This window comes from Peromyscus eremicus, chromosome 19 (genome assembly GCF_949786415.1).
Source record: "Peromyscus eremicus chromosome 19, PerEre_H2_v1, whole genome shotgun sequence".
Lineage (NCBI taxonomy): Eukaryota > Metazoa > Chordata > Mammalia > Rodentia > Cricetidae > Peromyscus > Peromyscus eremicus.
The window spans coordinates 23,405,403-23,608,970 of record NC_081435.1 but is presented as its reverse complement, the minus strand read 5'-3'; the positions used below and the strand labels follow the sequence as shown (position 1 = coordinate 23,608,970).

At 45.5% G+C, this 203,568-nt stretch overlaps 4 protein-coding genes across 13 annotated transcripts; 2 read left to right on the top strand and 2 right to left on the bottom strand.

The window, feature by feature from the left end:
- Positions 1 to 10,957: 10,957 nt before the first annotated feature.
- Wnt8a (Wnt family member 8A) lies at positions 10,958 to 16,322 on the bottom strand. Its single transcript, XM_059246628.1, has 6 exons — positions 16,240 to 16,322; positions 16,125 to 16,158; positions 15,646 to 15,784; positions 13,565 to 13,690; positions 12,764 to 12,906; positions 10,958 to 11,524 (listed from the first exon to the last, which is right to left on the bottom strand). Exons 1-6 carry the CDS (start codon positions 16,320 to 16,322, stop codon positions 10,958 to 10,960), a joined length of 1,092 nt encoding a protein of 363 aa, XP_059102611.1.
- A 24,539-nt stretch (positions 16,323 to 40,861) lies between these two features.
- Fam13b (family with sequence similarity 13 member B) lies at positions 40,862 to 106,286 on the top strand. 8 transcript variants are annotated; one of them, XM_059245879.1, is made up of 22 exons: positions 40,862 to 40,969; positions 62,676 to 62,842; positions 64,377 to 64,568; positions 64,981 to 65,193; positions 66,910 to 67,087; positions 67,386 to 67,527; positions 73,495 to 73,655; positions 76,108 to 76,234; positions 79,218 to 79,282; positions 81,472 to 81,520; positions 82,265 to 82,412; positions 85,089 to 85,154; positions 86,548 to 86,758; positions 90,350 to 90,479; positions 91,044 to 91,125; positions 93,634 to 93,863; positions 96,918 to 97,001; positions 97,240 to 97,335; positions 99,842 to 99,925; positions 100,018 to 100,181; positions 101,867 to 101,968; positions 104,004 to 106,286. In XM_059245879.1, the coding sequence occupies exons 3-22, from the start codon at positions 64,412 to 64,414 to the stop codon at positions 104,125 to 104,127; spliced, it is 2,613 nt and encodes an 870-aa protein (XP_059101862.1). In that variant the 5' UTR covers positions 40,862 to 40,969; positions 62,676 to 62,842; positions 64,377 to 64,411; the 3' UTR covers positions 104,128 to 106,286. The 8 variants fall into 8 exon arrangements, with proteins under 8 accessions (XP_059101862.1, XP_059101859.1, XP_059101864.1 ...); XM_059245876.1 differs by lacking the exon at positions 40,862 to 40,969 and adding an exon at positions 55,963 to 56,085; XM_059245880.1 differs by lacking the exon at positions 40,862 to 40,969 and adding an exon at positions 56,305 to 56,348.
- On the bottom strand, positions 104,353 to 133,193 carry Pkd2l2 (polycystin 2 like 2, transient receptor potential cation channel). Of its 3 annotated transcripts, none has more exons than XM_059245884.1 (15): positions 133,079 to 133,193; positions 132,484 to 132,585; positions 129,395 to 129,528; positions 127,604 to 127,860; positions 124,985 to 125,206; positions 123,116 to 123,344; positions 120,311 to 120,481; positions 119,533 to 119,714; positions 116,727 to 116,847; positions 116,304 to 116,405; positions 112,559 to 112,623; positions 111,120 to 111,177; positions 108,522 to 108,634; positions 107,872 to 107,967; positions 104,353 to 104,512 (listed from the first exon to the last, which is right to left on the bottom strand). In XM_059245884.1, the coding sequence occupies exons 1-14, from the start codon at positions 133,107 to 133,109 to the stop codon at positions 107,880 to 107,882; spliced, it is 1,875 nt and encodes a 624-aa protein (XP_059101867.1). In that variant the 5' UTR covers positions 133,110 to 133,193; the 3' UTR covers positions 104,353 to 104,512; positions 107,872 to 107,879. The 3 variants fall into 3 exon arrangements, with proteins under 3 accessions (XP_059101867.1, XP_059101869.1, XP_059101868.1); XM_059245886.1 differs by having other exon boundaries at positions 119,635 to 119,714; XM_059245885.1 differs by lacking the exon at positions 132,484 to 132,585 and having other exon boundaries at positions 133,079 to 133,192.
- A 34,354-nt stretch (positions 133,194 to 167,547) lies between these two features.
- Reep5 (receptor accessory protein 5) lies at positions 167,548 to 201,919 on the top strand. Its single transcript, XM_059246186.1, has 5 exons — positions 167,548 to 167,735; positions 168,520 to 168,613; positions 189,279 to 189,417; positions 197,230 to 197,398; positions 200,331 to 201,919. Exons 1-5 carry the CDS (start codon positions 167,618 to 167,620, stop codon positions 200,378 to 200,380), a joined length of 570 nt encoding a protein of 189 aa, XP_059102169.1. The 5' UTR covers positions 167,548 to 167,617; the 3' UTR covers positions 200,381 to 201,919.
- Positions 201,920 to 203,568: the final 1,649 nt, after the last annotated feature.

Genomic DNA, 203,568 nt, shown 5'->3' with positions numbered 1-203,568 from the left:
TTTATAGACAGGGTCTCAGTGAACTGTCCAGACCAGCCTTGAACTAATCCTACTACCACAGCCCAGCTCATACCATAGATCTGCTTGAATCGAGATTGTCAAATACATTTTAAGAAGTGTGTACCCAGAAAGACCCGCTCTTCTGCAATCAGCTCCTTGTCAGAAGTATTTAGATTGAACGTTGACTTGGACACGACCCAAGTCTCTGCTCCATTTCTGTGACCTCCTGCTTTCCTTGGGCCTTCCTTCTGCCCGTTCCGTTAGGAACATCTGCTGGCCTTACTTCGTGCCTTTGAATTAGACTCTCTACTGCCTTTGAAAAATCAGCGCGATCAGGGCCTTGCAGGCCTACAGAAAAGCTGGCATCTAACGTGGAGTCCAGTGGTTTCTGGCAGTTTCAGATACGGACGTGCGTGGCTTCATCCAAGCCAGGCCTGAGGAAGACCTCTGGGCAGGCGGGCTCCTTTCCTGTTGACTGGCCCGTTAATCCGCTTGAAAAGGGAGATGGCCAGAGGAAGCTGGGTTCTGCCTCCCCCACTCCCATCCAAATCAAAGGCTGAAGACGCTGCCTTGATTGATGCCTATTGTTCCCAGACAAAACTGTTTTTTATAGCCCACCCCCTGCCACTGCCATCCGCTCCAGGGGAGTCGGGTCCCCAGGCTTCCCGGGCAGCAGCCGCTGTGTGGTGGAGAACACTGAGGAGGAGAGAGCGGCCTGCAGACAAACGGGCAGCTAATCCCACCAACAGCCCCAGCACCGGAATCATACAAAACGCCGCCGTGTGCCCTCACTGGCCTCGTCAGCATTTCAGGGCTGAGGTGGGGCAATGCTCTTCACCGGCGGGGCTTTCTTAAGGCTCCAAGAACCCACCCCCTGTTTGCTATCTCAGACCAACTGTGCTCCGTCGGCCTAAGCGTGGTCAACTCACTGTGGACCCCACAGGTGTGAGAAGGACGCTTTGGGGGATTAGGGACCGCTTCATGACGGCAAACTGGGAAGATGATGCGAACAGAGGGAACTGAAACACAGAAACGATCGATCGATGATGAGTTTTCTTCTGATCGCTGTCAGGCCTCGCTGCATTTTCCGTCTTGAGGCAGCTTCCCTTAGATTACTTAGTGATCGCCTAGCTTTGCTCAGAACCGATTACTTTTCAGCAGAATCGTGGAATGCAGAGGGCCAAGTTGTTTTCTATGAATAAGCACCTCGGGGCTGACAAGATGGCTCAGGGGATAAAGGCGCTTGCAGCCAAACCCGATGACCTGAGTTCTGTTCTTGGGACCCACAAGGTAGAAAGAGAACCAACTCTCTCAAGCTGTCCTCTGACCTACACACACACACACACACACAACCACACTTAAAAGAAAAAGCGTAAACATCTTTGTGGTGGGGAGGGGCACTTAATAAATCTTGTCTTCATAAAGACCATAAAATCCTGATCCTTCCAAGTGGCCTTTATGATGGGACTGGAATGGCAGCCTCTTTGGACTTTAGTGTTTCTGGCCTTTGCCAGTATAATACCATTTCAAGGGGTCTTTAACATATCTATGTGGTTAGTGGCTCCTGGTGCCATAAAATGGTTAGACCCGGATCAGCCTACACCAGTGTATACGGAGGTGGAAGCTCCAGAAACAAGCGCTCTCTTCCTTGGTGGAGCTGACCTTTGTAAGGCGACAGTCACACCCCCTCCCCCACCCAAAGGCTGGAAGCACACTAAGCCAGCTGCAAACCTGTAGATCTGTGAAACTTGACAGCATATATAAATACACACACACACACACACACACACACACATATATAATATCAATCATTCTATCATTCATTCTGTCAGTTGTGTTCCGCTAGAGAACCCTGACAATACACCTCTCAATGTGTGTTCTTAGGGATTCTGGATTCGGGTCAGGTTTCCCCTTACCATACCGCTCTCCCCAGCCTTGGTGGAAGAAGAATTGTATACACGATGGGGAAACACACTCTTCGACTCCACCCAGCCCTGCCCTTCACACTCTGGAGAGTATAGAGTCAAGCTGAGGCCACAGGTGAGAGAGAGAAGCTCTGGGAGACATGGGGACATGGAGGGTGCCAGGGACTAAAAGACCTCATGAAGCTCCCTGCCATGCTGGCCCGGATTAACCCATCATTTCCCAGGAAGAGCCTTCCCACCTGTCCGATTTTCCAGGAGCATCTTGTGTTAATCGATGCAATTGACCGGCTAAGTTCTAACATGATTGGCTTTGTTTTGCAAAACAAAATTAGTACAGCAGGCCCAGTGCTAATTGACTGAGTGTTGTCATCAATCCACTTCAAGGGTGCCTCCAAAGGAAGGAAATAAAACTCCAGTTTCCTCCTCTGCTAAATGATAGCTTCTCTACTGATTAAGACCCTTATGCCCGCCGGGAAGTGGTGGCACACGCTGCCATTTTTTTGTTTGTTTGTTTGTTTGTTTGCTTTTCGAGACAGGGTTTCTCTGTGCAGCTTTGCGCCTTTCCTGGAACTCACTCGGTAGCCCAGGCTGGCCTCGAACTCACACGCCTTTAATCCCAGCACTTGGAAGGCAGGGGCTGGTAGATCTCTGTGAGTTCGAGGCCAGCCTGGGCTACCGAGTGAGTTCCAGGACAGCCTCCAAAAGCTACAGAGAAACTCTGTCTCGAAAAACAAAAAAGGATTTTATTGCTCTGCGTGTGTGTGTGTGTGTGTGTGTGTGTGTGTGTGTGTCTGTGTGTGTCTGTGTGTGTGTGTGAAGAGAAAGAGCAGTAATAAACTACTCTCTTCTTCATTTCCCTCTAATGCCCACCCCAGCCCCACACCTGGTTGACCAAGGCTCATTGGGGAAGGCTGTTCTTTATTGTCAACAGAGAAACAAGAACCTTCTTTCCGCCCCCACAAACCTATCATGATTTTACCTTTTCACTAAGAAGCGTGGCTTTGTTTAGAAATGAAAGACCACAGGTAAACAGAAGGAAGGAGTGCCTTTTTGTTCTTCGAGTGGGCTTGCAGTGAGCTGCGCCTCTCACTGCTTGGCTGGGCACCGCTTTCCCCAGGCAGACAGATGTTTGCTGCATGTGCGCCCACCCCAGGGTCCCTGCCCTGTACACTCCTCCACTAGAAGGCTCATCCCGTGGCATGGCTGTGGCTGTATCTGTGCTTGCTTTTAAGCATTTGTTGAGAGTGTATAAATAATAGCTACATATATTTATTGTTACTATTATTATTATTTTGTGTGTGTGCATGATTAAGAATGGGAGCAGCCGGGCGGTGGTGGTGCACGCCTTTAATCCCAGCACTCGGGAGGCAGAGCCAGGTGGATCTCTGTGAGTTCGAGGCCAGCCTGGGCTACCAAGTGAGTCCCAGGAAAGGCGCAAAGCTACACAGAGAAACCCTGTCTCGAAAAAAAAAAAAAAAAAAAAAGAATGGGAGCATGTCACAGCTTGTGAAGAGGTCAAAGGGCAACATGGAGTGGGTCTCTTTCCACCTTTAACTGACTTTCAGGGGCCTATCTTAAGATCATCAGGCTTGAGTGACAAGTGCCTTACCTGCTGAACCATCTTGCTTGTGTGTGTGTGTGTGTGTGTGTGTGTGTGTGTGTGTGTGTGTAATGTGCATATGTGTTTGTAAGTGTTCACATGAATTAGCATCTGCCTCCCAAGTGCTGGGATTAAATGCATGTGCTGCCACTGCCCGACTCATCACCCTATTTTTTGTTTGTTTGTTTGTTTGTTTGTTTTTGAAACGGGATCTCTCACTGAACCTGGAGCTTACCGGTTGGGCTAGACTGGTCAGAAGCTCTGGGGATCTGCCTGGTTTCGCCTCCCTAGGGCTGGGATTACAGATGTGTGCCACCCTGCTCAAGGCTGGGATTACAGATGTGTGCCACCATCCCCAGGGCTGGGATTACAGATATGTGCCACCCTGCTCAGGGCTGGGATTACAGATGTGTGCCACCTTGCTCAAGGCTGGGATTACAGATGTGTGCCACCCTGCTCAAGGCTGGGATTACAGATGTGTGCCACCCTGCTCAGGGCTGGGATTACAGATGTGTGCTACCTTGCTCAGGACTGGGATTACAGATGTGTGCCATCCTGCTCAAGGCTGAGATTACAGATGTGTGTCACCATCCCCAGGGCTGGGATTACACATGTGTGTCACCATCCCCAGGGCTGGGATTACAGATGTGTGCCACCATCCCCAGGGCTGGGATTACAGATGTGTGCCACCCTGCTCAGGGCTGGGATTACAGATGTGTGCCACCCTGCTCAAGGCTGGGATTACAGATGTGTGCCACCCTGCTCAGGGCTGGGATTACACATGTGTGCCACCATCCCCAGGGCTGGGATTACACATGTGTGCCACCCTGCTCAGGGCTGGGATTACAGATGTGTGCCACCCTGCTCAGGGCTGGGATTACAGATGTGTGCCACCATCCCCAGGGCTGGGATTACAGATGTGTGCCACCTTGCCCAGGGATCTGAGCTCAGATTCTTTGCCATGGAGTCATCAATGCAAGTTTGAGGCTAGTTCTAACCGACATGGCCAGTTTCAGGCCAGCATAACTACAAGGCAAGACTTTGTTTAAAAAAAACAAACAGATGAGCTAGGGATGTAGCTTGGTGGTAGAGCTCCAGCCTTACATGCACAAGGTCCTGAGTCGGATCCCCCAAACTACAAAATAAAGCAAACAAAAATCCAGGACACTTTTCAGAGTGACGGGAAGAGTCATGGTAATTGCACTTTCAACAAAAGCCCTGAACCAAGATGTAGTAGAAAGAGTACTCACTGTGTTTCCAGAGGCCACTGAAGTCCAGTAAGATTTTTTTTTTTAAAGATCTATTTATTTTTTATGTACACAGTGTTTTGCATGCATGTTTGGTGAATGCCAGAAGAGGGCGCCAGATCTCATTACAGATGGTTGTGAGCCACCATGTGGTTGCTGAGAGTTGAACTCAGGACCTCTGGAAGAGCAGCCAGTGCTCTTAACCTCTGAGCCATCTCTCTAGCCCCCCAGTAGGATTTGACTACAGCATTGTGGTCTTACCTAAAAGAGAGGCATGTCAGCTCTGTTGCGGGTTTTTGTTTGTTTGTTTGTTTGTTTGTGTTTTTAAGACAGGGTCTTTTGTGGCCTGTGCTGACCTAGAGCTTGCTCTGTAGCTGAGGGTAATCTTGAACTCTGGATCCTCCTGCCTCTGCCTGGGATCACAGTCAAGTACCACCATGTCTGGATCAACCTGTTGTAGAGACACAAACACATTGCATAGGCAATGGTGTGTAGTTCTCTCTGACTAACGGAGCAGAAGGCCAAGGTGCAGATAGCCCTTCAAGGAGCCTTTGGAGTTGGACAAAGGAGCTTTAGGAAGGGGAATGGTCTCAGCTGGGCTACAGAAGTAACACAGACAGTATCTGTGCAAGGAACTATCATAACCTGGCCTGGCTGGAGCTGCCGGAGCAAGCAATAAAACAGAAGTAAGTTAGCCGGGTGGTGGTGGCGCACGCCTTTAATCCCAGCACTCGGGAGGCAGAGGCAGGCGGATCTCTGTGAGTTCGAGGCCATCCTGGTCTACAGAGCAAGATTCAGGACAGGCACCAAAACTACACAGAGAAACCCTGTCTGGAAAAAACAAAACAGGGGTTGGGGATTTAGCTCAGTGGTAGAGCGTTTGCCTAGCAAGCACAAGGCCCTGGGTTCAGTCCTCAGCTCAAAACAAACAAACAAAATGTAAACCACCATGCCTGGCTTCTTTCTTCCCTCCCTCCCTTCTTTGTTTCTTTGTTTCTTTTTTTCTATAGAGTCTAATGTAGCTGAGATTACAGGTATGTGACACCAGACCCAGCTGGGAATGGGTCTTCTGGTGTCATTATTTACTGAGTGTTTTAACATCAGAATCAGATAACTATGTTTTGTTTTGTTTTGTTTTGTTTTTTTTTAATTTCTCTGAGCCCTAGGGAAATAATCTTTTCCTTTGGCTGTCTGTTTTATAATTCTGCCCTTGGGTACTTCTTATCCACCTGGGGCACCAACCACAAGGCCTTTCTGCACCCCACCTCCACACCCCCAGGTCCCCTACCTGTCCGAGCCCTCGTTGACCCATGGCCTAACTCTCTCTCTGCTTCCCTTGGGATATTACACATTCCTCTTCTGTTGCCTCATCCTGGTTTGGATGACCAGAGCACCAGACGTGGAGATTGCTCAGGGGCGGAGTCTACCTTTCTCTCCTCTGCTATACAGGATTCTTTCTTCCTGTGGTAGGGAGGGAAGTGGGACAAGGGCCTTAGAGATACATTTCGACCCTTTGAGGTGGCCCTCGCTTTCACTCCGTTTTTTCTCAGCCCTGGGTCTCCTGGCACCAAAGAGAATTACAGGCAGTTTGTGATGTGCCGCAAGGGTTTCCCTGTTTTCCCTGGGAGCTTGTTTTTCCCTTCCTGTGTCTTCTGAAATAAACACCCTCCCTGACATCCTCTCTGGAAACTTGGACCTCTAATGAAGTCCACAGTGATCAGTGTTTCTTTTTCCCCCCTTTGAGTGCCCCTCGGAGAACTAGAATTCTGCCCTCCCAAGTCAGCAGGTGCCAGGCCGACTGCTTTCTCATTCTAAGGAAGGCGTTTGCAAATCAAGAGTTAAGGCTCTCATTCAGGAGAAAGGCTGAGAAATATAGCGCTCTCACTGGTGGAAGAGGGAGAGAAGGCCCCTCGCACTGCATATGAATGATCCTCACTCCACAGAACTGTCTCGGTGCTTACAGTGTTGCTAGAGACTTGGGGCTCCCCACAGGGGAGGTGGCTGTAAAGGGAAGCATTTGAATTTATGAGGTGACAGGTTTGAATTCAAATCCACCTCCTGTTGTTATCTTAGGCTGAGCTGCTCGCCCTCTCGGATTCACTGTAAGAGGGAAATGATTGGGACTCTTAAATTTTCGGGTGTTTTTGAGGGGATTGTGGGGATTGAACTCAGGGCCTCGAGCATGCCAAACATGTACTCTACCCTTGAGCTCTACCCCGAGTCCCCAGTGATTTTAACTCTTTGATTAGACGTTCTGAAGACAAGTTAAGCACTTGTCTCTTGGTAGACGCTAATATCACCTTCCCACTGTGGATCCCGAACCCTGAACCATCACCAAACTGCTAGCTGAGGCTATGTCCGTGGCAAACCACGGCAGGTTCTGGGAAACGGCTTCAGGGTCTTCTTTGGGAATCCCTAAAGCAACCCACATCAGAGTTCAGATGGGAAGGAGGCGGAGGAGGAGAAGGTAACGGGAGAAGGAGCCTTATGGGGATCTGTAGCTAGCGTTAAGTGTGTTTTCTAGTCCGGACAGAAGACACAGGTGCCTCTTTTCCAGGTAAAGCGAAGCAGTGCCCGGACTTTGTGAAATATGGGCTCAGGGGCAAGTTTCCCTCATCCCGTTCATCCCCTTTGCAGCGGGTTCTCGAGATCCACCGAGCTGTGAGTCTCGACCCTGAACCTATTGAACATGTGAGTTTTATATTCTGTGACCTTCAGGATAGCCAGCCTGTCAAGGATGAACCTCAAGGAAGGGGTGTAGGGTTGTAACTGATGAATTTGAATGAGGCTGGAATAGGTCACTGACAGGAAGGTGATGGATGTGGAGAAATCTAAATTCCTTCAGTTCCTGGCTGAGGGTCCCTGGGAGAAGGTTGGTTGGTGTGATGATTGATGACTTGGGAGGCAAGATGGATGGGGGTGGGAGGTGCGCAGAAGAAGATACCAGCGGGCTATGAACTTTGGGGGTGGGTGCTCAGCAAACCCGCCACAGAATTCTTCTTTCTTTGTTTTCTTAATGAAAACTCCTTTATAACCCCACAGGGACCACAGGGCATGTTCTCCTGGGGGTAGTCATTAAACAAAGCAGCAGGGATAGTTTTGTTTCAGAACCGTACCCCCCCCCCCGCCCCGCCCAAGATTATTTGGGTATATCAATACAGCGTGAGGATCAGGAGGTGGGGTGGGATGTCAAGGCATCAGGTGCCTTGGGTCCTTTGGATGGAAATTCTGTAGGGATGCAGGGAGAAAAGTCGAGTTTATTCACTTCCCTAACAGTATCACAATTCAAATTAGGTATCAGGCTGGGGACTTTGAGATCCACGTTTTATTGCGGACTGACACTCAGGACCATGTAATTTTGTACTTAGCGTTTACTTCCTAGGAAAATAATCTCACCTTTGGCTGCCTACTCAAGGCCTTTGCCCTCTAGGTAGGTTCTCCTGTTTCACTATGACCACAACCCAGAGTCGCCCACACTGCCGTTCTGTCCTTACCAGCACATCTTTTTAACCTCTTGCTTTGAAGCAGGACGTGGAGAAAAGCATCTCTATGGGTTTCCCGTCGTGTTTTGCCTCGGCCACATATGGGGGTTTCAAACTAGAAGTGATGGAGGTCAGGCTGGACCAGACTTGTAAGGAACCTGCTTGTGACTTCTCTTGTGATGCCGACTTCCTTAGTGAACATCTCCCTTTCATCACTACAACCTGAGACGGAAGACCGTTTTAAAATGAACTGATTATTGGAGCCAGAGAGAGTGCTCAGCAGTTAAGAATCTGCACTCTTCTTGCAGAGGACCTGAGTTCAATTCCCAGCACCCACAGCAGGTGCCTTACAACCGCCTTTATTAACTCCACTTTCAAAGGAATCGGAAGTCTCCTGGCTTCTACCCCCACACCCTGCATGTGCATAAGGCAAAATATTTATTGTAGGCAAGTAAGAAAGAAACAAAGTAGCCTGTTCTTAACAAAAGCCTGGGAATGCTGTCTGTTCTTGGTGATCACTTCACTTGTTAAACCTCCCTGCAGGGATCTGGCCAGTGTCTCTGCGGTGTTTCCCAAGGCTGTGAAATTCAGTTAGGAACCCAGTGGCCTGGGGAAGAGGCAGCTGCTCTTTATGGGATGCTACCCCTCCTCCAGAGGCGACCTTCTTAAGAGGGGAAAGTGTAAAGGAGGGAAGTAGAATCCACAGCTTTCCTAGACTACTGCCCTGGAGCCCAGATCTTGGTGTACACACTAGGCAGTCTAAATCCAGAGAGTAAACACACTTTGAATATGGTCCAAGTTCAGAGGGCTTCCTCACTTCCTAAAGTTGCCTGAGTCATACTTGAATAACACCAAAATCTATGTGCATTGTTTTCCTGTTACTTCATTTTCATTTTTTTGTTTGTATTTGTAATAATTTTTTTTGGTTTTGAGACAGCCTGGCCCCATACTCCCTTTATAGCTGAACTCCTGGCTCTCTGCCTCCCGAGTGCTGTGATTACAGGCATGCACTGCCACACCCAGCTTTGACTTTACTTCCTCAAATCAATTGAGTGTTTAGTTTTCTCCATAGCCTGGTGATCCTCAGCTTTCCACAGAGAGTAAGGAAAGGTCCCAGTTGAGGATTGAGGATGGGACTCAACAGGCAGAGAGCTTGCCTACCAATGTCTGAAGCCCTAAATTTGGTCCCAACACCACATAAATCAGGTATGGTGATGATAATTCCAGCACTCAGACAGTGGAGGTTGGAGGTCAAGAGTTCAAGGTCATTCTTGACTACATAGCGAGTTTGAGGTGAGGACAGTCTGGATTAGAGAGACCCTGTCCAAAGAAGAAAAAAAGAGAAGTTCTGGGGTTGGGGAGATGGCTCAGTGGTCCAGAGCACCAACTGCCCCAGGTGATGGTGGCGCACACCTTCAATCCCAGCACTCCGGAGGCAAAGGCAGGTGGATCTCTGTGAGTTCGAGGTCAGCCTGGTCTACAGCATGAGTTCCAGGACAGGTTCCAAAACTACACAGAGAAATCCTGTCTCAAAAAACAAACGAACAAAACAGAGCACTGATACTCTCTTGCAGGGGACCTGAGTTCACTTCCCAGCACCCGCATGGTGGCTCACAACCACCTGCCATTCCAGTTCTGAATTCCACAGGCACCCGGCACACAGATGTACGTGCAGGTAAAATAGCTATACACATAAAAGAAAATAAATCTTAAAAAGAAAAGAAAGTCCTATCTAGATATATCCTAGAAGCATTTATTCAAATGAAATTGAGTTTCTAATTTTGGAAAATAACAAAGTCGAGATGTTCTATAGCTCTCCGGGGAAATAATCTTTTTCGAAGATGTTGTCTGATAACTCCTGGTCACCTGTCCACTGATTGTCATTTTGGCTCCGAAGATGGTTCCTTGGTCATGCTGGGTCCTGGTTTCCCTAAGGCTTAGCTGGGGGAACTGTTTCAAAGTGCATTAGCAGATGAAGACCCCAGAACACTAACAAGCTCACAGTCGGAGAATCTGGTCCCGGTCTCACGCTCCCTCTGCAAGTGTTTTCAGACGGTCAGAAGTGAGGAAGGACGCTCCTTCACAGGTTCGAACAGGACTCTGATCTTTTTAAATTTAATTTTTACTTTATTACTTTATATGCATAGGTATTTTGCCTGCATGTATGTCTGTGCGCATTTGTGCCTGGTGGCCAAGGAGACCAGAAGAGGACACTGGATCCCTTGGAACTGGAAGTACAGATGGCTCGCAGCCACCATGTGGGTGCCTGGAAGTGAACCGGGTCCTCTGGAAGGCCAGTCAATGAGCGCTCCTAACCACTGAGCCATCTCTCCAGCCCTGGGACTGTTTTCCTTTACTTCTCTTCGCTCTAACTCCCAGCAGCACAGCTGGACAGGACAGGGTCTGAAACTTAACGGAACAAATTCTTTGAGGGTCCTTTGGATGTGCACCCTAAATCAAACTCCTCCTTTAAGAAGCTGCGTAAGTCCAAGAGTGACTGCGCAGGAAACGCTGGGTCCAGGAGAACCAGGTTCAGATTTCAGCTCTGCGAAGACGCTGTATGATCTATGACAGCTATTATAAGGTCTACAGGCCAACCCTGCGATGTCCCAATTGTTTTCCAGTCTGTGTCCTCTAGGCCAGAAGCTGTGTCCCCCACCTCCACTGTCCCGCAACTAAGCAGCAAGTGAGTCTGTGGTGGTGTTACCAAGCACTGCCCTTGCCCTTGCCCCTGCCCCGGGGCTGGGACCGGACACTACCCGAGGGGCGTGTGCAGTAGTATCTGTTCACGGTGAGCCTGCACTGGCTGCACTTGACGGTGCAGCACCACTTAAAGCTGCAGTCACAGCTGCTCATGGCCTCTGTTCTCCTCTCTTCCACCTGCAGCCCACACTCGGTGCACAAGCGCGCACAGCTGCGCTGCTCCCGCCTGGACGCACTGCGGGCGTCCTGCAGGCACTCGCGGCCCTCGGTGCCATAAATGCCCAGGCTGGCATTGCGGGTGCAGTAGTCAGGAGAGTCCTCTAAGAAGACCAGCTCCGCCTCTGCGCTGGGAAGGAAGGTCTCTGTGGGAGCCCAGCGGCCCTCGGCTCGGTTGCCTGCCCTTAGTCGGCGCTTATCCAGCTCGATTTTCAGCGCGCGGTCGTACTTGGCCTTTAGGTAGTCCCCCATCTCCCGGAAGTCAGCCAGCTGCAGCCAGCACGTCTGGATGCTACAGCTTCCTGAGATGCCGTGACATTTGCAGGTCCTTTTCATGGAGGCCCTCACTGCCTTCAGAGAGAGAGAGGGAGGGAGGGAGGGACGGGGCGCAGGGTGAGGCGGGAGAACACAAAGAATAACTCTTGATGGAGAAGTCCAATGGTTAGCAATATTCTCGAGCTGTGCTTTCTAGCTTTGGAGACCTGTGGGGGCTATTGGGGAGGCTCCTAAGCCTTTGCTCAGATCTAGTCAAGGAGAACATTCAGAGGTTCAGGACCTGGATGCCTCTGATGAAGAGCTGGCCAAATGCTGAGAAGACTGCTGCGGCCGGGAACCTAGGCTGCTCCTGGCCCAATCCCAGTGTGTTTCTCGGCCACTTTCTTATCCAAATGTAGGCTAAGACAGGGACTGGTGATATAGTTCAAGGGTAGAGGACTTGCCTAGCATGTATGAGGCCCAGAGTTTAGTCCCCAGCACCTCAAAAAATAAAAAAAAATAAAAAAAATAATCAAGGAAACACTTCGTAAGTTATGAAGAAATCACACCCACAGACAGTGTCTGTTGTGAAGCCTGGAGCTAGATTATTTGTGGTGGCTTTGTCTGTGCCCTGTCGCCCTCCCTCTGGTCTCCCAAACACCCTCTTAGAGAGAAGGGATCTGAACCCATTACCCTCAAGGCAGTGGTTATAATTGCCTCGAAAGTGCCTCCCTCTGTCCTGGGTGACCAGGATATCCAGGTGGAAGCTCACAGGAAATTTTCAATGATTTTTGTCTCAAGTCCAGTTTGCTTCCAGATTTGAGCTCACAATATTGCTCCACCAGAGAAACATTGTTGAAAACAGACTCTACAGTACCAACCTCTCAAATCCAGGAAGACTATAGGATGATAACAGGCCTCTGTCAATGTCTTAGCATGTAGTTAAAGTGGTTAGTATGTTTTGCAGCCTGGTGGCTCATGCCTGTAATCCTAGCACTTGGGAGGCTGAGACAGGAGGATTGCCATGAGTTCAAGGACTACACAGTGAAGTACCAGGCAAACCAGGGTTACCTGAAAAGACTCCATTTTGGAGAACACTCATACAGGAGCATACCAAAAAAAAGGTATTTAACGCACGGACTTCAGATCTGGGGCTTATCAACTGTATTGTCTTAGACAAGCCACTTGTCTGGGACTGAACTGGCCTTTCATCCAGAAAACAGAGACAACTGCCTAAGTTCTTCCTGAATGGCTTTGGGGATGAAACAGGTATGAGCAGCAGCTCTTGGTGAGTGTGAGGGGCTGCAGTCCAAACTGGATGACTCCTGTACCCACCAGCCTGCCGGTCCTGCTGTTGTGTAGATTCATCAGGGCTCTGGCATCCTTCCCTTTCTCCAGGCTGTCCACGAAGAGTCTGGAGATCTTTTCCCCAAATTCCACATTGTCGCTGCAGCCTCCCCAGACCCAGCCATGGCCACCTACACACAGGAAAGAACGAGATCCGCATACAACGCTCAGCTAGATCCCAGGGAAAGAGACACGTTCTGTTTAGTCAACAGCTAAACCATCCCCAAGAGCCCTCAGAGGATGTCTGAAGGTGAGACAGGGAAATATAGATATTTGGGGAGGATGGCTGGGTTCCCATTCCCAAAGCCCACTCTGGGTGTTTCTCAGCTTCAAGAGGTAAGTCCTATGTGCCCACAGGAAAAACATGGGTGCACAGGGTGAGCTGGATGGCCTCGGAGGTTCTTTGTAGCTCAAATATTCCAGATCTCTACATCTTCACAACAGTGTCAGAGCCCCCTCTGCGCTCATTAGTGATAGGTCTAAGTCTTGTAGGGTCTGTAAATAGTCGGGGAGCTTTGAGGACAAGCTGTTCCGATACCAGGGCTGGTCTCTGACTCTCCCAGCCTTCTCACTCCCGATCTCCTTGTTAGCTTTAGAGAAACTTTCTAATTCCTGGTCTCAGGGATGCAAATTCAGCTCTTGGCAGTCCGCGCCACCACTGGGTGAAGGGACAGTTAGAGTCTAGGGATTCAAGAGAGCCGAGTCCCCTAGACTCCTCTTAGAAAACCCCATCAGCACTCAGTTCTGCAGCTCCCCGCCTCTTCCCACTTCCATGGAAGCCCAAGTTACCTGTTTTTCCATTTTTTGACCCATCACAACCGCAGTTTTCAAAGTCACCCATGCTACAGTTCTTGGTGATGGTGTACATGACTCCAGCAGAGCGGATAGCGTGAATGAAGGATGATTCCCTAGTAGCTTTGGAGAGAAAGAGGGGGCTGACTAGAAACATGGATCCTGGTGGCCCAAAGCAGCCTTGTTCTTGCCCCGCCTCCTTAGGACTTAGGGTACGCCTTTCCCTCACTCTGCCTTTCCCCCCTCCTCACTTTATCCAGGCAGGAATGGACATCCCGCGCTGCGGATGGGGAAATCGGAACTCAGGGAACCCTGAAGCTAAGGCCAGTGCTGATTTTCGGATTAGGACTCCACTCTCCTGAAATCTAACCTAGACCTCTGTCCACTAGTATAGAGGCAGTGAGACCCAGCCACAAGGCTGGTGTAGGCAATTGAGAAAGACCTTTTATTTCTGAACACAGAGTAGGGAGGCAGTGTGTGTGTGTGTGTGTGTGTATGTGTGTGAGTGCACACATGTACATATGGACACACGTGCCTATGTGTGTGGCGAGGCCCAAGGTGAACATCAAGCATCTTTCTCTATTGAACTGTCTTACTCTCCCAGGGTCTGTCACTGAATCTGGAGCTCACTGGCGGGTTAGTAAGGCCTCGCATCCTCCTGCCTCAGTTTCTGAGAGACGACAGGTGTGTGCCATGACACCCAGGTCCACACCAGGGCCTCATGCTTGCACAACAAGGGCTTCACCCACTGAGCATCCCCCTAGACCCCGGAGGTCTTACAAACACTGCCTAGTCTACCTGCGTGTTCCATGGAGAGGAAGCTCTTCCTGCCCTTTACTCTCCCCCAACTCTTCTCAGCAACTCTGTTGTTTCTACAAAAAGGTTTCCCATGCAAACTCCTGCACCTAACTGAAAGCATGCACGTGTGTGCACACACATACATATACATACACACCCGTATACACACATGCACACATACATACACATACACACCCATATGCACACATGCACATATACATACACACCCATATGCACACATGCACACACATGCATATATACCACACAAACCACACACACCACACACACAGACACATGCACATACATACACATACATCACACACTTAAATACACATATACTATATCACACACCTACATATACATCACACATACATGCACGCACACCACACAACATACATATATACACATCACACACATATAGACACAAACACACACACATCTCTCTCACACACACACCACCTAACATACATATACACATATCGCACACACATACATACAAACACACACACATCACATCCACACATGCACACATACCACACACATATATACACACATACACATATCACACACACAAACATATACATAATACACATGCATTCATATCATACACACATACAAACATCCATACATCCACACACCACACAGCCACCTGAGGCAAAGTCATTCTGATCTCACAGCTTCATTGTCACTGGGATTTTATGATAAGGGGGCAAATGTAACTCCTTCAAGGACCCCCTGGATGCCTTTCCCCATTTTTACTTCATTTCATGCAACTCAGAGCAAGGTGAGTGTGAACGAGCACACAGGCAGACATGCATTGAAGCCTACAATAACATTTGTGGTAAGAGCCTCCTTCAGCCCTTAGAACACTCCCAGGGCCCCGAGGCGGCTCAGCAGGGCAGGGCGCTAGCATCCAAGCCTGATGACTAACCCCAAAACTCATGGTGGAAGTAGAGAACACACTCCCCCAAGTGACACACACACACACACACACACACACACACACGCACACACACACACACATGCACACACGCACATACACATGCACACACGCACGCACTGCGGCATGCCCCTCTGTAAATAAAGAAATGGTACAAAACTCCTTCCCAGCAGGTCTGAAGCACACACACTGCCCCCTTGTGACCCTCACTCGGGGTAGCACAGCTAGGATGTGTCAGGAGCTCGCTAGTCCCTTTCACATCTCACCATGCACACATGTTTCATATACCCATGTATGTACTACAAGCCCACCTTGCAGGCGTGGTCCCATGACAACTTACCACCTCTCAGCCTGCTGTGGGTGGAGAACTGGAAAGCATGCTCAGGGCAGTTCCATCGCTCCCAAGCAAACTGGAACTTACACTCTTCGACGCCAGTCTGAGCGCCCAAGGCCACACTGGTGGCGTAGGTCAGATAGGCCTGTGCCAGGGGAAAGGGCTGTGAGCTTCCCCGGGACATGGAGGGTCGGGGAGAAGACAGATTCAAACACAATCATTCCCCAGAAAGAAACCATACTGGGGCCTGGGGACATGGCTCAGCAACAGAGCAGTTACCTGGCATCCACAAGGCCTTAGGTTCAATCCTGGACACCGCAAAACACCACCACAAAACAACACAAAAACGAAACAGCTCTGGATCTCCCAGGCAGAGGGTCTGAAACCGTCCTTCCCACCACCACCCGCCCCTTTCGCTTTCCCCAAAAGAGTCATCAGGGACCCCAGAGGGTAAAAACAGGAGGGACCGAAAGGCATCATCCTACCTTGGGACCTGTTACCAGGAAATTGCTCACTGACCTACCAAACAAGAAAAACTGAGGTGAACGGGGATGGCATGCTGGGCTTCCTTGGGGACTGAGGGCTGGGGGCAGGACTCACCAGGCAGAGGCACTGAGGGTGGTATAGCACATGCCCGCAGCAGCCACCCACAGCATAAACATGTTTCCCATGGCCCTGCCCATCCCAGGGGACCCAGCTCAGGGCCAAGTGCAGAGAAGTGAGCAGAAGGCAGAGCTTTTCCTAGTATATTTATGTGGGCAAATTCTCAATGGCCCAGAGGGAAAAATCAACAGCCCATCTCATTTGCCCCTCATTGGCAGAGCCGTTGGAGCCACTGACCAATGGGGAATCAGAGAGGAGGGTCTCAGCCCAAAGCCTTCAAGGAGGCCACGCCCTCTTCTCCCAGACTGAGAGGGGCTGACGCAGGTCTCCCAACCTTAGGGTCATTGATCTCATAGTCAGTTTATCTCCTCCTGCTTGAGAGGGTCCATTGCTTAGAATCATGTAGCCTGGAGCGGTGGAGGTCCCTCCCCTGACCTCAAGTCCCCCCTCCCTTGGAGATGCAGGTCTCCAAGTGTTAATGAGACTTCACCCTTCACCCTGATTTCTTCCACATGTTGTTAATAATCATAGAAGAACTTTTTGGGGACCCTCCTCCTAAATGAGTGAACACACTATCTCTACCTCTTCCTTTGGTGACTGCAAGGTGACGCGTCTGTGGGGCTGTGGAAGAGAAGCAGCAGACACCATATTTACAATAATTTCCTCTGTTTTCATCAAAGTAAGTTCTGGTATAGTTCCTTCATTTCCATACGTCTTCCCTTCTGTGACTGAGGGCCAGCTCTCCAGTTCATTATCGCTTACATATTTCATCAATCTTTGTGCCACCCAGGGCTATATTTGAAAAGACCACTACCTTTATTTCTGTTACCAATACCAAGGGGTGCTGGGTATCAAACTTAGGGCCTCTTGTGTGCTTAGCACACTCTACTGCTGAGTGACACCCTCAGCCTCCTCTCAATGAGACATTGTCACTGGGGTTCCAGCTACTTAGGCAGAAACCTGTCTTTTGGATTCACCGTGAGCTTTAGTACTTGAGAAAGGAGCTGGATGAGCAGAGGAAGGCTGGAGCTTGTGGGGCTCCCGTGGGACTCAGGGCGCTGTTAGGCAGGGGTGGGGATGGCATCAGGGGGATTGAGCTGCTCCCTCGGGCTGGGGACGTAACCGAAGTTCAGAGGAAAGCAGGGATTGGAAGGGAGTCTCAGCCATCGCTCTGCGACCCTCACAGAAATGACACCTGCCACACACACCAAAGAGTTCCAGAGTTTAGGAGTCCCCAGGACTCTCTATGTTCTCAAAGTACAACTCAGCCATGGTGTCAGTTTGCAAAGTGATTGTCGTCCTTCAGTGACAAGATAATTATAAAAATAGTGTTTGGAGACATGGAGCACCCTCAAGCAATGATTTGTAATATGTTAGATCTTTTTTTTTTTTTTTTTTTTTTTTTTCCGAGACAGGGTTTCTCTGTGTAGCTTTGCGCCTTTCCTGGAACTCACTTGGTAGCCCAGGCTGGCCTCGAACTCACAGAGATCCGCCTGGCTCTGCCTCCCGAGTGCGTAGATCTTTTTTTTAAATGGACTTCTCTTGGGTATGCTTTTTGTCCTGTCTCATTTTGGGGAGAGTCCTCACTGGATAAAAGGCCTGTCTTTTGGGCAGAGCTTGCTTGTTGGGCTTCATAGCTGGGGGAAGAGATGTCCTGGCACTTGGGCACTTGGGAAAAGGTTACAGAGTTTGCCTCAGTAGTCTTTTCTCCATCCCTAATTTTCTTAATCTAAAAAAAAAAAAAAAAATGTTCTTGAACCTGCACTTCTTGGGAGAACAGGCTTGATTTTGGAGCGACTTCCCTGAGTTCAGGAGGGGATGGTTAATGACATCTCAGTGTTGGTCCCTGTCTTGCTTGGGGTTGCTGTTGCTGTGAAGAGTCACCATGACCACAGCAACTTTATAAAGGAAAACATTTCATCGTGGTGGCTTGTGTACAGCTCAGAAGTTCCGACCGTTATCATCACGGTGGGACATGGCGGTGTGCAGGCAGACACGGTGCCGTCAACACGACAGTCCTACATCCTGCAGCCAACAGAACGTGGTCTGAGTGTCACACCGAGGGAAGCTTGAGCAAAAGAGACCTCAAAGGCTGCTCCCGCAGAGACACGCATCCTCCAATAAGGCCACGCCTACTTCAACAAGGCCACACCTCTTAATAGTGCCACTCCCTTTGGGGACTATTTTCTTTCAAAACACCATATTCCCGAAGCACCTTGAGAGACTGACTTTGAGGCTTGATTCCAAATTAACCTACTGTGGATGAGGGGTTGGGTCTTAGTCTTTTTGCTGGTGTTTTGTTTTATACAGAAGGATCTTACTCTATTGCTCAGGCTGGCTTGGAACACATTAGGCACAGTCCAAGCCTGTCTCAAACTTGTGATCCTCCTGCCTCAGCCACTAGAATGTTGTGACTGTAGGCATGTGTCCACAGGTCTGGCTGGCCAGGTCTTATTTTTCTGTGTGCCCCCTGGATATGGCATTTAGTAGGTACCTTAGAAAAATATTCTTCCATCTTCTAGAAAACAGAAAAGGAAATAAGGACTTTTTGGCCTGTGTGTTTGAGTGTGTGTGTGTGTGTATACTTTGTGCTTGCTTTTGCTCAGGTTTTTATATCATTTAAAAGGGTTGTTCAATTATTTTATGTGTATGCATGTTTTGCCTGCATGGATGTGTGTGCATCATGTGTGTGTCTGGTGCTCTTAGAGGTCAGAAGAGGGCATTGGATTCTCTTTCACAGACAGGTGTTAACTGCCATGTGGGTGCTGGGAATCAAACCCAGGTCATCTGCAAGAGCAGCCAGTGCTCTTAACCACTGAGGCATCTCTCCAACTCTAAGATCTTATGGTTTCTTTTTGAGACAGGGTTTCTCTGTGTAGCCCTGGCTGTGCTGGAACTCACTCTGTAGACCAGGCTGGCCTCACACTCAGAGACCTGCCTGCCTCTGCCTCCTGAGTGCTGGGATTAAATGTGTGCACCACCACTACCTGGCAGATTTTATGGTTTCTTAAATGGACCTATGTGAACTCAGTCTCCTCATCACTAACATGAGGATGTGGGGAACAAGACCATTTCACAGATCTCTTACACACTGCACTCTCATGTTAGAGGTACAGAACTTGGGCTGGAGACTTGGCTCAGTGGTTAAGAGAATTTGTTCCTTTTGCAGAGGACCCTGGTTCAATTCTCAATGCACACATGGTGGTTCACAACTATCCCTAACCCTAATTCCAGAGGTTTCCATGCCCTCTTCTGGCCTCCAAGGAAACCAAGCATGCATGTGGTACACATACACACATGCAGGCAAGCACATATAAAATAAAATAAATAAATCTAATTTAAAAAATATTTATAGAATTTGTTAATCCCAGAGTGACTGTAGGCTGTGAGCATAAATCATCTTACTCATATGTTAATCCTGCAGAGGGAAATGAATGGATCTTTAAGGGGCACCTGGAGGTCAACCAATGGCTTCTTTCATTTGTTTTTCAAGACAGGGTTTCTCTGTAGCCCTGACCATCCTGGAACTTGTTTTGTAGACCAAGCTGTCCTGGAACTCAGAGATCCACCTGCCTTTGCTTCTCAAGTGCTGAGATTAAAGGTGTGCACCACTACCACCTGGCCAATTAATGGCTTCTTTAAAGTCTCGTGGGTCTGTCTACATAAGGCCCATGTGCCATACTGACCAAGGTTTTTCATCCTTAGAAAGAGGGTACAACCAGATACAAACTGATTCTAGCCATCCTGTACATTAATTTTCAGGATCCCAGCTCTATTATGGCATCAGCGTGTTTTGTTCTGGCTGTTCTGGAACTTGATTTTTAGACCAGCTGGCCTCGAACTCATAGAGATCTGCCTACCTCTGCCTCCTGAGCGCTGGCATTAAAGATGTGCGCCATCGCTGCCTGGCTTGTTTTGGTGTTTTTATATTTATTTACTTCTTGAGACGGGGGTAGGGTGGGGGGGGTGTCTCACTATGTAGACCAGGCTGGCTTCAAACTCATAGAAATCTACCTACCTCTGCCTACAGTGTGCTGGGATTAAAATCACGAGCCATTATACCTGCCCAACTTCCTGCTGAAGTTACCATCAAATAATTGCTTGTTTTGGGCTGGCTAGGTGGGTCAGTTGGTAAAGGTGCTTATTACCAAGCTTGATAACCTGAGTTCAGTCCTCAGGACCCACACGGTCGAAAGAGAGAACAAGCTGTCTTCCGAACCCCACCTGTGCGCTGCTGCAGACGCACACATGCGAGATAAATCAGCAGATATAATGCAAACCAATGCCTTGTTCCGGGTACGCCCGAGACTTTAACCCTCGCTGAGCTGCAGGTCTTGCTATCCGCTTCAAGTGGCTCGGTGTCCAGTAAAACAAGGACTAAGGTATGTGACTACCTATAATTCAACCTAGAACAGGAAGTGTGCGTGCAACACAACGACTAGGTGCAAATGCCTCTGAAAGGCATTCGGAGCTTAAAAATTAGTGTGGCCAGAAAAATCCCAGAGGCCTCTTCTACTTCCTGTGTTAGAGGATGATGGGATTTCGGGTGTCCTCACTGGCGCTGCCATCAATGAGGGCTGGGTCAGAGGCCTGACGCTTGATGCCCGGGGCTATTTGTGCTGAGTTCCGTTTTACCGGGTGCAGCTGAGATCCAGCAAAAGGAGCCGTATCCAGGGTCACACAGGGCTCAGACAGCCCAGATCCGACCATCCTGCTTCTCCAGAGACTGGAGGTCCAAACCTTCAGTCCTGCAAAGATGGTCATGCGTGAACCAGCCACAAACCGTGCTGCTTCTAAGTGTGCCATCACCAGCCCTCCCAAGTGGCGGCTTAGCCTGTGGAGCAAGAGAAGGAAGAGTTAGTCCAGTATGGGAGGCGGGGTCACGAAGGTGAGGGAGAAATCCCGAGGAGAGATGAGCATCTCTGCTCGTTAGATGAGGAGGCGGGAAGTGGGGACAGTGAGCCCCCCCTCCCCCGCATAGTCTTCAGAGGTGACATGGAGCAGAGCTCTGGGGCTCTGGTCTCCCTTCCTCCCTGGAGGCCTGGCACCCCTTCCTGGGGACCCTGGACTCCTAGTCAAACACCGCAGCCGCACGAGCTCGTGGTCCCCACCTTGGCCTCCTCAATGGAGCTTCAGGGCCTCTCAGCAGAATCTACAGGGAAGAAAGCAGATTAGCTCAATTTTTTCCTTCAGCCCAGGGTTCCAGTGGAGGGAGGGAAGAGGGGAGGCCTTCATGTATGGAAAAGAGTCAGTGGTCTGTTGAACACACAGGCCTGGGTGGGTTGGGTACACGGGGCGCGTGGATGCAATTCACGACTCTCCCGGCTGGAAGCTGTGTTCACTTTACTAACATGGAATCTTGTCTTGTCAGTTCCAGCCACACGGGGATCTTCCCAAATACAGACACGTTTCTTCCAGCTCATTGAGGTGCCCGGGTGGCAGAGGCTAACACCTTCACGCTTAGCCTAGGAAGGGTGGGAGTTGTCTGGGCCAGGTCGGGGAGGGGCTTCTTTTCTGGTTCCACAGTTCTAGCTGTGGATACTGGGTAAGAGGCGGAAATTCTCAGTTGTTCCTTTATTTTCTTTTCTTTTCCGGTTTGTTTGTTTGTTTTTAGAGAGATGGCTTCTAGTCCAAGCTGGCTCAAAATCAACTACGTAGCTGATGATGAGCTTTTTTGATCCACCTGCCTACACCTCCCAAGCGCTAGGATTTTAGGCCCGTGGGGCATGTGAGGTACAGGGTTCCCTGCAGGCCAGGCAAGTACCCCACAGACTCAGTTACATCTCCAGCCCTCTCAAGTGCTTCTTTATTTCCACTTTGTCCAGTTATTTCTTGGTTAACCGTGCTTTTATTGTTGTTGTTGTTTGAAACAGAGCCTCACTATGTACCCCTGGCTGGTCTGTAACTCGCTATGTAGACCAGTCTGTCCGTGAACTCACAGAGCTTTGCCTGCCTCTGTTTCTGGGGTGCTGGATTAAAGGCGTGCACCACCATACCTGACTTTTTTTTTTCTACACTTATTCATTAACTTTTTATTTGTGTGTGAAGATTTGACACCAAGTGCCTGCGGAGGTCAGAGGACAACTTATGGGAGTCACCTTCTACCACGTGGGTTCTGGGGTGAGAACTCAGGTGACAGGCTGGCAGTAAGACCTTCCCCCAGCTCCCCTCTCCTGCTTTTCAAGGAGGACACTATGAAGCTGCTTGTGGGATTTTAGTAGTTTGTAGAGAAGTATGCATAAATGCATCCACCTATCTGTTCCAAAAATATTGCCCTATGGGTTCCAGCCGGTACTCAACACGTATGGATCCAAGATGAACCAGGAGATAATTCTATGCAGGATGAACTCTTGCTTTGCTCAGAGAGAAGTTCACACAACTCACTGTGACACATGCTCTCCAGCCAGCTGAAGAACCGCTGTAGAAGAGGACTTCTGGGTGAGGCCTACCATCTAGCTGCAGTTTGTGGTATTACAGGCTCTTGTTGACTGGCCAAGGGATTTTTGCCTTTATTGAGTCTGAGGCAGGAGCAGAGTCAAGATTTCAGAATGTCCCTAAAAAGCTTGTAATGTACTTGTATATTGTAGAATATTATTTTAAGGTGTGTTACTTTTGTTTATATTATATTTACTTAACTCTGTGAAGTTGTGTTAATGTGCCTGTCTAAAACACTGATGGTCTAATAAAGAACTGAATGATCAAGGAGAGGCAGGGGAGAGAAATAGGTGGGGCTGGCAGGCAGAGAGGATATATAGAAGGAGAAATCTGGAAGGAGAGGAGAAAAGATCAAGGAGCTAGAGAAGGAGGAGAACTCCAGGGGTCAGCCACCCAGCTACACAGCAAGCCACGGAGTAAGAGTAAGATTTACAGAAGTAAGAGAACAGGTAAATCTCAGAGGCCAAAGATAGATGGGATAATTTGAAGTTAAGAAAAGCTGGCTAAAACTGGGCAGTGGTGACACATGCCTTTAGTCCCAGCACTTGGGAGACAGAGGCAGGTGGATCTCTGTGAGTTCAAGGCCAGCCTGGTCTATAGAGCGAGATCCAGGACAGGCTCCAAAGCTGCATGGAGAAACCTTGTCTCAAAAAAAAAAAAAAGCTGGCTAGTAGCAAGCCAAGCTAAGGCCAAGCATTTATAATTTAGAACAAGCCTCCATGTGTGATTTATTTGGGAGCTGGGTGGCAGGCCCCTGCAAAGAGTAAAAGAGCAGAAACAAAAAACAACACTTGTATATACAGACCATAATTTTAATATTATCTGTCAAGCAGGTAATGAGAGTACACACAAAAATGTGTTTTTATAAAAGTGATTTTTGCTTTGTTAACCAAAAAAATGAGCTGAAGTTGAAGTATATAATATAGTAAACATGTAACTCTACCCCACTCCCTGTAAGTAACCCTTTTGAACAGTTTAGTGCAGATTATTTTCTCTGCACATATTCATATACATGCAATATATATAATTGTTTTGTGTGTGTGCACGTTCACATGTATGTGGGCAGGTATACATGCATGTATGTTCATGTGTAACACGGGGCGTTTTCCTCAGTAGCTCTCCACCTTATAAACTGAGCAGGGTCTCTCCCCGGAACCCGGAGCTTGCTTTACCCACTGAGCCATCTCTCCAACAACCCCTTGCTGTTGTCTTTTGAAATAGGGTCTCAGTGTGTAGCCCAGGATGCCCTCAGATTTGTAATCCTTCAGCCTCCAGAGTGGTGTGATTATGTGTGTGCCACCATATTTAGTTTATATATACATATGTATATATTAGTTTATATATACATATATATGTATAAAACTTAAAACATGGAATTGTGTTATTATTCCTTGATTATGTTTTGTCTTATTTTTGTTTATTTGTTTGTTTGAGTAAGGGTGTCTCATGTAGCCCAGGCTAGCCTGGCACTTGCTATGTAACTGAAGATGACCTTGAATTCCTGACTGTCATGTCTTATCTCCCAGGTGCTGGAGTAACATCTAGCTTGCTTCTGAACTCTTACATATGAACCTATCTTTTGTGACACTGTATGTCAGTCTTCCTGGTTCATTCCCTTTCTTTTTAGACAGGGTCACAAGTAGCACAGGCTGCTGCTCACTATGTAGCTGTCCTTGAACTCACAGCAACGCTCCTTTGTCTGGGATTACAGGCATGAGTCACCATGCCCACAGCCAACTCTCTCTCTCTCTCTCTCTCTCTCTCTCTCTCTCTCTCTCTCTCTCTCCTCTCTTTGAGTCAGTGATTTGTATCCTAAGTGTTCCTTGAATTAGCAGTTCCTGCCACAGCCTTTGGAGTATCGCGTATAAGGATTACAGGCATGAACCCCTGACTGTGGTTCACTATCTAATTCCTGTTAGCAGAATTTCAAAGGTCCACAGTCCCTTCCAAGTTGGCACCATTTCTACAGATAGAATTCCCTGGAAAACCAGTGTGCTTCCCGTGACTCTCGCGTTCATTTTCCTAGACAGAAGTGAATCGCCACGCCTCTTGGAGATAACCCTTCTCCACCTCTGAGGTCCTAGAGATCCTGTTGTTTAATGGAAAGGCTCCATACAATACACCTTTAATCTCATGAACGCTCCTTTGTGTGGCTTTCTAGTATTGTGAGGAGTCTCCTTTGACATTTCTGAGGTTTTATTTATTTGTTAAGACATTTTAACAAATGTTAACATTTTGTTTTGTTTTTTATTTGTTTTTATTTACATGTGTAAGTGTGTGTACATGTGAGTAGATGCTGTGTGTGCAGGTGCCCCTGAAGGCCAAAAGAGGACATCAGATCCTTAGGAACTAGAGTGACAGGTGGTTGGGAGTCACATGATGTGTGATGGGAACCGCACTATGGTCTTCTGCAAGATGCTCTCAATTGCTGAACCATCTCTCCAGCCCCTGAGATTTTACATTGACTTTTAATTGTATTTATTTAGCTCTGCTGATCTAGAATGAGCTAGGTAGGCCAGGCTGCTTAGTTTTTTTAAAATTTAATTAGTTTTGTTTATGATTTGTGTGTGTGTGTGTGTGTGAGTGTGTGCGCGTGCTTATCTGAGCATAAATGTGGATGTACATGTGTCCGAGTGCGCACATGGAGGTCAGAGGACAACTTTCAGGAGTCTGCTCTCTCTTACCATGAGGTCTGGGGATCAAGCCCAGACCATCAGGCATGAGCAGCGAGCACCTTACCTGCTGAGCTGAGCTATCTGTCTTCTTTCCTGTCTTAAAATTCATCTTTAAGCCATATATATATATATATATGGATTTTCACCTACATGTGTGTCTGTGCATCATGTTTGTTTGTGCCTGGTACCCTTGGAGACCAGAAGAGGGCACCAGGTCTCCTGAAATTAGCATTACAGATAGTCGTGAGCCACCATGTGGGTGCTGGGAGTGGAACCCAGGTCCAGGCCTTCTGGAAGAGCAGCCCATGCTTTTACAATTTAACCACTGAGCTGGCTCCAGATTCATTCATTTATTTGTTTGTTTGTTTGTTTATAAGTTTTGAGGATCAAACCCAAGGTTTCCTGCAAACTAATCACGTACACTACTTTTTAACAGCATCACCAGCCCTTAGAAGCCAGGTGTCACTCACCTTCCCCCGCCCCCCCCCCCTCTCCTGTTTTTGTTTGTTTGTTTTGTTGTTGTTGTTTTGGAGACAGTGTCTCACTATGTCGTTCTGGCTGGGACCAGGCTGGCTTCAAACTCACAGAGATCCACCTGCCTCAGCCTCTCACGTACTGGGATTAAAGTCGTGCACCACCATGCCCGGCTCACCTTTCTCTTTTGAGACCTGGGATCATATAATTTAGGCTGTCCCGGAACTCATAGCTTAGAAGATGACCTCAAACTTGTCTCAGCTTCCCAAGTGTTGGGATTATAGACATGTGCCACACCTGTCTGCAGTCTCTATTATCTATTGTGACTCTGCACATGGCTCCCTTTGTCACCCTGCTATGAATCTGGAGTCCAGATGGCTTCAGTGGGTGCTTCCGGCTTGGGATCTTAAGAGGTTGCAGGCTGTGGTGGGTGCTAAGTTCTCAGCTGTGGATCCAGCAAGGGTGAGGAGGGAGACTGCTCATGAAATTCACTGACAGGATGGTTGGCAGGTTGGTTCTCACCCAGTGGACTCTCCGTGGGGTTGTCTCATTACGTAGCTGGCGGCTTTCCCAGGGGTAAATGATCCAAGAGGAAGAGAGAAAACACCCAAGAAGCTGTAGACTTATTATAACTACATCCGAAAATGATGTCATATGACATTTGTATTTTATTTGTTACAAATGCATCAGTTTGTCCAGCCAGCTTACACTAAAGGGGAGGGGACTACACAAAACACTGAGAGACGGGCCTGGAGGGATGCCTCAGCAGTTAGTAGCACATACTACCCTTCCAGAGGACCCGGGTTCAATTCCCAGACCCATGTGGCAGTTAACAACTGTCTGTAACTCCAGTTCCAGGAGGGCCAACACGCTCACACAGATCTACATGCAGGCAAAACACCAATGCACATGAAATAAAAATAAATTAAGGCCGGGCGGTGGTGGCGCAAGCCTTTAATCCCAGCACTCGGGAGGCAGAGGCAGGCGGATCTCTGTGAGTTTGAGGCCAGCCTGGTCTACAAAGTGAGTTCCAGGAAAGGCGCAAAACTACAGAGAAACGCTGTCTCGAAAAACCAAAAAAAAAATAAATAAAAAATAAAAAAATTAAAAAAACACAACAAGAGAATGCTGTAATCGTCTTAGAAATGGCCAGCAACACACCCATTTCTTTCTTTCTTTCTTTCTTTCTTTCTTTCTTTCTTTCTTTCTTTTTTTTTTTTTGGAGCTGAGGACCGAACCCAGGGCCTTGTGCTTGCTAGGCAAGCTCTCTACCACTGAGCTAAATCCCCAACACCTTTTTTTTTTTTTTTTTTGGTTTTTCGAGACAGGGTTTCTCTGTGTAGCTTTGCGCCTTTCCTGGAACTCACTTGGTAGTCCAGGCTGGCCTCGAACTCACAGAGATCCGCCTGGCTCTGCCTCCCGAGTGCTGGGATTAAAGGCGTGCGCCACCACCGCCCCGCAACCCCTTCTTTCTTTATTTTATTTTATTTATTTATTTTTTTCAAGACAGAGTTTCCCTGTATAACAGCCCTGACTGTCCTGGAACTCATTTTGTAGACCAGACTGGCCTTGGACTCACAGAGATCCTCCTGCTTCTGCCTCCCAAGTGTATGCCACCACACCTGGCTTCATTTTCTTTTTTAAGATTAAAAAAAAAAACAACAACTACGTTTATTTATTTATGGAGGGTGGGGGTGAGTGCGTGGAGGTCAGAGGAAACTTGTGAACTCAGGTCTCTTCTCCCACCATGTGAATTCCAGATCACCAGCCTTAGCAGACAACACCTGCTCAGCCTTCTCATCACCTCGATTTTAAAGTGTTTTTATTATTATTGTGTGGGCGTGACACATGTGCATGTGAGTGCCACTGTGCACATGTGACTGTCTGAGGACAACTGTTGGAGTTGATGCTCTCATTCTTCCTTCACGTGGGTCGTGGGGTGGAACTCTGGCTGCTGCCACACCTGCCAGGTAAATGCTTTACTCCCCGAGCAGTCTTGTTGGTTTTTATTTCACTGTTGACGTTCACACGGATTCTTTCATTCTTAAAGTTTGTTCTTTCAAACTAGTGTAATGGTATTGTTTTCCTGATTCATTTCTCAGCATGGAAAGAAAATCAGTGTATAGAAAATATACGGCTAGAAGCTCAGCTTTGTGACATATGCCTGTAATCCTTGTACTTGGGAGACAGAGACAGGAGGTCAGAAGTTCAAGATTATCCTCAGCTACTTTGTGAGTTCCGAGCCAATTTTGAGAGTCTGTCTCATCCCAAGAAGAAGAAGAGAAAGGAAGAGAAGGAGGGGGAGGCAGGGGAGAGAGCGAGCTACTGCTTTTGTTGATTTTCTACCCTGGCTCAATGTTTATCAGCTCTAAGAGTTTCTTAGGGGAAGCTTTAGGATCTTTTAAGTGTAGAAAATTGTATTTTCTGCTAACCGGAGTTACAGACAGTTGTGAGTCGCCATGTGTGTTATTTATTAAGCGGCACTGTTTACCATGTGAGAAAAGCCACGGGTACAACAAACCCTCTATAAGAGTTTATTAAGGGGGGAAGGAGAAGGGGGTGCTGAGACCTATGGAAAGATCGTGCAGGAAGAGAGGGATATGTGGAACCTGCTTTTATAGAGTCCCCCCCACACACGCATATGGGCTTACGTAGCTACGTCTCGCATGCACATAGATTACGTGATCACGCAGCACACAGATTGTGCAGGACAGGAGGCCCTGGATGACTAAGCATCTTGCCAGCCCATGCACAGTCATGTATCTGGGGGAGTGGCTAGGAATTCTAATGTTCTAGACTCTTTGTTTTTTATAAAGATGGGTGAACGGGATGGGGGCACCGTGTCTCCCACAACTGCTTCTGGCTGACCCCGTGCTTGTTGGTTAACTTTTAGGGGTAGGAAAGGGGGCTTTTGGAATAGCTGGACGTCCTGAGGTAGTGGATTGTTCTTCGCTGCTTTGGGAATTGTCCATCACCTTCTGCTGCTTCGCGCTCTGTGACTGCGTCTAACAAGGAGCTAGCGAGGCAAAAGAGAAAGTTTAGAAAAGATTTTACCTTGTGGGGGTTCCCGAGGGGTTCCAGGGTGAGGGAGGGGGGTCCTGGGACCAGGAAAGTTTGAATTATACTTATCTGAAGTGCATCTGACCTGTCCAGGTGGATTCAGGCTGGCTCTAGAGCTTGGAAGAATTTTTAAACATATTAAGAAGCAGCCACTGGGAATTTAAAATCTTGAGCTGGTAGCCATGATATTATGTTTAGTACTCTGCTATCAGAATTTTATTGGTTAGTGTTAGCAAGGGGGGGGGGGAGAGAGAGAGAGAGAGAGAGAGAGAGAGAGAGAGAGAGAGAGAGAGAGAGAGAGAGAGAGAGAGAGAGAGAGAGAGAGAGAGAGAGAGAAACCAGGAACATGCCTTTCATTTTCACCTGAGAGGCTGTCAAGGGAAATGAAATGTTAGAGCTAATAGGCTGGGTGGCTAGGAGGAGGAGGAGGAGGAGGAGGAGGAGGAGGAGGAGGAGGAGAGGAGCTGCTGATGAGTCTGGAGTGAGGCAAATGTGGGGAGCAGACAAAATAAAAGTTCCTACCTTAGCTAGAAAATCTCTTCCCATTAGGGGCACAGGGCAGGTTGGCACAACTAAAAATGTGTGGGCGAGAGGGATTTCCCTGAAAATACAATTAAGTGGTGGGGTCTGATGAGGTGGGTAAGGCTGTCCCCCTACCCCGACAATAGGGAAACGAGGAGAGGTAGGACCCCAAAACTCCCTCAGGACTGAGTAAGTGGCTCCAGTGTCCAAAAGGAAGGAAATGGATCACCCCGATACTGTAATGGCTACCCTAGGCTCCCCGTGAGAGATGGCACCTTCAATTGTCAATCGCCAAGCCTAGGAGATTGGCTGGAGGGTGATCTTCGTTTGATGTCCCTATACCATGAGATGCACAGGGGCAGTCAGCTGACCAGTGTCCCTCTTGATGGCACTATGGACAAGGCCCAGATGGTGGCCCACATGGGGCAGGGCAGGCACAGGCCCAGTGGCCTTCTCTGCCACATTTAAAAACAGGGACCTGGAGGCCTTCGGGCAGCCGGTCAGATAGCGTGTGCCAGCGTTTAGCAGTTCTATTTATGGGCTTTCTCATCTCTCCCATGGCACACTTTAAATGCCACAGCTAAGACTTCTGCCTGTGGGGTCAGAGACCCTCTCTCCAGAGGCTTAAGTTTAGCTCTGATGTCAGGGAAGCTCTGTGAGACAGAGTAGGTCATAAGGAGCTGTCTGTCCTCTGGGCTCTCAGGATCTAGGCTAGTATATTGTAAGAGAGCCTTTGTAAGCCGTTCTAAGTAATGAGATGGATTTTCTTCCTTATCTTGAATTATCGGGAACCGCCTCAGTCCCAGGTGGATGGGCAGCACTGGTTTGATGAACCTCATGTGCATGTATCCTAGCCTGATCCCAAACTTGTCTGCGCCTCTCAGGGCAGCTCGAGAACGAGTGACAGGAGGAGAGACGGTGGGAGCCACAGTCGGGCAGTTGGAGCAGCCTGATACCGGAGAGGAGGAGGGGCTAGAGGAGGAGCTGAAGGGGCAGACGCCCAGGAGTGGGAGCGGGAGGTCGGACAGGCGGAGGGTCATTGGCAGGGTCCGGAGCAGTGGTCAGAGATTCCTCAGGTTCAGGTTGCACAGCTAGGGGCACGTGGGCAGGAGAGAGGAATCAGGAAGGCAGGGTTTGGAGCTGAGGTCAAAAAGGCTTGCATATAAGGTAACTCTTTCCATTTGCCCATTCGCTGGCAGAAGTTAGGTAATTCCCGTAAAATATTGGGGTCCATGGAGCCATTAAGTGGCCATTTTTTATTGTTATCTAAGGGATATTTGGGCCATTTCTCAGAGGAGGAGTGAGACGAATAGGAGGAAGCCTTATTTCCCATGACCGCAGCAGAGAGAAAAAATAAAAACAACAACAACATGTGATCCAAGACTACAATCTCAGGCATCCCCAAGATCAAGTAAGGATTGATGACTGGCACAAGTCATTCAGTGCTTTGTCAGGCCAGAGTGTACATAGCAAGGACCCCCTGGGGGTCTGATAGCAGCAGGTACAAGTCATTCAATGCTTCCTCAAACGAGAGAATGAGGGTGGGGTTTAGGCAGCCCAAAGTGGAGTGTGTGTGTGTGTGTGTGGGGGGGTGTCTGATAGCAAGAACGACATCTCAGACTGCAGTCGTGGGAAATGTCTAGAGATTAAAGCCTGTGATGGGGGCTGACCATAGCTGATGAAGGCCGGGACAGGGGTTTCCCCGACCCCAGGGACACCAGAGGGATGCAGGACAATCTATGGTTGTTCCCACGGGTCCAGGGGACTGTTTAACGCTGGCTGGAAAGGGAAAACTCACAGCCGGTGTTGTGCAAAGTGGTCCGGCAGACGGGCAAATGGAAAAGTGGGCAGTGGTAGATAGAGTAAACCTCGGTACAGGGTCCAGGGTGCAGAGCGCCAGGAGGGCCTGCTTCGTCTCAGCACCAATGTTATTCATTAAGTGGTGCTGTTTACCATGCTAGAAAAGCCACGAGGTACAAAAAAGCCCGCTATAAGAGTTTACTAAGCGGGGAAAGAGAAGGGGGTGCTGAGACCTATGGAAAAATCGTGCAGGAAGAGAAGAGGGATATGTGGAACCCGCTTTTATAGATTTCTCCCACACATGCGCATATAGGCTGGCATAGCCACATCACACATGCGCATAGATTACATGATCGCGCAGCACACAGATTGCGTAGGATGTAAGGCCCCGGGGTTACTAAACATCTTGCCAGTGCACGCACGCTGTCATGTAGCTGTGGGAGTGGCTAGGAATTCTAACAATGTGGGTGCTGGGAATTGAACCCAGGTCCTCTGGAAGAGCAGTCAGTGCTCTTAACCACGGAGCCATCTCTCCAGTCCAATGTTTTTCTTTTCAAATTTATATCCTTTTTATTTCTTCCTATTGTCTATTGCTCTGGCTGAGAACTCAAACACTATACAGAGTAAAAATGGAGAGAACAGAAGAAATACTTGTAGTGTGTCCCCATTTGGTATAATGCTGAGTGGGTTTGCTGTGATGGACAGAAGGCCATCACACTCAAGCGTTAACAAGAACACAGGCTGGACTGGTTGTGATGAGTAGAACATCATCAGAGAAACAAGACTGAGCAGAGAAGTTGGGCTGTGATGGAGGACCCGTGAAGACCTCAAGCCACCATACCACAGTCATACTAGGGCTGGCGGGACCCTGCAGAGTTGATACCAGCTGAGGTGAGGGAGCTGGGCCTTCACCTCCCAGACTGTCAGTCACTGGCTGCTGGCTGGTTCTGGAATGCCTTCAGTCAAGTGTTCTCTAAGTAGGGTTGCCCATGAATGCTCATGGCAACACTCTCAGGAGCTTAGGGGTAAGATCTGCTTTTCCGAGGAGTGAGCTTAATGGCCATGACTTCCATGTTCCAGGACCAGGTGGGAAGAACAGACCCTGAAGCTTCCAATGATGAAACATGCAGCTTGCCCAGAGGGACAGAAGATAACCTCAGAATGCTCAAAGAACATTAGATGCTCAAATGCAGCCAGGTGTAGTGTACTTGATGGGAACCCCAGTACTGAGGTTAGCTGAGGCTGGAAGATTCTTGAATTCAGGGCCAGCGTGGGCAACATGGTGAGACCCTGTCTTAAAACAAAAACAAAAACAAAACCCAAACAACAAAAAATAACTGCAATTAGGGGCTGGAGAGATGGCTCAGCGGTTAAGAGCACTGACTGCTCTTCCAGAGGTCCTGAGTTCAATTCCCAGCACCCACATGGTGGCTCACAACCACCTGTAATGAGATCTGGTGCCCTCTTCTGGCCTGCAGGGACACATGCAGGCAGAATACTGTATACATAATAAATAAATAAATCTTTAAAAAAAAACCTGCAAATAAAACAACAAGTCATACAAAACACTGAAGGTCTTTCAAAGTCCCGAGAGGCTGGAGAAAGGGCTCCATGGTTAAGAGCATTTACTTGGAGAACATGAGGACCAGAGTTCATATCCTAGCACCTGTACACCAAGCTAGGTGTCCCATAAATGCCTGCAACTCCAGGTCTGAGGGATGGGTATATACAGGCACACCCAGCCATGACCACTCACACAAACAAACTTTTTTTTTGTTTGTTTTTTTGAGACAGGGTTTTTCTGTGTAGTTTTGGTGCCTGTATCCTGGATCTTGCTCTGTAGACCAGGCTGGCCTCAAACTCACAGAGATCTGCCTGGCTCTGCCTCCCGAGTGCTGGGATTAAAGGCGTGCGCCACCACCGCCTGGTGAAAAGTGACTCTTAACCTAGAATTCTATCCTGCCAGATTATGAATCATATGTATGGGTATAATAGAGACATTTTAGATACAGAGTTTTTATTCTCTCTCTCACTCTGAGAAAGGATCTCATATAGTCTAGGTTAATCTCCAACTCACTACACACCTGAGGCTATGTAGACTAGGCTGGTCTGGAACTCACTTTGTAGATCAGGCTGGCCTGGAACTTAGAGATCCACCTGCCTCTGCCTCCTGAATCCTGGGATTAAAGGCGTGGGTCACTCCACCAGGCCTGGCTTGGAAGTCTTGAGAATCATGCCTTCACCTTGCTTCTGATACCTGGGAATTTGGGGGTGCTCCACCATGTCTCCTGCCTTTGTGCAGTTTCTCAAGAAGCAGTTTAGCCAGGGGTCTGGTGTGACTGCAGGTGTGTCCGAGGGAAGCCGGCCCAGCTGGAATGACAGGCTGAAGGCAAGGCCTGGAGGGAAGTGTTTCTTGAACCATATAGTATTTGTGCACGTGTGAATAGTCTGTAAAGTTACAAAGAAAAATGAAGAATGATTGTAAAAGTCAAGACTACTGGGTCTCTGGTAGGAGGTAGGAGGGCAGGAGAGATGACTCAATGGTTAAGAACATGGACTGCTCTCCCAGAGGACTTAAGTGTGGGTCCCAGCACCCACACTGAGCCGTTCACAACTTCCTGTAATTCCAGCTCCCCAAGATCTGGCCCCTTAAGGCTCCCTTTAGCCTCAACTTGCACCTACATTCAAGTGCACACACCTACACATATCTCCATCTTAAAAATAAAATTAAAAAGAGGTAGGGACTGTGTCCAAAGGAGGACCTTTAGAGGTGCTGGCTTTTATTTTGTGATCTGGTTGTGTTCTAAAATGTAGACATTGGCTTTATAGTTCCACGTAACTCCTCCTCTGCCCCTCCCTTACCTTTCCTCCCTCTAGACACACACACTCATCTGCCATTTTCTGTGTCTGTTTTGTTTTAGTTTTCTGTGTGTATGTGTCTGTGTGTGTGTGTGTGTGTGTGTGTGTGTGTGTGTGCGCGCGCACACGCGCGTGCGCTCACATGTGCATTCACGAGTTTGCACACATCACATGTGCAAAGTGCCCATGGAATCCAGACGAGCACTGGCTTCCCAGGAGCTGGAGTTACAGGTGGTTGTGAGCTGGTCTCAGAGCCTGGCTTGGGTCCTCTGGAAGAGCAGCACATGCTCTAAACCATGAGCCATCTCTGCAGCCCCTCTGTTATATTTTAAAATAAATCATTTAAAGACAGTGAGGTTGTCTCCAGCTACACCACCCTAAAGGCTCCTGTCTTGACTGAAACCAGCCAGGTGTGGTGGTATACACTTGCAATTCCCAAACTCGGCAGAGCAAAGCGGGACTGCCAGGAGGTGGAGGCCAGTGTGGGCCGCATAGTGAGACCCTCCCTATCTCTAAAGCGAGCACTAGAGCAGGGCATGGTGGCATATATCTAGAACTCGGGGGACAGAGGCAGGAGAATCACTTCAGGAGGCCCTGAAGCAGGAGGCCAGCTAGGGCTATACAGTGTGACCCTGTAACAAAACAACAAAACAAAACCAAAATCGAAACAACCCCAAATCACGGGGCTGGAAAGATGGCTTGGAGGTTGAGAGGAATGAGTTTGCTTCGCAGAACCCATATGCGGCCTCACGACTGCCTGCAATTCCAGTTCCAGAGGAACCTAATGCTGCTTTCCTGCCTCCTCAGGCACCGGGCATGCAGTGCACAGACAGAGGTAAACACCCATATACATAAAAAATAAAATAAAAACCCCAAACTAAACCCAAATTAGCAAACAAACAATAAAAGCCAACCAAAAAGCGCTTCTACCCTCCCAGTCCTATGAAGGTATTTCTTTTGGCCTGAGAACACGGTGGAAAATTCCCGAGACACTATGAGTTCTTTGAATAGAGAAAGTTTGGGAACTTCCAGTATATGAAAAGTCCCTGGCATATCCCAGGTGCTCAACAAACGCTAAAAACTACGCAGGAGCTTTGTACAAGGGAGCACGTGTCTCCCAATTGTGTTTGTGGCTGTAGTGGAGACAAAGTCAGAATGAACAGCAGTTTGACAGCAGCAGACAATGCCTGGAGAATGTCAGCTGACTGAGCAAAGGTGGCTAAGAACAGAGGGTCTTCAAGACACCAGAGCAAGACCACCGAAGTGAGTAACCCTTGTCTCATTCCCACAGCCTCTACTTGGCACAGTTCATCAAACCAGAATTTGTTCTCTCCAGAGGATTTTAGTGTTTGGTTCTATTTTATATCATTATATCATTCTGTTGTGGAAATTGCTGCTTAAAAAATGTTCCATAGATGATGGGTGGTGGTGGCGGTGGCGGTGGCGGTGGCGGTGGCGGTGGCGGTGGCGGCGCACGCCTTTAATCCCAGCACTTGGGGGCAGAGGTAGGTGGATCTCGCTGAGTTTGAGTCTAGACTGGTCTACAAAGCAAGTTTCAGGACAGCCAGGACTGTTACACAGAGAAACCCTGTCTCAAAAAACAAAAAAAAAAAAAAAAAAAGAAAAAAGGAAAAAGAAAAAAAAAAGTTCCATAGACCCCCAACAGGTCAGGAAACTGTTGGCAGCAGTCTGGACTGAGTTAAAAACAGGCTTGGCTACATTATGGAAGGTGTCTCAAGTGTGAGCTGCATTATAGAAAAAGCAAATCAGCCATTGTTTTAAGCTAGTTCACTGAGCACTGCTGCTTTTGAACCATTACAGACCCAACAACAAATGATAATCTCCCGACAGTTTGGAATTTAGAAATTACACAAGAGCCGGGATGTGGCTCAGTGCGCAGAAGGCAGGCTGAGCCGGTCTGACCCCAGCCCTTCTTAAACAAGGCATGGTGGCACATGCCTGTAACCCCAGCATCGGGCAAGTAGAGGAAGGAGATCAGAAGTTCATTCTTGGCCACGCGATGAGCTTGAGATCAGCCTGGGATACAATAAATAAATTCATAATAATTTAGAAGAAAAGATACAATTACCTTCCCTATGGTCTGGAGCTAGACCACCCTCCTCAGTCAGCTCAGTATTTTCAACAAGCATGGCTTTTGTTTCTTGTTTGTAAACTAGCTCTTAGGTAAGAGCTAATAGCTTTTAAAAAAGTATTGCATTTTATTTATTCGTGTATGTGTATAAATGTGTGCATGGACATGTCAGTGTGCACATGTAGAGGTCAAGAGGACAACCTGTGGAGTGGATTCTCTTCTGCCATGCAGGTCTTGGGGATCAGGCTTAGGTCTGTCAGGCTTGGTGGCAAGTGCCTTTACCAGCTGAGCCGTCTTGCCAGTCCCAGGGTTTACAGCTTTTACCTGGTGGGAAAACGTCGGTCTCCCAAACTGTGTCTCCCTCCCTTCCTGTGGCTTTAATCACTAAGCAAAGCTTTTGGAGCATACAATCCTTTGTTCTCCGTCCTGTGGAGTACGAGTTTTCGTAACAGGAAGACAGGTTTATTGAGTACTTTATTCACCCCCGAGTGCAAGCCATAAACTTGGACTTCCGTTTGATCATGTTTACTTGCTTTTGTACAGATTAGGATGTCTTTTGGCAGTGTTTGTGAAAAAAAATGGAGGGTGCCGTTTATGAGGATAATTTTTAGAAAATTAGTTGTTAAAACGACAACCAAAAAACAGAGGCTAGCTGGTGGTGGTGGTGGTGGTGGTGGTGGGGAGGCAGAGGCAGGAGGATCTCTGTGAGTTCGAGGCCAGCGTGGTCTACAGAGAGAGAGTTCCAGGACAGTCAGGGCTACACAGAGAAACCCTCTCAAAAACCAAAACCAAACCAAAAACTAAAACCAAAACCAAAAACCATACACACACAAAACAAAACCCAAAAAAAACCAGAGGCTGTTTCTTCTCAATATTTCTCAGATTTTAAAAATTTAGACAGGATCTCAAAGGGCTGAGTGGTGCACATCTTTAATCCCAACACCCAGGAGGCAGAGGTAGGTGCATCTCTGTGAGCTCCAGGCCAGCTGGTCTCCAGAGTGCTGAGGACCCTGCCTCAAAGAAATGAAAAATTGGGCTGGATGTGTCGGCCTCGCAGAAGTAGGAGGACTTGTGAGTTGGAGGCCAGCCTGGTCTACACAGCGAGCCCCAGGATAAGCAGAGCTATATAGAGAGACCCCGCCTCAAAAACAAAGAAACAAACAAACTCAAAACAAACAACAACAACAACAACAACAAAAATGGGACTGGAGAGATGGCTCAGCAGTTGAGAGCACTTTTTGCTCTTGCAGAGGACCCAGGTTCTAATCCCAGGACCCACACGGTGACTCACAACCGTGAAACTCCAGTCCCAGAGGGTCCCACACCCTCTCTAGCCTCTGCAGACACTGCTCTTGGTGCAGATATTCATGCAAGTCAAACAGTCATACACATACAAATAAAATAATAAGAACAATAAACAATAGACAATAGATCTGCCTGCCTCTGCCTCACAAGTATTGGAACAAAGGTGTGGCCACTATACTCTGAATTCATTCTCAGAACTTTTTTTTTGTTAATTATTTTTTGTCTTGTTCCCTCTGGCAATTCCACTGCAAGTTTAGAAAAAGATTAAGAATTCACTTGCATCATCCCTTCCTATCTACCCCCCATGTAACAACCTGTTGCAGATGGTTCCTAAATAATTGGGGGGGGGGGTATGTCGACCTCACAAGGACCTTTTAGTATAAATAGGTACGCTTATTGAAAAGTGTGAGAGAAAGATCTGTTGTTGCCATAGCTACCCATATTCCTTATATGAAAACCAGAGGCAGTGAGGGAAAGTGGGGTCACATACACGTACTGTTTGTTCCTGCAGAGGGTTAAAGGCAAGCTTTGCCCGGGAGTAGTCAGCCAATGGGGGCTTATCCTGATGAGGTAATGCTTTCAGCCTTGGCAGTCCTTCTCACTGCCTGGTTTTCTATGGGAGGCTGGGAAGGGATGTGTTTTCTGGAGCTTGCAAGTTCTGCAACTTCCCGCCAGCTCCCTGGTAGAGCCGGTGTGCCGGAAGCAGGAGACCTCTCAGAAGTGGCCTCGCATCCCTTCAAGGACTGGAGTTCTTCTCAGCAGTGACAACAGGGTTGCCAGGACAGGGTAGCCTTCTCCGGGCTGAGTCAGTCGCCTCCAAAGTCACCCCACCCCACCCCCAGCCCCGACCCCGAGGGGCTTTTCTCCAGCCGTCTTTTCTCTGTGGGTTTCACTTTGCCCACCTCCCTCCCCTGAAACTGTGGTGTCCTAGATGCAAGAATAGGCGTTCTGGTGGTTGTTTTCTGTTGCTGTTGTCTCGTGCTGGGGCCTGAACCTTCATGCCTATCACTAGGTGCTCGACCTGAGCTAATTTTTGTCAGTAAAACTTCGGCCACTTTCCTTACACTTAGACAAAGGAGCGAGTGGGCATATTCAGGATGGGTGAGCTGTTGGGAGTTTTTGGGGGAGAGCGGAGTGCTAACTTTGGTTAAGATCCCCCTTTCCTATCTGAAACCTGTAATGTTATGTTTTTCTTTTCTTTTCTTTTCTTTTCTTTTCTTTTCTTTTCTTTTCTTTTCTTTCTTTCTTTCTTTCTTTCTTTCTTTCTTTCTTTCTTTCTTTCTTTCTTTCTTTCTTTCTTTTGTTTTGTTTTTCGAGACAGGGTTTCTCCGTGTAGCTTTGCGCCTTTCCTGGAACTCACTTGGTAGCCCAGGCTGGTCTCGAACTCACAGAGATCCGCCTGGCTCTGCCTCCCGAGTGCTGGGATTAAAGGCGAGCTTCACCACCGCCCGGCTGACGTTTTTCTTATTTCCCTCACCAGCACTGCTGGCAGTTTACATGTTTTCATTATTATTGTGTGTGTGTCTATGTGGGCTTGTGTGCACATGAATGGAAGTGGCTGCTTCCTGAAGCAGGTGATAGAACGATTTGAAACAAGGTTGCTGTAAACATCTGTCTGCCTTTCACAAAAGGAGATTCTGGGAGCTGAAGGGAATGAAAGTCTACTCCTGGGAAATGGGTTCTTTTTTTTTTGTGACTTGGTTTGACTGCTTTGAGGTAGGAGAATCACCACATTCTCACACATCCATCCATCCATCCATCCATCCATCCATCCATCCATCCATCCATGCATACATACATACACTATAGCACACATGCATCACATACAAATATACATACACCACAGACCCACACCACACCACACACACACACACACACACACACACACACACACACACACGGCCTCTTTGCCATCCTGGTTTCTTTCCAACTCACCCCACCCACCAACTGGCAGACATCTCGCTCCTCCTAGATTAGATTATCGCAGGAAAACAAAAGACCAGGAAGAAAGGAATGATAAAACTCATGAATGCTGCTGGAGTTTTCCCAGGGCTCCGGGCTGGACACACAGTCCTACCACCCTTGACTGGATGAGCTGGATAGCACGCTTGGGAACAGGAACGTACTTTGGAAGCTGGAGTATGGTAAATGGTGGTTGTGAGATACCTGAATCTCCAGAGCCTAGCCCAGGGCCTAACACTCTTTTATTTTATAATTATTGGAAAGTTTTAATTAGATAGAGGTGGAAAGCATAGTTTAGTGTGCTTTCATGTATCCATCAATCAGTTTCAAACAATTTTCAAATTTCTCACACGGCTATCTCTCTAATGTTCCTGGAGGGAGAGAATTCAGCAGTTTCCCAGATGTGATTCATATGAGCCTTCTCTGTGAAAGACAATGATTAATATGGCAGGTTTTTTGTATTTTATAGATTACTACGATTTCAAGAAACCACAGCAAAGAAACAAAAACAAAACCAAACCCATGTGCTTTTCTTTTCTTTTCTTTTCTTTTCTTTTCTTTTCTTTTTTCTTTTAGAGGCAGTTTTGCTATGCTCACTGGCTAGTCTGGCCCAGGGTGACCTTGAACTCACAGCAATTCTTCTGCCTCAGCATCCTGATTGTTGGGATTACAGGTGTGAACCACACACTCAGAGGAGATAAGAACAGTCCTTTCATCCTGAGCTATTTAACGAGAGGATTGTACAATAATTACTCTGATTGCCTAAGAAAGAAGAGGCGGAGACTGTGTATTTGTTCTTTACACCTGTGACTGAAAGTTCACCAAGGGGCCGGAGAGGTTGACCTCCATGGTTAAGAACACATACTGCTCTTGCAGAGGACCCTAGTTCAGTTCCCAGAACGCACAGCAGGCAGCTCACAGCCACTGGAACTCCAGCTCCAAGGGGGCTCCAGCACACCCCACTACCACATACACATAATTTAAGATCAAGTAAATCCTAAAAACATGTCTCCAAAGACCATAATTCCAGCTACTTGAGAGGTTAAAGTAGGAGGATTGAAAGTTCAAGGCCAGCTTAGGCAAACAGTAAGATCCTGTCTCAAAAATAAAAAATAAAGCATGTAGGGCGGGGTGGGGGTGGGGGCGGCGCTGGATGAAACTCAGTGAACAGTAGTTGCCTAGCATTTGAAAAAAAAAAATCAAAATAGCCCAGGATTCCGTCTGTCCCTCCGTCCGTCCTGGGGGAGGAGGTTAGACATCTGAAGGTTATTTGTCAGGCTCTGGGTCCCCTGCTCTGACTCTGATGCTGACTGAATGGAGCCAAGGTCTCTGTTTCTCGGTGTTCCCATTTTATTTATCTTTGACCCTTGTCCTGTGGGCTGGTTCTTTATCTTCTGAGGACAGAGATAAAATAGCCAGCTAAGGCTAAGTCTGCCTGAACAGCCTTTTGGGCCGCGTTCAGCTTTGTTCCGGAAAGAGGACCGGATGATGGAAAGTCTTCCATTGATATGGAGTGAAATGCCAGGCTGCTGGGCTGAGCTGGGTGAGTGCCTTCCCTCTGAGGTCTCCCTATGAGTAAAAGGAAATTTTGGGAAATGGCAGAGAAAGTGGAACTTTTAGAGTAAAATGACTAGGGTTTAATTAGGCTAGAGGTGGCAGTGCATGTCCATGCTCTTAGCACTTGGGAGGCTGAGGCAGGAGGATTGCCGAGTTCCAGTGCAGCCTGTGCTACATTGCAAGACCCTGTTTTAAAACAGAAAACCCCATCTAAGGTGGTGGCTGGCTCACTGCCAAGTGCTCTGTGTTCATGAGCAAAATGAGGAAAACTGAAAGCAGAAAAACAGGCGGCAAGGACGGACGGACGGACGGACGGATGGACGGACGGAGAATTCACTGGGCCACACTGCTGACCCGGGAGCAGATCTGCCCTCACGACAGAAACTCAGTACAATGCACGAAGAAGCTGTTGCTTCTGCTCCTCAGCCTAACTAGACGACTGGATGCCAGGTGTGGTGGCTGGGAGACTAACGCAGGAGAGTCACCGTCAGTTTGATGCCCGCCTGGGCCACATAGTAAGTTCCAGGCCAACCTGACAGGGTGAGATCCTGTCTCAAAAGAAAACAAAGAAAGAAACCCTATACAGTATCCGCGGTTGGTCAAAGTTCAAGCAAATTTTAAGTGTTCATTTGTTATTGTCTTGATTTCCTTTTCTTTTTAAGATGTATTTTATTTTGAGACAAAGTCTCCTATAGCTCAAGCTGGCCTTAAACTTGCTATATAGCCTAGGATGACCTTGAATTCCTGATCCTCCTGCCTCCTCCTGAGTGTTGGAATTACAGGTGTGTGCTGCCACACCCAGGCTAAGTGTCTGACTTTTCTTCCTTGTTTTACTTGGTTGTTAGGGATTTGCTCTATGTATATCTTGTATATGCATGAATATACAAGCACATCACAGCACTTTCTTCATGGAAAAAACCTGAAGCAACTGTAATAGTTGGACACATATCTGTGGAATATGTGTAAGAAGTAGATGAAAGCCCTGGAGGCAAGCACCTTTAATCCCAGCACTTCAGAGGCAGAGGCCGGCAGATCTCCGAGGATTTGAGCCCAGTCTGGTTCCAGATTAGCCAGGGCTATGTACGTGCATACATACATTGTACGATCTCACAGAACAAAACAACCCACCCCCCAAGAGTAGATGGGATATTAGGGGATACTTTTATTTATTTTTTAAAAATTGTGTGTATTTTTAGGCATGATATAGGCATCTAAAAGGATAACCTTCACAAGGGTTACTTTTGTAGGAAAGGGAATAAACTTGCTTTGGAGACCAGGCTGGCCTTGAACTCACGGAGATCTGACTGGCTCTGCCTCCCAGTGCTGGGATTAAAGGCGTGCGCCACCACCGCCCGGCATAAAAACTTCTTAGTTTTGTATATATGCCTAAGTGTATATATGTACATCACATGTGTACAGGAGCCTGTGGAAGTCAGATGAGGCATCAGATCTCCTGAAAGTGGAGTTATGGATGGCTGTGAGCTGCCTTGTGGATGCTGGGAACTGAACTTGGGTTCTCTGTAAGGGCAGTGAGTACACACTCTTAACCACTGAGCCATCTGGTCAGCTGTCTTCCTTTGGCTTTTTCAGACAGGGTCTTATTCTGTAACTCAGGCTGACCTCAAACTCATGGCAATTCTCCTGCCTCAGCCTTCCAAATGCTGGTATTCCAGACATGAACTGTAATACAGGGCATCCTTACATAGCCCAGGCTAGTCTGGAACTTACTATGTAGACCAGGCAGTCCTCAGATTTGCAGTGACCCTCCCACTTCTACCTGAGCGTTGAGAGTACGTGTGTGTGCTAATATTCTTGAGTAATGAGAATTTTGTTTTTTGTATGTTGTTAGTGTGTGTGTGTGTGCGCGTGTGCGTGCGCCCCCTCGGGCAAGCTATGTACCGTGAACCTAGGGCCTTGCATATACTAAGCAAGTACTTTATATCACTGAGCTACACTCCCACCTCTCATCGCCCATTTTTAATTGTTCTGAATTCCCAATTACTATAACATGGTCATTGTTTTGTACCTAAACCCAGGAATATGTATTACTTAAAACTTCACTCCATTTATTTATTTATTTAGTGTGTGTATAGGAACATTTGTGCCACTGTGTTTGTATAGAGAACAGAGAACCACTTTTCTCCTGCCATGTGGGTACTGGGATGGGCAAGGTGTCAGCCTTGATGGGCAGGCACCTTTACCTGCTGGGCCATCTTTCGGGGCCCGTACATTATTTTTGTATTTGAAAAATAATGATGAAGATGGGTCTGGAGGTACACACCTTTAATCCCAGCACTTGGGAGGCAGAGGCAGGCAGATCTCTGAGTTTGAGGTCAGCCTGGTTTACAAAGTGAGTTCCAGGAAAGCCAGGGCTACACAGAGAAACTCTGTCTTGAAAAGAAGAAAAGGGGCTGGAGAGATGGCTCAGAGGTTAAGAGCACTGGCTGCTCTTCCAGAGGTCCTGAGTTCAATTCCCAGCAACCACATGGTGCCTCACAACCATCAGTAATGAAATCTGGTGCCCTCTTCTGGCAGGCAGGGACACATGCAGGCAGAACACTGTATACATAATAAATCTAAAAAAGAAAAGGAGGAGGAGAAAAACAGTGATGGTGTGAACTGGACTGTCTCTCTAAGACCCTCTTTAAGTTCTTGCTTAGATCTAGCTTTACAGTTGGGTAAAGCTTGGTGTTTCTTCATCCCAGACGCATGAGAAGAACTCAGATTTAAGAAGGAAAACTTAAACCACAAAGAACCAGATAACTAGAAGAAGAAAGAAAGAGCAGGGGGAAGCAGGGCACAGTGGTACAGTTCTTATGGCTCTTGGAAGGCAGAGACAGAAGGGTCAGAGTCCACGTTGCTCAAGGCCCGCTTGGGCTAAATGAAAACCTGCCAATAAAAAGTAAAGGAAAATGTTCTTCTTATGGTTGTTGGGGCTTGCCTTATAGGGCCACAACATTCAGGTGAGGTGTGCTAAAGATGACAGATTTGCCCCCCACCTTTAATGTTACCCCAGGCTCCTGAGGACTCGGAGGAATGGAGCTCTGGCCCTGTCAGTTCTGGCCTCTTCCAATTTGGGCATTCATTTTCCTGGTGTTCCTTTTGCACACAATAAGCACATTGGTCCTTCTTTAGCCTCTTCTTTTGGAGGAGATTCTGGCTTCCGCCTCTGGGGTCTCTCTTAGCCGTCTCCCTGAGAGCTGCCACTGATTCTCAGGTCTATCTTTTATTCTGCTTTTCTTCTAGCGTCAAGGTTATCATGAAGCTTCTGAACACGCTCCAATAGCTGGGACCTATTTATACCCTCAAACCCTTCTAACCTCTGAAGTTTCTTCCTACTATCTTGGGAGACTACGTAACAAAAGCAATATTTGGTTGCTCACTGGTTTTTTTTTTTTTTGGCACATCTGGGTCTACAGGCATGAACACCCGGGAAGCCTCAAAGAGGCTCTCAGGAACCACAGACGATTCCTGGGGCTCTTGTATTACCTCACTCACCTAAGACAGATCAGTAGCTTTTCTAGCAGCTGCCTTCATTCATCCTAAAAGGTCCTGGCAAAAACTGCCCAGAGCATCCTTAATGGGTCAGTGTGGGGTCCTAGTCAGGCTGGGCAGAAGTTCCCCTCTGTAGGCAGACTTTTTTGTACCATCAGCTAGCTTCTAAATAACCACACAGAGACTTATTAATTATAAATGCTCAGCCAATAGCTTAGGCTTGTTTCTAACTAGCTCTTATAACTTAAATTAACCCCTCTTTTTTTTTTTTTGTCTATGTACTACTATGTGGCTTGGTACCTTTTATCAGCACAGCAAATTCATCTTGCTTCTCTCCACATCTCCTCTCACCAAGCCCCTCTCCATCCAAGAGAGCTCTCTCCCTACCCACAAGTCCTGCCTAACCTCTTCTTGCCTAGCTATTGGCCATTTAGCTATTTATTAAACCAATGAGAGCAACACATCTTCACAGTGTACAAAAAGATTGTTCTACAACACCCCTCTATCTGGCAGTGATTCCAAATGGCCTGACCAGACTCTCTAGCCAGATTCTGTCTGCTCCTCAGCTATGAAGAGGATGGTCAGGAGCTGTTGGCAATCATCCTAGGTTGGCTGGTGGGTGTAAAAGTGTGTCTTGAGGAGGCTAATGAGAGCCTGAGGTATTTTTTTAGAGAATGGTGGGTTCTGAGTTTTCCAATTATACAGATCATTGATTGAAAAGGAGATATAAACTATCAAAGAAGGTACAAATTATGAAAGGAAAAGAATGAGAACTACAGGGCTTGGATCCACAGGTGTGTGTGTGTGTGTGTGTGTGTGTGTGTGTGTGTGTGTGTGTGTGTTTTCCCCTAGAGGCAGAATGGGGGAACTAACCCTGTCCCTTAGGGTGGAGGCTCGGGAGCTCAGGAGTAGAGGTGGGAGAAATTCCTGGGGCCCTGGAATGTCTCAGGGTGCACACTCCTAGGAACTGTCCCTTCTCCATGCTGTTGGCCCAGAGGTGGTCTGAGACCCCACAGTGTCTCAGTGTCTTAGTCTCTGGGGATCTTGCTGGCACCTCCAGAATATTGCGAGGTCATCCCAACTGGAGAACACACACTTTTTTTTTTTTTTTTTGACATGGTTTTTCTGTGTAGCTTTGGATCCTGTCCTGGATCTCGCTCTGTAGAGGCCTCGAACTCACAGAGATCTACATGCTTCTGCCTCCTGAGTGCTGGGATTAAAGTCATGCACCACCACCACTTCGGGCCAGAACACACTCTTAAAGCCAAATAAAAAGTCTTTATCGCTGGCTAGCAGCTGCATGAAAATCTTGCCCAAATCATAAAGCGCTAGTCCTTACAAAGGTCTTTTATGCACAAAACTCACATCCTGGTTGACACACTTCAGTAAGCAAGAACAATTAGCAAGAAACAGAACTACAGAAACCAAAAAGCAAGGTTAGTACATTAAGGGGCTTTCCTGGATCCTGGAACTATGGACGGGGCCTTTAATTGATTAGGTCTTTGTTCCATTTTGGCAGGTGTTGGCATTCCTGATGTGCTGGGTTTTAAGGTCAGAATGGTGCCTCTAACATGATGTCAGTTGTGCTAAGGTCTGAGGACAAATCCACAGAACTGTAAGATACCAGGACATTCTGCCACTTGGTGAGGTCACCTCTTCCTGTAGGTTGTACTTCAGCATCACAGCACCCATCTAGCAAACAGGGATGCTGGGCAAAGCGAATGGGAATGAGGCTTTATTTTCTTGTTTGTGAGCAGCAGCTCTGTGAATTAAATGGAGTTGGATTTCGGGTGAAGCAACTCCTAGGTGTGGACAAAGGACTTTCCCCATCCCCTTGATTCTCTTGGCAGCTTCTGGGAACGTGGCTAACAATTAGAGGTACATAATTCTGATCTCCAGTACAGGTGAGCAAAGTCAGGTTAGAGAGGGGGCTGTGTAGGGACACAAAGCCAGCTCCGTGAATGTAGGTTACTCAAGAGGAAGTCAAAGTCTTAGACATAGTCACAATGCATTCACAACAGGCAAGAACCATGTCCTGAAGGCTAGAGTTCAAATGCAGAGTTTACCGCTGTTCCCAGCACTTAGCAGCAGGCCTGGCATATTGTAAGTGCTCAGTAAATATTGTTTACTGCATGGATACTCCAGGAGAAAGAAACAATAAAGAAAACAAAAAACAAAGAGCAAAACCTTCCCATAAAGGCCAAGCTGGTAGCAAACCCCTTTAATCCCAGAACTCTGGCAGTAGGGGCAGGTGGTTCTCTGTGAGTTCTGGGCCAGCCAGGGCTACACACTGAGACCCTGTCTGAAAACACACACACACACACACACACACACACACACACACACACACACACACACACACACATATTAAAACAAAATAAATATAAAAATACAGCTGGGCAGTGGTGGCGCACGCCTTTAATCCCAGCACTCAGGAGGTAGAGGCAGGTAGATCTCTGTGAGTTTGGGGCCAGGCTGGGCTACAGAGCGAGATCCAGGACAGGCACCAAAGTTACACAGAGAAACCCTGTCTCGAAAAACCAAAAAGAAAAAAAAAAGAAAAAAACCAAAAAACCCAAAACCAAAACCCCCTTACTATAAAGCAACACTATATATGGCTGCACTCTCTTCCTTTTAGTTTTTTCTTTTCTTTTGGCTTGAAGCAGGGTCTCATGTAGCCCAGGTTGGCTCTGAACTTGCTGTGTATCAAAGGCTGTCCTTGAACTCCTGATCCTCCTTGCTCTATTCTCAAATGCCTGTATTACAGGCCTGGGCTCCCACACTAGACTCTTTCTTTCTCTGAGACAGGGCCTCACCATGTAGACTTGATGGCCTAGAACTCACTGTGTAGATCAGTTGGCCTTGAACTCAGAGTTCCACCCGCCTCTGTCTCCTGAGTACTGAGATCAAAACCATGTGCCGCCACACCTGGCTAACACTCTTAGGAGTTGGATGAGTGTTTCCACAGTAGTTGTCTTCATTCTTCCCTTGCAGTAGGACTGTAGTAAGCACTTGGCTATCAGTTTGCTACAGGCAGGGCTCCGATGAGAAATGGATGAAAAGGAGTCCAGATGGTCAGAGTCCAGACCTCAGGGCCTCCGAGGAAGAGATGGGCTCTGCAGAACGGTAAGACCATTTCAGGCGAAGAAGGCAGACAAAGTTTTATTGTTTTGTGAAGGTCACAATCTGAGCCTCTATAAACTTTGTTTCCCCTCCATGGATACAAGGAGAGGGAGAAAAAGAAAGGAACATCTATTCACTGGTATTCATTTAACTTATTTATTTCTAACAATGTTGTTAGATTGTAGAAAATAGATGATCATAGGCATTTCATCAAGAAGCCAAAGCAAATTTGTCTACAGCAAATGCTCACATTATTGTCATACAAAGAATTCCAAATTATTAGGCCACAACTGTGGACTTGGCAAAGATGAGCATTACTGTTGATTGTTCCAGCTCCTCCAACTTGATGTGGCTGGCACCAGGGGCTCTAGGAGTGAATATAGCAGCCAGAATCCACATTGTGTTGGCTTTGGTCCTATTCCAAAGCCTTTCTATTTCAGAGAGATGTATGATGAAGCCTTTTCAGGGCAGAGATCACTAATACTACTCCCCAGCACTTCATAATTAGTTGCTCAGGAAATATGTATTAGGACACAAGTGACACACAGGTCACCTTGGGTTGCTAAGAGCCAAACAGTGTCTGCCTTTATTTTGGGTGCTGGCGTGGGATTTGTACACTCTGGAACAGTCCCTTCTCTTTGCAGCTAGTAACGTTGTTCTGTGTTTATGAAGAACACACATTCTTGCACTGGTACAATGGTCCTGGGCAAAGTGGCACAGACAGACTTCTTGTGCATCCCTCAGAAGAGGCAGCAATGTTACTCTCTAATGGTGAGTGCTTCTCCTTTATTGGAAGACTAGTTTTGATGGGTTCTTAGTCTTGCGAGCTAAGTTTGATGGACTGGGATAGCATTCCACTGCTCTTGGAGAATCAGAGCTGACAATCTCCTTCCCCATTTGGTAACGCCTCCATCCTTTCCCCAGACTGCTTGTTTTCACATCCGAATCTAGAGCCTTGCCTTGTTCTACAAGCAGGCAGTGTAACCAGTATTCTAATTAGGGAAGATCTTTTTTTTTTTTTTTTCCCTTTTTCCCTTCTCCTTTCTTTTCCTCCCTTTCCTTCTCTTTCCTCCTCCTCCTCCCCGCATCCCCAGACAGGGTCTTTCTAGGTAGGAAGGCTAGGTTTGAACTCACTTTGGATCCCAGGCTTGCAGTGATTCTCCTTTCTCAGGCTCCTGAGCACTGGGATCAAAAGTGTCTATCACCATGTCTAGCAAGAAGAAATGCCTTTGAGGTTCAGTAGATTTTAAAAATAGTACCAAGAATCCAGGTGTGGTCCAAGAGTTTGGGGGTTCTTGGTTTTTCATTTGAAAGCAAATTGACTAGGGATAGGGTATACAGGATACAGTTCTGGGTTGATCCCCAGAATAAAATAGGGCCAGGTATGGTGGTGAACACCTTTAACACCCCAGCACGGCAGAGAGAGAGAGAGAGAGAGAGAGAGAGAGAGAGAGAGAGAGAGAGAGACAAAGACAGAGACAGAGACAGAGAGACAGAGAGACAAAAGGATCTCTGTGAGTTCAAGGCCAATCTGGTCTACATAGCGAGCTCCAGGACAGCCATGACTACATAGAGAAACACTGCCACAAAAAGTAAAGCAAAAACAAACCAAAAAGCCCATAGCCAGACAGATGGACACACATTTGGTGACTTCTGGGAAGAGTTTTCACACAGGGACCCATCCCTAGCAATAAAGATCTACAGAAGCAAAGTGCTTCCAGAAATGTTTTCTGGCCCCAGAGCAGGAGAGGAGTGGAAAAATACTACAGCATACTGTTCATTGAACACCATGTGATATACCAATTCACATTAGCTTTCCTATTTTGCCAAGAGAGACCCTCAGGACTTGACCAGAGCCATAAGGCTACTAACAGGGTCTAGAACTCAAATGCAAGTTTTCTTATGCTAAGTTCAGTGTGTCTATGTACTAAATGGTTGTGTGTTTACCTTTTAAGTTATAGAATTGGGGATAGAAATGTCTTTTTGTGTTTGATAACTCCTGTGGCTCATTTCTTATTAACATGGCTCTGATGATATCAATGGCAATCTTGACTGAGCAAAACTGAACCCACTCGAGCACTCAAACAGCTTTGGGGCTGGATGAGATCAGTAGGGACCAGGGGGACAATCAGTTCTGAGTTTCCTCTTAGCAGGCACAAGCCTGTTCCATCGTGAAGGACTCAATTCTACCAAATGAGTGGAAGGAGTCAAGAGGTCTATTTTCTTTCTTTTTTTTTTTTTTTAAGATTTATTTATTATGTATACAGTGTTCTGTCTGTATACACCTGCAGGCCAGAAGAGGGCACCAGATTTCATTACGGATGGTAGTGAGCCACCATGTGGTTGCTGGGAATTGAACTCAGGACCTCTGGAAGAACAGGCAGTGCTCTTAACCGCTGAGCCATCTCTCCAGCCCGAGGTCTATTTTCATTCTCTGCATGGGTTGTAGGTGACAGGAGACACTGAAGTCCTGGGCATACATATGACCCTAGGAGGCAGATGCCTGGCATCCAGGACATGCTCTCAGCTGCAGCAATTATTCATCCCCCTCCAATGAAATGATGCCCAGCCTTACCTCTGAGATACATATTACCCAAGTTCAGAGAAGTTGGACGGAATACTTGTTTTACTGTGTGAAAAGTAATCTCAAAAAGAAAAGGTGAAAGATAGTCCCTTTCTAAGAATAACTTTCCTCCTCTGGATTTACTTGAGGGCTCCTTAGAAACACACAGGTTGCACACTTCTCATCCTGACTAAATAGTTATAGTTTCGACACTAGAAATGTATCAAAATATGAGTTCTAGCCCAGCATGACAGCACACACTTGTAACCCCAACACTCAGGAGGTGGTGAAGGCAGGAAGATCAGGAGTTCAGGGCTAGCCTGGTCTACAAGAGACTGTCTCAAAAACAAAAGACAAAAAACAAAAACAAAAACCAAAAAACCCCAAAACGAGCCATGACTTCTACACCTATATATAGGTTAAGCATTCGTAAGAAAAAAAGAAAAATCTATGTAATTTTGGGACATGACTGTCAAGCTTATAGAAATGTATTACATCAGAAGCTATAATCTCAGCCAAGGGAGGTGGCTTACCTGGCAAAACTACTTGGGGCCAAGTGTGTGAACCCCAGGACCCATAGTTTAGAAGAACTGACTCCCGCAAGTTGTCTCTGACCTCCACACAGGTGTGTGCCTCCACGCCCAAGTAAATCAGTGTAAAAGAAGTTACGGTCTCCACTGTGGAGCAGCCTGTGCTGTGTACGAGATTCAGCAGCATCCTTGGTAGTTACTACTGGGTCTGCTCCATGTTTATCTCCCAACTACATGTCTATACACTGCCTCCAAATGTCCTGGTTGAGAACTGTTGTTTAATTAAAGCATTTATGTATTATGCATGTGCTTGGGAAGGGGGTCAGTGTGCTGTGGCGTGAGCATGGAGGTCAGAGGACAACCTCGTAAGGTCAGTTCTCTCCTTCCACCTTTACGTGGGTTCTGGGGATTGAACTCGGGTCACAAGGCTTGTATGGAAGCATCCTGACAGCTGGTGAACTACTGTTTTAAAGGAAGTACCAAGACATTACAACTCTCCCAGATTACCTGCCTCCCCATCACCTCATTAAAGTGAGTTTTGAGGGGCATCCTTTTTAGAAAGTCTAGACAATGGCAGGACTACGACACTAACTACAGTTTAGTTAAAAGGTTAAGTAAGAACTACTGAGGATTTCTTTGGGGACTGCGGCTGTATGCTGCCATCTTATCAGAGGCAAGCATCTATCTGCCTCTCACCTCCAGAAGGTGACAGGGGCCCTCAGGGGACCACTCAGTACTTGCCATGTTTTTCTTGAAGTTAGAGGGCATAGTGGGCTTGTGACTGACTCCCAGGGCTGACAGCTATTTTGCCAGCAGAGCAGAGGAATGCTGAGTCCCAGCTAAGGTGGGACTGCCCTCCCACCTTTGGGTAAGTTCATGTGAGCTTCCTGTGGTCTCAGTGAAGGCTGTACAGAGATACCGCGGTCCAACACATTTGCAACAATAGCAAGTTCTTCAAGACACTGCACAGCTGTCATACTAATGTCAGTCAGTCACATTAACTCGTACACTTTACTGCCACCTGCAGGAAAACCAAAGTCACACACACACACACACACACACACACACACACACACACACACACACACTCGGAGGACTGATTTTGTACAATGCTAAGGGTTGGTCCAGGACCTTACATCTTATCCGACAGGGCAGTCCCCCACAAAGATGAACAGTCTTCAACAAGTGGCTGAATGAGAAAGTAAAACTTTTGCGAATACAGTGATTCTGCTCAGATCAAGGGAATTGGGGGTGAGAAACGATGGGAAGGACAGGTGGTGCTGGCCTCTGAAGTTATAAAAATGTCCATCAGGAAAATTCAGCTTTAAAGGTCTAAGCCCAGGGAGTATTAACTGATCACATGAAGAAAGACCTTTTCTGCTCCTTTCTTCCTTCTCTCCCCTCCCTGTGGCTCTTGCTAGTGAGGTGCAGGAGGAGGAGGACTCAAAGGCTTAGAGGCTGTGTTGTTGGGAATCAGCAAGCCTGCTGTCCCCAGCGGGAGACGTGGGAAAAGCTTCACCTTTCGTGATTCAGCCATCACAGGACCTTCTATTCGTAAGGGAATCACAAAGCTCATGGATCTTCGTTGGGTTTTCAATTAGGTGGGTGATCTAATGCCACTGTACAAATTCAAAGGGATGGCAAAAGGAAGTTTTTTTAAATGAAAGAAAAATGTCATTGTGTGTGCATGTGATGTGTGTGTACAGGTCAGAGGACAACTTTGGGGAGTCAGTTCTTTCTTGTCCCTTCCACTTTGTTGAGTCAGGGCCTCTTGCTTCTGCTGCTCTGCCACACCAGGCTAGCTGGCCCCTGAGCTTCTAGGCAATTCTCTGTCTCCATCTCTCATCTTGATATAGCAGTGTTGGGATTACAGATGTACCCAGCTGTCTGTGGGTTCTGGGGACTGACCCAGGGTCTCAGGCTTATGCAGCACATGCTTTTACCTGCAGAGGCGTCTCCATGGCTAGTCTGTTTGCTTGTTTGTTTGGTTTAGTTTTGTGAGACAAGGTGCCTTAAGTAGTTCCAGGTTGTCTGTGAACTCACAGTGGTCCTCAGGTCTCTGCCTCCCATTGAGATTATAGGCCTGTGCTACTACTTCTGATCAAATTTTTAGTTTAAAAATTATAACCCACAAGCTCTGCATACTGAACACTCTATATTATTAAGATCCAGAATTCAGCTGGGCAGTGGTGGCACACCCTTTAATCCCAGCACTCAGGAGGCAGAGGCAGGTGGACCTCTGTGAGTTCAAGGCCAGCCTGGTCTACAGAGCAAGTTCCAGGACAGCTAGGGCTGTTACACAGAGAAACCCTGTCTTGAAAAAACCAAAACCAAACCAAACCAAACCAAACCAAAACCAAGATCCAGGATTTGTTTTCTTAGGCAGGTTCTTGAATATCCCGAGGGAAGATGTTCAGTGAATCAAGTCATAGTTGTTTGAAAACCTGTACTTTAATACTAGGATACCTAGAGGTAAGAGGGGGGCTCCCATCTTGGGCTTCACACAAAGCACCTACTATAGCCAATTATGCCAAGAAGGGCCTGTGTGCCAAGAAGGGCCTGTGGAAGTGGGGGCAGGAGGACCTTTTGCTCTTAGGTGTTACTCATGACTTTTGCTTGCTTATGATTAAGCGTTTGAAGCAGTCGTACTGCCCCTATTTTCCAACCAGGGACTCACAAAAAAAGTAAATAAGGTAGAGGCTTTATTTAGAATGTTTAAGCTGGTGGAATTCTTTTCTTAAACACACCTTTACATTTATTTATTTATCTACTTCATGTGTGGGTCTGTACCACAGTGTAGACAGAGGTCAAAGGACAGGCTGGGGAGCTTTCTCTCTACTGTGTGGGCCTTGGGTATCAGACTTAGGCCTGGAAGCAAGAGCCTTTACCTGCTGGGCCATCTCACTAGCCTGCTGGGATCTTCAATTTTAACAGTTTCATAGGCTTGTGAAATTTTCCAGTGTTTTCAAATTCTCTAACTCTAAGAATTAGGAAATGTCTCACAGAAATTAACATGGGTATATTCCCGGAAACCATTATTTGAAGAAAATGTTGTAAAAGCTGAAAATGTTGCCTTTATCAATAGCTCCTTTAAACAATTATTAGTTCCCTTAAGAATTTCATGCCGGGCGGTGGTGGCGCACGCCTTTAATCCCAGCACTCGGGAGGCAGAGCCAGGTGGATCTCTGTGAGTTCGAGGCCAGCCTGGACTACCAAGTGAGTTCCAGGAAAGGCACCAAAAGCTACACAGAGAAACCCTGTCTCGAAAAACCAAAAAAAAAAAAAAAAAAAAAAGAATTTCATACGCTGTATTTTGATCTTCTTTACCCTTGCCTCCATTCCATCCAGATCCCAACTCCTTCCCTACCCACCTAACCTTGTGTCCTCTTGTTTTCTCCACCTTTTTTTTTTTTTTGGTTTTTCAAGACAGGGTTTCTCTATGTAGCCCTGGCTGTCCAGAACTCACTCTGTAGACCAGGCTGGCCTTGAACTCACAGATCCACCTGCCTCTGCCTCTCCAGTGCAGGCATAAAAGGTGTGCGCCAACACCACCCAGTGTGTCCTCTTTCTAAAAATTTAATATATATAACATATTTAACTTAAAATGTAAAAGTTTTATATATATATAAAATATACATAATTTTTTTCATATATATATATATTTTTTTTTTTTTGAGATGGGGTTTCTCTATATACCCCTAGCTGCCTTGGAACTCACTATGCAGACAGACCAGGCTGTCCTAGAATTCAAGAGATTGCCTGCCTCTGCCCCTAGCAAAGCCTAAAGTACCCTGTATTCTAAAGCAGTCTCTCATTCAAGACCAGGCCTGCCCCTGCTTCTGAGATGGGATGAGATCTGTCAAGTTCAGGGTGGTATGGTCACAGACTTGCTGGTCTCTTTTGACTCTGGCTCTCATGTTGTCCAGGCTAGCCTCAAAATCACAGTACAGCTGAGGATGATCTTGAACTTCTGATCCCCCAGCCTCCACCTAACAAGTGAATCATCATGCATGGGCTCTCTTAAGTCAGTTAGTAAAACTTCTCATTTCCAAAATGAGACAAACCACATTTAAAGAAAGATACAAGGTTAAATGTAAACTTCATCTTGATTGAGCTACTATGAAAAAGGCTTTAGTCACCAGTTTGGCAGAATCATTTTTTACATTTGTGTGTGTGTGTGTGTGTGTGTGTACAGAAGCACACGCGTGGAAGTCAGAGAACAGTTTGTACGAGTCAGTTCTCTCCTTCCTCGGCAGCGGCACCTCGCCTGCTGCGCCCGCCATCTTTGCTGGCCTAGTTTGGCAGATTTGGAAACTAAAATTTCACTGGCTCAGGTTTAATTAGGCTCTGAGGAACTAAAGTGGATAGAACAACTTCAGAATTCAATGGAACCTAATTTATTTATAAATCACACGGAGAATGGACTGAGACCACACAGCTAGCTGACCAGTCTTCACGCTGTACCCTGGACAATCCCATTTCACTGGGGATGCTGAGACAGGCAGACCCCCAAGAGTTCCAGGTCAGCCTGGGCTACAGTGTGGACACTGCCTCACAGACAAAATAAAACCATTTTGGTTTTTATTTTTTGGCGATGGAGGTGGGGGTGATGGCGGGGGTACTGAGTATTAAGCTGCTAAAGTGCTTGTCCACTGACCTATACCGCAAAGCTTTGAATCAGGGTTTGGGCCCTGATATTGGGTATATGATCCTGGTCATCAGAACCAGTTAACCCTTTTCTGGACAGAGTGGGAGTCCCACTGCATATATGTACATTCGTGTGCATGCATACACTCACACAAATACTTTAAAGACTTTGTTTTTAATTATATGTGTTTCTGTGTTTGGTTATGTACCTGTGAGTGTAGGTGCCTAAGAAGAGGGGGCCAGATCCCTTGGAGCTGGAGTTACAGGCAGTTGGGAGCTCCCTAACATGGGTGCTGTGAACCAAGCTCAGTTCTTCTAGAAGAGCAGAAAAAACTTTAGAGCAGTGGTTCCCAACATGTGGGTTGTGACCCCTTTGGGGTTGAATGACCCTTTCACAGGGGTTGCATGTCAGATATTTACATTATGATTCATAACAGTAGCAAAATTACAGCTATGAAGTAGCAACAAAGATAATTTTATGGTTGGGAATCACCACACAAGGAACTGTATTAAGGGGTCACACATTAGGAGGGTTGAGAACCACTGCTCTAGGGCTCTCTCTTCAGCTCCCACGGTATATTCTTACTCAGATTCTGTGGTTCTAGACTTCTTGTGGACCCCGCCCTTCAGTTATGACAGCATCACCTGGCATGAGACCTTTAGGTCTCAGGTGATTTCAGTCTCTCTGATGAAGTTTGGGAACCACTTTGGTCTGTAACATTTACAGAGAGATCGTTGCATAGGGTGACTTTTTATTTTTATCTTTGTGGGTTTTTGAGACAAGGTAGTCCAGGTTACCTTAAACTCATTAAGTAGCCTAGGTTGGCCTTGAACTCCCAATCCTCCAGCCTTTACCCCGAAAATGCTGGGATCGCAGGCCGGGGGTACCACATCTGGCTGATTACTTTTCATAAATCTTGTGCCAAGGTCTGTGAATTTTTTTTTTTTTTTTTTTTTTTTTTTTTTTTTTTTACGTTTTCCAGGTTACTGACTTCTGACAAAGGCAGGTAGGTAGGGGATTGCGGTGGTTTGTTTTTTATTATTTTTGCTGTCTTTTGAGGTAGCTCAGGGTGGTTTTGCTCTTGTTATATAGTCCAGGCTGGCCTCCAACTCCAACCCTCCGGCCTCAGCTTCCAGAGTGCTGAGATTAGAGAGGGATGCCACCACACCCGTGCAGTGTGGTTTATATTTTATAGAAACGACTATAGTTCACCTTGCCAAACAGTACGTTTTTCTCAATGTAAGTCGTCAAAGCCCTTAACTGAGATGACCTAGTCACATTATTAAGGGTGTGAGGGAGCGGCAAGGCTGGTCTACGTGGGCACATAAGCAAGGTGCCGAGAGCAAGGTCATAATGCTTGGCTCGTGTAACTCCTGTCTTCCTGCCCTGTAGCTCTGGTACTAGTACCACAAGTCCTCTGCGAAGCAAGTGGCCTATTGACTTCCATATCCCGAGCCCTCCCGGCACCAGGCTCGGTTTTCTCTCCGGAGTCTAGGTCAGGCACTTCGGTAGAGCGGGGTAGGGGTGGGATGGGGAGGAAGGGGCGAGGCCGAGCCCCAGGAACCCCTCCTCTGGCCCAGATCGCAGGCACTAAGTGCTCACACTTGATGGGCAGCTTCCCGGGGAGGTTTTGGAAATGCTCACCGTCGGGGCTTCCCGAACCTTCCGCGGGGCTTGCTTGGGACACAGCCCCGCAGAGACCGGGCGCCCTTCAGTTTCCCCTCCGTGCCTCCGATGTCCTCCGGGTCGAGGACAAACCCCCGCGACACACGCCACCGGGCCCCCTCCCTGCGGCTCGCGCCTGGCCGCCGACCAAGGCTCCCACCGGTGGGCGGGCCAGCGGCGCCGCAGCCCGGCGCCGAATCCGGGTTGACCGGGGCGCCGCCAGCTCGCCCCGCCTCCCCGCGTCACTTCCGGCCCGGCCGCTCGCCCTCCACCCTGCTCCCCTCCCGCTCGCCGTTAGGGAGGCTCTGCGCCTCAGCCGCCGCCGCCGCCGCCACCGCCGCCTCCGCCGCTCCCGCCCCTCTGTGTGTGTCTCTCTCTCTCTCTCTCCGCGTCCGCCGCCGCCGCCGCCGCCCGGGGTCTCCGGGGGTCGCTACCGGGCTGGCCCCGCGCCACAGCCGTCGCTTCAGCCTCGCGCTCCAGGCCGCCTCCGGAGGAGACCCGCCGGCCGCCGTGCCACTTCGGGCCTCCGTCCTCGCCTTGTCGACGTCGCCAAGGGTTCTGGAGAAGCGGCCAAGGCCGGGGAACGGGGCTTCGCGGTTCCAACGGTGGGTAAACGGGCGGGTGCCCGGCCGTGCGCATGCGCGGCGGGCTGCCGCGGCGGCCCTCCCCCTCCCCCTCCCCCTCCCCTCCTCCTCCCTCCGCGGCCGCCCGGCCACCCCGGGTCCCACCCGGCGCTGGCCGCTGGGCGCTGCGCTCCGGGGTCGGGGAGATGGAGGCCCCGGCCCCGGTGGACGTTCAGTCGAGGCGGGGGGTCTCCTTGTCTGCTGGGAAGAGGAGGAGGAGGAGGAGGAGGAGGAAGAGGCGGTGGCCCCGGCCGTCGGGGGGTGTGGCAGCCTTGGGGTGCCAGCCGCTGCAGTGCGCGCAAGTCGGGGTGCGCCTCGCCGCGGAGCCTCGCCTGCCCACCGTTCTGCACCACCTCTGTCTGCACCCGCTTCCTTCGAGCTGGGCAGAGGAGGGGGTGCGGGGGGGTGGTGGGGTGCGGAAAGTGGTTTATTCCGGGCTCCACTGCGCCCTTTTTTTTTAAGGTCGTCACGTGAGATGAGTGGTTGCTGACTTCCTTAAGTCGCTCCGAGAATATAGCCAAAATTGGGCTGTTGGTGCACTGGGGACCTCATCGAGAACGCCCTCGAGCCAGAGCCGGGCCCGAGGGGTCCCTGTGTAGGGCGTCGAGTTTCAGATGGGGCGCCTGGCTAGACAAGAAGTGGAACCACTTGGCACACTCGCCCAGTGGGAATGGTTAAACTCTTTGTTGGTAATCAATTAAACCCAAACTGACTTCGAAAAAGTGTTGCATAATTTCATCCGGTTTCCTATTCGGCCTTCTAGTCAGCTTGGGGGAAGGCGGGCGGAAAATGGCAGCCACAGCTGCAGTGTATTTGGCTGCTTAACGTTGGCTGTGGCGTGCGAGTCTGCAGGAGATAGTAAAGGATAGTTTTGAATATTAACTCTCTGTGCTTGGGTTAGTGTGAAGTTGTGCCTTCAATCCCCCCTCCCCCCTTTTGTAACCCCGAAGTACATCTTTGGCCTGGGCTTTCGCAAGTACTGTGCACTTAGTAAATACTTGTTTGAGTCATTATTTGCCTTTTAGGTTCCTTCCCTTTATCTTTTTAAATTCGGGTATTTTCTCCCGTATCTGTAACACTGCTGAAGTTCCTGCCAAATGGAGAAGGGCCTATCTTAGTGGCGTTGTTTTTCGTTGGATAAAGTAACTTCCATTTTTTTTTTTTTTAAATTAAGATGTTTTAGGATAGGAAGTGGCTGAATTAGTGATTTACCAGTATTTCCCCACCAATAAAACTGCAGTTCTCTTTTAAGACAGGGTCTCAGGTAACCCTGATTGGCCTCCACCTCCTTGTCTAGCTGAGGAATAATGACCTCCAGCTCCTGCCCCCGCCCCTTCCCAGGTGTTGGGATCAAAGGCACACACCATACTAGGCTTCAAATGCTTAAACAAACTGTCGTGCGTGTGTTCTTGTATCGTGGCACACATTGCAGGGCGGGACAACTTTCGGTTCTCTCTCTACCGTGGGGGGGGGTTCTGGGGTGAAACTCAGGTCATCAGGCTTGATGGCAAGTGCCTTTACCCCTTAAGTCTCCTCTCCAGTCGTCAAATTATTTTTCAAAGCATCATAGTAAATATATACCTAAAATTGATCATTTCACAGTTGACATACAATTTTGTTTTTTTGAGATGGTCTGTATGTATCCCTGGCTGGCCTCACTCAAAAAACCTTACTGAAGCCTCCCAAGTGTTGGGATTACATTACAGGTGGGCACCACTATATCCAACTGTAACAAGTAGTTTTTTCTTCATAGAACCACCAGGTTTTACCCAGAGCATGTGTACAATCCCCTCCCCCACCTTCAAAAAAATAATTTGTGCGTGTGCACTTTTTACAGGGCTACTGACAATTGACCTAGGGGTTCTCCCTGGCCTTGAACTTGTGATCCTCTTCCCTTCACCTCAGTGTTGAGATTACCACCCCCAGTGTATGTGGTGCTGGGGACTGAGGAGGGCTTTGGGCATGTGAGGTGAGCACTCTTGTCTACCGAGTCACATCTTTAGCCTCTCCGGTGCTTTTGATTTGCATTTCCCTAAAGACTGGTAGTAGGCAACCTAAAAAGTTTTACTTTTGTGTAAGTGAGGTTTACATGCCATGGTGTGTGTGCGGGAGGCTAGATCCCCTGGAACTGGAGTTACACAGGATTGTAAACAGCTTGTGGGGTGCTACGAATCGACCCAGAGTCTCCTGGAAGAGCAGCCGGTGCTCTTAACCAGGAGCTCTCAAGCCCCATTCCATCTCTGTGTAGGTTCTCGGGGTGGGACTCAGGTTGCGAGGCTTGGGGGGCAGCAAGTACCTTTACTTGCTGAGCCATCCTGTTGGCCCAAGAGCAGCTTTTCTATGCTTAGTGTCCTAGTTAGGGTTGTCTTGCTAGGAGGAAACACCGGCACTAACAGCTTAGGAAAGGGTTTGTTCACCTTACTGGTCACAATCTTCCATTGAGAGAAGCCAGGGCAGGATCTTGAGGCAGAACTGAAGCAGAGGCCATGGGGATGCCGCTTAACTGGCTTGCTCCTCATGGCTTGCTCAGCCTGCTTTCTTGTACAACCCAGGAGCACCTGTTGGGATGGCACTTCCCATAGTGGGCTGCATTCTCCCACATCAATCGTTGTGAAGAAAATGCTCCCCAGACTTCCTAGGCCAGTCTGGTGGAGACGTTTCCTCAGTTGAAGTGTTATCTCTCATATCTCAGATGACCCTACCTTGTGTCAAGTTGACAAAGCCGACAACTAGCACACTTACCAGTTGCACATTTTTGGGGAAGTATTTATCTCAGATCCATACCTATTTTTGTCTTGTTTTGGTTGGTTGGTTTTTTGAGATAGAATTTCTCTTTAGCTTTGGACCCTGTCCTGGAATCCATACCTATTTTTTAACTGAGTTGTTTCCTTGTTATTGAGTTGTAGGTGTGATTTTTTTAAAAAAATTTTCTACATGGGTTAAATCTTTTTATTTGAAAAGCTGACATTTCTTAACATGAATGAATTACTGCAAATTAACTTAATATAATATCCTGTGTTACAGATAAACAGCAAAGAAGCTGATTTTATATTGGAACAAGGTTCTCAGCCTAAATTTAGTTCTCAACTAGATACCTCAATACCAAGATTCTGATTCTGTCATAGCAGTACTAAAAAGGCATACCTGGTTACACACCTTTAATGCTGGTGCCTTGGAGACAGGCAGGCATATCTGGGAGTTGCAGGCCATCCAGAGCTCCATAGTGACACACTGTCTCAAAAACAAAACAATAAATAGATCTCCCCATTAAATGAAGACCCCATTTTAATCAATGAATAAATACTTTTCAGAGAATATTTCTGTGTTAATAAAGTATTTTTGTAGCATGCCAAGAATATGGGAGGAGTTACTGTTGTAAAAAAGGGAGTATGGAATGTATAGATGAACTTGTCTACAATTGGTGTTAACACAGACGAGTGAATTGGGACTTCTCCAAGAGAGAACAATAGGTTAATTTGTGAGTAGCTGATTTTAACTAGAAATAGGAACAGTGAAGGATTTGGAATAGAGTGTAACATGCCACTTCAATGCAGCAATCACCCTGTGGCTTCATACCTTTTGAGGGAACTCGAAGCTGCAGTTTCACTGAGATCTGTATTTGTTAGCTAGAAAGGACATCCACTTAAAAGCCAGTTGCAGCTTGTAGTCACAAGCTCTGGAACTTGACCAGGTTTTCAGCTCTCAGCGGCGTCCCTGCCCCCTTATCTCACAGGATGGTTGGAGGATTCCGATGGGTAGTGAAGTGGGAAGTGCTCGAAATGATAGCATCGGTTCACATAGTTGGGTTCTAGTTGGGGAGTTCAGAAGTGGGGAAACAGAAATGAAGTAGTCTTGGGGGTGGAGATTTGCTCAGAGCTCACAAAACAAACAAGGATAGTCCCGACCTTTCTTCATTTGTGGAGTTTAGGATTGAACCCGTGGCCTTACGGGTTAGATCAGTGCTGCTTTTGTGTGTGTACATCGGTACACACTTCTGTGCACACGTGGATGTGGATGCGAGTGTACCTGTGCGAGTTTGCATTTGAGGCCAGAGACAGCTTGCAGTGTTGTTCTTCAGGAGCCATCCGCTTTGTTTTCCGGGCTAGTCTCTCACCAGGAGCTGGGGTTGCAGATTATCCTAGACCAGCTGGTCTACCTTTGCGCCCCAGGGACCTGCAGTCTCCGCCTCCCCAGCACTGATGACATGGGCATGCCACCAGGCCTGGCTTTTTATATAGGTGCCAGGGATGAAACTGAGTCTTTATTCTTGTGGTGAGAGCACTTAACTCTCTTCATCCCCAAATTCTGCCCCCCCCCCTTTTTTTCTCAAAGGAACTTCTTGCCAACTCTAAAATGAAATGAGAAAAGTTTCCATCTCTGGGAACCTATTTGTCTAGAGTAAGTTAGAGAATTCCTCTAATACCCTTTTCTGATTAGAAACAAGTACATTGTAGTTTTATATTAAAAAACAATAAGCTATCCAGGCATGGTTTCACATGCCTGTAATCCCAGCACTTGGTTCCAACCAATTAGGAAGATTGAGAACCATTGTTCTAGTTCCTTAATGTGTTACATCTACGTATGTTATATTTTAGTGTATTGTTTACTACTCTGCTTTGGAAATGCAAGATGACATGTGCTCATGATTGCCCCCCTGGACTAACAGCTGTGGGCAATGGAAAACAATTGAGAAATTTTGTGTATTTGAATGATTAGATTTGGTTGGGAGGCAGAGGCGGAATGATCTCTGTAAGCTTGAGGCTAGCCAGCTCTATATAGTGAGACCCTCGAGGGGTTTTGTTTTTTAAAGGTTTTGTTCAGTACTTACCTAGGAATAGTTGCTAGATCCTGTAACCCCGGCATTCTGTGGTGGAGACAGGTGGATCCTGGGAGCTCATTGACTGGTCACTGTTCCTGAACTGGTAAGCTTCAGATTCAGTGAGAGATTCGATCAAAGAATGAGAGGGAGAGCACTAGAGTACCGCACACACAAGCACACATAAAGACAGGAGAGTTGAAACAGTCGTTGTCTTTTTGTCTTGTAGATTAACTGCTGAAGTACTGATCGAGTTCTGCGTTTCTTCAATGAGGAACTACAGGCTGATCTTCTGCCATAATCTCAAACAACCGTAAATGACAGAAGGATGCTTGCTCAGTGAGGGTAGCTGGTGCAGAAGCCGTTTTTTAACCTTAGGTGTTTAAGTACTCAAAGGTAAGCTTGCTTCGTGGTAATGCTCCGTAAATCTGCGAAGAGTTTCGGAGTTTGCAGTTTATAGCTGCTGTTTAATTCTTTGCTATCAGTGATTCATGTTGTTAGCTGCTATTTGATTAACTTTGAGATTTTGTATTAATTAGCCGGCACCAAGTACATCAAAGAATAGATGTTGCTTGTCTAAGACTATGTAAATTTATGGTTATTTTCTTATTGGTAAGTTCATTTCTACCATTCCTGAAAATTGGTTGGATTGTTTTCTAGTCTTGCTATGGAGTCCTTGATAGCTAATACAGCTGATTCAGTCTTACTTTTTCAAACTTTAGAATCTTGGGATTCACCTTTTTTTTTAATTCATTCAATAATTATTTATGATATTAATTACGTTAATTATATTGTTTTATTACATTCATGATATTATGTCCTGATACTACTGGGATTCACCTTTTATCTGGTGTATCAGTACTTGAAAAAGGTTTTCCTTCTTTTAAAGATAATCTTTTTTCCTTTTGTTTAGCAATTAATTATTTGGACTGCTTGTTATCTAATGCTTCAGATACTGGAGACTCACTTTCTGAGGCATTCTCTCTTTTCCTCTTTACTAGTCTCCATTCTACAAAATGAAGACAGCTATTTCTTCTGAACTAGCTTGGAGGTCTGGGATTTTTTTTTCCTCACTGAAAGTTTAAGCTTAGAGCAGGGCGGTGGTGGCACATACCTTTAATCTTAGCACTCGGGAGGCAGAGGCAGGTGGATCTCTGTGAGTTTGAGGCTAGCCTGGTCTACAGAGCTAGTTCCAGGACAGGCTCTAAAGCTACACAGAGAAATCCTGTCTTGAAAAACCAAAAAAACAAAAAAACAAAAAAAAAAAAGTTTAAGCTTAGAACTAAACATTTTTCCTTTCTGGAAAAAAAAAAAAACATTACAGCTGCTCATATAGTAATAAATGATTATTCTTGTTCTTATCAGGCCTTAGTTTATAGAGTGATTGATAGCTAGGCATGCTATATATGGTTGTATCCTAGCAGTTAGGAAGCTGAGGCAGAAGGATTTTGAGTTTAAGGCCAACCTGAGCTTATACTGAGACCATGTCTTAAAAAGGTCCATCAGTTTATAAAGTGGTTCTTTTCCTGATTACCTGTTTGTGAATTGAGGGTTCATATTGCAGGTTCGGAGATGGATCAGGCTTGGCTTCTACCTAAAACTGCATTACCACTACACTTTCAGAGTGGAAGTCTTCTTGGGATATTAATGTCACTTTCCAAAAAGTTTTGGATGACCTTTTGACACTGTTAAGTGTTCAGTCAGATATTACAGACCAGGTTCTGTAGTAGAGAAAACCTATCTAATTACTCTGAGATTTATTTGTAGACTGTATCACGGGCCTGATAACTGGAACATATTTTAATAGATAGTGCACATTCAGGTGTAAAAGCATTTTTTCTTTAATGTATTTACTCATATTGCCACCTGTTAATCATTATAGTCTTTTTTTTTTCTTTTTCTATTTTCATTTTTGTCTTTCATTTGGCAGAAAAGACAGCTTTGATTTCTGGCTGCAAAAAAGATATGAGGAAGAGCTCCTCCCCTTCCTTGAGTAACTGCAACTCCGATCTTGCTAACAAAATCTTTGGGATTCCACTTGATGAGCTGCAGCAGGGAGGCCATCCAGACAATGCGGTTCCGTTCATAGTCCGCCACGTTGTGGACTATATTGAGGAACATGGTATACATTTCCTTCCTTTGAGGGCTAGCTTTTGTCGTGAGGAACCAACTACCCCTTTTTGATTTTGGATTTAATTTTTTCTTAGTATGGATAGTGCGAAGCAGGAAGAACAATATAAACTCTAAGGCTTTAGTATATATATTTTTAAATTGATTTATCTAGAAATGGCAGTCGCCCAGCTGAGAGCATTCTTCGCGGGGGTACTAGGAACTCTTTCAAGGCTATAAGGGTGGGGTGAAGTAGACTGTCCCTCAGAGAGAGTGTGCTGCTAGAGGACCAGTTTGCTTTTTAGCCAAATCTGGGGAGCCAGGAAAGCCTTTCCAAAAGTAGGAGAATTTTTAGTTGAGAATGAGTATATGTGGGCAGGCAGTTGAAGGTGTAGCTCAATTCTTACTTTAACTAACTAACCTAGGAGGTCTGGAGCAACAAGGGCTGTTTCAAGTCAATGGGAACGCTGAGACAGTGGAGTGGCTTCGACAGAGATACGACAGTGGAGAAGAGGTGGATCTGGTTAAGGAAGCGGACGTCCCCTCAGCCATTAGCCTCCTTAGGTTTTTCCTGCAGGAGCTCCCCGAGCCCGTCATACCCGGCAGCTTGCACACTCACTTGATGCAGCTTTCTCAAGGTAACAGTTGGATTTTTATCAGTCATTTATTGTTAGTGTTGGAGTCCCTGCCTTTTAGAAATTTGATATGTGGTCAGTTTAGTATAGAGTTTTAGAGATTAATTTTTTTATTTTCTCCATTGCTCTTTGGTTCTATGTGATACAGTTAAGGGAATGACAACTTCTTGGACCTTTGTAGTAGTTTAAAATTTTTGAATCTGGGGGGCTGGAGAGATGGCTCAGGGGTTAAGAGCACTGACTGCTCTTCCAGAGGTCCCAAGTTCAATTCCCAGCAACCACATGGTGGCTCACAACCATCTGTAATGAGATCTGGCACCCTCTTCTGGCCTGCAGGGATACATGCAGGCAGAACACTGTATATGTAATAAATAAATCTTTAAAAAAAAAAAAATTTCGAATCTGTATTTTTGTGTATGTGATGTGTCTATTTGTGTATGAGAGTGTATGTATAACACTGTGTGTGTGTGTATGTATGTATGTGGGAGGACAGCTTTGAGTTGTTCCTCAACTTCCCACTTTTACATGGGTTCTGGAGATCCAAATACTCAAGGCATCAGGCTTGTGTGGCAAGTGTTGTATCCACTGAACCATCTCTTTAAAAAACTATCATTTATTTGGTGGTGTGGATGGGTGTGCACACTACAGTACGCCTGTGTAGGTCAAAGACAGCTTGCCGGACTTGGTTCTCTACCATGTACGTTCTGGGTCTTAAGAAGTTAAGGGGGTGCTGGGGATCTGAACTCAGGTACTTAATGCTTGTGCAGTAAGAGTCCTTCTGACTCGGTCCCCCAGACCCTGAAAACATTTTACACCGCTGTTATCTTACAGAAATGGCCAATATTATCATTACCATAAGTCACCTTTTAACATTTTTTTTCTGAGTTAATTTTAAGAACCTGCAGAAAAATTAAAAAAAAGAAAGTAATAAATTACTTCATTTTGAAGTACTTCTGAGAAATTCTCCAAAATCAGACCATCATCCATTAATGGGGTTTCTAAAGGCCCAGTTTCTGTTATAAAAACGCGTTGATAGAACAGACACAAGGCCTGCCTTGTGTGCTCACATTCACTTGGGAAGGAAGCCAGAGCCAGTGTGGTGGTTCATGCCCATAATCCTATGAGTTTGAGGCCAGTCTGGGCCAATCGTCCAAAAACAAAACCAGAAAATTTAGAGGAGAAACCCACGTGAGAAACAGAAAGTTGGGTCATATTGCCATTAATGATTATTTTCTGAACACCAAGAGAGAAAAAAATTGTCTGTCACCCCGTTCATTTCTTATTTTCTCAGTTGTCCGTGTAGGAACTTGTCACTGATACTTGCCTGTTGATGGCTCCCTGGTAGTTTTGTTGACTGGCAGGTCAGTGTATTTTGACCTCTCAGCGTTGGCATTAATTTGGAAACACAAGTGTAGTCATGCCAGAGACAATATGATGAGAAAAGTTAGAGAATTGAGGCGCATGAGTAATAGGTGAGGAAAACATCCTACAGTAATTGAGAGGCTGAGTCCTTTTTCTTCTCCACCTCCCCTTTTCAAACTTTTCTTTCACTTAAGTGAACTGCAAAGTCCTAAGGCATTGGCCTCTCCAGAGGAAGTGAAGAGGTTTTGAATTATAGTAAAATAATAATAATAATGTGGGTGGAGTAATGTGAACTTGGCAAACTATCTGAGCTTTACTTTTTACTTCATTAAGAAAACCTGTCATTATGTTTTATAGATTATAATAATGAAGATGAATTTGGAAGAAAGTTGAGGTTCCTCTTGCAGCAGCTTCCACCTGTTAATTACAGTTTGTTGAAGTTTCTGTGTAGGTTTTTAGCCAATGTAGCATCCCATCATGAAGAAATTTGGTCTGCAAATTCTTTGGCTGCTGTTTTTGGTCCAGATGTCTTCCAGTAAGTTATTTCACAACTTTGTTTAATTTAGAAAAATTGGATTTGTGAAATGGAATCATTATATTGTCTCCCAAGAATCGTAGGATGCTTGATGAACCATGACTTTTTTTATAGTCTATCTGATTAATTCTCACAGCATTGCTGTGTTCAGGGTACAAATTAGGTAGGTTTTACAGATAGGGAAACTGAGGTACAGAATGATGACATAAATTGCTCAGTTTCATAAAGTGACTCACTGGTTCTTGTCTCATTTTACCTGTAATTAAGAACTCAGCTCAATTTAAGCTTTTATTCTTAGCATTTATACGGATATGGAAGATATGAAAGAGCAAGAAATTGTGAGCAGGATAATGGCGGGACTTCTGGAAAATTACTATGAGTTTTTTGAAAATGAAGAAGAAGATTTTTCATCAAATGATCTGAGTTCAATTACTGAGCAGGTGAGCATCCTTAACATTCTATTTCTTAGAAAATGGGAAGAGTCCTCTCTTAGTGGTTGACACGAACAAAGAATTGACTTACTAACCTAGAGGTGCTTCTTCTGAGTGTCCTTTGTAATTAATGGGTTATACATCCATGCAGCATATGATTGGGTCTATACCCTTATCCCCACTTCTTGATCTCAGTTTAGGTTCTAAGCAAAAGGCATTTATTATTTATTAATGTGTAGTGCTGGGCATTGGACCTCAGTCTTTGGACATGCTAGATAAACATTCTATCACTGAGATAAATGTTCAACTAGGAAAAAGTCAGAGTGCATGGTAGAAATTCTTTTGTACTTTATTCCCCAGCCCCATTATTCACTTAGAAATTGTTTATTTTGTGCAGCCCAGGTTGCCCATGACTCCAGCTAACTCCTTTGTCTTGAGTGTTAGGATCCCTGATATGCCCCACACCTGGGTAGTAGATAATTGTAAATCCTCTGACTATAATAAGTTATTCAAACCCATTATTTATATATTGAATTTTGGATCTTTTTTTTTTTTTTTTTTTTTTTTTTTTTGGTTTTATTGTTTGTGTGAAGATAATGGTATTAATTTAGCCCAGATTGGCCTGGAACTGAGTAGGTAGCCTAAGCTCGTCTTAAATTAGTCCTCTTGCATTGGCTTCCCAGTGCTGGGATTACAGGTGTGGGCTACCATGCCTGGCTTTTAAAATCTGGTGTTATTGTTACGATTTTTATTCATTCATTCATTTATTTTGAGGGATGATCTCGTGTGGCTCAGGCTTGCCTCAAACTTGTATGTAGGCGAGAATGACCTTGAACTTCTGATCCTCCTGCCTCTGCCTTCCAAGTGTTGGTGGGATAATAGGCGTTCACTACCACACTTGGTTTTATGAAGTACTGTGCACACTCTTCCAACTGACTTAGTGCTTGCATTATACTTGATTTCTTTTTCCTTTATGAAATAAGAATATTGGAACTGAATAATTATAATTTTTTTAAAGCATTATTTAGGCTCCTCATGTTTAGAATTTGTGAGTTAGATATCTGTTTGAAAGTTTTTCTTCTACAATTCAAGTATTTTGTCACCACTTTATTTATTTATTTATTTATTTATTTACTTATTTATTTATTTTGAGATAGGGTCTTACTGTATATCTCTGGCTGCCCTGGAACTAACTATGCAGACCACAGACTGGCCTCTAACACACAGATCTGTGTGCCTCTGCAGCTTGGGTGCTGGGATTAAAGGCTTGTTCCCTCATACCTGGCTAGTTTATTGAGGTAGGATCTCATGTAACACACAGTTGACCTTGCTTTGTAGCATAGATTGGCTTTGAATTACTGATACCCTACTTCAATCTTGTGAGCACTGGGATTACACTTAGCTCCAGATGAGTATTGCTTGAGAATAAACATCAAGAGGACAGGTCGATGGCTATGTCATAAAGTTTTTTGTTTTTGTTTGAGACAGGGTCTTATGCAACCCAAGCTGACCTGAAACTCCTTATAGCGCCAAGGCTTGCCTTGAGTTTCTGATTCTATGTCTTCCCTTTCCGATGTTGAGATTATAGGTGAGATTATAGGCATGTACCACTCACTACGCTTGGTTGACACTTAAACTTTAATGCCTTGATGGTTATAAACCCATCTATTAAGGAATTCTCTATGTCATCCTTCTTTAAATTTTAATCCAGTAGCTTTTTTCGATTCAAAATTAATGGCTGTCCAAAATGTAATAGCAGTCTGTGTGTGTGTATGTGTCATTTTCTATGTTTCTAAGATGTTTGACTTGTTAGAAATTGATGACAGCTTGACCTACTGTTCATAGACTCCTGAAATTTGCAGTGCATGCCTTGGTTATGCTTTATATTGTTATATAATCTTGTGGTCTTCTGTCTTATAATTTCCTTACGTGTGCTGAACTTTCTGTCTATATGTCAGTATTTTTATATTTTTTTAAACATTAGAAAAATTGGCTTTAAACTATATTGTGGTTTACATTACATAGGATGATGCTTAAATTGAGTAGGACTGAAGAGGTATGTTGAGTTCTGTCGGGTTTGCCCATAGAAAAGATATCAGTCTATTGAGCAAAATAGTGCCAAGAAGTAGGGTAGTGAGGTGTTTTTCAAGTTGTGCGTGCTTGGTGACTTCAGAGGCCAGAAGAGGGTGTTAGATCTCCTGAACTGGAGTTACATGTGATTGTCAGCCACCATATGGGTGCTGGGTCCTGGAGGAGCAGCCAGTAAGTACTCTGAACCGCTGAGCCTTCTTTCTAGCCCCTGGGGTCTATTTTCTTACCCATTTAAATAAATAAACTTCTTGATTAAAGTGGTTACAAGTAACAGAAGTACAGATTTGTGAAGCTTGTTTCTCCTAAGCAGTTTTGATAAACCTCAGTTAGATTTGGATTGATGAGGTATTTGAGGTGCGGGTAGCATAGTCTCCAACTCAGCCTAGTTGTGTTGAGGTTGCTTTAACCTAACTACTTCTTAAGTCTCATTTATATATTTAGGGATAGCGGCAAGCATGGCTGTCTGGCAGTGCTTTGCTTTTTATTTTATTTAATCGTGGTAATTGAAGGAAGCCAAGTTTATTCAGCACTGTTTTGGAGTTTCATCCCATTAACTCAAGTATTTAGTTGTTAAACTCTTGTGAAGGTAGTAGGCAGTCTTACGCAGCATGTGTGTTGAAATAATGAATAGGGAATGCTTGAGAAATGACTTGACAGAAGTCAGGTGGACTTTGATTGGGCTGTTCAAATGAATGATTTTCCAGGAGGGGGTTTGAAGTGATAATTACGTTCCTTTATACGTTTGAGAAGGCAGGTAGCAGCATTCTCCACAGTCTGGAGTCTGGAGAGCAGGCATTTCATGAGGCCATAGTGAAGGGAGTTACAGCAGTCAGAGAGAAGAGATATAAGTAGGGTGAAGGTTTCCGCTCGGGAAGTTGAGGCAGCTACATAGTTGAAAGTGAATTATGAATAAACAGAAATTGTTGAGCAGACGATCAGGTGGACAGAGGAAAGATGAAGAACTTGTGAAGATTAGTATGGAGTGAGAGGACATTTGATTCTGTCCTTTATGACCTCTCTTGATCTAAGTAATTGAGTTAGTTATTACTGGAGATGTCCCATTGATTGTGCTAGGAATTGTAATTGAGAAGAAGAAAATCCTACAGGTTATATTTTTAGTTGTGATTATAATAGTGTTTTTAAAAATATTGGAGATTGCTGGTTATGTAAGATTTATTGACTTGAATATGATACATTCAGTATGAAGTAGTATAAGGCTTTCCTAGTTCCCAAGAGCTATTGTGTATAGAAATGATTTTTTAAAAATAATTATGAATTGTTTTTTAAATTTTGTGAGTATGTGTGATGTCTGTGTGTGTGTAGTCTAGAGGACAGCATTGGGCTTCTTGCGCTGTTGCTCCTCACCTTACCCTAGGAGGCAGGGCCTCTCACTGAAGTGGGTGCTCAGGGACTGCTTAGATTAGCTGGTCAGTGTGTGCTGGGGATCTCCTGACTCCCTATCCTCAGTGCTAGAGTCACAGATGTACGTGACCATGTCTGACTTTTATGGGCTCTGTGGATCCAGGTTGAGGTCCCAATGCTTATGTAACCTGTCATTTGAGCCAGCTGAGGCATCCAAATGAGCCATCTCCCCAGCTCCTAATGACTTCATTTTAGCATGTATGTTTGGTGCATATGTGTTTGTATGTATGTGCGTACGCTTGTGCAGGGGGGCATGCACATGCGTATGTCTGTGTGTGTGGAGGCTAGAGGTTAGCATTAGTGTCTTCTTTGAATAGTAGGATCTCACTTATTCCCAGAACTCACTGACTTGGGCTAGTCTAGCCAGCTGCTTGCTTTGGGATCCTGTCTCTGCTTCTTGAGTGCTGGGGTTACAGGCAGACTGCCACTCTTATCTGGCTTTGCACTGGACTCTGGGAATCTGAACTCTGTCCTCATACTTGTGTGGTAAGCACTTTACCCTCTGAGCCATCTCCTTAGTCTCCAGAATGATTTATGAAAGTGATACATGTTAAAATAGTACCTTTTAACCAAAAGATAGGTAGACCGGATAAGTATTTATTCTGTTTAAATAAAATGATTTTAAGTTTATTTATTGTGTATGTCATGGTACCTGTGGAGGTCAGAGGACAATCTGGAGAAGTTTTTTCCCCTCAGCTGTGTGGGTTCTGGGGAACAAACTTAAGGACATGGACTCAGGCTTGATGGCAGTGCTTTTACCTGCCGAGCTGTCTGCCCGGCTCACTGCCCCCTCTGAAGTTGTTCTCATCACAGTTTTATTGGTAGATGAGGCATTGCATTTATAAGCACAACAGATTGAATGGAGTCTCTCAGATTTGCAAACTGAAGCCATGGACTTTTTACAACTGTTTTTTGAGATACCATATGTTGAACCCGTGTCCCTGAGCAGTGTCCAGCCGTTGACTGTGGTTAGTGTTTTCATCGGACACATGGCAGCAGTTACTGTTGAGGAGCTCCCCCTTGGGTTTGTGTAGTCTAGTTTAGGCAGCCAGCCATCTTGGCAAGACTTGCTGGGTGCAGTCTAACATTTCTAGGAGACACAGTCTCATAGCAAACTTTCTGTCCCTCTGGCTTCCACAGTCTCCGTGCCCTCTTCCTCAGTGGTCTCTGAGCTTTAGGTGCAGGAGTGGTGGTGTAGGTGATCGGTTGGAGCTTCTTCCACACAGCCACTTGTTCTCTGCAGTTTGATCAGCTGTGGTTTTCTGGAATGGTCTCTGTCTGGCTAGTTTGAGTAGTCTCTGGCACAGGATGTGCTGCTCAGTATTTTAATGACTAATAACTAATATTAACTTATAAAAGCTATTAGGTTACTTATAATTTCTTCTTTGGTATAATTTATTTTTGAGACAGGGTCTTGCTGCGTAGCTCAGGTTGGCCTGGTAGTCACTCTGGAGCCCAGACAGGCTTGAACTCTTAGAGGTATGCCACCACATCTAACTGCTGCTTTTGGACAACTTTAAAATATGTTTCACTTAAAAATCTTTTATTGGCCGTGCAGTGGTGGCGCACGCCTTTAGTCCTAGCACTCTAGTCCTAGCACTTGGGAGGCAGAGGCAGGTGGATCTCTCCGAGTTTGAGGCCAGACTGTTTTATAGTTCCAGGACAGCCAAGGCTACATAAAATAACCCTGTCTTGAAAAACAAAAAATGTTTTATTGACTTTCCTTTTGTATCTTAGTTATTTGTTTTTGTTAGTGATTAGTTAGTATAGTTGGTTTGATGATGGAGACTTTTGAATAAATCCTACTAGAAAAATATAATTACAACTTTGTGCTTATTAGTTAAAATGTAAGTTCTTTGTAAGATTAGTTAGAAAATTATTAGATTATAAAAGTGGTTAGAAAATGAAGCTTTAAAATTTTTTGTGACAAGTCTTACTGTGCAGTCCTGGCCAGCTGGAACCTCCAGTGTTCCTCCTGTGCTGGAATTGTAGACGTGTACTACCAGACCCAACAAAAGGGAAACAGTCTTACTATTCAGTGCAAGCTTTTTCCTAGTTAAAGCATTATTCTTTTTTGTCATGCATCAAAATGCTGTTTGACATAAGCAAAATGAAAATTAAAAAGTTGCATTTGTCTTGTTTATACACTTGGTTTTTATTTAGTTTTATAGTGCTGGGGATTAAAACTGGGGCCTTGTGCATGTTAGGTAAATGTTTCCCCTGTTCTATAATTTTATTTTGATATAAAAATGTTGACACTTTATAGGAGAGATTGGTATTAGGAAATGAATTTTTGTTTTGTTTTGTTTTTCGAGACAGGGTTTCTCTGTAACAGCTCTGGCTATCCTGAGGAAATGAAATCTTAAAACAAATGACTTGATTTACAGTATTTTTAGAGTAGTGTATCTTAGATAAGTCTTAAAAGCTTTATTAAATTTAATCCTGAAATTCCTTTTTATGTAGGTTAATGAACTTTCTGAGGAAGAAGAGGAAGATGAAAAGCTGGAGCATATAGAAGAACTTCCAGAAGAAGGTGTAGAAAAGTCAGATGGCATGCCAGAGGGGTTGCAGTTAAGGATGACTGAAAACATCCTGGAACCAGACAGTGTTACAGCATCAGCCAGGTAAAGGCTTGAGTTGAGCCGGCTTTAGCTTCTGAGGGTTCCAGTCTCACTGTAGACTCGAGCACTAAACACCAAGAGAACTGCCTGGGAGGCTGAGCCGGGCATAGCCGGGCATAGCCGGGAGGGACACAGCTAGTGTTGGAGAGTCACCTGGCGTGTGCATGTTCCTGTAATCGCAGTGTTTGGAAGGCAGAGGCAGGAGAATCTCTTCCAGCAGACCAGGCCATGCAGGCTGTATATGTAAGACCCTTTTCTCGGTGGGGGCGGGGGCGGGGGCGGGGGCGGGGGAGACATTTGAGTATCAAAGAGCAAGAAAGCTAAAAGCTGTTAGGAGTTTTCATTTCCCAGTGTCACACTTTTCGTCAGAAATAAAGCCTTGTGTGTATAATTCTTACAATTTGTTTTTATATTAGCTAATTAGTTGGGTTTGGTTAAAGTTTTAGCACCCTTGATTTCTAGAGATGGTAGTATTGTGATTGAATTGACTGTGTTAGTTACTTACCTGCTTGCTGCTGTGACGAAACACCATGGTCAGGCAACTTTTAAAGAAACAGTTTAATTGGGCTTATGGCTCGAGAGGATTAGAGTCCATGATGGTGGAGCAAAGGCATGGTGACAGGACCGCTAAGAGCTTACATCTTGATCCCTAAGCAGGGGGCAGAGTGGGGGGGAGACAGGGAGGAGAGAGAGAGAGGGGAAGAGGAGAGAGAGAGAGAGAGAGAGAGACAGACAGACAGAGAGCGCACCCTCGTGGACAACTGAGCATGTACACACAGGGAATGGCACTGGCCTTTTGAAACTTGAAGCCTGTCTGCAGTGACACAGCTCCCAAGAGGGAACACTTCCCAGGTCTTCTCAAGCAGTTTCACTGGTGGGGGCTTACTGCGGTGGCTGTTCTCATCTAAATTACCACATTGATGTCTAAAAATAGGTTGTTTTTAAATTGTGTGTGTGTGGGTGGGGGGGTATGTATGTGTGAATGCAGTGCCTGTGGAGGACAAGAGAGATGGGCTTTCCTTGAGCTGGAGTTCTGAGGCTTTTGTAAACTGCCTGGCCTGGGTGCTGGAAAGTCCGAAGAAGGCATTGGATTCCCTGGGATTGGAGTTACAGTTGGTTGTGAGCTATCATGTCAGTGCTGGGAATGAACCAAGGTCCTCTAGAAGAGTGACCAGTGCTTTTAGCTACTGAGGCAATTCTTCAGCTCTAAAGATAAATCTTAGCGACAAAATCCCCAGATCATTTCATTCCTTTAACTCTCTAGTATCATCCCGTTTTATTTATAATAAACAGAATTCTCAAATGGACGATAGAGTCTATATAACTAATCTGCCCCACCTTACCGGCAACTGCCCCACCTGACTTTGTCTCTTGGGTAATATTCCTTTGGTCATTCTCTTCTGGCTATAGCAGAATTCCTCAAATGTGCTGTCATGTTCTCCCCTTGAGCCTTGGCTGTAGAGCAATGCCCATAGGCAGGGTGTGGGCCAGGTAGGAAGAGAGCACATGGTATCGGAGGAGGAAAGTGGGAGAAAGATGACACAGAACTAGACAAAGGAATTCTGTAGCATTTGATCCTGAAACCTTGTGTCCCTAGTTCAGGCATTGCTCTCATTTTCACCACTGGAGAGGACTCTGTTCCATCACTGGTAGTGTTATCTAATCAAAAGTCCATGTGTTTAGAACTATGTAACTTGGAAATTTTACCATAGAAAGCTACTGCTGTTGTATCTGATAAGGTATTTGTGATGGTGTCCAGTACTAAGCTTGTATTTAACTAGGACAAGCAGTATTATATGTAGGAGTGTGTATTTATAAAGGAAATTGAGCATAGTATTTTTGCTTATGAGAATTCTTACAAGGTCTGTTAATAACATTCAAAGAAGAATAAAAACACATAGCAGATTTAATGTAACTCAGCAAGGGAAAATATATATGTATTTATGAAGATGTGTTTTCTTTAATAAGTAAACATTCTGTTAACCAGCTTGATAGTATACAGAAAGCTGAGCTGAAAGTATTTGTAGATACTCCAGACAGAGCCTGGATGTAGCAGGTGCAGGCTCCTCATACAGAGCCAGCTTCTCTACCAGCTTCTGTCAGGCAGAGCTCAGGATGATGTCCAGTGGGCCTGACAGCGAAGAGGAGCTGCCTCTATCTCAGCTTCCAGGAAGTTGAGGCAAGAAGATTGCCAGTTTGAGGTCAGCTGGACTACATGGTAGGACCCGCCTATAAGTGAAGATTTATGAATTATTTATTTGCTTTGAAATGCATGTAGTCCAGGCTGGCCCCACACTCTTTTGTGTAGCCTAGGGTTACCTTGAACTCTTGAACTTCCTGCCTTCATCTCCCACATGCCAGGATTACAGACTTGGCCACCACACCCAACACAGGTCATGATTGTTACTCAATTGTTTCAAAGGCCTGATCTGATTTTTTTTTAAAAACTTACTAGGGTTGATGCTGCTGCTGCTACTGCCAGTGATGGTAACGTAAAGTGTTCAAACCCTGTGGCTGGGACGACTGCAGATAATGAAGTCATGCAGCAAGATCTTATATTTGAGGGTCAGAAAAATAATCAGGTAAGAAATGCTAGAAGCATCGTTCTAATTGTCCCATGTGTTCCTTTGACAGCAGAAGTTATAGTTGAGCAATTTTGCTAACATACTTGTCTCTCTTGTATACATTCTCTGTAGAATTTAGGAATCATGTTAGGTAGAGAGGAAGCATAAAGCACCTTATTTTTATTATTTTTAATCTTTTGTGTATGTTTGTTTGTGAGTGCAAGCTTATGCATGCCATGGTACCTGTGTGGAGGTCAGAAGGCAACCCTTGGTGCTAATCTTGGCATTCAGTCTTGTTTGAGACGGTGTGTTGTTTTGTTCCTGTATACACCAGGCTGTTTGGCCCAGGAGCTTCGGAGGATCAACTTGTCCTCTAGCCGGTTTTGCTGTAGGCACTGGGATGGCAGATTTGTACTGCTGCGCTTTACATGGGTTTGGGATTTAAACTCAACTCCTCGAGTTTATGTGGCAAGCACTTGTACCCAATTAGCCATCCCCCATGCCAAGGGCCTTTTTGTTTTAGACAGGGTCTTACTGTATAGCCCTGGCTGGCATGGAACTCTACATAGACCAGGCTGCTCCCCCCCCCCCCCCTCGTACGGGGATTAAAGGTGTGTGCCTTCATGTCCAGCATCAAACACATTTTAAAAGTATTTCTGGGAAGGAAGTTTTATGACTCCAGCTGAGGTAGCTAGTGGTATTGTGGTTGAGCTTTATTAGTTTCAAAGCTTTCTGTATTTCTTAGTACTTTTGAAGAACATAATATAGTAAAATTTTTTTTTACCTCTTTTCCCTTTGCAGTTCTTAGTTGAAAATAGACTCCTGTAACAAAAGACAGATTTAAATGAAAACTTTTTTTTATTGTAAACTTCTTAGGGGTATCGGTGTTTTGCATGTACCACATGGTGTGCTTAGTAGAGGCCCAGAGGCCAAAAGAGGAGGCATTGGAACTCCTGGGAAGGGAGTAAAAATTGTGAGCTGCCATGTGGGGTCTGGGGATTGTCCCCAGACCCTCCTGAGAGAGCAGCAGTGCTCTTAACTGCTGACTGTCTCTCTAGCCTCTCAATATATACCCTGGCTGGCCTGGAACTTGCTATGTAGACCAGGCTGGCCTTGAACTCACAGAGATCAGTTTACTTTTCTTTCCTTCCTGAATTGCTGGGATTAAAGGAATGGGCCACCATGCCTGGCAACAAGACACAAAAGATGAAATAAACAAGCTTAATGAATTATACCTCAAGTACAGGTGGGAATTGGAGGAAACAGTGAATCTCTAAAGATGGTTTATCTAGCACTGGTGTCGAGAATCGAGGATAGGTGTGTAGGAGATGACCAGGAAGAGGCATTTGAGCCATCCAAAGGATTTAGTTCCATTAGGGCAGAGTCATAGAAACACCGTTCTCTGCCTGGCGGAGGAGATGGGGTACAAATGAAGATGCCTCATGTGCGAGATGTTCTGATACAAAGGGTGGTGCTTGTTTCCTCGTTTGTCACTGTCTAAAACAATCAGCTCAGTAACGTCTGAGAGGCCTGTGCTGTACGGCACGTTCAGAACGCTCTGGTCAAGATCTGCAACTATAGGAAACCCGGGAACACTTTTGAGAATGGCTGAACTGTTGGTTGTGCTGCATAAGCCACTGGCATAGTTGTTTTAAAGAAATACTTCGAAGTACAAACCTAGAAGCTGGGTCTGTATGTCAGCGGTCCAGGACATACCTGGATTTGAACCTAGGTCTAAAAGAAAAACAAAGTATAAAAGCAGCACCTGAGCCATGTTTGTTGGTTTATTGTTTGTTTTTCCAGACAGGGTTTCTCTGTGTAGTTTTGGAGCCTGTCCTGGATCTCGCTCTGTAGACCAGGCTGGCCTCGAACTCACAGAGATCCTCCTGCCTCTGCCTCCCGAGTGTTGGGATTAAAGGCATGTGCCACCACCGCCCGGCCACTTTTTATTTTTAAATAAACAGTTGTTCTCATTAAGTGTGTTAATTTGGGAGGTTGCATTGTTTTGTGTTTATATTATTAATGCCTGCCTAGAGGATAGTTGGATTCTCATACTTGCTTTTGTATTCAATATGCTGCTGAAGATTGAATTGGAGAGTAGGAAACAGTTCAGCCTCATGGAGATTCAGTTTTTTCAGATAGACAGACACTTTTCATACCAAACAAAACTGGACACATGCATGGTAGCTTCTAAAGAGTTGGCAGGATGGTCAGTGGATAAAAGTGCTTGCCACACAAGCCTGTTCAGTTGAGTTCAGTCCACAGAACCCACACTGGAAGGAGAGAGCCAGTTCCTGAAAGTTGTCCTCTGATCTTTACACGTGTGCTGTGGCATGTGTGCACACGCAAACGCATCCTAATAGGAGTAGAACAATTTAAGAAGAGTCTAGGAATTGAAGTGTTTGTTGGTGTTAAAGATGATCAAGAGCACGAAAATGTGTATACACATTGTAGTAATATTGAAGAGGATTAGATTGTACTTCCAAGACTTGTTCCTTCACGTAGCTTAGGCTGGTCTGTAGCCCGGGAGCAGCTCAGAGCTTGAGTCTTACCACCTCTGCTCTTGAGTGTTGGGATTATAGGCTTGTGCCAACACACCTGGTTCTCTTGGATCATTTTTTATTTGTAAACTCATTGAAAAGTAGGTGGTTCTGTGCTTCTGAGACTCAAGTGGCCCCTGTATAGAAAGAAGTTATTTCAAATGTACCCAAGCCAGAGCCCTTCCTCTGCTAGACAATGCTCTACTCCAGAACCAGCACCATAATTTTTGAAGGAGAGAATTCTAAGGAAAGAAGATACTAGTGATTATTGCTTACAAGGAGACAGAAAAACAAGGGCCTTGTAAGTATATATCAACTTTGTGTACAGAAACTGCCAGTTCCTACAGACTGTTGGAGTAGTGGAGGAGGAGTGTTTGCTGATTTGTAATCTATTGTCTTGATTGCAGCTGTCTGTACTGTGAGTGTTGGGACTGGTAAACAGTGGTGGTGTTCTTTGTCAGTCTGTAGGTATACTGTTAGAGCCTTGTAGTGACCACGGTGACAGTGAGGACGGCTGTCCTGAGAGGTAAGCCCTTTCTATTGTTGCTGATAAGTCAGTCATTTGGAGAATTGGAACCTTTTCACAGAATTTTGGTTGAAAACTTTGGGTGAATGTCCATTAGAGCCCACAGTTAATCTTAAGAAAACCAGGCTTCTTATTTTAATGGTAGGTTAGAGTATATTAATAGCGACCAGTATTTAGCTTCCCAGCTGCAGACGAACATTAGTTATGAATATATATTCAGAGAGAACACAGCCTTCTTAGAGATGACAAAAACTTGATTTATAGAACAATTAGAATTTATCAGTACTGTCAATAGACCTGTCAGTGAGCTGATAGTTTGGGAACTGTGGCAGCCAACCAAAAGTTGATGAAATACTAAAATGGATGAGTATGGGATATTTTTCGTTCCTGCTGCTCATCCTTACTGTGTCCAAGGATAATCTTGCCCATGTGGTGCTTGTTCACCCCATCCCTGCAAGATGTCTGAGATAGTGAGATCCACCAAATGTAGTCTCCACAGATACAGTCCCTTTGAGGAAAAGCTTTGGCGGAGTGTTTTAATCAGCCATAGGAGGCTTTTCCAGTCACTCAGGTCTTGCTGCCCTTTACACCAGTCTTTCAGAGGCTGCCAAGAAGTGTATCCTAACATTCTTAGCAAAGGTGACTTGATCTCTGAAAACGACCAATAATGCGGGCTCTGATAGAGCGATACTGATTTGCTGATAGCCTGTTGGTCAGGTAAAGTTTTGTTAATGCTGTTGTATCTTAGTTGTGAGCAGGAACCTGTTGTTGGAGGGTAAGTAAATTCTTTGGAGCCGTGTCTCTGGAGTGTCCTCATACTCTGAAGGTCCACAGATTTCCTGCTTAGGGAGCTCCTTGTGCTTCCTTTCAGGAGGCAGGACTGATCTTCTTCCAGCCCAGGGAGTTTTGGAGCTATGGGCTGAAGATATAAGATTAACAGGCATCCCCAGAATGATGACATCGGGATATGGTAGAACAATAAGTATCCATTTAGTGAGGACCCAGTCTTTTTGGAAAGCTCTTTACTGTTCAACTCATGTCTAGGTTAGCAAACTTGTTGTAGATCCAGAGTACTTTGGTTAGGTGGATTGCATTTTGCATGGTTAATACTTATGTTTTTCAGATTTAGATAATTAGGTCTTTGAGAGTGAGTGTAACTTATCCTACCATTTACTCTGACCCTAAATAAAAGAAAGCCTTGAAGCAGTGATGGTGCACACCTTTAATCCCAGCACTCAGGAGGCAGAGGCAGGCAGATCTCTTGAGTTTGAGGCCAGCCTGGTCTACAGAGAGAGTTACATGACAACCAGGTCTACACAGAGAAACTGTCTTGGCTCCTCCCCTTCCCCCAAAAAAAGCTTGTCAGAGAATTCAGTTTCTCAGGCCACCAAAGATAAGATACTTACAAGGAGATAGCTTCTTTAAGTCAAGGCTTGTCTTCCAAGTGTTCATCACTATTATGACCACTTAAAAGTAGCACTTAAGTCTATGTATTATAAATTGACATAGATCTCTTTGAGGAGCATTTCCACTGTGGGCATATTGATAGCTTACCCTATTAATAACAAATGCTTTGTTGACTGGCCAAAGAGGTAGAGGTCATTTGTGACAACTTAGAATATTGTTCTTACATAGGGGTTCATTTTCTGGGGAACTCAAAGGTGTATGAAGTTGTGTTTGTTTTTTTTTTAATGTTGTATGTTAGGTTTTGTGGTGAGGGTCTAAGAAGCAGTAAACTTGTTGAGTTACAGTAACCTCCTGTGATAGTGCACAGCCTTAAGGGACAGAGCCAAACCTTTGTAAGTCTTTGCATGGAGAGAAGAGTGGGTTAAAACTAGTCCTTACTTTATGGATTCCTTTTCTAATATGCATCAGTTCTTACTGGCTTCTATATTGCGGTTTTTAATTTTCCTTTCATAAAGATTTTTCTTTTGGGGGTGTTTTTATGTGGGGAGCGAGTGGTAGAGAGTATTATTTAATTTTTCTAAACCTGAAGTGAGTCTGTGGATCTTTTCAGTATTGTGTGATTTTCAGATATAGGGCTCCAAAGAATGGGCATATGCCCTGAGGTCACTTTCCTCTCCCATTTTAAATGCTAACTGTATTGGGGAGGAGAAGAATCTAGGTAAGAAGTAATAAAAGTAACCTTTTTAGTTTTCATATGCTAATAACTCTACTTGTGTTTTTAGGAAGGAGTATTTGTTATGTGACAGTGATAAATTGCCGCACTTGATTCTGGTAAGAACTATCTTTATGTTATAGTTCTGTTGCTTAGATTAATGTATCAGTTATTATATCTGGCCTCTAACTCTTGCATTGGATAAGCTGAAAGGAGTCATGTATGTTATAGTTAAGTATCAGTTAATGTGGTTACAAGATTGTGGGTTATGAAAGTACTTTCCTAAATTTGAGATCCAAATTTGGTTTCCTAGTAAGACATTATAAAATGCAAATTTGCATTTGAATAGTTTGCTTGGAGCTGAAGAGATGGGCTGCTCTGGCTGCTCTTCCAGAGGTCCTGAATTCAATTCCCAGCAATCACATGGTGGCTCACAACCATCTGTAGTGGGATCTGATGCTGTCTTCTGGTGTGTAGACATACAAGCCAACAAAGCACTCATATATATAAAATACATAAACTAACAAACCTAAAACAACAACAGCAGCAACACTGACTCCTCTTCCAGCACCCACACGGCAGTTCAAACCCTCTGTACCTCCAGTCTCAGGGGATCTGATGCCATCTTCTGGCCTCCTTGGGCACAAGGCACACATGTGGTGCACATACATAGCATAGGTGCACGCGAAACATTCACACACACACACACACACACACACACCCACACACACACAGAGAAATGGGACAGTTGGCTTTGTTGGCACAATAAGGTAATGAAAAATACATATTGTGTGCTGATTGTCTCTGAGCCAGTTGTGAAAAGTGTCATGGTTATGAAATGCATTCTTTATTTTAAAATGCAGGATTCCAGTAGCAAGATACATGATTTGAATGCCAACACTGAATCAGAAGTAACCGACAGTCAGAGTGTTGGTGTTCAAGGAGAAGCAGCATGTATACAGATTGCACATTTAGATCTGAAGAATGTTTCTGATGGTGATAAATGGGAAGGTAATTTTACTCACCATGACAATTTCCCAACCCCTTTATTTGTAACTGAAGTAACCCAGAGCAGTGACAAGACTCCTGCCTCTTCTGGACAATGCTTGTCATCCTGCTCTGTTCTCTCTTGAAAACAAATGAAGCTTGTTGTTTTTGTCTTTGGATTTTGTTTTGTTTTCTCAAGTATAATAGTAGAGCAGCTCTTTCATGAGTAGAATATAACTATATGATTAGCTCTGAGAAAGCATGCTGCTGCTGGGCATGATGGTACATGCCTATAATCCAGCATCTGGGAGAGAAGGAGGATTGTGAGTTTTAAGACCAGCCTGAGCTATATCCTGAGACCATCTCAGCGCCCCTCCCCAAGGCACTTCTCTCAAAGAAAAATCAAAATTGGTTAAAAATAAAAATCACCCTAGAATGGACTTGGTTAATTATTAAATCAGATACCATCATTTGTTCTTTGAAAGTTCAGTGTATTAGAGTTTTGGTGCTTTTACCAGTTTAAATAGGATGTTTAGCTACTTTTTCTTACAATCATCAGTAATAGCTTTTTATTTTTTAATTCTTTAAGGGTACTTCTAAGCAAAGATTGTACTGTAGATTACAAAAGTATTTGGGGGGAGACCCTAACATTTGTACAAAGGAATGAAGTTTAAATTTAACAAGCAATATGGGCATAATTATTTTTTAAATTTAGCAAATGTACACTGAATTTTTGCTAAAGGTTTTACATTAAGAAAAACCATAAATTGTAAACAAATATTGGACTTAGTGAATTATTTATACATTAAAGTTTTTTCTTGGAAAAATACTAGAATCTACAGTTTACTTTGGAGTCCGTAAAAAGAAGACGGCTAGTGAAATGGATGAATAACAGAAAGCAGGTGCAGTGAGTGTTAATGGTGGACTCTGTCAGTGGTCTGCAGATACTCATTTACCTCTGCTGTATTTATCAACTCTCAATGTTGGCCAAGGGGGAAGGACAAGCAACCAGTTCGGATCCAGGAATCTGAGTCATGAACCATCCTTATAAAGAGAAAGTGAGACAACTCAGGACTTTGAGCCCAGTTTCTGTTGATGTGCCTAGGGACCTGGGATTGTCTCTTGACAGGTTATTTGGTGACGTACAGTGGTGGTACCCGAAGGGACAGTGCCAGTGCCCGAGTTCCTTCTGCCAACTGACCACAGTTTCAGTGTAGATTTCGTTGTTCTTAGTCTTCAGTCTCAAGTCTGGGCATTTTAAAACGTCCTACCAAATCCTTGTCTGAGCCAATTTTAGTGTGATCCTCCCCACCCGAGTTCTAGATCTCTGATTGTGAGCCCTAACTTAAACTAAATCAGGAGGTTGGTGTCTGCTTGACTTATTCAGAACTTCTAGAATTAATAAAGAAGCTCCCTTGAGTTAGGAGATGTTAGCCTACTGGTGGCGGTGAAGAGCACGTCTGTTACTGGAAAGGAACAGTGGCTAAAAGAGCACCCTTGGGAACTTTGGTAGGAAAGGAGTCCCTGAACAAGAGGGTAGGATACGATGAAGCACTTTTGTCTCTTCTGGTAGGAGATGCAAATAAATAACCACTTAGGATCTCCGACTGGAGGCTCTGACCCTGAGTTAAACCTGCGAGAGTGAGCGGTTTCCATTGTTGGAGAGACGGGTGTCTCTAGCTCCAGCTTTCTGGAGGTTCTCAAAGAAAGCCCAGTGCTGGTTTCCCTCTGTCGGAATCCACCTGGAGCTTGTGAAAGGAGGAGGAGCAGGTCTGCTTTCCAATGCCAGGGCTGCCTCGTTACCCTCCTGCTCACAGTCGGGATAAATCCATGTAGGTCTCTTCCAGAAGGGGATCGGAGACCTTCAGAAACTCAATGCTAGTGGGTAGGTGAGTGAACTGCCTAACATTAGTCATGTTGGTCTAACTTTGCCACAACTGTGAATATTGATTTTCTGCAATTAGGTGTTGGAATATTAAAAACAACAACAAAAACTTAAGATACTAAATTTCTTTAGACCTTGTATACTTTGAAATCTATAGACATATTTTGTTTGTTTGATGTGACTGTAGTAGAGGAATGGGGATGACTCCACAAATTGGGGCCCAGCTCAAAGGGTAGTTGGCAGAAGACAGTCAGCAAGCAGGTTGCATTTGTCTGCCACAACCAATATGAATTGGTGGCAGCCGTTCAAAGTCTTAATGGCGGTGGCCATCATCTTTCCCTCCGTCTTTCTGCTGCTGTCTCTGGGATGAAATATAGTAGTAGTCTTTTAGGAAGTATAAAGCCTGAACAAAGGGAGAGTTTTGTTTGTTTCTTTTCTCTTGTTGGTCCTGGGGATTGAACCTAGAGCCTTGAAGATGCCAAGAAGCACTCCATCACATAATGATACCCTCAGCCTTTTAAGGGAGTTGTTTCTTTCTGTCAGTCTTCAAAGTGTACTTGGCTAAGATGGTTCGGTTCTTCATCCTGTGTCTGAGATTAACAGTCACTTTTGGGTTTGCCTTGCTGAAATAGAAATGTATGTCTGCTACAGTGTGGTCAGTAGTCATTTCTTTGAACAATGTTTTTGAGCAGAATGCCTAACTGGTCTTAGGGAAATGGTTTTGGTATCCTTGGCTTTGTGTTATGTGTATGGTTTGTTCTGCCTGTGCTGTGTGTTCACTTTAGTATTTTTTGCCATTTTTTCCATTTTATTAGCGTCATGCCTTATCACTTTCCCCCTCATTGATTTCAAAACAATGCATCTGCAGAGAGATGGGGAGGGTAAGTATGGCTCACCATAGTTAGTCTTTCCTTTGTGTGGTTCACTTGCTTTGTCTTGTCGTTAGCCCTTCTCCTGCTGTCCCCAAATTTTAGGAAAACTTTTGTGTTTAAAAACTAAGAAAAAAATGTTTTTGTCAATATTTTTCTCTTAAAACATGGCAATTTCTCATAAATTGTTCATTATTAGTGTATTTGCTGGGACACAGGTACAAGGGTTGCTCTGAAATCACTGTATTGCTGAGTTTATTGTGGGATTACATACTTGTTACCCAACTTTTAGTCACCAAATTGATCTAGACGTCAAAAGCAAGCTAAATTATTTTCTAAAAAACTGTTAAAAAATAATGCTTTAAGTGGCTAATACATAACATTAAACTAAATTACTGAAGTGGTTGTCTTGATTATTGTCTAAAGAAAATGACAACTTTTTAAATTTTGATATTGTTAATCCATTATTGCATTAGTTTTTGCTTTTACAATAGCTATATCATCAAGATTCAAAATTTTAGTTTTAAAGTCTAATGTATATCAAGATTCAAAATTTTAGTTTTAAAGTCTAATTTATAGCTAGGAAGCCTCTCCTTTCCCGTAATCCAGTGATGCTTAAAGTTCATGCTATATTTGGCTTAGATTTGTAGATGGTGTGTATGAGAAGATACATAAGTTATATTAACATGGCTTCAGTGGAAAGATACAGGATCACTGTAGTCAGAAAAATGTGCTTAAGGAGAACCAGCACTGTTTTGTTCTCACTGAAGTACGGTTGTGGGAATTTAAGTAAGTGTGTGTGTGTGTGTGTGTGTGTGTGTGTGTGTGTGTGTGTGTATATCTTAGAAACCCCATAACAGAAAAGTAACTACCACTATTTTATTGTCAACAGTTTATGTTTATTTCATGTTATTTAACATATTGTGAACAGGATAAGTTGACTCCTCACTCTAAATATTAGAATTCTTAGAGTGTTCATTCTGTTTCTTAGTTCTGTGTAGTGTGGGGAAAACTTTCATATTTTAACATACCAGCCACTATCTGATAGAGAGTTCATATGCCTAGTGAGTGAGTGTTCACTGTTTCTAAGTAAAGACTTGTATTTGAAAAAATGTTTTTCTGTGTAATGTCTTTAGAATATTGAGTTAGGATTATGTTAAATAACATCTTTAGAATTAAATTTAAGAAACTTAATAGTGTTCTTGCTTTGTTACTGGGTTCAGGCATTTAAGGTGAATCTCTTAATGAGAGGATATGACGAATGAAGCTTGGATAATTTTAAACCCCAGCAGGCATTATGAATATGCTAGTATCTCTTGCTTTGATGTTTTCATATATAATGAACCCACTATACAATGTTGTAGACTCAAGACTCCCATATCTCGCCCTTGTGTTTGTTTCACAGAGCCGTTTCCTGCATTTAAGTCTTGGCAGGAGGACTCGGAGTCTGGAGAAGCTCAGCTGTCCCCACAGGCTGCAAGGATGACTCACCATCCCCTGGGAGAGGACTGCCCTCCAGTATTATCACATCGTAGTTTAGACTTTGGACAAAGCCAGCGTTTCCTACATGATCCAGAAGCGTTGGACTTTTCATCTAAGGCGCTTTCCTTCACTAGGTGTGTGATAGCACGTATTTGAGAGGCAGTTCTCATTCTGTACACAGATGCTTCCAGGCCTATTGTTTAAAGCCGCTGCCCCTATTCCTAAAGCATGTTCTGTAATTCTCTTGCTGTTGCATTTTGAGTTTATTGAGGTTTATGTAGTACTCGGGTGATCTGTTAAGACTGTGGGCATTTCTTCATGGTTTAGTCCTCATTCATCTATTCATTTGTAATTGGAATGTAGAACTCTGAAAGGAAAGAAGCTGACTAGTTCCCAGTGTTCTAATTGAAACTTCATTTTTATTGGGTTCCTCAGCTGTCAAGGAAGCAGGAGGGGGACTGTGGTCTTGGCATCCTCTTCAGCATCATAGACTGCACCTTCTTCCCAGAAGGAGCTGACATACACTGAGTGACCAGGGTGCCTGCTGCCAAGTCAACTCTGACCTCCATACTCTCTTTCTGTGTGCGTGAGAGAGAGAGGCAGGGGCAGAGAAAAGATTACAAAAGGAAAACAACAGCAAAATCTCAGAAATGTCTAAGCTGACAGAGGCTGCATAGGGAAAACTCGTGAAAAAGGGGACATTGTCTCTGCTGTAGTCTGATGCCTTCATTCATTTGGTTCAGCAGTGTCTGCCTTCCAGATTGAAGCTGTAATGCTTTTTCAGCTCATGAAGTCGTAGAGGAAAGAGCAGCAGGTGGTCTTCTGTGCCTTACTAGCAGGTGTCCTTGATATTGCAGCTTGTCCTTCATGATTGACAGGTTAACTCTGCTGTTGAAAATGAAGGCTCCAGTTACTGTTGTTCAGATGAGTTTAGAATGTATTATATCATGTGTATGATGTGTTGGGGAGGGGGATTCTTTGTGTGAAAGTGAGAACAACTTTGTAGTCAGTTTTTATGGTGTTGAGGATCAAACACAAGGCTCCCTAGATATGCTTACTATACTGACTGAGCTACATCCTAAGGCCTAAGATTCTGATTTACATGTATTTTGTTATTAGAAAATTTCTTTTGTTTAATAACATTGAAAAGAGTTTCATCATTTTAAAAGCCAACATTGAGGTGGGGGGTGACAAGAGAGATGGATTGGGGTTAAGAGCACTTACAGCACCCATATTGTGTAACTCCAGCTTCAGGGGACCCTGTGCCTCTTGTGGCCTCCATAGGCACCTGCACTCACATGTACACATTGGGCTGCAAAGATGGCTTGGTGACTTACAAGCATACCATCATGATCAATCCACATGAGTCTATTAAATGGGTAACAGGATTTATTAAGATATAAATGGAGGAAATACACTCAAGTAGACAGAATGGCATAGACAGCTGAAATAGTCCTCTGATCTGACCGGGAGCAAATCCAGGCAGGAGCAGGGAGAAGGGGCATGGGACCCTCCTTTGGGCTGTATAGCCCAAGGTCATGGACGGAGCAAATGCCACTCCAGCATACTGCTCTTGCAGAGGACCCAAGTTCCATCTTCAGCACTCACATCAGGTGGCTCACAACCACTTGGAACTCCATCTCCAGGAGGATCTGGTCCCTCTGGCCTCTGAAGGCACCCGAACTCTTGTGCATACCCCCTAACCCCCATACACAAAACTTAAAAAAGCAAACAGCTAACATAGACTTTGTATACTTCCAAATGCTCTAATATTAGGAAACAGTTTTGGATATTTTTTTGTAGGAAAAATGCAGCAAGCAAACATCATTGTAAGTGATACTAAATAGGAAATGATTCAACAGTACCATTTTTTTGTTTGCTTTTTGTAGGGCTGGAGCACATGTACTGCTCTGCAAAGGACCAAAGGCCAGTTTCAGCACCCATGTCAGGCAGCTTACAACTACCTGTCTCAGGCTTCAGGAGGGTCTGCTGCCTCTACCTGTCATGGGCACTGGTGCACTCCCATACAGACAGACACACACATATAATTAAAAATAATTTAAATTTTAAAAAATTTCATTTATTCATTTGAGACAGGGTCTCTCTATGTAGTTCTGGCTGTCCTGGAACTCACTTTGTAGACCAGGCTGCCCTTGAACTTACAGAGATTCCCTTGAAGACTCTATGATATTTTTAAAAATTTATTACCGCACCAGGTGGTGATGGTGCACGTGTTTAATCCCAGCACTTGGGAGGCAGAGGCTGGTGGATCTCTGAGTTCGAGGCCTAGTCTACAGAGCAAGTTCCAGGACAGCCAGGGCTGTTATATAGAGAAACCTTATCACAGAAACACCCCCCCCAAGTTATTATTTCATGCATGTGTGCATGTATGCGTGAGAGACACAGAGAGAGAGAGAGAGGAGAGAGGAGAGGAGAGGAGAGGAGAGAGAAACAGAGAGAGAGGAGAGGAGAGAGAAACAGAGAAGAGAGAGAGAATGCCTCCAGCTCTTGTGGGTTACGGATATCAAACTCAAATCATTAGGTTTGAGCAGCAAGTGCTGTACCTGCTAAGCCATCTTGCTAGCCCCTGTGTAGTAGTTTTAGAAGTTACTCACCGCTTTACTGTGGAGACAGTATTTGGAATTCAAGATAGTGAACTGTGTTAGCATTGGTGAAGTTCAGAAGTGCAAGATAGGATTTGAAGGCTTTCCTGGGAGCTACATGGTTTGCGTGGCTTCCTATCCCTGTGGTGTCCCTCTTTTGGAAGGTTTTTATTCTCAGCACTGAATGTAAACACAGGTTTTTAATCTCTGGGAGAGTGTGTGTGCAACACCCCTTCCCTCCTTCCAACTAGTATTCTCAACTATAATTCTCTGGGGTTGGGACTTGGCTCAGTGGTTAAGAGTACTGGCTGCTCTTGCAGAGGACCCAGGCTCAGTTCCCAACACCCACATGGTGGCTCACAACCATCTGTAACTCCAGTTCCTGGGGATCTGATGCTCTCTTCTGGTTTCCAAGGACACTAGGCACACAGTGATGTATGGGTATAACAAAACACAGGCAAAACACCCATACATACAACATCAACAATAATAGTAAACAATACAAACCTTTTCACAGGGTTCCCAGTAACATACTACACTGACATCTGGCAGGCTGGATTAAGTTGCCTACACTGACATTCAGAGAGTCAATAAGAAATCTTGATCATTTAAATACATTTTGTATTGCCCGCCCTAATTTTAATTATGTGTATATGTGTTTTTCTGTGTGTGGGTTTGTGCATGTGAGTACAGTGCTTGCAGAGACCAGAGGGGTCAGATCCCCTGAGATTGGAATTACAGATAGTTGTAAGCTACCACGTGGGTGCTAGGAACTGAACCTGGGACCTCTTAGAAGAGTAGCCAGTGCTCTTAACTGCTGATTCATCTCTCCAGCCTAAGACTCTTTTTGTTACCACATGTGATAGCTAATTTATTTATTGGCTGTTCTTTAGTATTAGGGATTTAATTTCACTTAAAATTATTATTATCATTATTATTGTATTCCATGCTCATGCCACAGTGCTTATATGGAGATCAGAGGGGAAACTGCTGAGCCTTGGCGCTGGCCCTCCCTTCACTTTTAAGATACCCTCACTAATAGTAACACATCAGGACAATAAGTAATGCCACGTTGACACTTGAAAATTTAACACACCGTGTTGGCCTGTTGTTTTAATTCAGAATTCGAAGGTCATCCTTTAGTTCAAAAGATGAGAAAAGAGAAGACAGAACACCTTATCAGTTGGTCAAGAAACTTCAGAAAAAAATCAGACAATTTGAGGAGCAATTTGAAAGGGAAAGAAATAGCAAGGTAAGTTTGTAGCACTGCCTAGAACAAGCTCAAGTTCTTATTAGAGCCGAGAGAGGAGGGTCTTAGAACAGGTGCTCCAGCGCTTTCCTCAGAACACACCTGAGATGCTAGGGAAAGGAGTAATTGTGGACACCTGAGAGCCAGCGGGTCCTTAGTCCGTCTTGATTTCTGTGACAGCGTTCTTAACGTTGTACCAGCGTGTTTTTATGTTCTCATGTGCAAACAGTTCTTAGAATTCTTAAACTAAATTTACATGAACAGATCAGAGTTCTGCTCTGACATAAACCACAAGTAACAAAGGGGAGGGAGGAAATGAAGAAAGCACGTGTTTTTAATAATTAGATAATAGTTAGAACCTGTATGTAAAGAGTCGAATGCCTAGGGATGAAACACCTACCTTCAAACCTGGCTCCTTCTAGTTGTCTGACCGTGAGAAGCTTGATATCAAATTAAAGTGAGAATTGAATGAAATTTATGTTCTGGGAACTGTAAAATGCTATGGGGAATGAATTAACGTAACTATTGTATATTACAAACGTCAGTGATCTTTCTCCATAACTGTAGCCCTCCTACAGTGACATTGCAGCCAATCCGAAGGTATTAAAATGGATGACAGAGCTTACAAAGTTGCGGAAGCAGATTAAAGGTATGAATCTACATTTTGTGGAAAATTTACGTCTTTAAAACATAAATCTATAAAAAATGTAGTTATAAATTTGATCATTTTAAATCTTGGAACTGGTGCATGCCCTTAATCCCAACTCCTCCGAGTTCGAGGCCAGCCTAGTCTTACAGAGCAAGTTCTAGGACAGCTTGGGCTATACAGAGAAACCCTGTCTTGAATAATAATAATAATAAAATCTATTTTGGCTATTTTGGAACTTTTTCTGGAAAAAAATAGATTTCCTTTTATTGTTAAGGCCAGTAATGCGTATTAAGAAATGGGAATCTTAATGCGGGTGGTTGTGGCACATGCCTTTAATCCCAGCACTCTAGAGGCAGAGGCAGGCGGATCTCTGTGAGTTCGAGGCCAGCCAGGTCTACAAAGTGAGTTCCAGGATAGACTCCAAAGCTACACAGAGAAACCCTGTCTCGAAAAACCAAAAAATAAAAATAAAATAAATGGGAATCTTTGTGCTATGTTCTTTTCAATGTCTTTTCTTTGTTTGTATGAGTATTACTCTTTTGAAAGATACCCTAGATTATATTCATAGGTGCACTGATCCTATACAGTTTATCTGAAATATATTCTAAATATTGAACTGCTTTGGGTTTTGGTAGGTATTTCATTAAGATCTTTGTGCATGGGTAGGGGTAAAATTTTATCTAAGACAATATAATTAGGAGCTGGGAATAAATATTACTCAGTGGTAGAGTACTTGCCTACCATCTGTGAGGCCCTGTGTTCCATCTCTAGTCCCTAGGCTTATTGAATTTTTGAAACTATAAAAATTAACTGGTAAGTTGTAAATTTTTCCTAAGCCATAAATTATGCCAGGTTTTTTAGATGTTAGTATAGTGTTAATATAGTTAAGTTCTATTTATTCTGTGTTAACTGAGCATGCTTTAATAATTACCACTCCTTTAAAAGTTACCTGTGTGAGAAAAAGATTGACAGTTTGGACCATTGCTTTGCTTTATTCATTTGAACTTGGTGGAAATTTTCATAACTCTTAAGATTTGAGACACTGTTCCTGCTGTTGTAGGCTTCAGTTTTGTGGTTAAGGTCATTTCTGTGAGGCTCTTTTTTAAAGGACTATTTCCTTTTCTAGTTCTGAAAGCGTTTCCTTATTTGAACCACTTTCCAGCCGTTGATTGTTCCCATTCAATTGATTAAATACCCTCATATTCCAGTTTTCTCCCCCTTCTGCTGTCATCCTCTGCACAGACCAGAATTGTCTTTTAAGAGTATTGTTACTCTTTTATTGTATTCTTCCATTGGGTTTCCCTTTCTACTTAGATTTACTCTAAGTCTAAACTCTATACCATGCCTCTTAGGAGCCTGTACACACTGCTCTTTGTAGATTTTTATCATGTTAATGTCTCATTTTTCCGTTCACAAACTTGGAAAAATTTAGGGCTTTTGATCAGGCTATTGCCTCTATTGGACACAAATGCTTTTCCCCCCTTAGTCTTCCTGCTTGGTCTAGTTAAATGTGGAATGCCCTATTCATTCCATATTCAGCTAGAATGACACCAGTCAGAGAGGCTTTCTTTGATATTGTGGGTTTTGTTTTTATTTCCCCCAGACACGGTTTCTCTGTGGAACCTTGGCTATCCCAGAACTCTAGATCAGGCTGGCCTCCCAAGTGCTGGGATTAAAGGCATGTGCCACCACAGCCCAGTGACAGAGGCCTTCTTTGTTGATCCCATCCAGTATTCTTCCTCCACAAAGCACACTCTTTAGCACTGGGACTCCCACCACTTTTATCCCTTAGTTGTGTGCAGGCTAGAGTTCAGTGTCAAATACCTTCCTCAATAGTAAAAAGTCAGTTTTGTTTGTTTGAGACAAGGTATCTCTATGGAGTCCTGGCTGTCCTGGAACTCCCCATGTAGAACAGGCTGGCCTTGAACTCACAGAGATTCACCTGCCTTTGCTTCCCTAGTGCTGAGATTAAAGGTGTGTTGCCACCACGCCCAGCTCATGCTCAGATTTTTAAGACAGGGTCTCTAATTGAACCTGGAGTTCACTGAATGCTGGGCAGCAAGCCTCAGAGTTCCTCCCATTTCTACTTTCCCTGGGCTGGGCTTATGGGTTTGCATCCCGTCTCTGCCCTGGTTTTTACCGTGAGTGCTGGAGATCTGAACTCAAGTCCTTGGACATGCACAGCAAACACTTTTCCAACTGAACCATTTCCCCAGTCTCTTCTTTTTATCTTCTTCATAACACTTAGCATTTTTGAAATAACTGAAACTATTAGTAAAATGGTTTTCCCCTCCTTGAAAAGCAGTATGTACTCCATGAAAGCATCTGTTTGTTTACTTCTCTTTGGTGCTTATCAAAGTATCGTGCTTTGCGGTGGGCTGCTTGTGAATATTGTTTAAAGGACAAGTAGAATAGTTCTCTTGCTGTGTGCATACTGTATGGTAAATGTGGGGCTTTGAAATATGTGAGCCTGTATGTTTTAATTCTTAATCCTCTTCTGGAATTCAGATGCAAAACACAGAAACTCTGATGGAGAATTTGTACCTCAGACACGCCCTCGGAGTAACACTCTTCCAAAAAGTTTTGGCTCTTCTCTGGACCATGAAGATGACGAGAGTGAAGGGGAGCCCAGAGGCATTCAGAAGGAGAGGAAGCCATCTAAGGAAGCTACTCTGGAACTTATTACAAAACGATTAAAGGAAAACCGTGCTGAGCGTCACCTTCCCGAGGATATCAAGGTAGTGCTGAGCTGTGGTCTGCCTGGGGTACCTTTAGAACGCTTGAAACAAAGTAACTAGCACAGCAGGGGGGAGAACTGGGTAGCCTGACTTCTCTACCTTCAGATTTGCCATTTCAAACTATGCTTTTAAATCCTAGCATGCTGTGTATTAATGCATGTTGCAGATTGTTGGCAAGATGAATGTGTAGAGTATAAAATGGCTGAGTAGAGTATAAAATGGTTTGAATGGTAGCTGTGTGTACTGAGTTCTTGGTATTAGCCTGTGGGTATCTGGCATAAGCTAGGTGGGTTCTACCACTTGGTTTTTTTCAACAATCCTATAAGAAATATAGTTGTGATATTAGCCATTAAAAAAATATTATCTTGCCAGGCGGTTGTGGAACATGCCTTTAATCCCAGCACTTGAGAGGCAGAGGCAGATGGATGTCTAAATTCAAGACCAGCCTGGTCTACAGAGTTCTAGGATAGCCAGGGCTACACAGAGAAACCCTGTCTTGAAAAAACAAAAACAAAAAAGAAAAAATATCACTGAAAAGCCTGGCATGGTGGCACATATCTGTAATCCAAGTACTAGAGAATTGAAGGCAGGGGGTTTGGGAGTTCAGCTATATAGTGAGTTTGAGCCCAGCCTGGGCCACATGACACTCTGTTTAAAAAAATAAAATAACAACTAACAACAAAAACACAAGTGATCTAACTGTTAGCAGGATTTCATGAATTGCATTTTTTTAGGACCCATTACTCTTATGGATAGTATAGGTACATGTGGATTCACATGCACATGGAGGCCAAAGTCTAGTTTCCTTCCCTGTGTCTGCCTTACTTGCTCAAGACAAGAGCTCACTGCACCTGCACGTAGGCCCAGCACTCCATATTGCCTTCTGTGAGGCAGTCAGGCAGAGTGCTTGGTAACCAAGTCATATGTGAGGTGAGATTACTGGGGAGATCGTCTCAGGTGACGTTTTGTCCATGTCGCGGTGAACCCAGACACACTGGCAACAGAGTACACCTCCCTCATGATATAAGTATTTGAGTCTATTTCCCTTGAACGGGCTGACTTAGTCAGTCTATCCCTCCTTCAGCTTTGTCTGGTTCTTACAAGTCTCCTCCTGCTGCAAGTGATTTGGTTGCATTAGCTTGATTCAAATTTACAATCCTAGATTTAAGGTTCAAACTTGGAAGTCAAAGGATAGTATTTTATAGAGTATGCACTCCGTTAGTGCCTACTGCATGAATATAATCTGAAGTGGTATTTGTTATAGGGGCGACTGTCCAGTCAGTTGTTTGTAATCTCTCAGTTCCTCTGGTAAGAGACTAAGAACTGTTAGCCATTCCTGGAAATAGGTAGAATTTATTTGGTCTAGTTGAAGGGTATCTTGTGGAACATTGGTTCATTGAGATAATGGATGAGTCTGTGGGACAAAAGGAAAGGTCTGGAATTTAGATGCAAAACACAGAAACTCTGATGGAGAATTTGTACCTCAGACACGCCCTCGGAGTAACACTCTTCCAAAAAGTAACACTCTTCCAAAACACATGTAGGGAGTTCTGCCTGCTCTGCCATTCAGAATAGTAAAAGATAAGATGGATGTATTGCCGGCGGTGGTGGCGCATGCCTTTAATCGGGAGGCAGAGGCAGGCGGATCTCTGTGAGTTCGAGGCCAGCCTGGGCTACCAAGTGAGTCCCAGGAAAAGGCGCAAAGCTACACAGAGAAACCCTGTCTCGGAAAACAAACAAACAAACAAACAAACAAAAAAAAGATGGATGTATTACACTGTAAAGAACATGTCTACCCATACAGAGGGAAACATGGATCATAGAATAGAGGTTGGAAATTGACATTTTTTAACGTTCTCTAGGATCTTTACATTGTTAAGGGGTTTCCTTAGAGTAGAGATACTGGGTCATAAAATCTGTGTATGTGTTGAAATGTGTGTCTGTCTCCACTAGTCTTTTTCTTTGGTGCCTCATTTGTCTGTATGTCTGTCTACTATTTATCATCCATCCGTCCACCCACCCATCCATCCATCCACCCATCCATCCATCCATCTACTTTTGGTGCCAGTTGAATCCAGGGGCCCTTGCACAGGCTGGGCTCATGTGCCACTGAATACCATCAGCAGTCGTTGGTGTCTGAGAAAGACTGTCATCTTGCGGGCCACATTGAACCTGACTTCCTGCTGTTGCCTCTCAAATGCCGGGATTATAGGCCTCTGACCACAATGCCTTGCCTGTGTACACTAGTCTTTTCTTTCTTTCTTTGTGTGTGTGTGCAGGTGCATGTGCAGGTGTGCGTGTGCAGGTGTGCGTGTGCAGGTGTGCATGCCACAGCGTACACAGGGAAGCCTGAGAACAACTTTCAGGAGTCCTCTCCTGCCATGTGCTCTGCAGATTGATTTGGATTAAACTGAGGCCCTCAGGCTTCTGGGCAAGTCTTTTAGACAGGCTGAGCCAGCTTTCTGCCCATAGTTACGATTGGAAGACTTTGTAACATTATAAAATATCAAGCAGTTAGGAAAGTTTCCTGTGTGCCAGCTAGACACTGTTATAAGTGCTTTTACATGGATGAATTTACTCCTTTGAGGAAGAATGGAGTATTACTGATTTCTATATTGGGATATTGAACACGAGGTGGCTAAGGTACCCAAACCAGCATTCATAACTTATACAAAATATAAAATTAAGCCTTAAAAAAAGGTATTCGCCGGGCAGTGGTGGCGCATGCCTTTAATCCCGGCACTCGGGAGGCAGAGCCAGGCGGATCTCTGTGAGTTCGAGGCCAGCCTGGGCTACAGAGTGAGTCCCAGGAAAGGCGCAAAGCTACACAGAGAAACCCTGTCTCGAAAAAAACAAAACAAAACAAAAAAAAGACATTCATTGACATACTAGGGAGGTTTGAATTGTATAAGAGTCTGAAAAATTTTGCTGCAAGTCTATCATCAAAGAGTTCATTAGCCTATGTTTTGTTGACCGTCTGCTCTTTCACCTAATTACACTGTGGGAGTGAGGAGAATAATGACACCAGTACTTTTCCCCTTCCCCCCATTCTAGAAAATGACTAAAGATCATTTGATAGAAGAGAAGACATCTCTGCAGAAAAGCCTGCTTTACTATGAAAGTCAACACGGAAGGCCGGTAATTCCTCCTTGCTAAGATGCTTTGCTTTTTCCCTTTACAGAGGAGCATGGGTCCTGTTGGGGATCTGTGTTCTTCGAGGCTGCTTTTGTCCAGCCTTGCTTGCTAGAGCTGGGAGATCACCTACTTAAAAAATTACATTTGGGGTGAGGGAGTCATACTGCCTGTTTTTGATATCTAGGTTTCTGATAGTAAGGTTACTTGGCTTCACTTTTTTTTTTTTTTTTTTTGGCTTCAGGTGACCAGGGAAGAAAGGCACATTGTTAAGCCTCTCTATGATAGATACAGGCTTGTAAAACAGATGCTGACAAGAGCTAGCATTACTCCTGTCCTTGTAAGTAAAGCAAACAAATGTTTGGTTTTGTTTTTAAAGACAGAGTCTCACTTGTAGCCAAAACTGGCTTGGAACTCACTAGCTCAATCAAGCAGGACTCTTGAGTTGTGTAATTATAGGCAGGCATTGCCATGCCTCGCCCAAGTATTTCTTCAGTTCATTTTGCCAAAGTATATTTAAGAAAAGAAAGGGGAAGATGAAACAAGAAGAACTTTGAGTATTCTTGAGACATATATGCCAAGGCTGAAAAATTGTTGAGATTATGAATTTTAAAGGATAGAAATGCCGATGACTGTTTGCTAGGCACCTTGGTAAGGACTTAGAGGCGTATGGCACTAAATCTTGACAAACAACACACAAATTAGAATATGACACAGCTCCAGGTAGTGCTGCTGTGTGCAGATTTCCTACAGACATGGCAGAAGTAGTTCTTGTATGGGCTACTCCTCGCCTAGTCTCTACTTCTTGTCTTGGGATGCTTTTGTGATGACCACCATGAAAGTGTACCTCTGGTTGCATTCTAATAGAAATGGGTTTGAAACACTTACTCATGTAAATGTGTGCCTTGGTAAGAGTGTGGGGCTCAGAGGACAGATTTGAGGGAGTCAGTTCTCTCCTACTACTCAGGTTCCTAGGGTTTGAACTCAAAGTTGTTAAGCTTGGCAGTAAGGCTGAACCATCTTGCTAAAAAAAGAACCTATCAAGATAATGCCAACTCCCAGGTGTCTGTCTGCACAGGCCTTCAATCCTAGCACTCGGGCAGGCGATCTCTGAGTTCTAGGCCAGCCTGGTCTACATAGGTAGGGAGTTCCAGGACAGCCAGGGCTACACAGAAACCCTGTCTCAAAAAACCAAACTAAATAAATTAAATTAAATAATGCTAATTCACAGGGCCAGAGAGATAGCTTAGCAGGTAAAGGTGCTTGCCATCAAGTCTGACCTGATCTTGACACACATGCTGTGGTACATCCACACTCTTTTCTCTCTCTCACACACACAAAACAAATGACATAAAATACCTTAAATAATGCTTACCTGTATTGGTGTACATTAAAAAACAGAACAAAACTTACTTTAAAATGGGGTCTTGCTGTGTTGTCTCAGGTGGTTTTGAGTTGTGAGCTCATGTGATCTTTTAGCCCCAGCCATCTGAGTAGCTGGGACAGTGAGCATGCCAACATGAAGAAAAATGAAATCTATAATACTTAGATAAAAGTCACAGCACTATTCCTGGAGGATTGTAAGTTTGTTTGATGCCAGCTACAGCAACTTAGCATGACCCTGTCTTCAAATTGTCTTAAAAATGGGGAGTGCTAGGATGTGCTAGGTTAAGTAGTATAATGATTACCTTGCATGGTAGGATGGACAATATCTTAGGATTTGGTTTAGTTTAGTATTGGTTCTAAAGAAGAGTCTGATGGAGTCCTCAGACTCCAAAATAAAGATAGTTGAGCTGGGTGTGGTGGCACATGCCTGTAATCATAATATATGAGAGGGTTGAGAGGTAGGAGGATCTCATAATCCACATATCCAGCCTGTGCTACATAGTGAAACTATCTCAGACAACAGGCTGACCGTTATCATCTGTACATCACACTTTTGTGAATCTGTCAGTTATTACCCTTACTGTATCATAAAATAAAATTAAGAAAAGTGAAGCTATTAAAGAACTCACATTTTAACAGATTGCTTTAAGATTTTAGAGGGCTGAAGAGATGGCTCAGAGGTTAAGAGCACCGACTGCTCTTCTAGAGGTCCTGAGTTCAATTCCCAGCACCCACATGGTGGCTCACAACCATCTGTAATGAGATCTGGCACCCTCTTCTGTGTACATAATAAATAAATAAATCTTTAAAAAAAAAAAAAGATTTTGGAAATACTTTGTGTGTGTGTGTGTGTGTATATACACAATTTTTTTTTTTTTTGAAAAAGATTTATTATGTATACAGCATGTATGACTGCTTGCCAGAAGAAGGCACCAGATCTCATTAAAGATGGTTGTAAGCCACCATATGGTTGCTGGGAATTGAACTCAGGACCTCTGGAAGAGCAGCCAGTGCTCTTAACCTCTGAGCCATCTCTCCAGCCCCCTATATATTTCATTTTTATTGAGAAGTTTTTCAGACAATATATTTTGTTTGTATTCTCCCCTCCCTCAGCCTCCCAGATCTTCTCCACCCTCCTAACCACCCCAGCTTAGTGTTCTTGCTCTTTCAAAAAAAAAGAAAGAACGAAAGAAAGAAAAACAATGAAAACCAAAAAAGTAGTTGGCCAACAGAAAATGCACTCCATGTTTTTATGCACTTTCTGTTTTATTTATTTATTTTTTATCTTAACTGATTTTCTGTTTAGTTTCTCTGTTTTGAGTTTTGTTTGCTTGGTTTTTCCGGGGGCTGCTGGGGACTGAGTGCCTCTATTAGCTAAATGTAACGTGATAGGAATGTGAAGCAGCACTAACTACTTGAAATCTATGAAATATAAAATGAGGTGTTGCCGGTTGTTACAGGGGTCTCCCTCCACGAAGCGCCGGGGTCAGATGTTACAGCCAATCATAGAAGGAGAAACAGCTCATTTTTTTGAAGAAATCAAGGTAATTGTATAGAAAAGTCATTCCCTAATTACATTGCTGACAAGAAAGTCGGAAGTCATGGCCTGTGTCGCTCTGCTTGGTTATCATGTTAGGAAGAAGAAGAAGATGGTGTCAGTCTGTCTTCTGAGTTAAGTGACATCTTGAAAACAGCTGTACATACACAGTCATTTTTGGAAAACTCAGAATCTGATGCTGAAGAAAATCAAGAAAAACTAGCTCGGGATCTCCGCTTATCAAGTACTCGGGCGGCTTCTATGTAAGTACTCAGGCTTGTGATTTTTAGCTTATTTCATAATAAAACTTACATATCAAGATACGCAGTATAAACAGCTTGGAGGGGATTACTATTAAGAGATTTACCAAAAATTGCTTGTGTGAGATACTTTTATAAGAATGATTTACAAATACAGATTGTAGTTCCTGTTTCCTTCCCTTTTTGTGTGTGTGTGTGTGGGGGGCTGTTGGTGGTAGTGCTGTGGATTGAACCCAGGGTTTTGTGTGTGGAAGGTAAGTACTCTTATCTCCAGGCCTCATTTTACTTGGTTTTAAACTGTGTGAGAGGGTACCCTTTGCCACTTTGTGTGTGTGTATGTGTGTGGGAAGACAACCTTGAGTGTTGCTTCTCCCCCTCTGCCTTGTTGAAGGCATGTTCTCTCTTGCTGTGTTGTGCTGGCTCTCCACCTTGCATTGCTGTAAGAGTGCTGGAGTTACAGATGTGGGGAACCGTGTTTGCCTTTTCATAGGGGTTTCAGGGTCAAGCTGATACATCAAGCCTGACTTGCTGAGCTCATCTCCCCAGTTTGTGGTTCCTATTTCTTTATTAAATATTTCAATTAAAAGATTGTACTCAACTTACAACAGTTACAGGAACCAACTGAGAACTTGCCTGTTTTTTATTGGCCTGCTTATCTTTAGATGGATTTATGACAATGGTTCTCAACCCTTATTTCACCTTAAAATTAACTAAGAGGTGTGTGTGTATGTGTTCATGTGCACTTGTGTGTAAGTCAGAAGACAAACTTGTTGTTTGTCTTTAAGAGCCATCCTCCTTTTTAAAAAAGACACATGTGTTTTTGTACTTTTTTAAGATTTCATTTTAATTATGGGTATCTTTTTATGGATTTGTGCACATGTGTTGAGTGCCTCTGGAGGTCAGAAGAGTGCATTGTGACCCCTTGATGTGGAGTTACAAGCTGATTTGAGCTGCCTCATACATGGGTGCTGGAAACCAAACTCAGGTCTTCTGCAAGAGCAGTATGTGTTCATTAACTAATGAGCCATTTCTCTAGCACCCATTCATTTTTACATAGTTTTATATGCATGGATGTTTCTGCAACATGTGTGTGGCTGGTGCCCCCTGAAGGCCAGGAGAGGGCTTCAGGTCTCTGGGACTAGAGTTGTAGATAGTTTTGAACCACCATGTGGGTGCTAGGAATTGAACTTATCACTGTTATCACTGCCTACATACTGGTTGGCCAGGGCTCTTTGAAGAACTGGGATTATGGGTGCACATCACTGCGCCCAGAGGTTTTTTGTTTTGTTTTTTTTTTCCGAGACAGGGTTTCTCTGTGTAGCTTTGCGCCTTTCCTGGAACTCACTTGGTAGCCCAGGCTGGCCTCGAACTCACAGAGGTCCGCCTGGCTCTGCCTCCCGAGTGCTGGGATTAAAGGCGTGCGCCACCACCGCCCGGCAGGCCCAGAGGTTTTATGTGGGCTCTGAGGATCAAGTGCGGGTTCCTCAGGGTTGGGTAGCAAGCACTTTATCAACTGAGCAGTTCCCACAGCCCCAGAACAACTTTGTGATTTAATTGATGTGTAGTGGAGTGTAGACATTGGTATGTTTCTGTGAAAGCCAATCAGCTACAGCAAGGGTTAGAAGCACTGTTAATATAATGAAGAAACTGTACCCTTTAGTAATGTTCTGCTTCCATTTTAATTTTAGGCCTGAATTACTGGAACAGCTTTGGAAAGCCAGAGCTGAGAAAAAGAAACTACGTAAAACATTACGGGAATTTGAAGAAACATTTTATCAGCAAAATGGAAGGTTTGTTAAGCATTGTAGATGTTGACATCTTTCTTCTTTAATTCACAAAATGTATGTTAAGATAATGGAATACATGGGATTAGAAACACAGGTACAGAGGCTTCCAGTTTGATCCCCAAGACCTACATGGGGGAAGAAAAGAACCAGCTCCTAAAAGGTGTCTTCTGATCTCTGCACGCGTGTCAGCACATATGCTTTCATGCTCCCACACACTAAGGAAGAGTTACAGACACATTGCTTATAGGATATTAGCCCTGAAATGTTATTTTTAACTCTAAGGCTATAGCTTGGTGCAAGAGCATTTGCTTAGCATGTACAAGGCCCTGGGGTTTCATCCCCAGCACTGCAAAACACAAAATTATATATATATATATATTTGAGGCAAGGTCTGTCCTGGACTAACAGTAGATCAGGCTGGCTCAGAGATCCACTGCCTCTACCTCCTGTGATTAAAGGCGTGCACCACCACTCCCAGCCAATTTTATAACATTCTTTCATGCTCTCAAGACCTGCTGTTATTAAAGTCAAGGAAAAGTCATAACTGGAGTAAGCATCTCAAATATTTTAAGGTTTTCCTAAAGCAATTCTTGTTTGTTGGCAGTGCTGGAGCTCAAACCCATGAGGCAGACATTCTCCCACCGAGCTACATTCCCAGCCCCCAGTGACTTTATATTGCTTACAAGTGACCTGTCTCTGACAGGATCTCATTATGCAGCCATGACTAGTCTGGAACTTGCTGTATAGACCAGGCTGGCCTGGAACTCAGATTGACCTGCTGGTGCAGAGTTAAAGTGTTGGTGTAAGGTTAAAGATGGGAGCCACTGGCCTGTTGTATGTATCTCTTCTCTTAGGAAAGATCCCACAGGAGGAATGAAATCCCTGACTGGGATTTTTTTGTTGTTTTTTTGAGACATGGATTTTCTGTGTAGACCTAGTTGTCCTGGAACTCACTCTGTATCCCAGGCTGGCCTTGAACTCAGAGATCTGCTTGCCTCTGCCTCCTGAGTGCTGGGATTAAGCACTACTGCCTGGCTGGATTCTTAATTTTTATCTTGAAACAAGCTCCAGTGGTCATTGTGCTGGGGAGGGGTGAGACAGGTGGACCCCTGGTGCTCACCGTACAGCAGCCAGTCTAACTAAAGGCTAGCAAGCTTTAGGCTCTGCCGGATACCTTGTTTCGTGGAAACACTGTGAAGAGGGATAGAGGATGCCAAATGTTTTCCTGAGGCCTCTGCAAATTCCCATGCACACACATACACTTCAAGAGAAGTAATGAGCAGAGTTGAGGCTTAAGTCTCAGAGTAACTTTGGTGGCCCTACCAAACCAGGAGCTGTTACAAATTCCAAAGTATATTTTCTTTAAAAAGAAGCTGGGGCCAGGAGATAATTTTAGAGTTTCACATCTATATCAAGTGTGAGTTAAAAAGTCCGAGTACTGGGGAAATGGCTCAGTCAGTGATGTGCCTGCTATGTGGACCCGAGTTTGATTCTCAGAGCCCACACCAGTTGGTGGTGGTGTCTGAATGCTGTATCACTGGGCTTGACAGCCAGCTAGCTTAGCTACTCAGCTAGCTTTAGGCAGTGGGAAACTCTGCCTCAAACATGGTGGATAAGACAAAGGTTTACCTCTGGCTTGCTCTCATGCACACACATGTATAGTGTATGTATACACAAAAAAGTATAAGAAAGTATAAGTGCTATAAAGGCTTTTTCCATGGACCTTCTTTATATTGAAAGAAAACAACTTAAACTTGAGGTGATTTGATGCTGAAGTGGAGTGGTTAACTAAATGTGTAAAATGACTCATGGTAGCTTTCTAGCACTTACAGACTACCCTGCTGATTGTAAGAAGTATAGAACATTATTTAAGCAGTTACTAGAGATATCCATCAAAAATAGCATTTTTAGAATGTTCTTTCTGTGTGAATTAGTCCACTAGCCTTTTGCCCTGCAGAGAAGCTTCTAGTTTAGCCTGAATTTGTAATATTATGCTCCATATTAGGACAACTTTTAAGTCAGATTTTATCTTCCCTAGGAATGCCCAGAAAGAGGATCGTGTCCCAGTGCTTGAGGAATATAAGGAGTACAAGAAAATTAAAGCCAAGCTTAGACTTCTTGAAGTTCTTATCAGCAAACAAGACTCTTCAAAATCCATATAAAATATGTTCCCTGAAAAGTGACATCATAAAGTCAGTTGTGTTCCTTGAAGTTCCTCATGTGTACTTGGCTCACACTGAGTTCACCCTGTCAGGCACTCAGAGACCCTTTTGTACTTGTTTGTGGTTTAGTAGGAAGGAAGGCCGTTCCTCAGACCACGGTTTACTAAGACGCTCCACACTTAGCAAACATGCAGACCCCTCCATTGTTTACTACAGACACATCTGTTAGCAAAAGACAAGAATTTTATTCTTTTCACTTCAAGAACTTTGGAAATACAGAGCTTTTTTGTTGTTTACTGTTTTGTTTTTCCTTTTCATTACTGAAGAAAATTGAGAGGAAAATCTTCACACTGAGTTCTTCGGTTGCCTTTTTCTTACAGAATGACTGAAAATGTAAAAGAAAAGCCTATAAACGTGACATATGCAACTGTATTTTGTTTTTCCTAGAAAACCAACCTGAATTTTCAAATCATAGTGTGGAACACCTTTCTGTGTAATTCCCAGAGTGACACCCACCTGCACAGATAGTACTTAGCCAGAATTTGCAAATCCGTGGTCCTACCTGAACGAAGATAACAGTGGGTAGACCACAGAGCAGCCTTGCTTAGTCATTTGAAACATTACACACATCACTCACAGAGCTGAATCACATCCCATGCTGCCTACAGGACTTCAGTTACTGTCTACCAGCAATGATGTGACTTGTCTGGATCAGATCCTGCGCTGTCCCCCACCCACCTCCAGATAATGTGAGAAAATAGCTGTGCCAGTATGGAGGGAGGGACTTGGATGGTGCTCCGGTTTGTGTATTTCATTCATCACATGGCCTCAGTCGGCACAAGAATGATGACACTCAAGTAAATCTGTTCTTTACAAGGGCTATACCACTGCAGCTTTACATGTCCATTCAGGGGGCTGCCTTCCTCTCTAAAATGACCACCTCTCACCCAGGCGCTTGCTGTCTGAAGCAGCCACTTAGAGGATGTGTAGTGGTACACCACTTAGAGGATGTGTAGTGGTACAACACTTACAGGATGTGTAGTGGTACACCACTTAGAGGATGTATAGTGGTACACCCCTTTCCATAGACTCTTAGCATTTCTTTTCCTTTGGCTTTGCATGGCTTTTCTTCAGGTAATCTGCTAATCATTTTTTACGGAATAATAACTTCTTGTGTTAATGCAACAGATGTGGGTCAGGCTTAATCTAAGTGGATTACCCCCTCCCCCCTGCCCCCGTGCTTTTTTCAATTGATAAATGTCTCACTTTGCCCATGCTTTGCATGTAATGACTCATGCATGATTTTCTTAATATTAATAGTTTTTCATACAAATGGAATTTCACAACATCTTTAATAAGGTGAGGAAAGCATGAACCTCCAACTTCTGGCACTATTATTACACAGTAAGAATGTGAGGTAGCTTCATAATAAATAGTGTCTCTAGTACTTCACATTTCACTTGTGTGTGCAATGCCTTTTCTGGGGGAGAGGGAAAAGTCCAGCGGTAGTGAATGTGTAGTGGAAGTTTTTTTTTCTTAAAAAAGCACTAAGTCATCCAGCCTTGTTTGTGTTGTTCCTTTTGATATTGCTAGGTCATTCATAATGTATTTTTAGGAAAGTAATTAAGAATGCCAAAAAATGTATCATTTGATTTTAACCCATCATGTGGTGTACTTTTTAGTTTCTTTTGGTCCAGACAGGATTGCTACATGTAATTTTATGTGCACTGTATATTTTTATGAATGTTTTATTTTGTATACCACATGCAAAAATGTCCATGTGCACTATTTAAATGTTTTAAATAATATATTCCTTCTCTATAACGCTAAATCTATTTGAGTACAATATTTTTCTAAGTCTGTAGCCTGACTGGTCTCACTGACTGGTTTTCATTACAGCTGCGTCATGATTGGTCATTGGGTGTTAGTTGTGGCTGAGGAGTGCGGTGGTGACACACTCGTGTGTGCTGTCGCTGACTCGTGGTTTAGCAGTGGTCATAGAATTAGGCACCTGCGAGAGTTCTACTTTGGTACAAATAAAAATTATATCTATATAGAAGTGTTATATAGATATATGTATGTCCACCAGTATAATTACATTGCTGTGTTTGGCACTTCATTGTACAGACTTTTGTAATAAAAGAACTTTAATGTTCTAAGTCATTGTAATGTATGTTCGTTTTTCTAGGAGGTATTGTCTTAGGCTTATTTAAGTCACTACCCAGTGATGATGCAGACGACACAGTAAGGTTGCTCAGCAGTTTGGCCAGCATGTTCTGGGGGACGTCCACATACTGCTTCTTAGAGCTGTTTAGGGAGACTAGGCAGACTCCCTTCCAGAAGGGTGTCATGTATCTGGTCTTGAAATTGCTCTGTAGCCCAAGACTTTGAACTCCTGTTCCTCCTCTCTGCCTCCTAATGCCAGAATTAGTCATTTCTTGTTGCAGTGAATTACCATATTAAGAAAACTTGACCCTCCTTACTTTGAGGAAGATGGGTAGTTATTTTTAAATTCCTTTATTTTACTGGGCATGGTGTGGTATGCACCTGCCATCCCAACTACTCTAGAGGCCATGGCAGAAGGACCCCTTGAGCCCAGGAGTTCAAGGCCACCCTGGGTGACTTTTTTTTTCCCCCCCCAGGGTAGGATGGGGTACGACAGGGTTTCTCTGTGTAGCCCTGGCTGTGCTGGAACTTGTTCTGTAGACCAGGCTGACCTTGAACTCAGATCTGCCTGCTTCTGCCTCCCGAGTGCTGGAATTAAAGGCTTGTGCCATCACTGCCCAGCTTTTTTCTTTAAGTTTTGCTTTATTCATGTTTTAAATATATACATTGAGCATTAATGTGTAAGTTGAGTGCTATGGTTGAATGTGATGTTGCTTTGGCCCACAGAACAGAACATATGGCTCTTCTGGAGGGGCTTATGTAGCTTAGAAAAGTAATATTCCCCTCCAGTTTGTAAAATACCAGTCACAGTCATACACAACTTCCCAACAAGAAAGCTCTCAAAGGACCTGCATCTGTAATTTCCAAACAACTTTTTATGGCCTTAATATGCCATCTTCTTTATTTCTGGGAAACTTGAAATGCTGTCCTTTAGAAACTAGATGAATTCTGCATTTGAAGATGATAGTGAGCTGTAGTTAGCTGTAGTTGTTTTGTAGTTGACTTTTTGTAGGCATTTTGGAGTTTGTAGAATGGAGATTATTTTATGTATGTTGGTCATATATAATACTTTCCCAGAGTCTTATGACTTAGCTCTGGCCAAAGGAAGTGAGACCCTGGGACACGGTTGAGACCACCAACAGTTTATCTGTCTGCACCTCCCATCCAACTATTGGAGCTCTGCCCCCAGTTCTTAAACTCTGCCCCATGACAAGAAGCATTAACTTTACTTCCCTTTTATACTCCCAGAATTTAATAACAAATCTTGTAATAAAAATCCTGTGAGTATACCCATGTGCATATTACAGGAAGTAGTTAGTGAACTTGTGGATTGTACAAGGGGCTCCATTCCGATTGATGGAAATCATCCTGTTAGAACTGGTTGCTGCTTTAGTGCCTTTAAAATGCGTCTCTGCTGGAGCTGGAGCTCAGTGCCTCCCTCACACTTGCAGGGCTCTGTACCCTGTCCCCAGCACAGCGAAAGAACAGCGAAGTAGCCAGAGATGGTGACATTGTAGGAGAGAATACAGTAAGTACCTAACAGTCTGTGCCAGAGCACTGGGCTCAGCGGGGTCTCACCTCCACTATTACTGTTGTAGCTTTCTCATCACTTGGTTTAGTTTCGAGCTGATGTAGTGCAGTTCCTTCTCCAGCTCCACAGCATATAAAAAGAGTCTAGGAGAGAGTTTAGTTAGAGATATGCATGGTCGTTCTGTGCAGTAGACAGTAGCTTATTAATGCCTGTTGGGATGTGCTTTGACGGGGAGCTAGGATGACAAGCTCCTGATGACATTTTCCAGGGCAGTGATCTGCAGTACTGATGGGAAGCTGGGAGAACAGGCCTGCTGCGCCCTTTCATCTAGAGGTGGAACATCTGCCTCACCTTTTCAAATGTGTATGCTTTACCTGCATGTATGTATTATGTCTGCACCATATGCATGCCCAGTACATATGCTCTCCTGGGATTGGAATTCGAATGTGAGCTGCCATGTGGCTCTTGGGGAAGAGCAGCCTGTGCTCCTAACCACTGAGCCAGCTCGCCAGTGTGCTGGTCTCACTGTCTAAGCAAATGGAGTTGTGTGCTTTAATTTTGGAGCTGCAGAGAATGAAAGAATTAGGTATAGCAATGTGGTTCTGGCTCAATAAAAGAACATATATAACATGCATATCTTGGTGTCCCAGGTACCATACACAGTTGGTACATGTTGGTGCATGGAGCAAATGCTTACTCTCGAAATTCTTGCTGAGTGACAGGCTGGTAGTCATCTTGAATTTCTGTAGAATAATACTTTTTTTCAAGCCTCTCCTTCCACGCTTTCATCTGCTCTGCCCCTTCGATCTCCTGTCAATTTAGAGGACAAGTACAGGCGGGAGTCTGTATGTGTCCAAGACTCCCAAGTAGACTACTAAAGATCACAGGCTTCCAACTGTAGATGTAACCAACCGTCTTATTAAATAAGAAACACAGAACCAATGCAAAGAAGAAAGCCAAGAGGTCAGAGCTAAGAGCTAAAACCTTACCCTTCCTCCTGCAGTGGTCCTACCTCTCCGAAAGAAAGCTACTTCCTGTGTTAAAGTCTTTATATAGACTTTCTGTTCTGCCTTCTCATTGGTCGTAAACCCAACCACATGACCGCCTCGTCACTGCCTGTCTGTATAGACTTCCAGGTCTTCTATGGTTGGTATTGAGATTAAAGGCATGTGTATCCAATGCTGGCTGTATCCCTGAACACACAGAGATCTACCTAGCTATGTCTACCAAGTGCTGGGATTACAAGCGTACGCCACCACCGCCCGGCTTTCCTATGGCTTGCTAATAGCTCTGACCCCGGGCAACTTTATTAACATACAAATAACATTTTAATACAAATAAAATATCACCATATCCAACGGCCTGGTGCTTGGGTGTCTGCGTCAGCAAAGTCACCACACAAGCCTGGGCTGTGAGATGTGCAGCACAGATGTTAGGGTTCGGGTCTCATCTACTGACTTCATTCTGCTGGCTCTTCCTTTTGCATCTGAGTCTCTTTCTGGTTTTAATTCATCTGTCAAGGCTAATATTCTTTTGTCCATCTTCCTCCTTCAGTGCTGAGTGTTGAGCCCAGGGTCTCCTGCATGCTCTGCACGTGCTACACCCCACCCCCTTAAAGTGTACTTGAGAGTGTATCTCTGCCCGCCCTGCCAGCAGCTTTTCTGCCAGACTTGCACAGATGTGACCCTTTAAATAATCCTTGCCTCGGTTAATGGCCTGTGTACCAGTGCCATGTACCACAACACAAGTCTCTCACTAGAAAACGTATTACTGACCTTCTGACCTAAAGAGTCCTTCCTATGAACTGTTCTTACCAGCACTGACTTTCAGGTACACTATTACCTTCAGTGTGTGTGGTACACATGCAGTGGTGCATGTTGGGATAACTTGCAGGGCCACGTGGGTCATCAGGCTTGATAGCAGGTAATATCTGCTGAGCCATCTCTCCCTACCTCATTTTTTTCAGCTTTAGGGTGGAAATAAATGAAATGTGTATGGTAATAGGAACAGCCCTAGGGAAGGAGAAAGGGGTATACCCAGGTGTGAGTCAAAAGTGTTCTTGTAAGCCAGGTGTGGTCGCACGCACTTGACTGCTGGTATTACAAGAGGCTACAGCACCCTGGGCTGCATAGCAAGAATCTCGAACGGAGCTAGGGTAAAGCTAGCTCAGTGAGCACTCAGGAAGGCATGAGGGCTTGTTCAGATCTCCAGCAGCCAGGTCACAAGCTATGCTGTGACATCATATCTCTGTAATCAGCCCTGTGGGGGCCGAGACGAGCTTGCTGGCCAGCTAGTCCAGACCAACGAGTAAGCTCCAGGTTCAGTGAAACTGTCTCAAGCGAGGAAATCCGAGGTGCTGGCTTTGTCCTCCATCTGCACACCTGAACACGTGCCCCCTCGCACACCCACAAAAGGAATGTAGAAAAGAAGGACACTGCAGACTAGGGCAACTTCCTGTGAATTTACTAAGTGCATTTAGCCCAGAAGTGACTGCAAGGCAGCCGAGTAGATCCTGTGGAGTGCTTCTGATCACCTCCAGTATGGTCCCTGACCGGAAACTTGCCAGCTGCAGCTCCTGGGCTTGCGCACTAGTACTGTTATGCACTAGTACTAAATGACCAGGCTGCTCACACTGTGGGTGCAAATACACACGTAATCTTTTTACAGTGCTGGCTGGGGTGGTGCACACTTGTTTCATTTCAGGGCTGGGGATGAAGACACAGAAGGACCTTTGGAGCTTACTGGCAAGCAGTCTAGTCTACTTGGTGAGCTCAGGCCGATGAGAGACCCTGTGTTAAAGGGGTGGATGGCCTTCCAGAGATAACATCTCTGGTCTGTGCATGTATTCATCCACACACGAACATACCCACACATACATGCACAAAAAACATCCCGAGATTGGTCAAAATTGGCATGGGTCTTTTTAATAGAAATGATCTATTAACTAAAATTCTAGAAAGAGATCTCCAGTATTCTTTAAGCAGCTTGCAGTGCCCTGTCATAAATGAGAAAGGCTCCTGATTCTGAGAGGTGTGTTGGAGGTGACAACTGTTAGTGTAAATTATTTCTATTAATCAGAACTAATAAAGCTATCACCTGTGTTTAGAAAAATCAATTAAAATCTTACGGTTTCAGCCGGGTGGTGGTGGCACACGCCTTTAATCCCAGCACTCGGGAAGCAGAGCCAGGTGGATCTCTGAGTTCGAGGCCAGCCTGGTCTACAGAGCGAGATCCAGGACAGGAACCAAAACTACACAGAGAAACCCTGTCTTGAAAAACAAACAAAAATTCTTACGGTTTCACTAAAGCCTTCTTTTCTGGCTTGATGGGCCAAATCTCCGGTGGTTTTCCTCCTGTAAATGCAAAATAAGCATGAAAGTAAGAAAAGGCAGTGAACCATGAGCAGTGAGGTCCACAGCAAGGAGCTGGACTGTCTCCTTTCTCATGACAAATGCTGCTCATTAAGAAAATTCTTTGGGACTAGCTGTAAAATAATTCACTTTCTCTCCATTAGTAAACGTAGGCATCCTGTTAAGCACAAGTCCTGTTCCTAAGTGTCTGTAAATGTTTTTGATTGTTGAAATGAGCTGTGTACTGCATGCGGACTAAAGTTGCCTTATACTTGTGCAAGGGACTTTCCTGTCTTCCTGTCAGCCTTCCCAAGTGACAAAATATGGGCTGGGCTCTGTTTTCAATGGTGCCAGCCGGATCCAGGGCCTCTGACATGTCCAGAGCCTCACAGGCGGGCACGTCTTCTGCCACTGGACGACTTCTCAGTAGTCCATATTGATTTTAACGGAGAGTTTCCCCCGCAGAAATCAGAAGGCTTACTGGATGTCAGAAAGAATGTGTTTCAACCTTATCTCATTGTTTCTCCTGTAATCAGGTAGATGTTCCTACTTTAACCTCAGTTTAACTTAGGCCTTCTTGACTTCATCATGATGCAGAAGCAGAAACCAGACTTTAAAATTTGGATTTCGGTCATCTCCCAGGGGGGCAATATGTGGTGAGATACTCAATATTCTGTGCAGGGGGCAGAGCTCTCTGTCAGCCACGGACATGGTCATGGGGGGAGCAATCACACTCTACAGTTTGCTGTGTTGCTAGTGAATTTTAGAGATACAAAGCCAATACATTACACGACACAATACATAACTATCAAAGAGGGATTCTGTTAGCCGATACTGCCCCACAGAAGACTGATGTTAGTATTTTGAGCATCTTTAATATATGCAGGCTAGGCTAGGACGCTTTGGTAGGTTAGAGATGCTGAATGCGGTTTTCAACCTAATAATTTCACAGGCATGTAACCCCACCCCACATTGAACATCTATGTGGTGCTTTGAGAATGTCACCACAGGCTTACACATATGAATGTGGGTCCCCAGTTGGTGGAACTGTTGGGAAGGATTCAGTGTGGTCTTGGAGGAGGTGTGTCACTTGGGGTAGGCTTTGAGGTTTTAAAAGCTCACATCATTCCTAGTCCGCGCTCTGCCTGGTGCTTGTGGATCAGATGTGAGCTCTCAGCCACCTGCCCCAGTGCCAGGCTCGGCTGCCTGCCTGCTGCCATGCTCCCTGCCATGAGGGCCATGGCCTCACCTCTGCAATGGAAAGCCTCAGTCTTTCCTCTGAAAGTTGCTTCATTTGTGACCCTTCACAGCCACAGGAACGTGACCAAGACATTTTGTGTGGAACTTGAAAGTGATTAAAAAAAAAAAAAATTCAACGTCTTACATTTTCTTGTCTTCACTGTCTGGGGCTTTCTTCAGTCGGAGTTTCTCGAGAACATTAAGGTAACTCTGGGTTAATTAAAAAGAGTTTAAAATTCATCAGAAATTATTTCCCATATTCTTCACCTTCAGTCAAGACACATGAACTATGACGTATTGGTTGTAGGAACTCCTGCCTAAAAAGATGTCTGGCACAGTGCCGTGATCCTTTCACCGTGCCCTTGTGAAAGCAAAGGGTGCTCTCAGGGACATCACTGGGATGTGACGCCAAAGTCTTAGAAATATCAACACGGTGGGGATGGGTGGGGACGGGAATAGGAGGGGTCAGGTGGGGGGAGGATGGAGGGAGAGACAGTTGGAATCTGGAGGGCAAGATAGAAAGCTAGTGCAATGGAAAACCCCAGGAATCTACAAGGGTGACCCTAGCTAAGACTCCTAGTATTGGGGGATCTGGAGCCAGAATTGGCCATCTTCTGTAACCAGGCAAGGCTTCCAGTGCAGGGACTAGGACACCAACCCAGCCACAAACCCTTCGACCTACAATTTGTCCTGTCTGCAAGATGTGCTGGGGTCAAGATGGTGCAGAAATTGTGGGAGTGGCCAACCAATGACTGGTCCAGCTGGAGACCCATGCCATGAGAGGAAACCCACCCCGACACTGCCTGGAGGGCCAGGCCCCAGAGACTAGACAGCCCAGAGACCTAGGATAGAACCAAACACAATCAACGAAAAGAAATGAATGAAATGATTCCTAATGATACTCTGCCATACTCAGACAGGAGCCTAGCATAATTATCATCAGAGAGGCTTCATCCAGCAACTGATGGAAACAGATGCAGAGACCCAGAGCCAAACATTAGGTGGAACTTGGGAGATCCTTCGGAAGAGGGGAAGGAAGGATGGTAGGAGCCAGGGGGGTCAACAAAACACAAAATCAACTAACCAGGGCTTATTGGGGCTCATAGAAACTGAACCGACAATCAGGGAGCCTAGGCATGGGTCTTACCTAGGTCCTCTGCCTATAGGTTATGGTTGTGTAGCTTGGCCTTCTTGAGGGACTCTCAGCAGGGGCAGTCTCTGATTATTTGCCTGTTTGGGGGACCCTTTTCCTCCTACTGGGTTGCCTCATCCAGCCTTAACATGAGGGGACGCACCTAGCCTTACTGCAACTTGATGTAGTAAGCCATGTTTGGTTGATGGCCCTGGGAGGCCTGCCCTTTTCTAAAGGGAAAGGAGGAGGAGCAGATCTGGGGGAGAGGGGCAGTGGTGGGGGGGCACTGCAGTCAGGATATAATATATGAGAGGAGAATATAAAAACACTTAAAAATATTAATATAGGAGCTGGAGAGACGGCTCAGCAGTTAACCTGAGTTCTGTTCCCATCACCTGTCAGGCGGCTCCCAGTCACAACTCCAGCCTCAGGGATCCAAGGCCGCTGGTCTTAGTGGGCATCTAACACTCAATTGAAAAATCTTAAAAAAATGAAAGTGTTAAGATGGACTGCTTTAAGTATGTTAACACTTTTGCTGTGTACAACCAACATCAGCTCAAGATATCAAAGATAAAAACCCACAATTGAGCTGGCCATGGGGAGGTCATCTTAACAGTATTCTCTTACAGACAAGCTCCCAGACACCCCACAGGACCACAGCTACTGACCTCTGTGAAGTGCTCTTGGAACTGCCAAGGTGTACAAGCTGGTCAGGAGGAGAGCTGGCTACTTTTATGTCAATTTGGCATGAGCCAGAGTCATTTGAAAAGAGGGAGCCTCAGTTGAGAAAAGGCCCCTACTATATTGGAGTCTATGGGACATTTTCCTGATTAATGATTGATGGGGAGGGCCCGGCCTGCTGGGGGCAGTGCCATCCCTGGGCCCGTGGTCCTGGATGGCATAAGAAAGCAGGCTGAGTGTGCCAGTAAAAACATCATTCCTCCATGGCCCCCGCTTCATTCCTGCTCTGACTTCCCTGGATGACAGACTACAGACTGTAAGCAGAAATAACCATGTTCCCCTCCAAGTTTATTTTAGTCAGGGTGTTTTATCACAGCAATAAAAAACCATCACAAGGTAAGAGAGGAACTGAAAACGAGCTAGATGTCAAAAAGGACAGGGCAGGCTCTACTGTCCAGAGCAGGAAGGAAGCAGAGCTGTGAGGACGTTTCAGGGGTGGGAGGTGGTGTGAGCAGGAGGCAGAGAGAGAATGTGGGTTACACAGACAGTCCTCAGTTTAGCAGGACTCTGGAGGCACAGGTAGACTGCAGTTAGTTCAAGGCCAGTCCGGTCCACACAGCAAATTCCAGGCAGAGGTGCCTATAGTGAGATCATGCCTTGGAAAACCAAAAGCAAACAAGCAAAACCCAACCCAACCGATTAGCCGGGACTTACACTATAATATACAGAGGCAAGAAAAGTAGAAACTCTAGCTCCTGATAGTTGAAGGCAGGTTGGGACTGTGAGGGGTGCGGAAGGCTTGCGAGAGCCGAGTGAAGAATTTGGCCTTAGTTTGATAGGCCCAGATAATCTGCTAGATCCAAAGTGGAATGGCCTGGGGTCAGGCTAGAATGTGTAAGAGGATATTGGCGTATGGGGAAATGAAAGCCCTGATCTCTTGGTGGCAGAATTTAAAGGGTCCTCGAGATTCCACAAGTGTGAGATGTAGTGGGTAGCCATTCCAGCTTTGATCTGGAAGTTCCAACCCCCATTGAGGCTTCAGTAACTGTCATGCCTACAAGGCGGGGCCAAGAGAGGGCCTGAAGACCTGAGATCCGTATGCGCCACCTTCTCTTGATTCCTGGACCCTGGACGCTAGAGGTAGACCGAGCAGAGTTCTCCAGAGAACACCGCAGGACTGCACTACGTCTTCCCCAGACCCTGCAACCTACCCATCCCTTCATTTGTAAGTTACGCCACTAAATAAACCTCCCTTTTAACTACGTGGAGTGGCCTTAATAATTTCACCAATAGTGAGCAAGACCTGCATCTTCAGAGAGAAATTGCAAGCCCTACTATGGGACAAACTATCGGAAAGCCAACAGGACAGGAAGTCCAATGTTTGAGCCCGGAGAGACTGAATAATACTGCCGTGTACATGGGAAGGAGAGCAAGGAGCACGGAATACAAAAGCTGAGTTTGGTTGTGGAAATTTGCTAGTATCTAACTTGACAAACCTTTGGGAGCAACGAAATAGTTTCCATAGTTTATCACCTGACAGAGCTTTGTATTCAGTATTTGGAAGGTGGAACTCGGAGATGATTTTGGCTAAATTGTTGAAGCCAGAGGGGCTGGGGATGTAGCTCAGTTGATAAGAGTACTTAGCTTGCATGTATGGAACCAGGTTCCATGCAGAGCAACACATGGACATGGCAGTGCATGCCTGGAATCCTACCACCCAGGAGGTAGAGGCAGGAGGATCATATGATTATTCTTGGCTACATAGTGACTTTGAGGCAGCTTGTGAGACATGAAACCATTTCTCAACAAGACCTGGAGGGCATGTGTCTCGTGTCTCATGGAGGGTTTAAGTGATACAAAGTCCTTTAGAATTACATTTAGGCTGGGCAGTGGGGGCTCACACCTTTAATCCCAGCACTCAGGAGGCAGAGCCAGGCAGATCTCTGGGGGTTCGAGGCCAGCCTGGTCTACAGAGTGAGATCCAGGACAGGCACCAAAACTACACAGAGAAACCCTGTCTCGAAAACCAAACAAACAAACAAAGTAGAATTATATTTAGGAAAGTAAGCTAACTAACCTTCTTAATTATTTTACCAAGTTCAAAATCGGGTCTTCTTCCTATCGAATAGTCAGCCTTCACTTCAGAATAGGTGTCATTAATAATGGCCAGGAACATGTTCTGGGGACAAACAGTCGGATGATTTTTCAATAAAAATGTACTTAGAGGTGGGCATATATTTCGGTGTTAGAGTGCTTGTCTAGAATGTCCTGAGTTTGATCCCCAGCATCCCAACACACACACACACACACGCACGCACGGGTACTGCAGCAAATGCCTATAGTTTGGCTACTTGGGAAGCTGAGGAAGCGTCACGAGCCGTCCTCCGGCAAGGCCACACCACCTAAATCTCCCCGAATAGCACACTAGCAGGGACCAAGTGTGCAAGGCCACAACTCTGTGACTAGTCTGTGATGAAGACGAAGGGTGAGCCGTGCTTACCAGCAGTACAAAGAACACAAAGAAGATGAAGGTGATGAAGTAAATGGGCCCCAAGATCCAGTTGGCCTGCTGGATCCCAGCAAAGTTGAAGTCTCCGAGGACGATCCGAAACTGCGCAAATCTTCGATGGGAAGAAAGAAAACCATCAGAAAATGTTCCATCTCTTCATTTATACGCATGACAACTTGGGGTTGCTAATGTCTCCGGCTGCATAAGGCATATGCTCTTGACTTTCCTTTTCAGTGCTGAGGACTAAACCCAAGACCTCATGCCTGCTAGGTCAAGTGCTTTACACCGAGAGCCACAACCCAGCTCCTCCCCTCTGGCTGTAATTATGCTGCCACAGCATCCTTTTTTTTTTTTTTTTTTATTTATTTATTATGTATACAGTGTTCTGCCTGCATGTGTCCCTGCGCTCCAGAAGAGGGCGCCAGATCTTACTATAGATGGTTGTGAACCACCATGTGGGTGCTGGGAATTGAACTCAGGACCTCTGGAGGAATGGGCAGTGCCCTTCACCTCTAAGCCATCTCTCCAGCCCCTGCCACAGCATCCTAAAATCAGACAGAGCATGGTAGAGCTCCAATCCCAACACATGGGAGGTTGAGGCAGGAGATCAGGAGTTCAGGGTCAGCCTCCCTTATATCTCAGGTTTACGGTCTCTGTAGGCTACATGGCGCCCTCTCCCAAAGGGGGCGCTGTGCAGGTGGCTCAGCTGGGAAGGGGTCTGCCATGCAAGATGAGAACCTGAGCCTGGGTCCCAAGCATCTGGGTAACAGCTGAGCACGGAGGTGCACGTCTGTGATCCCAGTGCTGGGGGGGGGGGGGGGGGGGAGGGGGCGGGGGCAGAAATAGGTGGACTCGCCGGCTGCCAACCAGTGAGCTCCAGGTTCAGTGACAGACTGGACCTGGAGTCTCAGAAAACAAAACCGAGGGGTGGAGAGGTTTTAGCAGGTCAGGGTGCTTCCACCAAGCCTGAGAAAATAGACGCCCATGTCCTCTGACCTCTACATGCATATCCCCCCGCCCCCGCTCCCACAAAGTGGAGAGAGACCAAGGAAGCACCTGATGTCACACACCTGGCCTCCACCTGTACATCTGCCTGCACACACGTCTACACGTCCCACACAAATCATGTGCACAGCACACACGTACACACAAGGAGAAAAAAGGTGCTTCCATAGCTGGTGACGTAGTTGAGGGAATGGTGAGTGTCCTGTCCCTTTTCCTGTCCCCACACATACAGTGGAGCAGCACTGAGCCACAGAGGAGAGTGGAGTCCTGTCACAGGCAGGAAAGTGGACGGAAGAGGAGGACATCGTGTTAAAATAAGGCACAAACAGAAAACCAGCATGGCTTCTGTCTCATGGATGGGATCCACGAATAAAAGACGACCTGAAGTGGAAGAGGGGCCACCAGCCTGAAGGGGTAGAGGTGCTGTATGAGTACTTCCTGTTGCTGTCCAGGCGGAGGGGTCCACATTATCTCCCTCATACAGACAGAAGTTGTTCTATCTACTCAACAGGAGATAAACTCTACACCAGACTGGACATGGTGGCTTGTCCCTATAATTCTAACACTCAGAAGGCTAAGGCAGGGGCTTTGCTGTGAGCTTGAGGTCAGCCTGGGGGGTAGTGTCAGATCCTGTCTCAAAGACATAAAAAATGGATCATGTTTCTCTTTTCTTTCTGAACCACTGCCTCATGTTTACCAGTCTAGCTTCAAACCTGCTACGTAGCTAAGCATACCTTTGATCTCCCAGTTCCCGGGTCCACCTCCCCAGTGCTGGGGTTACCAGTGTGAGCCACCACACCAGGTACATGTGCTGCTGGGGACTGGACCTAGGGCTTTTTTGTGTGCCAGGCGAGCACTCTTATCAACTGTATCCATGAAATGTTTCATTTTTAAAGAAAAGTTTGGACATTTTTGTAAGGTTTGTTGTCTGTTCCTGATTGCTTTATACACATAGATCTGTTGTTTTTTTTTTATAGTGAGTCTACTAGATAGGCTGGCCTTGAACTTGTGATCCTCCAATCAATCTCTCTCTCTCTCTCTCTCTCTCTCTCTCTCTCTCTCTCTCTCTCTCTCTCTCTTAATTTTTCGATACAGGGTTTCTCTGGAACCCACTTTTTAGACCAGGCTGGCCTTGAACTCACAGAGATCATCTACTTCTGCCCCCCAAGTGCTGAGATTAAAGGTGTATGCCACCAATGCCTGGCTTCCCTTAGTCTCTTGAGACCTGTGACTATAGATGTGTGCCTCACACTTTCCTTTTATAAAGCTCTTTTTATGTGTTAAAAAATTTAGATGTTTTTGTCATTTTGAAACGGAGTCTTGCTATATAGCCCAGGTTGGCCTTGGCTCAAGTCCTTCTGCCTTTGCCTGCTGAGTGCTGGGTCACAGGCATGCACTGCCACAACTGTCAGAACGCTACTGTGAAGCACAGGATTGGCACATGAGCAGGAGCCGTTAACAGGGAAAGCAACATTCTAGAGATGCAGCCTCTGTGGGAAGCAGGGATCCCCTCTGCTCAGAGGGTAAATACTGTGGGAACACTGGGACCCACTTACATTACATAGTCTCCTTTCCGGGGAAAACTTATTTTTCTAATGACCTACCAGTGATTAAAAACAGGTACCACCACCTAGTTTGACTGTCCAGAGACAGACTTCATTTTGAGTATGATGGCTGTGTAGCCTTAAGTGAACTGTAGGGCCAAGCTTTAGAGGAACTGTTTATCACAGTGTTCTTCATCACTGTGGGTTCCCGGTGAGGAAACATAAAGACACCTGTACTAAGAGCTTACATGGAATTTTGAAAAGTGGAAAAGTCATCAACCTGTGACCCAAAAACCAGGAACCCCAGCTGGGCATACGCGGAGAATATAATAAAGAACATGATGGCGAACCCCACGATGTCCTTCATGCAGCGGGACAAGGTTGACGACAGCTGAGACATGGTCTCATTGAAGCTTATGAATTTTAATATCTGAAAGAGACAGAATACAAGAGTCAATATGTCCAAACAGAGCTGCTTAGAATCAGGAAACTTCATTTCAGAAGAATTCTTCAAGTAAAAGGAGACAATGGTAATCAAGGGTGTTTGAAGATGTCAGGGATCATTTAAAGGTCAAATTAATATTTTTATTACTGTTTTTGGATTCGTATAGATGGTTGTGGGGAGAGTATACCACAGAGTAAGGTACAAGTCAGAGGACAACTTGTGGGAATTGGTTCTCTTTCCCAGGGATTAAACTCAGGTCACCAAGCTTGGGCAAGTACCTTCACTTGGTACGCCAAATTGCTTTCAAAAAACACTTACTGCTGGGCGGTGGTGGCGCACGCCTTTAATCCCAGCACTCGGGAGGCAGAGGCAGGTGGATCTCTGTGAGTTTGAGGCCAGCCTGGTCTACAGAGTGAGTTCCAGGACAGCTAGGACTACACAGTGACAAGCAAAAAAAAAAAAAAAAAAAAAAAACAGAAGAAAAATTCACTTACTAGTGGGGATGCTCCCCCTCCTACAAGGTAAGAGTTTTACTGATACACGTATGCTACTGGATTATGTAATAAATGAGATCTAAATACCTTTATCCATGCAAAGAAGATAGTGATAGCAATGATGTCGTTATAGTAAATGTGCCAGTATGCGAGGAAATAGAAGTTCGGGTAACTTTCAGTGTTTTTCAACAGCCGTCCAAGTAAGAGAAAATTCTGCATGTTACAGTACGCATAGAAAGAGACAGCCAGGAAACACAGCTAAAGAGGAGACAACAAAGGTCAAATTGGAGACTATCTCTGTCTCTGAACTTCTCTCAGCCTTTGAAAAAACACATGAAAAAGTCCATTAAATGCTTAATGAAAAGACGGAAAGATAGGATATGGGCGTTCAAAATAATTTTGTGAAAAGTGCCTTATCAAGTCTTTTTTTTTTTTTTTTTTTTTTTTTTTGTATAAAACACAAGGGAGCCGGGCGGTGGTGGCGCACGCCTTTAATCCCAGCACTCGGGAGGCAGAGGCAGGCGGATGTCTGTGAGTTCGAGGCCAGCCTGGGCTACCAAGTGAGTCCCAGAAAAGGCGCAAAGCTACACAGAGAAACCCTGTCTCGAAAAACCAAAAAAACAAAAACAAAACCAAAAAAACAAAACACAAGGGAGACACCTGTCAATCAACACATCCTGTGACTACTCAGAAGGAGACTTGACCCACTTTGAGTCCGAGGACATACAAATGTCTCTCTCGGCAAGCCTCACTGCTGTTCTCTGTGCTTTTACCCTGAGCCGCTTTTAGAATTTCCTGGATCGTCTCCGGCCCCAATCACAGCACGATGAGGTAGCGGGCAGCTTGCTTAGCAGCCCCGTGATCAGTTTCGTGCTGTCCCTTCCCTTCGGGTGTGAGGTCACATTGTCTCCAGCTGTGGAAGCCTTAGTAAGTGGTGGGTGAATCCACTTCTACAGGACCATAGGCTGCAGCTGCAAGTGAGCGAGTGACCGGGTGACCGCAGGCTTTACTTGGAGATGAGGAAGCCCTTCAGGTGGAGGCAGGCGCCCACCCTCCCGCCTTCCAAGGGTCTGGATGTAGCCCACAGGAAACTGCAGCCCAGCTTGCCGAGTAGGACAGTATAGTGGGTATTTGTCCCACCCGTGACTTTGGAGTACCAGCCCCTAGGGCGTGGCCTTTTGGCTAGCTTAAGACTTGGGGAGCACAGGGTCCCTTCTCTCTCGCACTCTTGGAGGGTGGAGACCGAATCAGGCGGCATGAAGCAGCTGGGACCGGTTCTCAGTCTTCCAGGGCTCTGCGACTGAATTTGCCATATCCTGCATTAGTGAGTCGTTCCCCACAATGTAATCCTTTAATAAGTAGTTGCTTTCTCAGTAACCGTGGACTTTCTGCACTATACCCCAAGGTTATAGGGGGAAGGAACCCACTATGGGACGTCCCTGCCACTCTCCTTTGCAGCTTGCTCTTCCAGCTGTGGTCTTGGGTGACTTTTTCTCGGCTTGGCAGGGTGCTAGCCCATGCAGAACACAGCTATCACAGAAATGGAAGGTGCTCAACTTGCACTTAAAATAGAGTCACTACGGCTCATAAAAAGAAACACTACTTCCTGGCCATCCTCACCTGCCTGCCTGTCACTGTACGGTCTGAGTGAGGGCTTCTGCATCACCCTACCCAAAAGTGGAGTCTTTCACATGTGGAATACTAAAACAAACAAAACTTGCAATGGACATAAACAAACCTCCTTAGAATGCTGTACCGAGCGCTCTCTCTCTCTCTCTCTCTCTCTCTCTCTCTCTCTCTCTCTCTCTCTCTCTCCCCCCTCTCCCTCAAAAAAAAAAAAAAAAAAAATGCTGTACCAAGCTCTTTGAACGACGACTTTGGGTCCAGGTTACCTGAGGCATTGGGGATTTATAACCGCTTGAAATGTTTCCTTGGACAGAAACACTTACACAAACCTAACATTTAATGCCCTGCCCTTTGTAGACATTCCTGGGGATACTAGAAAGGTAGATGGGGCGCTTTTTCCTTTTTGGTATGTGATGTGTGCAAGCAGAGACCACGGGGGCTGCTGGGTGTTGCGCTCCGTCACTCTCTCCTTATTCCCCTGAAGTAGGTCTTCCCTGGATCTGGAGCTGACAGCAGGGCTCAGCAAGCCTCCTGCTTCTGCCCCAAACAGTGCTGGGGTTACACGTGTGCGTGGCCACTCCCAGCCTCTTTACGTGGGTGCTGGGGACTCAGACTGGAGTCTTCATGTTTAAACAGCGAGAACTCTTACCCACCGAGCCATCTTCCTGGGCCATTTTCTTATTTTAATTTTAGATCAGGTCTCAGTATGTTGCCCAGGCTGCCCCTGAACTTCTGCAGCCTCCTACCTCGGGCTCCCAAGCAGCTGGGGCTATAAGCACTCCGTGCTAAGCCTCACACGAGTGCATGCTGGGAGTGTGGATATCAAGACCTCTTATGTGCATTCAATATCAACACTGGCACACACTTTAAATTCCAGCACCCAAGAGGCAGAAGCATAGCAGATCTCGGTGAATTCAAGGCCAGCCTTAGTCTACATAGCACGTTCAGGGACAGCCAGGGCTACAACAACCCTGGAGAGGGGGGGGGGGGGCGGAGAGGGAGAGGAGGGGAAGGGAAGGAGGGAAACAGATAATTTCTTATGGAGTCCTGTAGGCTCCTGCTGTCCCTCTCTAGGACTAAATCAAATAAAACAGATTTCTTTCTTTTAGGGGTGTAGGATTAGACTGCCCTATGACAGTTTGTTTTATATTTGATACTTGTAGCTTTTGAAATAAGTCTTGGATGAATAGAAAATCCCGTGTTCTATGTGTCTCCTGGCAGGAGCAGATGTGATTCCCGTATATCATACTGTGGCTATATACTCACCACCAAAAGCAGCAGTTCTAGCCAGTTCCAAATACTTTTGAAATAGGCAGACTTAAACTCATTCATCTTTCTCAGTTCTTGTGTTATGAAGACAAAAAGGAAGATACAAAACACGATTTCACAGGAGGCAATGAAGTAATCGTAGTGCGTGACGTATCTCAGGAGCTTCACCGAGTAGAACTGCCATGAGGTGAGGAGACCGCCTGTCGCAGGGAACTCCGCCACCAGCCTAGAAGATGAAGTTTGTGAGAACGTCTTAAGTGCTTATGTTTTAGTGTTTAAGTTGCTGTAAAATTTCTAAATCAATAACAACATATAACTCAACGCTAATCACAGATTTTGTACAAAATGTGTTTCCTTGGGGGCTGGAGAGATGGCTCATTGGTTAGGAGCACTTCCTGCTCTTCCAGAGGACCTGGGTTCACTTCCACATGTGGGCTTACAACTGGCTGTAACTCCAGGAGCTCTGACATCCTCCTGTGACCTCTGTGGGTACCGCACATCCTCATGGTGCACATACATGATGCAGGCAACACGCATGCGTATCAGATTTTAAATTGTTCTTTAAAAAAGGAACAGGGGCTGGAGAGATGGCTCAGAGGTTAAGAGCACTGGCTGTTCTTCCAGAGGTCCTGAGTTCAATTCCCAGCAACCACATGGTGGCTCACAACCATCTGTAATGAGATCTGGTGCCCTCTTCTGGCCTGCAGGCATACATGCAGACAGACCACTGTATACATAATAAATAAATAAAATCTTAAAAAAAAAAAATAAAAAAAAATAAAAAAGGAACAAATTTCAGAAACGCAGAGGCAGAAGCAGGAGGATAGTCAGCCTGGGTTATGGAGTAAGAACTTTTTTTTTTTTTAAACATATTTCCTCGGCTTGCAGGTTCAATTAAAATCCTTGCACTGAAGTTCAGGGAGGGCTGGGTGGATAAGCACTATTTCCCTGGGCTGCCCCTGCTGCTGCCCTCAGGCCTGGTGCTTCAGGGAGACCATGTCTGACAAACACACTATGGTCTGGTTCTGCTCAAGCAACACTGGCCTTTAGCTCCAGTTCCTCAGCTCAGGTTTCTGCAGCTGGATATGCACCCTGCTCCAAGGGCAGGGCATTGCCAATGGGAAGTTCAAACAGCTGACTGAGCCAGCAAGCAGCACCCCTCCATGACCTCAGCATCAGCTCCTGCCTCAGTGATGGACCATGAGGATGAAGTGCGAGCCAAATTAACCCTTTCCTCCCCAGGTTGCTTTTGCCCATAGTGTTTTTATCACAGCAATAGAAACCCTAACTAAGACTTATGACAAGCATTTTACCAACTGACTTACCTCCCCTGCCCATAAACCAAGAGACTTTAACAATTTGATTTTATGAACAAATTATGACGGCAGATCTGTACAATTCCAGGATGACAGACTTGGCTAGAGACACCATATGGAAGTAAAGTGTCCGTGGTAAAGATGACTCCATAGGTCAAGGCGCTTGTCACACAAGCTTGACGACCTGAGCTTGATTCCTGGAACTCCTCCACTGCGGGAGGAGAAAACGGGCTCCCCAAAACTGTCCCATCTCCACACCTGGCACTCTGGTGCACACCTGAGCACGAGCACACACACACACACACACACACACACACACACACACACACACAGATTATTAAACCTAGCACATGTGTGTGACTCGTGTTCCTAAATATACCTTGAAATCACGGAACAATCGGGACGATGTTGCTTTAATCTCTGCTGCACCCCTGGCAGAAGAACATCGTATTTATCCTAAAGCTATGACTTCAATCTCAGCAAACGCCAGTGAAGGCTTTGGAGCCTTTTAAAATTCAGTTTGCCAAGAGGAAACCTCTGAGCCGCTCACCTGATGACGCAGAACAGATTGACGTTAGCGTTGTATAAGGAAAAATCAATGAAAACCACCCTGGTCCCTCTTGTGATCCAGCTGTTGAGCCGAAGGTCGGCGAGTTTGGTTCTGGTTTCGGATTTCGATTTTGATAATGTGAATATATACCCTCCGTCTCGGTACACACCGACAAATCCCCAGTGCCAAGGGGCGTTGGCAGGAGGAGGCGAGTACTTCCATCTGTCAGACAGCAAAAGAACAGTGGCCTGAGAAACCGCGGTGGAAAGCATTCCAAGAACTTACGCTAACCTTTGATTTACGAAGTAGCTCCAAAACAGCTGAAACAGAAAGTTCAAAGTGGAGTGGCCAAGACAATTGAGTTAGCACCAAGGTCCCAGCGTGTTTTAGTGTTTATCACAGGCAACAAATACATCCAACAGTTTGGTGGTACATTTGTGCCTGCATTCACACACACACACACACACACACACACTGTTTTGGGAAGGAGTTGGTTTTTTGAGACAGGGTTTCTCTGTGTAGCCCTGGCTGCTCTGGGAATTCCTTCTGTGGACCAGGCTGGCCTTGAACTCACAGAGATCCATCTGCTTCTGCCTCCCGTGTGCTGGGATTAAAGGTGTGCACACCACTGCCTGGCTAATTTTTTTTTCAAAAAATGTTTATAATTAAACCTTCTGGCTTTTAACTTATAATTACAAGAAAACCAAAAGAAGAACACCTCAACACCCCATTTTCAGTCTCCCTATTCAGTCTCCCCCAAACATATCTGAAAGATGTGTGATTATATTTATGAATTTATTACATTTATAAAAATTACATAAGCTCTCAGGAATGCCCCCAGACTCAGCCAGCCTGGGCTATACACATGGCGATATCCTGTCTCTGAGTAAGAGAAAATAAATCCCCAAACTCATACAAAACTAAGTCAACACACACAGAGCAATTAATCCTGAGATTGGAGGAGGCTATGGAAGAAAGGACATACCATCAAACTCCGTGATGAAAATATCGACTAATGATGAAAAGCAGCCAGGTATAACGAAGACTGAGAGGCTCAGAGGAAGCTAGGATGGCAGGAACAGGAGGAGGCAGAAGGGGGCTGCGGTGACAGATGACCTGCCCCACGCAAAGACACACGCTTGTAAAATGTCAGCACTACGAGGATGTTCCTTAGAAACAGTAAGTTCTTACCAAAGGAGGTAAAAGAGCAAAGAATAGGGGCTGGAGAGATGGCTCAGAGGTTAAGAGCACTGACTGCTCTTCCAGAGGTCCTGAGTTCAATTCCCAGCAACCACATGGTGGCTCACAACCATCTGTAATGGGATCTGGTGCCCTCTCCTGGTGTGTAGGCAGACATGCAGGCAGAACAGTGTATACAAATAAATAAATCTTAAAAAAAAAAAAAAAACTCGGCTTAAAAAAAAAAGAGCAAAGAATAGCTGTTTCTAGAGCGTATGATAAACAGGAAAATAGATTATAAACATTTGAATAACTGTCATAAATACTAAATACAGAAAGGTTGGCCCTATCCCCTGGCCATGATTTTCATTGGACGCCTGACACACAAAGTGACACCAGAAACATCTTTGTCCAGAGGAGGTGGTGCCAGGGGCTTTGGGCTTTCACATTTCAGTATAAGGTGGTGGGTCTACATCGACCCCTCATAATTACCATGAACTCTAACCTTCGACAACTGCAAGCCCCCAACAAACTTCTATTAGCTGTTTGGTACCTTAGCACAGTCACAGAAAAGGAGCTAAGAGCATCTTCCGCCCGCATCATCGGATTTGATCACTAAGAGCATAACTGCCTCCTTCTAGTCCTGGAGCCACAGACATCACTTAAGTGGGGCGCAGTGAGGAGGGAGGAGCGTGGTGGAGAATCACTCGGTACCTGCGTAAAAGCCAGCTGCTGGGGCATGAATCTGTAATCCCAGAGCTTGGGGGTGGACACCACTGGATCCCTGGAGCTCTTTGGCTGATCAGCCTAACAGAATCAATGAGCTCCAGTTTCCGTGAGGGACCCGGTCTCAAAAATGAAAGATGGAGAGTGATTTAGAAAGACACTTCTTTTTGAAAACATCTATTAAAAGATTTATTTATTATGTATGCATGTATGCCTGCAGGCCAGAAGGGGGCACCAGATCTCATTACAGATGGTTGTGAGCCACCATGTATGTGGTTGCTGGGACTTGAACTCAGGACCTCTGTGGTGCTCTTAACCACTGAGTCATCTTTCCAGCCCTAGAAAGACACCTCTTGTTGATATCTGGCCTCCTTATCGACACAGACAGACAGACAGACACACACACATACACACACACATACACACACACGCAGACAAACTGATGTTTTACTCTGCATCCAGTATGACTATACATTTCATATACCACGTCAACCCTCCCACCCCCATCAAACACGGCTATCACACAAGGTGGATACTCTTGTATTCTAAGAGCTGCTACTGGCAAGGCTTCTTCCCATGCTGTTCACAGAGAAAACCACTGCAGCCAGCAGCTCCCAGCTCCCGTTACTCAGAAGACAGACATATTGAGATAATTCTGTAAAGACACAAACAAGGGTACCTGCTAGAAAAGGTCACCAGTTTCATGTTGCTTACTCTGTGTCCCGTTTGAGGCCAAAATCAGAGAGGTCCTCGTTTTCAGCCGTGTACTTGTTATAACAGTCACTCATCAGCGACTGAAACACCGAGAAGACCTTGCAGGTGTTGTTGCGGACTCTCAGCTGCCGCACCCTGGGGACTCCGAGCAGCACGTTCTCGTAGTAGATGCGGCTGCTGTTCTTCAAATTGTACAGCTGTTGGTTATTGTACCACGAGTCCCAGTACAAGCCTTCCAGAAGGGGTCCTTCCATGAACTTCACAGACAAAGGCAGGTATCGTGGGAAGAAACAGAAATACCTTCATGGCAACAGAATCTGTAGTCCCAAGTGTGATTTTGAGTGTAAGTATTGACTGAGACACCACTTATGGCGATGACCAACGCCGCTGGCGAAGGCCACAGTGACGGCTACTCCTCACTCTGTCCCTGTTCCGTTCTAAGTGATCCCAGGCCCAGGATGGCTTTCCCCAGTTCTTGTTGTCGGCCACTGGCCACACAGACAATTAAAAGGGGAAGCATGACGTCCAGTCCTCCTTTCCTACTAGGCCAAGGACTTAGGATCACTTATGTCGCACTTGTCCTTTCTGACTAGATTTTTCTCGTCATCGTGACAGAATAGCGGCCTAAACACCCAAAGAGAGGGAAGATTTGTCTCAGTTAAGTTTCAGTTGCCTTAGCAGGAAGGGTGTGACAGAACGGGACGGCTCAGATCATGGCGGCCGGGAAGCAGAGTGGAATGCCTGAGCTCTAACTGCTTACTCTCCTCTTATCCATCCCACCAGAGTCTGTGGACGGTGCTGTCCACATTCACCGGGTAGTTAACCCTCTCAGAAAAACACCATCCCAGGCACACCGAAGGGTCTGCTCTGGCATGAACCTAAGTTAACCACCATATCCGCCCACACTCAGAAGATGACTCTCTTTCATGAATTTCAGCTCCGGGATGTGACGACCTCTGTCCACTCACTTTCTACTTCATCTTCTCTACGCTCACGCTGCAAATTCAGCTCCGCGTGAAGAGCACACAGCACCTGGTCCCCATTCTTAGAATCCCTTTATTGACCCTTTAAAATGCATCCACAGTGCCATGAGTGTGGGAGAGCCTTCCCGCACTGCCTCATCCTTTACATCCCCGTGTCTGACAGGGAGACCGGAAGCTGCTCCTCCTTGGTTGCTCTTCCTGCCCGATGACTCGTGCTCCTTGTCACAGAAAACGTGCATATCCCAGTGTGAAAGGAACCACTCTCCCGTGTGATTAAACACATTGCTTTAAAAAAAATTATATATAGCCTATTACTGTCATATGCAGCAGAGGACTGCATATATAAATTATGAATATTATCCTTTCTGGGCAATTAAGAATTTGTAAGACGGTCACTCATATAGACTTTATCTACACAGTCACAGGCTGACTTTAGTGCTCACACAACAATTCTATGTTTTCCAAGGGAAATGGGAATATTTGAGAAAGTATCAAAAGTTTGAAGTTATAAAGAACAGTATCACATTGTGAACATAAAGATTAACAATAAACATAACTGGTTGATTTTCTAATAAAGAATAATACTCATTTTTATTAATTCCTTTAATAAATATTCCCTGAGCATTTTCTACATGAGGCAAGGGCTTATAGACTATCTGTGAATTTGTCTTTTGTTTTGTTTTGTTTTGTTGTTGTTTTCTAGAGCTGGGGCCCAAACTTACTTAATAGGCAAGTGCTATACCCCTGAGCTATCCAACCCCTGGCTTATGGGCTACCTAATGCTACTTCATCACGTCAGACATCTTACCTTCCAAAAATCAGTGATGCTTCGAATGGACCTAAAGCTGCTTCTTTCGTCACCTGGAAGGGACGTGTCCACAAACAGAGATGACATCACTTTGTTTAAGTAGTACATGTGTGGGTTGACCATCCCAAAGGTCACTGCGGAGAGAGTGTTTAAATCTGTCATTTAAAATCCCACTTCAGCAACATTCAAAAATATTAATTTCCCCAGCTTTAAAAAAATTCAGCATTGTCTAAATATAATTTTATATTTATTTATCTTGTGTGCCACGGTACAAATGTGGAGGACAATTTGTGGGAGCTGGTTCTCTCATTATGTGGGTTCCAGGGATCCAACTCAGGTCACCATGCTTGGCTGCCTAGTGCTCTTATCCACTGAACCATCTCACCAGCCCTGTTCTATCTAATCATTAAAGTCAGAACTATACAAAGCAGGTAGACGTTTCCCTCAACCCTCATACTAAAGGTAGACATGGGTCCTTCAGGTTTTATGCATATATGTTTAATAGTCTAACTTTAAAAAATGAAGTCAAATTAGTCTGATGAGATGGTTCAACAGTCAACAGTCCTTTCCATGAAAAGCCAACAAGTAGGAGGGAACAGAGAGAAACAACCACACAGCTGTTCTCTGACCACACATGTGTGAGTGAGCCTCCATCCATACACACAGACACAAATGGTTTTTACTGAGGTCACATTATATCCACGACTCCACTGTTTTTTGTTTTTTTTTTTTTGTTTTTTTTTTTCTCTACATTAAGAATAGGCAGCCGGGCGGTGGTGGCGCACGCCTTTAATCCCAGCACTCGGGAGGCAGAGGCAGGTGGATCTCTGTGAGTTCGAGTCCAGCCTGGTCTACAAAGTGAGATCCAGGACAGGCTCCAAAGCTACACAGAGAAACCCTGTCTCGGAAAAAAAAAAGAAAGAAAGAAAGAAAGAAAGAAAGAAAGAAAGAAAGAAAGAAAGAAAGAAAGAAAGAAAAACATACATGATCTCTGCAGGCAATGTTGGCTTTTTTAAACTGTGTTGATGTTTATTGATTCTCAGTCAGCAAGGAGGGTGCACTAGATCTGGCCGAGGGGCTCCTTCCCCTCTCACGCCCCTCTAATTCCCACTGTCTTTTTGTGGAGGAAATGTCCTGTCTCGCTTGTAATAAGGAAAAACCTCTGATTAAACCTATGAAATATTATTTGGGGTTGATAGGAGAAAAACCAATAATGGAATTGATGATACCCAGGGCTGAAGAAAGAATACAAAAACACCCACAAGGGACTCCTAACAATACTACTCACAATGCCAAAAGCCCAGAGCCAGCTAACAAGCCTTTAAGAAGACAATTAAGACGGGCGGTGGTGGCGCACCACGCCTTTAATCCCAGCACTCAGGAGGCAGAGCCAGGCGGATCTCTGTGAGTTCGAGGCCAGCCTGGGCTACCAAGTGAGTCCCAGGAAAGGCACAAAGCTACACAGAGAAACCCTGTCTCGAAAAACAAAAACAAACAAACAAAAAAAATAATAGGCAATACCATATAGTGAATGGTTAAGCCAGAGAAGTGTTATAGATCTCACGGTAAGGAAGCTATCTTTTACTACATAATTATGTCATAATTATGGATCATTTGGAGTGTGTGTGTGTGTGTGTGTGCGCGTGCACGCGCGCGCATGTGGAGGCTAGAACTCAACATTAAGAGGCATTCCCTAGGAGCCAGCCCACCTTGGTTGTATTTTTGAAACAGGACCTTTCATTAGCCTGGGCCTTTCAAGTAGGCTAGGCTGGCCGGACAACAAGCCCCAGGGGCCTGTTCTACCTCCCCAGCCCGGGGGTTGCACTTCCCACCACGCTCTGGATTCTGGAGACCAAACTCAGGTTCTCACGCTTGTGCAGCAAGTACATGGAGTTATCTTTCTAGCCCAACATGTGGAACATTTAAACCCATGCTTTGGAACAGAGTAAATGTGCTTAAACGTTTTTAATTCGTAGTGTTTCTTTCTCCCCTTTTATAAACTATTTTTTCTTTTGTTGCCAGAACTCCCCAGCTAAAACAAAACAACATGTGGGTCAAGCAAGATGGTTCAAAGGGAAAATATTGGCATCATCAAGCCTGACAACTCGAGACGCCCACTATGAAGGTGGGCACCAGTTCCACAGCCTGTCCTCTGACCTCCACAAGTGCCGTGGCACATGCTCACAGCAAGCAAATGTGTCCGCCATTCTTTAACAGTTACATTTATTTCACTGCATGCTCTACAGTGGTTAATGAATCCCCTTAGTGTAGACTTAGATGTTTGCTTTTTCGTAAGTGTTCAAAAATCTCTGAGTGGTGGGATTATAGATAATCGTTTAGCTCATATGTTCTGCTTTCTAAATGCTTGGTAATAAGCATGTGTTTGTGTTATCTTTATAACGAAGCCTTTATTAACCAGTCAAAGGTACTGTATCAAGTTAGCTACAGTTGTCTTTAATCTCAAACACCTACCCCTACAATACCAGTTAACTGTGTAATTGGTATACAGGCTACACATTGGGAGATGAGAGAGATCCTGTAACGTTAGCTTCTAGTTACGTACATTGCACAGTTTAAATACAAAACGTTAACAAGCTTTTCACATACTAAGTTGATGCCGTGGACCCATGGTGGCGGGGGGTGTATAGCAGATTGAGAGGTTCTCCCTGCCCACCTTAAAAGTTGGCATTTTCTCGGCACAGATGTATTTTATTATTAATTATGCAGCAGTTTAGTGAAAAGGATGAGACTTATGATCATCCCCAAACTTTATGTTGGTTCCTATTTGTAGTTTATATTTATGGAACCAAACCAATACATCTCTATGGCTCTGAACGAAATTAAATTCAATTGTCAACCCAGGGGACTATGTTTAAATAGATTCTCCCAATTAAAAAAGAAATCATATTCAGTGTTGACTATGGAAGCTTCCCATTACACCCTTAAGTTTTGCCCCTTAAAAGTTGGAAATTTTGTCCATCATAGAACAATCTCTAAAATTTGTCCGTTTTCTGAGTTTTTATTTTTCACTTCCACATTTTAACTACTAGTTCAACCAGCATTTTTTAAATCTACATCTGTATACTTACATATACATAGAGTTATTAAAAAAACAAAGTAGAGTAACAACTCCTCAAGTGTGGTGTTAACTTCTGCCTCCCGTCTGTAATGCAGGTCATGTTTGGAAGTCCCTGGAGATGTGAAACAAAAACTGTCTTTACATTACTGGGTCACTATAACTTGGTACATCAGTAACCAAGATGGGAAAAACGCAACGGTTTTCAGGGGCTTCTGGCTCCTTCTTACTTCTCCCTTGAGACAGGGGCAACTGCTACATTCTGCTGTGGGGCGGGCAGTCTCTAGGGCTGTACACCGATAGGTTTGATTCAGTGTTTTCCCCACCGTCCGGTGGAGACACAACTCAAGCACCTCCTTCGGTCCCTAATGCTTTCTCCGCCCTCACTGCAGCTTCTGGGGAAGGCAAGGTCCGGATGCAAGAAGGGGCTCCAGCTGCAGCGGCCAAGGGTGCGACCCACACCCCCGGAGGTGAGAGCCCGGCAAAGGAGACTTCACTCTTCCCCGGGTGACAGCGCTGGAGAGGGGGTGTGGGGGAGAGTTCCCGGGTACCTGGAGCACCTACCCATGGGCCCTGGTTCCCCCCTCTCTAGGCGCACCCACCCTCACCTCCTCGGTACCACCAAGTCGAATCGGCCATCGTGGACAGGACCCCACGGTCCGTTCCACTCGGCCGCTTCCAGCCTACCCCTCGCCCTGCGCCTGCGCAGTAGCACCGCGGCGCGCTAACTGCGCTCGCCCTCCGTGCACAGGCTGGGCGGAAGCTAGTGCGCCTGTGCGACCAGGCACTGTCTGGGTTGTCGCTTCACCTTCCAGGAGTTGAGTTGTGGCTCTTATCTCCTGCCGGAGGTTTATTTATAGCTCACTTTTCTGCATGCAAAAAGACAATAAGTCTCACTACCCACAGCATTAACTAAGTGGTCAGCCCCTCCCTTTTGTCTCGTTGATTTAATAGAAATAACTAAATTAACAGTATCACAAAAACAAACGCTGATGGGCGTGGTGGCCCGACTCTGTCATACAAGTCTTTAGGAGGCAAAGACCATAGAGGGTCTGGACTTAAAGGCCAGCGTTGGCCTATATCTGGAGACCCGGCCTCCAAAAACAAACCCACTGAGTTCTAGCTACAGATCCTGAGTGCTCTCACAATTCACTTAAATACGTCCCCGTGGGGATGCAAACACTGGCCCTTATCTAGATGTGCAGCTGTGGTTTTGTTCGTACATGATATGACCTGGCGTGTTATAAACTAAAACTTTAACAGCATGCAATGAGATGAAAAGCGATCGGGAGGGGAGAGGCATGAGTAGGCAAAACTTTAGAAGTTTGTACTGTGTGTATCTGCATTATTTATTATGAAAATGGGGAAATTTAAAATATTCATCATGTATTAGGGGTCTCTAGAGGAACACAACTGCTAGAATGAATCTATATATAAAAAGGGATTTATTTATCTGTGACTTACAGACTGTGGTCCAGCTAGTCCAACCATGGCTGTCTCCCAATGGAAACTCCAAGGATCAGCAGTTGTTCAGTCCAAAAGGCTGTATGTCCCAACTGCTCTTCAGTATATGTCAGAGCGTCAGAATCCCAAAGACGTAGGCTCTAACACCAGTGAAGCAAGGGCAAGAGCCAGCAGGCAAACAGCAACGTTTCCTTTGTACAGGCAGCTGTAAGAAGCTGTGACCCAGATTTAAGGTGGGTCTTTGGACCCCAGATGATCCATTCACTAAAAATCCCGCACAGGTGTGCCTAGCGACTTGGGTTTTTAGTTAATTCTAGCTATAGTCAAGGAGACAGCCAAGAATTACATCACACATCATAAACACCTTTTCTAGCAACTGTATGTGATCTGTGTTGTGTAAGGGCAAGCTGGAGAGTTCACCTAAGGCTTCCCATGCTCTGTCATTGAGCAGATGTGGTCACTTTTGTTTTATGCTATGGTTGTATGACTGTACCGTGGAATTTAATTGTCTTCTTAAAGGCTTGTTAGCTGGCTCCGGGCTTTTGGCATTGTGAGTAGTATTGTTAGGAGTCCCTTGTGGGTGTTTTTGTATTCTTTCTTCAGCCCTGGGTATCATCAATTCCATTATTGGTTTTTCTCCTATCAACCCCAAATAATATTTCATAGGTTTAATCAGAGGTTTTTCCTTATTACAAGCGAGACAGGACATTTCCTCCACAAAAAGACAGTGGGAATTAGAGGGGCGTGAGAGGGGAAGGAGCCCCTCGGCCAGATCTAGTGCGCCCTCCTTGCTGACTGAGAATCAATAAACGTCAACACAATTTAAAAAAGCCAACATTGCCTGCAGAGATCATGTATGTTTTTTCTTTCTTTCTTTCTTTCTTTCTTTCTTTCTTTCTTTTTTCTTTTTTCTTTTTTTCTAGACAGGGTTTCTCTGTGTAGCTTTGGAGCCTGTCCTGGATCTCACTTTGTAGACCAGGCTGGACTCGAACTCACAGAGATTCGCCTAGCTCTGCCTCCCGAGTGCTGGGATTAAAGGTGTGTGCCACCACCACCCAGCTATCCTGTATGTTTTTCTAAAGACATCTCAAATAACAATATTAAAAAAACAGCAGATGAGCCAGGTGTGGTCATTCACTTCTGTAATCCAGCACTTGGGAAGGGGAGGCAGGAAGGTCAGTAGTTCGAAATTGTTCTTAGCTGTGTAGCACGTTCAAAGGCAGCCAGAGCTTCATGAGACCTCCTCGTCTCACAAAAGAGGGAAAGAAAGACAATTGGGCAGATAGTTTAGATCAAGTGTGGTATTTAATCTCCATTGTTAACTTGATATGTTTGGGAAGCAAGATCATCATTTGAGGAATTGACTCCACCAAACTGGCCCATAGGCATGTCTATGGGGCATTTTCTTGATTGCTAATTGATGGAGAGCAGCCCACCCATTGTGGGCAGTGCCACCTCTGGGCAGGTGGCCCTAGGTTGTATAGGGAAGCAAGCTGAACTGAAGCAGGGAGCAAGCCAGTAAGCAGCATTCCTCCGTGGTCTCTGCTTCAAGGTCTACTGCCAAGTTCCTGCCTTGATTTCCCCAGGTGATGGATTGGGACCTGGGATTTGTAAGATGAAATAAACCCCATTCCTCTCTAATTTGTTTTGGGTCACTGGCCCATCACGACAACAGAAACCACATCAGGACGTCCAGAGCTTGCTGCACAAGTATTAGGACCTGAGTGTTTGCTCCTCAGAACCCAAGGCGAAAACTCTGGGGAGGTGGCACACTCATAAGCCCAGCGCTGAGAACTCAGGTTCCTGGGCTCACTGGCCTGTCGGCCTAGACTACTCAGTGAGCTTCAGACCAATGGGAGACCCCGTCTTAGCAAACAAGATAGATGGTTCCTGGCGAACTGAGCCTCCACGTGCACTGGCACACACGTTTCATGCTCTCTCACACGCACATATATACACCCAACAAGACATATACACACAAAACAAATAACAACACAACAACAAAAGTAAGTCTGCTTACTTAAGGCCCGATGATTGTGACTTATATCAGCACCCATCCCTAAATCAGTCTTTCAGAATTGTCAAACATACTGCCTGAATATTCTGCCTAACTTGTCCCTAAAATTGTCTACTTTTAGAAACCATAGCTAAATCAACTCAAAGGGATTGAGAATGGTGCAGAGATATGGGCGAGGTAGCACACGCTTGTATGTCTGGGCACTTGGGAGGCGGAGGCAGGAGGATTTTGAGTTCGAGGCAACGGTGAGCTATACGTTGAGACCGTGCTAAGAAGAGGAAGAGAAGAGGAAGAGGAGGAGGAAGAGAAGGAGGAAAAGGGAGGGGAGAAAGAAAGAGAGGTATTCTATAACTTTGGGAACATGGGGGCATTCAACAGCCACTGACGTATCTTTGGTGGATGCAAATCTCAACCATGTTACAAATACTCCCTGGAGAGGCTTCCTCTTTCCTCAGAGTTCATTAAAGACCCACAGCTCCTGGCCTCTCCCTCAGATAACCTATTTGGCCAAGGTGATGGATGCGTAAGACAGGCTAGGACCTCTGGAAAGTCTGTGACAAACTGTGGCAGGCCCTTCCTCGTTACTTCACATCCTGTGGCCAGCCATTGAACACATGGTAAAAGATGCAAAATATATGTCCCTGATGACCCGGAGCCACCAAACCAGCCCCGGAGTACCTATTTTTTTGACTTCTCTTACACACAGAAACATGTTTAAGTCATGATATTTTGGGGGGGGGGGGCATTTTTGAGACAGGGTTTCTCTGTGTTGTTTTGGTGCCTGTCCTGGATCTCACTCTGTAGACCAGGCTGGCCTTGAACTCAGAGATCCGCCTGGCTCTGCCTCCCGAGTGCTGGGATTAAAGGCGTGTGCCACCACCGCCCAACATCATGATATTTTTTCTTGTTTATGGAGACAGTAGTCTGATCTGGCAGAAGTGGTGTTCTCTTCATGTAAAGACAGAGGCTGTCCTCAGCCAAGACTTAAGTTACTTGTTCGATGTGGAAAACAGAATATTTTAACAAAGCCCCCACACTAGTGGAGATGGGACAAGTGATAGAAGGTAAACAGCTCTGTGGGATGTTACAGAAATTCTCCTTACTTGGTTAGACCAGAGGTTCCGCACAAGGACGATGTAGAGCTGGAGGACAGAATGGTTAGGGAGGAAGAGTTTCTTTCCCCTTTGGGGAGAAGGCAGGGGAGGCAGGAACTCCAGGTGGGGCTTAAAGTCAGAGAGTCCTCCTTCAATTATCTGTGCTCCCAGCTGGGACTCAAGGAGAGCGAAAGCCAGAGAGCACCCTCGTGCAGAGGTGGATTGGAAGCAAAGGTCAGCCAGGCTGTGGCTGCATTCCAGCACGTGGGGGGTGGGGGAAGACATGGGAGCTTAGGGCCAGCCTGGGCTGCATAAGGAGACCCTGACCCAAAAGAAGGAGACAGGAGATATATATATATGGATTTTGAGGTGGCTTAAACTTTTTCCTCTAGAGCAATTTCTCGGCTACTCTCTAAGTGTAACGAGCATTTGTTATTTCCTCTCTCTCTCTCTTCTTGTCAGTATTTGTTTTCCCCTGGTTAACATGACCACCCCCCATCCAGCGTCTCCGTCCTAATCCCCAAGATCAGGTAGGCAACAAAGCCAGGCCGCGGTGTTGGGTTGTTTTCTGGATTTCCAGGGAACGGAATGTTTTTTCTTTTCACTAGGTTCGTTCAAGAGCTAGGAACATGGGCCTGGGGATTCTGGTACCTTTTCTGCTAACAGTCAAAACAGCCTACAGAAGCATGAAGCCCAGCACAGTAAATAAGAGAAAAGAGAAACCAATTTCGGGGTTTTTGTTTTGTTTTCCTGAGACAGGGTTTCTCTGTGTTAATAGCCCTGGCTATACTGGAACTCTCTCTGTAGACCAGGATAGCCTCGAACTCACACGGACCCGCCTGCCTCAGCCCCGCAAGTGCTGGGATTAAAGGTGTGCATCACCACTGCCCAGCCTGATTTTATTTCTTTTGCACTTGTGTGTGTTCGCGTGTGTGTGCGTGCGTGTGCGTGTGTGCATAAGGAGGTCAGACTACTCAAACTCGGATCACTGTTGCGGGACATTTGATCACACTGTGAACCCTGAGTTTGTGTTAATTAAGTAAAAGTAGTTGACAGGAAGTAGCCATAGAGAGTTAGGAGAGTCCGGAAAAGCAATAGAAAAACGCACAGGAAGTAGGCCTCGGCCTGAGCAGAGGGGCAGTGACTGCGGAGCTGTGGTCTGTACAGAAACAGCGCAGATCCAGGCGCGGTCCTTACGGAAACAGCGTAGACGTTGTCCTTACGGAAACAGCGCAGATTCAGGCGCGGTCCTTACGGAAACAGCGTAGACGTTGTCCTTACAGAAACAGCGTAGATTCCAGTGCGGTCCTTATGGAAACAGCGTAGACGTTGTCCTTACGGAAACAGCGCAGATTCAGGCGCAGTCCTTACAGAAACAGCGGTGGATTCAGGTGTCATTTACATTCTGGGGTTAAGAGTAAGAGGATAGAGGAGCCTGGTTCTACAAGATAGAGACGTGTTGAGGGCCCCGGGGACACAGAGGGACAGCTAATATAATACACTTGGAGGAGTCATAGAAAGCCTCCTAAGGGGCGCCCCCCACCCCCAGAGGATGAAACAGCAGTGGGTTCAGGCGCAGTCCTTAGGAAACAGCAGTGGGTTCAGGCGCAGTCCTTAGGAAACAGCAGTGGGTTCAGGCACAGTCCTTAGGAAACAGGGGTGGGTTCAGGCGCAGTCGCCATGCCGACAATAAAACCACAGCTTCCCCAGAAGCAGGCTTTGCTTCTCTTGCTGAGGGGCCGCTTGCAGGTCCAGGTTACTGAGCGGGGCAAGGGACCAAAAGCCGTATGTATCTCATATAGCCATTCTCCAAGGTCTCAGCTGGCTAGGAACCCTATGTCAAAATCTGTTGGTGTAAATCCCTCACTCCCCAACAGACTCTGGCTACAGCCTGTTTTCTGACGTTCTCTACATCACCCTCGAGGAACGAAAATGCAGACTTCCGGCAAGTTTGAGGCAAAGTACCCCAAAAGGACCATTTTCCTCAATAGGAAAATCGGTTAAATTTTCAGAGGCAATTAATGACTTGCTTTTAATTTTTTTTTTATTACAGCAGACTGGAGAGCTGACCCTGCCCCCCACCTAGGCAGAGTGGGAGAGCTGGCCCTGGTGGCACAGGTGCAGGAGAGCTGGCGGGCTGACCAACTCAGCTACCACCCAGGCCCAGATCCAGAGCTTTGAGTTGGGGGACCCCATCCATGAACTGCTGGACCATGAAGAGGCCAGTCCTGCAGAACCGAAGCCGCAGGATCTTCACGACACAGGTCCACAACAGGATATCCAAGAGGAGTCTGGATGGGGGTGCAGTATTGGTAGCAGAAGCCAGAGGCCTCGAACCCGTCATTTGCAAGTAAAGCTGTTTGGGCCAAAGGGTAGACTGCATGGCGCTGCAGCTCCACGGCCAGAGTTTTGTTTGTTTGTTTTGTTGTCTTTGGGGTAGGAGGTCGCAAGGTCAGAACAGCAGATATGGAGGGATGGGAGATGAGTGGGTTTGGGATACATGATGTGAAATTCACAAAGAATCAATACAAAGTTTAAAAAAGCAAAATAAAGGAAATAAATTTTAAAAATATTTTATTATGTTATATGTATGAGTGTTTTGCTTGCATGCATGCTCAGTGCCCATAGAGGTCAGTTGTGAGCCACCATGGGGGTGCTGGGACTCAAACCCAAGTTCTCTAGAAGAGCACCAGTGCTCCTCTGCATCATCCTTCCACAGGATCAGGAAACTCCATCATTTCAGGCATCCGCCAAATCTTACACATAGGCCCCAAGGCTTTGTTCCAGTTCTTAGAGCCCTTCTTTGATCCCACCCACCTTCGAGCCCATATTTTACAGGTCCACTTCTCCTACCAGATGTGTGCCAAGGCCAACCCATAGGGGGTCCTCCAGCAGTTCCAAGGAACCAACCAGGTGAGGACTGGCAGGTTGACTTCACCCACATGTCTACTCGTAAAAAGCTCCACTATCTCCTACAGAAAACCTACTAGTCTGAACTATATGTAATCCTTGAATTTTTAGTTATTTTAGTCAACATGTTTCCCTTTGCTGTTAGTTTTTGGCATTCTTCTTTTAGTGGTTAGTCTGTTCTTATACTATGCAGTAGAGAGTCAAGGGAGAGTGCGGCACAAGAATTTGAGGCTGGGTGGTAGTGGCCCACACCTTTAATTCCAGCACTCAGGAGGCAGAGGCAAGTGGATCTCTGAGTTTGAGGCCAGCCTGGTCTACAGAGCAAGTTCCAGGACAGCCAGGGCTACACAGAGAAACCCTGTCTCAGAAAAACAAATTGAGAGTGTGTCACTGCTGTGGTTAGATGTGGTTTGCCTCTCTGGAGTCTATGTGTTGGAAACTCGGTCCTCCAGGCCGTGGTGGAAGATGGTATGGAACCTTTCAGAGGTGGGGTCTAGTGGGAGGTTCTTGGTTAGCTGAGAACACGCTCTCAAAGGGATTAAAGTATTTCTCATTACTTCTTGACATTCTTCCAAGAATTGTTACAAACCCTAAGCCCACCCCCACCCGTTCTGTCACTTCCTGTCTGGTGATATGGTGCTTGATCCCTCCCTCCCTCCAATCTATCTTTTACATTTGTTTATTTTTCTTATTTATTTATGTGTCCATGCACCTGTACATTTTGGCATACATGCTGTGGTACACATGTGGTCAGAAGGCAGCCCATGGGAGTTGGTTCCCTCCCTCCGCTACGCGGGTTCTGTTGATGGAACCCAGGCTGTCGGTTTGGGTTGCAAGCACCCTTACCCATTGGGCTATGTTGCTGGACCCTTCTCTCCAACTTTTTGCCACCCACCATGATGTGATGCATCAGAAGGGCCCTCACCAGAGCTAAGCTGATGCTAGCATTATGCTGTACCCTTGCACTTTCAAAATTATGAACCACGTAAATCCCTTGCATTGGTGTTTTGCTATATTATGAACCACGTAAATTCCTTGCACTGGTGTTTTGCTGTATTGACAAAAAAGCATAGATTGCAATTTTTAAAAGGTTAGGACATCATTGGCAGGGTCAGAGCAATGGTATATAGCAGAGGACAATCTCAGATGAAAACCAAAACTTAGACCATTGTTTTGGCACTGTACTAGACAAGGGTGACATTCAAGACTTGGAGAGCTTGGAAACACTCCTATTACAACAATAAGATTAACATATCATAGCTGAGATAGGATATCTGCAGAGGTCTGTCTCACAGATCCAAGCAGAAAGAGCTCCGCTGGCTAACCACGAGTCAATAAGAAAAGCAAGTCAATAAGATACGGAGGGGACGTCCTGGAAGAGTCCTAAGATGCAGGATGTGGATTGCCCCACGTCCTGCAGACTGGAGACACACTGAGCAGCCAACTGGACCATCTCTCTGCTTGGCAATACTTTCGTGTACTGACCTTTATACTTTCAAGTCGCTCAAGCTGGCACCATTTCAACCCAATACTCCCCAAGCCAACTGGAGATCACAATTTTACAACTCTTGTTAGCACAACTAAGTAACAGCTCTGTAATAAGCCAGTCCAGATCAAAACTCATAGAGAGCAGCAGAGTGTCAGACTGCAGGCCAGGTACAAGCACCAGGTCTAGATGGTCCTGAGTAGATGCAGAGGTTAGGGGACAGGTATGGAACTAGAAGGGACGGTGCTGTGTGAGGAGACTACATTTTCCAAGCCAGAGACAGTAATGAAAGATGAAGTTGGAAATGAAGAAAAAGATTTGGGCAGCTGTTCCCTTCAAACTGGGAAGGTCTGTGGAAACTGGGAGGGAGCTGGTTTGCAGGCAGGGAGCCAGGCGGGTAGAACAGGATCCGCTTCTCTTAGTTCTAGTTATTTGCCTGGTAGAAGGATCCCTGCAGACTGGGTCCAAGAGCTTATTTTCATTAATGTTGGCAACGCCCTAAAGCTTTTTTGTTTTCACTTTAAAAGCGCAAATATCCACAAAGAAAGTGAATATATTACATTTTATCTCTCATTTAACAGCCTAATCAAAACTTTTAAAAGCAGAATCGAAAGCCCTCTAGTTTACTACTTAAAAGAGCCTCATTGTTTTTAGAAGTGAATGACCTTCTAGAAGTTAATTTTCCTAATTTTGCATATGAAAAATAATACAAATCAATGAAAGACTTACTCAGAACAAATAATGCAGGCAAAACGTATGCGTAGTCCAAGCCACAATTACTACTGTGCAAAAGTAGATGGTTATAATTTCAAACATTTGCTCACAAAACCCACTATAGCCTTGACATTGGGGTTATATAAGCCACGAGGTTATAGCTTCCCAAATTCTATGAATCGTAAAATTTTTGTCTAGATTTGAATATAATGTCTTCCTATATTTGCTTGGGAAAGAGGGACCCACAATGACCAACAGGCAGGCTGCCAGGTCTGGGGAGAGCTGCTGCTTTGGCTTTGTTTCAGCACCTACATTAGAATGTGTCCACCACGTGTTCTGCAGAAGAGGCGTTGCAGTGCTTGAGCTTGGAGAACATGGCCGGCGTCTCTACCTTAGAGAAAATATCCACTCAGCCAGAACCCTGTAATTAGAAAGCAACCCCCGAAGCTGTGCAGAGACACATGAAGGCTTTCTCAGATTCAAAGCCTCACGGGTGAAGCCTCGGCCCACCCTGTGGAGGTGCTGAGCTGGTAATGAATTCCTGGGTTATTGCTCACTTCTCCTCTCCTGCTTATGTCTCCAGGCTAGCCTGTGTCCCCTACTCTTCCTTTTTCCTTTTAGCCCCATCCCCTTATTCCCAGAAATGTTAGCCACTGGGAGAGATAACTAACATTAAGCATGTTTGGAAAAGCCATATGAAAACCTACTATTTTATAAAACATATATATATATTATATTATATATGCTTAATTGGAGTTAATCTACACAGGGAATAAGGCTTCTCCCACAATCCATAGGCTGTCAAATAAACTCAACACCAGACGTGTGACATGTCCCCCTACAATGATTCCCAAAACAACATAGGCTACTGCCATTGCTCTTGGTTGCCCACAAGAGCTGGATGGAAAGACCCTATTGAGGAGGACACTACACACTTTGGTCACAGGACATGAAAAAATCAAGCTGATCCTGACGGGGAAGCTTCCTCCCTCATGGCTGGTCTTCACAGCACTGGGAGGTTCTGTACAGGGTGTTAGGGGAGCAGTTATCAACAGTCTTGATCCAGCTGTGAATCCTGCAAGGTGCAATAAGGATTGGCCTGGCAAGATATGCCCATGGATGCAATTATGGCATGAAGTGTTAAGGGGTTAGCCAACTACTTCCTACCAGGAGGAAATGTGTGCCTGGTGCTATAAATCTGGCCATGAACTCATGGCTGGGGAGTGCATAGACCCCAGGGATAAACCTACTGCTTTATTTTGCTAAATGGACCTCGTACCAAACTGCCCTCTAAAGAGGTATCTCAGTGCCTCCACGTTAGTGCAGTCCTCAGAAAAGCTCCTCTGTGCAGTGGATAGTGATTAATGCAGAAACTCACAACTGGTCAAAGTACCAAGAATAAGTGTCCGTGGAGTGCTCAGCCAGAAGTGGGACGCTTATATCACACCCTTTCCCGGAAGACTTAGATAACATCACAGACGAGGAAACGGAATGATTGAAAGAGTGAGGGGTCGGGGGTTGGGATGAAAGCATGCCTTCTGGAGCGGCAGGACCACTGACTCAGGAAGTCACAGCCCCTGTGGCTGCCTGCCCAGGACCATTACAAGGCAAGCCAGTCATCATTCGGGAATGGATGGGGAAGGGGTTCTGGAACCCTTAACCGGAGATGAGGAGTATGGACAGTTGATGGCTGCTAGGACAGGGGGAGTCAGTTTATTTTTAGGGTGTTTCTTTGTCGGTTGTCTAGTAGATGGTCCCACACCCATGAGTATACGAACAGCACACATTAAACTCGGTGGGTTATGAAAACAAACCAACCAGCAACAGAGGACGTGAAGTAGGAAATGGGGGTGGGGGAAGTTAGGGGGAGAAGTGAGAATGAATATGGTCAGAGTACATTATATACATGTATAAATTTTCAATGAATTAATAAAAAATATGTTAAAAACAAAACCAATAACAAAGAGATATGTTAACAACCTAGTGTGAATTCTTATATACTGTCTCCATATTCTTTTTTAAAATGATTGTATTATTTACTTATTTAGTGTGTGTGAGACCTTTCCCTGAATGCATGTATGTGTGCCATATATGTGCCTGGTACCCATGGAAGTCAGAAGAGGGTGTTGACTCTCTAGAACCTGAGTTTCAGATGGCTGTGAGCCACCATTGGGTGCTAGGAATCAAACCCAGGTCCTCTGCAAGAGCAGTAAGTGCTTCTAACCACTGGACTATCTCTCCAGTCCTTTCATATTCTTCTTAAAATTAATATATTTTTTAAAGATTTATTTATTATGTATACAGAAGAGGGTGCCAGATCTCATTACAGATGGTTGTGAGCCATCATGTGGTTGCTGGGAATTGAACTCAGGACCTCTGGAAGAGCAGTCGGTGCTCTTAACCTCTGAGCCATCTCTCCAGCCCCCCAAAAATTAATATATTTTAAAATAAAATACAGTTACATCATTTTCCCATTTATTTTCCTCCCCCAAACCTCTCCCATGTACCCCTTCTTGCTTTCTTTCAAATTCCTCTTTTCTTTTTCCTTAATAGTTGTTACATATACATACATACATACATACATACATATTCCTAAATATATGAATACAGCCTCCTCAGTCATACGTTCCTTGCATGTGTATGACTTCAGAGCTGATCACTGGTATTGGCAGCAGAGGGTTGCTCTTCTCTGGGGAAGACTTTCTCCTGCTCTCAGCCTTCCTAAGTTGTCTGTAGCTCTCCGTTGAGGGCTGGGACCTTGTCAGATTTCCCCTTCCATGTTGGTATGTCTACAGGTGTTGCCCTTGTTCGGGTCTTGTGTAGACGGCCATGCTGTTGAGATTTCATGGATGTAGTTTTCCTGACACTTCTAGAAGACAAAATCTCACAGCTGACTTCCTAGCCCCTGACTTTTGTGATCTTTCCACTCTCTTCTTCTGTGGTGTGCCCTGAGCCTTGGGTGCGGGAGTTACCCTGTAGACCCACTAATGGTGGCTGGACACCAAACAATGGCTTGTCCTCTGCATTCTGATTGGTTGTGGTTTTCTGTAACGGTCTCTGTCTGTCACAAAGAGAAGTTTCCTTGATGAGGGGAGAGAACTGCACTTATCTGTAGGTATAAGGACAAATATTTAGAATGTAGCTAGAAATTACGCTGGTTTAGTAAAGTAGAATTGTAGGCTCACCAGCCCTAAGTTTTTGTCTAGGTTTCCAGTACCAGGCTATCATTGTATAGCTCAGGCTAGCTTGGGTGCTGGGTAGAGACAGATTTATTATTACATAACAGGAAATAAGTATACTGTACCCAGGTTTGGTCCTTGGAAGCCACATGCTAGAAGGAGAAAATGGATTCCTACAAGTTCTCTGCCCTCCACACATGCATATTCCACATATACTCCCGCCCCACACATGTTCTGTTTTGTTTTTCTAACTTAAAAAAAAAATGAATCTTTTCCCTGTTGAGATATTGTTCACCTGGTAGGGCAAAGGAAAGACCTGTGTGGATCCACAAAGATTCAGAGAATGCATCACTGATGAGCTCTGAGGTAACACAGGCGGCAGCTGCATCTGAACCAGAATAAAAGGCTTTCTCTGAAGTGGTTCTTTCTCCTCCATCAGTGTGTAGGTAGGCTCTGGGAATTGAACTCTGGTAGTCGGGCATGGCAGAAAGACTCACAGCCCGAGTTCAATATGCAGAGCCCACATGATGGGAAGGAATGAACTGACTTCCACACGCTGTCCTCCAATGGCCACACACATGCACGCCATTGCATGGGCATCCCTGCACACATATGCACACACACATAAGTGAATGTCAAAGAAAAAATTTAAAATGTGTATCTAAAATTTTGCTCGGGAACAGTTAATGTTGATGGACTATATGCACGGCGGATAAACAGAGGAAGCCGACACAGACAAGAAATGGAGAAAGAGAGGAAGACAAAGGAAAGGAAGACACGAGAGAGGCAGATAGAACAGATATCAAGTCCGACTTCCCAGCTCACCGGCCCTTGGAGCTCTGTGTGCCCACCACCATGCCCAACAGAATGCCCACCACCATACTCACCAGGATGCCCACCACCATACCCACCAGGATGCCTACTAGGATGCCCACCACCATACCAAACACCATGCCCACCAGGATGCTCTGTGTGCCCACCACCATGCCCACCAGGATGCCCACCACCCTACCCACCACCATGCCAAACACCACGCCCACCAGGATGCCCACCACATGCCCACTAGGATGTATTCAGTAAGCTCTTGTCTTCACTGTGGCACATATGAGCAGGTTTGGGGTTTTTGTTCCTTATGAAACTCGAGACTGTGGTGGGACAGGAAGAAGAATGGCATGATTCTTACTTTATTTCAATCCTGATAGAAAGCTGGGGCAAGGGAGGGTTGGGATATGGAGATATGCACCCAAAGGTTTCCCAGCAGCCAATGTAGTATAGGGTGTATGGGTTTGTATGTGCAGGTGTCCACACATAGATATCCATGCACATGGAGAGGCAGGAAGACAACCTGAGATGTCATCCTCTGGATTGGGCAGGGTCTCTCACTTGCCTGGAACTTACCAAGTATGCCAGACTGGCCCCAGCAATCCACACTAGGATCACAAGCATGCCTCTGGCTTTTTTCTTACAGGGATTCTGGGTACTGAATTCAAGTCTTCTAGCTGACAGTCTGCCATGAAGGGAAGTCGAGGCAGGAACTGAAACACAGACCACAGAGGAATGATGCTTACTGGCTTAGCCCTGCTTTCTCTGACCACCCAGGACCTGCACAGGGCTGGCTCTGTTCCACGGCTGGGCTCTTCTTGGATTTTGTTTTTTGGGACCGCCAGCTCCCAAATAATGACATGGAGACTTTTTTTATTAATTATAAAAACTTGGCCTTAGCTTAGGCTTGTTCACAACTAGCTCTTATAACTTGAATGAACTCATTTATATTAATCTACATTCTGCCGTGTGGCTTGTTACCTTTCCGCCATAATGTATATCTGCCTGCCTCCTCATCTTGCTGGTGAAATCTGCCTCTCTTCTTCCCAGAGTTCCTATCTCTGCCTGGAAGTCCCACCTATTCTCTCCTGCCTAGCTATTGGCTGTTCAGCTCTTTATTAAACCAATCAGAAGGTACCTTGCAGGCAAGGTAAAATTGTGACACATTTTCACACAGTGTGATCAAATATCCCACAACACCAGGTCCTCATCTATCAACCATTAATCAAGAAAATATCCCACAGACTTGCCTGCAGGCCAATCTGATGGAGGCATTTTCTCATTTTCTTTGCTTTCCCAAAGCGAGCAAGTCAGACTGTTTTGAAATCCAGTGACCATGGTTAATGTAAGAGCATCTTCTTCAGATCTAAAACAAGAACTCAGCCTGAGGACAGTCTTACTTTTAAATTCCATCTCTGCTCAGAATAAATGAATAAATCCTCCCCATTCTTCTTGTTTGTTTGTTTTGTTTTTTTGAGACAGGGTTTCTCTGTGTAGTTTTGGTGCCTTTCCTGGATCTCGCTCTGTAGACCAGGCTGGCCTCGAACTCACAGAGATCCACCTGGCACTGCCTCCTGAGTGCTGGGATTAAAGGTGTGTACCACCACTGCCCGGCCTCCCCATTGTTAAAATTCCAGCTTAATGATCCCCATAAGAGTCATAGACTATCTAACAAAATCTCCAGTACCAGGCACAAAATACCTCCTTTTGAGTTGTTGGTCAGGAGAGTCGAAGAGACTCCCAAAACAATACAGACTATGGCTGTTGCCCTTGGTTGTCACCCAGAAGCTGAAAGTCCCCAATGCAGAAAACAGCCATGCACTTTGGACACAGGACTCAGAGGAGTCCGACCCAAAGCCTTCTCCCTGAGGACCAGCTTTCCTAATACCAGAAGGTGCTGTGTGAACTGCCAAAGGAGGAAATCATTCTGTAGTCCTACCCAGCCCTGGTGCCTGTGAGCCACAGTGATATCAGTCCTGCAGTCATGCAATAATGGCACTTATATCTTGGGGGGTTACCAGCCGCTGTCTGATTGGACTTAAGGCCTGCTGAACAGCAGGGAATTATCCCAGGTCCTCACTTTCCTAAACCAGTGTGACTATTCCTTAGTGCATCCTAAGTATTTATCTGGGTTTTTCTCCCTGTGGGTCTTATCTTTAAAGTTAATATTTGTAAGGTCTCTGAGAACAGAGGCAGTCTTTCATATACATTTTGAATATCCTACAGTTGCCTTGCAGAAATGACTTTCAATAAAGGCGTGGCCGGACTAATGCTACCTAAGCCAGACAAGCTTGACTTCTGACTTGGATGTAGTTATACATTACTAAATGAAGGCCAGCTCAGCTAAAACAAACAGGTAGTTTCCAATTGTCAGATTTCCCAAGGGACACAGATTACTGCCTGTTGATAATGGCGGTAATTCTGAAGACCAATAGCAGACATTTGTGTGTGCTGGTCTAGGGCCAACAAGCCACTTTCTTAGACTTGTACACACTTGGCCTTAGCAAATGTGCTCCTATCACATAAGTGTGTTTATAGAATATGGTCACTCCATAAGAATGCACGTGTGCACACACACAACACACATACACACACCACACACGAGTGCGCCACGCACACTGTCTAGCTCTGCCTGGACTGGAACTCTATGTAGACCAGGCTGGCCTCAAACTCACAGAGGTCTGCCTGCCTCTTCTGGGATTAAAGGTGTATGGTATCTCACCTATCCATATTTATTTTTTGAAATGTTAGTAGTAGACTGCCTTTCTTTCTGGTCAACCATACTATAAATGCTGTTGTATATCATTCTCATGCATTTTTCCATATTTTTGCCACATTTGTATGTACCAATAATTACAAGTATTACCACAGTGATTGTTTTAAAAATTGAAATGCAGGGCTGGAGAGATGGCTCAGCCATTAAAGGCTAGGCTCACAACCAAAAATATAAAAATTGAAATGCTATCTTTTCTCTTTATCATTTTGTGATCTCCACAATATATTCACAATATTTGTAAATTATTTCACTTATACTATACTCCAGAACATTTATTTTGATACTCAAGATTTAATTTTAGCAAATTTATTTCCTTATTGATGCCCATTTAAATAACTTTCAGGTTTTCCAGGGTTCAAAACCCACTGCAAAAACTCTTGCCTGTATCTACTTACACACACAGGAGCTTCTCTATGGTGCATATCTACAAAGACAATTTCTGGGTAAACATATCTTCAGCTTTCAATTTGGTAATGCCAACTAGCTCTCCAAAATGGCTATCATAACCTAATGCACGAAGGCTCTCGTGTCTCCCACATCCTCACTGATTGACGCTGGTTTTGTCAGTCATGGTAGAGAGGCTTCGTTCAGTTCCACAACCGGCATTGCCCACTGTGTGACTCACAGGGATGGACACATTGTGCCCATCAGCTCTTCTCTGCTCATTTGCATTAATGCCATCAAGCTTCCTGCTTTATTTACTTGGCCAGCTGTCCTACCAGCTAAAGGAGAGCTTCCTCTTCAACTGAGTTTTGGGTTATCACCCTAATTGAACCATTTTCTTGCTATTTTCAAACTGTTATTATTACTATTGTTTGGTTTTGTTTTATTGCAATACTGAAGACTGAACCAGGGCCTTGTGTGTGCTAGGCACATGCTCTACCACTAAACTACTCCACATGTAATGTTTGCTAGCCTCAAATTAAAAATCCACCTGCCTCAGCTTCCTGACATTACATGTGCATGCCATCATGCCCAGCCAAAATTATGATTCCTAATTACTATCTTTCCAGGGTTTCTCTGTGTAGCTTTTAGAGCCTGTCCTGGAACTCACTCTGTAGACCAGGCTGGTCTCAAACTCACAGAGATTCTCCTGCCTCTGCCTCCCAAGTGCTGGGATTAAAGTCGTGTGCCACCACCACCCAGCTTATTCTTTTTAATCACCATCATCATCATCATCATCATTATTATTATATATTTTTACTTTCAGGGTCAGTAGAATGGCTCCTCAGGTAAGTTGCTTGCTGCGTGCGCCTGATGACTGGAGTTTAGTCCCTGGAACTCATGTCAAGGTAGGAGAAACAACTTTACCAAGCTGTCCTCTGACCTCCATGTGCATGCCATGGTACATGTGAGCACACATACACACATCATACACACATACAATCATAGTAAGTAAAACCTTTTTCTTGTAAGTTTACTTTTATCTTAAACAAGGCTTCTCATTTTATGTATGTGCACATGTGTATGCCTGGAATAAGAAGAGGGCACCTGGGGCTGGAGAGATGGCTCAGAGGTTAAGAGCACTGACTGCTCTTCCAGAGGTCCTGAGTTCAATTCCCAGCAACGACATGGTGGCTCACAACTATCTATAATGAGATCTGATTCCCTCTTCTGGCATACAGGCAAAACTTGCAGAAAGAACACTGTTTATATAATAAATAAAATAAATCTTTTTTAAAAAAAAGAAGAGGGCATCTGATCCCCTGAAACTGGAGTTCTGGATGGTTGTAAACAGTCATGTGGGTGCTGGGAATTGAACCCTGGGCCCTCTGCAAGAACAGCAAATGCTCTTAACTGCTGGGCCATCTCTCCAGCCCTGCTTCTCATTTTAAATTCCACTTATCTGCTGTAAAGTCCGTTAAATGCTGTCAACAGTCACATATATTCTTTATTGGTATATTTGTATTTATATTTTGTATGTATTTATATTTGACTGTTTCGTTTTCAACTTTCCGGATGGTTTGGTATGTGCCTCTTGAGTCAGTTTTATTGCTTGGTTATGACATGGGTACTCTGATCTTAGAGTAAGTGAATTCTATCCAGTTAAAGCACAATGATCTAGATATAATGGTCTCTGGTTTTACTATTCTTTTATTATTATGATTATTCCTTTTCTCTTTTCTTTAGGACGTATCGGATTCTCCTTGTCCTGGATATTTGACTAGATTTCTGGTACCAGGCATGTTTCCCTCTTGTTGAATGTATCTTAAGTCAATTAGAGAGCTGTTGGTGACCGCCAAGGTGTGTGTACCACTGTTGCATCCTTAGGGTTAGTGTGCCAGGCTGGTTGTTGTGGTTCATAGGAGTCATGGCCGGATAGGACTGTTGGCCGCTTCCCTCCTTGAGAAACTTGCACGGCTCCTTCTGGACCATGAAAGCTGGTCCTCAGGCTTTCAGGTGTCTTCCAGCTCAGAGTCCTCTCTTTCCCGTGTCTGAGGCACATAGTGTTTTCAACAATATTCTCTTTCCCACAGTTGTTGAATATGAAGCTATGCATTGTACTTCTTTCCTGTCCTTCCTTTCTTTTAAAAAAATTATTATTATTATTATTATTATTATTATTATTATTATTATTATTATGTGTGTCATGGCATTTGTGCGGAGGTCAGAGGACAGCTTGTGGGAGTCAGGTCTCTCCTTCTACCACGTAGGTCCTGAGGGTTGAACTCGGGTTGTCAGGCTTTGGAGACAAGCACCCCTACCTACTCAGCCACCTTGCTAGCATGATATACAATTTTTTTAAAGACAAATTAATCTGCAAGGTTTAGAAATAAGTTGTAGGTGATGGAACTCTGCAGAGAACAAGTGATTATTGACAGTAAAAATCAAGATATGCTCACTTTCTTTTTTTTTTTTTTTTTTTGGTTTTTCGAGACAGGGTTTCTCTGCGTAGCTTTGCGCCTTTCCTGGGACTCACTTGGTAGCCCAGGCTGGCCTCGAACTCACAGAGATCCGCCTGCCTCTGCCTCCCGAGTGCTGGGATTAAAGGCGTGCGCCACCACCGCCCGGCAAGATATGCTCACTTTCAAGGGGAAAGAATTGGAATGGGAGCATGGTGAGTAGAAGCCCTGTGGGAGCACGGTGAGCAGAGACCCTGTGGGAGCACGGTGAGCAGAGGACCTGTGGGAGCACAGTGAGCTGAGGACCTGTGGGAGCACAGTGAGCTGAGGACCTGTGGCAAGGTTGAAGAAGATACACAACTGAGTTCTAGTAGAGAATGAAACCAAGGTCTAGTTCTCAGAGAATTTACATCCTATTGAGAGATAACCAAAAGTGAATAATACGGCATCAATATCTCGGTTTTCTATGGCTATAAATAACTGAGTACCACAGACCAGGTCATCTACAAAGAGAGAACCTGGACATAGAGATACAACCTGCAATCCAGTACTTTGAAGGTGGAGTCAAGAGGATCAGGAATTCAAGATCAGTCTCAGTTACGTAGTGAGTTTGGGGCCAGCCTGGACTACATGAGACTTGTCTCATAACTAACTAAATACACAAATGAATTTACTTGGCTCATGGTTCTGGAGAGTAGGAAGTCCAAGAGCGTGGCACTGGCTCCTGTGGAGGGTCTTGTCACTGCAGCATCGAGAGATGCAGAACAAGCGAGCCAGAGAGTGCTTACTTTCACAGCACGGTTGCTCCCACGGCAATCCTGCAATCCACCAGTGGAGTAACGATCCCTGATGACGGAGCCCGCCTCCCCATAACCTCCCAAAGATACCGCCTCTCAGGACAGCTGCATGGAACCAGCTTTCCTGCACATGATTCTGGGACCATGCACACAGAACAACAGTCAGTTAATGATAAATACTATAAGAAAATAGAAAATATAGTTGACTCCATGCCTCTAATTAAGCAACACTCAATATAAAATCATAAAATGTAATTATTTGATATCAATTGGTAATAATTTCTTTTTAATACACTATCTTTACTTCAACTTCTTTTTTAAAAATATTTATTTGTTTTTAATTGTATGGGTTTTTTTTCCTACATGTATGTACGTGTATCACATGCCCACCTGGTACACACAGGGGTCAGAAGAAGGAGGTGGGCCAGATTCTCTGGAACTGGAGTTATGGATGGTTCTGAGCCACCATGTAGGTGCTGGGAATCAAATTCGGGTCCTCTGGAAGAGCAGCCAGTGCTTAACCATTGAGCCATCTCTCCAGCCCCCTTACTTCAACTTCTTTATTATATTTCTCTCTTTTAAATCTATTTATTTATTTAACATGTATGGGTGTTTGTGTATCACATGTGTGCCTAGTGCCCTCAGAGGCCCTGGAACTGGAGTTACAGATGATTGTGAGTTGCTGTGTAGGTGCTAAGAATTGAACCCAGGTCCTGTGAAGAACAGCCAGTGTTCTTAATCACTGTGCCATCTCTGAAGCCCCCACTCATTCTTCAAAAACTCTTTACCTATTCCCAATGCTATAGGCCCTTAAGACAGAAAAGAAAAAGAAGGAATGAAAAGAAATAAGAGTCACAAAAGCAAGGCTGTGTGTAAAGGAGAGTTAGGCCCACAGACATAAAGAAACCATATCCATGTGGCTAGATTTCCATTACTAGATTACTGCAGCTACTCAGAAGCCCCACATGACTACAGGTGTGTGTCCCTCTTCGTCTATGGTCAACACCTGGAGACTGTCCCACCTGTGGTCACTGGAGCTGCTACTTTGCCTCAAGCCTCTTCCTGTGTGTACAAATACCCTTGGCAGAAGTGACACTGTCTAGGTGAAGACTTTTTTTTTTTCTTTCTGAAAACATAGTTTCAACTACACCGTGACAATTTTATTCGTGTGGATGCAGATGTGCAAATGCCGTGGCACGGGCATGAAGTTCAGAGAGCTCTGCAGAGATATGTTCTCGCCTTCCGCTATGTGGGTCCCGGGGATTGAACTCAGGTCAGCGGGCTTGGCGGCAGGGGCTTTTAACCGCTGAGCCACTTTGCAAGCTGATTTACAAAGAAAACGAAGGCTGGAGTAAAATATTGACTCATCTGTGGAGAAGAAGGAGGGTGGCGAGGCCCGGGCAGCGCCCGCTTCAGCCGGGTGTGATCTGAGCGCCAGTGGGGTCCTCCTGGCTGGCGGCGCCCCAGAGCAGGACCAGCGGCGGCGGCCGCTGCTGAAGGACACCGTGGAGGTGTTCTCACTCCGTTCCCCTTGGAAGGTTTATTTATAGCTCTGTGCTCTGGATGTAAAAAGGAAATCAATTTAGAGATGCAAGAAAACAAGAGGCTGTGGTTCATGTCTTCCTCTTCTGGCAGCCTCGGTTCGTCCTGAGATTGCTGGATTTATTAGAAATAACTAAGTGAAAAAAAAAAACCCACAAAAAGAGCTCTCTCTCATCTAGAAATCCTGTATGTACTCGGGATTGACTTTATACATTTTTTATTTCAATTTTATTTAATGTGTATGGGTGTTTTGTCTGCCCACCACTTGTGTGTCCGGTACCTGCTGCTCTCCTTTGTACATTTATTCTCACTGGTGAAGTTTAGAACCATTTTGTCAAATCTCCACCGTTGAGCCCATGTTAAGAATGTGTTTGTAGAGAATTAATATATTTCTAAATTTCCCCGGGGTTTACTGTTTCTCAGCTATGTTTTATAGTTTTCCTCAAACATATCTACTCCATATTCGGTCCATTTGTGTTTATCTATTTTATGTTTTTATGAACTGTGCTTTGGCAACATGCAGTGTTCAGGAGGCTGAGGCAGGAGAATTGTGAGTTCACAGTCAGCCTGGATCCCACAGGGAGACGCTATCTTTTCAAAATTAAATCAGTTCTTGACCTTTTGATTAAAGTGTATTTTGTGTTTGGATCTCAATGGCTATAGGAGAGGATTGGGTGTGAGTGTATGTGTGTGTGTGTGTGTGTGAGTGTGTGTGAATGTGTGTGTGTGAGTGTGTGTACATTGGTATGAGGTCAGGGGACAACTTGGCTGTCATCCTCTGGCATGTCATCCACCTTCTTTGAGACAGAGTCTCTCCTCACCCTGGAGGTCACCAATCAGACTATGCTGACTGGCCCGAGAGTCCAGGGAGCTACTTGTCTCTGCCTCTGCAGTGCTGGGCCTACAAGTGTTCACCTCAGGCCTGGGAACCAGGGTTCCCACTTAGGTCCAGGAAAAAACAATTTAACAGCATGGCTGATAATTTGCAAGCATTCAGTAAGTACTAGATGAATATATAATAGAGTAGTGGTTGAAAGCTGTGAAAACTTTTCTTTAACTACAACCTAAAAAAAAAAGAAATCTTCCCTAAGGCTTGAACATTTTTGGTCTAATTATACTAAGACCTGCCCCCCCAAAAAAGTGTAATTGGGTTGGTTTGCTAAGTCTCATATCTAAAAGTAAATTTTGTATCAGGACACAAAGTCAGGCCTTGCTTTACCCTTGCCTGGTGCGTTTGATGCACTGCAAGGGAAATGCCTCCACTGTGGCTTCACTGGTACCTAGAGTTCTGTGTCTTTGCTTTTCTAGTCCCCTTGCTTCAAACCCAGGGAGTCCCTGCTCTAAAATGAAACACTGTTGAAAAGCAGACAGCAGGGGCTGGGAGTAGAGGCATACGCCATTGGTACCAGCACTCAGGAGGCAGAGGTAGGTGGAGCTCTGTGAGTCTGGGCCAGCCTGATCAACATAGCAAGCTCCAGATTTGCCAGGGCTTCATAGTGAGATGCTGTCAAACAAAACAAAACTATGTTTAAGCTATTGTCTTCTATACATTAACATGAATTGACCAGCATTTTCTTCCCAGTTTACAGCTAATTAAAGAGTTTTTAGTAAACAAAATTAACAGAGCAAAGGGGCTGGAGCTGGAGACACGGCTCAGTGGTCAAGAGCACCGGCTGTTCATGCAGAGGACCCAGGTTCAATTCCCAACACCACACGGTAGCTCACAACCATCTGTAACTCCAGTTCCAGGGGATCCTATGTCCTCTTCTGACTCCCACGGGCAGTGCATGCATGTAGTGCACAGACATACATGCAGACAAAACACCCATACGCATAAAATAAAATCTCAATTTTGAGTGGTGGTGGTGGAGACAGAGCTTTTCTCTGTAGCTTTGGCTGCCCTGGAACTTGTTCTGTAGACCAGGCTTGTCTTGAACTCACAAACATCGACCTACCTCCGCCTCCTGAGTACTAGGATTAAGGTGTGTATCACTACCACGGCTCTTAATTTTCTTTTCTAATAGAGCAAAGGGCAAGAGATACTAGTGTATTGGCTGTGTGAGTGTGTGTAAGTCTAAAAAGTCAAGAAAGGGAAGTGGAAAAATTTCAGGCAGTAATCTGCATACTTGATACATCCCATGGTGTGTGTGAAAGAGATGAGTTCGTGGATAAAGATTTGCTCACTTTGTGGCTTTGCCTACGGCCTGATCTGCCCAAAGCCACACACCCCGAGTTATTTTGGGGTGGCCACTAAGCTGCTACTCCGACTTCCTTTCCTCAGAGTTACTCATGGGAGTGTGTGCCAGAATCGTACAGCTAACAGATGTTAGGTCTGTGCCATAGCAGCTGCTAACACATTTCACACCAAAATAGAACAATCAAGTGTCTATTTATACGGTTTTAAGTGTCTCTCTGTAAGATAAAGGAGTTCATTGTCGTCAGGTGCAGGGTCAGGTCCCTGATGAGCTCTTTCTCCTAGTCCTCAGGGGTCTGACCGATTCCAAGTAAGGTCCCAGGGAAGTCTGGGAGAGTGAGGAATGTGCCCCCCCACCCTCAGTGGGTGTAGCTTTCCACTCTTGGTATTTATGAATTCATTAGCTGCAGAAAAACAATAACTCAAGCAAAGGCCTCTGCTTTCTCAACTCCTGTGGGACTTGGGGAAGAGAAGAGGAAAGCATTTGCTGATGACAGAGCTCAGTGCCACTGAGAACAAGTGACAGCACCTGACGCTAAGAAGAGTCAAAGTGGGGCCTGGGAGACGACTGTGCTGGTGAGGGCTTGTGGACCTGAGTTTGATTCCCAGAACCCATGTGTCAAAACTGGACATGGTTGTGCGGCCTTGTAGTCCCAGTGACAGTGTGTGTGTGTGTGTGTGGGGGGTGCTCACTAGCTAGCCAGCCTAACCAAGTTAGTGAGCTCTGTCTTAGTCACTGTTCTATGGCTGTGACGAGACACCATCACCAAGGCAACTCTTAGGAGAGAAAGAATTTAACTGGGGCTTGCTTACAGTTTCAGAGGCTCAGTCCATTGTCATCAGGGTGGGGGACACGGCAGCATGCATGGCGCTGGAGCAGTAGCTGAGAGCTACACTCTGGTCTGCAAGCAGAGAGAGGGAGAGGGAGGGGAGGGAGGGGGATTGGGGGGAAGGGGGGAGAGAGAGAGAGAGACTCTGGGGCTAGGTACGGGCTTTTGAAACTTCACCCCCAGTGACACACCTCCTTCAACAAGGCCACACCTCTTATTCCTTCCAATCCTTTCAGATAGTGCTACTTCCTGGTGATTAGGCATTCAAATACATGAGCCTATGGGGGCCATTCTTATTCAAACTGCCACACGCTCCGAACCAATGAGGGACCTTGCCTTCAAAAAAGCAAAGCAAACAGGGTATAAGGCTCTAAGGAATGCCACTCAAGGTTGACATCTGACCTCTATGTGCACACATTTGCACACATGCACATGCACCCCCCCAAAAAAAACAGTTAAATTGAGGGCTTTTTTTTTTTTATGGTTTTTCAAGACAGGGTTTCTCTGTGTAGCTTTGCACCTTTCCTGGAACTCACTCTGTAGACCAGGCTGGCCTCGAACTCACAGAGATCCGCCTGCCTCTGCCTCTCGAGTGCTGGGATTAAAGGTGTGCGCTACCACCACCACCACCACCACCATCACCCAGCAATTGAGGGCTTTTATTGCTAATAGTTTTTTTTCTTAGTGTTGAGAAATTTTAAATACTAAGTGACTAAAGTCTTTGTGAACCTGTCAATGATAGCTATCAACTGCTGTTGTGGTTATTATTTATTGTGAGAGCCACAGAGCTTGGGTCTTGCCTCCCTTGTCTCTCCAGGGCCTGGCAGATGGTAGGTTCTTAGTAAATAACTGTTAGTGAGTGAGTAGCAATCAGTACTCATTGCTTTTAATCACCTCACTTCTCAGCCTTGGCCAAGGTCAAGTGCAACTCATTAGCTTTCTGAAAACAATGTGAAACCTTTAACAAATATTTCTAAATAATTGGGTCCTTCAGGGGTAGAGGAGTGCTTTCTGGAACCAATTTTACATGTGATAGACCAGGACTTGCCTATTCTATCTTTTGGTTTCCTGGTAAGTTGTCCTAAAAAATCCACCCATGGGGTTGGAGATTTAGCTCAGTGGTAGAGCACTTGCCAGGAAAAAACAAACAAACAAACAAACAAAAAGACCGAAAAGAAAAAAAAAAACAAAAAACCCCAAAACACACAAACAACCCCCCCAAACAACGACAACAACAACAAAAAACCCACCAAGTTAACTGGCACACACAACCTTATAGCCAGGCGGTGGTGGCGCACACCTTTAATCCCAGCACTCAGGAGGCAGAGGCAGGCGGATCTCTGTGAGTTCGAGGCCAGCCTGGTCTACAGCGTGAGTTCCAGGACAGCCAAGGCTACACAGAGAAAGCCTGTCTCGAAAAACCTAAATAAATAAATATATTAAAAAAATAAATAAAAAACATCTACCCTTGTCCAGTTGTCCTCTGGAGGTCATAACCTGGACTGTCTACACCAAATAATTATTGATCCCAAGATGTCTGTTTAACTTCACTCCCTTCTTCAAGGGTAGATGCAATCCCATTATATAAACTGTTGCTGGTCTTCAAAGGTGATTTTTAAAGTTTTTCTTCTGGCTTAGAACAAACTGAAAAATTGATTTGAGGTAACTAAATGATTTTTTTAATAAAGTATTACTCTGAGCCAGATGTGGTGGCTCACACATATCCCAGCACTTAGGAGGGTAAGGCAGGAAAACTGCTGCAGGATCAAGACCAGCCTGGGCCACATCGTGAGTTCTAGGTCAGGCTGGGAATGAAAGCCTACCTCAAAAAAAAAAAAAAAAAAAAGAAAAGAAAAGAAAAGAAAAGAAAGTTACCCTGAAACTCAGTCAATGTTGGTTTCTGTTTTGTTCTATCAAAATAACTTTGGATTAGCCGGGCAGCAGTGGCACACACCTTTAATCTCAGCACGGGAGGCAGAGCCAGGCGGATCTCTATGAGTTTGAGGCCAGCCTGGTCTACAGAGCGACATCCAGGACAGGCATCAAAACTACTCAGAGAAACCCTGTCTGGAAAATAAAATAAAATAAAATTTTTTTAAAAAAGATAACTTTGTGTCTTCCACTTAAAATAAATCTTTTGAGCCTGGAGTATTGGCACACACCTTTAATCCTAGCACTCAAGAGCAGGGGCATCTCTGTGAGTGTGTTGTGTCCCGCGAGACAGGGTTTCTCTATGGCTTTTGAGCCTGTCCTGGAACACACTCTGTAGACCAGGCTGGCCTTGAACTCACAGAGATCTGTCTCTGCCTCCTGAGTGCTGGAATTAAAGTTGTGTGCCACCACTACCCAGCTCTGTGAGTTCAAGGTCAGCCTGGTCTACAGAGTGAGTTCTAGGACAGCTGGAGCTACACAGTGAGACCCTCTCTGAAAAAAAGCAAACAAATATAAGTCTTTTGTGGCTTATTGAAGATATTACATCTAAGATTCATGGCATTGCTTAATATAAAATAAAAGCCATGAACCTGATGTCAAATAACTTAGATGTTAATGTCTTCCTATATGTTAAAGACATGAATTGTAAGTAACCCCATCACCAAACAACAATAACAACAAAACAAAACCCAATATGGACTCCCCCTCATACTCACTGCTCTATTTCAGGTGTCAGTGTCTTGAGTCATACTCATGTCTGATATACATGTACTATAGACTGAGCATATTGTATTAAATATCAATTCACTTACTATCATATACAATTAGAAGTTTTTAAGTACAAACTACACGTATAAGAATGATCATCAAGTTAGAGGACCACTTGTACTTTTCATAATATTTTATAAAGGATTTTATAATAATACAATAGCTGCTGTGGTTTAGAGACAGCATACATATGTTAAAATGAGAGAAGGGGCAGGTAGGTTGGTTTGGGAAAAGATCTGACATAAAATTACCCTTTGGGAGAGAGGGTCTTGTGACCACAAGAGCCATGATTGGCCTTGAGGTGGGAAAGCATTAAAAAAAAAAGAGTATATTGTATCAGAGACAGCATGGATGGGATGCTTCCCTTTAACACCTGAAAAGGAGCTTTATTAAGAGTGATAGCTGGGGCCAGAGAGATGGCTCAGCAGTTAGGAGCACCTGCTTGTAGCTGGAGTTTTCTCCAGTCCTGCCTGGCCCACGGTCAGGACAAATCTCTCTCACCCGCCAGTCCCTCAGCCGCTCAGACCCAACCAAGTAAACACCCAGAGACTTATATTGCTTACAGACTGTATGGCCATGGCAGGCTTCTTGCTAACTGTTCTTATATCTTAAGTCAACCCATTTCTATGAATCTATAAGTTGCCACGTGGCTTGTGGCTTACCAGTATCTTAACATCGTCTCATGGTGGCAGCTGGCAGCATCTCTCTGCCTCAGCCTTCCACTTCCCAGAATTCTCTTCTCTGCTTGTCCCGCCTATACTTCCTGCCTGGCTACTGGCCAATCAGCACTTTATTTATACAGAGCGATATCCACAGCACCTGCTGCATTTCCAGAGGCCCAGGGTTCAATTCCTAGCACCCACATGGCAGCTCACAACTGTCTGTAACTCCAGTCCCAGGGGAATTTGATGCCCTTTTCTGGCTCTCACTGTGCATTGCACACATGTGTTGCACATATGTGCAGGCAAAATACTCATACACATAAAAATAATAAATAAAATGTTAAAAAGAGATTTAAAAAATAGCTAAATAAGAGTAAGAGAGATAGTTGTCGTGGACAGGGTAATAGGAGAGTGGGGAGACCCAGGAGAGAGCCTTCAGAGAAATCCCCTGAACAAGGAAAATATCTGACTCTTATATCATTTCAAGGGGTCAAGGGGTCTTGGGAAATTCCGCACCATGTGATTTAGTCTGGGATAGCTGACTTGATGAGGAGCATGGAGAAGTCAAGTTACTATGTCAGACAAAATGAGGCTGTGAAGCCACAACACAATTAATTCTGACATATGGAGGGAGAGACACACACACACACACACAGAGAGAGAGAGAGAGAGAGAGAGAGAGAGAGAGAGAGAGAGAGGGAGGGAGGGAGGGAGGGAGAGATGGTGCCAGCTAAAGGATCTGGTCACTTAGAGTAGTGTCTTGAACTCACAGATCCACGATTTAACAACATCATGATTTTTTAACTAAATCAACTTACACTTGATTTTAGACTAATGAAGCCTTACTTTTAGCAGGTTTTGTTGGTGTTTTTAAAGGATGCGCTCACTCTGTAACCCAAGTTGGCCTAGAACAATATGACTCAGGTTAGCTTTAGATTCATGACAATCCTCCTGCATCAGCTTCCCAAGTGCTAGAATTACAAGTTTGCTTAGCACATGTTTTTTGTTTGTTTGTTTTTATTTGTTTGCTTTGTACAGATTAAAGAGTTGCTGGGGAGGAAAAAGATGTGAGGGAAAAATAAAGTTTGTCCCAACAAACCTTTTTCTAAATCCCCCCAGCTCTAGCTGGCTGTAAATCTGTCAGCATCAATTTCGGAGAGGCCACCATGGGGAAAGGGAAAGGCTGTGTGGTGCACTCAGTCTTGTGGAACTGCATGACAGACCTCATTACAGAGCAAACGTTATTTCTGCATTCAAAAGAAGTATGTCCTTGAGTCGAGTGGCAAGGTCCTGTGATGATTTATGTCCAAGAGCTGAAAGACTGTGGGCCAAAACACCTCCCCAAATGGCTGAACGTCGGAGAGCAAAGAAGCAGGAAGTCTGGAGACAGCTCACTGATAAAGAGGCACGTCAGTCAGTTTGCTGTCTGTCAGAGAACAGCCCGACTCGGACCAATGAATACTGTTAGGGTAGTTCCTTACCCACATCTGGCAAGCCTGGATGGTTCACTTCCCTTGGGCACAGGTTAGTTCAAGGGGGTTAAATGGGAGCCCAACAGTTAGATTTTACTTCTTTCTAGAACATTTTGATTTTCATAGTGTGATGGCTAATCTTCAACTTGAGTTCCTGCCTTGGTTTTCCTGGACGATGGACTGTAACGTGTGAGATGCCATAGACTGCTTCCTCCTCAGGCTGTTTTTGGTCAATGGTGTTCATTGGATTAACAGAAATCAAACTAGCATGCATAGATATCATATCCATGGATAAAAAAAACAGATAAAGGGCTATCGATGCAGCTCAGTTGCCGGTGTGTATGAAGCCTGGTTTGGTCCCTAGCACAGTATAAACTGAGTGTGATGTTGCATGCCTGTAATCCCAGCACTTGGAAGGTACAAGCAGGAGAATCCAAAATTCACAAGCATCTTTGACAACAGAGTGAGTTCAAGGCCACCCTTGAGTACATGGGACTCTATGTCAAAAAAACAAAAAACAAAACAAAAAACACTAGACGAGGTGTTGGTGCTTCAGAAATTAACTCTTGCAACTATCAACGGCATTGATGTGTGAGTCTTTTGGATATGGCTCACACTTCTTCAGCACATCTGGAGGCCAGATCATCTCAAATCCCTTTTTTATGGAGTGCCTCATTTATTCCAATAACCCATGAAGTAGATGCTAATAACATTATCCTCATTTTATATGCTGAGGGAAGCTGGGCTCTTGGAGGTCATGAGCATTCCCCAAGAGTACCCAGGTGGCAAATAATCCAGGCTGTCAGTTCCAGGGCCTGCATCACAAGCCTGTGCACGCCCTGGGCTGGCTCTAGCTGTGACTACAGGCCTCCACCAGCTGTCAGCTCTCAACATGTCCATTCTTTCTAGAGGGTTGGAGGCTGCCTATGGTGCCTCATGTGAGGCCATTGTGTGGTCAGAATAGTGAACCTCTTCCCCAAAGGTCAACGTCCAAATAGTCAGAACCTATGACTATATCTCCTTATACAACCTGCTAGCTTTCTGTTAGTGCAACAAGAACCAGAGAAAAGTCAACCTAAAAAGAGGAAAGGTGGTCCTGGAGAGATGGCCCAGCAGTTGAGAACACTTGCTGCTCCTGCAGAGGACCCGGTTCTGTTCCCAGGACCCACACAGTGGCTCACAACCATCTGTTAACTCCAGTTCCAGGGGGTCGGATACCCTCATACCCTCCTCCGGTCTCCTGCAGGGACCAGGCACATGCAGTACACAGGCATCCATGCAGGTCAAACACTCATACACACAAAATAAAAATCAGTCTTTGAACAAGTATAAGTAGAAAATAGATGAGCCACAGAGAGGAGACAGAAGAAAGAGGAAGAGAGACTTGAAGTACGAGAGGAATTCATCCTGCTGCTGCTAGCCTTGAAAAAGAGGAAGGAAATGGAGCTTTCAGTCTTAGAACCCCAGGAACTGGATTCTGTCAGCCACTCAAAGGAGCAAAGAAATGGATTTTCCCTGACTCTCCAGGAGGGAACCACGCCCTGAAAACGAGACCTTAACTCTAGCCCAGTAAGACTCGGCTCAGACTTCTGACACAAGCTCTAACATAATATAACTATGATGTCTTAAGCCACCACACTCATGATAGTTTGCTACAGCAGCACTAGAGAATGAAAACTGCTCAGTGTCTTCGTTCATCTTCACCAAGTGTCCTTGATGCCTAGGCATGAAGAGAGGTGCAGAAAATTAACTTCCGGTTCTCCTCTTCAATGAAGAGGTCCGAGTGGCTGAGAGGTGGGGGAGTGGGTAAGAACACTTGCTGCGCAGTCATGAGACCCTCCATTCAAATTCCCAGTACCAACATTTTAAAAAAAAAAAACAACAAAAAACCGCTGGGCGTGGCCCCACGAGGGCTTGTAACCCTAGTGCTAGTGGAGGCAGAGACAGGAAAATTCCCCAGGTCTGCTGGTCACCAGCCTCATTCCAGGTTGGAGTGACTAAGAGGTGAGTGACAGTGAGGCAGTAAGACCCTTGAGGCTGTCCTCCGGCCTCGGCACAGGCTCTGTACCCGTGGACACAGTGACCTGTACCACACGTCCCGGGGGCATGGAGGAGGCGGCCAAAATTGCAAATCCAGGCTAACCTTTGCAGTCAAGGAGGAAATCTAAACGCAGGGTTTGCCCAAACTAGAACAACCAGTCATGATCCCGGAGCAACAATCTGCCAGTGGCTTGTTTTTGCTGGATGGCCCCTGTGCAGGCGCAACCAAGACACGAAAGGATGAGCTAAAGGACAGTTTCGTGCCCAGTGGAAAATCCTGCAGATTTGTAAGCAATAGCCATGACATACAGCAGTGCATTTGGAACAAAAATACGTTAGCTGAACTAGAGGATATTCTCGTGTTGGTTTGTTCTCGACTTTCTAAAACTTAACTTTCTATTTGATAAGTGAAAAAATATAATACAAAGCTTTGCCTATATTTTCAATAGAAAATGTGTAAAATAAGATAAATGAGGAAAAATGACTTTATTCCAATGTATTCAATGAAGCATGGTAATTTTTACTTTTAATATTTTAAAGAAAATTTGTACTTATTAGTGGTATGTGTATGACTGAGGGGTCGTGCAGGCCGTATAAGTGTGTGGAGGTCAGAGGGTAGCTTTATGGATTCGGTTCTCTCATATGAGAGCTCCAGGGATCCAATTCTGGTCATCAGGCCTAGTGGCAAGGTGTTTACCACCTGAGCCATCTTGCTAGCCCTGTCTTGTCTTTTTTTGAGATAGCCTCAAGTAGCCCAGGCTAGCCAAAGAGAATGACTTTAAGCTTCTGATCCTCCTGCCTCTACCTTCCAAATTCTGAGTTTGCCAGTATGCCACCATGTTCAGCTACGTTGTATTTCTTTAAATAATACTTTAAAGTTTTTATTTATTCTCTTATAATTTCATACATATAGGAAATATTCTTTGACGAAAGTCTCCCCCATTACCCTCTCTTATCTCTTCCCCTCTCCCCCCAAACCCCTTCTTCTTCCCAAGTCCTCTCACTTTCGTGTCTTTTTGTGTGTGCCTGTGACACACTGGAGAATACTATTTCCTACACTGCATTCAGCCTCTCCATTTGCCTCCAGCCGGTCCAGCATGGGGCCTCTCAGATGTTGCTGACTTTGCTGAGGGTCTTCTGCAAAAGCTGGTTGTCTCATGGATGTCGGGTGACAATAAAGGACCTACGAATGAATGGGTGCTTAGTAAAGATTATCCGGCAAATTACGCTCCACCTCCTCCTGACACAGACCCTGCAAAAAACATCCCTATCACAGTTCCCCAGGAGAAACCTCTCTACTTCAAGGAAGGGGTCACAACAGCACTCGAGTCACCCCATGTCAAGTCGACTTCCTTCCTAGGACCCGCCAGAGTCAACCTGCTCCTGCCTGGGCCGCGCCTTCTCCGACTTCTCCTGGCCTTTCTAGACAGCAATGTGGTCTCTGGGTCCCAGGCCTAACACTCTGGCACCAGAACAAAGCATAGTGGGTAAATAGGAGTGTGTGTGGGCTCTTTGTGTTACGTCTTTTCTCATCTTTGAGAAGTTTGTGATGACTGCATGAGCTAAGGGTCTCCTGCTTCTCCAGTCTGACTACAATTATCTAAAGGCAAAGCTTAGGTAATATTTCTCTCATTCAATTTTAGCACCCAAATGGGGACCAAGAGTTGATACACGAGCCTGCGGGGGACATTCCTCATTCCAACCACTGCATTACACACAGCAAGCATGGGTGTACAAGGTGTCTAGAGGACAGGGGTCAGCATCTGCTCTTGATATTCCATGTCTTCCTCAGCTCTTTGCTGTCTTATTTTGAGGTAGACTCGCTCACTGATCCTGGTGCTCACCAGTTCAGTAGGCTGGCTGGCCAACAAGCTCCAGCAAGCTCCCTCAGCAGTGAGGAGATACAGATGCTGTCACATACGTCTTTTTACCTTATGCTCGCCTGGCAAGCACCTTTTTGGTTGGGCCATCTGCCTAGTATGAGGCCATTCTTTAGAAAACAAAAAGTCACCCGAGGGTTAAGGACAGACACAGCACAATGTGACTCACTTTTATTGTTACTGGAAACAATGATCTTTCTTTTCCTTTGTTTTTAGATTTATTTTTAATTATTTGCATTTGTGTGTGCATGTGAGTCTAGGTGTCCACAGACTCCAGAAGAAGGCCTGGATCCCCTGGAACAAGAGATATAAGCTGGGTGCTGGGAACTAAACTTCATCCTCTGCAAGAGCAGGAGGTGCTCCTAACCCCTGGGCCATTTCTCTAGTTCTGTTTGCTTTTCAAAAGGGTCTCGAGTAGCTCAGGCTGGCCTCAAACTCCCTATATAGCTGAGGCTATCTTTCAACTACTGATCCTCCTGCCTCATCTTCCAAGAGCTGGGATTACAGTTATGCAAAGCCGTGCCTAGCTTTGACCTACATTTTGTTCCTCTGACTGCAACATTGAGAATTAATTACAGGCTAATGGAGAGCTGGGTGTGGGGGCTATTATAATAATGCTATAACATTATGGTTCAATTTCGTCAATGATTAGCTGGATATTGGTGGGGGCAGCTGAGAGAGTTGATTTAAGACCCTCATGGAAAAATTGGAATAAGGAGCTTGCAGATAAGGAAAATGGGACAAAAAAAGACAATATGGGAACTAAGTCTGGAAGTGGAGGTGCAGGACAAAGAATGGTTGGGGCCAGTTTGTGCACGGGACCTCTCATTCTCTACGGAGAAATGGGATTCTACGTTACCACTAAAGGCCTTTGAGTCTTATGCAATAAAGAAAGCTTGGCGGGAGTGGGAGAAAGGGCGATTTCAGGAGTGTTCTGAAGGAATATGGGTGAAAGACCACTGGAGCCTAGGTTTAGATGGAGGAGGAGTTTGGGACGTCACCCCAAGCTGGCGGTAACTAGAGAGTGGTCTTAAGGCTTACACTCCGGGCCCACCTCTTCTTCAGGACAACCGTGCTTTTAGGGAACTGAAGATTGCCACTTCCACCGTGGAAACATTTCCCTTCCCTTAGACCTCCAGGCAACACCAGGAGGTTTAACTGCAGAGCTTGAAAACAGCGTGCCCCAGAGGAGGGAGGGCATGTGAGCTTCCTCCAGGGGAGTTTTCAAAACTATGCTGAGTCCTGGCACAGGAGGGAAGCAGGCCTGGCCCCAGACTTCATTGAGGACCGGTCACCCATTTCCACTTTTAGGTTAAAAAATGCCTTCGTAGGTTTAGCTCCGGAGTGTATCCATCAAACTAGTCTTGCTCCGTTGCAGACATCAAGGTCACCCTCCCCTTTCCTGTCTTTTTGCACCGTGTGGATTTTAAAAAGTCAGGCGGGCACCAGGAACCTCCTGCCGCTTACAGGGGGGAAGGGGCAGGCACCTCGCTGCCAGGGCGTTGGCCCAGCCCGGGCGTGGCAGCTGCGGGGAGAGCAGGGCGGGGGCGGGGCGGGAACGGCGCCAGCAGGGCGGGGGCGAGCGCGGGGCGCGCTCCCGGGAACCTCGTGCCCGCGCCGCGGTGCCGCCCGCCCGCCCCCGCCCCCGCCCCGCCCCGCCCCGGTCAGCTGGGTTCCGCGTCCAGCCGGCTGCGGAGCATCCCGGGCGGCGCGAACGGCCCAGCCATGTCCGCAGCCATGAGGGAGCGGTTCGACCGGTTCCTGCACGAGAAGAACTGCGTGACCGACCTCCTGGCCAAGCTCGAGGCCAAGACCGGAGTGAACCGGAGCTTCATCGCGCTCGGTGGGCGGCGGCGGCGCCCCCCCCCTTCCCCACCCCGAGAGCGCCGCGGGGCGCGGCCGGAGGGCGGCCGGGAGGCCCCTGGCGCGTGGAGCCGGGGGCCTGGGCACCGCGCGCGGGCTGCGGGGACGCGGGGGCGCTGACGTGTCGCCTCTGCCGACCGCGAGCGTCCGAGGAGCCGGAGCCGCAGCTCTGGACGCGGGGTCCCGCGGGGTCCCGCGGGGTGGAGGCCGCCCGTCACCTCCCGGAACCCCTCGGCAGCCCGGCCTCGCGTGGACAATCCGCGCTCGCCCCGGGGGGCTGGCCGAGCGGGGCTTCCCGGCCGGTGCACGGCGCGGGCCAGCTGGGAAGAAGGGGAGGCAGGGGACTGCCCTGGATGCCCAGTCCAGGCGGGCCTCCCCCCTCCCCTCCCCGCGGGGTGTTGAGGCCGGGGATTGCTCGCTATGCTTGGTCAGCCCTGCGGACCCTGTCCATAGAGTTGAGGCAGGGGATTGTACGGTGTGCTTAACCTAGGCGGGCCCGGTTCAGAGAGTTGAGGCAGGGGACTGCTCTGTATGCCCAGTCTCGGAGGGCCCTGCCCAGGGAGGAGAGGCGGCGGACTCCCCAGTGTCCCCAACCCAAACGGCGCCCGATCGACGGGCAGGCCGGACCTCCTTGTGGTCGGTTTCTCTCCGGTAATCGAGGCAGGAGGAAAACGCCTAGGAAAGGCCTAACCTCGAAGTGCGGGTGTGGGCGGGGACTGGCTTTAGAATGTCTGCCCGGTCACCCAACCCGCTTCTCTCCCCAGGTGTCGTCGGACTGGTGGCCTTGTATCTGGTGTTCGGTTATGGAGCCTCTCTCCTCTGCAACCTGATAGGTTTCGGATACCCAGCCTACATCTCGTAAGTGGCTCGCCCCGCAGCAGCCGTTCTGCCCCCTCCCTCCGCCGCCCTCCGCGGTCAGGGCTTGTGGGCCGTTTAGCCCAGGTTCTTGACACCCAGGTCGGAACTCCTTAAAGTTAACGTACTGACTGCTTAAGGTTACACGTTGGGGAGCCTTAACTTGTTCTCCGATCTCCTGTCAGCTGGCCAAAGGGTGTTTTATTTTTTATCAGATTATACTGACAAGGAGTTGACCTTATCCAGGCCGCACAGAATGTGGTGGTGGAGCCCAGTCCTCCACTTTCTGGCAGGCGGACTAAAACAGCTATCGGGAGTGACCTGCGCCCCATTGATGACTTACGGGGATTTCTACCATATGTTTTTGTACACAGTAAAACCCAATTAAGAAAGTTAGAACTTTCTTGATTCAGAGTTCTCTTCAGGGCAGGTGAAGACTTTGGGCTTGCTTTATTTGATCCCGACTCTCACGCTGTAGCCCTGACTGGCCTAGAACTCGTTTTTTTGTTTTTTTGTTTTTTTTTTTGTTTGTTTGTTTGTTTTTTTTTTGTATCGAAGGCTGACCTCACCTAACCTTAGCTTTTCTAGTGCTGGGATTGCAGACGTGAGTCACCAGCCTGGCTTAGCTTTTTGATTTTTAAAAAAGGCTAATTATTGGACCACTGAGTTCAGTCCTGGCCACCCACATGGTAGGAGAGAGAAGTGACCCCTCCAGGTTTCCTGTCTCCTCTCCATGCCTCCATGCCATTGGCCTGCTGCTTCCCACCACAGATGAGTAAAGGTCATAATGACAGAAATTTAAGGCTTTTTTTTTTCCATTTTAAAATTTAATTTTTTTGTGTATGGGTGTTATGCCTGTGTCTGGGCACCATATGTGTGCCTGGCACTGGAGGAAGCCAGAAAAGGGTGGTGGATTCCCTGGAACTGGAGTTTTGTACAGTTTTGAGTCAGCCTGTGGGTTCTGGGAATCAACCGTGGGTCCTCTGGAGGAGCAGCCAATCCTCTTAACTGCTGAGCCATCTCTCCGGCCCCAAGGCCAAACATCAAAAGAAAATTTGGAAACACCATAACAAACCTTATAAAATACATTCATGACATAGCTCCATGGTTAAATTATTCATGTAATTAGAAAATGAATCACAACATTAGGATCTAGTGAATATTATTTATTTTATAACTTAATGTTTATTTTTGAAGATATTTTATAATTTATCATTTTTCTGAGCAATCAGAATTGCTCTTCTCTCTACAAATGAATTTTATTTTATACTATAATAAAGTTGGTGGGTTTCATCCATTCAATTTCTGAAACTTCTCAACCATGGTGATAAAAATAAAGGGTGAAAACATTTCAGTTGGAGGCCAAAGACACAGATAAATAATATCATTATACCATGTGACTATCATTGGCCAGATTGGAACTTAGAATATGCTAGGAGGGAGAAAATGTTTTTATTGTTTCATTTTTGAGACAGTCTCAAATAGCTCAGGCTGGCCTCAAACTTGCCATGTAGCCGAGGATAGCCTCAAACTTCTGATCAGGGCCCGTGCCTCTGTCTCCCCAGTGCTAGGATTATAGGCAGTGCCACCACAGCTACCTCTGCAAATTGGGTTTTAGAAGTTAGTTGTTCTGGATAAAGGCCAGCTGCTGATGTGACGTGCTTGCTTGTGGAGTTGGAGACCCTCAGAGGTCAAGCTGGGAAGGGCTTTTGCTCTCCGGGCATTACCTGCTAATGCACCGACTGGCTTCTGTGATCAGAGTGTGGAGGATCACTAAGGCAGACTAGGAGGATTGGTTTGGCTTTCACGGCAGTAAAGGTAGAGAGAGCCCTTCTAGTGATAGTTGATGTTAAATGCTGATAGCAGCCTTGTTCAAAATAGCTCCGTGTGGGGTAACAAAGTTACCTTGTCCTGCACTCTTTCTTTGACTCTGGGTATTTCACTTGGAATTCTTTTAAAAAGGGAACTTTGTGAAGCATTTTCAGTGTGTGTCTTAGAGTTGTTTCTCTCCTTCCACCATGTGGGGTTGGCAGTAAGTCTTCTCCCATTGAGTCCCGCCTTCCCCAAGAATATTGAATTTTAAAACCTTGTGACATAATAACCTCTGTTTTCCTACATCAGTGCTACTTGATACATAATTATGTGATAAATGTAACTAACTTCTTTGTTGGCATGAATAGATTATTTATGTGAGCTGTAGAGAGTTAAGTCTGTTTTCTTGGGGCTGGAGAGACTTCTCAGCAATAAAGAGCACTTGCTGCTCCTGCAGAGGACCCAGGTTTGGTTCCCAGCTCCCTGATACGGCTCAACACTGCCTGTAACTCCAGTTCCAGGGGACTCATTGCTCTCCTCTGTCCTCCACAGACATCAGGCGTGGGCATGGTACACATACATACATGCATGCGGGCAAAATATTTAAACATACAAAATAAAAATTTAAAAGATTAAAAAAGTCTGTTTCTAAGCTGGGCGTGGTGGTGGGTACCCTTAATCTCAGCACTTAGGAGGCAGAAAGCAGGAGGATCTTAGTGAGTTCCAAGCTACATAGTGAGACTGTCTCAAAAAAAAAAAAAAAAAGTCTGTTTTGGGTGGAACATGTAGGTCCATGCACATGTACAAGTGCATGTGACCGAAAGTGAGGCCAGAACTAGGTTGTGTATTTCCTTGTCTAGACTGTAATCGTAGGCTGGGCTATTTTCAGTCATATTCAAAGTGATTTTTTTTTTCTGAAACAGTGTTTCTTTGTGTAGTCTTGGCTGTCAAAGTGATTTTCAAGTTGCCATTTTCAGCCTTATTATTTCTTTGTGTATTCATTCATTGTCTACATGGTCGACTACAGATTATTGACTTTTTTTTTTTTACTTACCAGATGTTTGGTGTTTCTATTTGTTGCTAGAAGTTGTAACAGTAGTCTGGTCATTTCTAAGTAGCAGAGGGGGGTAGATTTTCCAGGCTTTAGAATGTGGTCAATAAGTGCATAGGCTTTATTTTCTTTTCAGTTTTTATATTCTGAGGCAAGGTGACCTTTGTAGTACATTTTAGTAAGAGTTAGGAAAATACATGTAATAAAGGACATTTAATGATTTAAGCAAAACTTCAGAAAGTAATATTCAGTGGTTCTACCTCTCCCACTGGTGTTTGTGTGGATGAGGCTGGCCTTTCTGTAGGTCCAACTCTTGTCTTTAAAGTCAGCCTAGGATTGTGTGACTTGGGTAACCACTGGAGTCGTTGGAGAGGCCTAAAAAATACTGGCGGCTCTCTGGGTCTTTCCCCCATAGGTTCTGATCTGATCGGTCTGGGAATAGCCTGGGCTTGGGGGTTCTGAAAGGCCTATCAGTCTTTCATACTTTTTAAAGGATTATAACATGCAGAGAGTGTTGAGAGCCTCTGGTATAGCATGGCAATAGTAACCGCACACAAGTGCCCTTTAAGTGTGAAGACTGGACAAGAGGGAGGAAAAATAGCCTTCTGTTCCCGAGAGTAGTCGAGAGACGTCCTCATTGCTCTGCTCTGTGTGGGAGGTTCAAGAAAAAATGGGATTTGTACACAGCAGAAAGCATACAGACCCCAGTCAGTAAACATTCAGGCAGCCAACATTAATTTAATTAAGTCTGTTCATTGTTTAGCCATGATTATTGTGATTGTACAGTTTTTCAAAAGAAAGAAGGTCCTTACCAATGGTGGTTTTGAGTAGTGCTTAGACCATTGTTTGCTGGGGTTGGGGAGCCATCTCAGTGGGTCAGAGTGCTTGCTGGGCAAACGTGAGTACACAGTGCCCACATACAGAGCTGGGCATGTGTGCGTGTGCTTGTATCCCCATTGCTGGGGTCGGGGGGCACATCCCAGGAGCTCATTGGCCAGTCAGTCTAGCTGAAACAGCGAGCTTCTGATGCACTTAGAGGCTTTGTCTCAAGGAAGCGATATGGAGATGTAGAGGAGGACACACATCCTTCCCTGGCCTCTACATGGGCACACACAGACACAAACCCACACACTCATGTGCATACACCATACCCATATTCACACACCACCACCACCATGGTTTCTGCATGTCTCTGTCTGGTTGGGCTCATGTAACAGCAGGTGATTTATGAGTGAGGACATTTTTGTTCTGACTTCTGAAGGCTGAGAATTCCAAGTCCAAGCTGCCAGCTGAGTTGGTGATCTGATAACCGTTGTCTGCTTCGGAAATGGCACCAACCTGTGGCGTGGTCACGAGGCAGAAGAGGCGAGCAGGCACCCTCGAGCTACTCACGTCAGGCAGAGCACTTACAACCTAATCACCTCCTGCAGGTCCCATCTCTTAGAACTCTCACATCGGGTATTGGGTTCCACCAAACCGATTTGGGGGCACTGAAATTCTGACCCTAGCCATTGTCTTCACTCAGCCTTCCCGTTTCCAAACCTCACTGTTCTCTTCATTCCCCGGGATGGTTATTCTTCAAAACGGAGGTGCATCTGCTTCGCAGATGTCCACGTCAGCCGTATACCTGCTGCTGGATAGCCCTTTAGATGTGGCGATGAGAGAGACTCCGTCCCTTTGCAGCAGTCTGCTGGTGAGCAGGAAGGAAAAATAGGTAAAGTAGTGACAGAATGGTGAACTCCCAAAGAAAGAGCCAGGCAGCTGTGTGGTCGAGAGGAACAGGAAAGGCTCTCTGGATGTTTATCTGCAGTGCTGTGTAAGACCTTAGGAACGAGCTGGAGCCAGCCTGGCAGAGGAAGCCGAGTGGGCCATGGCCTGAGGCAGCAGCAGCCTGAGAGGGAAGAAGGCTGAGGGAGGTTCCCAAGGGCTGCTGGTCTGCAGCGGGCAAAGCTGACCGTGAATGCAGTGGCCTTTCACCTCAGATGGCTGTATTTTTCTGATTGTGCCGGAGAGGGTTGAAATAAGGGGTCACATGATAGGACTTCCCAGGTAGAACGTAAATGGCTGCTGAGACCCCTGGATTGGTGATCTTGCCGAAGGTCTGCCAGAATTTCCTTCTTTCTTTGCCTTTCGGCTTTGTTCCTGCTGTCTCCTCCCCTGTGCCCTTACAGGAAGGGGCAGACCAGGGCTGTCTCCTCCCCTGTGCCCTTACAGGAAGGGGCAGACCAGTGGCATCTAAAGGTCAGTATTGGGCCTAGAGATTGCAGGGTGTGGAGATGAAATTTGGAAAAGCTTATTTGGCCTCCTGCCTTTTTCCATTACTCACCCCCTTGAGAAATTCACGGGTGAGGCTCAGGTGCATCTGGCCCCAGGGCAGGACTCCCTGACTGCTGGAGTGTGGAAACAGTGATGAGTCTGTGTTCCTATATACTTCGGCTGCCCTGTGTAGGTATCTGAAACCCAGTTCCAGCCCTTCTTGTTACCATGAACTGTTGACAGATTTGCCTTCATCCCCTTCCCTCTGTCACTACAGACAAAAATAGAACCTCTTATAAGGATGGACCACATCTTCCCCCATAGGCCAGCGTACACTTCAGTGGCCAGCATGTCCCCAGACCTGTGCAGACATCTCTGCTGTCTAATTCGAAACATTTTTGTCACCCCTAAAAGCAAATCATTAACAGTCTTTCCCGTCTCCCCTCTCAACTCCCAGAAGCCCTTAGCTGGCATTCTGTCCCAGCGGATCTGCTCTGGGCATTTCACAAGGTGGAATCCTGCGCTTTGTGGCTTTTGTGACTCAGTGTGGCCCTGCCTTTAATGGCAATGCTCAGTTAAGAGGCCCTGAGACCAGCAGAGAATGGCATTCTGCACCTTCATACACAAAGCCCGTGCCTGAGACGTGTGGGGACCCTTGGGCAGTGTGGCCGGTTTGGTGCTGGTTCAGCCAGGGGCACGGATCCTGTCCCCGCTTCTTTGTACAGTGGAATTGTGAGGCAGAGGCTAATGGCTTGGTTTTCTATTCCTGTTCCTGCCCTGCAGTGGGAAGAAAGGGGAGGGCTGGTCGTCTGCCCTACTCAGAAAGCTTTTGGTTTAGAATTCTGCACAAACGTCTGTCTTTCTCTCCGTCTGTTTCCTATGTGCTTAGGAAAATCAGGTGCTGCCTTCCCACAGCTGTCAGAATTGAGCCTTAGAGGTCAGCAGCTGTCACAGTCCCTTAGTGTTGAGTGTGTGTTGGTTTGTTTTCTGTAGGGTAAGGGGTTGAGCACAGGCCTTGTGCTACTGAAGCACACTTCCACTGCGCTGATCCACAGCTCCTTTTGGTTTGAAATGACATTCTGTGGTCAGCACGGGCAGCACACACCTGTCATCTTAGCACTTAGAAAGTGGAGGTGGAATATCAGGAGTTCAAGGTTATGCTCAGCTGCATGGCAAGTTCGAGGCCAGCCTGAGACTCTGCTTGACCCCAAAGAAAAAACAAAAGAAGGAAGTTGAGGAAAGAGAAATGATAGTCCAGGGATGGCCACACACACACACACACACACACACACACACACACACACACACACGCACAGAGAAGGAGATAGAGATGCCATGCTTCCCAAGGTTATACACTGGCCAGGCTTGATCTGGAGCCAGCCTGTAGTAACACAGGAGTGTAACAGCACCTTTAGGCATGTTAGTGCTAATCTTCCAGACTGTAAACATGTTTACAGTTCATCACTATGGCATCTGTATTTAAAAGTTTTGAAATCTCACTTCCACCTCAGAGACATGTTACTTTGTTTTTTGAATGTTCTCCAGCTCAGTTTAAATGAGGCACCAGTATAAAGAATTTTATTTTTTCTGGGCATGGTGGCATATTCCTTTTATTCTAGCACTGTGAAGGCAGAGGCAGGCAGAGCTCTGTGAGTCCAAGGCCATCCTGTTCTATATAGTGAATTCTAAGCCAGCCAGGGTGAGACCGTCTCTCAAAAAAGAAAAAGATGGGTTTTTTTCTGAAAAGATTTATTTTTATTAATTGTGTGTCTGTGTGTGTGTGTGTGGGGGTATGTGAACATGAGTGGGTGTCCGAAGAGGCCAGAAGTGTTGGACCACCCGAAGCTGGAGTTACAGGTGGCTGTGAGCCATCCGAGGGGGCTAGAAATTGAACTCTGATCCTCTGCAAGAGCAATATGAGCTCTCAACTGATGAACCATCTCTCCAGCCCCAAGAATTTTGTCTTCACAAAGATGCTGGACACTTGTGTACCATTTTATTTAGCTGAAAACTGCACGTATCTTTGTCTAAGGGCTTTACAGATATGGCTCATTATGTTCATAACAATCCTATTATGTAAATGCTACAGTAATTCCCACTTTTACAGACGGGACAGAAGTAACAGTACCTGGATCACGGCTTTGCAGTCAGTGGGTGGGAACTGGTGAGCCAGCCCAAGGAGTCTGGCTCCCTAATCTGGATTTTAGTTAGATGCTGCTTCCCATGTGGCCCTTTCACGTGTCCTGTAGCTTCATGCAGTGACCTTATGTAGTGAAGAAAATTGAACTGTGTTAACTCTTATTAAATCATCTCTTTTATTAAATTAGCTTTGTGCAGAGTGTCCTCCTATGTCTCAGATAAGGTCCCCCCTGCCCATACCTGCACATGGAGGCATTTGCTGTGTTTTGTGAACACGAGCTAAAATTACTATTAACTTCTGTCGGTTACCACAGCGCTGGAGATGCACCCAGGGCCTCCCGCTGTGCATGCACTCTACTGTTGACAGACATCCCAGAACCTGTCTTTTTAAGACTAGTCTCAATATGTAATTGGGGCTGGTCTAGAACTCATTATCCCCCAGCCTCTGTTCTCCTGGGACTTTAGGCAGGTACCGTCCTACTTGGCTGAAGTTAGTTAAACGTTAGGACACCATACCTGACACAGATGAAGTTCAACGTTAGGACACCATACCTGACACAGATGAAGTTCAACGTTGTTAGGGTACCATACCTGACACAGATGAAGTTCAACGTTAGGACACCATACCTGACACAGATGAAGTTCAACGTTGTTAGGACACCATACCTGACACAGATGAAGTTCAACGTTGTTAGGGTACCATACCTGACACAGATGAAGTTCATCGTTAGGACACCATACCTGACACAGGTGAAGTTAAACGTTAGGACACCATACCTGACACAGGTGAAGTTAAACGTTAGGACACCATACCTGACACAGATGAAGTTAAACGTTAGGACACCATACCTGACACAGATATTGGTTGTAAAGCCTTTGGTTGTATTGACAATGGTGGTACTGGCAGGAGTTGCTGTGGGCTCACTTCCACAGGGTGAGTTATTAAGGTGGCTATTGGAGCCTTTAGGGAGAGTATTACAAAGCAGGTAAAGGCACCTGAGTTCAATCCCTACAGCTCACGTGGTAGGAGGAGAGAGCAGACTCTTGTGTTCTGACCCTCCCATGTGCACTGCAGCACAAAACAACACCCACCCCCACAAGCAACAAGTCATAAGAACTTTAAAGATTAAAGGAACAAGTTATATTTTTCATTGTTTTGTATAGTTAACTGAGAAGATAGTTTCACACAGGTAAGACACTTACTAAATACTACCCATCTCATTTACGTTGTTTTGTTTGGTGTGTGGTACATAGTATAAACAGTAAATAAGTAAGTTAGTTGTATTGTATGACTCATTCTGTTGTTAGCCTTTCTTGTTCTCTTGGTCTTATCTCTTGCTTTGAAAACACATATGTTCTTCACTGGAAACAAAACAACAAAAACAACAGCAAAGGGAGACCTTGGCGGTGGTGGCACAGCCTTTAATCCCAGCACTCGGGAGGCAGAGGCAGGCAGAGCTCTGTGAGTTCGAGGCCAGCCTGGTCTACAGAGCGAGTTCCAGGACAGCCAGAACAGGGCTACATAGAGAGACCCTGTGACCTTCCCTCCTGTGAGAGGCCAGCTCCCACCTTTTAAAATGGGTCCCTATGAGGAGGAGGAGAGATAAGAAACTTGTAGATAGAAAGATAACGAAGAGGAAAAAGAAACACAGGATAGCTTCGGAAGGTTCTGGATCAAAACACAGCCCCCTCTGCCTCTTCAAAAGAACTTTTTGTAACAATGCCAAGGGGCGGGGCAAAAGACCTCCCCTTGCTAGACCAAAGCACAGCCTAGTGTAGACCCTTCCAAACACCCGGTAACCACACCAGTGGTCAAATCATCCCCTTATGCAGCCCTGCTGGGTAAAGCAAGCTCAGATTCTCTGACCCTGAGTAAGTTCTCACTAGGAAACCTCTGTAGGTCTCTACACCCCCACCAAAATGAAAGCTGTGGCGACCCATAGTTTGTTTTTTTTATTTTAGAAAACTTTATTTTATATTATTTTATGTTATATTAGTGTTTTTGTAGCTAGAGTTTTCCTGCCTGGCCCACAGTCAGGACAAATCTCTATCACCTGCCAGTCCCACAGCCTCAGACCTGACCAAGTAAACACAGAGACTTATATTGGTTACAAACTGTATATGGCAGTGGCAGGCTTCTTGCTAACTGTTTTTACAGCTTAAATTAATCCATTTCCATTAATCTATACCTTGCCACGTGGCTCGTGGCTTACCGGCATCTTCACATGCTGTTTGTCATCTTGGCGGCTGGCAGTGTCTCTCTGACTCAGCCTTCCACTTCCCAGCTTTATTCTCCTCCTTGTCCCGCCTACACTTCCTGCCTAGCCAATGGCCAATCAGTGTTTTATTTATTGACTAATTAGCAACACATTTGCCATACAGACCATCCCACAGCATGTTTTGCCTGCGTGTATGTATACAGCGTGTGTGCCTGGTGCCCACAGAAACCGGAAGAGGGTGCCAGGTCCCCCAAACTGGAGATATAGAATGTCTTGAGTTGTCAGGTAGGTCCTGGGATTGAACCTGGATCCTCTGCACTAGCAGCCAGTGCTCTTAACCACTGAGCCACCTCTCCAGCCCCCTGAAATGCCTCTTATGTGCAGCACTGGTGGTAGGAAAACTGGGTTACTGTGTTAGGGATTCTTGTGTCTGCTGTGATGAGAATCATGACCAACATTATGATTGGAATTCTCTGAATTCAAGCATCTAAGGATCGACCTTGAACTCCGAGATGCGTGCCAGGAACACTGCTTTCCTCCGAAGATTCAGGTTTCCCTCGGTTCTTCATCAGCAGCGCATCCTTGTCTGTCTGTCTGTCTGTGTTTAACAGACGTACTTGGCAGTTAGCTAATATAATTGACTTGGTAAGAGCTAGTGATGGGTGTGATTGACTTTGACAGTAGTCTGTGCTTTGAAGTTAGCCTGTTACTTCATTGTACTGAATTGTAGCTGAGTGGCACATGAACCATGTAACGTAGTATGTAACTGTGTGAGAATTCAGAGGCCTGCTAATATGGAGTTGATAATTACCAGTGTGTTACCCCTGGGCAAACAGCCCAACTTAAAAAAATTATTTGTATTTAGTGAGGGTGTGGAGAGAGCAAATGAACATGTGTGGAGGTCAGAGGACATTTCTGGTTTTTTTTTTTAAGTTTATCTTTATTGTTTTAAATCATATGTGTGTATGAACTTGTGTGCATATGAGAGTATTTGTGGGTTGTATACGTGTGTGAGTGCAGGTGTCTGAGGACTCTAGAGGTGTTAGAGCTGGAGTTACAAGCAGTTGTGAGTCCCCTGGTGTAGGTGCTGGAGTCGTCCAGGTCCTCTGCAAGAGCAAGAAGACCTCTTGGCCACTGAGCCGTCTCTCCAGCCCCCTCCCCTGCCCCCTCCCCTCAGACCCTGTTTTGTGGCCGTTTCTCTTGTTTCCGACAGGGTGTTGTATGTGGGCAGCTAGCAATCTGATTGTGCTGTTTGCACCTCCATCTTGTGGTTGGAGTGCTGGGCCTGGGGTTACAGTCATGAGCACTGTTTCACACGTAGGTGGCTTCAGGGGATGGAACTCAGGTTGTCTGGCTTCGCCCCCTCAGCCATCTTGCTGGACTCCAGCTTACGTTTATAAAACTCAATGTTCTTACGTGTAAAGAGCCACAGGAGCAGGCATTCTGTAAGGGCTGAATTCAGGGTCATTTTTTTTTTTTTATTAGCGTACAAGGGAAAACTGACTTAGTCATCCTTGAGATTTCCCAACTTTACCTCATGGAACTAAGACAATTTAAGAATTACGAGCATTCCCAAATGCTATTTTCTTTCTTTCCTTTTCCCTTCACTCATTTTTGTTATTTCTTGTCATTTTTCCCCATGCTTAAACCATCTGCTCAAAAGCATCCTTATTCAAAGATAAAAAGAGCTGTGACATTTTATTCTTCAGTGTTGTGAGTTTGTGTGGCTTGTGGTTTTTTTTTCTGCCTTGGTTCAGTGGAACAGATTGTCTCTGTGCAGAATAAACTAACTTGGACTGACAAGGTTTGGACTTTAAATCCACTTTCTTTTCTTCTTTTTCGGGGCAGAGACTCCAAGTCTGATTATTTATTTGCCACTGGTAAAGACTTTTTCTGACCGGACTCAGACTCAGTAGAAGCTCTCAGCGGTAATCTGTTCCTGGTGGCGTGGGTTCTTTGGCTTCCTTCATCCTCGCCAAAAGTCAAGCATGTTCTGTGGCCTTTGCTGTGTTTCCCTAGAGCATTGTGTCTTCAGGGCGATGCGTCCGTGTTTGTGTTACAGGACACGTGGAGTAATAAGACGCTGATTCCTGCGTGCTTTGGTCCTGGGCTTCTTACCGTCTTTCTTAAGGGCTTTCTCACAGCATGTTGTTGGACATCACCTTCTTTAGAGAGGTTGAAAGCTTTCAGTCCTTTGGGACTACTGAGCCACAGTAGTATCTGTTAGTCCAGGAATACACCCCTTCTTGTGAGAACCTGGTTGAGAACGCTCAGATTGGCACCCACAGTGTATCCTGAGCAGACGGGGGCTTCCTCTCTCTGGTTCTTCTTGGTCTGTAGCAAGAATGCCCCTGACTCACAGCAGGCACCCTCTGCTGAGGGTCAGATGCCTTGCTTGTCGTTCCCATCACAGATTTGGACCACATGGCCCTTCCACTCTTCACCCAGAGCATCTGCAGCCCCGTGGCCAGGGCTTCTCATAGAATGTAAGACTTTTGCATTCATCATCCACCTTGACACGTTTCGGACAGCCGGTAGGAAGGAGATGCTCTGCTTCATCCTGATGCGGACTGCCATCTAGGAGGCGCGACAAAAAGAGCTTCAGTCTGTTTTTCCCGTAGGTTTTGTCTGCACTGACACTTGTTTTCTGTAATCTGCCTCTCTGATAGACTCCTCTCCTGCAGGCGCACATACAGGTTAATGATTAGGAAGAGCATTAGTCTTTATTTTGGGTGTCACTACTTCGTACAGACTGGCTTTGAATTCGGGGTCTTTTCACCCCAGCCTCCTGGGTGCCACATGCTTGTACCACCACACTGGCTCTGAAACTTTTTAGAAATGTGATTTTAGGTCACTGAGAATCATTTAGGGCCTTGGCCCAGTGTCAGGTGCAGCTGGTATTCTGAGGTGGACTACCCAGTTCACATTATCCACATAGTACAAATTTAATGGAGGGGATAAAAAAACCCAACAAACTGGAAATCTTATTTACTTTTCTAAGAAAAAGTATATCAAAGTAAAGAAGATCAAGCCGTTAGTGTAGCCTGTTGATAAATACGTTTCCAGCGTGTTGTGTGGCATATAGGACATAGGAATGGACAGCACTAAAATGTGTGAGTTTTTAGATTCGTCTTCTGTGTTATCTTTACCTTTCATTATATATAGTCCATAGGTAGAACGTGCTTGGTCATACGTACTCCACTGAGTATAGGAAGCTGACATTTTTGAGTTTAATGACATGAGGGGATGTTGATGTACACACTGGGCAGGAATAACCTTTAAGTCTGAAAGAACTAACATGTTGCTAAAAGTGGGACATGGAGATAATTTAGCTGGTAGAGGCACTTGCCTCCAAGCCTGACAACCTGAATTTAACCCCGGCACCAGTATGGTAGAAGGAGAAAGCTGACTCCTGCGAATTGTCCTCTGACCTTCACATGTGTGCTGCGGTACACACACACACACACACACACACACACACACACACACACATATGCTAAATACATGTAATTTTAAAAAGTAAAGTGCCTAATTGATAGCTATATTTAAGAGAATGTATTTATTGTCTGTCCTAAGGAAACCGAATTGGTAGATGAAGAAAGTTTCAGTAATTACAACTATACAGATTGCTGTGGATGATTGATTGATAAATAAAACACTGATTGGCCAGTAGCCAGGCAGGAAGTATAGGCGGGACTAGCAGAGAGGAGAATTGAGAGAACAGGAAGGCGGAGAGGAGGAGACACCAGCCTGCCGTCCAGGGAGCATCATGTAAAGGCAGCAGGTAAAGCCAAGGAACACGTGGGGACATACAGATGAACAGAAATGGGCTGAGTATAAGAGTAAGAGCTAGACAATGGTAGGCCTGAGCTAATGGCCGAGCAGTTTCAATAATATGAGTCTGTATGTTTATTTTATAAGTGGGCTACAGGACTGCCGGGGCTTGGCGGGACCCGGAGAGAAAAACTCCAGCTACAATAGATACTTAAGACAGAACATGCCCTTTCTTCACATAGCTTCTTTTCCTGTTTGCTAGTTTTACTTTGTTAATGATGTAAATAATAACATTTTTATAATCTAAAATACTAGATAAAAGTTGAGCAGCATTAATTCATATATTATTTATTGTAATTTAAAATTGCTTAAACTTCTGCCCTGTGGTGCTGGGACTCAGACCGGGGCCTGTGTGTGCCCCGCTAGTGTGACACCACTAAACGACACACCCCGGCTCCTGCTTGTGCTGCAAGTGCTGTTGTCTTACTCTGAGAGACTGTGTCCTGAAGGAGGAAGTGACTGGGCTGCACAGTTGGCATGTGAACCTGAAAATGTAGCGTGCTGACTAAGAGCGGGTCAGTGGAGGGCGCACGGGAGTGCACCCCCGAGCAACATCCGCTCGGGAAGCCGGAAAAAGAAACCATCTTAGAAAATGTGTCCTTATGCCGTCAGACATAGGTTCCCGTGTCACCGGTCACGGCTGTGCTGCCGGAAACCCCTAACTGTTAGGAGTCTCGGGGTTGTCAAGCAAAGGCACTGGGGTCACTGTGGGGCGTTTACCCAACCACCCCCACAGTTCCCCAGAGTTTTCTTGAGTGCGAGCAGCAGGAAATATTAGATAGGATTTATTGCGGAGAATATCGCGGAGATAAACAGATAGAAAATAAAGGATAGCCTCGAGAGGGCCTGGAACCTATTCCAACAGGCCCCGACTGTCTCTGCCCCAGGGTTTTTATAGAGACGCCAAGGGGTGGAGCAAAAGACCTCCTCCCCCAGCACAGGCAAGTGCAGACCATCTCAGACACCTGCACTCAGGCCCGTGGCTTAATCATCCTCTATGTGGACCTGCTGGGTAAAGCCACGAGGAACCCGAGAACGGGCTCCCACAGGTCACCACAGTGGGTCGAGGCTCTGATTCATCTCCTGGGCCTGGCCTCCCCAGTCAAGGCATCTCTGCACACAGTGCTGTGAGTGTGCCACGAGGGATGGTTACCAAGTAGGAAGGAAGGAACAGTGTGTGCCACGCGTCTGGGAGTCTTCACTGGGCCTGAGAGGGGCTTGGACCCAGGGTTGTTATGTTTTCCTTTTTCTAACACGGTGTTGAACATTAGCAGTGAGAGGAAGTGAGGACCCTTCCTAGCTCCTGAGTTGTCCAGTAAGCACACTGTCTCTTCTCAAACAGTAACCTAAGGGTGTGGTGGCACACACTTTTAATCCCAGTGCCCAGGAGGCAGAGGCAGGTGGACCTCTGTGAGTTCAAGGCCAGCCTGGTCTACAGAGTGAGTTCCAGGATAGCCAGAGCTGTTACACAAAGAAATCCTGTCTCACACACAAAAAATTATTTTATGTGTATGAGTGCCTGCATGCCCATATGTACACCACTTGTGTGCTTGGTGGTGTCCAGGGAGGCCTGAAGAGGGTGTCCCATCACTTGGAGTTACAGACGGTTGGGACGGAGTATAGCTGCAAGACCAGTAAGCTCTCTCAACTGCTGATGCTGAGCCATCGTTCCGGCCCCTGATACTTTTAAAACTTTTCCACTTGTCATACCTTTTGACCCAAGACTTTTTGTTTGTTTTTCAAGACAGGATTTCTCTGTAATCCTTGCTGTTCTAGAACTCTTTGTAGACCATGCTGGCCTCAAACTTGGATGCCTGCCTCTGCTTGAGTGCTGGGACTAAAGGTGTGCACCACCATGCCCAGCCTGACCCAAGACATTTTATAGGATCCTAAGTATATAGATATGTAAGCACAGAGACAGGCAGATCTCTGTGAGTTCAAGGTCATTGTGGTCTACATACGGAGTTCCAGGCCAGCTAGAGCTACACAGAGACCGTGTCTCTAAACAAACAAAGCCAAGTATATAGGTTTGTAAAGTAGGTATGCAAATCAAACATGTACTGGTAATAAATCTGTTAGAAACTTATTTTAAACAGTTATTTGAAACACATATAATTTTACCGTTATTAAAGATGCAGACAGAAAGGAAGAAAGAAGGAAAGAAAGAAAGAAAGAAAGAAAGAAAGAAAGAAAGAAAGAAAAAGTTTCTGGGTGGTGCACACCTTTGATCCCAGCACTGGGAGGCAGAGACAGATGGATCTGAGTTGGAGGCCAACCTGGTCTACTGAGTGAGTTTCAGGACAGCCAGGGCTACTCAGAGAAACCTGTTTGTCTTGGAAAACAAAACAAAACAGTAACAAAGAAGGTAAACAACACCTACCCCAAAATCCCAAACAAAACAGTATAATGGTAATAATGTAAGATGCCTAGTTTGTAAGCAGAATTTTCTTTTTAAGTAGCCTGTTGTTTTTTTTTAAAGATTTATTTATTATGTATACAGTGTTCTGTGTGCATGTACACGTGCAGTTCAGAAGAAGGCACCAGATCTCATTACAGATGGTTGTGAGCCACCATGTGGTTGCTGGGAATTGAACTCAGGACCTCTGGAAGACCAAACAGTGCTCTTAACCACTGAGCCATCTCTCCAGCCCTAAGTAGCTGGTTTTTAAGAGTAATTATAGATCCATAGCAAAATTGAGCAGACGGACAAGAAATGCCCGCGTGCCCCTGCCCCTCTCCTGTCAGCATCACTACCAGAGCAGAGTGTGTTACAGCTGCACCCAGACAGATATCTCTTTATCACCCGAGACTTGCAGCCTGGTCTGTCTGCATCAGGTAGTGCTTTCTGCTCTCTTGATGACGTTTGGTTTGGGAGGGAGAGGAGTGGGTGGTTCAGGACAATCCCAGCTCTGGTTTTCTTCCTGTGTGTTTGGTGCTGCTCTTGGAACATCCTCAGTTCTCAGCTTCATTTCAACAAGCACACAAACCCAACTGTGGAGCCGTGAACAGTAGGTGGGCCAACAAGGAGGGAGTCAGTCAGCACCAACTGTTGAGCCCCTGAGGGCTGGGAGATGCTCAGGAGTGCCCCGTGTGGATCAGGACCAGTTCAGTACCAAAGAAAGTAATTTTTCCCAGTGTTTCTTCCAGAGTTGGCCCAAAGAATGTTTCACCAGTATCCAAATGTCCCTACTAACCTGCGAACAGGACTTTGGGAATTTCAGCTAACTCTTTATTCTTAGAGCACAGAGGATTTGAGGTATAATTAAAATCCATCTATAATTCTCTATTATCCTTTTAGCCTTCTTAACTGATAACATTCCTCTACCAGCTCTTAGTCAGAGAACTAGTGGTCTTTTTCTGCCTCTGACTGCTCACCTCCCTAGGAGTACTAGCAAGCATTACTATAATTATTACCTACTATAGACATATTTATTCTGTTCCATTCAGTGTTACAAATGCATTACATATACTAACCACTGTAATTGTCACAGCAACACAGTAAGGTGTATCACTTGGTAGATGAGCAAGCAAAAGCCCAGAGAGAATGAATACCCGCCCCAGGTTTGAATGGGTGGTGTGGGCAGGGTGGTCAAGTGGTGCCCGGTTACCCTGACTTAGAGAAATTAAGTTTTGATTAGTTCATTTTGTTCAAGTAGAAAGTTCAGATGAGTCCATTTAATCCAATGGGCTTTGCGTCTCTCCTGTTTCTCTGTGTATGTATCGAAGGCTTTTAATCCCCAAAGCACGGACTGTGCCATTGTTAGAGAAGACTGTTTATAAGGAAATCTATTAGCTATTTCCTCAAGAGAGAATTACATGAGTATGTTCACTTTAGTGTCTGTTTCTAGCAAAGCTCCAGAGAAAACTGGCCTCATAGGAAGCAGTAGTTACAGTGTGGAGCTCAGGGTTTTCGAATAGAACTCTCCTCTGCCCCTTCGTGCTGCTCATTACAGAGACCTTAAAGAAGGCAAGTTTGTTACCCCAATACTCAGGACTGTTTTATACTCTGGAAACTTTCCGGACACCTGTCTTGGTCTGTCAGCACACACAAACACATCTTTTATTTGTTTGCCTGTTTCGTTTTAACACAGAATTAGAATGTTTTTATACTTAGCAATGTAGCTAGGACATCTTTATTGTTGTTCTTTATAAAGGTATCAGAATATTAAAAATGTGTTTAAGTAGACCATTCCCCCTTTAAAAAATGTGTTGTGTGGAGCCTCTATAATCTCTTAAATGAATTAGAATGCATTTTGATAACAGTCTGCCCTCTTTTTTTTTTTTTTTAAAGAATTCTCTCTCTTTTTTTTTTTTTTTTTTTTAAAAAAGATTTATTTATTATGTATACAGTATGCCTACAGGCCAGAAGAGGGCACCAGATCTCATTACAGATGGTTGTGAGCCACCATGTGGTTGCTGGGAATTGAACTCAGGACCTCTGGAAGAGCAGTCAGTGCTCTTAACCTCTGAGCTATCTCTCCAGCCCCCACTCTGCCCTCTTTGACCTCCTTGTTCACACACACACACACACACACACTCACACTCACACACTCTAGCATGGCCAGGTGTGCTAGTGCATTCCTACAATCCCAGCACTTGGGAGACAGAGGCAGGAGGATGAGCAGTCCAAGGCCAGCCTCAGCTGTGCAGCAAATTTGAAGCCAGCCTGGACTACACGAGAACCTGTCTGAAAATACCAAAAAGATAAGGATTTAAAAATGGAGAATTTAGTTAATTCATCTCTGAGATGCCTCCAGCTCAACATTTGTGGTTCCTTATTCTCCATGAACTTGTAGAATTGCCCACTCCCCCAGAGCAGCGAACCATCTTTCCCACCGTAGCTCTGTCTGTCATTCACCCAGCCCAGCTTCTTCCTTGCCATCTGCTCTAGGGAAGAGGAGCTCCATTCCTCCATGGTAAGTGGCTCAGGACAGAGAAGAAAGAGGCCGCAGTGCTGAGCAGATGTGGTCAGGCTTTGGATCAGTGGTAGAACTGGTAGTGTAGGCCTGCAAAGAGTAATGGACCTGAGAGACCACAGTGTGTCCAGAAGAGCCTGTATTTACTCCACGAGTTCAGAGCTCAGGATCGGTGTCTGCCTCTTCGGATGAAGCCCAGGCCTGTGCAGAGAGCTGCAGTCATTGCCAGGGGCTTCTGGGATTGTTCCAGAACTCCTCTGGAGTTTAGCTGGAAACTGAAAAGAACCAGAGGCTTTGGTCCAGCAAAGCAAATAGTGGGTTTTTAGATGTTTTAAATGAGTCTCATTCTCAAGTTCCTTACACACTTGAGAGTGTTCAGGTGTGCATTCCAGGCTGGTGGAGTGGGTTTATTGCAGCTGTAAGTTCTCTTCTGTGTCTTTTTTGTGCACTTTTCCTCTCTTGGTCTGCTCAGTGCTGGGAAAAGGTGACTGTCCTCCAGCGCAGCCCCTGGGAAACCACTTGGGCTACCATGTACCAGGCTTTTTCTTTCGGGCCACTAACCAGCTCCCAAGTCATGACACGGAAACTTACTGCTTATGAATGCTCAGCCTCATTTTAGCTTATGTCTGGCTAGCTCTTTTAACTTAAATTAACCTGTTTCTGTCTGTCTACCTTTTGCCTCGGCTTTTTACTTTCCTTCTGTCTATCTTACTTTCACTGCTTCTTGTGGCTGGCTGGCAGATGCCTGGCTTCTTGTCCGGGCATGTCCCTCTTTCTCCTTGTTTTTTTTCCTCTTCTCTCTTTTCCAGGTCTAGATTTCCCCTCCTACTTACTCTCTTTGTCTGCCACCCTCCTTCCCCAATCCCTCTCCTGCCTAGCTGTTGGCCATTCAGCTCTGTATTAGACCAATCAGGTGCCATAGGCCGGCAAGGTGAAGCAAATGTAACACATCTTTACATTATTAAACAGATGCAGCACACAGGAATGTAACACATCTGTACATTATTAAACAGGTGCAGCACAGAGGAATGTAACACATCTGTACATCGCTAACAAAGGCAGCAGAAACAAATGTAACACATAGTTTACCTAGTTATATCTTCAGTAGAACTGCTGGGGTTTTCTTTCTTAGAAATGAGTAGGTAGGGTAGTGCTGTCAGGGCTGGAAATCTGAAATGATGGTCGTCAAGTGCGGCTCTCCATTGAGATCAGTGCACAATTTTCTTTTCTAAAAAAGAAAAATCTTAGTATGCTTGGGGTGATGTTTATGGGTTGGCACATGCTTGCCATGGCCCCCAGTCTTTGCCTTCTTCCTCGTTGGAGGCAGGGTCTCTTATTTGCCATGGCGTCTGCCAGGCTAGCTGGCTAGCGAGCTTCCGAGGATGGTTGTTTTTGTTTCGCGTCTGCTGTAGCGGTGCGGAGATCAGACACATGTTGCTGGGTTCGGATTTACATGGGTTCTGGGGATCCGGACGCAGCTTCTCAGTGCTCTTCACCCACTAAGCCACCTCCCCAGCGCTCTTTTATTTATTTATTACTGTTTTGGGAACAACAGTCTGGCCTGAAACCCGAGATTGTCCTGCCTTCACCTTCCAAGTGCTGGAAGGTCAGGTGTGTGCCATCACACCTGGCTCCTGTACAGCTCTGGGGGCATGCGGCTGTCCTCTGCCTCCCAGAGTCTGAACGGGTCGGTCTCGAGAAGACTAGACATACCGTTTTACCAAGTGCTGCAGGTGGTGTAGATGGTCATCCTCTAGGTTTGTGAGTCAGCGGCCTGGAACACCAACTCTGATCCTCACCCTTTCAGTTCTGGTGGAACCCTCCCCTGCCCAAGTAAGGAGGCGAGGACAGACTGGTCTCCTGGGGATTTAGACTTTGAGACTGTGACCTTTGCTCTGCTCTTTCTGCTCTGTGACCAATTTGTGGGCCATGGCTTTTTCTAGTCCAGGACAAGATCTCAGTGGTATCTTCCCAAAGCAAGGTTGCAAACCTCTCATTGTACTTACATTGATTAGTAAATGTTAAATGTCCACCTTGTGCCAGACATTTTGCTGGGTGCTGTCCAGTGTCTAATGAAGAACATGGCAGGTTACAGTACAGTAAACACCAGCTTTGGAGGTGGTCCTAGGTATAAGCCCATCTCCACTACTTGTAACACATGCTGTTTCTCCTCTCTAAGCTACAGTTTCTCTCTCTAAAAGACAAAACAAAACCAAAAAGGTATCCCAGGAGTTGTTGGGGAGGTTTTATTGTTTTTGACAGGGTCTCGTTATGTAGCCCAGGCTGGCCTGGAACTCAGAGATCCTCCTGCCTGTGGCCCCTGAGAGCTGGAGGTGAAGTTTGCCACAGTTGATCCATCTGCCTGATGTTGGAGAACGGGCTGTGAAGGAATAATGAATCTCACTAATTCACAACGTATTTTCTTTTGCGTTGCTTTTCAGAATGAAAGCCATCGAGAGTCCCAACAAAGACGATGACACCCAGTGGCTGACTTACTGGGTGGTGTACGGCGTGTTCAGTATTGCCGAATTCTTCTCGGACCTCTTCCTGTCCTGGTTTCCCTTCTACTACATGTTGAAGGTACAGTGGCTTCTAATGGCCGTCGTCGCCTCCACGTCTGTCTCCTTTGCCCTCTCTCGGACTCCGTCTCAGGGCCCTTTACCAGGAGTAGTAGGAGCAAGGACTTAAATGTGGGCTGCCAGGGTTCTTGTCTCCGATTACAGCTGAGAAGGCAGCATTCATGGCTCCTTCCCTCCCTCCCTCCCTCCCTCCCTCCAAGGCCTTGGAAATCCGGGACAGCTTGTGTCAGAAGGTGTGTTTGGTAGTTGCAGGGATTGGAAGCATTGTGACCTGACACAAGTGTGCCATTGATCTTCACACAATAACCTGTGACGCAACAAAGAAACACCAGCATGTTTTCAGCATTCACAGTGCTGGACAGCAGTCGTTATTTGGGGGAAAGCATGTCATTCCCATGATAGACTTGGAGAAGAAAATGTCCCGTTGCTTCTGAAAGTCATCTTGGTAACTTTGGCTGGTGTAGTAGTCAGAGCTCAGCCCTGCCAAGCCTTGCTTTTGGCATAGGACAAGCCCAAGCTGCCAACATTTGGGGAAGTGGACAGGAAACTGGAACTCATAGCTGGATCTCTGTGGGCTTCTGGTCTGCACCAGAGGTGAACAAGAGAGGGAAAGGTGTCCATTTCATGGATGTGGAGGTTCTTCTCCCCGGATGGTTTCCCACGTGTCTTCCACGGAAGAGGCCCTGCTCTCATCAGTGGGTGACATGTACCTAACACCTCTGGGTGCCAGAGCACAGAGTTTGCAAGCTAGAGAAGGTGCCGTGTCCAGCCGTGAGGGACTCTAGGCTGTCCCCTCTCCCTTGTAGTCATTTTAACGTGCAGTACTCGTGGCATAGTTTAAAGGTTCAGGGGATCTGATGCCTCTTCTGGCCTCCATGGATACCAGGCACACATAAGCTGAACACTCATATGCACAGAATAAGAGTAAATATTTTTTAAAAACAAAAAGGCTCACTTTCACCTCATTTATGGCAATTTAGTTTTGTCATTTACCTCTGTGTCTTCTAATACTTGGCTTAGTTGCTTTTTTCTATTTTATACATATCTCTTGATTTCCATTGAAAAATGATTGGCTCTTCTCCCCGACCCCCATCCTACCTGATGCTTACACCCTTCCATGTCCCCATTGTTCCCACTTACAGAATTATAACTTGAAAATGCCATTCAGTCTGATCATATAGTGTAGCATGAATCTTAAAGAGTCTTATTAATAAAATCAAACCCGAGGCCAGTTATTGGGGTCAATGCTGGTAGATCAGAGAGACAGAACAAGCCACAGCTATCTCACCTTGCCAGTTCCTCAGCTGGTCTTATCTCCTCAGACTGGAAGCCTCTGTGTCCTCATCCCAGTGGCTCTCAGCTAAACTGCTGCTAGAAGCCTGAATGCTTAACCAGCCGAATGCTTAACCAGCCAAATGCTTAACCAGCCAAATGCTTAACCAGCCAAATGCTTAACCAGCCAAATGCTTCCAGTTTCTGGTCCTCACGCCTTATAAACCTTTCTGCTTTCTACCACCACTCCCTGGGATTAAAGGCTGCTTTCTGGGATTAAAGGCATAAGTCACCATGCCTGGCTGTTTCCAATGTGGCCTTGAACTCACAGAGATCCTGAGGGATTTCTGTCTTTGGAATGCTAGGATTAAAGGCGTGTGCTAACATTTTCTAGCCTAAGTATCTTGTGGCTTTTCTGTTCTCTGACCCCAGATAAGTTTATTAAGGTACACAATATTTTGGGGAACACAATACCACCACAATATAGTCAGCATGCTGCAGCACCCCTGAAGTTTTCCCTACACCTGATCATTGTTACTCATATATCTTTAACTCAGTTGCAGTTGTTTTTATTTTTATTTGTATACATTTGCATACTTCATTTTTAATCTAAGGAAGCTTGGGTGCAGGAGATTAGATAATGGCACCCTTTTCACTCTTCAGTTTCTTTTTTGTTTCTGTTTTTTTTCTGGGTGGGGAGTTGAACCAGGGTTTTGCAAGCGCTCTACCACTGAGCTACCCCACCAGCTCCTTTATCCTGATTTTAAATTCTGAGATATAAGAAACGTAGTTTTCTTTTGCTATTTGATTTTAGCCTTTATTTAAAAAAAAAAAATCTGTCCACATGTCCCTCTTTCCTGTCTGTCTGTCTAGTTCTTACATTTGCTCATTTAGAACCATTCCACAATTAATGTCATGTGTTGTGATTTTTATTTCAACTATTATAATTTTCAAGCCTGACTATTTTTGCTAGGCTCGTATTTTAATTTTAATTTACTTGTGTGAGTGTGCGCTTGTGACGGCCAAGGACACCTCCAGGAGTCGGGTCTCTCCTTCTCTACGGTTCCAGCATCAGCTCTCGGGCTCTGGCCACGAGGCTCACACAGCCGTCTCACTTCTTTGAGCTGGAAACAGTCTGCTGTAAAATTCCGTGTCCTTCAGTTGTGGTTTCGCTCCTGAGAGTCTGTAGTTGATTATCTTGTTTTTCTTTAGAAACAGTGTACTCAAGTGTCTTATTATTTTGGTCTAAAAACCAATTTTCCTCCAAGGGATTCATAAACTCTGGCTGTGGAATAAAGGCCACACCCATTTATGCTAGAGTTGGGGTGGATGAGTCCGTTCTAGCTTGAGGAGACTGAGGCAGCAGAAGAAACAGTGAATGAGTGACTCCATCTTCCCCTCCCCAACCTCAAAGATGCCTGAAAGTTGTATCTGCCAGATCCTGAGGAGTGAGGAAATCATGATCTTTGGTTGGTTCCCCCCCCCCTTTTTTTTTAAACTTCGAGGTCTGGAAACAAAAAATGCAAAAGTCCCAAAAAAGATTTGATAAATTTGACTAAATAAACATTTTAATAACTCAATTTCTGTATGGCAACAGGTAGCATAAAACTGCATCAAAAAAATGACAGACCAGGAGGATATATTTACAACATTTATATCAAGTAAGAAACTGATATACAAAATATATAAAAATTCCTGTAAAGAAAGAAACAGGCAGAATTTCTATATAGCTATTTAAGCAAAAAGAAAAAAATGTAAGTGTGAGTGTCCAAGAACCACCCTCCCCAGTGACATGGGGGTTGGGGTGTCTTAGTTAAAACACTGTCCAGAAGCAGCCTGGAGAGGAAAGGCTTTGTCTTACAGCTTACAGTCAGTCTGTTGTGGAGGGAAGTCGAGGTAGGAATCTGGAGGCAGGAGCTGAAGCAGAAGCCGTGGAGAGGTGCTGTTTCCTGGCTTGCTTCTCTGGCTTGCTCAGCCTGCTTTCTTACCCAAACCAGGACTACCTGCCTCAGTGACACCACCCAAGCAGGCTGCGCCCTCCCATATCGATTATTAATCAGGAAAATTCTCACAGAATTGTGTAGAGACCAATGTGGTGGGGGCATTTTCTCAATTAAGATTCCCTCTTCTGGGGCTGAAGAGATAAGAACACTGGCTGTTCTGGAAGAGGTACCAGGGTTCAATTCCCAGCCCCCATGTGGCAGGTCATAACCATGTATAACTCCAGTCCTAGGGGATCCAGTGCCTTCTTCTGGCTTCCACCAGTACCAGACACATACATGATGCATAGACATACAGATAGGTAAAACACTTGGACACGTAAAACAAAATAAAAAATAGTTAAAAAGATTCCCTCTTCCCAGGTTTGTGTCTAGTTGACAAAAACTACCAACACAGGGAGTTAAAATAATAAAGCCTCATATTGTATTCACTAAATTGACAGATTTTTGTTTTTTGAGACAGTCTCTTGTGACTTCGGCTGACCTTGAACTTGCTGTGCATTAAACTGTAGGCGGAAGTTTCTGTCCCAGCAGCAATTCTGAAGTACCCAGCAGCTAATTCCCAAATTACCACACAGAGGCTTATGTTAATTATAAATGCTTGGCTGGTAGCTCAGGCTTATTACTGACTAGCTCTTACACTTAAATTAATCCATAATTCTTATTTATGTTTAGCCACATGGCTTGGTGCCTTTTCTCAGTACAGCATTCTAATCTTGCTTCCTCTGTGTCTGTCTGGCAACTCCTGCTCTGCCCTTCCTCTTCCCATCATTCTTAGTTGGGTCACCCCGCCTATGCTTCCTGCCTGGCTACCAATCATTGTTTTATTAAACCAATTCAAATGACAAATCTTCACAGTGTACAAGAGGATTATTCCACAGCAGTAAACGCTGGTGTGTGTCACCAAGCCCGGCCTGGCAGAGAGTTTAAAGATTGAAAATCCTTGGTGTGGATGAGTGTACAGGGAATGGGCCATGTAATGTACTGGCAGTGAATAGTGTGTCATTAGCACAAACATGAGAGTTTCTTGTTGAATTGAAAAATGATGGCCTCACAATATAACCCCAAGGAAATGTCCACAGTGCAGGAGGGTTGCACAAGATGCTTTTCCTTTTGTTGGTGAAGAACGTGATAACATTTCTTTCTTATGTGTGTCTGTCTGTGTGTCTGTGTGTGTCTGTGTCCGTGTCCACATATATGGGCACAATGTGTGGAGGACAGAAGTTAATATCAGTGTTTTCCTCGATTGCTTCCTATTTCATTTACTGAGGCTTAGTCTGTTGCTGAACCCAGAGCTCATCAGTTCTGCTAGTCAGCTTGCTCTGGGGGAAGCCTGTCTCCACCTGCTGAGTGCAGGGAGTATAGCCCACCCAGCTTTGCACATGGGTTCCAGGGGTCAAGTCCTGTGCTCACACTTCACGTCAAGTGCTTTAAGTACTGAGCCATCTCTCCCCAGAGCTACCATTTCCGATTTTAACTTTGTCCTCGTTAGTGTTGAGTGTGGACTTGACCCAATCTAGAGTGACCGGAGAAGTGGGTTTCAATTGACTGGCCCGTGGGCGTGCCTTGGGGGAGTGTCTTGATTGCTGGTTATTGTAGGCGAGCCCGGGCCACCTGTGGGTGGTGCCATTCCCTGGGCAGCGGGTCCTGGGCTGGATAAGAAAGCTGAACTGGAGACTGTGGTGAGCAGCAAGCATGTTCCTCCATGGTTTCTGCCTTGCTGTCCCTCAGGGAAGGACCTGGAAGCTGAAACGTGCCCTTTCCTTCCCTAAGTTGCTTTGTCAGACTGTGTTATCACAGGAACAGAAGTGAAAATAGATACTTTAGTAGGATACAAACTCTTACCCCTTCTCTGCTCTGTGTCATTTTATTTGTGGTTCAGGAAGAACAGTCACTTTTGTTTTACATTTCCCTAAAGACAGGGTTTTACTGTGTAGCTCAGGTAACCTCAAATTATTGTGCACAGCTTGAACAATTGATTTTATTTTCTTTATTTTTTGAACAGTTGATTTTTAAATTTAACCTGACACCTTTCTGTGGCTATATTGCAAAGGCTTTCCAAAATCTAGATTTATGTATTTATTTTCTTCCTTCCTTAGTTATACAGGTTTACATAAGGCCATTCATGCAAGTACATGTTGTATTCTGAGCATATTTCCTCTCTCTTGTTCTCCAGTTTCTCTTCTGTTTTCATGTTATCAGAACATAAATGATAGACTTAGGTTTCTGACCAGTTCATTGTAGCAGAGTAGGAAAAGTTGATACATAAAACCAGGCGCACGTGGTCTCTGTCTGTCTGTCTGTCTCTCTTTCTCTGTCTTTCTGTGTGTGTGTGTGTGTGTGTGTGTGTGTGTGTGTGTGTTGCTGGGGATTGACCCTTGGGCCTGGTGCATTTTAGACAAGTGTTGTGTCATTGAGCTACATCTCCAGCCCTCGAGATACATTTTCTCTGGCGTTAGCTTTAAATTCTGACAGGATGGTCCCTGACTATCAGTTGTACCCCTACAACTAGCTTTGGAGCCGCAGACAGAAGTCTGGCTGTTGTCATGTGGATTTATTGTGTCAGTGCTGATGTCGAAGTGGTCCAGTTACAGCAGTATGTGTCTTTCGTCTGAACTGTCGGTAAGAGTGGGCTTATGTGTGCCTCTGGGAGAGTTCTCATCGGGCACTCGGAGGAGAGCTTGGTGGAAAATGAGGTCACATCTGTGTGAGAAATAGTTAACATAGATTAAGGTGGAGTTTTGAAAGCTGGTAGCTGGGTATTGCCTTGAGAGTTGAATGGTAATTAACCTTATTTTTAATATGAGAACTGGAAAATGCTGAGAATGTAGATACTGAGCAGTAATTATTTTACTGTCCCAAGACAGTGGCTAGAGGGTACCAGGAAGTACCAAGTGGATCTCTGGCTGTGTGTTCCACAGAATGATCACACTGAGAACAGAACTGGAGACATCTGGCCCCGCTCCATCCGTTAGTCCTGCCTTAATTCATGCAGAAAAGAGACCCTGCCTGCTGGAGTCTCTGTAGGTGGATGGCGATTCAGAGGGTTCCACTAATAAATAGTGAGAACTTTAGATGATACTGTTGCTCTACTGCTAGCTGATAAAAAACATTATGGGGCTGGAGAGATGGATCAACAGTGAAGAGCACTTACTGCTCCTCCAGAGGACCCAGGTTCGATTCCCACCACCCACATGATGGCTCACAGCCACCCATAACTCTGTTTCCAGAGGGATCTGACCTCTGTGGGCACTGTATGAACATATGTCGCAATACATACTTGCAGGCAAAGCAGTTGTCCACATAAAGTAAATAAATAAATGTAAAAAAAAACCCATAAAAAAAATCATGATTTTCCTAAAACCCTATAGAACAGAAAAAGGATTCAAACATGCTGAGTTGCTTAAACTCATGAAATGGACCTTTTGATTCTTAATCAATCTGGTGGATCTTTTGTGCCTCACTTTGATGCCACTTTTGAAGTGAATATCTGTCTCTTTATGAATAATTTATTCCTGAAAACCAGACATTCTATGTAAACATACTAGCCAGAGACATATCCCTCTCCTTTCTTTGAAGTTTCGCTTTTTGCCCATGTTGACCTCAATCTTGTATGTTAAAGGTGCTCAGCTTGCCGCTGAGTATCTGTGTATCTGTGTGTAGGGTGTGTGTGCTCACCTGCATGTGTACACACACACACACACACACACACACACACACACACACACTCAGGTCCCCATGCTTGTGCAGCAAACCATCTCCCCACCCCTTATTCACTGGTTTTTATTAGTAGGTAGTCACTTTAAGAAAAGTTTTAAGAAAAGGTTTCCGCTGACAAGATGGGGCCGGGGGTGACAGTGTTCTCTGTGAAGACTGACAGCCTGCACTTGATTCACAGAACCCACAGTGGAGGGAGAGAACTGATTCCTGAAAGTTGGCCTTTGACCTCCACGCGTGCCCCTGCACTCACATGCACCATATTTCAGATCACACACACACACTCTTTAAAACATGGTGGGTTTCATGATGACATATTTATATTCCCTTTACTTTCCTGTCATTCTCCCTACCTCCTGTTCTTACTTGTTTTATTTATCTGCTTATTTTAGACATGGTCTCACATGTCCCATGGCTTCTACTTCCCTGTGTAGGTGAGGATGACCTTGAATGTCTGGTCCTCTTGCTCCACCTCCACAGAGGGCTGGAATTATGGGCTGGCCCCACCGTACCTAGTATTTGGGGTGCTGGGATTGAACCAAGGGTTTTGACTGGGCTAGATAGCACAGAAACAGCTGAACTGTGTTCCCAGCTCCCTCTTTTCCTCTTCCTTCTCTTTTGAGACAGTCTCTCTGTGTAGCTCCTGCTGGTCCATGAATGCTTGTGTGTTTTTCTGTCTAAGAAAAGTCTCCAGTTAGCCTTCAGAGAACCCCAGAAACACCAGTGGAGATGTCAGAAACAGCAGCTATCCCCAGAGTGGTTGGGGCATGAGTGTGGTCCCCGAGTGCCCAGGTCCCCACTCACCGGTGCTGTGCCCCCTGCAGTGTGGCTTCCTGCTGTGGTGCATGGCCCCGAGCCCGTCTAACGGGGCTGAGCTGCTCTACAGACGCATCATCCGGCCTGTCTTCCTGAAGCATGAGTCCCAGGTAGACAACGTGGTGAAGGACGTGAAAGACAAAGCCAAAGAGACGGCAGACGCCATCACTAAAGAAGGTAAGGCTTAGGGGACTTGGTGCAGTGTGTGGAGTGTGATGTCCCAGGCTCCAACAGCAGGCTTCTTGGCCTCCTTGTCCTCTCCGGTTCCTCCGCCGCTTCCTCAGTGACACATTCAGTCATCACATTAGAAAAATGACCTGTCCACTTGAGGCAGATATTTTAGAGTATCATCTACCATTCGATAAATATCTATAGGTCAACTCAGACATTGTGATTGTTTCTGCTGCTGGGTGTGGTGTACGTGACCGCAACCTCAGCATTTGGGAGGCAGAAGCTAGAAGAGCAGTTTGTTGACGATAGAGACATCGGGAAATCCTCACCAGGTGGCTGTGCTATCTTGCTTTTCTGCTCCTGTGATAAAACCTTTCCACCAGAAACCAGCTTGGGAAGGAAAGGTTTGCAACTTACAGGCACTCACAGGCAGGAGCTGGCCACAGAGGTCAGGGAGGACGCAGCTTGCTGGCTGGCTTCTAGGTTTGTGTTGAGCTCGCTCTTTCTTACACAACACGGGGTGGGGCTCTCTTGCATCAATTAACAATCAAGCAAATGCCCCCAGAGACATGCCCACAGGCTCCCACGACTGGGGTTCTGTCTTCCCAGGTGTGCTGAGTTGAAAACCAAGCTAGCCGTCACATAGGCTGTCCTGAGTCAGGCTTGGAAAGTAGCAGGGAACCTGAGGGTAGATTGTCCAGGAACTGCTTGTGGAAAAGCTTGGAGGGAGAAGCAGTACAGGAAACGTGGAGGGAGAGCAGGAGACAGAGACAGAGGCGGGCAGGAGGCAGATGGGGGCTGCCCAGGGGCCATGGGCGCTGCCTTCGACTGTGTGTGAGAAAGGTGCTGCCGGAGAAGGCTGAGCAGAGAGCAGTGTGGGCTGTGGCCGCTGCATTAAGAGCAGAGTGAGGGGGTTGGGGACTTAGCTCAGTGGTAGAGTATTTGCTTAGCAAGCACAAGGAGCTGGTGAGTTTGGTCCTCAGCTCTGGGGGGAAGGTGGGGGAATGGACTCAGGAAGGAAGAAAATCAGGCTGGAGAGATGGCTCAGTGGTTAAGAGCATTGGCTGTTCTTCCAGAGGTCCTGTGTTCAATTCCCAGCAACCACATGGAGGCTCACAACCATCTGTAATGAGATCTGGCGCCCTCTTCTGGCCTGCAGACATACTGTATACATAATAAATAAATCTTACTTTAAAAAAAAGGAAGGAAATCAATAGTTGGGATGTTGAGATCCGGCTAGAGATGACAGCTTCAGGATTTGTAGTAATGACAGTGAAGTAGCAATAATAAGTGTGAAAGTGGGTTTTTTAAGTTAGGGACAGTAGGATTTGTGTATGAATTAGGCTTTTGGAGAGAGAGAGAAGCCAGACCAGGCTCTACAGCCTCAACAGTTGAAAGGATAGATGTGCCTTTGAGGTGGGGGGACTGGGTAGTGGGAAATACAGAATCCAGTCCTGGGCAGATGTCTGAATGTCTGTTAGATAGATACCTGCATGGAGCAGTTAGACAGCCACGTGGATACAGATGTTGAGAGCCCAGGAGGCAGGTTTACATCGAGGGTATAAGAGACGGAAGTGCATCACCAGCCGGGTGCACTGGCAGGGAGAAGCGGATTAGGATAGCAGGAAAGCCAGAGTCTGGTCTAAGGGAAGTGTCGTTGGCCACCTGCCAGGAGGGTTAGGTCAGATGAAGACCAAGAGGAGACAGCCGTCAGACTTAGCAACAAGGACAGATTAGTGGCCTGAAGAGAAAGAACACTGAAGAGTGGGCAGAGGGAGCGATCATCTGAAGAGATTTGAGAGAATGGGAGCCATGTCATGAGAGAATGGGCAATATCCGCAAGGAGGAAGCAGGGTCTTGAGACTTTAGAGACTTTTCTTAAGTAGGAGAATCAAGCATGCTTGAGAGTGAATGGGAATGATCGGTAGAGAACACAGTCTGGTGGTAAGAGGAGTGAGCTACCCACAACCACGTCCTCAGGCAGACTGAGAGAGCATCTACCTAGTGTGTCACAGAGGGAATGGCCAGGGCTGGGACATTGTAAACGGAGGGAAAGGGAGGTTGTGCTAGAGAAGCTGGGGGTGGGTGTGTGACTGGGAGCTTCAGGAAGTGGAGAAAGAGAGATGGTAGTGACGACGGGTGTGGATGGAACAGGAAGCGGCATGGAGAGCTGTCTAGAAAGAGGCTGCCATCGAAGGGACATACTGTGACTAGTTCGGGCGTCATGGGCTATCAGATCTGTCTCAACTGCTCAGGTCCAGCTTTGGACCATGAAAGCAGACCCCAAAGAGGATTTTAGATTGGAGGAAAGTGGGGCTGGCTCACTGGCTCGCTGGTTCACTAGATGGGTCAGATCCACTGGGTATTTCTCACACAGCTAGTTGAGGAAGAAAGACTGTTTCCTTCCTTGTCAACTTTGCCTGGTGATTTTAAGTGGGCTCCATGGAGAACAGCTGCCAGAAAGCCTGCGGACAGGCGACTCTGGGCTCCATGGAAAACAGCTCCCTTCTGTGGAGTCTCACCAGAGCTTCCAGAAGACTCTGCCTCACCTCCATCTCATCCGGCACTTCCTGTCCTGGGGGGATAGAGGCACAGTGAGCAGGTCTGGATGTTTACAGTGCTGGTGTGGGCCCTTTCTCTGACTCTGGTCACTGACAATCTCTGCTGCTTTTGATGATTGAGGGAGACAGGACAGATAGTTCAGGTGATGATGTCGTACAGAGGCTAGATGACCTTCGAGAATGCGCTTAAGTCTTGAGGATTTGTGCTCTAAAGAGGCACCTTGTCCATTTCCCGGAACCCTCTCAGCCTTGACCACAGCCTTGGTGTGTGCTCAGCTGCACGAGTCACCCATCCTAGTCACCCACTTTATCTAGTGGCCAGGAAGCATGGAGCTTACACTATAAAAACTTCTGATACAATGTTCTTTCCCCAACAGTCAAGAAGGCTACGGTGAACTTACTGGGTGAAGAGAAGAAGAGCACCTGAGCCCTGCTGGACGGTCCCCCACCCCCCACTCACACTCCCTTAGAGCTCCATGTTACGTTAGGGACAGTGGCAGAGTCGGTGAATAATGTTGCCTTGGAAACTTTGATGTATTAAAAATGGAATGTGTTGTAAGCTGTTTTGCTTTTATTGTCGTGTATGTAGGGAGTGTTTTCATTTAAATCTAACACAGTGGGAAATACCTAAAAATTTTTAAATATTTTGCTGAGAAGGAAGACATGTCACTATACTCCAGGAAATACAAACCGAGATTGGAAATCTATGTCCATAAGCCCCTTGCTCTGTGGGCCTTACCCTGCATGCATTTTCTTGTATTGACAACTAGGAAATCAGTATGATTCTGCTTTATGTGGTGTATGATTTTATATAGTTCTGTGTTTTAGTGTATTTGTGCATATATACACATATATACAGGGGAATGTTATTGTTTGGCTAGAACATGCATAGAGCTTGACCGGAAGAGGCCAGGAGAAGGTTGTGTATGCCACGTGTAACCTGTGAAATAAGACCACCTGCTGAGGCTGAAGATGCTGTTCTGATGGTGTGAGCTTCCAAAGAACATTTCAGAACATCAGTGCAAGCGAGTAATACACGGATGAACACAGTAAGAAATGATGAAGAAAGGAAGTTGGTTGTTCTGTGTTCTGAACATCAGTGCTGAATGCCAGGACAGTCTGTTGAGCAGGTAGCCACACTGGTGATAAACAGGAAGATACATGCACACACCAGTGCTCAGCTCCAGTTCCCTGCAGAAACAGTAATACCATCTCACCTGCTTGAGATTTGCCTGGTTTTGAGATGCTGAAATGTCAACCATCCTGTTTTACCTTCAAAACTGGGTGACAAGTTGCCTCAGCCCCTCTCCTCCCCATATTCTTCTAAAACCAGTTCACGGTACCTCCCAAGACATGCCCACCTCTGCTTACGGCTTTCTTCCTAGTGCATTCTGCGGGAAACATGTTACTACGTAATGGAAGTGCCCATTCATGGGAGACGTTCTGAACTGACTTCTGCCCGCCTGTTTTTCCCAAATAAGGTAATAGCATGACTTTGCGTGTTAAGTGAATTGAGCTTGTGTCTGGCTGGAAGCAAAGCATTTATTTGTACCTGAGTGGTATTGCAAAGGCATGTAAAGTTACAGAATCCCTACTAAACTTTAAATGTTCCAAAGAGTTTATGCAGCAACTATTTCCCTACTTCAGTCATTCAGATCAGCAGTACTGCTGTTTTGGGAAAAAGAGTCCTCTATCCACACCTGCAGAAATGGTCATAGCCTTTAAGTAAATATTGCCTGTCCTCAAGATGTGCTATACCAGACAGAAATGGTTGGGCTGCAATCCCTTCGTCCATGTCCCCAGACTCCCTTGGTTGCCTGAAACTGTACTGAACTATGTGAACTGTTCTTTTCTGTGTGTGTACGTCTGTGACAAAGTTTATTGATTGAACAAAGTAAGAATTAGAATAAGAGAAGAATTATGACTATACACTCTAATAAAGATTATGTTTATCTGGTCTCTCAAAGTATCTTAAAGATGTTTTTATTACACTTAGTATGTATATGTTCGTGTTATATGTGTGGGTGTGGCATACATGCCACAGAGCACTTGTGGAGGTCAAAGGTCAACTTGTAGAAGTTCATTCTCTCCTTCAGCCATGTGGTGGGACTGAACTCAGGTTGTCAGGCTTGATGGCCAGCCCTTTACACACAGAGCTTTCTCTGGCCTCAGGATGTGTGGCAGTGCTGGGCTGTGTTTCAGAGTGGCTGACCTCTCATAACTGAAATCCCAGACAAGGGGATGACATAAATAACTAGCCACATTCTGTGTTCGTTTATTGTATTTACTTGAAATTTTGCTAAAATCTGGGTTAGGAAAAGGAAATTCCCACAAAATAAAATGAAATCTAATAGTTAAATGAGCATTGAATTTTATTAACCTCATTCCTCACTTGGTTTATACTTTTCCTTTAGAGGTTGGGTTGTTAAAGAAAGCATTCCGACCGATCACATCTACCAGTGATTAGCCTAGACTAGAAGGAAAGGACTCATTGCTTGTGCCTGCACAGAACATTACTGCAGAGCTCTCAAGATGTACAGTGCATACACAGGGGTGCAGGCTGGCCTTCAGATCGACACCCTCCCCACCACCCCCCTCAACCTTCCCAGGGCTAGGATTACAGGCATGTGATACTACCTCAAAACCTCCTACATGGGTCTCTAAATAATTCTGTGACCACAATGGGAAGGAAGGAGGAGGAAAACAAATCCCCCCACAACCTGTGAATGTTCTTTGAAACATACCTTCTGTCGTGGAGCTTAGTATTGTGTGAGGCACCATGTTTCATTAGCAGCACCGAAGCCAAACAGGATGTAGTAGATAGAGGATGCGCTGTGGTCAGTGGTTTCTTCAGCTGTGGTGTTTTTAAACTAAATCTCAATCTTAGGATTTTACTAATAAAGACCCGGGAGTCAGATGCTGGGGTGAAAACCTGCTAGCTCAGAGGAGCCAAGGAGCAACCAGCTGACCTTTGTCCTCAGCCAGCATCTCAGAAAGACAGCTCTCTTCCCCTGTCCCAAACCAAAAAAGCCATCAGACTCAAAGGTCCATCTCACTGCTTCCTGTGCATCTCTGTCCATTTTCCCGACTCCCCTTTTACTCACTATGGCTACTTCCTGTCAACGAGTTGCTGGCTCCACCTCTTGACCCAAGGTTGATTTTATTTAACTCAATCTCAGGGTTCACAATGTGATCAAACATCCCACAACACAGCTGCTTTCCTTATGTGTCTGTGATCATGGTGTTTGGTGGGACAGCCACAATTCAGGTCCTGAACTAGCACGGTTCTGTGTGATACGACAGAGAAGTAAACGTACTTGAAAATGACCTTTGAGTTTTTCTGGCTTCTAACTATAATATTAACTCAGTCTCTCATAACAGACCAGAAAATAAAATGGTTGACAGGCATGCAGCCTCACCTTCACAACAGAAGTATCAGGTGTGTTGCTGCATTGTGAGGTGGGTGATATTGGAGAACACTGGAATCCAGAGAGACGCTGGCACCTTGTTAGATCTAGTGATCTGGAGCCGACACCTGCGCCTAGCTCTAGAGCCAGAGCCCAGTGAGAGTCCCCACACTGGTGCTGGGAAACACGGCAACTGGGAAGCGCCTGG

Coding starts and splice junctions, on each gene's coding strand:
- Wnt8a (XM_059246628.1), bottom strand. CDS start 16,322: ATGGGCAGGGCCATGGGAAACATGTTTATGCTGTGGGTGGCTGCTGCG. Junction 15,785..16,124: donor TCCTGGTAACAGGTCCCAAG/GTAGGATGATGC, acceptor CCCCTGGCACAG/GCCTATCTGACCTACGCCAC. Junction 11,525..12,763: donor ACAGCAGGACCGGCAGGCTG/GTGGGTACAGGA, acceptor CTCTCTCTGAAG/GCAGTGAGGGCCTCCATGAA.
- Fam13b (XM_059245879.1), top strand. CDS start 64,412: ATGAGGAAGAGCTCCTCCCCTTCCTTGAGTAACTGCAACTCCGATCTT. Junction 81,521..82,264: donor AATTGCCGCACTTGATTCTG/GTAAGAACTATC, acceptor TTTAAAATGCAG/GATTCCAGTAGCAAGATACA. Junction 97,336..99,841: donor CTAGCATTACTCCTGTCCTT/GTAAGTAAAGCA, acceptor CGGTTGTTACAG/GGGTCTCCCTCCACGAAGCG.
- Pkd2l2 (XM_059245884.1), bottom strand. CDS start 133,109: ATGGCCGATTCGACTTGGTGGTACCGAGGAG. Junction 127,861..129,394: donor GCATCACTGATTTTTGGAAG/GTAAGATGTCTG, acceptor TTGTCTGTGAAG/TTCATGGAAGGACCCCTTCT. Junction 125,207..127,603: donor GGCCTCAAACGGGACACAGA/GTAAGCAACATG, acceptor GCTGTCTGACAG/ATGGAAGTACTCGCCTCCTC.
- Reep5 (XM_059246186.1), top strand. CDS start 167,618: ATGTCCGCAGCCATGAGGGAGCGGTTCGACCGGTTCCTGCACGAGAAG. Junction 168,614..189,278: donor GGATACCCAGCCTACATCTC/GTAAGTGGCTCG, acceptor GTTGCTTTTCAG/AATGAAAGCCATCGAGAGTC. Junction 189,418..197,229: donor CCTTCTACTACATGTTGAAG/GTACAGTGGCTT, acceptor TGCCCCCTGCAG/TGTGGCTTCCTGCTGTGGTG.